General features: G+C 33.5%; 11 protein-coding genes and 5 long non-coding RNA genes across 23 annotated transcripts in view; 6 read left to right on the plus strand and 10 right to left on the minus strand.

The window, feature by feature from the left end:
- The first annotated feature begins 63,988 nt into the window (after positions 1-63,988).
- Positions 63,989-67,268, plus strand: LOC142222066 (uncharacterized). 2 transcript variants are annotated; one of them, XM_075292009.1, is made up of 7 exons: positions 63,989-64,186; positions 64,317-64,457; positions 65,300-65,502; positions 65,878-66,083; positions 66,247-66,397; positions 66,469-66,572; positions 66,663-67,268. In XM_075292009.1, the coding sequence occupies exons 3-7, from the start codon at positions 65,436-65,438 to the stop codon at positions 66,984-66,986; spliced, it is 852 nt and encodes a 283-aa protein (XP_075148124.1). In that variant the 5' UTR covers positions 63,989-64,186; positions 64,317-64,457; positions 65,300-65,435; the 3' UTR covers positions 66,987-67,268. The 2 variants fall into 2 exon arrangements, with proteins under 2 accessions (XP_075148124.1, XP_075148123.1); XM_075292008.1 differs by lacking the exons at positions 63,989-64,186; positions 64,317-64,457 and adding an exon at positions 64,628-64,796.
- A 13,369-nt stretch (positions 67,269-80,637) lies between these two features.
- Positions 80,638-81,171, minus strand: LOC142232741 (uncharacterized). The gene has a single exon (XM_075303395.1). The coding sequence runs from the start codon at positions 81,169-81,171 to the stop codon at positions 80,638-80,640; it is 534 nt and encodes a 177-aa protein (XP_075159510.1).
- Positions 81,172-114,201: 33,030 nt separating this feature from the next.
- Positions 114,202-115,795, minus strand: HtrA2 (HTRA2-related serine protease). Its single transcript, XM_075292010.1, has 2 exons — positions 114,597-115,795; positions 114,202-114,526 (listed from the first exon to the last, which is right to left on the minus strand). Exons 1-2 carry the CDS (start codon positions 115,688-115,690, stop codon positions 114,361-114,363), a joined length of 1,260 nt encoding a protein of 419 aa, XP_075148125.1. The 5' UTR covers positions 115,691-115,795; the 3' UTR covers positions 114,202-114,360.
- Positions 115,796-118,508: 2,713 nt separating this feature from the next.
- Positions 118,509-119,157, minus strand: LOC142242870 (uncharacterized). Its single transcript, XR_012724221.1, has 2 exons — positions 118,761-119,157; positions 118,509-118,703 (listed from the first exon to the last, which is right to left on the minus strand). It is a non-coding gene; the product is annotated as an uncharacterized LOC142242870 (long non-coding RNA).
- Positions 119,158-130,759: 11,602 nt separating this feature from the next.
- LOC142222068 (uncharacterized) lies at positions 130,760-132,829 on the plus strand. The gene is made up of 3 exons (XR_012718252.1): positions 130,760-131,792; positions 131,858-132,266; positions 132,331-132,829. It is a non-coding gene; the product is annotated as an uncharacterized LOC142222068 (long non-coding RNA).
- A 1,056-nt stretch (positions 132,830-133,885) lies between these two features.
- On the minus strand, positions 133,886-135,303 carry LOC142242871 (uncharacterized). The gene is made up of 4 exons (XR_012724222.1): positions 134,867-135,303; positions 134,438-134,801; positions 134,042-134,373; positions 133,886-133,977 (listed from the first exon to the last, which is right to left on the minus strand). It is a non-coding gene; the product is annotated as an uncharacterized LOC142242871 (long non-coding RNA).
- Positions 135,304-135,789: 486 nt separating this feature from the next.
- On the plus strand, positions 135,790-184,953 carry LOC142222069 (uncharacterized). Of its 2 annotated transcripts, none has more exons than XM_075292012.1 (3): positions 135,790-136,020; positions 146,392-151,667; positions 183,851-184,953. In XM_075292012.1, exons 2-3 carry the CDS (start codon positions 146,514-146,516, stop codon positions 184,748-184,750), a joined length of 6,054 nt encoding a protein of 2,017 aa, XP_075148127.1. In that variant the 5' UTR covers positions 135,790-136,020; positions 146,392-146,513; the 3' UTR covers positions 184,751-184,953. The 2 variants fall into 2 exon arrangements, with proteins under 2 accessions (XP_075148127.1, XP_075148126.1); XM_075292011.1 differs by having other exon boundaries at positions 146,513-151,667.
- LOC142222070 (uncharacterized) lies at positions 136,323-141,679 on the minus strand. Of its 3 annotated transcripts, none has more exons than XM_075292016.1 (2): positions 141,313-141,679; positions 136,323-138,446 (listed from the first exon to the last, which is right to left on the minus strand). In XM_075292016.1, the coding sequence occupies exons 1-2, from the start codon at positions 141,629-141,631 to the stop codon at positions 136,597-136,599; spliced, it is 2,169 nt and encodes a 722-aa protein (XP_075148131.1). In that variant the 5' UTR covers positions 141,632-141,679; the 3' UTR covers positions 136,323-136,596. The 3 variants fall into 3 exon arrangements, with proteins under 3 accessions (XP_075148131.1, XP_075148128.1, XP_075148129.1); XM_075292013.1 differs by having other exon boundaries at positions 136,324-139,603; positions 141,313-141,436; XM_075292014.1 differs by lacking the exon at positions 141,313-141,679 and adding an exon at positions 139,005-140,087 and having other exon boundaries at positions 136,324-138,446.
- A 3,266-nt stretch (positions 184,954-188,219) lies between the features above and the next one.
- Positions 188,220-199,746, minus strand: LOC142222071 (uncharacterized). The gene is made up of 2 exons (XM_075292017.1): positions 196,870-199,746; positions 188,220-194,301 (listed from the first exon to the last, which is right to left on the minus strand). The coding sequence occupies exons 1-2, from the start codon at positions 199,741-199,743 to the stop codon at positions 190,831-190,833; spliced, it is 6,345 nt and encodes a 2,114-aa protein (XP_075148132.1). The 5' UTR covers positions 199,744-199,746; the 3' UTR covers positions 188,220-190,830.
- Positions 199,747-206,610: 6,864 nt separating this feature from the next.
- On the plus strand, positions 206,611-208,704 carry LOC142222072 (uncharacterized). 3 transcript variants are annotated; one of them, XR_012718254.1, is made up of 4 exons: positions 206,611-207,404; positions 207,465-208,077; positions 208,130-208,287; positions 208,348-208,704. It is a non-coding gene; the product is annotated as an uncharacterized LOC142222072 (long non-coding RNA). The 3 variants fall into 3 exon arrangements; XR_012718255.1 differs by having other exon boundaries at positions 206,611-207,194; positions 207,247-207,404; positions 207,465-208,287; positions 208,348-208,703; XR_012718253.1 differs by having other exon boundaries at positions 207,465-208,287; positions 208,348-208,703.
- Positions 208,705-209,724: 1,020 nt separating this feature from the next.
- On the minus strand, positions 209,725-211,475 carry LOC142242872 (uncharacterized). The gene is made up of 3 exons (XR_012724224.1): positions 210,987-211,475; positions 210,509-210,921; positions 209,725-210,444 (listed from the first exon to the last, which is right to left on the minus strand). It is a non-coding gene; the product is annotated as an uncharacterized LOC142242872 (long non-coding RNA).
- A 169-nt stretch (positions 211,476-211,644) lies between these two features.
- Positions 211,645-231,988, plus strand: LOC142222073 (WD repeat-containing protein 20 homolog). Its single transcript, XM_075292018.1, has 4 exons — positions 211,645-213,231; positions 220,461-220,649; positions 220,722-222,605; positions 224,436-231,988. Exons 1-4 carry the CDS (start codon positions 212,641-212,643, stop codon positions 224,493-224,495), a joined length of 2,724 nt encoding a protein of 907 aa, XP_075148133.1. The 5' UTR covers positions 211,645-212,640; the 3' UTR covers positions 224,496-231,988.
- Positions 231,989-236,501: 4,513 nt separating this feature from the next.
- On the minus strand, positions 236,502-239,066 carry Yif1 (Yip1d-interacting factor 1). Of its 2 annotated transcripts, none has more exons than XM_075292019.1 (4): positions 238,878-239,066; positions 237,837-238,405; positions 237,292-237,678; positions 236,502-237,223 (listed from the first exon to the last, which is right to left on the minus strand). In XM_075292019.1, exons 1-4 carry the CDS (start codon positions 238,924-238,926, stop codon positions 236,987-236,989), a joined length of 1,242 nt encoding a protein of 413 aa, XP_075148134.1. In that variant the 5' UTR covers positions 238,927-239,066; the 3' UTR covers positions 236,502-236,986. The 2 variants fall into 2 exon arrangements, with proteins under 2 accessions (XP_075148134.1, XP_075148135.1); XM_075292020.1 differs by having other exon boundaries at positions 238,893-239,064.
- A 10,727-nt stretch (positions 239,067-249,793) lies between these two features.
- LOC142222076 (bifunctional purine biosynthesis protein ATIC) lies at positions 249,794-251,953 on the plus strand. Its single transcript, XM_075292021.1, has 4 exons — positions 249,794-249,865; positions 249,938-251,010; positions 251,073-251,633; positions 251,694-251,953. The coding sequence occupies exons 1-4, from the start codon at positions 249,847-249,849 to the stop codon at positions 251,811-251,813; spliced, it is 1,773 nt and encodes a 590-aa protein (XP_075148136.1). The 5' UTR covers positions 249,794-249,846; the 3' UTR covers positions 251,814-251,953.
- Positions 251,954-257,655: 5,702 nt separating this feature from the next.
- On the minus strand, positions 257,656-276,853 carry LOC142232746 (uncharacterized). The gene is made up of 6 exons (XM_075303410.1): positions 276,331-276,853; positions 269,553-270,347; positions 269,209-269,483; positions 261,318-261,822; positions 258,063-258,857; positions 257,656-258,004 (listed from the first exon to the last, which is right to left on the minus strand). The coding sequence occupies exons 1-6, from the start codon at positions 276,796-276,798 to the stop codon at positions 257,726-257,728; spliced, it is 3,117 nt and encodes a 1,038-aa protein (XP_075159525.1). The 5' UTR covers positions 276,799-276,853; the 3' UTR covers positions 257,656-257,725.
- A 5,554-nt stretch (positions 276,854-282,407) lies between these two features.
- LOC142222077 (ATP-binding cassette sub-family G member 8) overlaps positions 282,408-288,358 on the minus strand; it is a gene marked incomplete in the record, with an annotated part of 132,533 nt that continues 126,582 nt past the window's right edge. Inside the window, 1 exon segment of the mRNA XM_075292023.1 lies at positions 282,408-283,036. Coding sequence (XP_075148138.1) covers positions 282,788-283,036 — 249 coding nt within the window.

A 288,358-nucleotide genomic window follows, 5' to 3' on the forward strand; every position in this document is an offset into this window, starting at 1 on the left:
TTGGCTCGGAATCAATACCAACATTTTTAAAGTAAAGACAAAATCTTTGGAACCGGGTATGCTTTTTTTTCAGTGTGATTTTATAGGCATTTCATGTCGAAAATTGGCCTTAGAATGCCTGATGCATCTTTGACAATGAATTTACCGCAACGGAATCGAAAATTGGCTGTTCTAATCAGGGCTGTGGAGTCGGAGTCGGAGTCGGAGTCTTGGAGTCGGAGTCTGAAGATTTTGCTGGAGTCGGAGTCGGAGTCGGAGTCGTAAAAATTTTGCTCGACTCCGACTCCGGCTAAACCAAATTTTTTAAAACACTTCACATATTTGTAACTAAGCAAGTTTTTACGCAAATTAGTTTCCATTGCGTTATTCATTCGATCAATGTACAGCATGATTGTAAATGAAAATCAACTTCCAATTACGGCTATATTTTTATGTTTCCTAGAATGTTTGACTAGCAGATGGGCTGGATCGATCCATTTTAATGCCCATATCAATTTATTTGAAATGTTTCGAACAATCGATATTATTTTTATTTTATTTTAAGGCAATATACATATGTGGAATATTGGCAGAAAATTTTTTCAAAGTTGTTTTTATACAAAATTTTGTCAAAATGTTATTTCTATAAAAAGTTTTGTCAAAATTTTATTTCTATAGCAAATTTTGTCAAAAGTTTAATTCTATAAAAATTTTATTCAAAATTTTATTACTATAGAAATATTTTTATACCCTGCTCCACACTGTGGAACAGGGTATTATAAGTTAGTGCATATGTTTGCAACACCCAGAAGGAGATGAGATAGATACATGGTGTCTTTGGCAAAAATGCTCAGGGTGGGCTCTTGAGTCGATATAGCGATGTCCGTCTGTCCGTCTGTCCGTAAACACATTTTTGTAATCAAAGTCTAGGTCGCAGTTTTAGTCCAATCGACTTAAAATTTGGTACAAGTATGTGTTTTGGCTCAGAATAGATCCCTATTGATTTTGGAAGAAATCGGTTCAGATATAGATATAGCTCCAATATATATATTTCGACCGATATGGACTTATATGGCCCCAGAAGCCAGAGTTTTACCCTTATTTGCTTAAAATTTTGCACAAGAAGAACAATTAGTACTATAGTCAAGTGTGCCAAATTTTATTGAATCGGTTCAGATTTAGATATAGCTCCCATATATATCTTTCGCCCGATATGGACTAATACGGTCCCAGAAGCCAGAGTTTTACCCCACTTTGGTTGAAATTTTGCACAGGGAGTAGAATTAGCATTATAGCTATGCGTGCCAAATTTGGTTGAAATCGGTTCAGATTTAGATATAACTCCCATATATAGCTTTCGCCCGATTTACACTCATATGACCACAGAGGCCAATTTTTAACTCCGATTTAGTTGAAATTGTGCATAGGGAGTAGAATTAGCATTGTAGCTATGCGTGCCAAAATTGGTTGACATCGGTTCAGATTTAGATATAGCTTCCATATATATGTTTTTCTGATTTCGACAAAAATGGTCAAAATACCAACATTTTCCTTGTTAAATCGCCACTGCTTAGTCGAAAAGTTGTAAAAATGACTCTAATTTTCCAAAACTTCTAATACATATATATCGAGCGATAAATCATAAATAAACTATTGCGAAGTTTCCTTAAAATTTTAGACTTTCCTTACTTGTTAAATGTATGTATTTGGGACAAACCTTTATATATAGCCCCCAACACATTTGACGGATGTGATATGGTATCGAAAATTTAGATCTACAAAGTGGTGCAGGGTATAATATAGTCGGCCCCGCCCGACTTTAGACTTTCCTTACTTGTTTTCTATAGAAAATTTAGTCAAAATTTTATTTCTATAGAAAATTTAGTCAAAATTTTATTTCTATAGAAAATTAAGTCAAAATTTAGTTTCTATAGAATATTTTGCAAAATTTTATTTCTATAGAAAATTTTGCAAAATTTTGTTTGTTACACAAATTTTTTTTAAAATTTTATTTCTATTGATAATTTTATTTCTATAAAAATTTAAGTCAAAATTGTATTTCTATAGAAAATTTTGCCAAAATTTTATAGTAATAGATTTTTTTATTAGAAAATTTGGTCAAAATTTTATTTCTACAGAAAATTTGGTCAACATTTTATTTCTATAGGAAATTTTGTCAAAATTTTATTTCTATAGAAAATTTAGTCAAAATTTTGTTTCTGTAGAATATTTTGCAGAATTTTATTTACTACACAAAAATTTTTCTAAAATTGTATTTTTAGTGATAATTTTTTTAAAATTTTATTTCTATAAGAAAAAATTGTCAAATTTTATTTCTATAACAAATTTTCTCAATTTTTTTTCTAACTGATACTCACTGATACTCACTGCTATAAAAATGTATTCAAAATTTTATTAATATAGAAATATTTTTTTCTATATAAAATTTAGTCAAAATTTTACTTCTATAGAAAATTTAGTCAAAATTTTACTTCTATAGAAAATTTAGTCAAAATGTTATTTATATAGAATATTTTGCAAAATTTTATTTCTATAGAAAATTTTGCAAAATTTTGTTTGCTACACAATTTTTTTTAAATTGTATTTCTATTGATAATTTTTTCAAACTTTTTTTTCTATAAAAAATTTTGCCAAATTCTATTTCTACAAAAATTTTATTCAAAATTGTATTTCTATATATTTGGTCAAAATTTGATTTCTATAGAAAATGTTGCCAAAATTTTATTTCTATAGAAAATTTAGTCAAAATTTTGTTACTGTAGAAAATTTTCCAAAATTTTATTTCTATATAAAATTTTGCAAAATTTTATTTACTAGACAAAAATTTTTCCAAAATTGTATTCAGTGAGCATACAATTTTGGAGAAATTGCTGCTAAAATAAGCTTGTAGAAATGACTTAAATTTTCAAATTTTTCAATGAATGAATCATAAATGCATTTTTGCGAAATTGTCTATACAATTATAAATATTTCCCAAATATTGCCCGAGTTTTGTAGAAGTCTGATTTGAGATTTTATCAAAATGTAGATCTAAATACAAAGTTGTGCAGAGTATATTATAATCGGCCCGCCCGACTTTAGACTTTCCTTGCATTTTTATTTTTCGTTAAAATTGTGTTACGTCCCATAACGTTAGATTTAAATTTTAAGTACATAGATTTTGTAGAAGTATATACAATTTTGTCTTCAGATTCAAATTCATGCATATGGAAATATAAACCTTTATATAACTCGCAACAAATTTAAAGGATTTGAAATAGTATCAATAATTTTGGTCCAAAAATACATATACTGTTGGTATATTCTCATATTATGATGGGTATTTATATCATTATTTTATTTTTTAAACATTGCCATAAATTTGAAATATAGAATTAAATTGGCATCTAATGTGAAATTAAGATCTTTTTTGGCACACATAAATAAACACGATACTTTATATCGTCCACTTACGGTACCCCCACAATAGAACTACAAATTAGTGGTATTAAAATGAGATTTAGTTATATTACCCGGAGTCGACTCCGGAGTCGGAGTCGAGCTGATGAAAAATGCTGGAGTCGGAGTCGGAGTCGGAGTCGAGCAAAATTGGCTCGACTCCACAGCCCTGGTTCTAATATCCGAAGAACAAACGCATTTCACATATTCACCCTTATCGAAGACACACGATCAAAAAAAAAGTCAACCAATCACAAAACTGATGATTTTTTAGTACGAAATGTCACATTTATACACGGCGAAATTAAATTTCTGGAATCGATCTTATTGAGGGATATGATCAAATCATCGTGGAATTCTTCGGTGAGTTATCTTCTCTCAGTAATGCTGGTAACATTTCTAAGTGTTTCAAAGCTTCTCCAATTAGTTTCACACAAAAAGTGATACATCGAACTCGGACCCGGCTAATGTTTTCGCTGTTTGAGTTGCCATCACAAAATCATTGAATATTACAAACAACATAATCCTCTTTGGTTGGCAAATTTGTAATAGGATTAAAACATTCTATTTATGTTCAACTTGGCTACAAAGTTTTGAATTTCATACAAAGACTTCTAATCCCTCTCAAAGGTCATAGCACTTGTCTTAATAATAAAATGTTGGCAAAAAATCTCAACTTCAACAAAAACCTAACCTCAACTTAGATAGTCTTCAGTCTAATAGAATAGAATAGAAATAGAAGAACATAAGCAAAAGCTTTAATAAGTGCACAATGATTAATGTTCCATTTGAACTTAGTAACGATGGGCAATTTTTCTAAACTGAAAGTGGACAAGGAATTACATTCTTGTGGACCTGCAGACAAGAGCAAGTAGAACAACCAACGCTTTCTAGCTTCTTAGGAGTTCAAGGCTCGTAAATTAAATGCTTAATTATCGCGGATGTGGGGACAAGAATGACGAAGACGTCGTCGCGGACGATGCTGTGACTCCAGTCTGACATTTGAACAAAACAAAGTAAAAGTCTAACCAAAGTGGATGTATTGGAATGATGGTGATGATCGTGATGATGATGACTGTAGTGGACAACTCGTCTTCAGCAAAAGCCTCTTGAAAGTATGTCAAAATACAAAAGAATTGTGAAAATGACGAGGCTCTGTGAATATCTGTTTTAGCTAGCTAGCAATCACATCACAACAAAAATGTGGGGAATGAAAGTGATTCTTGTTGAATGGTCCATCAGGTATCAAAGCCATTAACCAGAACGAGAACTAGAAACTTATTAATAAAAATTAGCAAAAGTTAGAAAACAGCCATGGATAATTTGAATACCTGTTGGGCAAGGAGTGCGTGTGAGTTTTTTTCGTTGCCAACATTTTTTATTAGGAAGATTCTCTAGGCGGAATGTTGATGCGGATACCGAATAGAGGACCAAATAAAAAACAACCTCTTTAATGAAACCAAGAACTGCAATAAAAAAACGTCTCAAATGAAAAGGTGTGCAAAACAGGTGTCATGTTAAGTTAATTGCCAAATGGAATGCCAAAGTGAGTGGTACCAAGAGCCATCAAAAGTGCTATATAAACACCCCGAAGCTTTTAACATGCAGCTGAATAAACTGGCCAATTGTAAAATAAAACAAAAAAAACTGAACAGTAAGACCTAAGCCACTAGAGCCATTTGAGATTTTATTGGTTTTATTCTATTAAGAAGGCAGTATTTGCTTCTTGATTTAAAGTTGAGAAACTGAAGTACAATTAACCTTAATAAAGCAAGCGGTGGAGAAAATACACTCAATTAAAAATTTCATATTTAAAGTTTACCACCATCTTAAAACTTAGATATCTTCAGTAATTGTAAGATACAAACCTCGTAAAATATTAGCCGACCTAACATAATCAAAAGTGATTTATATATACAATTCCCCAACAAACACAAGGATGAGCATTTTTCATAGGTAACGCCATATCAATTTGACAGTGAATCCCATCTTCAACATTAATTCAAATGGCCTTGTAAATTGCTTGCTTTCAACAAATTTTCCAATAGGTTTGAAGTATTAAAATGAAATTTAGTTTGAAAAGTTGTTGCTAATATATTGAGAAATTGTTGCTAACGTGTTGAATTCTAATGTTGAGGGAATGTCTGTTTTTTGTTGAGAACGTGATTTTCTCAACAATTTCTCAAATTGAATTCTAATCTAATTCTTTGAAAAAATGTTTGAAAGCGCATTGAATATAAGCATTTCTCCAATGCTTGTGTTTATTGGGTCGAATTATTTTTGTTTACGGATTTACAGGACGAACTGCCCATTGTCCGACTTTTTGAAATTTGACCAAAGATCTCCGATTTCCTTGAAATTCTCAGAGATAGTTGAACGTGGCGTCTAGACAAAGATACGCTACTTTATTCTTCGATATTCAGTCCGGTAGGTGGACCACCCCTTTGTTCGACCTTTTTTGAAGTACAGTGAACAAACTAAACTTCTCCGATTTACTTGGAATTTATAGCGGACGTGGTGTAATATGAAGTTCCTGATTTTTTTAATATTTGGACGAGGTGGACCTCCCCTTTACCTGACTTTTTGAAAAGCGAACCAAAGTTCTCCGGTGACCAGAGTTGGGCGGTGACCTCACCTTTGCCTATTTTTTTGAAAATTTGACAAAAATTCTCCTATTTGCTTGGAATTTTCATGGAAGGTTTAACCAAAGGTTCGCTTTGTTTTTATTTTTCGATATTTAGTCAGGGAAGGAAACCTTCACTTGCTCGACATTTTGAAACTTGAAGAAAAGTTTTCTTGAAATTTCGGGAAGTTTAGTAATGTCTCTGGAAAAAAACGCCTAAGTAATTTTTCGATATTTGAACGAGGGGAACGGACGTCCCCCGCCTTTTAATAGAGATTATGAAAAAATGGAGCACTATTTCAGCAGGATTGTAAAGTAGAGAGGCAGTACCAACAGCTTACAAAATAACCGAATCAGCGCTGATTTTTGTGGACGATGTCCCGATTTATAGCAGCTTCAACACAGCGCTCATATAATTGCTCATTTCAATAGCAATATTGCTCAGAAGTGATTGGTATGAAGGAAAACAGCACTACCTTTCGCGCATCTATACTGTATGAATTGGTTGCAAAAACGTAAACGAATGATCGTAAACTAGTTTGATTACTCGTTTACGTTATTGCCGCCGATGCATGCACTTCCCACTTTATTGTATACCAAAAAGCGCAACTAAATTTTACTTTGAGTCTCGTTAATACTAACAATGTGTATCCCACACACTTCTCTTCATCAGGTACCAACACACTTTTGGATTTGTTCCTTGTGAACAACCCATGTGAAATTCTGCATTATGATCAGATTTCAGCCTCATGCTTCACGAAACATGACCTGATATTTCTGGACTACAATTTTCCTAAACATGAAAAGGTGGGAACTTACACTTACACGTATCGGGATTATCGAGGTATTGATTACACGGACCTGCAAGATAGAATCAATTTGATCAGCTGGGACAATATTTACACCGCTAGCTCTGTGGATCAGCAACTGGAATTCCTGCAGGGAAATATTGTGCGTATATATAATGAGACCATCCCCATCAGGAATAGAAGAACAAGGTCTAACAATAGTCTTAGGTTTAGCTCCACAATTAAGTCTTGCATAAGGGAGAGGGGTATTGCCTATTCCAGATGGAAACGATTTAGGACACCTGAGCTCCATCAGGAATATCGTTCGTCAAAGATATTTTTGCAGAAACTTATTGTACAACGGACACCGGATAACTTGTATTACAAATTGAGATTCACAAAATCAAGCAGAGGAAAAAAATAATACCATTTAGGCGTCGATGTCTTGTTTCCGAATGACATTTCTTTATCAGTACAATATGTTACGTCTTTGGAACACTTTATCGCGCAACATACAAATCATCAGTAACCCCTTTATTTTTAAACAAGTATATACAGCAGTAAGTTCGGCCGGGCCGAATCTTAAATACCCATCACCATGAATCAAATATAATAGTTTACTTTGAAAATTCTTCGTCGTAGCGGGTTTCTTGATAATATATAGAATTTTAGGGGGTTTGATGATAAATTTTCTCCCAAGCAAATCAATTCAACCAGATTCTACCTATGAAGACTAGATCAGATTCTGGATTTATGAGAACCAATTTTATTTGAGTTTTGGAGAAATCATAAGCATATCGTGTATATGATGAAATAACGCCTTGATTTTAAATCTTAAATCTGTGGATTTTTTCCGCCATTATTTAAATGAATACGATGAGTAAAATCTGGAAATTTTACTTTCAGTTTCAAGTAATTTTCATGATCATTGTCTAAAATTTCATTCCGGAGGAAAATATGTTTTCTTTCGGTGCACCCTCAAGAAGAGAAACCGGTCTATATCAATGCCTTACCAAACGGACCGGTAAAAATAAATGCAATACAGAGTTTTGAGGGTCTAAAATTCCAGTATATTTACATTTTTGTGCAAATCGGATAAAAACTACGGTTTCTAGAAGCCCAAGGAGTTAAATCAGGAGATCGGTCTATGTGGAGGCTATACTAAAACATGGGTCGACACACACCATATTCGGCTGACCTATTTGTGGTCAGCCGGATTCCAGAAGTCCTAGCAATAAATTCGGGAGTTAGGTCTATATGGGGACTATACCAAAATATGGACCAATACTCACTACCTTTTAATGTTCCTCAAATACCTCTAGGATTCCACTTTCAGACGAATTGGGTGAAAACTACGAATTCTAGAAGCCCAAGAAGTAAAATCGAGAGATCAGTCTATATAGGGGCTATACCAAAACATGGACCGATACGGACCATTTTCGACACACCTCTTTATGGTCCTAAAATACCTCTAGATTTCTAATTTCCGGCAAATTGGATAAAACTACGGATTCTAGAAGCCCCAGAAATAAAGTCGCGAGATAGGTCTATACCAAAACATGGACCGATAGGCACAAATTGCGACACACCACTTTATGGTCCTAAAATACTTCTAGATTTCCAATTTCAAGCACATCGGCTAGAAAATATAGTCTGTAGACGCCCAAGAAGTAAAATCGGGAGATTGGTCTATATGAGGGTTATACAAAAAAATAGACCGATACACCTCAATTTCGGCACACCTATTTGTGGTCCCAAAATACCTCTAGATTTCCAATTTCAGGCAAATCGGGTAATAAATACAATTTATAGAAGCCCAAGAATAAAAATAGTGAGATCGGTCTATATGCCGGCTATACGAAAACATGGACCGATACGTACCATTTTCGACACACCACTTTATGGTCCTAAAATACTTCTAGATTTTCAATTTCAGTCAAATCGGATAGAAAAAAACAGTTTCTAGACGCCCAAGAAGCAAAATCGGGAGATCGGTCTATATGGCGGCTATACCAAAACATGGACCGATACGGACCATTTTCGACACACCTCTTTATGGTCCAAAAATACTTCCAGATTTTCAATTTCAGCCAAATCGGATTGAAAATACCATTTATAGTGGCCCAAGAATATAAATCGTGAAATCGGTCTATATGGCGGCTATACCAAAACATGGACCGATACGGACCATTTTCGACACACCTCTTTATGGTCCAAAAATACTTCCAGATTTTCAATTTCAGGCAAATCGGATTGAAAATACCGTTTATAGAAGCCGAAGAATATAAATTGGGAGATCTGTCTATATGGGGGCTATACCAAAACATGGACCGATACGGACCATTTTCGACACAGCTCTTTTTGATCCTAAAATACCTCTAGATTTTCAATTTCAGGCAAATCGGATGGAAAATACAGTTTCTAGATGCCCAAGAAGCAAAATCGGTATACCGGTCTATATGGGGGTTATACCAAAACATGGACCGATGGGCACCATTTTCGGCACACCTTTTTTACGATCCTCAAGTACTTCTACATTTTCAATTTCAGGCCAATTGGATAAAAACTACGGTTTTTTTAAGCCCAAGACCCCAAATCGGAAAATCGGTTTATATGGGGACTATATCAAAACTTGGACCAATATAGCCCATCTTCGAACTTGACCTGCCTACAAAGAAAAAACGAATCTCTGGCAAATTTCAGGACGATAGCGCCATTATTGAAGGCTGTAGCGTGATTACAACAGACAGACAGACGGACATGCTTATATCGTCTTAGAATTCCTCCCTGATCATACTTTATATAGTCGGAAATCGATATTTCGATCTGTTACACACGGAAACTTATTATACCCCCATCACCATTCTATGGTGGTGGGTATAAAAACGAATACTTCAATTATATCGGAATTAACTAATAATATATTACTTTTAAAATATCCTTAATTACATAAATTTTTTATATAAAAAAAAAGGTTTTTCCTCAAATTTTTATAAAAATTCCCATTATATTAATTATTGTAACCCTAATTAAGATGGATATTATTTGAACTTTTGAAATTTGCACTATAATTATAAGACATTGTCTTGCTGTGTAGAAATATACAAATAAATAAATAAATATTCAATTAAATAAATATTAAATAACATGAATGCAATCTCTCTTAAAAAAGTGGATACAACGATTTTGACCTTCCCATAGGGATTTTGGTATTGATTCCTAGCCAAAGATGCGGCTTCTTTTAGACGTTTTTTAGCGACCTAACTACCTGGCTTTAAATATAGGATCAATAAAATTAAAATTAGGACACAGATCTCATTTATCAAATTTTCTTACTCTTTTTGCGTTATGTTAATTATCACGTACAAAATGCGAGTTTAATTCAAAGTAAAAAAGTTTTCTTGATTAAAAAAAAAATACTTTAAACCAAAAATGCTAAATCCTCAAAATAAGTCATAACCTATATTTGAAGCGTTTTTATTTTATTAAAAAAAGTGTTTCTATACTTTAGGGAAAATTTGCCGTAGTTCAAAGACCTACAACTTTAACGGAGGGATGCAAATTTAAAAAAATTGTTTATTAAATTTAATAAAAATTTTTTTTGAAGCAAAGATTATAAACTTTATTTTAATTAAAATTTCATTTTAAAGAATTTTTTCGTTAATATTTTGTAAATTGAGCATCCTAAAATTTAGTTTGCATAATCTTTAATATCACGTAAACATTTTTATACCCTCCATCATAGGATGGGGGTATATTAACTTTGTCATTCCGTTTGTAACACATCGAAATATTGCTCTAAGACCCCATAAAGTATATATATTCTGGGTCGTGGTGAAATTCTGAGTCGATCTGAGCATGTCCGTCCGTCTGTTGAAATCACGCTAACTTCCGAACGAAACACGCTATCGACTTGAAACTTGGCACAAGTAGTTCTTATTGATGTAGGTCGGATGGTATTGCAAATGGGCCATATCGGTCTACTTTTACGTATAGCCCCCATATAAACGGACCCCCAAATTTGGCTTGTGATTGCTCTAAAAGAAGCAAATTTCATCCGATTAGGCTGAAATTTGGTACATAGTGTTATTATATAGTCTCTAACAACCATACACAAATTGGTCCATATCGGTCCACTTGTACGTATAGCCCCCATATAAACGGACCCCCAAATTTGGCTTGCGATTGCTCTAAGAGAGGCAAATTTCATCCGATCCGGCTGAAATTTGGTACATGATGTTAGTATATGGTCGGGAGCCACCGTGGTGCAATGGTTAGCATGCCCGCCTTGCATACACAAGGTCGTGGGTTCGATTCCTGCTACGACCGAACACCAAAAAGTTTTTCAGCGGTGGATTATCCCACCTCAGTAATGCTGGTGACATTTCTGAGGGTTTCAAAGCTTCTCTAAGTGGTTTCACTGGAATGTGGAACGCCGTTCGGACTCGGCTATAAAAAGGAGGTCCCTTGTCATTGAGCTTAACATGGAATCGGGCAGCACTCAGTGATAAGAGAGAAGTTCACCACTGTGGTATCACAATGGACTGAATAGTCTAAGTGAGCCTGATACATCGGGCTGCCACATAACCTAACCTAACCTAACCTAGTATATGGTCTCTAACAACCATGCAAAAATTGGTCCACATCGGTCAATAATTAAATATAGCCCCCATATAAGCCGATCCCCCGATTTGGCTTGCGGAGCCTCTAAGAGAAGTAAATTTCATCCGATCCGGCTCAAATGTGGTACATGGTGTTGGTATATGTTGTCTAATGACCATGCAAAAACTGGTGCACATCCACCCATAATTATATATATATATATATATATATATATATATATATATATATATATATATATATATATATATATATATATATATATATATATATATATATATATATATATATATATATATATATATATATATATATATATATATATATATATATATATATATATATATATATATATATATATATATATATATATATATATATATATATATATATATATATATATATATATATATCCCCCATATAAGCCGATCCCCAGATTTGACCTCCGGAGCTTCGTAGAGGATCAATATTCATCCGATCCGGTGGAACGTGGTGTTAGTATATGGTCTCTAACAACCATGCAAGAATTGGCCCATGTCGGTTCATAATTATATATAGCCCCCATATAAATCGATCCCCAGATTTGTCCTCTGGAGCCTCTTGGAGGAGTAAAATTCATACGATCCGGTTGAATTTTGGAACATGGTGTTAGAATGTGGTCTCTAACAAACACGCAAGAATTGGTCCATATCGGTCCATAATTATATATAGCCCCCATATAAACCGTTCCCCAAATTTGATCTCCGGAGCCTCTTGCAGGAGCAAAATTCATCCGATCCGGTTGAAATCTTAGTATAAGGCCGCTAATAACCATGCCAAAATTGGTCCATATCGGTCTATAGTTATATATAGCCGATCCCCAATCACACAAAAATTGGTCCATATCGGTTCATAATGATGGTTGCCACTCGAGCCAAAAATAATCTAACAAAATTCTATTTTTATAGAAAACATTGTCAAAATGTTATTTCTATAGAAAATTTTGTCAAAATTTTATTTCTATAGAAAATTTTGTCAAAATTTTATTTCTATACAAAATTTTTTCCAAATTTTATTTCTATAGAAAATTTTGTCAAAATTTTACTTCTATAGAAAATGTTGTCAAAATTTTATTTTGTCAAAATTTTATTTCTATAGAAACTTTAAACTTAATTATATAGGTATTTAATCGGCCCTTTTGTAGTTTAATATATACCACGTATGGACTATGTGGTATATATTACGTTGTTAGGAAGTTTTATGATAACTCGCCATCGGCTTCAGTAGACGTTTCTACGCAATCCATGGTGGAGGGTACATAAGCTTCGGCCTGGCCGAACTTACGGCCGTATATACTTGTTTAAGTGTTATAATGCTATGGGTGACACCACAGAGAAACAAATCATAGCTGGATGAAAAATTTTGTGCTCGTCCGCAACCATTGGCGAGGGCTTTAATTCTTCCTTGACCGAACAAAACTGTGATTAATTCCACTAATAAATTCAAATTCGTATTCATGTGTATTTCGAAAATAACATCAAATCCTTTAAAATTTTTTCAATATTATCTTATTATCTACTCCTGAGAGATATTCTGCGAAGGATATGGTTGAATTAGTTAACCCAAAATGTATTTTATATACTTTGAGGTATGAAGTCAAAAACTATTAATTTTAAAAACCTTAAAACCAAACTAGATTAGGATCCACGTCAACTTGTAAGAAGTTGTGCTTCTCTATTCAAAACAAATACTCTATAAAATTTTTGAGTTTCAGTTTTCTAATCCCCTTATCCATGTAAAAGATAACTAATACTTTCTTTGGCTGTAGTGTTGTAAATTTAAGAAGAGCATTTCACACTCCCAAGCAATCAACAATCATCATCATCAACTACATTGCCGTCATATGCATATGAGTCGTAAAAGAACACGTCATAAATTTCGAATGCATAAACGGGCGAGTTACAGATTCCTTCATCATCCACTTGGATGATCAAAATCATTTGTGGAACTTAAGTGCTTGAAGCAACCACAAAAATAAAAACACAAACTATGGTAGGACATGGCCCAGACAAACATGTTTGCAGGCCACATATGTTAGTTGTCTAGGCTAAGCAAAAGAACACATTCAAAACAAAAGTGTCCAAGCAATGCCAAGAAGTGTTAAACGTTCCAGTATAAACACCAGGAACTATATAGCTACCGTACATCATTGGCATTACCAGGTTACAGAGAGAAAATGAAAACAGTTTTTTTTAAGAGGAAAGTGGGGATGAAAAACAAAACACAGGAATAGGAACACTTGCTACACTAAGAACTCATTAATCAACAAGCAACACAACAGCAACAATAACAGAAGCCGCCTTGTCTTGTCTACGATGAACTTAAGATTTATCCTCCTCTTTTCACAATGGATTGTATTGTGGCCTTAGGTAACAGAAAGTGGAAGTATGATAAGTAAGGAGTTCCTCGCATAGATTACTGAGTGAGAGTCAAGACGTCTTCCTCAAAGCAAGGTAGATTGTCAAACAATAAGTACCTGTTTAAAGGAAAAAGGGACTAAGAACGCAAGTCATATCATAAAGTTCGCTGATATGTAGTGCAGCAAAATTGACAAAATTTTCTACAGAAAAATAAAAAAATTGATAAAATTTTCTATAGAAATGAAATTGTGAAAAATTTTCTATAGAAATAAAATTTTGACCAAATTTTCTGTAGAAATAAAATTTTGACCAAATTTTCTATACAAATAAAATTTTTTATAGAAGTAAAATTTTGTCACAATGTTCTATAGAAATTAAATTTTGACAAAATTTTCTATAGAAATTACATATTGGCAAAATTTTCTATAAAAATAAAATTTTCTATAGAAATAAAGTTTTAACAAGATTTTAGGGAAATTTTCTATAGAAATAAAAATTTTCAGAAAATTTTTTATAGAAATAAAATTTTGACAAAATTTTCTATAGAAATAAAATGCTGACAAAATTTTTTATAGAAACGAAATGCTGACAAAATTTTTGACAGAAACGAAATTTTGACAAAATTTTCTATAGAAATAAAATTTTGACAAAATTTTCTATAGAAATAAAATTTTGACAAATTTTCTATAAAAATAAAATTTTGACAAATTTTTCTATAGAAATAAAATTTTGACAAAATTTTCTATAGAAATAAAATGTTGACAAAATTTTCTATAGAAATAAAACTTTGACAAAATTTTCTGTAGAAATAAAACTTTGACAAAATTTTCTATAGAAATAAAATTTTGACAAAATTTTCTATAGAAATAAAATTTTCTATAGAAGTAAAATTTTGTCACAATGTTCTATAGAAATAACATTTTGACAAAATCTTCTATAGAAGTGTCATATTGACAAAATTTTCTACAAAAATAAAATTTTCTATAGAAATAAAGTTTTGACAAAATTTTAGGAAATTTTTCTATAGAAATTAAAATTTTCAGAAAATTTTTTTATAGAAATAACATTTTGACAAAATTTTCTATAGAAATAAAATGTTGACAACATTTTCTATAGAAATAAAATGTTGACAAAATTTTCTATATAAATAAAACTTTGACAAAATTTTCTATAGAAATAAAACTTTGACAAAATTTTTGACCAAATGTCATTTCTACAGAAAATTTTGTCTAAATTTTATTTATATACAAAATTTTGACAAAATATTATTTCTGTAGAAAATCTTGTCAAAATTTTATTTCTATAGGAAATTATGTGAAAATTTTATTTCTATTGAAAATTGTGTGAAAATTTTATTTCTACAGAAAATTTTGTCAAAATTTTATTTCTATATAAAATTTTGTCAAAATTTCATTTCTATAGAAAATTTTGTAAAAATTTCATTTTTATAGAAAATTTTGTCAACATTTTATTTCTATAGAAAATTTTGTCAAAATGTTATTTCTATAAAAAATTTTCTGAAAATTTTAATTTCTATAGACAATTTTCTTAAAATTTTAATTTCTATAGAAAATTTTCCTAAAATTTTGTCAAAACTTTATTTCTATGGAAAATTTTATTTTTATAGAAAATTTTGTCAATATGTCATTTCTATAGAAAATTTTGTCAAAATTGTATTTCTATAGAAAATTTTGTCAAAATTTTATTTCTATGGAAAATTTTGTCAAAATTTTATTTCTATAGAAAATTTTGTCAAATTTTATTTGTATAGAAAATGTTGTCAAATTTTATTTCTATAGAAAATGTTGTCAAAGTTTTATTTCCATAGAAAATTTTGTCAAAATTTTATTTCTATAGAAAATTATGTCAAAATTTCATTTCTGTAGAAAATTTTGTCAAAATGTCATTTCTATAGAAAATTTTGTCAAAATTTTATTTTTAACGAAAATTTTGTCTAAATTTTATTTCTACAGAAAATTTTGTCACAATGTTATTTCTGTAGAGAATTTTGTCAAAATTTTATTTCTATAGAAAATTTGTAAAAATTTTATTTCTATAGAAAATTTTACTTCTGTGGAAAATTTTCTGAAAATTTTAATATCTATAGAAAATTTTCTGAAATTTTTAATATCTATAGAAAATTTTCTGAAAATTTTGCCAAAACTCTACTTCTATAGAAAATTATGTCAAAATTCTATTTCTATAGAAAATTTTCTGAAATTTTCATTTTTATAGAAAATTTATATAAAATTTTATTTCTATAACAAATTTTATGAAAATTTTAATAGAAATAAAATTTTGACAAAATTTTCTATAGATATCAAATTTTGACAAATTTTCTATAAAAATAAAATTTTGAAAAATTTTTCTATAGAAATAAAATTTTGACAAAATTTTCTATAGAAATAAAATGTTGACAAAATTTTCTATAGAAATAAAACTTTGACAAAATTTTCTGTAGAAATAAAACTTTGACAAAATTTTCTATAGAAATAAAATTTTGACAAAATTTTCTATAGAAATAAAATTTTCTATAGAAGTAAAATTTTGTCACAATGTTCTATAGAAATAACATTTTGACAAAATCTTCTATAGAAGTGACATGTTGACAAAATTTCCTACAAAAATAAAATTTTCTATAGAAATAAAGTTTTGACAAAATTTTAGGAAATTTTGCTATAGAAATTAAAATTTTCAGAAAATTTTTTATAGAAATAACATTTTGACAAAATTTTCTATAGAAATAAAATGTTGACAACATTTTCTATAGAAATAAAATGTTGACAAAATTTTCTATAGAAATAAAACTTTGACAAAATTTTCTATAGAAAGAAAACTTTGACAAAATTTTTGACCAAATGTTATTTCTACAGAAAATTTTGTCTAAATTTTATTTATATACAAAATTTTGTCAAAATGTTATTTCTGTAGAAAATCTTGTCAAAAATTTATTTCTATAGGAAATTGTGTGAAAATTTTATTTCTATTGAAAATTGTGTGAAAATTTTATTTCTATAGAAAATTTTGTCAAAATTTTATTTCTATATAAAATTTTGTCAAAATTTCATTTCTATAGAAAATTTTGTAAAACTTTCATTTTTATAGAAAATTTTGTCAACATTTAATTCTATAGAAAATTTTGTCAAAATTTTATTTCTATAAACAATTTTCTGAAAATTTTAATTTCTATAGACAATTTTCCTAAAATTTTAATTTCTATAGAAAATTTTCCTAAAATTTTGTCAAAACTTTATTTCTATGGAAAATTTTATTTTTATAGAAAATTTTGTCAATATGTCATTTCTATAGAAATTTTGTCAAAATTGTATTTCTATAGAAAATTTTGTGAAAATTTTATTTCTATAGAAAATTTTGTCAAAATTTTATTTCTATAGAAAATATTTTCAAATTTTATTTCTATAGAAAATGTTGTCAAAGTGTTATTTCCATAGAAAATTTTGTCAACATTTTATTTCTATAGAAAATTTTTTCAAAATTTTATTTCTATAGAAAATTTTGTCAAAATTTTATTTCTATAGAAAAGTATGTCAAAATTTCATTTCTGTAGAAAATTTTGTCAAAATGTCATTTCTATAGAAAATTTTGTCAAAATTTTTTTTTTAACGAAAATTATGTCTAAATTTTATTTCTATACAAAATTTTGTCACAATGTTATTTCTGTAGAAAATTTTGTCAAAATTTTATTTCTATAGAAAATTTTGTCAAAATTTTATTTACATAGGAAATTTTGTCAAAATGTTATTGCTATAGAAAATTTGTCAAAATTTTATTTCTATAGAAAATTTTGTCAAAACTTTATTTCTATAGAAAATTTTATTTTTATAGAAAATTTTGTCAATATGTCATTTCTATAGAAAATTTTGTCAAAATTTTATTTCTATAGAACATTGTGACAAAATTTTACAAATGACAAAATTTTACAAATGACAAAATTTTCTATAAAGATAAAATTTTCTATAGAAATAAAGTTTTGACAAATTTTAGGAAAATTTTCTATAGAAATTAAAATTTTCAGAAAAATTTTTATAGAAATAACATTTTGACAAATTTTTTTATAGAAATAAAATTTTGACAAAATTTTCTATAGAAAGAAAATGTTGACAAAATTTTCTATAGAAATGAAATTTTGACAAAATTTGTTATAGAAATAAAATTTTATAAAAATTTTCTATAAAAATGAAAATTTCAGAAAATTTTCTATAGAAATAGAATTTTGACATAATTTTCTATAGAAGTAGAGTTTTGACAAAATTTTCAGAAAATTTTCTATAGATATTAAAATTTTCAGGAAATTTTTTATAGAAACAAAATTTTCAGAAAATTTTCCACAGAAATAAAATTTTCTATAGAAATAAAATTTTTACAAATTTTCTATAGAAATAAAATTTTGACAAAATTCTCTATAGAAATAAAATTTAAAATGTGTGTCTTCGACAATTGGTTCAAACACATGTAAAAATGTATAGATCTTAATGGAGCATATTTAGAAAAACAATAAAGCGATTTTCGATGATTAATATTTGATAGTTATTCTCTAATCCCAGTGTGCGATATACTTTTTCTTTTACGGTGTTCAATTTTATAGAATATTTTACTTAAACCCAGAATTTCTTAACCTACCCCTCATAATGACTTAACAATTGCATATAGAAAAGGATGTGGCATTTTTATATGGTCCATCCATATTGCAATGAAAAATGAAAATCCACTTTTTGTTTTATTTAAGAAAACGAAATAGATTGCTCGCACTTTCCTCAATTCGCCTCTTTTACTCCCCTCCGACGATAAGGTATATGCATTGGTACCTCTATGATGATGTGTTGTCGCATTTATTGTACTCAAAGAACCGGGATCTTAGAAATGAATGTTACCCTGGGTCGTTGTCTAAGCCTTCCTACAAATAAAAGATTAATGTTAACTTTGATTAGACTGAAAAGTTTTCGCTTTTCTTATTTTTAATAAATATTATTATTCATTTATTACGATTTTTTTGTTTATTCAAACATGCCATTTCAACTAGCACCTTTTGCAACAACAGGTATTTTGAAAGGAAGCATACAAGACATGGTGTACTAGTATAAGTTTTTACTTTAGATGATTTAAGTATAAAGATTTTGCAAATAGAAATGCATTTGTTAGGATTATTGATTGTTTGTTTAAATAGAAAACGGTCTAATGAAAAGATCGCAAGGGTGTATTCAAGAGGAAATTATTTTTCAATTTTAAGATTAATTGTATCAAATTCGTTAGAGTAGTAAAAATGAATTTTTATTGAAAGACTTCGAAATTTTTTAATTTATTCAATAAAGAAGAATTACAAAATAATATTTCACAAAATCATCATCATTGTGTAATTTCTATTCGGTCATCGATTGAGATAAACCACCTCCAAAAAGAAAAGACTTAAGACACAAACCATATAATATAATGCAAAAAAAATATGTATTCCAAAAGTATCTTGTAGCACGGATAAAGATATTTAAAAAAAAATTTAAATATATCGATGTGTGTGTACTTTGAACCGATTCTAATTACCACAAAGACAAGAAAGGTAGATAAAGGGGGTTTCAATGAGAGGTATTCATTTTGGCGCTATGAATAAAAAGAATATTTTTAGAAAATTTTACCGAATAAAAAATCTTATTTTGCAGTTTTTGATTTCTATAGAATATTTTGACAAAAATTTATTCCTATAGAAAATTTGTGAAAAACCTTTTAAATGAAAAGGAATGTTTGGCAAAATCTACCAAAACATAAAGAATTCTACCAATCTACCAAAAAGTAAAAACAAAATAGACCCCAATATTGAAATGAACGGAGCCCAAAATGAGCTATCGCGATGAAAAGTGGTGAGGTTTCAGACTTTCTCGTATAGATAAATCAAAAGTAGGCTATCGTAGCGAACTTAAAAAGGGGGGATCACTCTTGGTCGAGTTTCAATGTTTTGTCCTATGGTCAAAGTCCATAGTGGGCAATGTGATATAAGTAATATAAGTGGCCGGCCTTCGACCGCGGTTTAATATTTTCTCCACGGACAGAGGACTAAGAATATTTATATTTATTTAAAGTATAAAGATTTTGCAACTAGAATTGCATTTTTTGGAATTATTGATTGTTGTTTTTGTTTCTCTTTCTTTCTTTAATAAAAAGATCTGAAAGGTGCATTCAAGAGGAAATTATTTTTCAATTCCAATATTAATTGTATCAAATTCGGTATAGCAGTAAAAAATAAATTTTTATTAAAAGACTTTGGAAATTATAATTTATTCAATAAAAATGAATGACAGAATAATATTTCACAAAATCATCATCATTGTATAATTTCTATTCGGGCATCGATTTAGATAAACCACCTCCAAAAACAAAAGACTTAAGACACAAACTATATATTATATATACCTACAATGCACAGTGTTGTGTTTTCATATAAACGGCGGCCAAAAATAGAAGGAGTTATCGCATAAGAATGAAAATTGGTACACATTATTATTATAAGTAGGAAAGGAAAAAAACAAAGTTTTGCGAAAATCGGCCCAAGGACTCGCCCACCTCTCATATATCCTGAAATGAAAAATCCTTATATTTTCCAATATTGTTCTTGGAATTGAACCAAATTTGGCTCGATTTATCTCTGATATATTACTGATAATTGTGGTGAGTTATATGAAATTATCTCAAAGGACACGCCCACCTCCCATATATCCTGAAATCAACAAAAAATTATATTTTCCAAAATTGTTGTTGGAATTGAACCAAAGTTGGCTTGATTTGTCCTTGATGAATTTTTGATTAGTATATTTAATTTAATTATCTTACAAAATACGTCTACATCCCATATGTCCTTGATACCAAATAAGAAAATCATTTTCTATATTATAAATATATTTGTTTTCATTTGCCAATTACTATTGTTATATTTAATAAGAGATAGGAAACAGATATTTTTTAAATTCATTATTATTGATTAACAAAATATTAAGGAAATGATTAAATAAATAAAACTAAATATTTTTCCTTATTCACTAAAGCTGTCATAATCCCTATCACTCGATTCGTACTGACTCAAAAAATTTTCTGCAATTATAGTTTCAGAACATTCCTCAGTATTGGATTCACTTTGGATAAGAAATTGAGGTATTTCATTATAATTCTTAGCCTTCTTATTATTTGCTTTTCTATGAATAGTAATATTTGGTTCAGATTGCAAAATCATTCATTCAATTAAATCCTTATTGGTTGACTCGCCACTATTTTTTCTGGTATGATTTAATCGGGTCTTTCTACAAACTTTATTAGTTGCTTCTATAGCTTCCTCCGACAGCATTTCAACAGGCATTTTTGAATGTTTTATGAATTCTACACCATGAACACGAATTTTATGAACTGTGGCTGGCATGTAATACCAAGCGTAATTTGTCGAATTTTCACCTGTCTCGACACTGAAAATTTAAAGAATAAATGAAAGGGGGATGAACGGGGACGCGAAACTAAATATTTTATACTCTACACACTTGCCCAAATATTATATTAAAATATTAAAAAAGTGTTTTTTTTTGTGTTTTTTTTACACTCCACTGAACTTGAATGTTTTTAACAAACTTCGATTTTCGCATTTTGTTTACATTCGGTGTAACGGTCAACCCCATATGATCCACCAAACGAGCCAAAGCCAAAATAGCGAGTTGCCATATCATTATATTCTAACACGTTTATCCAATCCTAAATTATACTGCTTTACCGACAATTTTTATTTTAACTTACCGAATTAAATTTGGGTAATTTTTATAATTTTTATATATTGATATTTTTTTACTAGAACTATTAACTTTGAATGCTCATAATTTTTTGGAAATATAACATTTTTTAAAAATTCCTTTTGATTTAACATAAATGAAGTGTTGTTTGTAAAACGAAATCAACCTTTTTTAAAAACTAGTACAGTGATATTTTTGATTTTTGGCCGCCCTCACGACACTGTGCAATGTATCGATGTGTTTACTATTGAACCGAATATTTTTGCGCAATTACAAAAGAAACAAAAGCAAAATTTTACATTTCCGTAGGAGCTATAATTTCTCAGTTGCTTGATGTTTTCGTATACTTTGTAATATAGTCTTACCCAATTAAGAGGTACTTCGTAAATAAATATAAATAAATCAAAAAATTGACAAAATTTTCTATAGAAATAGAATAAATAAATAGTAACATTTTGGCAAAATTTTCTATGGAAAGAAATTTTTGACAAAATTTTCTATAGAAATAAAATTTTCATTCTTTTTGTTTTGTTATTGTTGGTTTTGTTCTTTAAGCATTGTTGTTGTTTTTATTGGTTTTAATTTTGACAAAATTTTCTATAGAAATAAAATTTTGACAAAAATTTTATATAGAAATAAAATTTTGACAAAATTTTCTATAGAAATAAAATGTTGACTAAATTTTCAATAGAAATAAAATTTTGACAAAATTTTCTATAGAAATAAAATTTTGACAAAATTTTCTATAGAAATTAAAGGTTTACAAAATTTTCTATAGAAATAAAATTTTTACAAAATTTTCTACAGAAATAAAATGTTGACAAAATTTTCTATAGAAATAAAATTGTGACAAAATTTTCTATAGAAATAAAATTTTGACAAAAATTTTCTATAGAAATGAAATTTTGACAAAATTTTCTATAGAAATGAAATTTTGACAAAATTTTCTATAGAAATAAAATTTTTACAAAATTTTCTATAGAAATAAAATTTTTACAAAATTTTCTATAGAAAAAAAATTTTTACAAAATTTTCTACAGAAATAAAATTTTTACAAAATTTTCTATAGAAATAAAATTGTGGCAAAATTTTCTATAGAAATAAAATTTTGACAAAAATTTTCTATAGAAATAAAATTTTTACAAAATTTTCTATAGAAATAAAATTTTTACAAAATTTTCTACAGAAATAAAATTTTGACAAAATTTTCGATAGAAATAAAATTGTGGCAAAATTTTCTATAGAAATAAAATTTTGACAAAAATTTTCTATAGAAATACATTTTTGACACAATTTTCTATAGAAATAAAATTTTGACAAAATTTTCTATAGAAATAAAATTTTGACTAAATTTTCTATAGAAATACAATTTTGACAAAATATTCTATAGAAACAAAATTTTAATTTTATAGGAATAAATTTTTGACAATAATTTCTATAGAAATAAAATTTTTACACAATTTTCTATAGAAGTAAAATTTTGACAAAAATTTCTATAGAAATAAAATTTTGACAAAATTTCCTATAGAAATAAAATGTTGATTAAATTTTCAATAGAAATAAAATTTTCTATAGAAATAAAATGTTGCCAAATTTTCTATAGAAAAAAAAATTTGACAAAATTTTCTATAGAAATAAAATGTTGACAATAATTTTCTATAGAAATAAAATTTTGACAAAATTTTCTATAGAAATAAAATGTTGACAATAATTTTCTATAGAAATAAAATTTTGAGAAAATTTTCTATAGAAATAAAATTTTGACAAAATTTTCTATAGAAATAACATGTTGCAAAATTTTCTATAGAAAAAAATTTTACAAAATTTTCTATGGAAATAAAATTTTGATAAAAATTTTCTATAGAAATAAAATTTTGACAAAATTTTCTATAGAAATAAAATTTTCTATAGAAATACAATAATTTTCTATAGAAATAAAATTTTGACAAAATTTTCTATAGAAATAACATGATGCCAAATTTTCTATAGAAAAAAAATTGACAAAATTTTCTATAGAAATAAAATTTTGACAATAATTTTCTATAGAAATAAAATTTTGACATAATTTTCTATAGAAATAAAATTTTGACAAAATTTTCTATAGAAGCAAAATTTTGACAAAATTTTCTATAGAAATAAAATTTTGACAAAATTTGCTATAGAAATAACATTTTGCCAAATTTTCTATAGAAAAAAAATTGACAACATTTTCTATAGAAATAAAATTTTGACAAAATTATCAATAGAAATAAATAAGATCTTTTTGTTTGGTAGTGTTTTTTGGTAAAATTTTCTCCAAATTTTGGTAGATTAGTTTTGGCTCGAGTAGTAACCGTAACTATAGGCCGTTGTCGGAATCCAACAACATTAAAAGCACCAAAAACACTCACGAAACTTTTCGTAACTGACGCGTGAGTCGTGAGTCACGCTGGTGGCAACGCCGTGAGTGTGCGTGAGGAAGATTTTTCCGTCGTGAGTATGCGTGAGCGTGAGTAAATATTACTCACGTGCACACCTCTAGTTTAGAGGATGTCGTTGTTTTTTTTTTTTTGCATGGTGGCTTGCTGTAACATAGTTTTAAACATAAAGCAATTGGCACAACGAATTTTTATACTAAATTTCACCAAATCTCAATATTTTCCAATAAAGAATATCAAAATTGTAATGACTACGTTATGAAATTACCATTAACAGCTAACACTATGCGCCTGATCGCATTTCATTCACCAATTATGGGGTTTTTCTTTTATGGTGCGAAAAATTGCAACAGGTTAAATTTTTTCCATTACTCACCATAATTGATTTCGAGTCTGACCCATTTGCAATGGGCTCTTCAAACAGTGGACTGGCCACATATACGTAGATATGGTTATTATCTAACAGCAAAACCCATAAAGTATTTTATAGCTAACAAAAAATTGGTCAGAGAAAGTGTATATTTAATAACAAGCTGTAAATGCGCATTCAACATTTCCTATACAATATTGCGGAAAAAAGCACTTATGATTAAAACTGTAAGAAATCGTAAAAAATTGTGCCTTTTCTTGCAAAATTGCGAACATATAATCTTCTCTATTACCCGACCAGGCAAAGAAAATAATTGCTATTATTATGATTTTTTGGTGTGGATTTAATTGGGAGAGGGATTAAGTGTCGAAGAGTGTTTTTCGTCAATAAACATTAACAATTTTTTTATAATTACAATAAACAATAACGGTTTTTATTACACTATCAAAGGAGTGGGGGTAACAACATTTTTTTCTTGGTAAATGGAAATTTTTAAGATTTTTATGAATGCACAGTGAGAGTAGTTTAATAAAAATCTTACAAGAGAGCGATCCCATATGTACTAGTTGCACAGAAAACACTGCTGTGAAATGTTCTCACGAATGCTCTAATTGTCCAGAATGACCCAACGCTACATCTATCACTTTTTTGCTCATGCCCAAAATTTAGTGCAAGTTATGGAATAAGCAACCTTTTGAAACGCACAATTTCTCAATTATCTCGGCCACCTTCAGTTCTATATAACAGTCGTTTTCGGGAAAACTTGCGTACGAGCTTGTTGAACTTGCTATCAAAAGTTCGATCCGGCTGATATTTACGAAAATATACTACAACAAATGATAATGTACCACTTATCGCACCTCCCTCATGCAGGGTGGTTAATACGTACTGCAACCAAAGAATAGCTCATTCTTTTTTTTAATTTTTGGTTCAAACGAAAAAAAATTGAAGAAATAACACCAAATTTTAGAATCTGTTAGGTTTGTTCAAATTAACTACCTTTGGCACAAATTGTGGCCTCCAAGCGGCCATCAAAGCCATCGAACGATGCAAGTGGTATTTGGGATCACTACTGGCGAAGCGCCGCACAGTGGTTCCAAATCGTTTTTATACCCTCCACCATAGGGTATATTAACTTTGTCATTCCGTTTGTAACACATCGAAATATTGCTCTAAGACCCCATAAAGTATATATATTCTGGGTCGTGGTGAAATTCTGAGTCGATCTGAGCATGTCCGTCCGCCTGTTGAAATCACGCTAACTTCCGAACAAAACAAGCTATCGACTTGAAACTTGGCACAAGTAGTTTTTATTGACGTAGGTCAGATGGTATTGCAAATGGGCAATATCGGTCCACTTTTACGTAGGAGCCACCGTGGTGCAATGGTTAGCATGCACGCCTTGCATACACAAGGTCGTGGGTTCGATTCCTGCTTCGACCGAACACCAAAAAGTTTTTCAACGGCGGATTATCCCACCTCAGTAATGCTGGTGACATTTCTGAAGGTTTCAAAACTTCTCTAAGTGGTTTCACTGCAATGTGGAACGTCGTTCGGACTCGGCTATAAAAAGGAGGTCCCTTGTCATTGAGCTTAACATGGAATCGGGCAGCACTCAGTGATAAGAGAAAAGTTCACCAATGTGGTATCACAATGGACTGAATAGTCTAAGTGAGCCTGATACATCGGGCTGCCACCTAACCTAACCTAACCTAACCTAACCTATGCATAGCCCCCATATAAACGGACCCCAGATTTGGCTTGCGGAGCCTATAAGAGCCTATTTCATCCGATTTGGCTGAAATTTGGTAGGTGGTGTTAGTATATGAACTCTAATAACCACGCAAAACTTGTTCCACATCGGTCCATAATTATATATAGCCCCCATATAAACCGATCCCCAGATTTGGTTTGTGGATCCTCTAAGAGAAGAAAATTTCATCCGATCCGGCTGAAATTTTGTACATGGTGTTAGTATACGGTCTCTAACAACAATGCAAAAATTGTTCCACATCGGTTTATAATTATATATAGCCCCCATATAAACCGATCCCCAGATTTGGCTTGTGGATCCTCTAAGAGAAGCAAATTTCATCCAATCCGGCTGAAATTTGGTACATGGTGTAGGTATATGGTCTCTAACAAACATGCAAAAATTGTCCACATCAGTCCATAATTATATATAGCCCCCCATATAAACCGATCCCCAGATTTGGCTTGTGGATCCTCTAAGAGAAGCAAATTTCATCCGATCCGGCTGAAATTTTTTACATGGTATTAGTATATGGTCTCTAACAACCATGCAAAAATTGGTCCACATCGGTCCATAATTACATATAGCCTCCAAATAAACCGATCCCCAGATTTGACCTCCGGAGCCTCTTGGAAGAGCAAGATTCATCCGATTTGGCTGAAATTTGGTACATGGTGTAAATATATGGTCTCTAACAACCATGCAGGAATTGGTATATATCGGTCCATAATAATATACATCCCCCATATAAACCGATCCCCAGATTTGAGCTCCGGAGCCTCTTGGAAGAGCCAAAATTCATCCGATTCCGTTGCAATTTGGTACGTGATGTTAGTACATGGTATCTAACAACCATGAGGAATTGGTCCATATCGTTCCATAATTATATATAGCCCCCATATAAACCGATCCACAGATTTGTACATTGTGTAAATATATGGTCTCTAACAACCATGCCGGAATTCGTCCATATCGGTCCATAATAATATATATCCCCCGATCCCCAGATTTGAGCGCCGGAGCCTCTTGGAAGAGCAAAATTCATCCGATTCATTTGAAATTTGGTACATGGTATTAGTATATGGTCTCTAACATCCATACAGGAATTGGTCTATATCGGTCCATAATTATATATAGCCCCCATATAAACCGATCCCCAGATTTGACTTCCGGTGCCTTTTGGAAAATTTGCAAAATTCATACGATCTGGTTGAAATTTGGCACATTGAGCTAGTATTTGACAGTAAACAATCATGGCAAACTAGATCCATATCGGTCTATAGTTATATATATAGCCCTCAGATAAACCGATCCCCAATCACACAAAGATAGGTCCATTACGGTTCACAATTGTACAAAGCCCCCATATACTTACAATTTAGAAGATGGTGTTAGGACGTCTTGAGATACAGTGCCATCGGCAAGCGTTACCGCAACCCAAGAAGTTTCTACGCCATCCATGGTGGAGGGTACATAAGTTCGGCCTGGCAGAACTTACGGCCGTATATACTTGTTGTGTTTTTTCCCCAATAATTCTGTAACTTTTAAACGGATAAACATATCAACATAATTATTATATGTGGTACAGGGTATAATAAGTTTGTGCATTTGTATGTAACGCTAAGAAGGTCTGATCTTAGACCAATATTTAAGTCTTAGAATTAAATTTTGAGTCGATTTAGCGATATCCGTCTGTCTGTTTGTCCGTCTGTATGTTCATGTATTTTTTTGTGGAAAGTACAGTTCGCAGCTTATGTCCAATCGTCCATAAATTTGACACAGGGTCTTTTTTTGGTTCAAAGACGATACCTATTGATTTTAGAAAAAATCGGTTCAGATTTAGATATAGCTACCATATATATTTTTAACCGATGTGGTAATAAAATCGTAAAATCTAATGTTTTGTGAGTCTCGTAAATTTTGCAGAATATCAGTCAAATCGGTTCAGATTCAGATATAGCTCTCATATATAGCTTTCGCCCGTTTGCACTCCTATGGCTCCAGAGGCCAATGTTTTGTTCCGATTTACGAAAAATTTTCCACAGGGAGTAGATTTAACATTATAATTATACCTACCGAAGTTGGTTGAAATCGGTTCAGATTTAGATATAGCTCCCACATATAGATTTCGCCTGAAATATTTTTTTCACATTTAAATGTTGGAGAGATCTAATGATAGTCATTTGTGGCATATATCACTTTTGAATTCCATCATGAATAATTTTATTGCTGAATATTGAATAGATCAAAAACTTCTTTTGTAAGCTTGTAAACAATAACTGTCAATCTAAATTTGTCAAACGAGCCCTTTAGAAATGATAGCATCCTGAAGTTGCTACACTGTATATACATATCATAATCTAAAACAGAAATTCAAATTATATTTTTACCATTTTCAGCATTTCCCGAAAACTTTTTAGGAACACCCTAATAATTGCAAATATTTCCCCAAAACATTGCAATAAAAACTTAAATAAATACAAATGAAAAAGTGGTGACGCTTTTTGTGGTATGGTTGTTACTTGTTTCTCATACAGCTAATTAAAATTAATTAAAGAAATGCACGCAGTAACATTACATCTGCAGACATTGGGGGAGATACAAATCGCCCCCCAGCACAACATCGATCGAAAGCTGTATTGTTACACTGTGGTCTTAGTAGAAGAGACGGATCACACTACTTGCAAAGTTACTTTGAACCTCAAATACATTCAACAATTCAAAAATTAAAACTCCATCAGAGAAATTTTTACCACTGTATCCTTATAACATTTTCACAACTAATTAAAATGCGTGTGAATTGTCTCTGTTTTTTTTTTTCGAAAATACCAATTGGTCAGACCAATTACAAGTGATGGCATGTTCTGTGCCAACAGTTCATTGCAATGATCAAAGCCAACAACAACAAGAAAATAACTTAGTGAACATTTTCCCATTTTATTATGGGGATAAGATCCATTCAGCCGCATATTTCAGTTTCTATGACTCATGTGATAGAGAAGAATTGACTAGAAAATGTCTTTAACTGTGCCTAGTCTACACCAGAGTAATTTCCATTAACAAATTACTTTTATGCATAGAAAGGATACGAAAATCATCAATGTGATCTTTATGCAAAGGAGTTTGACTAAAGAGAGCAACTATTTCTTGAATAGCACATAAAAATACAGTCATAGGCCTGCTTCAGTCTACGCATAGTGCTGGAGATATCTCAATATTATGATGGACGGCGACAACGTTATGCTAATGGAGAGAAAATCACTAACGATACTTATTTGTTGTTATTCAGTGAAAGAACTATAATACAATAATGACAGTTGCAGTTTCTCAAATCGATTGATGCACTCGGAAACATAAAAGTTGCATGTTTTGGTAGATTTTGCAAAACATTCCTCTCCAACTAAGAGGTACTTTACAAATTTTCTATAGAAATAACATTTTGACAAAATTTTCTATAGAAATAAATTTTGGACAAAATTTTCTAGAGAAATTAAATTTTGACAAATTTCTCTATAAAAAAAATTGACAACATTTTCTATAGAAATAAAATATTGACAAAATTTTCTTATAGAAAACAAAATTTGACAAATTTTTCTAAAGAATTACAATTTTGACCACATTTTTTCAGAAATAAAATTTTGCAAAAAAAAAATTTGTTTGGTAGTTTTTTGGTACAATTTCCCCCAATTTTAGTAGATTGTTTTTAGCTACCGTAGCCACCGTGACAAAATTCTTTATAGAAAAAGAAAAATTGATAAAATTTTCTATAGAAATAAAATTTTGACAAAATTTTCTGTAGAAATAAAATATTGATTAATTTTTTTATAAAAAAAATTGATTAAATTTTCTGTTGAAATAAAATTTTGACAAAATTTTCTGTAGAAATAAAATGTTGACAAAATTTTCTGAAGAAATAAAATTTTGACCAAATTTTCTGTAGAAATAAAATTTTGCGAAATAAGATTTTTTTGTTTGGTAGTTTTTTGGTACAATTTTGCCCAATTTTGGTAGATTATTTTTAGCTCTAGTGGTGAATTTTTGTCAATATCTCCAACTAAGAGATATTTCATAAATTTTCTATAGAAATAAAATTTTGACAAAATTTTCTATAGAAATAAATTTTGTACAATATTTTCTAGAGAAATAAAATTTTGACCAAATTCTCTATAAAAAATTGATTAAATTTTCTGCACAAATACAATTTTGACAAAAATTTCCATAGAAATAAAATTTTAGCAAAATTTTCTATAGAAAAAAATGTTGAAAGAATTTTCTAAAGAATTAAAATTTTGACCAAATTTTCTGTAGAAGTTGACAAAATTTTCTATAGAAATAAAATTTTGCAAATTTTGTTTGATAGTTTTTTGGTACAATTTTCCCCCAATTATTTATAGCTATAGTAGCAGATTATTTATAGCTATATAGCAATTTTGTCAAAATTTTATTCCTATAGAAAATTTTGTCAACATTTTATATCTATAGAAAATTTTGTCAAAATTTTATCTCTATAGAAAATTTTGTCAAAATTTTATCTCTATAGAAAATTTTGTCAAAATTTTATCTCTATAGAAAATTTTGTCAAAATTTTATCTCTATAGAAAATTTTGTCAAAATTTTATCTCTATAGAAAATTTTGTCAAAATTTTATCTCTGTAGAAAATTTTGTCAAAATTTTATCTCAAAAAAAATTTTGTCAAAATTTTAGCTCTATAGAAAATTTTGTCAAAATTTTAGATCTATAGAAAATTTTGTCAAAATTTTAGCTCTATAGAAAATTTTGTCAAAATTTTATCTCTATAAAAAATGTTTTCAAAATTTTATATCTAGAGAAAATTTTGTCAAAATTTTATCTCTATAGGAAATTTTTGGAAAAATTTTATCTCTATAGAAAATTTTGTCAAAATTTTATCTCAATAGAAAATTTTGTCAAAATTTTATTTCTATAGAAAATTTTGTCAAAATTTTAGATCTATAGAAAATTTTGTCAAAATTTTAGCTCTATAGAAAATTTTGTCAAAATTTTAGATCTATAGAAAATTTTGTCAAAATTTTAGCTCTATAGAAAATTTTGTCAAAATTTTATCTCTATAAAAAATGTTTTCAAAATTTTATATCTAGAGAAAATTTTGTCAAAATTGTATCTCTATAGGAAATTTTTGGAAAAATTTTATCTCTATAGAAAATTTTGTCAAAATTTTATCTCTATAGAAAATTTTGTCAAAATTTTATCTCTATAGAAAATTTTGTCAAAATTTTATCTCTATAGAAAATTTTGACAAAATTTTATCTCTATAGAAAATTTTGTCAAAATTTTATCTCTATAGAAAATTTTGTCAAAATTTTATCTCTATAGAAAATTTTGTAAAAATTTTATCTCTATAGAAAATTTGGTCAAAATTGTATATCTATAGAAAATTTGGTCAAAATTGTATATCTATAAATAATTTTGTCAATATTTTATTACTATAGGAAATTTTGTCAAAAATTTATTTCTTTAGAAAACTAGAACCGACCAACATTGCAAGTCGTATATATTAGTGATTTCTTGGCCAGTGGTCAATGGTCACCGATATTTGATACTTCTCCTCCGAATAAGCTTTTATTACCAATTAATACAATACGTGATGTAAAAGTCCCATTTGGATATTTATTTAAGATCCCACACTTTTATCCAAAAAAATGGTTTTCCTAATAACAAGCCTAGTCTCTATTGTCCTCACTAGTGAAGCACTCCACCCTGTCTACTATAACCCATGGGTAAACCAGCTCTAAAGTAGAGACCTCACGTTGAGTTATAATCACTCATCGATTTCTGTCACAATCATGTAACAATAACCATTAATATTATTTTAACAACGAAATATATATGTTAAAGAGTCCATTTGTGATTTGCTAGAGGAAAACTCACTGACCGCACACAAAAAGTGAAATGTTATTTCGTAAATAGTAAAACGAACTCAATGCAATAGAAGATGATGATGCTTTGTGTCCTGGCCTTTCCATCCGCCTATACATTCACCCATCCATTAAGTTTGATGCATACCTACCTGTAAGTTTTGTCTGTCTTTCAACGACGTGTGTGAGCAGTGTTTTTTTGGCAATGCATCGTTTTCCCAGTTATCAGTTACAAATTTTCTTTATTTAAATTTTAATGTAAACATTTTATTAAACAAGAATGTCTGACAGTGTACACTGGGAAAAACAATAATGTTAGTTGTGAAGAAAATGAACCAAACAAAAAATATGAAGGACGATAGGTGCAAAAAACAGATGGAGAGAAGAGACAGGCGTCCAGCCAGAAGTAGAACGAATCACGATGTGACGTTGAGTCACACCCTATTCTTTTTATACAAAGAATCTGGATATCGCTTCCCAAGAATGACATTTAGTGACATCAAAGAGTCACACACGAGTAAAATTTACCACTAAAGTAGAGCAACGGCAACGCTGTGGTCACATCCAAGTTATCTGTATGCTCACGAATATTCAGCCTTTTCGTTGAGAGATTTGCGGCAGTCTATAGTGGTTTGATTGCACGTTATCTGTCGCAATGCATATTTATGCCAATATTTTTTGGAACATAAAGTTGAACTTCAGCTTGAAAAATACTGCAGTGATTAGCAGATCTTAAGTTCCATGTCCTTTAAGTAGATACTAAAATCAATTTTTAAAACTTTTCGTATACAAATTAAAGTGTTCAACTATCGACGAACAAAAAACTAAAATCAATAGATGCAATATGCAATATTAAGGAAATATGCACGTGCCTTACTAAATGCACCTGAAATACGAATGTTTAAAGGCCCCCAGATCATAACCCCATATAGCATTACAGGTTGGCTGATATATAATGCGCTACATTTGGTTTGAATTCTGGCCTTTAGTGGCCGAAAAAGCCTTCACACGCTACACAGAAAAAAATATCACCAAAATATTTCCAATTAAAAAGTTAATTGAAGTTGAAATTTTTTTCAATTAATAAATTAATTGATACAATTAACTTTTTAATCATGATAGAAACATTAAGTTAATTAAGTCAATGATTGAAAATTTTAAAATGTTTAATTAAAAAATTAATTGATACAATTAACTTTTTAATAAAATTCGGAAGACTAATTCAGTTAAAAAAGTGCCCATTTTTTTATACTTTTTTAATTAAAAATGTATTTCAAACAATCATTTGTTAATCCAAATAAAAACTCTAAGCCAATTCAGAAAGTAATTAAAAATAGTTACCTTTTTTAATTAATAAATTAATAAATTAATTGAGTTTTGCAATCAACATCAATTAAATTTTTAATTGAATCAATTAAAAAATTAATTGAATTTTGCTGAAAAAATCAATTCATTTTTTAATCAAGAATTTTTTCTATGCCCAATTAAAACTGTGATTGATACTATCATTTTCGTGATTGAAGACATTTCAATTAAAAAATTAATTGGATCAATTAATTTGGTGATTGAATCAGAGAAAAAATTTGTTGTGTGTATACGAAAATGCCTTGGTGTTTTTTTAGTGCCGCACAAATTAGTAAATAATTTTTGTCAACTTGAAGAAAATTTATTAAAAATAATAGAATATTCCTGTTGTATAATAAAATTGCATATTTTGGAAGAAAAAATTTGAATTAAAAATTATTAAAAAGTCTTTAGCGCTATATGAAGTTCTAGACAGACACAATTTAAGTAAAATTTACTCACTTAAAAAACTTCTGAAGTCAATTTCAGCAATCTTTGTCAATTTTAGGAAAATATGAACTATTTTCATATTTAGTAAAATTGTGTACATACCCTTTTGTTCATTAAAGTAAGCAAAAAATACTTAAAATAAGAAAAGTTTTCTCACAATCGGCAAAACTGAATTAAAGTTAAATCGTCTATAAAAAAATTCGTTGTTGTTTTTCTTGGGGCGCCCAGGCGCAAAATTCAAACGGAAAATTCCTTTAGACCCGGAGATTTTGGTGGCTATTGTGCGGTAGAAATGAAGCGAGTTACCTACTTTTTAAGCCATTCTTGGTTGGCGCGTGCTGAGTCCTTTTGGAATGTCTATGATCTGCCGACGGAATGTTTGTCTGTCAGGGTGTCAATACTGCCTTTAGGACATTTTCCTGATAATATATCATTCGGTATTTATTTTGATGAAAACAAGCTGGGAGCGACCATCGGCGACGCTTTAGTTCTGCTGACCAATAGACAGCGTAAATTTCCAGTTGTTCAATTTGGAATGGCTTCTCATCGGAGAAAACCAAATTCTGTAACTAGCCACTTTCGTACAAACGAAGCTAATCCTTGGCTCTTTCCCGTCTAACTTGTTTGTGTGCATTGGTGAGTTCTTTCACTATTTGGAACTTCAATGGCTTTGGTGAATTTTCAATTGTGTTGCATTCGTTCCCGGGATATGTTCATATCACGATCAATTTTCTATCATTGCGACATGAATCTCGTTCATATGTGGCCTTCACTTTTCGGATCACTTCTGGTGTTGTTGCTGTTTTTGTCCACTTTTCGAACGCGATGCAAGGCTGTCAGTAGCACGGTAACGAGCAATGATGTAAGAAACAAAATATTTATTCCCATTTGAATGCCGGAGGTCTCCAACGATATCCATTTGTGGTTTTCCGGTCACATATAAAGCAGTTACGCTTAAATTCTATTACGAATAAATTCATTTCTGAATGCTGAATAAATCAGAATGCTCTTGTAAGCTTGCTAACAATAAAATGAGCTGGAATAAATCTCTCAGCTGTCAGACAAGAGTTTAGAAATAATAGTAACAATACATATCAGCTAAAATATATAGCTCTATCCACTGTCATCTACAGTCAAAGAATTTTTTTTTAATTCCCCCTTTTTTCTACTGCATTTTTGGACCAGTACAAAACCGCTGAGGCTTTTCTACTTCTTTTTATACCCACCACCATAGAATGGTAATGGAGGGTATAATACGTTTGTCATTCCGTTTGTAACACATCGAAATATCGATTTTCGACTATATTAAGTATATATATTGTTGATCAGGGCGAAATTCTAAGACGTTATGCCGATGTCCGTCTGTCTGTCTGGATGTCTGTTGTAATCAAGCTACAGCCTTCAATAATAAAGCTATCTTGCTTAATTTTTGCACAAGCTGACTCACGAAAAATGTCGTGACTCACGAACAATTGTTTGAGTAATTTACCTTAGCGAGGCGTCTGAAATCATGAGCATTATTAAAATCGAGAGCGTTATTACACTCTTAACATCCCAGGTGTCACTAAAATTGTAAATGAATTTAACTCTTAAGCGTTTTATATTGGTGAGCAGGATTATTTTCGTGAGCGTACATCTTTACTCACACACACTCACGAAGATAATATTTTCGTGACTCACGCTCACGCACGACATTTTGGTTTGTTAATCACGCTCACGCACACTCACGCCGTTGCCATGAGCGTGAGTCACGAAAATTTTCGTGAGTCACGACATTTTCGTATCACGTACACACCTCTAATCCATATAAACAGACTTAACGATTTGGGGTCTTGGGGTTTTTATCCAATTTGCCTGTTTTTATCCAATTTGCCTGAAATTGAAAATCTAGAAGTATTTTAGGACCATAAAAAGCTGTGCCGAAAATTGTGAGTATCGGTCTATGTTTTAGTATAGCCCCATATCAATCGAGAGATTTCACTTTTTGCGCTTCTAGAAAATATAATTTTTGTCGAATTTGCTCGAAATTGAAAATCTGGACGTTTTTTTAGGACTATAAATAGGTGTGCAAGAAATGATTTTATTTTACATTTTTTTTTAATTTTTATTTTACAGAATATAGTGTGTATCGGTACAATTTTTGATAAAACTCCTTTATAAACCGGTCCTTCGAATTGAAGTCTATATTCTAGAACTACAATTAGAAGTACTGAATATTGTGTGTATCCGTCCATGTTTTTGCCATAGCCCCCATAAGATCGATCTCCCGATTTAACTCCTTGGGTTTCTACAATCCATAATTTTTATCCGATTTGCCGAAATTGGAAATATACTGGTATTTTAGACTCACAAAATTTTAATTTATTTTCTTATTCAATTTGGTTTTAATTAGTATAAAACAAAAATTCATAAAACGAATTAGTATAACTTAAATTTACCATTTCCCAATAGACTAAAATGCATTTTAAATCGAAAATGAAACTAAGTGTCGCCATTTTGACGAATGATGGCTGTCTAGGGTTAAACAGAATATTTGGTTTTTATGCATATTATTATTTTTTTCATTAGATTTTTTGGAAACCTATTTAATAATTTTATTTAATGTAAAAAATAAATATTTCAGAGTAACCCAAATAAACTTGCACAACTTTTTTTATTTTTCCCCATCAGCGTACAATTTAATAGAGAATTGGTAAGTATTATATTAAAACTTTGACTTTCTTTCAACTTGAATATTTATTTTATTATATCCTTCACATCGATAACAACACAGTTTTACGAGTTTTTATAAAATACTTCATTATTTCTCTAATTGTTTCAGGTACAAATTTTATGAGATACGTTTTCCAAAGAAAAGTTGAATTCCTTAAACCATTTGATAAAATGCCCCCAAATATGGTAAGTTACAAGCTAACATGAAGAATTAACAAGTATATACTGCCGTAAGTTCGGCCAGGCCGAAGCTTATGTACCCTCCAACATGGATTGCGTAGAAACTTCTACTGAAGACTGTCATCCACAATCGAATTACTTGGGGTGCGGTAACACTTGCCGATGGCAAGGTATCTTAAAACATTCTAACACCGTCTTCTAAATTGCAAGGTAGTCCATACGTGGTATACATTAAACTAAACAAGTAAGGAAAGTCTAAAGTCGGGCGGGGCCGACTATATTATACCCTGCACCACTTTATAGATCTAAATTTTCGATACCATATCACATCTGTCAAATGTGTTGGGTGCTATATATAAAGGTTTGTCCCAAATACATACATTTAAATATCACTCGATTTGGACAGAATTTGATAGACTTTTACAAAATCTATAGACTCAAAATTTAAGTCGGCTAATGGACTAGGGTGGAACACAATGTTAGTAAAAAACCAGTAAGGAAAGTCTAAAGTCGGGCAGGGCCGACTATATTATACCCTGCACCACTTTATAGATCTAAATTTTCGATACCATATCACATCTGTCAAATGTGTTGGGTGCTATATATAAAGGTTTGTCCCAAATACATACATGTAAATATCACTCGATTTGGACAGAATTTTATAGACTTTTACAAAATCTATAGACTCAAAATTTAAGTCGGCTAATGGACTAGGGTGGAACACAATGTTAATAAAAAAATATGGGAAACATTTAAATCTGAAGCAATCTTAAGGAAACTTCGCAAAAGTTTATTTATGATTTATCGCTCGATATATATGTATTAGAAGTTTAAGAAAATTAGAGTCATTTTTTCAACTATTCGACTAAGCAGTGGCGATTTTACAAGGAAAATGTTGGTATTTTGACCATTTTTGTCGAAATCAGAAAAACATATATATGGGAGCTATATCTAAATCTGAACCGATTTCAACCAAATTTTGCACGCATAGCAACAATGCTAATTCTACTCCCTGTGCAAAATTTCAACTAAATCGGAGCAAAAAATTAGCCTCTGTGGTCATATGAGTGTAAATCGGGCGAAAGCTATATATGGGATCTATATCAAAATCTGAACCGATTTCAACCAAATTTGGCACGCATAGCTACAATGCTCATTCTACTCTCTGTGCAAAATTTCAATTAAATCGGAGTAAAAGATTGGCCTCTGTGGTCATATGAGTGTAAATCGGGCGAAAGCTATATATGGGAGCTATATCTAAATCTGAACCGATTTGGATGATATTTTGCAAGTTTTTCGAGACTCATAAAATATTGGGATGTACGGAATTTGAGGAAGATCGGTTGATATACACGCCAATTATGACCAGATCGGTGAAAAATATATATGGCAGCTATATCTAAATCTGAACCGATTTTTTCCAAAATCAATAGGGATCGTCTTTGAGCCGAAACAGGACCCCATACCACATTTTAGGACAATCGGACTGGAACTGCGAGCTGTACTTTGCACACAAAAATACATCAACAGACAGACAGACGGACATCGCTAAATCGACTCAGAATTTAATTCTAAGACGATCGGTATACTAAACGATGGGTCTCAGACTTTTCCTTCTTGGCGTTACATACAAATGCACAAACTTATTATACCCTGTACCACAGTAGTGGTGAAGGGTATAAAAAAGGCCTATTAAATACGTATATAATTAAGTTTCACAAAATTTTTTATAGAAATAAAATTTTGACAAAAGTTTCTATAGAAATAAAATTTTGACAAAATATTTTATAGAAATAAAATTTTGACAAAATATTTTATAGAAATAAAATTTTGACAACATTTTCTATGGAAATAAAATTTTGACAAAATTTTCTATAGAAATAAAATTTTGACAAAATTTTCTATAGAAATAAAATTTTGACAAAATTTTCTATAGAACAAAAATGTTGACAAAATTTTCTATAGAAATAAACTTTTGAAAAAATTTTCTATAGAACAAAAATTTTAACAAAATTTTCTATAGAAATAAAATTTTGCAAATTTTCTATAGAAATAAAATTTTGGTCGATTATTTTTGGCTGGAGTGGTAACCATGATTATGAACCGATATGGACCAATTTTTGTGTGATTGGGGATCGGCTATATATAACTATAGACTGATATGGACCACTTTCTGGGGAACGGTTTATATGGGGGCTTTATATAATTATGGACCGATTTGGACCAATTTTTGCATGGTTGTTAGAGACCATATAATAACAACACGTACCAAATTTCAACCGGATCGGGTGAATTTTGCTCATCCAAAAGGCTCCGGAGGACAAATCTGGGGATCGGTTTATATGGGGGCTATATATAATTATGGACCGATATGGACTAACTCTTGCATGGTTGTTAGAGTCCATATATTAACACCACGTACCAAATTTCAACTGGATCGGATGAATTTTGTTCCTGCAAGAAGCTCCGGAGGTCAAATATGGGGATCGCTTTATATGGGGCTATATATAATTATGGACCGATATGGACCAATTTGTGCATGGTTGTTAGAGAGCCACCGTGGTGGGGGAGCCACCGTGGTGCACTGGTTAGCATGCCCGCCTTGCTCGATTCCTGCTACGACCGAACACCAAAAAGTTTTTCAGCGGTGGATTATCCCACCTCAGTAATGCTGGTGACATTTCTGAGGGTTTCAAAACTTCTCTAAGTGGTTTCACTGCAATGTGGAACGCCGTTCGGACTCGGCTATAAAAAGGAGGTCCCTTGTCATTGAGCTTAACATGGAATCGGGCAGCACTCAGTGATAAGAGAGAAGTTCACCACTGTGGTATCACAATGGACTGAATAGTCTAAGTGAGCCTGATACATCGGGCTGCCACATAACCTAACCTAACCTAACCTAGAGACCATATACTTACACCATGTACCAGATTTCATCCGCATCGGATGAATTTTGCTCCTCCAAGAGGCTCTGCAAGCCAAATCTGAGCGTCGGTTTCTATGAGGGCTATACGTAAAAGTGGTCCGATATGGCCCATTTTCAATACCATCCGACCTAAATCAATAACAACTACTTGTGCCAAGTTTCAAGTTGATAGCTTGTTTCGTTCGGAAGTTAGCGTGATTTCAACAGACGGACGGACATGCTTAGATCGACTCAGAATTTCACCACGATCCAGAATATATGTACTTTATGGGGTCTTAGAGCAATATTTCGATGTGGTACAAACGGAATGACAATGTTAATATACCCTCCATCCTATGGTGGAGGGTATAAAAAATTATATTTCATTACATGGTGTTAATTTTTAACAATTTTCATTATTGCTTCCATTAGATATCCACAAGATATGTTAAAAAAAACTTACGATGAATAAAAAAAGGATAAGTCAAAATGTCCAAACAGCGAGTTCAAATGAACTACTCTCTGTTCGACGTGGTCATAATTTTTATTCACAAAAAACATTGTATTAAGAACTTTCATCATAAGTTTTTATAATAAAGTACTTTTGCTTAAAGAAACTTTAATTTTAATGTATGAAAACTTTCATAATATTAAAACGGTTTGTTGTTCCTTTATTTATTTAATTTCTCTGTACTGTGGAATGATTGATTTAAAAATGGTTTAGTCGTCGACATTTTAAAGAGACTGTTAACCAATTTTTATTATCGGGTTTCCCACAAAATAAGCCAGTAAACCAAAATAATACTGACTTTTTAACTTGGTAGGGGTATACATATATATTATGGTGTTGTAAAAATGAACTAAAATAAAATAAAATACAAAACTAGACAAGTTTAAAAAAATCTTAAGGGCTAAATCATGGTCAATATTACTACAGTTTAGTTCATTTTGCAATGGAAAAGAGTTCACTGTTTTTTCAGTGTATAGAAGGCGCACTGATCATGAAAATTGCTGGAAACTGAATGTAAGATTTCCAGATTTTACTTCTCGTACTCATTTAATAATGAGGGTAATAATCTACAGATATTAGACATCAAATAAAAGCTTTATTTCTCCAGAATCTGTTCTAGTCTTCATAGATATAATCTTTCAATTTATCTTCGGGAATCGAATTTGTGGAAGTGATCTGTTTGGGAGATCATCAAACCCCCCTGAAATTTTCAAAGGCAACAATAATATTTGATTCATGGTGGTGGGTATTTAAGATTCGGCCCGCCCGAATTTACTGCTCTATATACTTGTTCAAAAATAAAGTTTTCAAAGTCCAGCTAACTATCTAAGCACTTATTATCACCTTGTTAATTAATTTACTATGCTGTATTGTCGTCTATGAGTAATTTTATAAATCCATAGAAATTACTTTTTTCTCTTGAAATTCCAGCAAGTTATTTTTACCGCGATATTTTGGTCTTCATGTGTCCACGCAAATGAATATGCTTCATCTCTCAATTAAAGATGATATATTTCAAAACCATTCTATATAATTATTAACCCAATGACTATTAAGATATTTCAGCGAATCAAATGATCATATATACGCAACCATTTATCACATTTTTTCAGTTCTTCAAAAATTAGATATAATATCTGAGTGAATTTATTGTATTTACTTGTAACCATGTCAATGCAAGTGTTGTAATGTCAAATATTTTTCAATTATTACTCACTTGTCCCAAATTGCCTTAAAACTCAAATGTTGCAAGATAACATCTTATGGTAGTATTGGCTAATACGCGGGCCCATCAATCAATCAGAGCCGCAGTACTGCCACTTTAGCAACACTACAGCTGCTGTATTGTACAAATGAAATTTTGATTGTAGTCAAGTGTTTGGCATCGTAGATTTGTTAAATCTTCATAATTCATGCTATTATGCACACATGTGTTTGCGATATATGGTAAATTCTTCTTGTTCTACACGCACAGAAAAACCATGTTTGGACATGGTTGCCGCATCCATTTTATGCTTATCTAGAGCATATAATTGCCGCGAAAACCATGTATTTTGTCTTTGTAAAAATAGTTTTCGAGCGGAGAAAAATGTATGGTGGCAATAAGCATTTGAATGGTTCTCAAATACCGCAAACATGTTCTATCATTTAAATGATAGAATTTGAGACCATTAAATGGTTGGGAAAATCATGTACCTGACCATTCATTTTGTTTTTTTTTAAGGGAAAAAAGTATTTTTATAGGTTAAGTATAGACATGTCTAGAACCATTACATGGCTATAAAGACCATTTACATTTTTTTCGTGACCATTTAATTTTTTAACTTTTTTGCAGCGAAAAGAATTTTATAAAAACATTGAGCAGGTACACACGATTTTCACTTTGCACGTCAGTCGTGTGTTGATTGTTTCTTGGAATGGACGGAGAATACGGATTTACTGTGTTTTGTGTTAATTTATTTATTCAGAAGTGGCACGTGGTTTTATGTGAACTCAAAAAAGGAAAGTGTAATTGAAAAAATGTACCTCTTTTTTGTTCTGCATTTTGCTATATGGTATCATTTATTTTTATTTGCAGTTACATGATGTCTGCGTTTGTACATTTGATGGGCACGATGTAAATATGGAATAATTACTTATTGTTGAAATAAAATAGAGTGTGTAAAAATATATGATGTTTGCTTGAACGGCATTATAAATACAAATAAACAATGCATTAGTTTATAAATAAATAAAAACAAACAAATAAATTTAATTTTGTGTTTTCTTTTCTCAAGTGGCGTCCTTTTTTCGACGATGAAAAAAGTTTTTTCATAAAGATCAAAACATTTTAGGTTGTGACCATGTTCTTTTAACTAGGAGAAAAACATTTTTAATGAATACTATAACATTTTAAATCGTGACCATTGTCTTTTCATTCAAACAAAATTATTTTTATCAATATAATAACATTTTAGATGAGGACAATTACATTTTTCTTAGAACCATGTTCACTGAGCCAACATGGTTGCAGGTTAAAATATTACATGGTCGCCGCAAAAATAGCTCCTATCATTTTATTTCGCTCTTCGAATATGATTGTGACAGTCATGTTTCTTCTCTACGTGTAGGGTGTATATTTAAGGAAGTATTGTCGGCTTGGTAGTCTAAGCGTTCTTTAAAAATAGAAGGGAGTGCCATATTTTGATGTAACAGTTAAAACATATAGTACGGTCCTTGACACCTGTGTTTCTGAACATAAATACTGTCCTCATGTCTCTAAACATAGTTGCCGAGCAGTAAAATATTAACCTGAACTGAATATAAATGCAACTTGTCGATTATTCGACTTCCGTCAACTTTTCGAATAGAGTTTTCGACTCTTTTAATGGAAAATCAATTTGTGTAAAATCAAAAGTCAATCCTAAAATCGATTTCCATCGATATAATGAATTCTTAAGAATCTATTTTCGTTTACTCTTCTATAAGTGAGGTGGATATATCAAACGCCTTCAGTTCAATAACTTCTGAGGATGACTTTTCCTATCACTGGATACATTGATACAGACTCATTGTCAGCATTCACGTTTCGATTGAGTAATTTTTGTCGATTTCTACTAGTTTTTTCCATTAGCTTGATTGTTATGTGGCAGAAGTTAATCAAAATCATGTTTTGATGACATGCTCCGCACTCAGTATGATTGGAGTGTGCAATGCAATGGAATCATATGTCTTTTAGCTGCCCAGTGCACCCAGACATTAGAGCTACAAAATGTCGGTAGTAGTCTTTTGGGTGAAAGACATACTCTTGGTGATTGATGGACGGACGGACGGATGGATAAATGTATGGACTATAAGACAACCAACTAATTCAGTTGGCTACTCTGTCTGTCCTTTTGATCATGTATTCGTCAGTTTGACCAGAGGACTAGTTGAGATCACTTTTAACATTATGGAGCTGCTGTTTTTTCTGGTTGTTATATTTGCGAAGACAAAAACAACAAAGCCATCTAAACATTTGAATTAATACCCCGACCAAAGATGGGACCTCGGTCCCTACCCGTCACCCATAACCACCACCCCCACCCACCACAGAATTGGATAACTTTCATTAGAGTAGGAGACACCACGCTAGATTGGGGAGTGTTCAAACACTTAAGTCTTTATGCCATTTAGAAATCCATTGGAATAGCCCGTAGTTGATCTTTTAGACTGTCCAACCACCAGGCATACATCCATCCATTCATCTGTCCAAATGGCTGACTACTTGATGTTCATTAGATTTTTATTTCATATATTTTTTTATTTTTTTTTTTTTTTGCTTAAACTTAAAGCATAAAATAAATATGTAATTTAGTTCCGCATAATGTTTGACGATGTCGTTGATGCCAAACGGCTCTTAGCTTTGTGACTGACAAACGGCGGTCAGTCTCTGTGTAAGCACAGCTAAAATAGAAAATTACATAAAATTTTAATTTTTCATTAAAATTGCTATCAACTCAATCAATCTGTAAGGGAAGTAATGAACTCTCTTGTCTTTTTGAGTTATTACATTTGTTGTAATAACTCTCTTGTGTAGGGGGAAAGGCATTTTTGCAACTTTGGAAAATATTTCCTTTCCGGGAATTTAGTGTATACAAGAGAAGTAGCAAATATAAATATTTTTGTCAGCTTTCTTCCTCTTTCAGGAATGCAAGATGAAATTAATTAATTAACGTGAATTAGTTAATTAACTTATACTGAATTTTTAACAAAAATCTCAGAATTAATTAGAAATAAATATTTACTTGATTATTATTGATATTAATTGAGTTCTTTGGCAATTTCAATTAATTTTTTTATTGGTTCAACTAAAAATGTTATTGATTTTGGTCGCATACCCAACAAAAAACTTCTAAAGGCGCAACTTTAAAAGCACTTCCAAAAAAGTCCTCCCAAAGATGTTATTTATTTTAACTACTCAGGAAGTTCTTTCAATTTTTTATACCCTCCACCAAGGATGGGGGTATGTTAACTTTGTCATTACGTTTGTAACACATCGAAATATTGCTCTAAGACCCCATAAAATATATACATTCTGGGTCGTGGTGAAATTCTGAGTCGATCTGAGCATGTCCGTCCGTCTGTTGAAATCACGCTAACTTCCGAACGAAACAAGCTATCTTGAAACTTGGCACAAGTAGTTGTTATTGATGTAGGTATTGCAAATGGGCCATATCGGTCCACTTTTACGTATAGCCCCCATATAAACGGATCGTCTAAGAGAAGCACATTTCATCCGATCCGGCTGAAATTTGGTATATAGTGTAAGTATATGGTCTCTAACAACCATGCAAAAATTGGTCCACATCGGTCCATACTTATATATAGCCCCCCTATAAAACGATCCCCCGATTTGGCTTGCGGAGCATCTAAGAGATTTGACCTCCGGAACCCCTTGGAATAGCAAAATTCATCCGATTCTGTTGAAATTTCGTACGTGATGTTAGTATATGGTATCCAACAGCCATGCAAGAATTGGTTCATATCAGTCCATAACTATATATAGCCCCCATATAAACCGATCCCCAGATTTGACCTCCGGTGCCGTTTGGAGAAGCAAAATTCATCCGATCTGGTTGAAATTTGGTACGTGGTGGTAGTATACGATATTTAACAACCATGCTAAAAGTGGTCCATATCAGTCCATAATCATATGTAGCCCCCATATAAACTGATTTGGTTTTGGATCCTCTTGGAGGAGCAAATTTCATCCGAGTCAGTTGAAATTTGGTACATTGTGCTACTATATGGCCGTTAACAAATATGCCCAACTAGGTCCATATCGGTCTATAGTTATGTATAGCCCTCATACAAAAATGTATCCATATCAAGTCCATAATTGTATATAGCCCCCATATAAGCGCCCCACATATTTCAATTCTGGCTCTCTACGTACCGTGCAAAAGTCCATATCGATTCGTAATTATTTGTAGACTTACCTATACCTTTTTATACCCTCCACCATAGGACTGGGGTATATTAACTTCGTCATTCCGTTTGTAACACATCGAAATATTGCTCTAAGACCCCATAAAGTATATATATTCTGGTTCGTGGTGAAATTCTGAGTCGATCTTAGCATGTCCGTCCGTCCGTCCGTCTGTTGAAATCACGCTAACTTCCGAACGAAACAAGCTATCGACTTGAAACTTGGCACAAGTAGTTGTTATTGATGTAGTTCGGATGGTATTGCAAATGGGCCATATCGGTCCAGTTTTACTTATAGCCCCCATATAAACGGACCCCCCGATTTGGCTTGCGATTGCTCTAAGAGAACCAAATTTCATCCGATCCGGCTGAAATTTAGTACATGTTGTTAGTATATGGTCTCTAATAACCATGCCACCATTGGTCCACATCGGTCCATAATTATATATAGCCCCCATATAAACCGATCCCCCGATTTGGCTTGCGGAGCCTCTAAGAGAAGCAAATTTCATCCGATCCGGCTGAAATTTGGTACATGGTATTGGTATATGTTCTCTAATGACCATGCAAAAGTTGGTCCACATCGGTCGATAATTATATATAGCCCCCATATAAACCGATCCCCCGATTTGGCTTGCGAAGCCTCTAAGAAACGAAAATTTCATACGATCCGGCTGAAATTTGGTACATGGTGTTGGCATATGTTCTCTAATGACCATGCAAAAATTGGTCCATATCGGTCCATAATTATATATAGCCCCCATATAAACCGATCCCCCGATTTGGCTTGCGGAGCCTCTAAGAAACGAAAATTTCATCCGATCCGGCTGAAATTTGGTACATGGTGTTGGCATATGTTCTCTAATGACCATGCAAAAATTGGTCCATATCGGTCCATAATTATATATAGCCCCCATATAAATCGATTCCCAAATTTGTCCTCCGGATCCTCTTGGAGGGGCAAAATTCATCCGATCCGGTTGAAATTTGGAACATGGTTTTAGAATGTGGTCTCTAACAAACACGCAAGAATTGGTCCATATCGGTCCATAATTATGTATAGCCCCAATATAAACCGTTCCCCAGATTTGATCTCCGGAGCCTTTTGGAGGAGCAAAATTCATACGATCCGGTTGAAATTTGCAACGTGGTGTTAGTATAAGGCTGCTAATATCCATGCCAAAATTGGTCCATATCGGTCTATAGTTATATATAGCCGATCCCCAATCACACAAAAATTGGTCCATATCGGTTCATATTCATGGTTGCCACTCGAGCCAAAAATAATCTACCAAAATTTTTTTTATGGAAAACATTGTCAAAATGTTATTTCTATAGAAAATTTTGTCAAAATTTTATTTCTATAGAAAATTTTTTAAAAATATTATTTCTATAGAAAATTTTGTCAATATTTTATTTCTATAGAAAATTTTGTCAAAATTTTATTTCTATAGAAAATGTTTTCCAAATTTTATTTCTATAGAATTTTTTTTCCAAATTTTACTTCTATAGAAAATGTCAAAATTTTATTTCTATAGAAAATTTAAACTTAATTATATACGTATTTAATCGGCCTTTTTAGTTTAAAATATACCACGTATGGACTCTGTGGTATATATTACGGTGTTAGGAAGTTTTAAGATACCTTGCCATCGGCAAGTGTTACCGCAGCCCAAGTAATTCGATTGTGGATGACAGTCTTCAGTAGAAGTCTCTACGCAATCCATGGTGGAGGGTACATAAGCTTCGGCCTGGCCGAACTTACGGCCGAACTTACGACCGTATATACTTGTTACCTTTTGTGTCTAATATACCACGTAGGGAGCCACCGTGGTGCAATGGTTAGCATGCTCGCCTTGCATACACAAGGTCGTGGGTTCGATTCCTGCTTCGACCGAACCCCAAAAAGTTTTTCAGCGGTGGATTATCCCACCTCAGTAATGCTGGTGACATTTCTGAGGGTTACAAAGCTTCTCTAAGTGGTTTCACTGCAATGTGGAACGCCGTTCGGACTCGGCTATAAAAAGGAGGTCCCTTGTGTAAGTGAGTCCGATACATCGGGCTGCCACCTATCCTAACCTACCCTAGGGACTAACTCACAATTTAGAAAACGATGTTAAGAAGTTTTAAGATGCCACAACCCAAGTAATTCGATTGTGGATGACAGTCCTTCGTAGAAGTTTCTACGCAATCCATGGTGGAGGGTACATAAAATTCGGCCTGGCCGAACTTACGGCCGTATATACTTGTTATAACTTGACTTTTCACACTTTTAAACAGTAATTTTAACTTTTTTGTTTCAATTACGTTAAAAACAAAGTAAGAATTAATAAAATGGTATTTTTTTTTAATTTTGTCGAAAAAAAAATGCAAAATCCATTCTAGAAAAATGGCAACTTTTTGAAAATATTTGAGGTCAAACGTTTAAAAATCATAATAAATTTAAAAAAATATATGTATTTATCAAAATATCACATTCAAAACACTGAATTCGGATCGCACCTTAAGGAGTGATCACCTTAAAATTTAGGTGCGCAATCTTTAATATTCAAAATACTGAATTCCGATCGCCCGTTAAGGTGTGATAGCGTTTCTTAAAATTTAGGTTGCGCAATCTTTAATATTACATAAACATTATTTCGGTGTATCTGCGAAACTGTTCTAGATGAATTGCACTGAAAAAAAAAGTGAACTCTCTATTTCACTAAAGCCAATTTAACTTTATTTTAGTTCATGGAATTATTATGTTTGGAGAAAGTTTCCTTTACTCTAATTATTTTTTGAGTATGTTAGTTAAGTTAACTAAAACCTAGGAAAAAATATACACAAATGAAGCATAAAGATGAACTAAATTCGTGTCTTCCACAATATAGTTCAGTATTTCTTTACATTTGCAAATTTTACTACAAATGCGTTCAACTTGAACTTCGTATGTCACTAAAGACATTCTTGCAATTTTGAGCTACATTTTTTTCTTTCAAACTACAAATTTCTCTTTAACAAGTGAAAAAAAAACTTAATTATGTCTAATAAACTTTCTTGAATTTGTCGAAAAATATTTACTTATTTTAATGACATCGGCATGATGCCAGCGTTTGTAATACGGTTTAGTTAAAATTTTCTAAAAATATTCAAAATTTTCTAAAATTAACCGAAAGATTTCTTCCCGGTGAGTTCACTGTTTTTCAGTGTGACGAACTAAAATACCAGTAGATCTTGACCATAGCAAAACAACCAAAAAATCAAAAGTTGCATTTACAGTATTCGAGATATAGCGTCATCAGATATTGGCTATCCCAATATTGGATGAAAAACTATCCCAGATGAATTGACCAGCTAAACTAGGAGCCTCTATTTCTAATGCATAACTTACTAAAAAGGAGACGCAATTTTTGTAAAATTAAGTACCGATTTTATCGGGGCCAACCTATTTAGGTGCCTTTTTGGACTCCTCTTGAAAACAGATCAGCGCCAACGCTCTATTATTTGCCATATCAGTGGTTCATTCTTTGGGATTGCTATGTAGGTTAGGTTAGGTGGCAGCCCGATATTTCAGGCTCACTTAGACTATTCAGTCCATTGTGATACCACAGTGTAAATCACACAGAGATTTACATTAACTTCACAAGTATGTACTCTATTCATCGATTTCATTGAGAGCTTGTAAGTTAAGGTATAAAGTGAAGATAACTCACAAGAAGTTTTCACACATTTCTAACTTACCCCAAAGGTACATTGATTCTGTCCCTTTCTGTTCAACCTCTTTTAGATCACCTAAATGGAAAATTTACGTAATCTCAAATTAATTTCCCATACCCAAAAATTACAATGCTACATCAGTGTGAAGTACGATTACGTGGTTGTAACGTTGCTTATTTGATATTCGAATTGCATGTAATTTTCTTCAGAAAATTACCATAATTACGCGGAAACAAAAACATGAAATTAGTTTACAAAATAAAAGGAAAATGTAGAAAAAATCATGTTCGTTGTTATTTTATTTGGATTTAATTTTCCAATGGTGGTGGTGTGGTGGATGTAGTACTTTGGCATTTTCGCCAGCTTTGTCAATTCAATTTGCAAGATTACAACATTTGCGAAAACTTCGGAAAAAAATATATGGGCACACTAATTTGGTAACCAATCACAGTATAGCTTAGGAAAATCAACAAAGTTTGCAAGTTGCCAATAACCATAGCTTATTTGGGTAATATAAACCAAAAAACAAAACAAACCCTTGAGCTATTGTGAACATTTCGATTGCAAAGTAGTGTGGCGTGTATTCTCATGGTAAATGTAAAAAAAAATATTTGCGATCATTTAAAAGTATTAAAAGCAATAATTAATAAAGTATTTTATTACCATGAAAATCAAATAAAAGTGCCTAAATAAGTTGATGTCAAATGTAATAACAAAGAATCCTCTAAATTCAATGATTGTGTTTGCAATAGAAACAAAACAAATATACCAGATCACTGTGAATAATTGAGTAGTTTTTGTGACGATGTAACGTTTGTAATATCAATCCAAATTTGTATTTGTAAAAAAATTCAACATAGTACAGTCATGTGATCATTTTATTGTGCATCCTGAAAAGTTCCTCATTCCTATCTGCCATCATCACTGTGCAAATGTACGCTCCGAATAATCATGGTAGATGCAAATTGCCGCAAGGGTTAATTACAACAATTGCGTCTACCAAAAAAAAACACAAGAAAAGGAAATTGAAAATAATCTTATGTTCAAAATAGACACAATAATTTTACTATTCGGAAAAGAAAACAAAAGTGAATTTAAAATCACTAAAAAGGTGTGAGCTTACCATAGTAAGACATGTTATTATACTCCAAACCACTATGTAGTAGGGATAATTTATGATATGCGTTAAATTCCCCTACACTCACAAAAAAAGTTTACTGGGATCCAAAGATTTTTACCTTCCCGTAAAGGATTTTATTGAATACGAGGCAAAAGTGCGGCTTCTTCGAAATAAAGACATTTTTAGCGACCTATTTTTAAATCTAAGAACAATAAAATTAAAATTAGGATGCAGATCTCATTTTTCAAGAAGCAATAGGACATACATTTTCTGAAAATTCTTCAACTTTTAATATATTTCTCTTATTTTGTTTGATTTTTTTAATATTATTTTTTGTTTCCTCCTTTTTTTATTTTGTCCCCTTTTTATAGCCACCACCATAGAATGGTGATGGGGGTATAATAAGTTTGTCATTCCGTTTGTAACACATCGAAATATCGATTTCCAACTATATAAAGTATATATATTCTTGATCGGGGAGAAATTCTAAGACGATATAAGCATGTCCGTCTGTCCGTCCGTCGGTCTGACTGTCAGTCTGTTGTAATCACGCTACAGCCTTCAATAATGGCGCTATCGTCCTGAAATTTGGCACAGATTCGTTTTTTCTTTGCAGGCAGGTCAAGCTCGAAGATGGGCTATATCGGTCCAAGTTTTAATATAGTCCCCATATAAACCAACTTCCCGATTTGTGGTCTTGGGCTTATAAAAACCGTAGTTTTTATCCAATTTGCCTGAAATTGGAAATCTAGGGGACTTGAAGACCATAAAAAGGTGTGCCGAAAATGGTGCCCATCGGTCCATGGTTTGGTATAGCCCCCATATAGACCGGTCCCCAGAATTGGGTTGCGGAGCCTCTACGAGAAGCAAATTTCATCCGACCCGCCTGAAATTTGACACATGTTTTTAGAATATGGTCTTTAACAAACATCATACAAAATTCATTGAATTTAAATTTAAGTCGGGGTGGAACACAGTGTTACTTTAAAAAGGTAGTTCGGATGGTATTGCAAATGGGCCATATCGGACCACTTTTACGTATAGCCCCCATATAAACCGACGCTCAGATTTGGCTTGCGGAGCCTCTTGGAGGATAAAATTTCATTCGATCCGGTTGAAATTTGGTACATAGTGTTAGTAAATGGTCTCTAAAAATCATGAAAAAATTGGTCCACATCGGTCCATAATTATATATAGCCCCCATATAAACCGATCCCCAGATTTGGCTTGCGGAGCCTCTAAAATTATCAAATTTCATCCGATCCGCCTGAAATTTGATACATGTTTTTAGAATATGGTCTTTAACAAACATGCAAAAATTGGTTCACATCGGTCCATAATTATATATAGCCCCCCATAAAAACCGATCCCCAGATTTGACCTCCGGAGCCCCTTGGAAGCGCAAAATTAACCCGATCCGGTTGAAATTTGGTACATGCTGTTGGTTTATGGTCTCTAACAACCATGCAAAAATTGATCCATACCGGTCTTAATTATATATAACCCCCATTTAAACCGATCCGCAGATTTGACCTCCGGAGCTCTTGGAGGAGCAAACTTCATCCTATCCGATTGAAATTTGGTACGTGGTGAAATTTGGTACATTGCGCTACTATATGGCCGCTAACAACCATATAGTTATATATAGCCGATCCCCAAAAATAATCTACCAAAATTTTATTTCTATAGAACATTTTTTTTCAAAATTTTATTACTACAGAAAATGTTGTCAAAATTTTATTACTATAGAAAATTTTGTCAAAATTTTATTACTATACAAAATTTTGTCAAGATTTTATTAATATAGGAAATTTGTCAAAATTTTATTTCTATACAAAATTTTGTCAAAATTTTATTTATATAGAAAATTTTGTCAAAATTTTATTTCTATAGAAAATTTTGTCAAACTGAATTATATACGTATTTAATCGGGCTTTTGTTGTTTTATTTTATTTTGTCCAAATTGTATTTTTATAGAAAATTTTGTCAAACTGAAATATATTCGTATTTAATCGGGCTTTTGTTGTTTAATATATACCGGTGTCAAGAAGTTTTAAGATACCTTGCCATCGGCAAGTGTTACCGCAACCCAAGTAATTCAATTGTACAAGTTTCTATGCAATCCATGGTGGAGGGTACATAATATTCAGCCTGGCCGAACTTACTGCCGTATATACTTGTTATACCCATCACCATAGAATGTTGACGGGGGTATAATAAGTTTGTCATTCCGTTTGTAACACATCGAAATATCGATTTCCGACTATATAAAGTAATCACGCTACAATCTTCAATAATGAAGCAATCGTGCTGAAATTTTGCACAAACTCGTCTTTTGTCTGCAGGCAGGTCAAATTCGAAGATGAGCTATATCGATTGGGCTTATAGAAATCGTAGTTTTTATCCAATTTGCCTGAAATTTTAAATCTAGAGGTATTTTATGACCATAAAGAGGTGTGCCAAAAATGGTGAGTATCGGTCCATGTTTTGGTATAGCCCCCATATAGACCGATCTCCCGATTTTATTTCTTGGGCTTATAGAAACCGCAGTTTTTATTAAATTTACCTGAAATTGGAAATCTAGAGGTATTGTAGGACCACAAATACGTGTGCTAAAAATTGTGAGTATCGGTCCATGTTTTGGTATAGCCCCCATATAGACCGATCTCCCGATTTTACTTCTTGGGCTTATAGAAACCGCAGTTTTTATTCAATTTACCTGAAATTGGAAATCTAGAGGTACTGTAGGACCATAAATACGTGTGCCAAAAATTGTGAGTATCGGTCCATGTTTTGGTATGGTCCCCATATAAAACGACCTCCCGATTTGGGGTCTTGGGCTTATAGAAACCTAGTTTTTATCCAATTTGTCTGAAATTGGAAATCTAGAGGTATTTTAGGACCATAAAGAGGTGTGCTGAAAATGGTGAGTATCGGTCCATATTTTGGTATAGCCCCCATATAGACCGATTTCCCGATTTTACTTCTTGGGCTTCTAGAATCCGAAGTTTTTATCCTATTTGGCTGAAATTGGAAATCTAGAGGTATTTTTGGGTCATAAAAGGTGTGCCGAAAACGGTGAGTATCGGTCCATATTTTAGTATAGCCCCCATAAGAACGATTTCCCGATTTAACTCCTTGGGTTTCTAGAAACCGTAGTTTTTATCTGATTTGCCTGAAATTGTAAATATTCTGGTATTTTAGGCTCACAAAAACGTGTATCGGATTAAGTTTTTATCGGTCCATTTGGTAATGCCTCCACATAGACCGACTTCACTTCTTGAGGTTGTAGAAGGCGCACTGTTCATGAAAATTGCTTGAAACTCAATTCGGCCCGGCCGAACTTAGTGCTGTATATAACTTGTTTTTTAATTAAAATAGGTTTAACTTAAGAAGAATTTGTCCAAAAAACATTTTTGAATTATGAGTCCCATAATTAAGATTCCAAATTTCAAATTCCAATATCCCCATCCAATATCCCTTTTCGAAGGTATTTACAAAAAACACAGATCGTTTTATTACCACACAGCTAATTATTATTAATTTAAACACAATTTAATTTTTTTTATTGATATATATATCTTTTGAATATCTTATCAATGTACTACCATCAACTCTACTTCAATTACCTTCCATTATGTTAAATGGGTGGTAAGACGTTAATGACGGCAGGGCCAGCATGAAGCTGTTACGTAATACTTGGGTCTGTTTTTCAATGTACTGACTAAAGAGATGTCTAAAAGTATTCCTCTTAATCGCTTCAAGGTTATAGGGGAAAAGGAAAGTAGTTGGAGTGGAAATATGTGAAATGTCCATCTGCTCACCAAGACTTTTACAGTGTTTTAGAAGATAAAGCCAAAATGGTATCATTTTACCTTAAAGAGTGCATTATCGTATTATTTTTCCTTTCGAATATGATTACGACAATGATTGTTTTTTTATATTCGTGTATATTCTGCTGCACTGTGCAGATACATGTACAAAAACCATCATGCACTCCAAATTACATCGACTATCTCCAATCCAAAATGCAGCAAAAAAAAACATCTCGATCAAAAATACTTTGCAAAATATTTAAGACATTTAATAAAAAAACGCATCTACACGCATTTTTAGGGACTTTCCTTTTACATTTGACATGATATCCAGGTAACATACAGTGATTTACATATCAGAATGATGAAGTTACATTCGGAAGCTATCTGAATACCATCACCATAAGACATGTGAACAATTTTGTTTTCAACATACGCAGATAAGTCAAAGTGAAATACTTTGATTTTTCCCTTTTAAGATGGGATTAAGTAACCGCCTACCATTTTTAAATAATTTTCTTAAAATGTGGGTCATGCTGCCTTTAATTATGCATTTAGTATATCCAAAATTTAATCAACAGCAGATAAAATCAAAACATCTGAATAAAAGCTGGGCCAAAATGTTTTACTAAGGGTTTTAAATTGCGTGCATCTTAGCGTTGTTGAGGAATTTCGCATTATGCAAAATGGTATGAAAATAAAGGAAACTAAGTAAACACACCTAAGGTGTATATAGGGATACAAAAGTATAAAATCTCTCTTTCATTAAAAAAAAGTCGACATTTTGCAACTTTATATCAGGCTGTTAAACTGGACACTCAGTTTTGAAGAGCAAAATTTGATTTTGGCTAACAAACTTCAGAAAAATAGAAGTTGGTTTTTAACACTTTATTTTAAAGACATTATTTACTTCTACTTAAAAGACATTATTTACTTCTACTTGAAATAGAGTCTGAATTTGGAAATTTAAGTTGGCGGCTTTAAAGGACGGCCGTAAGTTCGGCCCGGCCGAAGCTTAGGTACCCTCCACTATGGATTGCGTAGAAACTTCTACTGAAGCCGATGGCAAGGTATCTTAAAACTTCCTAACACCGTAATATGTACCACATAGTCCATACGTGGTATATATTAAACTAAATAAAGGCCGATTAAATACGTATATAATTAAGTTTAAAGTTTCTATAGAAATAAAATTTTGACAAAATAAAATTTTAACATTTTCTATAGAAGTAAAATTTTGACAAAATTTTCTATAGAAATAAAATTTGGAAAAAAATTTCTATAGAAATAAAATTTTGACAAAATTTTCTATAGAAATAACATTTTGACAATGTTTTCTATAAAAATAAAATTTTGGTAGATTATTTTTGGATCGAGTGGCAACCATGATTATGAACCGATATGGATCAATTTTTGTATGATTGGGATCGGCTATATATAACTATAGACCGATATGGACCAATTTTGGCATGGTTATTAGCGGCCTTATACTAACACCACGTTGCAAATTTCAACCGGATCGGATGAATTTTGCTCCTCCAAGAGGCTCCGGAGGACAAATCTGGAGATCTATTTATATGGCAAGCCAAATTTGGGGGTCCGTTTATATGGGGGCTATAGGTAAAAGTGGACCGATATGGCCCATTGGCAATACCATCCGACCTATATCAATAATAACTATATGTGCCAAGTTTCAAGTCGATAGCTTGTTTCGTTCGGTTAGCGTGATTTCAACAGACGGACGGACGGACGGACATGCTCAGATCGACTCAGAATTGCACCACGACCCAGAATATATATACTTTATGGGGTCTTAGAGCAATATTTCGATGTGTTACAAACAGAATGACAAAGTTAATATACCCCCATCCTATGGTGGAGGGTATAAAAATAAATTACAATTTGTTTCCCAGAATAAAGCACGCAAAACTCAAATTTAAAAGAGAATTGTGTCCTAAATTTATCCAATTCTACGTTTCTTTGGCTCGGAATCAGTACCAAAAATCATTAGTGTAAAGATCAAATCTTTGGATTCGGACAAGCTTTTTATACCCTTCACCACTACTGTGGTACAGGGTATAATAAGTTTGTGCATTTGTATGTACCGCCAAGAAGGAAAAGCCTGAGATCCATCGATTAGTATACCGATCGTCTTAGAATTAAATTCTGAGTCGATTTAGCGATGTCCGTCTGTCCGTCCGTCTGTATGTATATGTAATTTTGTGTGAAAAGTACAGCTCGCTGTTTAAGTCTGATCGTCCTCAAATTTGGCACAGAGGTTTACATTGGCTCAAAGACAATCGCTATTGACTTTGAAAAAATCGGTTCAAATTTAGATATAGCTGCCATATATATTTATCACCGATCTGGTCATAATTGACGTATTTATAAACTTATTTTCTTATAATTTTGGGCAGCCAAATATTTTGAGGCTTTCGTAAGATATGGCTCCCATATATATCTTTTGTCCGATTTGTACTTATATGGCTTCAAAAGCCAGAGTTTTATTCTGATTTGCTTCAAATTTTGCACAGGGAGTACATTTAATAGTATCGTTATGTGTGCCAAATTTGGTTGAAATCTGTTCAGATTTAGATATAGCTCCCATATATATCTTTTGTCCGATTTGCACTTATATGGCTTCAAAAGCCAGAGTTTTATCCTGATTTGCTTCAAATTGTGCACAAGGAGTACGTTTGATAGTATTGTTAATAGTGCTGAATTTGGTTGAAATCGGTTCAGATTTAGATATAGCTCCCATATATATCTTTTGTCCGATTTGCACTTATATGGCTTCAAACGCCAGAGTTTTGTCCTGATTTGCTTCAAATTTTGCACAACAAGTACGTTTAATAGTATCGTTAAGTGTGCTTAATTTGGTTAAAATCGGTTCAGATTTAGATATAGCTCTCCTATATATCTTTCGTCCGATTTGGATTTATATGGCCTCAAAAGCCAGAGTTTTGCCCTGAGTTGCTTGAAATTTTGCACAAGGAGTACGTTTTATAGTATCGTTAATTGTGCAAAATTTAGTTGAAGTCGGTTCAGATTTAGATATAGCTCCCATATATCATTCGCCCGATTTGGGCTAATATGCCACAGAGGCAAAATGCAACTCTGATTTAACTGAAATTTTGCAGAGGAAGTAGAATTGAACTTGAAACTTTGCACAGGCAGTAGAATTAAGGTCCTGCATATGCGTATTTATTTTGGTGGAAATCGGTTCAGATTTTGATATAGCTCCCATATATATCTTTCGCCCGATTTTCCGTCATATGACCACAGAGGTCAAAGTTGTTATCCGATTTACGTGAAATTTTGCACAGGGAGTAGATTCAACATAGTAACTATGCATGTGAAATTTGATTGCAATCGGTTCAGATTTCGATATAGATTCCATATATATGTTTATTTAGGCAAAACTGGCCGACATACCTACATTTTCCTTATCAAATCGCCACTGCTAAGTCGAAAACTTATCAAAATGACTCAGATTTTCCTACTACTCTATTACACATCTATCGACCGATAAATCATAAATACACTTTTGCGAAGTTGCCTCCAAATTGGTTCATATTTAAATGTTTCCTATATGTATACCCTTCACCACTACTGTGGTACAGGGTATAATAAGTTTGTGCATTTGTATGTAACGCCAAGAAGGAAAAGTCTGAGACCCAGCGTTTAGTATACCGATCGTCTTAGAATTGAATTCTGAGTCGATTTAGCGATGTCCTTCTGTCTGTCTGTCTGTCTGTCTGTCTGTCTGTCCGTCTGTCTGTTGGTGTATTTTTGTGTGCAAAGTACAGCTCGCAGTTTTAGTCCGATTGTCCTAAAATTTGGTATATGGTCCTGTTTCGGCTCAAAGACGATCCCTATATTTTAGAAAAAATCGGTTCAGATTTAGATATAGCTGCCATATATATTTTTCACCGATCTGGTCATAATTGGCGTGTATATCAACCGATGTTCCTCAAATTCCGTACATCCGAATATTTAATGAGTCTCAAAAAACTTGCAAAATATCCGCCAAATCGGTTCAGATTTAGATATAGCTCCCATATATAGCCAATTTTTAACTCCGATGTAGTTGAAATTTTGCACAGGGAGTAGAATTAGCATTGTAGCTATGCGTGCCAAATTTAGTTCAAATCGGTTCAGATTTAGATATAGCTCCCATATATATGTTTTTCTGATTTCGACAAAAATGGTGAAAATACCAACATTTTCCTTGTAAAATCGCCACTGCTTATTCGAAAAGTTGCAAAAATGACTCTAATTTTCCTAAACTTCTAATACATATATATCGAGCGATAATCATAAATAAACTTTTGCGAAGTTTCCTTAAAATTGCTTCAGATTTAAATGTTTCCCATATTTTTTTACTAAAATTGTTTTCCACCCTAGTGCATTAGCCAACTTAAATTTTGAGTCTATAGATTTTGTAGAAGTCTATCAAATTCTGTCCAAATCGAGTGATATTTAAATGTATGTATTTGCGACAAACCTTTATATGTAGCCCCCAACACCTTTGACGGATGTGATATGGTATCGAAAATTTAGATCTACAAAGTGGTGCAGGGTATAATATAGTCGGTCCCGCCCGACTTTAGACTTTCCTTACTTGTTTTTTACTAACATTGTGTTCCACCTCAGCGCATTAGTCGACTTAAATGTAAAATCTATAAGTATTGCAGAACTCTGTACAGATCTGCTCAGATATACAGAATATATGTGTATGGATTCATATAGCATCCAACACATTGGACGGATTTGATATGGTATCGAAAATGTGGACTTACAAAGTGGTGAAGGGTATAATATAGTCGGCCCCGCCCGACTTTAGACTTTCCTTACTTGTTTTTGTCTGATTTTTACCTATATGGCAAAAAAAATCCAGAGTTTTATTCTGATTTGCTTCAAATTTTGAATAAGGAGTACGTTTAATAGTATCGTTAAGTTTGCCAAATTTGGTTGAAATCGGTTCAGATTTAGATATAGCTCCCATATATATCTTTCGCCCGATTTACACCCATATGATCACGGAGGCCAAAATTATTCTCCCATTTACGTTTTTTGCTGAGATAGCAGGATTATTATTCTAACTATGCATGTCAAATTTGGTCAAAATCGGTTCATATTTAGATATAGCTCCCATATATGTCTCATATTTTAGACCCATTTTCAATGGGAGTTTAATCCAATTGACTCGATACTTTCCACAGAGAATACATTTAATATACTATTTAAGTGTGTCATCTTGATCTAATATGGCCAAAATACCCATATTTTACACAAAATTCTGTGATGATTTCCCCATATCGTAGTCATATTCTAATTTTAAATAAAGCTCCGACTTGTGGAAATATCTCCCGAATTGGCCAAATAATATATCACAACCCACAATTGACCACATATCTTAGCGAGATTTGACCAATATCCTTGTAAAATCGCCACTGCTGAATAGCAAAAATTTTAAATATTACTCAAATTGTCCTATATCTCGAATACATATGTACACGCATAGAAAAAACATGTTTGGACATGGTTGCCGCATCCATTTAATGCTTATTTAGAGTATGTAATTGTTGCGAAAACCATGTATTTTGTCTTTATAAAAATAATTTTCGAGCGGAGAAAAATATATGTTGGCAATAAGCTTTTAAATGGTTCTCAAATGCCGCAAACATGTTCTATTATTTAAATGATAGAATTTGAGACCATTATAGGGTCAGGAAAATCATGTACCTGACCACTCAATTTTTTTTACTTTTTTGTAGAGAAAAAAGTATTTTTATAGTTTACGTATAGACATGTCTACAACCATTACATGGCCATAAAGACCATGTACATTGTTTTCGTGACCATTTAATTTTTTTTAATTTTTTTGCAGCGACAAGAATTTTATAAAAACATTGAGCAGGTACACACGATTTTCATTTTGCGCGTGAGTCGTGTGTTGATTGTTTCTTGGAATGGACGGAGAATACGGAATTATTGTGTTTTGTGTTAATTTATTTATTCAGAAATGGCACGTGGTTTTATGTGAACACAAAAAAGGAAAGTGTAATTGAAACAAATGTACCTGGTTTTTGTTCTGCATTTTGACATATGGTGTAATTTATTTTTATTTGCAGTTATATGATGTCTGTGTTTGTACATTTGGTGGGCACGAAGTAAATATGGAATGATTACTTATTGTTGAAATTGAACCAAACTAGAGTGTGTAAAAATATGTGATGTTTGCTTGCACGACATTATAAATACAAATAAACAATGAATTAGTTTATAAATAAATATAAAAAAATAAAGTTGATTTTGTGTTTTCTTTTCTCAAATGGCGTCCTTTTTCGACGACGAAAAAAATTTTTTCATAAAAATCAAAACATTTTAGGTAACATTACATAACATTTTAGATCGTGACCATTGTCTTTTAATGGAAACAAAATTCTTTTTATCAATATAATAACATTTTAGATGAGGACAGTTGTATTTTTCTTAGAACCATGTTCACTGAGCCAACATGGTTGCAGGTTAAAATGTTACATGGTCGCCGCAAAACTAGCTCCTATCATATTATGTTGCTCTTCGAATATGATTGTGACAATCATGTTTCTTCTCTGCGTGTATATGTATATGTTTCATCCCAGGGTGTTAGCCGATTTAATTTTTAATTCTAGTCTCCAAATCGTTTCAGATCTACATATTTGTATATAGGAATATAAATTTTGATAATAACTCCCAACAAATTTGAAGGAGTTGATACGGTAACACAAATTTTGGTCTACACGCAGAGGAAAAACATTTTTGGACATGTTCACAGCAATTCTTAAATGCTCATTGAGAGTATTAAATAATTGCAAAGAGCATTTGTTTTATTATCGTAAAAAAACAATTCTGTCCGAGAAAAAAATATCGTTGCAACAAGCACGTAAATGGTCACCAAGTCTGGCAAAAATGTTCCGATCATTTAAATGATAGAATTTTAATGGCGAAACAAAATGTACATGGTCACCTAAGACCATTTCATGGTTGTCCAGCTCATTTAATAATTATATCAATATTTACCTGTTCGCCGTAATAATTTAAAATTTTGACATTTTTGCGAAAAAAATGTGGGAAACTTACATGGTCACCAAAGACCATTACATGTTTTTTGTTACCATTTAATGATGACATTAATCATTTAAATTTTCGTCGTAAGCATGCAAATCTGCTGATTTTTTACGACAAAAAGAGTTTTTTTAATTCTATGAATACATAATTCAATTTCGAAATTACGTCAGTCATCTTCTTGATATCGATGCTATCGGTTGTTAAAACATAATTGCACGAAAAATCATATTTGTGTCGTATTAGTTTCAAAGAAATAATGTACAATAGTTTGGCCATTAAAGTGCATTACGAATAAATGTTTTCGATATATTAATTTGGGATCATGGAAACATGTGCATTGACAAAAATTGATTTTCTTTTGGGATACAGACGTGTGGCCAGTTTTTTACTCAAGCTGATAAAATATTAGCGAAACGCTTCCTGCCAGTCCTTAATTTAAAATACATAATAATTTGGCTTTTATCTGAAACCGATGGTAATTTATAGGCGAGTCTAAGGGAGTGTCACACAGTTTTAGAGAAGTTTTTGTAATGCAGTATTTCTATCTGAGAAATATTTAACTAGGTGCAAACTGGCCAAACATTCTTTATGAGCTGGAGTAATCCAAATTGGAACGCGTTAAGAGTTTGGTTTTTGTTTCGTATAGATCGCAATTTTACCCAATCGATTGTAAGGTTCTCCACAATTTGAATTTGATTAAATGCCCGTCGTTGTCTCTTAACATTTTTATTTATATACCATCGTTTATGACATCATTTATATTTAAACAAATTTCGCACAATAGATATCACATCTGCTCACATAGTGATTGGTACCATTTATATATTATTTTGAAAGGCTGGTGTTTCCTCAATTTCTTGCCACGATCACATGTCCGGCAATATTCCTGTTTGTAATGCTTGGGTAGAAGAGATGAATTTGGATACGGCATTCTATTTTATGTTTTGTAAACTTCTCAATATTCTTATATTTGGGCACAAAAATGACAAAACAAGCTATATTATGGCTCAAAACTTCAAAACAAAACAAAACATCAAATAATAATTAGAATGAAGTTCATGACTGTCATTATTGTTTACTTCTTTTAATGGCTGACGTTAGCTCTGTTCGCACAATTTTCCAGTACAAACTTGCAAGCAAACAGTGTGTCAACTTTCGAAAAGCTTTTAGTACGCAAAAAGTATATATTCTTATTTCCCCTTTCTGTTAAAGAAAAAAGGAATTGATGCTGAAAGACATACCATTGTTATTATTAGTTTTGATTTCAACGAACTTATATGGACCTTTTAACAAAACTTACCAAAAAGATATAATTGTAGTCCATCTTTGGAGTTTTAAGTTTATAAAAAAAATCTGTACTAATTTTGTGCTAGGATCGCGGTTTAGAACAGTTATGATCCATGTTCGCGTGAAATAAATGCGACATCATTGTTTGTGAAAAAAAGGTATTAGAATGTTCGGTTTTCGTTTCAAACCTCTAAATTAAATGTGCAAATATATACATCATGATAATTATATTTATATAAAATCTTACAAAACATGAATGGAAAAGTTTCAACGTATGGATTTCGTAACATTTCGTCATTTGAAACTATTGATTTCCAAAACGTCACTGTGAAAATAATCTGGGTTTCCATGCGGAAACTGGGCTGTACCCACCTTAAGGGATAAATCAATAGAATCAGCTCAATTGCTTTTGTTTCTTTGAAATTAAACAAAATAAACATTAAAATAAACATTTCCCCCGATAAGGTCAATACTATGTTTGCTTTTCGAGTTGAAATTTTCGCGGTTACTTCACTAAAACAGTTCATTATAAAGGTAAATACTATGTTCGCTTTTCGCGTTGACATTTTCGCGGTTACTTCATTAAAACAGTTCAATATAAAGCAGATAGATTAACTCAATTGATTTGCCGATTCTTGTTCCTCTTGATTTCGGCAAGACTTTACACGAATATTTCTCTTTTCGTTTATAATTCTGATTATTTCAGGAAAAGTAATCGTGAAAATAAAGAGGTTTTCAACTCGAAAACCGAACATACAAATGTTGTGTTTATAGGTGGGTACTATAAACATAAAATTTTTAGCGATATATACTCAAAAACATAATGGTAAATTTGACGAAATTGACTCAGAAACTGTAACTACAAAAAACTAGCATTTTAAATAATGATTTTGATGCGAAAAATGGGCATACCCAATAAAACTAACTGAAAATGTTGGAACATACCTAATATGAAAGCTCGTTTTATTTTCGGCTATTCGTATAAATCAATTTGTTGGTTGGTGTAAGGCACACTTAAAGCTTAAAACGATTTTCAATTGGTAGTACATCAAGTTTGATTTATAACGTTTGGTTGTGGTGTTTTTTGTGTTTTTCAATTTGTGCGTTTAAAAATGAAAGGTTTTAAGATAATTAAAACCTTATTTGAAGAAAAGAAGGAAGCACTTTGTTTGTGCTTCGATGGGGAAGACAATTATAATATATTTATAAATGAAGGTAAGTAACAAATGCAATAAACATAAGTGAAAAACGAAACAAAAAATTGAACCGGTAAAAATAGCTGTATTTACACATTCTATTCTACGTTGACCAATTTCGCGTTTAGCTAAATAAAGCGAATTTGTGTCCACTCAAACAAAAAGTGATGAAATTATTATGATGTGAGAAAGTTTCCTTTACTTTATTAATTTTTTGCGTACGTTAGTTAAAATAACTAAAAAGGGGAAAATATAACCAAATGAATCATAACGACTTACTAAATTCATGTCTCCACACAAAATAATTCAGAAGTTCTTAAATAATGTAAGTTTTACAAAAAAAAAAATATCTTTTTTGCAATTTTGAGCTCCAATTTTTTCCTTCGAACTAAGAAATTGTCTTAAACAAGTGATACAAATTAATTATGTCTAATAACTTTTATGTTTATTTACAGCAAAGAAAATATATAATATGCCGAGCGACGTTTCCATTGACATCTTTTCAAACGATTTCAGAATAAATCCGGGTATATTCTCCCATGCGGTGGAACAATATATCGGATCTCCCGACTTTTTCTTGGTTTTAAAATTATCTGGTAAGTACATAATAACATAATTAATTTTTCCCCCAAATGTGAAACAAGAGGAAGATTTAAGTAATTATGCTTATGAAAGCTCCAAATTTTTTAATAGATGTTGCTAGTGAGCCTTTAGTATTAGACGATTGTGAACTTGATGTGGTATCCAATGAAGAAATTTACTTAAGTTCATGCTCACCATCAAGTGGATGTCATCAAAACCAACACCCATTATGTTCGTCGCATAGTGACGCAATTCGTTCTGTGTCTATAGGTGGAGCAGAGTTTTCAAATTTTACAGAAAGCAACACATTTTTTGCAGGAGTCGAAAATGTCCCATTGCTGCCGACTGTTCAAGTAATTGTTGAATTCTTTTATATTGACGCTTAACTTAGTATTTACTTCGATTTAGTAATATATTCTAATTGAGTAGAGAAAGTAGAATCTTAATTAATCATGGAGTGCAAATTTGAACATTCAATACAGCATTCACATTACAAACCCAAAATCCACTTTAACTAGATTTCAACTGTCGTTTGCTTTACAAAAATTGATTTCAAATCTCGAAAACTGTGGATTTTGAGAATGTTGTGTCGAGCCTATACGAATCTATCTACTTGTAAATATTTTAACTAATTGGGTTTTTATTTATAATTAATTTGCTTTACTTTCTTAAAAAAGGAAATTAAGAAGATTAGGAATATTCAGCTTTTAATGCAATTGAAAGTGTTGGAAAATAAGGAAAGGACTCAAATTGCAAAAACAATTGTAGGTTATATCCTGCATAATAATTCCAGCCGGCTATAAGATTTCCTAAAAACATTTATATATATATAGTTAAACAGAAATTTTTGTTTCAGATTACATAGAGAGGATTTTTTACAATTATCCCAATTCATTGTTGAAATATTTCCCTCTGAAATAAAAGAAAGCTATTACGTTCCATTTCAAAAAGGCCACCTAGCAAAGGGCAAATTATACGATGCTTACAACAATATGAGGACAAAGTTAAGTGCTGCCGGCATTATTAAGAGGCGCATTCACACAAGGACTCCCAAAGAAAGTAAGTGTTTAAATTTATGAGTTTTACCTTGCTTACGAATGTTTGTTTTGTAAATATTAACTGCTCAGAAAAACAGGAATCGTTTAGCTTTTTTGTAAGCTTCAGAGAAAAAATATATTTAAAAAGTATCCTGAAAATGAAAAGCAGTTGATATTTTCCAAAATCAAGTTTTATGATATAATATAGTTATAGTAAGAAAATAAACCCAATAATCAAGGATATACATATTTATCAATAACATAGATATTGCTGTGTTCTTAACAAATCGATAGTCGCCCATGAACAGGGATATATTTAGAAAATTGTTGTTATAAATACATTTGTATAATATATTGACTGATTGGAATTTTTAAAAATGATTTTTTTTATTTTAAGAACCTGTTACCTCTACTAAAAGTGATGGAATTGATGTCGATGATCTTCGTATTCTCCAAATACAAAATTCACAATGGGCAAAAGTTTTGGAAATATGGAAAAAGTCACATTTAGTACGACAAAACGAATTGAAAAACACGAATATGTCCACATATGATTATATGGAGAAATACAAAGTTCTTTGCAACGAAAGGAGCTATGATTTGGTAAGAGATCATTCATTACATTTCTACAGATAAGAAGATTTTCCATATGTTAAGAGACAAAGTTCGGCTTTATATTGCTATCAAACAATTTTTTTAAATTTGAAAGAAAGCAAAAAATGGTGAAAATGATATTTCAAAGAGTTCTCACGTATTACAATTACAGATTGAAATAGACTTCAAAAGATTATATCCGCAGTCAAAGGGAGTTAATGATTGGAGGATTTACTACCCCAAAATAATTTCCAAAGCAACAAAAGTAAGGGAGCACAGCATTCAAAAAATTTTAACTATCATAAACAAAACATTAGACGAAGGTAGGTTAATATAAATTAATGACAAAAATTATCTATTAAAAAGTTTTTCACCCATTTTTATGTCACTGCAGAAACAAAATACGCCCTTGCCCTCATGGTTGTACCTTATCTTTTGCCAACAGCACGACATAACTCCAAATTAGAAGTTCAAGAATCGTTTATCATCTATAGTGAAGTATGTTATATGTATGAATCTCTGTTATATAATCAATGTTATTTGATACATAATTATTCAGTGGCTCTAATTTTCGTTTTTTGTTAACAGAATATATTGCAAGCAGATGACGAAACCAGAAATAACCATAAACGTAGGAAATTGGAAACCCAACCGTTAATACACTTCGTTGGAGACACTACAAACGCAATATCCCTCTGCTACGTTGATTTGGCTGGAATAAGATTGAAATTTAAGGACCCTTTGAAAGCATTTGAAGTGTGTTTCCAGAGTTTCATGGCTATGAATATAAAATATCCTACAGAATGTACCCACGTGTGGACATTTTTCCAAAAACTTATTTTTGAAGTCGACACAATTTGGGATTTAACATTACCATCCGTGAGTACACTCATTAATGAACTGAAGTCATAAGAATGTTTAAGTATTAATGGCATATTAGTATTAATATATATTAAACAGTTACGAATGTATCGTAATTTTAGTTTAAGATATTTTGAATATACAATTTAGAATATAGTTTCAAACACCAACTTGGAAAATAATTGAATGTATTGATTACACAGAAAAAAATTAATTTGCCTTTAATCATTAAATTAAATTATCGAATTAAATTTTGGTAGAAATCGCTTCAATCAGGGATATGCAAATATCAACCTTATTAATTAATTTTGGAAACAATAATAGTTAAATTTTCCAATTCCATGAAGAGTTTAATTAAACAATATTCGTGACATCTTTTTCTGTGTAGTTAAAATGGAAGAAATTAAATGTGTTTTTTGTAACGACACTTTTCAATATATTTTAAGCTTTATAAGTCACATTAAGAAGAAACATCGAAACATATCATCACTGACATGCCCATATTACACTTGTGACCGAAAATATAATCGGTTAGACTCGTACAAATATCATTTAAAAAAACATTTCAAATTATCAGAAAATGTGAAAGAAATCAATGAATCTGTCGATTTGTCATATGAGTTAACTGAGAACGATTTTACGCCGAATAGTTTCCATACAAACGATATAGATGAGCCCTTAGTTAATAATGATTTGTCTCCATCATATTTAAACTTAAAATTTGATTTAATTAGACAGATTGTCAAATCCTACTGTAATGATTCCATTCCTCGCAACAAAACCCTCGAAATCATTAGAAATGTAGCGAATGCTTTCAGGAATTATTTGTTGGTGCTGAAAAGCATGTTAGTCGATGCTAACGTCTGTTCCGAAATTTTAACTTTTATAAATACATTATGTGACAACAGTGTTATAGATTCGGAATATAAACTTATTAATGAATTTAAGAAAAGTAAATACTTTGTTGAAGTTCAATTTATTACATTACATAAAGAATTGCAAGAATGTATAATGTTTGCTGGACAAACAGTTTTAAAAAATATTGAATATTCCATTGCAATATTGCCACTTCATGAAATGTTTTCGATTTTATTTCAAAAAACACAATTCCTAGCAGAATCAATTGCATATTTAAACACACTTGCCTATAATAATTCGGAAATAGTTTGTAACTATATGCAAAGCCCTGCTTGGAGAGAAAAGGAAGAAAAATGCTCGGAGCCGGGTACCCTATTAATGCCCCTATTTATATATTTCGATGAATTTGAACCAGACAATGCTCTAGGTTCCCATGCGGGTATGCAGAAACTCGCTGGAGTATACATAAAACTTCCTGGGATACCAGAATACTTGCAGTCGAAGCTTTCTCATATATTTGTATCAATGTTGTTATTTGCAGAAGATAGAAAAAAATTTGGAAATACTGCCGTATTCCAAAATTTTATTACAGAACTTAACAAGTTACAAGCTAATGGAATTGAAATAAAGACCCCAATTACGTTCAACGGAGAGAATATAACGAATGTAAAAATTATTCCTGCGATAGTTTTAGGGGACAATCTTGGGCTTAATGCTATTCTCGGGTTTTCAGAAAGTTTTTCCAGCAATTATTATTGTCGTTTATGCAAAGAGCACAGGGATGATATTAAATTAGCTTCAAATGAAAATGTTTATATGCTAAGAAACCCAGAAAATTATGAGCAAGATTTACAAGACAAGGATTTTAAAAGCTCGGGTATAAAGGAGAATTCTGTTTGGAATGATTTAAATAATTTCCATGTAACTCAAAATCATTGTGTGGATGTTATGCATGATTTACTCGAAGGTGTTTGCCATTACGTTTTAATTTTTATTTTGAAAAGATTTATTGAGTACCATAAATTTTTTTCTCTGCAGCAATTAAATTATAGAATGTTAACATTTGATTTCGGTCCCATTAACAGTAGAAATAAACCTCCGATTTTAAATAGTGACTTCCATAAAAAAAATAAACTTAAATTATCTGCTTCAGAGACTCTAGTGTTTTTGAAAAGTTTTAATTTAATGCTGGGAGATCTGATTTTAGAATGTGATGAATGGGACTTATATTTACTTTTGAGACAAATTGTTGTTATTGCTTGTGAAAGTGAATCTATTCAAAAAGGTATTCCAGAACATTTTCATCAATTGGTGTGTGAGCATAATTCCTTATATATGAAACTTACTCAAACAACCTTAAAACCGAAATTTCATAACCTTTTCCATTATGCGACAATCATGAGAAAAGTTGGTCCATTAAAACACATTTCGTCAATGAGATTTGAGTCGGTACACAAAACGTTAAAAAATATATGCAATAGCTCTAATAATAAGGTTAATATTTTAAAAACAATTTTCACCAAATACCAAATCAAACTGTTTGACCTTTTTGTGAATTATGCCGACATTTTAGATAAAAAAAATAGAAATTGGAAAAACAAGGGAAGTAAAATGTAATGAACTGGAAAAATTTGGAATCTATTCGGAATTTGCATTAACCACTGTTTCTCAGTTACAATATAAACACATGTTTTTTAAACCAGGAATGGTAGTACATATTGGAGAATATGAAGATAATATACCTTTATTTGGCTTAATTCACTGTATTTGCTCAGTTGATGATATGTTTTCATTGTGTGTTCAGAGATTACTAAATCATGGATTCGATAGTCATTACCATGCGTTTCGTATTGATGTTGAAGAAATATTTTATTCTATTAGTATTAAAGATTTAGAATCAACACTTAAGAGCTACATAACTATAACAAAAGAAAATGTTATGTACATAAATACTTAAGCCATAAATACAATAAGACAATACAATATGTAAATAAAACAATAATTTAAAATACAATTTACAAGCAATTATTAATGTCAATGGCAATATTCTTTTATTTAATAAAACACTATTTTCCACCATATCGTAATCATTTTTAATATGGGAAAACACTTTTCTGCCAACTCATAACATTTTAAGCTGTGACCATGTTATATTAATTTGGAAAAAATAAAACATTTTTTTCAAAATCATAACATTTTAGATGATGACCATGTTCTATTACTCAAGAAAATATTTTTGTGTTCAAGAGCATAACATTTTAGACTGTGACCATGGTTTTATAAATCAGAAAAAACTATTTTCGTTGAAATTATACCATTTTAGATGGTGACCATGTTTTTTTAAAAGGTAAAAAAACTCTGTTTTTTGAAATCATAACATTTTTGGTGACGACAATTTTATTTTTATTTTTACTATGTTCACTGAGAAAACATGATTGCAATAAAAATGTTAAATGCTCCCCGCAAAAATGTGTCCAACCATACTATTTTGCTCTTCAAATATGATCAGGGCAAACATGTTCCTTCTCTGCGTGTACATAATGGTGAAGGGTATAATATAGTCGGCCCCGCACGACTTTAGACTTTCCTTACTTGTTTATTTATGAAATTTCTTTGTACAATGTATAAATACCACCATTGGAAAATGTTTCGCTATTAATAAAATAAATTAATTTTTGGTATATATGTTATTATGCAACAGGTATATTATTCATCACAATGTGTAGAACGCCACCAATATTGTAGAGTTGATTTGTACCAGAATCGCCCATCTTTTTTTTTCTCGGGAGACTTATTTTTTCAATGATTACACAATACAAAATAAGAATGCAAATGACCATAATCAATTAACATTGTTAAATAGTCATATTTATGTTCATTTAGTAACCAATCAATGATCATGTAAATCACGTTCGTCTTTTATATATTCGACAGAGATTTGTCTTTTTTTTTGTTCGACTACCATTCCATGAAGACCACACAACATAAAATCGAAATGCACCATAATTAAATTAGATCGAATGATAAAGTTGACATCGACTTAATGACTCTATATATGAATTTACAAAAACTCCCATATAAGTAATGTATTCCATTTGGTCATTAGCATCCAAGTCGTGGTCAAATTATAACATTCACAACAAATTTTTAAATTTTCATTTCACTTAATAGAAGTTTTTGGTATAAATTACCACAAAATCAGACTCATTTACCATTACGGTTTCCATAATGGCTTGTTAACGTTTATTTTTTTTTTACTTTATGCTTCATAATTTAACCACTGGAATGTTTTGCCTTTTCTTTGGTTGCACTCAATCTAACTGCATTTGCTTATCAACTATATTGGAAACGGAGGCATTTGTTATTAACATGGCTTACACTGCCAGTAGCTGTGATTGCAAACTACAGGAGATTTAACTGTTTAGCAATGTGGCTACCTCTTAAGACAGCATGATTAGCATTTGTTCAAATCTAATAGAGTGACTCAATCAACACTCGAGGTTGATTGGGATTGAAGTAGGGCGGGCACTAATAAGATTTTCGTTATTGAAGTATTTTTTTTTATCAAGGAGTATTTTTGAAATTTACAATATTTTTCACTCATTTCATAATTGGCAGTCACTATAAAAGTTAAAATTTTTGAAGAATGCAGTCCAAACAATTTTTGAGGGTATAACACGAAATAAAAACCGTTCTCACACATGCTTTCGCACGAACAAAGTTTAAATACTCACACTTACGCACATTTCTCGTTTATTTTCGCGATTCAAGACAATTTTCATGACTCACGAAAATTGTCATTATTCACAAAAATTGTATGTGATTCACGACAAATCTCTCGAATTGCGGCAATTCTCGTTATTCACTACAGAACGTTTTCATAACAGGTTGGCTGATAAGTCCCCGGTCTGACATATAGATGGTGTCACTAGTATTAAATGTCACTAGTATTAAATATCGCTAGTATTATATAGTACCAACCTTCAACTGATTCGTGTCAAAATTTGACGTCTTTTGTGAAGCAACTTTTGTTATTGTAAAAAAATGGAAAAATTTCGTGGTTTGATAAAATACTGTTTTCTGAAGGGAAAAAATACGGTGGAAGAAAAACCTTGGATATGCGGAAGCTCTGTGCAAAATGGGTGCCGCGCGAGCTCACATTTGACCAAAAACAACAACGTGTTTATGATTCTGCACTGTTAGAAAAATATGTTTTTCATATGTTCCGATATAAACAAAATGTGTTTCGGGCACAATTTTAAAACACAATATATTTATGTGCAAACATGTAATGTTCCTAAACTAACACTAAATGTTTGGTACATCTATGTTAATATGTTAGAATATATTATGTTTGGGGCATGAATGTTTCATAAAAATCATATGTGTGAATGCAAACATATATAAATTTACAAATTTCGACTAAACATACATATGTTGTAATATTTTATTCAAAGCGACAGAGAGAGAGAGTATAGAGAAAGAAATAGAGATGGAAACCGGGAGAGTTAACGAAAGATATCAACATAAATATTATTTAATTTGAATAAAGAGAATAGACATTCGGAACCAAGAGAATAGACATTTGAGATTTTTTTCTTGGTGCGTTAAAAGAAATCAGGGGTCTTCATAAAAATAACGAAAGGGCACTATACTCTTTTTAGAGTTGGGACAGTAAAATGAAATAAGGAGGAAATAGTGAAAAATTACACAGTAAAATGTATAAAAACAAAGTTTAGTTCCTCTTTATTAATAAGTAGTCCACGAGGAGTTGACGGATACCTTCAAATATAAAAGCGGGCATTATGTTCGAGTTTTGCAGCTAAAACAATTTAAAAAGTTTGTTTTCTTTAAAATAAATTATTAAAGAAATATAGAAGGCATTTTAGAGCAATGGTGTTAAATGCTAGTAAAAAACTGTTCACGCCTAAATAAATTTATGTTTATATTATAACATTATTTATGTATGTTTATATTCGACTTCTCGTTCTTCTTTTGTTAGAGTTTTTGAATTCCTTCCAAATTTTAAAGTTTTGTACCAAAAACATATTTTTGGTACAAAATTGTTATTTTTGCAATAAAAAAATAATATTTATCCAAAAATCCGTCAATTTCGTTTATATCAAGCACTGTTACTGACTATAAATCTTTAATAACCCACATTTCGAAGTTTCATTAAAAAAATTAATATAGTATAAATATAAATGTGTAAATTAAAAAAAAAAGTTGTGTTCGGACGGAGTAGGGATTGAACCCACGACCCTTTGCATGCAAGGCAGACATGCTAACCACTGCTCCACGTGGCAAACAAATGAATGTTTCTGTTAAATAATGTTATGTTTGCATGGGTTCGTGGGCGCTGCAAACTATGCTATATAAATGTAACTTATAAGGATAATTATCTACTGCTGACTATAACAGCTACGTAGTCCATTGGATAGTGTGTTGGCTTACAAACTGTTTGGTCCTCGGTTCGATTCTCCGTGCAGGCGAAAGGTAAATTTAAAAAATTTATAAAAGTGAATAATTTCTTCAACATTATTTGTATTACAGAAAAAGGTGCCAACAACTAAAATATTTCGTGGAAGTGAAAATTACGAGTATGTTAGGCAATGAGCACAATCGTCTTTGGGAAAAATTCTTCCAAGAATATAATATTTTTGGATTCAAAATGCTTCCAAACATATAATATGTTCACATAAAACAGACATATTAATGTTTCGGCAGTATCCAATAATATATGTGCTTCCTGCAAAATATGTTTGGAACATATGTTAAAGAAGCGATTTTTTTGAGGGTGTGAGCGGTGTTTGCAGCTGTTAACTCGTAATACACCCGAGTTTTTCCGTCGATATGTGACAATGGATGAATAATGGCTCCATCACTACACTCCTGAGTCCAATCGACAGTCGGCTGAGTGGACAGCGACCGGTGAACCGTCTCCGAAGCGTGGAAAGACTCAAAAGTCCGCTGGCAAAGAAATGGCCTCTGTTTTTGGGATGCGCATGGTATAATTTTTATCGATTATCTTGAGAAGGGAAAAACCATCAACAGTGTCTATTATATGGCGTTATTGGAGCGTTTGAAGGTCGAAATCGCGGCAAAACGGTCCCATATGAAGAAGAAAAAAGTGTTGTTCCACCAAGACAACGCACCGTGCAACAAGTCATTGAGAACGATGGCAAAAATTCATGAATTGGGCTTCGAATTGCTTCCCCACCCACCGTATTCTCCAGATCTGGCCCCCAGCGACTTTTTCTTATTCTCAGACCTCAAAAGGACGCTCGCAGGGAAAAATTTGGCTGCAATGAAGATGTGATCGCCGAAACTGAGGCCTATTTTGAGGCAAAACCGAAGGAGTACTACCAAAATGGTATCAAAAAATTGGAAGGTCGTTATAATCGTTGTATCGCTCTTGAAGGGAACTATGTTGTATAATAAAAACGAACTTGACAAAAAAACGTGTTTTTCTTTGTTAGACCGGGGACTTATCAGCCAACCTGTTAACTCATAACCATTAGTGTCTTTTAAATTGTGAGCAAGTCCATATGGATTCTATAAAAAGGCAGATTAAATACCTATATAAGCCAATTTAGTTCTTTGTCACAAGCTGATATGTATTGCAACCAATTGTTTATTGTTTACAAGCTTATAAAAGCATTTTGATCTATTGCATTCAGAAATAAAGTTTTTCGTAACGGATTTCAGGCGCGATTGTGTGGATACTTTTTATTTGACAGGAAAACCACAAGTGGCTATTGTTAGTAGAAGTGTGCGCGTGACTGAAGTTTTCATGGCATGCGTGATTCACGTGAGTCGTGAATGCAATGCCAATTTAGTTCTTTGTCACAAGCTGATATGTATTGCAACCAATTGTTTATTGTTTACAAGCTTATAAAAGCATTTTGATCTATTGCATTCAGAAATAAAGTTTTTCGTAACGGATTTCAGGCGCGATTGTGTGGATACTTTTTATTTGACAGGAAAACCACAAGTGGCTATTGTTAGTAGAAGTGTGCGCGTGACTGAAGTTTTCATGGCATGCGTGATTCACGTGAGTCGTGAATGCAATTTTAAATAAATCTCGTAAATATGCGTGAACAATGTGAATGAGTAAAATTTATTCGAAATAACGCTCGCAAAAAATATGCACGCTCACGAGACCCGCGTTCACGATAAAATTCACACTCACGGTAAAATATAGAGACACAACAAATCACACTGACGAACAATTGCAATTACCTTCAAGGTTTTGACCACGCTTAAGAGTTCAATAGCATTCATTATACCCTTCGCCACACTGTGGAACAGGGTATTATAAGTTAGTGCATATGTTTGCAACACCCGGAAGGAGACGAGATAGACACATGGTGTCTTTGGCAATAATGCTCAGGGTGGGTCCCTGAGTCGATCTAGCCATGTCCGTCTGTCCGTCCGTCCGTCTGTCTGTGAACACATTTTTGTGATGAAAGTCTAGGTCGCAGTTTAAGACCAATCGCCTCCAATTTTGGCACAAGTTCCTGTTTTGGGTCAGAATAGAACCCTATTGATTTTGGACGAAATCGGTTCAGATTTAGATATAGTACCCATATATATCTTTCGCCCGATATGCACTTATATGGATCCAGAATCCAGAGTTTTACCCTAATTTGCTTGGAATTTTGCACCAGGAGAACAATAAGTACTATAGTCAGGTGTGCCAAATTTGATTGAAATCGGTTCAGATTGAGATATAGATCTCATATACATCTTTCGCCCGATATAGAATTTTATGGCCGCAGAAGCCAGAGTTTTAGCCCAATTTGGTTGAAATTTTGCACTAGGAGTACAATTAGCAGTGTAGTTAAGTGTGCTAAATTTTATTGAAATCGGTTCAGATTTGGATATAGCTCCCATATATATCTTTCGCCCGATTTTCCCCCATATGACCACAGGATTCAAAGTTGTAGGACGATTTACGTGAAATTTTGCACAGGGAGTAGAATTAAAACACTAAGTATGCATGTCAAATTTGGTTAAAACCGGTTCAGATTTCGATATAGCTTCCATATATATGCTTTTCCGATTTGGGCAAAAATTACCAAAATACCCACATTTTCCTTATAAAATCTCCACTGCTAAGTCGAAAACTTGTAAAAGTGACTCAAATTTTCCTTTATTTCTAATACACATATATCGACCGATAAATCATAAATACACTTTTGCGTTGCCTCAAAATTGGTTCAGATTAAAATGTTTCCCATATTTTTTTACCAACATAGTGTACCATCCCACGGCATTAGCCGACTTAAATTTTAAGTCTATAGATTACAAATTTTGTTCAGATAGAGTCAGATTTAAATGTATGTATTTCGGACAAAAACCTTTATATATAGCACCAATAGCACCCAACACATTTGACGGATTTGATATGGTATCGAAAATGTGGATTTACAAAGTGGTGCAGGGTATAATATAGTCGGCCCCGCCCGACTTTAGACTTTCCTTACTTGTTTTTTAATGAACTACATTTTAATTTTGATATTTAGCTAATGATTTCATTGTGAGTCATGAAATTCGTAGTGAATCACGAGAATTTTAGGGACTCATGTGATTTATCGTGTCCCGAACATTTTCGTAAATCACGAATATTGCCGTGAGGCACAAGAATTTTCGTTGTTCGAGCGTGAGTATAACTTTTCATTTCGTGAATACTCACATGTCGTGCGTGAATGTGCGTAAGTACACAAGTTTCTTTGTGAATATGCGTGGGCATGAGTGCAATTTCACTCACGCGCTCTCTAATTGTTAGAGCCCCCCCATCTAAATGTGAATAAATCTTTTGTTTCTCGTGCCACTTTCTGTTACTGTGATACTGACAACACCAGAAATGATCCGAAGAGTGAAGGCCAGATGGGATCGAAATCCACATATTGAATCATGAATTGGTCCAAGTCATTGAAGTTCCAAAAAGTGCAAGAGTTCACCAATGCACAACAAAAAGCTAGACTAGAGTCAAGGAGTTACTTCACTTGGGTGATTAGTGTAACTTGCCACAGAGATCAAAGGATAAAAATGTTTCTTTGTGTTAAAGCTGAGGTGTTTTCCTCTAAGTTTGCCAGGTTATGGTTCCTTAGTGGGTCCACGGACTCGGCTGTAGACATTGTAAGTTGTTTAAGCAGTCAAATTCACAATTATGAACCGATTTCGATGATTATCTTTGCTGGATAGAACTAGTAAAAATAAATTTAACAAAGTTAACCTGTTTTTGGACGAAACCTTGTTTTCTTCTGCATTCCCAAAATTCTACGCATTTAAAAATTAAAAGTTGTAAACTCCATTATTTGGAATTAAAAAAACAATTCGAAAGATTTGTTTTTCTAGACTTATCCCAATTTTTTTCGCTTGTTTCTTATAGAACACCAAATTAGGATACCTTTTTTCGGCCATTTTGGTGAAGTAGTATATGAATTCTTTTCATCGCAAAATCAGCATTTTAAACAAAAAACAATTGCTATGCGGATCTCTTTTTAAAAAAGCCTCATAAGTCTACTAACCAACTGTAAAAGGTTTCAACATCTTACACGGACGAAAAAGACTGTTTTTCATATGTTTGGGTGTAAAAATTATATGTTTGGAACTCAAATTTTTTAACACAATATTTTTAAGTGCAAGCATATAATGTTCATAAACTAGCATAACATGTTTGGGATATATATGTTAATATGTTAGAACATATTATGTGTGGACATAAAATGTTTGTAAATATAATATGCTTAGATGCAAACATACATTAATTTGAAAATAGCCTATAAACATACATGTGTTTAGAAAGAGAGACCTAGAGAATATGCTGCAAGTAAAATAATGGAAGTAACCAATTGGCGCCTTCAAAATATATTCACACAAAGAAAATTTCATTAAAAAAATTTTCTACCAGTGTATGCCCAAGGTTAAACATAATACGTTTGAACAATACAAACAATATTTTGTTTGCACCAATCCTGAAAATATATATACTTGAAGCAAAATGTGTTTGGGGTATATGTTACAGAAGCGATTTTTTTGAGGGTGTACCAGTAAACAGCCGAGAAATATGCAAGTTACAATAAACTTGTAGGATGATTTTGGGAATTTTTGATATGATTTTTTTTTGTACACACAAAAAATTATCACCAAAATTTTTTCAATTAAACATTTAACTGAATTTGGAGACAGATTCAATTAATTTGTTAATTGATTCAATTAATTATTTAACCAATTTAAAAAATGATTGATATTTGTTACGTTTCCAATTAATATATTAATTGATTCAATCAATTTATTAATCAATTCGGAAATAATTTTCAATTACAAACGTGATTGAAAATATTTCCGTTTCCAATTACACATGTGATTGATCCAATCACCTTTGTGATTGAAATTGAATAATTTTGAGCAATGGAAAGAGCGAAAAGAGAACAAGAGAATGGGTATTTATTAAAAAATGTATGATGGAGAGATCAGTCTGTGGAAGTAACTCGTAACGAACGGTTGGGTTTTTGTTTTTCGCGTAAATTGAAAAACATGATTGGCGACATTCTGTCTGCTGCATTCAAAATATGTGCATAAATATTTTGAACGCAATAACAAATCATAGCAAAGGGTTGAAATAAATAAAGTGTGCAACAACAAATGGCCACGTGGTAAACGTTTGAAAAAATATATGACAGAACGCATTAGAAATTACCTGTGTTTGTGTTTTGTGGTACTGTAAAAATGGAAAACAATCTACGTTTATTGAAGGTAAGAAATTGTGAAATGTGAATACCGTTTTCCATTGAAGGATGTTTACATTAAACTGACTAAAATAATATATTTTTTTCATTTCTTTTAGTGAGCAATTTTATATCGTGAAATTGGTCAATCAATCAACTCCATCATTTTATCAAATATATAAGAATATGTTTGCAATCAAAAGGTGGGTACCATATTGATCTTTTAAAATTATAATTTTTTTCACTCCTAGTTTTCTTAAAACCAAGAGCGGTATGGGTTTGTTGGTATGGGTCTTGAAGTTGCGAAGTAGCGTTGGCATTAGATTGAATTTTTGCTTTACCTGTCTTTTTCAGTTTGAACCCAAGTAGAGAGCAGTATATCTGATATATAAACTAATGAGCTGAATTATGTACACAGAAAAAAATTTCAGGAAAATTTTTCCAATTAAAATCTTAATTGAGTTTTAAAAAATATTCAATTAAAAATTTAATTGAAACAACAAATTTTTTAATTGAAATAAAAATCAATCACACAAATTAATAGTACCAATTAATTAATTGGATCAATTAATTTTTTAATTGACTGTCAATTATTTTTTTAATTGATACTATCATTTCTGTGATTGAAGACATTTCAATTAAAAAATTAATTGGATCAATTAATTTCGTGATTGAATCAGAAAAAATTTTTTTTGCGTGTAATGGTAAAAAAGATCTTTCTTTTGAATTTAAAAATATGAAAATATGCGAAAATAATAAAAATATGTGTTTTCCATTTATATTTTTTTCTATTTGGAAATCTAGGCGCATTTACACATTAGAAGGAACATGCTGACATTATGATAAGGAAGATAATGATAATTAAATTAATTAAATATTCAATATTTATAATTAAAAATATAATAAAATATTGAATATGTTTTATAAGAAACAAATATTTTCTTTTATTTCAAATAAAACTAAATACGATTTTTGGGGGCGCAATATATACATTTCTTGATTAAAATTTATAGACAACTTCAATTAATTATTTAATTGAATGAATCAAATAGTTGATTGATGTTTGTTACGAAATTAATTAAAATTTTAATTGATTCAGTTAAAACTGTGATTGAATTTTATGTTAAAAATCAATCACGTTTTTAATTGATTCAATCACACAATTAATTGATTCCGTGACAAAAGTCAATTAAATTTTTAATTGAAAATCGTGTTGGTTTTCAATCAAAATGGGTGATTGATACTATCATTTTCGTGATTAAATACATTTCAATTAAAAAAATGATTGAATCCGCGATTTTCGTGATTGAAATCAAAAAAAATTTTTTTTTTGTGTGTAGTTAGTTCTATGCAATAGAAAATACACGAGTAGGGATTTATACACTGGCAATCAAAACCGAGTGCATGTTTACGATATTTTTATTTAGGGTGTTAAAAAATTTTGAATAATAGACGGATCATTTTGAAAATTTCAGGGAATGCTATTTATTATGTTAGTAATAAAATTTAGCAAGCAGAAAAAATAAACTTAACTAGAATTAACAAATTCACAGGAAAAAATAAGGCAGCAGTATTCACTCAGTTTTGAACGTATTATTAGTAAGACAGTATATGTTTGGTATCAGTACGGAATCCACAATCCTTTGTTTTTAATCACTTTTTTCATACTACTAGGCATGCTTTCAGCTATATTTTGTATGATTTCACTTGGAATATTTTGCCACTCTAATTGTACTCGGCTCCAAAGTTCTTCCATGTTACTTGGCGCTCGTTCATACTGCGCCAATCGCCTCTGGACCACAGCCCATAAATTTTCGATAGGGTTGAGGTCTGGGCTTTGTGCTGGCCACTGCATTAACTCAAAATTTTGTTCCAAGAGCCAGCGTTGCACAATTTTCGCTGCATGCTTTGGGTCTCCGTCTTGCTGGAAAACCACTTCTTCTTCAGGGTAGGCGCTTCTATCCACAAACTCCTGTAAATTTGTTTGGAGGATACGGAGATAGCTCTCCTTGTTCATTATCCCTTCAATTTTTACCAGTGGTCCCAAATTCCACCATGTGAAACACCCCCAAACCATTAAGCTGCCACCACCATGTTTGACGGTTTGCTTATACGCTCATTTTTGAATACGCTCGGTTTTGAATACGCTCATGAGGTCTATGCCAAAAATATTCTTTCCCATCACTCTGGAAACGATTAATTTTTGTTTCGTCGGACCAAATTACCAGTTTCCAATCTTCCTCCGTCCAATTCTTGTGACTTTTACAGAACTTGAGTCTGGATTTTATGTTTTTATCAGATAGAGCTGGCTTTTTCTTCTTAACTGCTGAAACGTATCCAAGCCTGTGAAGCGCTCTACGAGCAGTTGGTGCACTTACGTTCTTTCTTATTGCTAAAACAGCCTGTTTAGGTGTTTTGCAGCTTTTGTTTCGTATTTGACGTAACATCAAACGGGCATCTGAGTCTTTTAACAGCCTTGGGCGACCACCAGAATTCGGCACAGGCGCAACATTTCTTCGTTTCTGTACAGCTATTACGATGCGTTGACTCACGTTCAGTTCTTTAGCAATAACACGTGACGATTTTCCACTATTAGTCAAGGTGACTATATTATTTTCCACATCTAATGCGATTTTTCTCATTTTTTTAATTAATTTATTTTAACGCACCTTAATCTCCAAAATTAACGAACACAATAATACCGAAATTCACTGAAGAATACTATAAGCAAACAAAATGCCCTACATTTACCTAACGATACATTTCCATATCTTTGGAAATGCGTAGCCTACTTAGCTTTCAATTGGACAAAGCGTTCAAAACTGAGTGCATAGGGTTTCCATATATTTTTGCTGCAATTCGCTGGTGTTGCCATGTTTATTTTTTTTCTTCGTACATTATTATGTTGCATATGTAATGAAGTATAAGCGCTGAAAATTTCAACGAAATCCGACAATTATTTAAAAATATATGACACTAGAAGTAATAATGTTTAAAATATGCACTCGGTTTTGATCGCCAGTGTAAATTGAAAATCGAACGCTCAATTATTCGAAATCGATTATTAATCTAAAAAAAAAACTAGTATATACGGCCGTAAGTTCAGCCAGGCCGAATCTTATGTACCCTCCACCATGGATTGCGTAGGAACTTCTACGAATGACTGTCATTCACAATCGAATTACTTGGGTTGAGGTATCTTAAAACTTCTTAACATCGTTTTCTAAATTGTGAGTTAGTCTATACGTGGCATATATTTGACAAAAAAGGTATGTATAGGTAAGTCTATAAAAAATTACGAATCGATATGGACTTTTGCACGGTACGTAGAGAGCCAGAATTGAAATATGGGGGTCGCTTATATGTGGGCTATATACAATTATGAACTTGATATGGACCAATTTTTGTGTGATTGGGAATCGATTTATTTGAGGGCTATATATAACTATAGACCGATATGGACCTAGTTAGGCATGATTGTTAACGGCCATATACTAGAACAATGTACCAAATTTCCACTGACTCGGATGAAATTTTTTGCATGGTTGTTAAATATCATATACTACCACCACGTATCAAAGTTCAACCAGATCGGATGAATTTTGCTTCTCCAAAAGGCACCGGAGGTCAAATCTGGGGATCGGTTTATATGGGGGCTATATATAATTATGGACTGTTATGAACCAATTCCAGCGTGGTTGTTGGATACCATATACTAACATCACGTACCAAATTTCAACCGAATCGAATGAATTTTGCTCTTCCAAGGGGCTCCGGAGGTCAAATCTGGGGATCGGTTTATATGGGGGTTATATATAATTATGGACCGATTTCGACCAATTTTTGCATGGGTATTTGAGGCCATATATTAACACCAAGTACCAAATTTCAACTGAATCAGATGAATTTTGCTCTTCCAAGAGGTTCCGGAGGTCAAATCTGGTGATCGGTTTATATGGGGGCTATATATAATTATGGACCGATGTGGAACAATTTTTGCATGGTCATTAGAGGCCATATACTAACACCATTTACCAAATTTCAGCCGGATCGGATGAAATTTGCTTCTCTTAGAGTCTCCGCAAGCCAAATCGGGGGATCGGTTTATATGGGGGCTATATATAATTATGGATCGATGTGGACCAATTTTTGCATGGTTGTTAGAGATCATATGCTGACAGTATGTACCAAATTTCAGATCGGATGAAATTTGCTTCTCTTAGAGGCTCCGCAAGCCAAATCTTCGGATCGGTTTATATGGGGGCTATATATAATCATGGACCGATGTGGACCAATTTTTCCATGGTTGTTAGAGACCATATACTAACACCATGTACCAAATTTCAGCCGGATCGGACGAAATTTGCTTCTCAAAGAGGATCTGGAAGCCAAATCTGGGGGTCCGTTTATATGGGGGCTATACGTAAAAGTGGACCGATATGGCCCATCCGACCTACATCAACAACAACTACTTGTGCCAAGTTTCAAGTCGATAGCTTGTTTCCTTCGGAAGTTAGCGTGGTTTCAACAGACGGACGGACATGCTCAGATCGACTCAGAATTTCACCACGACCCAGAATATATATACTTTATATTTCAATGTGTTACACACGGAATGACAAAGTTAATATACCCCATCCTTTGGTGGAGGGTATAATAATCGCAAAATCGAATTTAGATTTTCAACTATATTTTAATTTTGATCATCAAAAATGGTTTTTAGATTTCCAACTAGTTCTTAATTTAGTCTATCAAAATCGATTTTAATGTTTTCTTTTTTCATATTGATTTGTTTGAATTGAATCGAAAAGGACTTGGATGTGGGAAAAGCGCACATATTTCATAATTTTTATAACTATGTCTGTCTGTCTGTCCGGCTGTATGTTGTAATCATGCTACAGTCTCCAATAATCAAGCAATCGTACTGAAATTTTGCACAAACTCGTCTTTTGTCTGCAGGCATGTCAAATTCGAAGATGGGCTATATCGGTGCAGGTTTTGATATAGTCCTCATATAAACCGACCTCCCGATTTGGAGTCTTCGGCTTAAAGAAACCACAGTTTTTATCCAATCTGCCTAAAATATGAAATCTAGAAGTATTTTAGGACCATAAAGAGGTGTACCAAAAATTGTGAGTATCGGTCCATGTTTTGGTATATCCCCCATGTAGACCGATCTCCCAATTTTACTTCATGGGCTTCTAGAATCCGTAGTTTTTATCCAATTTGAAATTTGAAATCTAGAGGTATTTTAGAACCATAAAGAGGTCTGACAAAAATGATGAGTATCGGTCCATGTTTCAGTATAGCCCCTATATAGTAGGTTTCTTTCCTGGGAAATAAAATTTACACAAAGTATATAAATAAGATTGGGGATAATCGTTGGGTCAGTTGTCGTAAATTCGGGTTTATGGTATTTGGGGTTAAAGAAAATGCGTTATAACAAATGGAGATTTCGTTTGTCTAAAACTTCATTCTGGAGAAAAGTATTTTTTCTTTGTGAGTCTATTCAATCCCACATAAGACTCTGAAGAGGCTATCATAGAACTAAGTCCATAAGCAAATATTTTCATCGATATTTTATGGCTTCGCTGCAATTTTAGTCCGGTTTAAAGTTTTATTCAAAGGTTATTAAAACTTCGATTCCGAGTAAAGTGTACTTTTCCCAATGTCATTAACGTAATAATATTTTTGTTCCTAACTTTCAATTTTATACTCCTCTGCATTTAAAATTGATAATTGGATGGGATAATTGATCTATGTAGTCATGGACGATTATATATGTTCCCCTCAATTTAATTTCAAGTGAAAAACAATATGCAAATAAGACCTACCTATCTCATAGTCCCCCTTCAGAAAAATAAACGCATAGGTAAATAACCCGAAGTGATTTTAGTCACAATATTAAGCTAACATTTAGGTTGGTTTTCAGGCTAAGTTTATATTCTGTTGCCCCTATGACTTTCAACAATAAAAAATTTGCATTTCGTTTCAAATTAAAGGAGTGGTGTCACTCAGTCGTTGCACTACACTGTATATAGTTTTTTTTTTTGTGACATACGTATGGTACCTTGATTGGTTGGTTGAATGGATGAATGGGTTAAACTATGTCATTTGCAACTGTGAGGTTAATTTGTTTGGAGAGCCGGTGTTAGGGATCTTGTCGAAAAAATAACTAAATGCCGTAGTGTTATATATTAGCATTAATTGATTAATTAGCCTAGACAACACTTTTTTTTGTATTAAATATGTGTTCTCATGTAATTGGGCATATCAAGAACATTTGTTCGTTCTTTTGAGATAGCAAAAAAAAAAAAATATTTTCATGGCCAGCAGAAAAATAAAAAAATCAGGGGTTTTTGGAAAAAAAGATAATTTATTTGAAATGTTAGCTGGATTGTGAGTAGGTATTGTTCTTGGAAATCAGGATACTGACCCAGTTTACTTCTCAACTCCATACATAGTGTCACTTACGAATTATGCTATTAAGCATATAAAATAAAAATATTTCGATTTAAAGAAACGTTTAATTATTCTGAAGAAAGGAACTATACAGAAGAAACTCCCTTGACTTTTCTCCACATATTGTTGAAAACTTCTTTTATGGTGCAACTCGATTCATAAACATCTCAGTTAAAAGCTTTATGGCCCAATTTTTAATTCCAGATTTAACTCTACTTCTGTTTTTTTTTTTATACCCTCCACCATAGGTAGAGGGATATATTAACTTTGTCATTCCGTTTGTAACACATCGAAATATTGGTCTAAGATCCCATAAAGTATATATATTCTGGGTCGTGGTGAAATTCTGAGACGATCTAGCTATGTCCGTCCGTCCGTCTGTGGAAAGCACGCTAACTTTCGAACGAAACAAGCTTTCGACTTGAAACTTGGCACAAGTAGTTGCTATTGATGTAGGTCAGATGGTATTGCAAATGGGCCATATCGGACCACGTTTACGTACAGTCCCCATATAAACCGGCCCCCACATTTGACTTGTGGATCCTCTTGGAGGAGCAAATTTCATCCGATCCGGCTGAAATTTGGTTCGTGGTGTAAGTATATGACCTCTAATACCACCGGAGCCTCTTTGAGGAGCAAATTTCATCAGATTCGGTTGAATTTTTCTATGTTGCGTAAGTATATGGCCACTAAGAACCATACAAAAATTTATCCATATCCGGCCATAAATATATATAGCCCCCATATAAACCTCTCCCCAGATTTGACCTCCGGAGCCTCTTGGAGGAGCAAATTTCGTTCGATTCGGTTAAAATTTTGTACGTTATATAAGTATATGGTGTCTAACAACCGGTGTATAATTCATATCGGTGTATAATTATATATAGCCCTATATAAACCGATCCCCAGATTTAACCTCGGGAGCCTTTCGGAATTTCTTAGAGGCGCAAATTTCATCCGATTCGGCTGAAATTTGGTACGTTGTGTTAGTATATTGTTGTTAACAACCATTCCAAAAGTGGTCCATATCGGTCCATAGTTATATATAGCGCTCAGATAAACCGATCCCCAGATTTTACTTCTTCCTGGATAAGCAAATTTTATTTGATCTTACTAAAATTTGGTACTAATCACACAAAAATTGAACCATATAGGGTCATAATTGTATATAGCCCCCATATAAACCGACCCCCATATTTCACTTCTGTCTTTCTTTTACCGCCAAAAATTCATACCGGTCAAGAACTGAATTATATAGGTTTTTAGTCTGCCTTTTTACCTAAATTATACCGCGTATGGACAAACTTCCAATTTAGAAGACGATGTTAAGGAGTTTTAAGATACCTTTCCATCGGCAAGTATTACTACAACCCAGGTAATTCGATTGTGGATGACCGTCTTTAATAGTAGTTTCTACGCAATCCATGGTGGAGGGTACATAAGATTCGGCCGAGCCGAACTTACGGCCGTATATACTTGTTATATCCTCCACCATAGGATGGGGGGTATATTAACTTTGTCATTCCGTTTGTAACACATCGAAATATTACTCTAAGACCCCATAAAGTATATATATTCTGGGTCGTGGTGAAATTCTGAGTCGATCTAGGCATGTCCGTCCGTCCGTCTGTTGAAATCACTCTAATTTCCGAACGAAACAAGTAGGTTGGATGGTTTTGCAAATGGGCCATATCGGACCACTTTTACGTATAGCCCCCATATAAACCGACGCTCACATTTAGCTTGCGGAGCCTTTTGGAGGAGTAAAATTCATCCGATCCGCTTGAAATTTGATACATGGTGTTAGTATATGGTCTCTCATAACCATGCAAAAATTGGTCCAAATCGGTCCATAATTATATATAGGCCCCATATAAACCGATCCCCAGATTTGGCTTGCGGAGCCTCTTGGAAGTCCAAAATTCATCTGATTCAGTTGAAATTTGGTACGTGGTGTTAATATATGGCCTCAAACACCCATGCAAATATTGGTCGAAATCGGTCCATAATTATATATAGCGCCCATATAAACCGATCCCCAGATTTGACCTCTTGAGCCCCTTGGAAGGGCAAAATTCATCCGATTCGGTTGAAATTTGGTACATGATGTTAGTATATGGTATCCAACAACCATGCAGGAATTGGTTCATATCAGTCCATAAAGGGTGATACGGTCAAAATTTGGTCAATATAAACTTGACGTATTTCTTTCAATTTTGCATTTAAAAAACCTGAACACCCCTCATTTTGAAGGTGTGTGTGTTTAGAATGTTGCTCCTATTTTGATTTTGGAATTCACTCTTCAGTTGTCAAAATGCCGTCCAAGCAAAAAGAGCAGCGTATCAAAATTTTGCTCGCGCATCGCGAAAATCCGAGCTACTCGCACGCAAAGCTGGCAAAATCGCTAAAAGTTGCCAAATCAACCGTTACGGAAGCCGCTGAGACGACAAAGAGAGTTGCCGGTAGCTTCAAGCGAAACCCTAAACTCTCTCTCCGAGATGCCGCAAATAAGCTGGGTGTATCGTCTACAACTGTGCATCGAGCCAAAAATCGAGCCGGACTATCGACTTACAAGAAGGTAGTGACTCCAAATCGCGATGATAAACAAAATACGACGGCCAAAGCGCGATCCCGGAGGCTGTACACGACGATGCAGACGAAGTTTGACTGCGTGGTGATGGACGACGAAACCTACGTCAAAGCCGACTACAAGCAGCTTCCGGGACAGGAGTTTTATACGGCAAAAGGAAGGGGAAAGGTAGTAGATATTTTCAAGCACATAAACCTGTGGCTTGAAAAGCAGCATTTTCATAGCTTCCGGGACTGTCAACCAAGAAATTTACGTGAAAGAGTGTTTGAATAAACGTCTGCTGCCTTTCCTGAAGAAACACGGTTGTTCCGTACTGTTTTGGCCGGATTTGGCATCTTGCCATTACAGTAAAAAGGCCATGCAGGTGGTTCCCAAGGACAAGAACCCTCCCAACACGCCAGAGCTCCGCCCAATTGAGAAATACTGGACTATTGTCAAGCGGAACCTAAAGAAGACCAAAAAACCTGCTAAGGACGAGCAGCAGTTCAAGGCAAACTGGCTTTCTGCGGCGAAGAAGGTGGACAAGGTGGCTGTACAAAATCTGATGGCAGGTGTCAAGCGTGAGGCCCGGCAATTCGGATTTGGAAAAGCGAAAGCCTAACTGAATATTTTTCCTGAATTTTATACTAATTGAACTTGAAAAAGAAATTTAATTTGATTTTTTAAATAAACGATTTCACCGATTTTTTCCCTTTTCACCCTTTTTCCCATGGGTTTATATGGGGCTTAATTATATATAGCCCCATATAAACCCATCCCGAGATTTGGTTTTGGAGACTCTTGGAGAAGCAAAATTCATCCGATCTGGTTGAAATTTGGTACGTGGTGTTAGTATATGATATTTAACAACCATGCCAAAAGTGGTCCATATCAGTCCATAATCATATATAGCCCCCATATAAACCGGTCCCGATATTTGGTTTTGGAGCCTCTTGGAGGAGCAAATTTCATCCGAGTCAGTTGAAATTTGGTACATTATGGTAGTATGTGGCCGTTAACAACCATGCCTAACTAGGTCCATATCGGTCTATAGTTATATATAGTCCTCAGATAAATCGATCCCCAATCATACAAAAATTGGTCCATATCAATATCATAATTGTAGCCCTCATATAAGCGACCCCCATATTTCAATTCTAGCTCTCCATGTACCAGGCAAAAGTCCATATCGATACGTAATTATTTGTATACTTGTCTAATATATACCACGTATGGACTAACCCACAATTTAGAAAACGATGTTAAGAAGTTTTAAGATACCTTGCCATCGATAAGTATTACCACAACGCAAGTAATTCAATTGTGGATGACAGTCTTTCACAGAAGTTTCTACGCAATCCATGGTGGAGGCTACATAAGATTCGGCCTGGCCAAACTTACGACCGTATATACTTGTTTTTAATTGGAATATATAATTTACGGAATTTCGAAAAAGTCTTGTCAAGATTAAAAAAATTTGACTTTTATTACACATTATTACAATATGTATTCGAGCTTATTAGACAAGAAGATTAAGGGAATTGATACTATTAAGTTGAAAATGCCAGATATTCATCTACACAAGCATGTTTCAACACTGACTTATTCCAATTTAGTGTAGCTTTGGAATTTATGCTACAATCAAAGACACTTGTCTCGAAAAAAAAAACTTCTTTTGCTCATATCTCTGCATCCTAAGGAGTTCAATTCGTGACCACCCCTAGAAAATCCAAAATTCTATCCAAATATTTTGCTCATATCTCCTAAACTATGCGTCCTAGAGCAAAAAGGGAGCTTAATTCATGAGTATATCAAGAAATTTTTTATGAGAACTTCTTTTGATCATATCTCCCAAACTATGCATCCTAAGGAGTCCAATTCGTGACCACCCCTAGAAAATCCAAAATTCCATCCAAATATTTTGCTCATATCTCCTAAACTATGCATCCTAGAGCAAAAAGGGAGCTTAACTCGTGATCATATGTTATCAAGAAAATCACAAATGCCATCCTGAAAAAAACGAAATTTTAAATAAAAAAAAAAATATTTTTCTCACATCTTCTAAACTATGATAACCCCAAGAAAACCAAAAATTCCATCCAAATCTTAAACAAATCAAAATGTTCATACGAAAAACCTCTTATGCTTATGCGCCCTGGAGCAAAAATGAGCTTATTTCGCAATCACTCCCAGAAAATCCAAAAGTCCATCCAAATCCTGAAAAATCGCAATTTTTAAATAAAAAAATATGTTTCTCTCATATTTTTCTCTCATGCCTCCTAGAGCAAGAAAACCCAAAATTCCATCCAAACCCAGAAAAAATCGAAAATTTTGTATAAAAAGCTTTTTTCCCTCATATCTTCTAAACTATGCACCCAGATCGAAAAAGAGTTTAATTCGAGATTACTTCTAGAAAACCAAAAAAATCCATCCAAATCCAGAAAAACATCGAAATTTTTATATGAAAAACTTCTTTTGCTCATATCTATACGCCCTAGAGCGAAAAGAAGGTTAATTCGTGACCACCCCAAAATTCCATCCCAATTCTGAAAAAATCTAAATTTACTACGGAAAACTTAATTTTCACATATGTCCTAAACTACGCGCGCCCTAGAGCGAAAAGAAGCTTAATTCGTGATTACCCCTAGAAAAATTAAAATCCCATTCTAATACTGAAAAAAAAATCCACCGAAATTTTTTTCCTAAACTAAGCGCCCCCTAAAAATTCCAAAAATGTTATCCCAATCCTGACAAATTTTTATATAAAATACTTCTTTTGCGCATATTTCCAAAACGTTGCATCCTAGAGTAGTTCAATTCGTAATCACCCCTAAAAATACAAAATTCCATCCAAATCTTGAAAATACCGAAATTTTTTATAAAAAAACTTTCTTTGCTCATATCTAAACTATGAGTTCTAGAGTAAAAAGGAGCTTATTTCGTGATGAGGCATAAAAACTCCAAGATTCCAAGCAAATCCTGAAATCCAAATTTCAGTCCTGAAAAAAATCTAAATTTTAATACGAAAAACTTCTTTTGCTCATATCTCCTAAACTATGCGTCATAGAGAAAAAATACGCCTACTTATGCGTCCTAGAGCAAAAAGACGCCTACTTATTGATCGCCTATAGAAAATCCAAAACCCGAAAAGTACAATTCGTGACCACCCTTGGAAAATCCAAAATTCTATACAAATCCAGAAAAAAAGCAACTTAATTCATGATCACCCTAGAAAATTCAAAATAACATCTAAATCTTGGAATAATCGAAATAGCAAATTCCATAAGAATCCTGAAAATTTATATAAAAACTTTTTCTGCTGATCTCTCATATCTATGGGCCCGAGAGCGAAAAGGAGTTTAATTCATGATTACCACTAGAAATCCTGAAAAAATTTAAATTGGAATCCTGAAAAAATTGAAAACCCAAATTCGTTCATTAAATTTAATTAAAGTTAGGTTAACATTTTATTTAGGAATAAAGTACTTTGTCTTTACGTGTACTTTTATTTATTTACTTGTTTTCAATTTCAAAACGCATTGAAATGTGTATACAATTACATTCAATGGTAAAACAAAATTATATTTAATTTGTTTGTAATTAATACAAAATGTAATTTCAAACAAAATAGCTCCTATTAGTCACACTAACAATTACTACCAATTAAATGTATTAAAATATTTGACTCGCCACTTAAATGATAGAAATAAATGGAAATATATTCACATAACAATTCTTGAGAATAATTCCTTTTAAATTTTTCAAAAAAAAAAAAAAAAAAATGGCTGAGATAACCACGTACGCTGGCTGGATTAAATTGTATAATGAATGTGAATTGTATTCTATGGTGAAGGGGAATTGTTTAATGATATTTAACAAAAATTTTAAATAACTTTGATGCACAAAGAAAACAAACTACACTGAAGAATAAACACACATGCAGTTTTTATACACTCAAAAACTTTTTACTTGGATCAAACGATTTTGACCTTTCCTTAAGGAAACCTCATTTCTTAAGGTGTGATCCGAATTCAGTGTTTTGGATGTGAATTAAAAAATTTTATGATATTTGCCGAATAAATAATTTTTATATTTTTATGATTTTTAATCATTCTAAAGCTTGTCTGAACGTTTGACCTTAAATATTTTAAAAAATTCTCAAGTTTTCTAGAATGAATTTAGCAATATCTTCGACAAACATTTTAATAACCTCAAGACCTCTTTGGGAGGTCATTTTTGGAAATGCTATTTAAATTTTGTCTTTAGAAAAACTTCCAAAATTTTTTACCGGACATACGCAGAAACAATCTCACGAAAATTTTTCCAATTAAAATCTTAATTGAGTTTAAAAAAATATTCAATAAAAAATTTAATTGATTCAACAAATTTTTTCATTGAAACAAAAATCAATCATAACATTTATCAATTAATTTTGAATTCACTTTCAATTAGTTTTTTAACTGATGCTATCATTTCTGTGATTGACGACATTTCAATAAAAAAATTCATTGTATCAATTAATTTCATGATTGAATCAGAAAAACAATTTTTGTGTGTGTTTAAAGCGTTTTCATCTTAAATCAAAATATTCAATATATCAGTTTCGGTACAGACGATTTCTTCAAATCAAAGATGGTTTTCTTTACATTAAGGACAATTTTAGTTAGTTAAAAGACATATGACTTTAACGGAGGGGCGCAAATTTACAAGATTCTAATTAAAATTTTATTATTTTAAAGAAATTTGTCCTTTATATTATGTTAATTGCGTATCCTAAAATTTAGGTTGAATAAACATTCATATTAGGTTAGGATGATTAGCTTAGGATTAGTGGCAGCCCGCTGTATCAGGCTCACTTAGACTATTCAGTCCATTGTGATACCACATTGGTGAACTTCTCTCATTCATATTAGGTCAATATTTTTTCAGTGAATGCTAAGACTTATTTGGAAGATTTTACATTTATGGTTTAAAGTTTTTTTGGTAGTATCTGCACTCAAAAAAAGTGAACCCTGCGCGAAGGAAAATCTTGGTTAATTTTAACTTTTTAAAGCCGATAAATATCAGAAAAATAAGTAAATACTTTTGGACAAATGCAAGAAAATTTATTGCTCATAATTAATTTTGGAGTTCAAAATTGTAAAAATTTTCAAACAAGTTTAAGATGTGTGCATTTGTGGTAAATATTTTTGCGTAATACGAATTTAGTAAATATTGAAGTCTTCATTTGTTTATTATACCCTGCGCCACACTGTGGAACAGGATATTATAAGTCAGTGCATATGTTTGTAACTCCCAGAAGGAGACGAGATAGACACATGGTGTCTTTGGCAATAATGCACAGGATGGGTCCCTGAGTCGATATAACCATGTCCGTCTGTCCGTCCGTCCGTCTGTCCGTCCGTCCGTCCCTCCGTCCGTCTGTCTGTGAACACATTTTTGTGATCAAAGTCTAGGTCGCAATTTAAGTCTAATCGCCTTCAAATTTGGCACATATTCCTAATTTGGGTCAGAATAGAACCCTATTGATTTTGGAAGAAATCGGTTCATATTTAGATATAGCTCCCATATATATTTTTCGCCCGATGTGCACTAATATGGACCCAGCAGCCAGAGTTTTATACCGATTTGCTTGAAATTTTGTACAAACATAGCACTTACTTGTATAGTCAAGTGTGCAAAATTTGATTGAAATCGGTTCAGATTTAGATATAGCTCCCATATATATCTTTCGCCCGATATGGACTTTTATGACCCCAGAAGCCAGATTTTTGGCCGAATTTGGTTGAAATTTTGCACTAAGAGTACAATTAGTAGTATAGTGAAGTGTGCAAAATTTGATTGAAATCGGTTCATATTTAGATATAACTCCCATATATATCTTTCGCCCGATATGGACTAATATGGTCCTAAAAGCCAGAGTTTTGGGCCAATTTAGTTGAAATTTTGCACAGGGAGTAGATTTAGCATTGGAGCTATGTGTGCCAAATTTGGTTGAAATCGATTCAGATTTAGATATAGCTCCCATATATATCTTTCGCCCGATATGCACTTATATGGCCCCAGAAGCCAGAGTTTTGGCCCAATTTGGTTGAAATTTTGCACTAGGAGTACAATTAGTAATATAGTAATGTGTGCCAAATTTGAATGAAATCGGTTCATATTTAGATATAGCTCCCATATATATGTTTTTCTGATTTCGATAAAAATTGTCAAAATACCAATTTCCTTGTTAAATCGCCACTGCTTAGTCGAAAAGTTGTAAAAATGACTCTAATTTTCCTAAACTTCTAATACATATATATCGAGCGATAAATCATAAATAAACGTTTGCGAAGTTTCCTTAAAATTGCTTCAGATTTAAATGTTTCCCATATTTTTTACTAAAATTGTGTTCCACCCTAGTGCATTAGCCAACTTAAATTTTGAGTCTATAAATTTTGTAAAAGTCTATCAAATTCTGTCCACATCGAGTGATATTTAAATGTATGTATTTGGGACAAACCTTTATATATAGCACCCAACACATTTGACGGATGTGATATGGTATCGAAAATTTAGATCTACAAAGTGGTGCATGGTATAATATAGTCGGCCCCGCCCGACTTTAGACTTTCCTTACTTGTATTTTTTCCTAATTTAATGAAACAAATTTTTGAAGCAAAGATTATAAATTTTCTTTTCATTAAAATTTTATTTATTTGAAAGAAATTTGTCTTTAATATTGTGAAATTTGCATGTCCTAATTTTGGTTTCATTATCTTTCGTATTAGGTCAATATTGGTGGTTCATCGCCTCTTACACCCTCAGAAAAAATCGCTTCTCTAACATATGTTCTAAACATATTTTGCAGGAAGCACATATATTAGTGGATACTGCCGAAACATTAATATGTTTGTTTTATGTGAACATATATGTTGTGTAGCATTTTGAGCCCAAAAATATTATATGCTTGGAAGAATTTTCCCCAAAGAAGATTGTGCTCATTCCCTCACATAATTTTCACTTCCACGAATTTTTTTAGTTCTTGGCACCTTTTTCTGTAATACAAATAATGTTGAAGAAATTATTCAATTTTATAATTTTACCTTTCGCCTGGACTGAGAATCGAACCGGGAACCATGCAATTTGTAAGCCAACACACTACCACTGGGCTACGTAGCTGTTATAGTTACCAATAGACAATTATCGTTATAAGTTACATTTATATAGCATAGTTTGCAGCGCCCACGAGCCGATGCAAACAAAACATTATTCAACAGAAACATATATTTGTTGACCACGTGGAGCAGTGGTTAGCATGTCCGCCTTGCATGCAAAAGGTCCTGGGTTCAATCCCTACTCCGACCGAACACCAATTTTTTTTTTTAATTTTTATATTTATATTTTTATATTATTAAATGAAATTTTTACAATGAAACTTCGAAATGTGTGTTATTAAAGATTTACAGTCAAAATCTGTAAATCTTTAATGGAATGGACTGAAGCTTTTGGATAATTTTTTTTATTGCAAAAATAACAATTTTGTAGCAAAAAACTGTTTTTGGTATAAAAGCTTGAAATGATGGAAGGAATTCAAAAACTCTAACAAAAGAAGAACGTGGAGTCGAGTATAAACATACATAAATAATTTTATAATATACACATACATTTAGTTAGCCGTGAACAGTTTTTTACTAGCATTTAACACCATTTTAAATGCATTTAAAACTTATCGTGTTTTGTACTTAATTTCATTTTTACCCTTAAGGCCGGTATTAAGTTGGCATTATCGTTCTAAAATGACCCTGTTTTGCCTTTTACTTTTCTTTAATAATTCATTTTAAAGAAAATAACCTTTTTCAATTTTTTAGCAAAACTCGAACTTAATGCCCGCTTCCGAATGTCTATTCTCTTTACACGAGTATTCAAACTAAATAATATTTGGACTTTCCGAAACAACATACAAGCAGTTTCACAGAAATTGCTCTCTTTTGATTCTCTCGCAGTGTTATGTTGATATCTTTCGTCAACCCTCCCGGTTTCCATCTCTATTTCTTTCTCTACACACTCTCTCTCTCTCTCTCTGAATAAAATATCACAACATATATATGTTTACTCGAAATTTGTAAATTTATATGTGTTTACATTCACACATATTATTTTTATGAAATATTCATGTCCCAAACATAATATATTCTAACATATTAACATATGTGTCCCAAACATTTAGTGTTAGTTTAGGAACATTACATGTTTGCACTTAAATATATTGTGTTTAAAAATTGTGCCCGAAACACATTTTGTTTATATCGGAACATATGAAAAACATATTTTTCTAACAGTGTAGGAATGCTGGTGATATTTCTGAACAGAAATGCGTTTACAAATGACTAATTAATAAAAAAATCTTCCTATCCCCAATAAATAATTAAATAGTAAGTTCAAACAGCCCCTAATGAAATGATCCGTCCTTTTACAACATATCGTGGTCACGCTTTCGTTCGCGAAACATGTGATTAAACATAATGAAGTTTTTGTCTTAAGTCTTTTGTTTTATTCGCAAAAGCAATCATCGCCCACCCCAAAGAAAACGTGATATGTCTTTTTTCTCTCATCTTCTTTCATCACAAAAAAAAAAAACGCATTTTATTCATTTGGTTTTTACATTGATTATATGGTATGGTTACTTAACTGCCATTGTTAAAGTCTTTAAAATCACTTTTTGATTTAATTTCTTATACACCCAGAGAAGGAATATGATCACCTCAAACATGTTGTAAGAGCAAAATGATATTTTTGGTTGGTGACCATGTAACATGGTTTTCGCAACCATGTAATTTTCTCGGAAATCATGTATCTGATTTCGGCAAGCAGGTTATATTTGACGAGAAAATAACACTTTAGTGACAAACATGTTACATGGTCACCATACAAAAATAACATTTTGCTCTTGAAACATGTTTGAGGTGATCATATTCCTTCTCTGCGTGTACCATTATCCAAGATTATCATCAAAAACATATACGAGAAAAACTCAATTTTGTAATTATTTTGTTTAAAGTTTGGTGGCAATGCACATTGTTATCTTTAGTTAATTCGATTCACTTTCATGTTTGTAGGTTTTTTTTTACAAAATTTCCCGTATTTTTTTAATATGGGTGGTGTTGTTGGCAAAGGGTTCATCAACAAACTCCAACATAAATATGAGCATTTTATTTATTGCAAGCATATAATTGTTAGGTTAATCCCTTAGGTTAATCTCTCGTGTATGATCTTCATCTAAATGCAGCCTTTGATGTGAAATTTTTGTTTTATATTGAATAAGACATCCCATAATTGAGTTATTTCGTTGTTTTATTGTTTTTATGGGGTCGATAGCCAAAGGCTATATACACTGGGTCCAAGGTGTGGGAGAAGTTAATTTGTGCAGAATAAACAAAAAAATATATTTCTTCTATACATATACATATATTCAATTAAAACTATGTTTAAAATAATTATTTTATTAAATTTAGGTAAACAGGGACGTAAGTTCGGCCAGGCCGAAGCTTATGTACCCTCCACCATGGATTGCGTAGAAACTTCTACTGAAGACTGTCATCCACAATCGAATTACTTGGGTTGCGGTAACACTTACCGATGGCAAGGTATCTTAAAACTTCCTAACACCGACTTCTAAATTGCAAGGTAGTCCATACGTGGTATACATAAAACTAAAAAAGGCCGATTAAATACGTATATAATTAAGTTTCACAAAATTTTTTATAGAAATAAAGTTTTGACAAAAGTTTCTATAGAAATAAAATTTTGACACAATAAAATTTTGACAAAATTTTTTATAGAAATAAAATTTTGACAAAATTTTTATGGAAATTAAATTTTGACAAAATTTTCTATAGAAATAAAATTTTGACAAAATTTTCTATAGAACAAAAATGTTGACAAAATTTTCTATAGAAATAAAATTTTGAAAAAATTTTCTATAGAACAAAAAATTTAACAAAATTTTCTATAGAAATAAAATTTTGGTAGGTTATTTTTGGCTGGAGTGGTAACCATGATTATGAACCGATATGGACCAATTTTTGTGTGATTGGGGATCGGCTATATATAACTATGGACCAATTTTGGCATGGTTATTAGCGGCCATATACTAGGTTAGGTTAGGTTAGGTTATGTGGCAGCCCGATGTATCAGGCTCACTTAGACTATTCAGTCCATTGTGATACCACAGTGGTGAACTTCTCTCTTATCACTGAGTGCTGCCCGATTCCATGTTAAGCTCAATGACAAGGGACCTCCGTTTTATAGCCGAGTCCGAACGGCGTTCCACATTGCAGTGAAACCACTTATAGAAGCTTTGTAACCCTCAGAAATGTCACCAGCATTACTGAGGTGGGATAATCCACCGCTGAAAAACTTTTTGGTGTTCGGTCGTAGCAGGAATCGAACCCACGACCTTGTGTATGCAAGGCGGGCATGCTAACCATTGCACCACGGTGGCTCCCATACTATATACTAACACCACGTTTCAAATTTCAACCGGATCGGATGAATTTTGCTTCTCCAAGAGGCTCCGGAGATCAAATCTGGGGAACGGTTTATATGGGGCCTATATATAATTATGGACCGATATTGACCAATTTTTGCATGGTTGTTAGAGACCATATAATAACAACACGTACCAAATTTCAACCGGATCGGATGAATTTTGCTCCTCCAAAAGGCTCCGGAGGACAAATCTGTGGATCGGTTTATATGGGGGCTATATATAATTATGGACCGATATGGACCAACTCTTGCATGGTTGTTAGAGACCATATACTAACACCACGTAGAGAGAGAAGTCCACCAATGTGGTATCACAATAGACTGAATAGTCTAAGTGAGCCTGATACATCGCGCTGCCACCTAACCTAACCTAACACCACGTACCAAATTTCAACTGGATCGGATGAATTTTGTTCCTGCAAGAGGCTCTGGAGGTCAAATATGGGGATCGCTTTATATGGGGGCTATATATAATTATGGACCGATATGGACCAATTTGTGCATGGTTGTTAGAGACCATATACTTATACCATGTACCAAATTTCATCCGGATCGGATTAATTTTGCTCCTCCAAGAGGCTCCGCAAGCCAAATCTGAGCGTCGGTTTATATGAGGGCTATACGTAAAAGTGGTCCGATATGGCCCATTTTCAATACCATCTGACCTACATAAATAACAACTACTTGTGCCAAGTTTCAAGTCGATAGCTTGTTTCGTTCGGAAGTTAGTGTTTCGAACGGACGGACGGACATGCTTAGATCGACTCAGAATTTCACCACGACCCAGAATATAAATATATACTTTATGGGGTCTTTCGATGTGTTACAAACGGAATGACAAAGTTAATATACCCCCCATCCTATGGTGGAGGGTATAAAAAGGCTAAACCTTAAGCTCTTTAAAATTAATTAGTCAAATTTATATAAATGAATATTGTAACTATTATTAAACAATAAAGAAAATTAAATTGAATTAATAAATATCTATGAAATGTTTAAGAGCACAATTACCTTAAATGAATTTGTATATGTTTCTTAAAATACTCTATAATCTAAGTTCCATGTGTTACTTATATTACTTAACTTTACCGGAAAAATAATTGATTTCTTTCTTCGGGAACGAAATTTTAGACCGACAAAGTTTTCTTTTATTTTTTAAAGTTTGTTTCATTCAGGCCAAACAAAGCTCGTTTGGGACAAACGTGAGAACGGGTACTATATAAAGATCTATTTGCCTTTAAGGAGACAACTTTAAAAAAGAAAAGAAAACGTCGTTGGTCTAAAATATAATTTCGAAGGAAATAGTTATTTTTGGTATGCACTGTGTGGTAAGGATCGGTGTGTTCGTTTTGGCTTCTCTTAACAATTTATGCATGATTTATTATTTGCGTATTTCTTCCCAATAATTTGACATTAATGCCATTTGATGGTGGTCTGTCTTTGGAGTGTGCATTCAATTTACTTTGTGAGTTGATTCGATTTTCGGTTATACCCGACATTGATCACATTTGTGACACATTAACCTGAATATGTCGACTGTTGGGCAGTGGAAACTACGCTTATACATAAGGAGTGTGCGTTTGTTTTTTTTTTTTATAAAAGGTAAAATAAAACAAACAAGTATATAAGGCCGTAAGTTCGGCCAGGCCGAATCTTATGTACCCTCCACCATGGATTGCGTAGAAACTTCTACGAAAGACTGTTATCCACAGTCGAATTACTTGGGTTCTGGTATCTTAAAACTTCTTAACATCGTTTTCTAAATTGTGAGTTAGTACATACGTGGTATATATTAGACAAAAAAGTTATAAATAGGTAAGTCTACAAATAATTACGAATCGATATGGACTTTTGCTCGGTACGTAGAGAGCCAGAATTGAAATATGGGGGTCGCTTATATGGGGGCTATATACAATTATGAACTTGATATGGACCAATTTTTGTGTGATTGGGGATCGATTTATCTGAAGGCTATATATAACTATTGACCGATATGGACCTAGTTAGGCATGGTTGTTAACGGCCACATACTAGCACAATGTACCAAATTTCAACTGACTCGGATGCAATTTGCTCCTCCAAGAGGCTCCAAAACTAAATCTCGGGATCGGTTTATATGGGGGCTATATACGATTATGGACTGATATGGACCACTTTTGGCATGGTTGTTAAATATCATATACTACCACCACGTTCCAAATTTCAACCAGATCGGATGAATTTTGCTTCTCCAAAAGGCACCGGAGGACAACTCTGGGGGTCGGTTTATATGGGGGCTATATATAATTATGGACTGATATAAACCTATTCCTGCATGGTTATTGGATACCATATACTAACATCACGTACCAAATTTCAACCGAATCGAATGGATTTTGCACTTCCAAGGGGCTCCGGAGGTCAAATCTGGGGATTGGTTTATATGGGGCTATATATAATTATGGTCCGATTTCGACCATTTCGACATGGTGTTAGAGACCGTATACTAACACCATGTACAAAATTTCAGCCGGATCGGATGAAATTTGCTTCTCTTAGAGGATCGGCAAGCCAAATTTGGGGGTCCGTTTATATGGGGGGCTATACGTAAAAGTGGACCGATATGGCCCATTTGACGGACGGACGGACGGACATGCTCAGATCGACTCAGAATTTCACCACGACCCAGAATATACTTTATGGGGTCTTAGAGCAATATTTCGATGTGTTACAAACAGAATGACCCAACCTATGGTGGAGGGTATAAAAATAAAATAAATAGAGTAAATTGGTACATGTAAGATTAAAGTATATTCTTCTTTTTAAATCGGTCATATAGGTGTGCTAGGTAAAAAAAGACCTTTAAATAATATATGTTTTATTTCTTTGTATATATCTACAGTAAAATATATAATAAAATATTTGGTTCTCCTGAACCGTTTTCTTTTATTGGTAACTTTGATGAAACTGGACACTCTGAAAATTTACACCTTTCAAAAATGGAAATCACATTAAAATTGCCCTCTTACAGGTAGACATCCCCCAAATGTGGACAAAATTTTGATGACCGTAAGTGTATTCGATTTTTTGAAAAAAATATTGTAAGCACAAAAATATCATGTCCTTATGCAATTTTTGTGTAGCATAAACTCAAAACGAGTAAACCCATCAGGAGTGAAAATATAGGTTAATTTTAGAAAATTTTAACTAAACTATATTAGAAACGACGATATCGAAAACATAAGTAAATATTTTTCCAAATTGCAACCATTTCTTTAGAGCCATGATAATCTCAGGATACATACAAATTGATAACAAAGACTAATACATGTTTACATCTTTTATTTTATTCCAATGTCCACATCATTTTCGACACAATAACCTCAATATTGAGTAAACTCTCTTGCTGTGTAGTTCATAAAATATGAGCTAAAGCAACGCAACATTAGCACTTAAATAAATACATTTATTTTGTTTGAGTTATTCAACCAACGGTGAAGTCAATAAAAATTCAATAATCTCCACAAGAATTTCACTTTTCACAGTAAATGGAAATCTTCAGGAGAAACGATAATCATCCAAAGTAGACAGAGGCAAAATTTTGGCACAAGTACAAGAAAAAGGCGGACGCAAACAAAATACTAAAGTGAATCGTTTTTATTGTCTTTTTGGATGAGATTCTTAAATGAAATAACTTCATTGAGACTCATCGCCCACTGCTGAACTTAAGGATATTTCGGATAATTTATGAAATAAAGCAATAAGTTTTTTAGGTATTGGAGAACAAAACGGAACATCGCATGGTGAGATAAGTTGGCCTTAGTTGTCTGCAAAAAGATCCAAACTTAATCGAGGTTACTTTAATAAAGATATTTCAATTATGGTTATCTCATAAATTTGTATTGTTGCGATGCAGATATTTTTTGTTATCGAATGGTAAAAATAATTGTGATTTGTGACCTTATCACCCCTACTGCCGAAAAGACGTCTGGGTAACAAATTAATCAATGAGTATGTATGTTCTTTTTTTATACCCTAAACCACATAGTGGTTAGGTTATAATAAGTTTGATCGGCCAAAAAATGTGCCTACCAGAAATATTGATTTTAGACCCCATAAAATATATACCGATCGACACAGAATCACCTTCTGAGTCGATCTAGCGCTTGGTGTCCGTCCGTCCGTCTGTCCATGTATTTGTTGTTCACAGGATTCCGGTCGCAATTATTAACCGATTTTGATGAAATTTGGTACAGGGAGTTTTTTGGGCACAAGGACGAACGCTATTGAATTTGGAAGAAATCGGATCAAATTTAGAAATAGCTCCCATATATATGTATCGCCCGATTTCGACAAATGGAGTCACGATGCGCGTGTTTTCAAACGGATCGTCACCAAATTTAGCAAAACGTAATCTTTTCCATCGCCCTTCAAGTCTGCAAAATTTCATGCAAATCGGTTCAGATTTAGATATAGCTCTCATATATATGTATCGCCCGATTTTCCCGATTGGCCACAAAACCTTTATTTATCAACCGATCTTACTCAAATTTGGCTAAATATAGTCTTCTATAGCACTAACTATATGTGCAAAAAATCATCGAAATCGGTTCAGATTTAGATATAGCTCCCATATATATGTATAGCCCGATTTTCCCTAATTTGGCCATAGAACCCTTATTTATTAACCGATCTTACTAAAAGTTGGCTAGATCCAGTCCTCTACAGTACTAACTATATGTGAAAAATTTCATCGAAATCGGTTCAAATTTAGATATAGCTCCCATATATGTATCGCCCGATTTTGAAAAATTCGCCCCTAATAACCTTATGTTTGACCATACAGGCCTCATTTCGTAACTGATCTTACTCAAATCTTGCACAAGGTAACCTTTTGTGGTATTAATCAAACCCGCAAAATATTATGCAAATTGGTTCAGATTTAGATATAGTTTCCATATATATGCATCGCTCGATTTTCCCAAATTTGGCCATAGTACTCTTATTTATTAACCAATGTTACTCAAATTTCAAATGTTGATGTACTAGCCAATCGTACTTATACGTACTTGTAGCTCTTACATAAGAATATTGCTCGATTTTTACAAATTTGTATTTATTACCCACACTAATTTAACGATTTTCTCTTTTTTAATAATGGGCTCAATATTAGTGGCGCAATATCAACACAGCCAGTGTTGCTAGAAGTAGGGGAAATTCCCTGTATGTAGGGTTTTTCTAATATTTAGCGTCTTGTAAGGACCTAGCTAGGACCACAATGTAGGGACATTTTCACTCAACACAATTTGTAATAATCTTTACATTTTGGTGGCTCTAGAGGAGGAAATTAGAAGCCGGCAAGGCTTGATCTTTAAACTTTATTCAAGTAGAAAATTTTGTCAACATTTTATTTGTATAGAACATTTTGTCGAAATTGTATTTCTATAGACATTTTTTTCAAAATATTATTTCTATAAAAAATTTTCTCAAAATTTTATTTCTGTGGAATATTTTCTCAAAATTTTATTTCTATAGAATTTATTGTCAAAATATACAGAATTTTCTCACAAAAATTTGTTTGTAGAAACTTTTTCCAAAATTTTATTTTTATAGAGATTTAACAAAAAAGATTACTAATTTGGGTAGAATTCTACCAACTGTGGCAACCGTGGTGGTAATACAAATTTATATTCTAAGTTATATACTTTGCATATTCATGTTTTAAGATAATAAAGTACTTAGAACCATTTTTGTTTTGTAAAATTTTTTAAATTTAACGAAAAATATAGTAGTGAAAATTGTTTGGGAATGTATGGGAAAGTAGGGAACTTGTTTGTCCTTGTAGGGTAAACCGAACATTTTCCCTGGTAACATTGACTATGAGCTATAGTCAGATTGACTCAAAGCACCCATAGACATGTACCCCTTAATTTTCTTAAATATTCAACTGCGGTTTATCTCCCAGACCTATATGTTACCCCACAAATGCTTATGATTACTCATTCTGTAATGGTGGTTTAGGGTATGATATAGTCGGCCCCGCCCTACTTTCTACTTTACTTACTTGTTTCAATTATGGCTATATGTAATTCGCATATTTATTCCAATGGTAATAAAAAAAATATTTGCCTAAATCATCACTAGTATTGGACCCTACAAGTATACACGAATGAAAGAAGATGTGTTTTCATATGTTTCGGTGTAAAAATTATATATTTGGGACCGAATTTTTTAGCACATTATTTTTAGCAAAGATTATAGATTTGAGGAAGATGGGAGATTGGCTTGCGTCATACCAAATGTTGCATTTACCAGATTAGTTTAATACATGTTTATCTTTTAGTTGTTTTAGTTTTTATTTTTTAAATGAAAAATGTAATTTTCTTAATGAAACAATGTTAAATTTTAGGCAACAACAAAAAAATTACATTTCCCCTTTATGGAAATTTATTTCGTGCTCTTAATTTCTTTTTATTTGCATTTTAATGCTATGTCAATACTTGTCGTATACGTGTTTGGTTCGAGTATTAAACTAATGTGGTAAATTGTTTGATGTGCTCAGTAGCCAATCTCACATCTTCCTCTTCTATAATCTTTGATTTTTAGCACATTACATATTTGGGACCGAGTATGAAACTAACACGGTAAATGGTTTGATCTCAGTAGCCAATTTCCTATTTTCCTAGAGTTTATTGTCTTTGGTTCTCAGCAGCCAATTTCCCATTTTTCTAAAGTGTATTGTATTTGGTTTGATATATCAAACTTTTTTAGGTTTGTGACCATCGCAAAGTTGTAAACATCCTAAACCATATTTACCAAAGACAATAAACTTGAGGAAGATAGGAAATTGGCTTGCGTCACGCCAAATGTTGCATTTACCATGTTAGTTCCATACATGTTTGTAATTTTTTTTATTTATTTTTCGTTTTTATTCTTTAATGAAAAACTTAATTTTCTTAATGAAACAATGTTAAATTTTAGGCTACTACAAAAAAATTACCTTTTCCCCTTTATGGAAATTTATTTCGTGCACTAAATTTATTTTTATTTGCGTTTTAATGCTATGTCAATACTTGTCGTATACGCGTTTGGTTCGAGTATAAAACTAACACGGTAAATGGTTTGATCTCCTCAGTAGCCAATTTCCTATCTTCCTAGAGTTTATTGTCTTTGATATTTACCGTGTTAGTTTCATCAAAGACAATAAACTCTAGGAAGATAGGAAATTGGCTACTGAGGAGATCAAGCCATTTACCGTGTTAGTTTTATACTCGAACCAAACGCGTATACGACAAGTATTGACATAGCATTAAAACGCAAATAAAAATAAATTTAGTGCACGAAATAAATTTCCATAAAAAGAAATTAAGTGCAGAAAATAAATTTGCATAAAGAGGAAAATGTAATTTTTTTGTTGTTGCCTAAAATTTAACATTGTTTCATTAAGAAAATTAAGTTTTTCATTTAAAAAATAAAAACGAAAAACAACAAGTATATACAGCAGTAAGTTCGGCCGGGCCGAATCTTAAATACCCACCACCATGAACCAAATATTAGGGTTTCCTTTGAAATTTCAGGAGGGCTTGAGGACACTTCCCGAAGATAAATTTAAAGATTTCACCTATGAGGACTATATCAGTTTCTGGATTTATAAGAACCATTTTTGTTTGAGTTTTAGAGGAATCGTTAACATCTCTTGTAAGTGTGCAAGAAAATTATAAAATAACGTCTTGATTTGAAATCTTAAATCTGTAGATTTTCACCCGAGAAGTAAAATCTGGAAATTTTATATTGAGTTTCAAGCAATTTTCATGATCAGTGCGCCTTCTATACCCTCAATAATTGAAATAGGTCTATACACACAAAAATTTTTTTTTCTGATTCAATCACCAAATTAATTGATCCAATTAATTTTTTAATTGAAATGTCTTCAATCACGAAAATGATAGTATCAATCACAGTTTTAATTGGGCATAGAAAAAATTCTTGATTAAAAAATTAATTGATTTTTTCAGCAAATTTCAATTAATTTATTAATTGATTCAATTAAAAATTTAATTGATGTTGATTGCAAAACTCAATTAATTTATTAATTAAAAAAGGTAACTACTTGTAATTACTTTCTGAGTTGGCTTAGAGGTTTTATTTCGATTAACAAATGATTGTTTGAAATACATTTTTAATAAAAAATTAAAAAAATAAGCACTTTTTTTAACTGAATTAGTCTTCCGAATTTGATTAAAAAGTTAATTGTATCAATTAATTTTTTAATTAAAAATTTTAAAATTTTCAATCATTGACTTAATTAACTTAATGTTTCTATCATGATTAAAAAGTTAATTATATCAATTAATTTATTAATTGAAAAAATTTTCAACTTCAATTAACTTTTTAATTGGAAAAAAATTGGTGATATTTTTTCTGTGTATGGAGGCATTACCAAATGGACCGATAAAAACTTAATCCGATACATGTTTTTGAGAGCCTAAAATACCAGAATATTTACAATTTCAGGCAAATCGAATAAAAAATACGGTTTCTAGAAACCCAAGGAGTTAAATCGGGATATCGTTCTTATGGGGGCTATACTAAAATATGGACCGATACTCACCATTTTCGGAACACCTCTTTATGGCCCGAAAATACCTCTAGATTTCCCATTTCAGACAAATTGGATAAAAACTTCGGATTCTAGAAGCCCAAGAAGTAAAATCGGGATATCGGTCTATATGGGGGCCATACCACAACATGGACCGATACTCACCATTTGTGGCACACCTCTTTATGGTCCTATAATACCTATAAATGTCCAATTTCAGGCAAATTGTATATAAACTACGGATTCTATAAACCTAAGATGTAAAATCGGGAGATCGATCTATATGGGGGCTATACCAAAACATGGAACGATACGGACCATTTTCGGCACACCTTTTGATGGTCCTCAAGTACCTCTAGATTTTCAATTTCAGGCAAATTGGATAAAAACTACGGTCTCTATAAGCCCAAGACCCCTAATCGGGAGGTCGATTTATATGGGGACCATACCAAAACTTGGAACGATGCTCAGCATTTTTGGCACACCTCTTTACGGTTCTAAAGTACCTCTCAATTTCCAATTTCAGGTAAATTGGATAAAAACTGCGGTTTCTTTAAGCCCAAGAAGTAAAATCGGGAGATCGGTCTATATGGGGGCTATACCAAAATATGGACCGATACACACAATTTTTGGCACACGTATTTGTGGTCCTACAATACCTCTAGATTTCCAATTTCAGGTAAATTGAATAAAAACTGCGGTTTCTATAAGCCCAAGAAGTAAAATCGGGAGATCGGTCTATATGGGGGCTATACCAAAACATTGACCGATATTCACCATGTTTGGCACACCTCTTTACGGTCATAAAATACCTCTAGATTTCAAATTTCAGGCAAATTGGATAAAAACTACGATTTCTATAAGCCCAAGACCCCAAATCGGAAGGTCGGTTTATATGGGGACTATATAAAAACCTGGACCGATATAGCCCATCTTCGAACTTGACCTGCCTGCAGACAAAAGACGAGTTTGTGCAAAATTTCAGCACGATTGCTTCATTATTGAAGACTGTATCGCGATTACAACAGACAGACAGACGGACATCGTTATATCGTCTTAGAATTTCTCCCTGTTCAAGAATATATATACTTTATATAGTCGGAAATCGATATTTCGATGTGTTACAAACGGAATGACAAACTTATTATACCCCCGTCACCATTCTATGGTGGTGGGTATAAAAATTACAAACATGTATGGAACTAACACGCAAGCCAATTTCCTATCTTCCTTAAATGTAGAAAACGTAACAAACGTCGCAAACTCAATATACTTCAGTCGCTTCAGTAAGCCTGCGAATTCGATGATATCAAAAATTATGTTATATGCGAAGAAGTTTCAATGCTTAGGTATGTTCATATAATTATTATTAAGTTTAAACAAACTTGAGAAACCTGCAAAAAAAGCGTAGCCAAAAAAAAGTGAAAATGTTCTTTTTGGATCCAGAAGTGGTGCAAAATTGACGCAGAAGCGATGAACTTGACATGGGCTTGTCATAGGACGGATGTCCACCATTTCAACAGCCGTTGCACTGAATTTGCATCACTTCTTAAGGTGTGAAGCGAATCCAATGTTTTGGATGTGAATTAAGAAATTTCGTGATATTTTGACGAATAAATAATTTTTTAAATTTATGATTTTTAATGCATTATAACGCTTGTCTGGAACGATTGACATCAAATATTTTCAAAAAAATCGCAATTTTTCTAAAAAAAATAAATAATTTGCACTATTTTATTAATTTTTAACCTGTTTTTAACCTTTTTGAAACAATAAAATTTTAAATTTCACTTGAAAATATGAAGAAACGAGTTATAAAAAAATTGACTCCTGTACAGTTAAAATAAAGAACATCTTAGGGAGGATATTTTTGGAAGTGCTTTTAAAGTTGTGCCTTTAGAAGAACTTCCAAGACCCGCCAGCTTTCCAGACCCGCCAGTAATCTGAAGCTATATGCTCCTAAAAGTTGCTTGTGCTTTACACAAAATGCAGGACACTCACACAAGAGGTGTTTAATTGATTCATTTTCCTCCGCATCATGACAGCTCATAGAAAGTCGTTATACTTCGCGCCTATAGTTTTTGCAAAATCGCCCATCAGGCAGCGACCCGTTATAGCCGATATCAGGAGTGATATCTGACGTCTCGAGAACACTAGCATATCTAGTGTGCGATTTAAGTTTAAATGGGGCCATATTTGCTTGGTGTCGTACAGCCCTTGTAATTCTCCCATGTATTTCACTAAAGCTGATTAAATTCTATTTTAGTTCACGGAATTATTACATTTTAAGAAAGTTTCCATGACTTTAATAATGTTTTGCGTACGTTAGTTAAATTAATTAAAGCAGAGGAAAATATTATACACAAAGGAAGCATAAAGATTAACTAAATTCGTGTCTCCCACAAAATAGTTCAGAATTTCTTAAAATTTGTAAATTTTACCAATAATGTGCCCAGAATGAACTTCGTATGGCACTAAAGCCAAATTTAATATATATGGGAGCTATATCTAAATCCGAACCGATTATTTCCTAGAGCAACAGGCCTTTGACTCGAAGTAAGACCCTACACAAATTTGAGCACGATCGGACTTAAACTGCGAGCTATACAAAAATGCATGAACAGACAGACGGCCATCGATATGTCGACTCTGAATTTAGTTCTAATACGATACAATGCGTCTCAAACTCAAACCACGTTTAAGCCATTTATAAATAGATAAGTTATCACACAGAACTCGCGATCCATTTTGAGCAAAAAATAACAATCGACTGACGTACAAAATGAAAATTGTGTATATACAAAGTTCAAAAGTATTTTCTTTCTCGTCGAGATTGGGTATATAATATGGGGCGTACATATATATGAGAGCTAGATCTCCATTTATACTGATTGCGACCAAATTTGGCACAATGACAAGATGATTCGCGAGCTCTTAGGTTAAGTTAGTTAGTGACATACTCCATTCATTTTTTTTTCTGAGGGCAATTATGAATTTTATATTTAAATGCGGAGCAGACAATTGCTTTACCAAGAAGGCATTGGAAAAATCTCAATTGAATTTGCATATTTTTAGGCGTCTGTAAAATCATTACGTTAACAGTTCTCTAACGCTAATGCACAATCGGTACCCGACCGATTGTTTAACAATTTATTACATGTCTAAAAAAAGGGCTTGATACCTAGAAAATTAGTATTTTTTACACATGCATGATATTTATTGTAGCAATCACGCTCACAATCGTAAGTAACTTACAGAAATTCTATTGCCAACACGGTTGCCACTCGAGTCAAACCACCAAAACCAAATTTTGAAGAAAATTTTTACCAAAAACTACCAAACCAAAGTCTTGTTTTGCAAAATTTAATTTTTTAAAAAAATTTATCAAATTTGTATTTTTATAGAAAATTTTATTTCTATAGAAAATTTTGTCAAAATTGTATTTCTATAGAAAATTTTATCAAAATTTTATTTCTATAGAAAATTTTGTCAAAATTTTATTTCTATAGAAAATGTTGTCAAAATTTTATTTCTATAGAAAATTTTGTCAAAATTTTATTTTTTTTTTTGTCAAAATTTTATTTCTATAAAAAAGTTTGTCATGTGTGCTTCACTTTTGGGTTTAGTGAACTGCCTGAATTTATTCTGATAATTGGTTGATAGCTTTGCTGCAGGTAGAGGATGCTGATGAGGAATGTGGTAATTCCGAAACGTGCGTCCATCCATTTTTGTTTGAGTTTTAGAGGAATCATTAACATCTCTTGTAAGTGTGCAAGAAAATTATAAAATAACGTCTTGATTTGAAATCTTAAATCTGTAGATTTCCACCCGAGAAGTAAAATCTGCCAATTTTACATTGAGTTTCAAGCAATTTTCATGATCAGTGCGCATTCTATACCCTCAAGAAGTGAAGTCGGTCTATATGGAGGCATTACCAAAAGGACCGATAAAAACTTAATCCGATACACGTTTTTGTGAGTCTAAAATACGAGAATATTTACAATTTCAGGCAAATCGTTTCTAGAAACCTAAGGAGCTAAACCGGGAGATCGTTCGTATGGGGGATATACTAAAATATCGACCGATACTCACCGTTTTCGGCACACCACTTTATGGCCCGAAAATACCTCTAGATTTCCAATTTCAGGCAAATTGGATATAAACTTCTAGAATTCTAGAATCCCAAGAAGTAAAATCGGGATGTCGGTCTATATGGGGGCGATACCAAAACATAGACCGATACTCACCATTTGTGGCACACCTCTTTATGGTCCTAAAATACCTATAAATTTCCAATTTCAGACAAATTGTATATAAACTACGGATTCTATAAACCCAAGATGTAAAATCGGGAGATCGGTCTATATGGGGGCTATACTAAAATATGGAACGATACGGACCTTTTTCGGCACACCTTTTTGATGGTCCTCAAGTACCTCTAGATTTTCAATTTCAGGCAAATAAAAACTACGGTTTCTATAAGCCCAAGACCCCAAATCGGGAGGTCGGTTTATATGGGGACCATACCAAAACATGGACCGATGCTCACCATTTTTGGCACACCTCTTTACGGTTCTAAAGTACCTCTCGATTTCCAATTTCAGGTGAATTGGATAAAAACTGCGGTTTCTATAAGCCCAAGAAGTAAAATCGCGAGATCGGTCTATATGGGGGCTATACCAAAATATGGACCGATACTCACAATTTTTGGCACACCTCTTTATGGTCATAAAATACCTCTAGATTCAGGCAAATTGGATAAAAACTACGATTTCTATAAGCCCAGGTCGATTTATATGGGGACTATACAAAACCTGGACCGATATAGCCCATCCTCGAACTTGACCTGCCTGCAGACGCTCAAAATATACCCAACCAACTGCACTCAAATCGATGATTTGACGGTGGCAAAGGAAAGAGATATGTTTGTACGAATTTATTTCGGCATAAGCCGGCTATCATGTAAAACCTTTTTTCGGAAGGTTCAAGTGTGGTTCACATTTGGGTTTAGTGAACTGCATGAATTTATTCTGATAATTGGTTGTTGTTGTTGTTGTTGTTGTTGTAACAGTTTATTGTGATCTCATCCATTTCATGTTATACGCTTGGTACATCAGCTTGTTGGCAGATCAAGGAACTCTGCGACTAAGATGGGGTGTGTCCAGAGTGATCTGGTGGTAAGTCGGGTTGGTTTGGCTGGGCAAGAGAAAAGATGACGCGTGTCGTGTGGCCCTTGGTTGCAAATTGGACAAACGTCAGCTACGCTGCTATCAATCACCGATAAGTAGGAATTGAGGCGGCTGCACTTGCCTGATCTTAATTGGGCCAAAACTACCCTAGTCTGCCGTGGGAGGTCTCTTTCCTCCGGTGCTATGGGCGGTGGTCGGACTCCAAGAACAGGATTAACCTTGTAGCTTCTCACCGCTTCAGCTACAGTATCCTCATGAATCCTGTTCAAACCTGCCTGGTACGCTGCTTGATCTAGAGGCTCTCTTTTATAGCGCTGGATCTCGCGCTCTAGATTACTACTGAAACCGGGCAAAGATTCGAGCAAAGGTGAATCGTACAGACCGATATCCCTTCTGTCGCCAGTAGCCAAGACACTTGAGGCATTACTCCTCCCCAGCCTTGTGGAGAATTTTCCAGCTGCCCACCATCAACATGGATTCCGTAAGGTACATAGTACGACAACAGCCTTACATGCCATTTCGACACATATTAATAAGGGACTTAACCAGCCCAGGCCGTGTCACAGGACGGTCCTCGTGGCGCTTGACCTATCGAAAGCATTCGATACGGTCAACCATGCCACATTATTTGAGGACATCGAGAATACGTCCCTACCGGCAGGAGCGAAGCGTTGGGTGCTGAATTATATGTGTGGACGCCAGTCGTACGTGGAATTCAGGGACAGAAAGTCAAGACCGCGTAGAGTTAAACAGGGAGTTCCCCAAGGTGGGGTGATATCTCCGGCACTGTTTAACCTCTACATGTCCTCGATTCCACCCCCTCCTGACGGCGTCGAGATTGTATCATATGCGGATGACTGTACAATCTTGGCATCTGGGCCCAATGTTGATGACATTTGCGATCGGTTGAACGTCTACATAGCTAATCTTACCAGTTATTTCACTGCGAGAAACTTGAGGATATCCCCCACCAAATCCTCAGCCACACTATTTACTACATGGACGGCAGAAGTGCGCAGGCAGTTGAATATCAGAGTCGATGGAGTAATAATTCCGACCACAAATTACCCCAAGATTCTTGGGGTCACATTCGACAGCCTTTTTAGGTCATCTGCCCATGCCACTGCAATTTGTAATAAGCTCCGTGGTAGAAACAAGGTCCTCAAGTCACTAGCCGGCAGTACTTGGGGTGCGGACAAAGAAACCTTGCTAACTACTTATAAGGCAATTGGCCGGTCAGTGGTAAACTATGCAGCGCCAGTGTGGACACCGCAGACCAGTGATACGCAGTGGAATAACATACAAACCTGCCAGAACGCTGCTCTTAGAACTGCGACTGGGTGTCTCCGCAGCACACCCCTGGATCACCTTTATGTGGAGACAAAGATCATCCCTGTGCGAAGACACAACTACATGTTGTCTGATAATTGGTTGATAGTTTTGCTGCTGTAGAGGATGCTGATGAGGAATGTGGTAATTCCGAAACGTGCGTCCATCCAACCATCTTGTCAAATAAATTTGATAAACATTATTTTCCTCTGTTGGTTAAGCTACAATTGTAGTTTAGTCAATATATGGTTTTAAGCTGAAATCAAAAACAACAACAATGATTAAAAGAAAAAAAATATTTCTATAAAAAATTTTGTCAAAATTTTATTTCTATAAAAAATTTTGTCAAAATTTTATTTCTATAGAAAAATTTCTCAAAATTTTATTTCTATAGAAAATTTTGTCGAAATTTTATTTCTACAGAAAATTTTATTTCTATAGAAAATTTTGTCAAAATTTTATTTCTATAGAAAATTTTGTCAAAATTTTATTTCTATAGAAAATTTTGTGAAGTTAGAGAGAGAGATATTTTGCAAAATCTACCAAATCATCGGGAATTTTACCAATCTACCAAATAGTAAAAAATCTATCATTTTTGGTAGAATTCTACCAACTGTGGCAACCGTGATTGACTCACGAAATTTTGCGGCACTCAAGAATAGTATATTGCACACCCTTTAGTCGTATATTAAGTTTGAAATATTCTTCTTGAGAGTGTGTAGAAGGGAATAATAGTTCAAAAAACTTTCGTAAGCGTTGAATCACGCGTCAGACGCAACAATTTTATGTCCATTGGTTATAACTTTAAGGTGCTACAAAATTTAAATTCAATCGATAAAATGTGCCTATGTGTGTCTGTATTAATCAATATACATGTAAAGGAATCATATTCACCCTATTTAATTTCAAAAAAACATAACTAAAAGTTGTAGCTACCGACAATAATCTGTAGGAATCGACATTTCCATGTGTTTGCCAATTACCATTTTAAAATTGTAAGAACCTCATGCAATTTATAGTAATTTTGAATGAGTTTAATGTTTGCTTTTCAAAATACATAGAAATAAATATTTATTGCAGTGAATCATTTCGTGTTGCGTTTTCGAAACTTTGAAGGGCAGTCCAAGAAATATATACAATTGCACAGGTAGGCATGTTTACTTTAGTTATCTTAAGGATCCTCCGGGGTTACAGATACAGTCATTCTCTTAAGTCCTCGATATATTGTCAAATCTAAACTTTTTGAATTTGCACCCAAGACCTCATAAACATCGGATGAAGTTGTGATTTCTTTGCCATTGATGTGGGTAACAATATCACCGGGACTTAAGCCACCACTGAGAAATAAAAATGTTGGCATCATTCAAAAAATAGTTTTTCCAAAAATATTTCCTATGCAACACTTACATATGAGCCGGTGATCCTAAGATGACTTTCCATACCAAAACTCCATGTGTCAGATTTGGAGGGACATTTTGTGATCTTGATTTCAATTCATTTAAAATATCTGGGGTCAAAGTCAACATAGTAATACCCATATAACGTTTGGCCGGATATTGTTGCTTTCCACCCTTGCCAATAGTTTTTCTTCGCTCCGACACTTTTGCTAGGAACAATTTAACATAATCGATGGGTATGGCAAAACTTATGCCGGCAGTTACTTTCATCGAATTAACACCAATAGCTTCACCATCTAAATTCACAAGTGGACCACCACTATTTCCAAAAGTAATGGCAGCATCTGTTTGTAAATAGTTGATGTCACGATTACCCAATCCCAATTCCTGTGAGGGTCTTTGTGTAGAACTTATGACACCGGCAGTAACGGTGTTGCTTAATGCCAAAGGGCTGCCCAAGGCCACTACCCATTCGCCGGAACGTAAGCTTGAACTTTCTCCCAATTTCATAACAGGCAAATTCTTACAATTTATCCGTATAATAGCCAAATCGGAGGTCTGGTCCACATCCTCCACAACAGCAGGGAAAACTCTACCATCATGTAGTCGTACTTGTACCATCGTATGGGGCTTATTGATGACAACATGGGCATTGGTAAGAATTGTGCCATCAGCTTCAATTATGAAGCCAGAACCATTTGATGCCGTTACTGGTTTACCAGTAAAGTAGTCAAAGTGGCGGGTGTCTTTTATTTCGATGTACACCACAGATTCGGCACAAACATCAACAACATCTGCTATGAAATTGTATTGCTTCCGTCTGCCAATCAAATTGGGCAATGTTTTGGCCTCCACTATGGGCCAGAAACTATTTGGTCTGGTGAAATACGAATAAGCTCCCCATGCTGTAGCCACAGCCAAACAACAACCTGCTGATATAAGTGGATTCCAATTTGACCTTTCTTGCCGGCTACCATATCCCTGGCCATTGTTTCTAGTGGAAAACGTATTAATTTGTACTGCATGTATACTAGGAAAAATCTTTCCGTTCTGTTGTATTCGAGTAGCGATCAGGGGAAATCGTTGCACAAATCGTAATGCCATTTATTATTTAGCTAAGGTACTTTGAAGTTTAATAAATAATTGTTTGTCGCGGTGGAAAATCTAACAGCTGAGTTGGGACTACAGCTGTTCCTAGTGTCTAATGTGATGGATAGGTTGCGTTGCCACAGTTCCATACAAACATACCAAATTGACATTTAATCAACCAATTGGATTGGCTCACATATGGGAACGATAGAACCAAACTCCAATTGGAAAGGCGGAAATGAAAACACATACTACATATTGTGCAAAAACTTACCTTTAATGGCAATTAACTTGATGCGAAATAAACTTTAAAGTTAACGATAAGGTTGCTCTATGAATTACGCACTCGAACACGAAGACATATCCCAGAATTATCAAATAATTTTGCTCATAGTAATAGTAGCCCGATAATTCTACTGACCGAAGAACATTAACGCGTTAGGTGAGCACTTATAAGAATATAGATAAAACTAATTATAAGTTTATTATCACGATCTGCCCGCAATTTCATTTTCCAAATGACACCGACCAAATTTGCAAAAGTGCATAGTGTAACGAAACGGACACATTAAAATTACTCGAACGTTATTCCTTCTTACTTCGTTCTGGTCATGATCACTCACTAAACAAAACATCACTTATCACATTAAGGGAATTCTCTTAGAAGAATAAGAGTATAAGTAGCAATAATTTATGATTTTTTAGCAAGGATCTTTTTGCAATATCACTTTCCGAACCGCGCAATCTGAGAAAGGAAGCGGAACTAAAAACTATGCATAAAATAAGAAGAAGAATACTGTTCAGTGTTGCCAGTATTAGGGATATTGTCCCAAATTGGATTTTTTTCAGTGAATGGGAACGAAACTTTTGAATTGGAGATTTGGGGATTTTTCTAAAAACTTAGTGTTATTGGAGAGTCTCTGTGTGTTTTAATTATCGCCTAAAATTATGCTGCACTTTTATCATACTGTGATTCAATAAGCTGATACGTTTTAAGTTGCCGCCTAAAATTATACGCTGTAGTTTTTTCTGATTATTACCATGTTTAATGGAGGTTACAGTTTCATATTTTTCAACGCCGGTATTAAAAGTCCCATTCATGGTATCCGAATAATAGATAATAGAGGTGTGCACGTGACACGAAATTGTCGTCACTCACGAAAATTTTCATGACTCACGCGTGAGTCGTGAGTCACGCTCATGGCAACGGCGTGAGTGTGCGTGAGTGTGATTAACAAACCAAAATGTCGTGCGTGAGCGTGAGTCACGAAAATATTATCTTCGTGAGTAAAGATTTACGCTCACGAAAATAATCCTGCTCACCAACATAAAATGCTTAAGAGTTAAATTCATTTACAATTTTAGTGACACCTGGGATGTTAAGAGTGTAATAACGCTCTCGATTTTAATAATGCTCATGTTTTCAGACGCGTCGCTAAGGTAAATTACTCAAAAAATTGTTCGTGAGTCACGACATTTTTCGTGAGTCACGATATTTTTCGTGAGTCACGGTATTTTTCGTGAGTCACGACATTTTCGTGCGTGAGTGTGCGTGAATACAAATTTTCTTTTCGTGAGTGTGCGTGAGTCCTACCAAACAATATCGTGCGTGAGTGTGCGTGAGTGTGCGTGAGTAAGATTTTTCCGTCGTGAGTGTGCGTGAGTAAAATATTACTCACGTGCACACCTCTAATAGATAATAGAATATAAACCTTTACAATTGATGCTTTGGAGAATTTCCCATACATTTATGATACAAAATGTTCACTTGTATACTATTTTCCCAGATTTAATTTTGATTTCAACGGCTAAATCCCAGTACTAAGATCACATATTCAGAACAAAGCATAGCCATATTCGGGAGGTTTACACGTTCTAGCGTTATTAGTAAAGGTTGGTATTAAGTTTGAGTTTAAAGCCTAGTACTAAGATCACGTTCTCGCACGAAAGCTGTTATACTCTATATAAAGGCCGGTACACTGTTCGGTTTTCGCGTTGAAACTCCATACAAAACCAAAAAAGGCGAAAAATTTGCGAAATTTTTTCCATTTGTGATACTTTGTTTTTTCGTGTTGAAAAACTGACGTTTATAGCACGGCGCCATTTGCAATGTGAATTAAGAAATAATTTATTTATTAAAAACTATTTGTGCGGGTTTATAAATCAAACACGGGCCATATTTTTGTTCCGAAACTATACAAAGGATCAAAGGAATAGCAGATCAATTGCCCAAGGAAAAATAAAATGTTATTTTGTAAAAACAAGCAACAACCACCAACTTAATCCAATATCGCTCCCTGTAAAATAGCGCTCCAAGCTACCTAAAAAAACGCCGCTTTCTATGTGCGAAATAATGGTTTCCATACAAATTTTTCGCAAGAATGAACATAGTACCGGCCATTATTTCGCACATAGAAAGCGGCGTTTTTTAAGTAGCTTGGAGCACTATTTTACAGGGAGCGATATTGAATAAAGTTGGTGGTTGTTGCTTGTTTTTACAAAATACCATTTTATTTTTCCTTGGGCAATTGATCTGCTATTCCTTTGATCCTTTGTATACCCTGCCAACATTTTTTGAATTTGGGGACTCTTTTGAGAATCCCCACTACGTCGAAAACAATCATATACGACATCAAAAACTCGTCGGAAAAGCGCCGTCACTATTGAGAAGTTGTACCACGCCAAGTTACTACAAAAATGTTTCGCATGAGTGCAATTATTAGGTGCCTTTATGGATCAATTTAGAACGACGCCAATAAGGGACCCTCCAAACAATCAGAAAAAGTGAATTTTAAGATAGTTGTAAAAGAATCATTGTGGTCGAGTAAAACACTTTTGTTTAGATATTTATTAATTTGATTAAACATTTACAAATTCTTAAAAATATAACATTTATACCACTATCACGTTACATTTAACATAATTTTTGGCATTAATGATGATGTTGAATTACAAGTAGCGAGTTACATGTTGCTGCGTCTATCAACCAGTGTTTTTATTCCATGGAGGCAGCGTGTCTGTAAAATATCTGAAAAACAATCACTTTATTCCATTTGGAAAATCACCAAATTGTTCACCAATATACCTTTCACAATTTTAAGCGTATAATCTATGTTTTCAGAACTTTATTTTCGTTTTTATTTAATTAAAATATAACAAGCTGGTTGCGCTTGGCGTTTCACAAAAAAATGGCTTTTTTTAACAGTAGGGATGGCAAATTACTTGCATGTACTTTTTGATGTACCTTTTCATGATGGTTGAAGTGACATTTACGAGTCTGTGGTAACGATGAGGTTGAAATGGAACTTTGAAATGCTGGCAGGGTAGTTTCGGAACAAAAATATGGTCCGTGTTTGATTTATAAACCCGCACAAATAGTTTTTAATAAATAAATTATTTCTTAATTCACATTGCAAATGGCGCCGTGCTATAAACGTCAGTTTTTCAACACGAAAAAACAAAGTATCACAAATGGAAAAAAATTTCGCAAATTTTTCGCAGTTTTTGGTTTTGTATGGAGTTTCAACGCGAAAACCGAACAGAGTACCGGCCTTTAAAAGAAAAACGTTAGCGCGGAATAAATGCGAAATCTTTGTTTTGAGCATTTTTAGACACATATTTATACAACCCTGGATTTTTCGCACGAAAAAATAGGCAGGCATATTATTTCTCATAAATAAGTTAACATTCCTGGGATTGAGACCCTATTTACGGAGATATATGAAGATATTCGTTTTTCGCAGAAACGAACTTAGTACTAAGCATAAGGTGGGCCTGCAAAAACAGATTAAATTTATATCTTCTTGTTGCAAATTTTATTATAACTTGATGGGGAATGATCCAATGCAAACATTGAAAAAGTTTATTTTCGGTGAAATGAATTATTAAAGAAACGTAACCGTGAAAAAATTGCCAATGTAGCAAAATAATTCCAACTTAATACAGGCCTTTATCCGCTAAAATCGCCATTTTTTCACTATTACTTTTCTTAATTAATCCACTTTAAGGAATACAAACCTCCCTGCCAGCATTTCAAAGTTCCATTTCAACCTCATCGTTACCACAGACTCGTAAATGTCACTTCAACCATCATGAAAAGGTACATCAAAAAGTACATGCAAGTAATTTGCCATCCCTACTGTTAAAAAAGCCATTTTTTGTGAAACGCCAAGCGCAACCAGCTTGTTATATTTTAATTAAATAAAAACGAAAATAAAGTTCTGAAAACATAGATTATACGCTTAAAATTGTGAAAGGTATATTGGTGAACAATTTGGTGATTTTCCAAATGGAATAAAGTGATTGTTTTTCAGATATTTTACAGACACGCTGCCTCCATGGAATAAAAACACTGGTTGATAGACGCAGCAATATGTAACTCGCTACTTGTAACTCAACATCATCATTAATGCCAAAAATTATGTTAAATGTAATGTGATAGTGGTATAAATGTAATATTTTTAAGTATTTGTAAATGTTTAATCAAATTAATAAATATCTAAACAAACGTGTTTTACTCGACCACAATGATTCTTTTACAACTATCTTAAAATTCACTTTTTCTGATTGTTTGGAGGGTCCCTTATTGGCGTCGTTCTAAATTGATCTATAAAGGCACCTAATAATTGCACTCATGCGAAACATTTTTGTAGTAACTTGGCGTGGTACAACTTCTCAATAGTGACGGCGCTTTTCCGACGAGTTTTTGATGTCGTATATGATTGTTTTCGACGTAGTGGGGATTCTCAAAAGAGTCCCCAAATTCAAAAAATCTTGGCAGGGCTTGTGAAAATTTGCTTTGGGCTATTCTCCATCAAGTTATAATAAAATTTGCAACAAATATGTATAATTTTATGCCTTTTTACTGATTTATTTTCACTTTAGCGCCCTGCCAGCATTTCAAAGTTCCGTTTCATCCTCATCGCTATCACAGACTCGTAAATGACACTGCAACAATCGGCAACTGTGATAGTATTTTGCCATCACTATTGTTACAAGAGCCATTTTATATTTTGTGAAACACGTTGTAAAGCACAACTAGCTTCTTATAATTTATTTAAATAAAAACGATAATGAAGTGCTGAAAACATAGTTATTTCGCTTAAAATTGTAAAAGGTATATTGGTGAACAATTTTTGACTTTCCAAATGGAATAAAGTGATAGTTTTTCAAATATTTTTCCAGACACGCTGCCTCCATTGGGAATAAAAGCACTAGCTGATAGACGCTACAACATGTAACTTGCAACTTGTAACTCCCCTGCCAGCATTTCAAAGTTCCATTTCATCCTCATCGCTACCACAGACTCGTAAATGTCACCACAACCATCGCGAACTGTGATGGGGGAAGCATATCAAAAAGTACAAAATGTACATGAAAGTATTTTGCCATCACTACTGTTAGAAGAGCCAAGCGCAACCAGCTTGTTATATTTTATTTAAATAAAAACGAAAATAAAGTTCTGAAAACATAGATATTACGCTTAAAATTGTGAAAGGTATATGGTGAACAATTTTCGACTTTCCAAATAGAATAAAGTGATCGTTTTTCAAATATTTTTCCAGGCACGCTGTCTCCATCGAAAATAAACAAACTGGCTGATAGACGCTGCAATATGTAACTTGCTACTTAAAACTCAACATCATTCTTTTATTAATGCAAAAAATTATATTAAATGTGATGAGATAAACCGAAAAATGTTATATTTATAAGAAATTATAAATGTTTAATCAAATCAATAAACATCTACACAATCGTGTTTTACTTGACCACAATGATTCTTCTACAATTACCTTAAAATGCACTTTTTCTGATAGTTTGCAGGGGTTCTTATTGGCGTCCTTCGAAATTGATCTAAATAGGCACCTAATAATTGCACTGATGAGAAACTTTTTCGTAGTAACTTGGCGTGGTACAACTTTTCAATAGTGACGGCGCTTTTCCGACGAGTTTTGGATGTCGTATATGATTGTTTTCGACGTAGTGGGGATTCTCAGAAGCGCCCCCAAATTCAAAAAATGTTGGCAGGGTCAACATCAATCTTTTATTAATGCATAAAAATATGTTAAATGTGATGTGATAGTCGTATAAATCTTATATTTATGAGAATTTATAAATGTTTAATAAAATTAATAAACATCTAAACAATCATGTTTTACTTGACCAAAATGATTCTTTTACAACTATCTTAAAATGCACTTTCTCTGATTGTTTGAAGGGGCCCTTATTGGCGTCCTTCTAAATGTATCCAGAAGGGCACCTAATAATTGCACTCATGCTATACTTTTTTGTAGTAACTTGGCGTGGTATAACTTCTCAATAGTGACGGCGCTTTTCCCGAGGAGTTTTGGATATCGTATACGACTGTTTTCGACGTAGTGGGGATTCTCAGAAGCGCCCCCAAATTCAAAAAATGTTGGCAGGGCGAATTTAGTGGCTAAATTCGAACTTAATACCCATCTGTACGGAGTAGTTATTGTATGAAAAAACGTATTCACGTTATGTGGTGTTCACGTTAAGTGTTTACCTTACCGCGAGTGCACTGTATATTGAAGCAACCCGGGAAATTTCGTGCGGAAAAATAGGCAGACATATTGTTTCGCATAAATAAGTTAACAACCCTGTGTTTGGAAACCCAATCCTCGGTGATATATGTTGATATTCGTTTTTCGCTGAAACGAACGCAGTACTAAGCATAAAGTCGTACTTAATCAATCCTTTTTTCACCGTGGTATAGTGTTGTTATTTACTTTTAATACATTTTTCTCAATTTCTGTGTCACCCTTTATTTTTCGATAACTCGATATCTACCGGTTACTTAAATGTGCCCTATCATCAGTTACTTATTTATTCGTTGCCGCTGCTGGCCCTAATCAGAAATAAACAATTTGATGTATTTGATTTCTTTTTTTATCACGTTTGAAGCATTGAAGTTACTATAGTTATTGAAGACTATTAATAAACAAATATATCTAAAAAAGCATACAACTTAAACTAAATTCTGCGCCCCAGCGCCCATATAAGATCGAAAACATTTCAAAATACAACGAAAATATTATTTTTTTGTGTTTTTAGCTATACCTTTGTAAGATATTTACTTTAAGGTAGGTACTATGTTCGGTTTTCGAGTTGAAAATCACTTTATTTTTGCGATTACTTTTCCTGAAACAATCAAAATTATAAATGAAAACAGACATATTCCTGTAAAGTCTTGCCGAAATCTAGAGGAACAAGAAACTGCACACCAGTTGAGTTAATCTATTTGCTTTATTTTGAACTGTTTTAATAAAGTAACCGCGAAAATTTCAACGCGAAAAGCGAACATAGTACTTACCTTTAAATATAAATTATGCACTATGTTCGATTTTCAACCTAACAAAAATGTCTTTGGCGCTATACGAAGTTTAATTTTCTTCACAATGAGTTAATTTTAACTTATAGAAGGGGTCACTTTTTTCTGGGTGTTTTCGAATAGTTTGCTGCCTAGCAATTTTGTCCACCTTTTACAATTTCAATACCTACAAATATAAACAAAAAATCCAAACCCAATTTTTTCACAAGAGGTTTGCGTCACTGAATATCACCTGATAATTGAAGATTCCAAAATGAAGTCGCTGCAATATGTAACTTGCTACTTAAAACTCAACATCATTCTTTCATTAATGCAAAAAATTATATTAAATGTGATGAGATAAACCGAAAAATGTTATATTTATAAGAAATTATAAATGTTTAATCAAATCAATAAACATCTACACAATCGTGTTTTACTTGACCACAATGATTCTTCTACAATTACCTTAAAATGCACTTTTTCTGATAGTTTGCAGGGGTTCTTATTGGCGTCCTTCGAAATTGATCTAAATAGGCACCTAATAATTGCACTGATGAGAAACTTTTTCGTAGTAACTTGGCGTGGTACCTTGATAGAATTTTTTTATCATGGATAGAATAGAATTGTTTTATCATGGCGTGGTACAACTTCTCAATAGTGACAGCGCTTTTCCGACGAGTTTTTGATGTCGTATATGATTGTTTTCAACGTAGTGGGGATTCTCAAAAGCGCCCCCAAATTCAAAAAATGTTGGCAGGGCACGTACTATACATGTTGGATGAGGTGCTAATGCTTGTTTTGCAACATCAATTGCAGTGCCTCCTTTTGTTTTCATTTTTTTTATTAACATTTGTGTTTAAATTCCATGTTATATACATTAGGTCTGTTTTCTTATTGCACTGATAACCAGTGCAAAAAGAAAACGCAAAATGTCTAACCAGTTCAATTTTCGATTTTGATTGGCAACACTTGGTCGTCAAATGTCAAAATCAAAGTTATTGTTTACAAATAAAAATAGGGGGTATACATTTAATAATCAATTTATAGAAATAAGTGTACCAAAAACGAAAGAGTGATTATTAATTTTAAAGGATTTGCTGCTTGCCTTTCAAAAACAAATGACTGCTGGCAACAGCTACGTGCGTGGAAACAGATTCAGTGCGTCATGTTTATCAACCAAACGCGTGGAAATATGGGAATTTGCTCAAGTGGTGGATTTACAAGTGGCTAATACCACAAGCATGTGTGGTATAGAAATGGATATGCCAATTGCATCAAAATCACAAAAGCCTAGTTAACGTAGAATTACAGACTTCGGCCAGCCATCACAAGAGGGAGAGAATATACAGGAAATATAATTCAACTTAATACCACAAATTATTTAATTAAACACCATGTCATCGCAAAATGTAAAATAATTTACCCACGCCGAAGTTGCCAAAAATATTACAAAAGAAAAGAATTGGTTCATAATCCACAACAACGTGTATGACGTGACCCCTTTTCTCAATGAGCATCCTGGTGGTGATGAAGTCTTGATCGAACAAGCTGGTAAAGATGCTACAGAAAATTTCGAAGAAGTTGGTCACAGTTCATATGCCCGTGAAATGATGCAACAATACAAAATCGGTTAACTAGTTGCTGAAGAGCGTACAAATGTTCCAGAAAAATCCGAACCCACATGGAATACTGAGCAAAAGAACGAGGAATCGTAATGAAGTCATGGCTGATGCCTTTTGTCTTGGGTTTAATAGCCACCTTGGTTTATAAGTTTTTCTTTGGAACGAAATACCAATAATTGTAGGCAGAGAAAAACATCACCACCACCAGCCACAAACAAATATCGCAAGTTTATTTGTATATTTAGTTGAGAAAGGGATTTCTTGCTGTTTTAGACAAACATATACAGTGACTCACAAAAATATTCTTTTTTATATCTTGAAATCGCAAACCGCTTAACATTTATATGAAAAAGTTTTATTAAAATGTTTCCATGGATATACATAACAGCAAAACGTAAACAAAAATCGTGAAATTAATTTTATTGTATTATTTTTAATCATTAAATCAAAAAACTACAAAAAAAAAGCTCACAAAAGTATTCGTCGTATCAGTAATCACATTGTATGAGACATTATTTTGGTCCACTTAGTATTTGGAATAGTACCCTTTGTTAGCGCAAATGGATTCCAGTCGTCTTGGCATCGACACGTTTCTTGAGAGATTTTGCCCCATTCTTCTTGTAACACTTTTTTTAAGGGCTGTCCAAGATGAAATTTGGTTTTGTCCGATCCACGGTTCCAAATGAGATCCTAGTTTTCAATGGGGTTGCTACCTGGGCTTTGTGGTTGCGTTTTGAGATATTTAGTGTTGTGAAGGAGCCATATTTTCACATCCCAGGCCGTGTGTTTGAGGTGTTTGCTTGTTGGAACAAGGAGTCTTTATCACGAAATCCCATTTTAGAGGCGCTGGAGTGAAGATTTTCTTTCAAAATTTTTAAATATGTTAAAAAACATTTAGGCGTTCATGGTTCCATCAATAAAAACTAAGTTTCATTACACTTGTTTTTACATTTTTTATTTTTAAGGTTTCCCTAAGCTTTCGCCGTGAAAATAAAAAATGTCGAAAAGTGTAAGACAAAAGTTTTTATTATTTTAAAATGTATTAAGAAAATGTAACCATTAAAAAAATTAGGTTTATTTTAGTTATCGGTATTATTATTTCTTCAGCAAATTAACTTAACTTTATTCATTTTTGGATTATGTTTGTATAATTAACCCTCTAATGCCCCAATTTTTTGGCCATCTGAATAAATATTTAATGTTAACGACACAAAAGCAAGAAAACTAAACAAGAAAATTTTATAGGTAAAATTCAGTATATGCTGCAAAGCCTCTTGAACAGTTCCAACTGTTTTCTTTATATTTTACCCATTTTTATTGTGTTAAGGTGTGTTTTACTAAAAGCTTCCTTATTTATTGAAGCCCGCCTAAAGGCGGGATTGGGCATTAGAGGGTTAACTAAAGAATAGAAAAATTATACACAAATGAAGCGTAAATATCTAAAAAATTCATGAAAATTTTAAATTTTACCGCAAAATCCAAACCAAAATCATACTGTCTTGGTGAATATTTTCTAAATAATGATGAAGAAGGCAATTTTATTATTATATAAAGGGTGATTCTTTTGAGGTTAGGATTTTCATGCATTAGTATTTGACAGATCACGTGGGATTTCAGACATGGTGTCAAAGAGAAAGATGCTCAGTATGCTTTGACATTTCATCATGAATAGACTTACGATCTGCCACAACGTCGAATTTTCAGTGAATGGCCCTAGAAAAGTTGGGAGAAAATCCGCTTTTTTATCGACAAATTTTGTTCAGCGATGAGGCTCATTTCTGGTTTAATGGCTACGTAAATAAGCAAAATTGCCGCATTTGGAGTGAAGAGCAACCAGAAGCCGTTCAAGAACTGCCCATGCATCCCGAAAAATGCACTGTTTGGTGTGGTTTGTACGCTGGTGGAATCATTGGACCGTATTTTTTCAAAGATGCTGTTGGACGCAACGTTACGGTGAATGGCGATCGCTATCGTTCGATGCTAACAAACTTTTTGTTGCCAAAAATGGAAGAACTGAACTTGGTTGACATGTGGTTTCAACAAGATGGCGCTACATGCCACACAGCTCGCGATTCTATGGCCATTTTGAGGGAAAACTTCGGAGAACAATTCATCTCAAGAAATGGACCGGTAAGTTGGCCACCAAGATCATGCGATTTGACGCCTTTAGACTATTTTTTGTGGGGCTACGTCAAGTCTAAAGTCTACAGAAATAAGCCAGCAACTATTCCAGCTTTGGAAGACAACATTTCCGAAGAAATTCGGGCTATTCCGGCCGAAATGCTCGAAAAAGTTGCCTAAAATTGGACTTTCCGAATGGACCACCTAAGACGCAGCCGCGGTCAACATTTAAATGAAATTATCTTCAAAAAGTAAATGTCGTGGACCAATCTAACGTTGCAAATAAAGAACCGATGAGATTTTGCAAATTTTATGCGTTTTTTTCTTAAAAAAAGTTATCAAGCTCTTAACAAATCACCCTTTACTATTCCAAATGCTATTTTTATACCCTCCACCATAAGATGGTGGTTTTTTTAAGTTTGTCATTCCGTTTGTAACAGATCGAAAAATTGCTCTAAAACCCAATAAAGAATAGGGTGGTTAAATTTTCAAGGGCCGATGTTGATTTTGAATAAAACACAAACTATTTAGGACATTATTGTAATTTTATTTTATTATGATATATTCGTATTACTCAATTATGTATGGAACAAACTATAGGCCAAATAGACGCCGCGACCTCGGTGGCACACCTCCATCCGATGGTCCAAATTTTCGATGACGCTGGGGCATAATTGAGGTTCTATGCCGTTAATATGCCGAATTATCTCGTCCTTTAGCTATTGAATTGTTGCTGGCTTATCGACGTACACCTTTTCTTTCAAAAAGTCCAACGGTGTCAAATCACATGATCTTGGCGGTCAATTGACATTGCCATTACGTGAGATAACACGGACATTAAATTTGTTGCGCAAAAGAGCCATTGTTTCGTTGGCTGTGGGGCAAATTCGGGCCATACAAAGTTCGTTATCATCTTACGATAGCGAACACCATTCACAGTAACTGCCTGACCGGCCTCATTTTGGAAAAAATACGACCCGATGATGGTCGGTCCGTCTGTTGAAATCACGCCAACTTCCGTTCGAAACAAGCTATCGACTTGAAACTTGGCACAAGAAGTTGTTATTGATATAGGTCGTATCTTATTGGAAAAGGGCCATATCGCATTACTTTACGTATAGCCCCCATATAAACCGATCCCCAGATTTGACCTTCGGAGACTCTTGGAGGGGCAAAATTCATCCGATCCGGTTGAAATTTGGTACGTGGTGTTAGTATGTGGTTTCTAACAACCATACAAAAATTGGTCCATATCGGTATTGGGCGGGGCCGACTATATCATACCCTAAACCACCCCATGCGAATTAGTAAACATAAGCAAGGGTATCATTGGTATAGGTTTGGGAGATGAACCGAATTTCCTTATTTATGAAAATTAAGCAGTATACACTCAAAAAAAGGCATGTCCTGTTACAAAGATTTTGTCTTTACTTTAAAAATTTACTTTTTCCCTTTCCTTTTTTTCCTTTTTTTTTAAATCCGAGCCAAAGAAGCGGAGAATACTAGTAAGGATATTTTTAAGACACATTTTTTTTTTAAATTTCGGTTTTGTGTACTTCTTTCTAGGAAGCGAATTTTAAGTTTTCATTTTTTCAGCTTTTGTTCTCCATATGCTATTAAAATCCTTTAAAACGAGTTAACAACTTTATTTTCCAAATTCAGACTCGACTTCCAGTATACTCATAGAAAAAGTCTGCTAAAAACAGCATTAGATGTCTGCTGTTATATTTTTGTACTTCACGGCCTAATGAACAACAATTTATAAAATTTTTATACCCTGCGCCACACTGTTGAACAGGGTATTATAAGTTAGTGCATATGTTTGCAACACCCAGAAGGAGACGAGATAGACACATGGTGTCTTTGGCAAAAATGCTTAGGGTGGGCTCCTGAGTCGATATAGCCATGTCCGTCTGTCCGTGAACACATTTTTGTAATCAAAGTCTAGGTCGCAATTTAAGCCCAATCGACTTCGAATTTGGCACAAGTATGTGTTTTGGGTCAGAATAGAACCCTATTGATTTTGGAAGAAATCGGTTCAGATTTAGATATAGCTCCCATATATATCTTTCGTCCACTTATACGGCCCTAGAAGCCAGATTTTAACCCAAATTTGGTAGAAATTTTGCACTAGGAGTACAATTGGTAGTATAGTCAAATGTGCCAAATTTTATTGAAATCGGTTCAGATTTAGATATAGCTTCCATATATATATCTTTCGTCCGATATGCACTTATATGGATTCAGCCTGAGTTTTACCCTGATTTGGTTGAAATTTTGCTCAAACATAACGCTTGGCCATATAGTCACGAGTGCAAAATTTGATTGAAATCGGTTCAAATTTAGATATAGCACCCATATATATCTTTCGTCCGATTTAGACTCATATGACAACAGAGGCCAAAGTTTACTACCGATTTTCGTGAAGTTTTGCACAGAGAGTAGAATTAACATTCTAGCAATGCTTGGTAAATTTGATTGAAATCGATTCAGATTTAGGTGTCGTTATGTGTGTTAAATTTGGTTAAAATCTTTAATATTTTAGATATTTATGTGTGTAAAGTTTGATCTGATTTGGTTCAGATTTAGATAAAACCCCCATATATTCGTGTTTCCAGTTATTACAAATATGACCAAAATTCCCACACTTTAGACAAAACTCTGTGATGATTTCCTCATATCTTAGTCATATCCTGTAGTGCCAGAATTTCCACAGAACAGTTGATTTTTAAATAAGGCTCCAAGTCGCTCGACTTGACCAATTAATATGTTACAACCCACACTTGACCACATATCTTGGCGAGATCTACCAATATCCTTTTAAAATCGCCACTGGTGAGTAGCAAAAATTGCAAATATTACTAAAATTTTCCTATATTTGGTATACATATGTATCGCCTGATAAATCATAAATGTCCTTTTGTACACTTGCATTAAAATTTCTCTCGCTTCATATTTCCCATATTTTTTACTAACATTGTGTTTCATCCCATGGTGATAGCCGATTTTAATTCTAGTGTTTTTGTACAAATATTATCTTCATTATAAGTATTTGTATCTGGAAATGCAAACCTTTGCATAGCTCCCAGCAAATTTGAAGTAGTTAAGGTGGTAACACAAATGTTGGTATACATAGTGGTGAAGGGTATAATATAGTCGGCCCAGCCCGACTTTAGACTTTACTTACATGTTTTTTACTAACATTGTGTTCCACCCCAGGGCATTAGCCGACATAAATTTTAAGTCAATAGAATTTTGGTCTTAAATATATTGTCGGTTCAGATTTAAATGCATGTATATGGGAACATAAATCTTTATATATACCACTCAAAAAATTTGAAGGAATTCAGATGGTGTCGAAAATGTAGATCACAAAGTGGTGCAGGGTATAATACAGTCGGCCCTGTCCGACTATAGACTTTCCTTACTTGTTTTTCTATAGAAAAATCTGTCAAAATTTTATTTCTTTAGAAAATTTAGCATATTTATTGAAAATGTATTTCTATAGTAAATTTTCATATAATGTTATTTCGTGCTGATGGTCACTGATTCTTAAAAAACCTCTAATATAAATCTTTCGACCGATTATAAATTCAATTTTGCGAAATTGCCTAAAAATGTATACCCTGCGTCGCACTCTTTATAGAAGTATTACAATATACATTGTCCAAATCGAGTGAGGTAAATAGCAACATAAACCTTTATACAAAGCACTCAACAAAATTGAAGGATTGAGATTTTATCAAAATGTGGATCTAAATACAAAGTTGTGTATATTGTAGTCTGCCCCGCCAGACTTCAGATTTTCTTATTATTATTATTTTTTTTTTTTTTTTTTTTTGACTAAAATTATGTTTCGTCCCATAAAGTTAGATTCAAATATTAAGTACATAGATTTTGTTGAAGTGTATACAATTTTGTCTAAATCGGTGCAGATTCAAATTCATGCATATGGGAATATCAACCTTTATATATCTCGCAACAAACTTGAGATGGTATCAATGAATTTGGTCCACAGTGAAGGGTATAATACATTATTTTTTTATTAAACATAGGAACGACATTGGCCTGAATTCGAAACATAGAGTACAAGTACACACACTTTTTCATTAGAAATAAGTTGTTTTAGCACACTATACGAGTGCTGGAGATCATGATCGCACTGAATAATCCATGTAGACGGTATTTCCCGTGATTGTTATGGTAATATTACATGGGACAAACTGTTTTTGAAGATTTCCAAAAGCATAGTGCCCTCTATACTCTATAAATCGGAGCCATAACATGTCCAAAAAACGACCCCCAGACCATAATATTACCCCCACCATTATTGAAGGAACTGTTTTTATTTCTTGGATTAAGACTTTTCTTTGGACCTTCGTACTAAACTTCCACCACCCGAGCCATGCAATTTAAACTTTGATTTGTAGGAAAATAAAACACATTTCACTGATTCTCATGCCATTTAAGGTGTTTTTGTAAAAATTTAAGGCGCGGTTAAATTTTTTCGAACTCCATAATTATTGTGTCTCACGAAATACAGAGAAGGCCTTTGACGAAATGTCCAAATGAAATCGTCACTTCCGTGAGAGTTCCTTTATTGGAAGTTGTTAGAGACGCTACATTTAAAGTTGGGCCACTAGATATTTCTACATAATTCGATACATATTCCTGTTTTTGTTGCAGTGAAACAAAATTTAAACAAATCCCAATAAACACAGGATGAGCGTTTTTCAAATGCAACACCTCTTCAGTTTGAGGGTAAATATCATTTTCAACATAAATTCAACTTGACTTGAAAAAGCTCATCTTCAATTCATCTTCAAATTGTTTGCGAATTACAACCAATGTGGCAAAATGTTGACGAAAACTTTGAAAATGTGTTGAAGATAATTGGAGAAAACTTTGACAAAACACTACCCTGAAATGCAACGAAAAAACCACATGGTTTTCAATACTACTTTGGACAACAAAGTTCGTGGAAGAAATACAAAAATGTGGAAATTTTTTAATAATCAATTGAAATTACTTATAATAATTGGTAAGTAAAACTAAAACACGAAATGAAAACTTTAAGGAAGTCACTAAACTCAAATCTCTTTGCAGACAACTAAAATATTTGGATGCTGATTCTTGGACACCTTAAGAGGCTGGCCGATGAAAAATGGTAGTGGCTTATCGAGAAGAGAAAGTTTCCATAAATCAAAGTGCCACCAAAAAAACTTGGTATTTATGCTTTTCCATATCAACAACTACTGGATTATCATCCAATTCACAAAATAACAAATTAAACCGATGATGCGATATAAATTAAACTATCGATGTGATATAGTTTAATTTATATCGCATCATCGGTTTAATTTGTTATTTTGTGAATTGAAATTGCTGGAAATTTATTCCAATTATCTGGTCATCAAGTTCCTGAAAATTGCCAGTATTTTAATAACAATTTTGTAACACCAACGTTCTTGAGGAAATCACGAAGTACGTGGTCAGTTGGAAGAAATACAAATTGGTAAGTCAAAATAAAAAGTGAAATGAAAACATAATGGAAATCACAAAACTCGATTGTTTTGCAGAAAACTAAAATCATTGGATGGTATATTCTTGGAAGATGTTGGCCGATGAAAAACCGATAAAGGGAACAACAAAGAAAAGTTTTCAGAAAACTTACAAAGTGCAATCAATTGAACCAAAGTGCAACAATTCCTATATCAAGAACTTCCGGATGAAAATGTGCATTACATCAATTTACATCCCGTCATCAGTTTGATATTTTGTGATTTCCTCTTGCTGGAATCTATTTTAACACACAAGCCAGCAAGTTCCTCGATAGTAATTATTTCAAATTGCCAGCATATTAATGACACCAACATTATGGAGGAAATGGAATTATACATGTAAAAATGTTTAAGATATTTAAAGATGTATTCATAGTTTTATTTATTAATACGTTTAATAAGATAATTACATTTTGATTGGTATTATATTATTATTTTTATATATTATTAATGTTATTTTTAAGATTATTATATTTGTTAACGAAAAAAATAATAAAATTTACAAAATCCCTAGAAATTTAGTATTGACTTTCAGTTAGAACTAGGATTGACTTTCATACAAATTGTGGTTTGAAAGTATTCGCAACAATGGTAATTTTTTATTTTTCTCACATTGAAAACTGTTTGAGAAATTATTGAGTAGCGATGCATTTCAATTTGAGGATTACAATTGAGAAATTATTGCTATTGTGTTGAATTTTACTGTTGAGGGTAATGTCTGTTTTTTGTTGAGAACGCGATTTTCTCAACAATTTCTCAACTTGAATATTACCCCAATCCTTTGAAAAAATGTTTGAAAAATTATTGAATTTTAGTATTTTTCAAACGTTTGTGTTTATTGGGATACTTCTGTTTTGTTTATTTACATTTGCTTTTGTTTCTTCTTCTTTTCAGTATGTGACATTCACTTGAGATGTGTTCCTCCCCAGTATTTTAGTTAAGGCCGGTATGCACCTCTAGCGAAAAATTTCATTCCCATAAGAAATGCATTGCTATTTATGCTAACGAAATTTTCGGTAGCGTTCAATTTCGTAAGCTGGTACGCACCTCTAATGAAAATAACAGGGTTGTCAAAAGCATATTTTGGCAGCAAACATTTAATTTATTACAATCATTGTGTGCGTAAAAGTTTTAAAAGGTATGTAAATAATAAACAATTTATTTGAGGAATATTTGGAACATATATATAAACAATTTTTAAAAGCGATTAGCTGGTTTAAAATTTGTGTACACAGCCCTGTTTTTTTGTTGTAGACTTAAATAAATTTTTGCTACCGAAAATTTCGCTAGAGGTGCATACCGGCCTTTAGTTGCCAATTCATATTTTGACAACTACAAAATTCGCATATAATGGTGACTCTGGTGCGACTTGCACTGATAGTTGCACTGCCCAATAAACACAAACGTTTGAAAAATACTAAAATTCAATAATTTTTCAAACATTTTTTCAAAGGATTAGGGTAATATTCAAGTTGAGAAATTGTTGAGAAAATCGCGTTCTCAACAAAAAACAGACATTACCCTCAACAGTAAAATTCAACACAATAGCAATAATTTCTCAATTGTAATCCTCAGTTTTCTGAAAACTTTTCTTTGTTGTTTCATTCATCGGTTTTTCATCGGCCAACATCTTCCAAGAATATACCATTCAATGATTTTAGTTTTCTGCAAAACAATCGAGTTTTGTGATTTCCATTATGTTTTCATTTCACTTTTTATTTTGACTTACCAATTTGTATTTCTTCCAACTGACCACGTACTTTGTGATTTCCTCAAGAACGTTGGTGTTACAAAATTGTTGTTATTAAAATACTGGCAATTTTCAGGAACTTGATGACCAGATAATTGGAATAAATTTCCAGCAATTTCAATTCACAAAATAACAAATTAAACCGATGATGCACATTTTCATCCAGAAGTTCTTGATATAGGAATTGTTGCACTTTGTTTTAGTTGGTTGCACTTTGTAAGTTTTCTGAAAACTTTTCTTTGTTGTTTCCTTCATCGGTTTTTCATCGGCCAACATCTTCCAAGAATATACCATTCAATGATTTTAGTTTTCTGCAAAACAATCGAGTTTTGTGATTTCCATTATATTTTCATTTCACTTTTTATTTTGACTTACCAATTTGTATTTCTTCCAACTGACCAGGTACTTCGTGATTTCCTCAAGAACGTTGGTATTACAAAATTGTTGTTATTAAAATACTGGCAATTTTCAGGAACTTGATGGCCAGATAATTGGAATAAATTTCCAGCAATTTCAATTCACAAAATAACAAATTAAACCGATGATGCGATATAAATTAAACTATCGATGTGATGCGAATTATCATCCAGTAGTTGTTGATATGGAAAAGCATAAATACCAAGTTTTTTTGGTTGCACTTTGATTTATGGAAACATTCTCTTCTCGATAAGCCACTACCATTTTTCATCGGCCAGCCTCTTAATGTGTCCAAGAATCAGCATCCAAATATTTTAGTTGTCTGCAAAGAGATTTGAGTTTAGTGACTTCCTTCAAGTTTTCATTTCGTGTTTTAGTTTTACTTACCAATTATTATAAGCAATTTCAATTGATTATTAAAAAATTTCCACATTTTTATATTTCTTCCACGAACTTTGTTGTCCAAAGTAGTATTGAAAACCATGTGGTTTTTTCGTTGCATTTCAGGGTAGTGTTTTGTCAAAGTTTTCTCCAATTATCTTCAACACATTTTCAAAGTTTTCGTCAACATTTTGCCAAATTGGTTGTAATTCGCAAACAATTTGAAGATGAATTGAAGATGAGCTTTTTCAAGTCAAGTTGAATTTATGTTGAAAATGATATTTACCCTCAAACTGAAGAGGTGTTGCATTTGAAAAACGCTCATCCTGTGTTTATTGGGTGGATAGAACACCAGTGCAACGATTGCCATACAAAAGTTATATCCAGTGCAAAAAGAAAACAGCCCTATTATTTATATTTCACCATATAGTAGAGAGCGGCTAAATGGTGGTTGCTATTTTATTACGGAAATACCACTTCTTGTTATATTTTGTTTTATCAATCGATCTGATTACATTTTTAAATAATAATGCGATCCACGTTTGTATTATAAATTCACACAAATCAGTTTAATACATAAATTATTTCTTAATTCAGATTGCAAATGGCGTCATGTTATGAAAATACTGACTACGCGATTTACGTCAGTTTTTCAACTCGAAAAGAACAAAGTATCACAAATGGAAAAAATTTCGCTGGTTTTTCGCATTTTTTTGTTTTGTATGGAGTTTCAACGCGAAAACCGAACAGATTCTGGGTGCAGACAAGATACTGTAATTTCAAAACAACAATCAGATATTCCCACAACTTTTAATAATACCCACAACTAAATCCCAGGAAAGGTGGCATCATAGATCTGGTGTCTCAGCCACCTTTTACTTCAAATATGTGCGAAACACATATGAAAAGAAGAAGAAGACAAGAACAGCTGACGTTAAAAATTGGTTTATGTATTATTTTCTGGGTCTTGTTCAATCTTAATCTTCTCCGAAATACGACAATTTCTAAAACGACGTAAAAAAGTAGTTAATTAACGCGAACATCACAAAATCAAAATACTTTTAGTGCAAAGAAAAAAATGTGGAATTTGTGATGTAGCAACAATACGATATTATGGGTTGTTCCAGAAGCAGAAACCAACGAGAAATCCCATACAAAAAGTAATGCATACATATAAAGTAGAAAAAAATTATACAAATAGAGCACAAGAAAAACAAATAATAAAAACAATATATCAAATACGTCATACAATGTACAGTGGCAAGGGCAAACGTAAATTACGCCAAATGTAGGAAATAGGTATCTGCATTATTTTTTTTTTTTTTTTGGGTTTTGATTAATTAATGGCAATGTCTCTTCGACATTAAAAGGCCAGGTTATATACACCGATCGATGTAGACCCAAACTACACCGGAAATAAACAAATGAACACTTTCGTTGAGCCAAAAAAGCCCCGATTAGAAGCTATCGAACCCGATATGAGTAGACTCTAATTATCAGGTGTGAGTGGTATAAATAGTGCATATGTTTCGCCATGACAAAAGTTTAGGATCAGTTATTCAAAATATAAATGATAGTCAATTAGTCAATTATTATTGTAAATGTGACGACGGCATAAATGTATCAGGCTTATAAATATCACAGGTTAGGTTTGTTGTTAGTTTAAATCGATTAGGCGTAAGCCATAAAATATCACAGATGAATTCCATATCAGTCTTGTTGATTCAATCAAGTAATTAAATTGAAACGTTAGTTTCAATAATAAAATTAACGAGAGATTTATATAAATCTATGTCCTTTGTAGCCAGGATGTCATAAACATCAGTAAAACGATTAGTTAAATTGTATTTCAGTCTTAGAGCATCGAATTTTGTACAATCAAAAATTGTATGATGTGTTGATTCCGCATCCAAACATTCGTTGCAGACATCTGAGCTGATAGCTCCAATTTTTAAAAGAAAAGGTTTGTCATACGTACGGGCTGTGTGCAATCGATTGATGATTTTGGTTTCTTGGGGGTTGAACATATACTTCGAAAACCACGGCTTTATTCTAACATCTTCAAATAATTTGCTGGCTTTGATGCTTTTGCAGAGAGAAATTTTCTTGAATTCTAAATTCCAATTATTCCATAGAGCTGTTCGGATTTTGTTTAGGCCTTCTTCAGGAGTGAGTTTAGGGTTAAGGGGTGCCCCACACTCTGCAGCAAGTTTGGCTGTTTCATCTGCTAACTCATTTATGTTCAGTCCTCTATGACCAGGAATCCAGACAATATGGCATTTATTGATGTTAGAATCTTGAAGTTTTTGATGAAATGTAGCGGCAATGTAGTTGTTGGTGTTTTCACTGGCAATAATCTTGCATGCAGCAAGGCTATCCGTGAACAGTACACACTTGTCATCTTCATGTTCAATGGCAATCTCCAGAGCCTTGACTAATGCCCATAGTTCCCCAAAAGTGGATGAGGCAGCAAAACCAATTCTGAAAAGAAATCGTTGATTTGTGGATACATTGACAATACCACAGCCAATAGAGTTAGTAGAAACAGAAGCATCAGTAGCAAAAATAGTAAAATTAAAATTTTTATAGCCATCAATTTCGCTGAGGTAGATGGACTTTAATATATCTATGGGATAGTTATTCTTCCCATTAGGCAATAGGTTGAGTCTGACAGTAACTTTTCTAGATGTCAAGGAGTTAGAAATGTGCTCAATACTATCAAAAATTTGAGGAAATTCATAATATACGTAACTGTAGCTGGAGTTGACTTTTGGATTATCAGACACTAGATCATACAGCACCTTATCTCTGGATTGCACCTTAATGAGTTCTTTCGCTGTCAGGTACACTGCTCTAAACTCTGGGGGGAGTTCATGAGCCAATGCATAAACAATATGTGTGGGGGAAGATCTGGCAACACCTAGACTTCTCCTTAACATGTCAGTCTGTAATCTTTCCACTCTTTTATTAATACTCTTCGGGGCATCTGCCGCTGTGGTTCTCACATATTCTATCTTTGATCTAACAATGCTTTTATACACATTCAACGCAACATTGGGATGCAAACCCCCTCGAATAGAAGTGAGGCACTTAAGCATGTTTACACGATTCTGCGTCTCCTTTGAAATAGAATCATAATGGTCCTTTATCGACAAGGAATTCGTGACAATTCTGCCTAGAAATCGCAGTTTTTTCGTCTGCTCAACTCTAGTACCATCGATAACCATATCAATATTTTTAAAACCATTTTTAGCAAAATACATTGTGTTCGATTTGGATGGATTAAAGGATAAATTAAGATTTCTACAGGTGTCCATGAATTCTCTTACCTTGTCAATAAGGTTCGATCTAGCCTCAGCAAAATCACGGTGATACGACATTATGATGAAGTCATCTGCATATTGAAAAATAGTTGTATTGCCATCCTCAAGGGTATGAAGACTGGCAGTGTATAAGTTAAACAGCAGTGGCGACAGACAACTACCTTGTGGCAACCCATTGTACACAGACACCTCCGAATTACTCAACTTCAGTATTCTGTGAGAGAGAAAATTAATGATCCAGTTACAGTACGCAGTATCCAAACCTGAAAGGATGAGTTTTCTCTGTAGCATATCAATCTTGACACAATTATAAGCATCACATATATCAAGAGACAGAATAACAACCTTGAAGTTGTTGGCCTTAAGCAAGGCAACTCTATGCAAGAGTTCATTAATACATGTACTTGTGGAAGAATTCTTTTTGTATGCAAATGATCTTCTGGGTATAATATCCACACTGTCAAAGTGTACTGAGATTCTTTCTTTCACCATTAAATTAATACATTTTAGAAACACCGATATCAATGATATTGGCCGAAAGTTTTTAGGGTCATTATGATTCTTTTTCGGTTTTGGTATAGGCACAATTTTTATAATTCTCCAATCATCTCGAATGGTGTTAGTCAAAAAAGCATTGTTCATAGCTGTTAACAAAGCGCGTTTGGAAATGCCCGAGAGAGATTTAATCATATTATACGTTATTCCATCATGTCCTCCAGCCGACTGAGACCTTTTTCCAGATAGACACAAAATAAACTCTTCAAAATCAAATGGTTCAATGAAGTGATTAACCAAAGGAAAATCAATAATCACATTCTCACCAGTAACTTGATTTTTAAGGTGCTCCAAGTATACAGCATTATTTTCATCATTCCAAATAGATCTAGTAGGATTATTTCTTCCACGGATGTTATTAATAAACTTCCAGGCATTTTTAGTGTTGGGAGACTTGTTGATTTCATCTAGTTTGGCAAGATAACACTTTTTCTTGGCCTCAGCCACCATATTCTTCCAGTGCTCAGTCGCTTTTCTAGCATCTTCAAGATTGTTATACGAGGGAAAAAGCCTGGCTTTCTTAGCAGCCGCCCACTGCCTGCGAAACCCAACCTTGAGTTCCTCACTCCACCAAAACTTTGGGCTACGTCCATCTGGAACAACATATGAGGCATACTCAACTTCATCTTTCATAGACTTTTGTATACTATCCAAATCCGGCTCAAGCTCCAACTTCGAAAGCGACATCAGAAGTTTATTTTTGGATAGAAATTTCATCTTTGATTTTTTCCTTGAATCTATGACAACCGTAATGGGAAAGTGTCTGCTGCCACCAAGATAACAGTCGCTCACAGTCCATGTTCCCTCCAAACATGTACTAATGAAAGTGAGATCGAGCACCGAACCATCAGACTCGTCATTCCTTCTGAAAGTGATGTTATTGGAATTGATGCATTTTAATCTAGAGTAGCTAAAAATGGTTTCCAGTTCTTTCCCTTTTCTATTGGAGATATTATCTCCCCAAACAGTGTTACGAGCATTGAAGTCTCCCATCAGAATAACATTCTCATGTCTATCTAAAAAATTGCATAGTCTTCCTACTTCACCAGCCAGAATATACAATGGCATAGACGGAGGGAAGTAAACCGACGCAATTGTAAAATTTGTATGAAGATTACTGGTTTTGACAATTATTATGTCAAATTCAGTTTCAAATACGATTCTGGAAAATTTTATATATTTCCTCAGAGCAATGGCTACACCCCCATAGCCATCAGGTCTGAATTTCTGAACAAGATTGAAATTAATCATTCTATTTCTATTATCTCTGTTTTCAGAAAAAATTTCAGACAGCACTAAAATGTCAAAGTTGTAGTTATTCGCATAAAATTCTAGATAATTCTTGTTTTTTGTAAACGACTGCACATTATACTGTAGTATCTTTACCATAAAATGAAGAATTAGATAAAAGACTAGAATTAGAAGATTGAGGCACCAAACCACATTTTACCAGGCGCGAATTAAAATGATTAGCAGCATCTATAGCAACAGTGTTACCAGACATCTTGAAAAAGTCCATCATGAAAGCCAGCATCTCACTGGTGACTTTCTCGAGTTCACTGACTCTCAGCTCACTTGTCATATAAACAGGCGATGAGGGCTGCGTTTCCGGAAACATCCTCGGATGAGTTTGCACACCGGTGCGATGAACATATTCTTTTCTCTGCCTCTTAGCCACAGAGCTATAAGTGTATGGGGTTAAAATTTGATTAACATCTCTGTCTCTCATATCCTCCCTCACTGGGGCAGTCTTCTTTCTATTCCTTCCATTAGATAATTCCGGAAAACTGTCATCATCAGCTAAAAGATCAAAACGATTTTGGTTGTTGTATTTCTGAAGTACCTCACGTTTTGACATCTTTTTACGCGTCATAATCTTGTTGGTTTCTATTTCTTTTATCCAGCTCGGACAAATTTCCTTGTCACTAGCAAGATGGCCTTCAGCCTTACACAGAATGCATTTTTTACCACCACATTGGCCATTGCAGACTTCACTATCAGCACCACATTTTATACATCGTTTCTTCGACCGACAACCCAGTTTAGTATGGCCCAAGCGACCACAGTTGTAACACTGTCTGATAGCAGGATAGTATGTGCTGACAACCAGAACAGACTTTTCAAACACTATCCAACTAGGGTGATCATCACCCGCAAAGCCAATTTTGACTGTTTCAGTTGGATGAAAAACACCCACCTCTTTTTCATCGCGCCTGGTAAAACGTTTAACAGAAGTAATATTGATACTTGAAGTTGCATTTTCTAAAATCTCTTGTTCACTATAGCATAAAGGCACATTTCTAATGACACCGAAAGTTTCAACAAAGTTTCTGGGGACAAAGGCCCTCAACTTTCTTTTCCTCAACTCTTCATTGTCTAAAAATTTATTGGCTGATTCAACATCCTCAAACGTTAATTTATATAACGTAACACCAATTGCATCGATCTTCTTGATCTTGTCAAACTCGTCAGACTTAATGTCTCTTATTTTCTGTACAAAATAGAGACCATTTTTAACTTTTTTGTTAGTACCATTATCTACCTCAGAGGTGTCTACCAATACGTGTGGCTCACCTTTATGATTATTCGAATATCTCACCAACGAATCATTCACTCTTCTTTTTTTGCTTTCATGTACCACCATTTCTTCTCGCGGTCTCGCATTTTTCGCCGCAATACCACCATCACCATCATTAACAATCACATCAACATTCATAGCCTCGTCAACCCCCGTTTCAGCTACTTCACAATTATTAATAATCGCAGGTCTAACATTTCTGCCTTTTATAGGTTTCGTCAGTTTCTTTTTATTGTCACATTTTTTGTCAGTATCAATATGACAAACAATCATGGACTTAGAAGGCCCAGCCTTCTCCTCCACACCACTTTCCATGGCCACCACTAAGGCCAGCGGTTAATTTTGCACAACCACTCACACCAGATACACAAAATAACAACCACCAACAAGACAATGAAATTGTCCAACAGTATTCAAATCAATGCACACAGTTAGAACTGAATACAAAATCAAAAAGGTTTCTCTTCACAAGCAAGGAACGATGTCTACACAGCAAAGGCTCAACGAAGAATGGTATCTGCATTAATTTGGTGAATTTGTGGAACTTTGCACCCAATATGTAAAGAAGTAATATAAATAAAATTATGTATAGATATAATATATGTGCATATACGAGGTTGGTTCCTTAAGTTTATTCTGCTTTTAACATGTCCCATTTGATTCAGCGATGCTCATAATTTTTCTCGAGCCCATTAAAAAACACCTCTCCGTAGCTCCTGACATTCTCGTTCAACTGATTTTGGCTTAAATCTAATTTAGTACTAGTGGTCCGATTTTTGGCCAGCTTATAGACTTTTCGAAACATAAAATGTAATATACCACTTTTTGGCGGAAAAACATATTTTCCGTACGTTACGGGACCCTAATGTTTTCATTATCACGTGTATTGGATTTAGTATCCATCGCACATAATCATCCTAAAAGTAATATATTTAGAATAACATGGACGCGGAGAGGTCCTTGGTTCGCGTTAGTCCACTTTGGACTCTGTCCATAGATGAAAGTATCAAACCCCGGCCGAAGGCCGTCCTTCAACCTATCCACTTTGGGTTCGCGTTAGCCTACTTTGGAGAAAGTCTCAAACCGCGACCGAAGTCGGCCACCTATACGGGTCGGTTTGTTTTTAACAACTTTTGCAAAAGTAGATTTGTTCCATTACGGCCCTTGCAAATTGTCATCGTTCATACTAGATTTGGTATCCATCGCATAAACCTACTTTGGAATTTGTCCATGGACCAATTCCGGCCATCATTTTGGAATCGCATTAGCCCAAAAATTCAAGAAAAACACTCTTCATTGGTCTATATCTCGAAAACTAGCCTTACTGGGAAAAAGTGACATTTTAAAATCCTCTATTCATAGTAAATACAAAATTTAATAAAAAAAATAAGCCTTGCAAAAAAAAATACTAAAAACAGTGTTCATAACAAATGTAAATTTTTTACTGTTTACTGTGTTTTTTAACAACTTTTGATAAATGTGATTTGTTTCCCGATGACAAGTTGACACAAATCCGTCTTACACGGATTCGTGTTATCCTCCATAACCTGGCCTAATATTGCTCGATAAATATTGCTCTGAAATAGTCTCACTTAATGTTGTGAAGATCCAATTTGTATTGTAGAAGAAGACTCAATTCTGTGCTTAATCGGTCTAATAAATCGACGTCCCTGTGGCTCCGGTTTGTACCAGTATTTTTCTTTAATCCACTTTCATAGCAGTTTTCCTGAATTGTGCTAAATCGTTTAACATATTTCTTTAATAGGCTTTGGTTGATTAAATAAATAGGTAAATGGCACATAAACTTTTTTGGATTTCACGCAAGTAGTGTCATACATTTCTCATTTTTACATACAATCGTAATGTCCACTAATAGCGCGATTTTAAATCATATAAACTTTTCTTACATCCAAAGGAGGACACGGGCACATCAATTCTGGCTATATTTACGTCTCAATGTTATTGAGCCTCCCTTAGGTCCCACACTTATATGTGCAGCAAGTCAGTTGCTTGATTATTTCCTTCTCTTACGCACCAAGCATCCAATAAATTTTGTACTAAAACCCCGATCGTTTTAATAATCTTTCCCTACCAGGTACACACAGATATTACAGATATCGGTGGCCTTAAGAACCTTAATAAATCTAATGTAGTTCATAATTGGATTTTAATATGCAAATTAATAATTGGATGCATTCAAAAATAGACGTTAAAATATTTAGTTTACGAAAAATAATAAAAAAAATCCATAATTAGGTTTGGTTTTTGGTTCATTGTGGTGGACTGATGCAGATTGATGTATGTTTGATATGGCTCTTTTTTTATATATAGGACATGTCAGATAGGCAGTTATCAATATCTCTTACCCCCATTTTCACAAAGCTCCATTAGTGTTCCGTTAACTAACCAACTTTTAAACCGTATTATGAACAAAGCTGTCATCTTGCATATATATTCTATATGCTAGTTAGGAACTTAACTGACGAAAATTTTTCAATTAAAGTTAACTGGAGAGAAGATATTTGCAATTTACTTTTTGTTAACTGGCAGTTAAAGCCTAACGGAGCTACATGAAAATGGCCGTTAACGATAAGTTCACGAAACCGCATTTTCCTGATCTTATTTAGCCCATGATATTCCTAGGTTAGGTGGCAGCCCGATGTGTCAGGTTCACTTAGACTATTCAGTCCATTATAATACCACAGTGGTGAACTTCTCTCTTATCACTGAGTGCTGCCCGATTCCATGTTAAGCTCAACATCAAGGGACCTCCTTTTTATGGCCGAGTCCGAACGGCGTTTCAGATTGCAGTGAAACCACTTAGATTAGCTTTGAAACACTCAGGAATGTCACCAGCATTACTGAGGTGGGATAATCCACCGCTCAAAAACTTTTTGGAGTTCGGTCGAAATAGGAACCCACGATCTTGTGTATGCAAGACGGGCATGCTAACCATTGCACCGCGGCTCCCCGATATTCCTAAGGAATTAATTCCTGTGATGATAAATATATCCTATTTACTCGGAAAGAAAGATAAGCCAATATTTATAGAATTCACCACAATTTTTATGGTTTGTTTTTGGTTACTATTTGTTTTCGGAATTATGGATCATCCCTATGAAAACAATATTATAATATTATTATTATATTATAATATTATAATAAGAAACAAATTTTCATTATACTATTTCTTTGCAAAATTACAAGATAAGTAAATTTTTTTAGCAATGCTATGAAAGTGCTTTGAATTTGTGGCGACAATTCGAAACCTGGCTCTAAATTGCTGAAGAGCTTAAATATAATACTTATAGGAAATCCGAATAATTGATGTAATTCTCGATCAAATCCCTTTTCATTTTCTATTTCTCATTTGTGTACCTCTTTCTGTCTAGAAATAAGTGGTGAATTTACACATGTTATCGATATATGTATATTTGTTCACCTTTGTTGGTGATCGTGAAATAATTGTGTTTGCTATCAGTAAGTTAATCAAATTAGTATTGGTGACAGAAGAATAAATATAATAATTAAAACCCCGCCCACAATAGAAAACACAAAACAACAATGAAGAAGCAATGGACAAATGAAAATGAAGTCCAAAGAATTAGTTTTTTGCATGATTGGGCGAAATTTTATGGTGCTTATGGAGGCGATGTCAATCGAAGCGTATACACATATATATTTACATACATATTATAGGAGAAAGACACATAAAAAAATAAAAAATTTTAATTGGATATTATTAACAAACAAGAAGTTAACTCTTAATGTTTGCAGCAATAGGGATTGTAATCAGAGTCCTTAAGCCCCTTTGTTTATTTTTGAGACAATTCGATTTTTGTAAAAGTAATTTTTTTCAAAATTTATAAAAGTTGGCCTTTTGATTTTTCCATTTTGTTTTTTTTTTTTTTTGTTTTGAAATATGCAAAAGTCTACTATTCGAACTTTTAACTTTCAAAACCAGGAAAAGTCGATTTTTCGATTTTCTAAAATTTGGAAAATAATTCAAAATTCGACGTAAGCGAATTTTGGCTTTCTATTACGTAAGTAAAGGAAGCATCCTTCAAAGAAAACTTGTCTCTTTAAAGCGTGGAAATGTTCTCATAACATAGTTATGAAATATATCTGATATGAGAAATTCTATAATATTAGAGGTAATCCAAGCAATTTCTAAGATGGTTCAGGATAAACTAAATTATAATCACATTGGTACCCCCAAAATTTGGGAAATCCCCCTGGCCTGAGTAATGTACATATCCGTTTTATGAGCCATACAAAATTATAGGTACATCCAAAGAAAAATTTAAGTAGACACAGCTGAAAAGTCTGCTAAACTGTATCTGCTATTTTTTATGCTCGGTTACACTACAACATGTTTATAGGGGCTATTGTATATCTTGCATTTGCGGAAATATCTTGTATTTGCCCAAATCAAGTGAAGGCATTACAAATAAAACGTTTGCCGGTAACATTTATGAGGATATCAGAAAGCAGGAATTAAAAAAAAAAAAACTATAAATATGCTTTGGGTGAAATTTTATACCCTGAAGTACAAAAAACTACAGCCACAAACTTATGTTTTCGCATAATTTTCTCTGAATGCAGGAATTCTTCCAATAAAATATAACCTTTGCTCTCGAATTACCATAAATTGTTCATTAAAAGTCGATTTTGGCCATAATAAGAAGCTGAATAGTCGATTTTCGATTATTACCAAAAGTCGTCTTCTACTTTTTTCTACAATAGTACCAAATTATTTGTCAATTGGTCAAAAGTGGACTCGAGTGGCATCCACTTTGCCGAGGGCTTACTCATACCCAAATATTCACGAATACTCCGAACCTGCTTCGATAACACACATCCTTTCCACCAAAAATATTCTACTATAAGTGAAATTTTCCATAGAGCAATTTTACTTCCAGATATAATTTAAGGAACATGTAGTTTGTTAGAAATGTCTGAAATGATAGTTCAAATTTAGTATTTTACCGTACAAAAAGTTGATATATTATCACATATTTCTATAAGAAAATAACGAAATAATCCTGTTTTCTTCTTATTATTTTTCCATTTAGTATCATTATTAGGATATAAGGAAACTATATATGTAGAGCGCACATCTATTTAAATAGGCCACCTATAAAGTAAACAAATATCCTACATGCATACATTAACATTTTCAACTTAAATTATTAGAATGGATAAGAATAGCACCAAACTGGGTACCACGGAAAGTAAAGAGCCCCTAAAAGAGGATACCAGCGCAACCACCACCACCACTTGCAACAGTGCAACAAAGGACATCACATCCACTAAAAATGCGGCCACATCGACAGGAAATGCGACGGTTAGCAATACGAAAATACCGTCGCCCAATTCGTGTTCTACACCTAATAAATCAAACGAGCGAACATCTTCCAACTCTATGGCCATGCAAAAATATAATCCCAATTTGCGTTTCATACGGCAAAGAGTTGAAACGCCCGCACGTAATATATCCACTAGTTACCTAGAAGTTGAAACTGAATTTCCTCGTGACTATGATGACAATATTGAAATGCTATCCCGCGAGGCGGAACATTTGGAAGAACAATTTCGCACACCCACACGAACAAGTGGTACAGATTTAGCACAGTTTTCAGCTGCAACAGCTTCCGCTTCAGTCCGAACTAATAAGACTGGTCCAACGTATGCCAAATCTACAGAGAGTTCATTTACCGAACCAGATCATGTCAATACGTCGTACAATGTCGACAAAAATAACAAGAATATTAAAGTTCCAAATAGTAAGAATTCAAAACGTGTTGGGTTCAAGGTAGAGGAAAAAATCGAGAAGCAGGAAGCTGAATGTAGTGTCATACCAAAGGGCACAACACAAGTGACAACTATTCAAGAGGGTGACTCTGATACAGTTGGTGGGGAACAAATACATAAGACAGATGTACACGAACTATCTGCTCCATTAACTAATAATGAAGTTTCCCAAAATGGTGAACATAAATCTTCCATAGAGATTTCAAAAGCCCCCAACGCTGTAGCAGCAACTACGGCTATAGTACCTAGTTCATCATCCAATTCACTTAAAGATGACGATGATGAACCTGTAGGTGTATCTCCATGCGGGCGTTTCTTTAAATACGACAAAGAAGTTGGTCGTGGTAGCTTTAAGACAGTTTATCGCGGTCTGGATACCGAAACTGGTGTTGCTGTAGCCTGGTGTGAATTACTCGATAAGCAGGTGAAGAAAAGTGAAAGAAAACGATTTCGCGAAGAAGCAGATATGTTGAAGAAACTTCAACATCCCAATATAGTACGGTTCTATACGTATTGGGAATTTGGAGTGGCCCGTAAAAAGAACATTGTATTGGTTACCGAATTAATGCTCTCCGGAACTTTGAAATCATATCTCAAACGCTTTAAGAAAATCAACCCCAAAGTTTTGAAATCATGGTGTCGTCAAATTCTTAAAGGTTTACATTTCCTACACACACGACCCCTCCCCATTATCCATCGTGATTTGAAATGTGATAATATATTCATAACGGGGACAACGGGTAGTGTAAAAATTGGTGATTTGGGTTTGGCCACACTAAAAAATCGTTCCCATGCCCGATCAGTTATTGGAACACCAGAATTTATGGCCCCTGAAATGTACGAAGAGCATTATGATGAGTCTGTTGATGTCTATGCCTTTGGCATGTGCATGTTGGAGATGGCAGTCTCGGAATATCCCTACAGTGAATGCAAAGGTCCTGCTCAAATCTATAAGAAGGTTATATCGGGAATTAAACCAGCGGCCATGAATAAAGTAGAAGACCCCAAGGTAAAGGAAATCATAGAAAAATGTATAGAACTAAGAAAGGAAGATCGGCCAAAATGTAAAGATCTATTAAATTCAGAATTTTTCGAAGAGGACATTGGCATACGTGTGGAACCGATATCAACAGAAGCTTTCCTGAATGATCCCGAGAAGAACATTATCGATTTTCGTCTGCGTTATTTAGATCCGAAAAAGCGATCCTCCAAACACAAAGAGAATGAAGCAATCCAATTTGAATATAATGTTAAGACTGATGATTGTGAACGGCTCTGTGAAGATATGCGCGCTGGTAACATTATTACCGAAGAAGATGCTCCTGCCATAGTGCGACTGCTAAAGGTCCAAGTGTTTTCATTGATCAAAGAACGAGAACAGCGTCAAACGCAATTTCTGCTTCAAAATGAAAAATCCCGTCTGGAGAAAATTGCTTTGCAGAAGCAAAGAGAAATGCTACCGCCTAATGTTGAAGAGGAGGAAGAGGAAGATGAATGCGACTCAGAAGAAGAAGATCCGCTTCATGAGTCGCGTCATCATCAAAACCACCACATTCACCATCATCAGCATCATCAAGCTCATACTGCAATGAATATACAAACAGAGGATTCACAACAAAACTATATGCAATATCAGCAACCAACAATCGATGATCAGGGTATGTCACCCACTACGCTGGCTTCCCAGCCTCAATTCTATAACTCGCAAAATCACATACAGCAAATCCCGTCCAATCAAAATTTCAACCAACAACCACCGCAACAGGAATATTTCCCAATGCATTATGCACCAGTGCCACAGCATGTAATGCAACAACAGATGATGCCACAGCATACGTATACCTCACCCCAGGAATCAAATTCTCAAGGGTCCACAAATCAAAACCTCAATCAACAACAAATGCAAGCGCCATCTTCGAGCACCTACGACATGGGTAATCAAAATACAAATATCACAGGAGGTGGTCAGCAACAACAACAACAGCACATCATCCAAACTAATGGCAATAATGATATGGCTAATCATGGTAACATCAATCAAGGCCAACAGCAACAGTACATGCAAGGAGAAACAAATTTTCTTTCTAATGGAAATAATGATATCAGTAATCAACAGGTGAATGCTCAGTCTCTCTATGAAATGGCTGCAGCGACTGCGGTGCCCACTTCTTCAATTTACGAGAATGTCAGTAATCAAAATAGCAATCCTTCAGGACTATATGAAACCGGCGACTCTGGCCAACAACAACAACATTTTTTACAAAATAATCAGAATATTCATATAAATGGCAACCAATTTGTTACTAATAATAATAATGGTAACCAACAACAAATACCTCAAGTTAATATTACTGGTGTGAGCAATAACAATTTCCAAATGGAAAATCCCCAATCGCAACAACCAACTAGAAACTCTTCGAATGAAATAATTTCAAGCGTTGATTTGCCCAATGTTAATGTGGCCAATTCTACTTTGCCACAACCAGGGGAATGCATAACGGAATCCATAATGGAAGGATTTGCAAATCAACAGAAGCTAACGCATGACGTTAGTAAACAAAATAATATTTCTTCAGCACCGGTGTCGTCTTCCACTCCCACTACATCAACGGATGATGGAAAACGTCAAAATAATACCGCGGACTCGTCTCGAAAAACTAGCACAGCTTCGGAATATACATCACTGTCGTCGGACTATTCTCCAGATAGTACAATTACCACGAATTCAGCAGGAATTCCTCATAAAAGTTCAAGTCAATATTTTGATTTGAATGATAATGAATCGTCCAGTGAATGTAGTCGTGAATCAAGAAAGGATGACAGTGGTATTGGTAGCATTAAAAATGGTCACATCGGCGATAAGATATCTCCACCTCGTGAGACCAATAATGCCAATACAAATAATATAAATTCCAATAGTAACCAAACTAATACCGCCCCTCCCATGGTGAGGAAAATTTCCCGATTTTATGTAAATCCTGTTATTTTACCTAGCAGTGGTAGTGTAACTACAGTGGGGCCACCACCAGCAGCAACCTCCAACATCGATGCTATACCAGAGAAAAGTGAGGGGTCTTCAGAAGCAGTAGCAATGCAAAATAAAAACAACAACAATTCGAATGAGCAGCCCATCCATTCAGAATCCACATCAGCAAATGCCGTGGTAAACAATGGTAATGCGAACAACAACAACAACAATTCTTTAGAACAATTAAAAATTGAACTGGAAAATATTACCCATGCCCAGGCATTTGCTTCGGCCATTGTGGCCTCTATTAACAATGATAATTTACAACAGCAATATCAACAGCAACAACAGTCTATAAGTGTCCATCATGAAGAAGAGCCAAATGTTACTACTGCACCATTAAGCTCTACACGCACTTCTTCAACGTATAATTCTAGACGTACATCTCTGGACAATAGCGGTTGTAATGATCTACAAAATGTTTTGACAAATATAATTGAGTGTAACGATGATTCGGCGATTCCCCCACTTGTTTCTCAACAACAAGCGAACACGGAATCAGCTCAATCTCAAAATGCAGGTGAAGCAACGGCCAGACCAACGAATCAAGCCACTGAACTTAACACCCAAAAACTTTCAAACACAAATAGTGTGGATATGCCAAATGTGCCCCAAATAACATCGGGGGGTAGTGTTGAATCGACAATTACTAGCAGCTCAATGCAAGCTCGTACGGGAGCAGGTGCTCTAACACAAAACTCTATAGCTGATTTGGAAAAGAAATTAGCTGCTCTAAGAAATTCCGAAGGGTCGGAGGAGCAACAATTACAAGTACAACAATCACTATTAGATCCCCAGCCAAATAATAGTGGACAAGCGAATGGTGAAAAGGATATGGGATCACGTAGAGTGTCACGTTTTTGTGTGAGCCGAGTGCAGGAACAAAAACCCCAAGAACAAAAACCTATTGAAAATGCTCAACCTTCTTTACCAACGGAAGTATCAGCAATGCCCCCTGTGGTTCCCATAAATAAACCAAATATCGACACTCAAATTGTTCAGAATGCGAATACAAACACCTCCTCCGCCACTACAAACAACAACAATCCGACGCCTTCGGAGGCAAAACCTAAGCGAAAATCGCATGATACCTCTATAGAACATTTGTTACCCAATATGAACTACCAGCAATTGGCTTTGGCAGCAAATTCGAAACAGCCTGTTCAGCCTGTTACCTCCGCTGTTGTTTTACCTATACAAGATCCTGCAGCTCAGCCGCAAGTGCTATATAATCCTCCAGTGGCTGTTCAACTACAACAACACATTCAACAGCAAATATCAAGGACAGCTGTTCTACAACAGCAAATGCCAGCTTCTGCTCCAGTGGTTGTACCAATGCCAGCCAATATACAATTGCCACTTCAGCAACAAGTGTTAGCTCCAAAAACCACAATTATCCCTGCCCAACAACAGCCCACTAACAATCAGCCCATGCAACAATTTATGATGCAAAATATACCAAGTGATAAACAACAACAGCAGGGATTATCGGACAAGGGATCCAATCACGTAAGTAGTTCTAACAATTTTTTCACATCCGTGTTTGTTTTGTCATTTCATAAATGTCATCCATTTCGCATCTTGCAAAAGAAAGTACCTTCGCCATCGAACAGAAGTACATTGATAGTTCCAATTTGTAGTAATGTCTTTTGGAATTCTGTGTAGTACATTTTAGTAAACGGCTACTGTCAATTCGGTCCTCCTATTTTTAATTCTACCGCCTATGAAAGGAGGGTTTTATAAAAAAAAAAATGGATATGCAACATCAGTCGGCGATTCATTTCTTGTTCTTTGAAGGCATATAGTGCACCGAAATCACAGAGCGTTTGGGTTTATGGTATCTCTTCTTCTTCGGTGTTCAAACATCAAAAACATTTTTAACAGTTTCATCGTGGTCTCATGTCCGTTTATTAGCTATGTGTTTTGAAAGCGTCTACTAAAGTGGAATAATCCATGATCTCGTATTGATAGACCGCCGATTGAAGATGCGTGCGATAATTGAGACAGTAGAAAGTTCAATAGAGTGCGGATTTAAGTTCGGTTTTATTATTGCAGAATTTTATTCCTAATTTGGCCTTTAATGTTAGCATCAAGTGGACATGCGATTTAAATTTCATTCATACATTAATATCATACATCTATATAGACTAATTTCATTACGTCTTATTTTCTTATACGGTTGTGGGTTCTGTTTCTGATGCTTTTATGTGCATGGCCTCAAATAATTCATAATTCTATTAATACCAATTAGCAAATTAAGATCTAATTTACAGTATGTCAAAAATGACTTTACACATAAAAATTAAAATTTTGTTTATAATAGTGTAAGTATCTCTTGTAATTTCATAACATTTTATTTATTGATTATTATTTTGTATAGCTTATATAAAAGGTTTGAAAAAACTATAAGGCTGACTAGGGGAAAATATAAACATATTAGAATTCAATTATAGAAATGCCATATAACATATTTCACAAAAGATAAATTTGCTCTGGATTCAAATAAAATAAGTAGCTACATGACAAAATTTTCTATAGAAATAAATTTTTGACAAAATTTGCCATAGATATAAAATTTTTACAAAATTTTCTATAGAAATACATTTTTGACGAAATTTTCCATAGAAATTTTGTCAAATTTTCTATAGAAATAAAATTTTGACGAATTTCCATAGAAATAAAATTTTTACGAAATTTTCCATAGAAATAACATTTTGACAAAATTTTCTAGAAATAAACGTTTGACAAAATATTCTCTAGAAATAAAGTTTTGACAAAATTTTCTATAGAAATAAAATTTTGACAAAATTATCTATAGAAATAAAGTTTTGACTAATTTTTCTATAGAAATAAAATTTTGACAATATTGCCTATAGAAGTAAAATGTTGACAAAATTTCCTATAGAAATAAAATTTTGAGAAAATTTTCTTTAGAAATTAAATTGCGGAAAAAAGATTGTTTTGTGTGGTAGTTTTTTGGTAAAATTTGTTCCCAGTTTTGGACGATTATTTTTAGCTCAGGCGCCGGCCTTAGAATTATTGCCAATGTCACTATGTGCCTATCTCGTCTCCTTCTCCACAGTTTGGCGCAGGGTATAAAAAATAATGAAGGCTGTGGAAATAAAATTTTGACAAAATTTTCTGTAGAAATAAAACTTTCACAAAATTTTCTGTAGAAATAAAATTTTGACAAAATTTTCTATAGAAATACAATTTTAACAAAATTTTCAATAGAAATAAAATTTTGAGAAAATTTTCTATAGAAAAAAAAATATTTTGACAAACTTTTCTACAAAAATATAAGAAATAAAAAAAAAATCTACAGAAATATAATTTTGACAAAATTTTCTATAGAAATAAAATTTTGACAAAATTTTCTATAGAAATAAAATTTTAACAAAATTTTCTATAGAAATAAAATTTTTACAAAATTTTTTATAGAAATAAAATTTTGACAAAATTTTCTATAGAAATAAAATTTTGACAACATTTTCTATAGAAATAATATTTTGACAAAATTTTCTATAGAAATAAAATATTGACTGATTTTTCTATAGAAATAAAATTTTGACAAAATTTCCTATAGAAATAAAATTTGATAAAATTTTCTTTAGAAACACAATTGCGGAAAAAAAGATTGTTTTGTTTGGTAGTTTTTTGGTCAAATTTGTTCCCAGTATTGGTAGATTATTTTTAGCCAAGGCGCCGGCCTTAGCATTAGTGCCAAGGTCACTATGTGCCTATCTCATCTCCTTCTCCCCAGTGTGGCGCAGGGTATAAAAATAATGAAGGCTGTGGAAATAAAATTTTGACAAAATTTTCTATAGAAATAAAAGTTTGACAAAATTTTCTATAGAAATAAAATTTTGACAAAATGTTCTATAGAAATAAGGTTAGGTTATGTGGCAGCCCGATGTATCAGGCTCACTTAGACTATTCAGTCCATTGTGATACCACAGTGGTGAATAGTGGTGGTCTATAGAAATAAAATTTTGACAAACTTTTCTACAGAAATATAAAAGAAATTTTTCTACAGAAATATAATTTGACAAAATTTTCTAAAGAAATAAAATTTTAACAAAATTTTCTATAGAAATAAAATTTTGACAAAATTTTTATAGATATAAAATTTTGACAAAATTTTCTATAGAAATAAAATTTTGACAAAATTTTCTACAGAAATATAATTTTGACAAAATTTTCTATAGATATAACATTTTAACAAAATTTTCTATAGAAATAAATTTTTGACAAAATTTTCTATAGAAATAAAATTTTGACAAAATTTTCTATAGAAATAAAATTTTGACAAAATTTTCTATAGAAATAAAATTTTGACAAAATTTTTTTATAGAAATAAAATGTTGACAAAATTTTCTACAGAAATAAAATTTTGACAAAATTTTCTATAGAAATAAAATTTTGACAAAATTGTCTATAGAAATAAAATTTTGACAAAATGTTCTATAGATATAAAATTTTGACAAAATTTTCTATGGAAATAAAATGTTGACAAACTTTTCTTTAGAAATAAAATTTTGACAAACTTTTCTATAGAAATAAAATTTTTACAAAATTTTCTATAGAAATACAATTTTAATAAAATTTTCTATAGAAATAAATTTTTGACAAAATTTTCTATAGAAATAAAATTTTATCTAATTATACAATTATTATTCGAGCTTTATGGACAGATATAGATTAAGGAACATGGTTAATAGAGCCATTGAAAAGAAAACGCCAGATACAAATCTATACACGCCTGGACTGTACATGTTTCGGTTCGGGCGAATGAACCATGTTCCTTAATCTATATCTGTCCATAAAGCTCGAATAATAATTGTATAATTAGATATAATGCATTTGGACGTCAATTGCCTGTTTCGGTATCAGGCTAACATGTAATGAAATAAAATTTTGACAAAATTTTCTATAGAAATAAAAGTTTGACAAAATTGTCTATAGAAATAAAATTTTGACAAAATGTTCTATAGATATAAAATTTTCACAAAATTTTCTATGGAAATAAAATGTTGACAAAATGTTCTATAGATATAAAATTTTGACAAAATTTTCTATGGAAATAAAATGTTGACAAAATTGTCTATAGAAATAAGATTTTGACAAAATTTTCTATAGAAATAAAATTTTGACAAAATGTTCTATAGAAATAAAATTTTGACAAAATTTTATATAGAAAAAAAATGTTGACAAAATTTTATATAGAAATAAAATTTTGACAAAATGTTCTATAGAAATAAAATTTTGACAAACTTTTCTTTAGAAATAAAATTTTGACAAACTTTTCTATAGAAATAAAATTTTTACAAAATTTTCTATAAAAATACAATTTTGACAAAATTTTCTATAGAAATAAAATTTTTACAAAATTTTCTATAGAAATAAAATTTTGACAAAATTTTCTATAGAAATAAAATTTTGTTGTTGTTTTTTTTATTTCAGCTTAAAACCATACATTGACTAAACTACAAGAGTAGCTTAACCAACAGAGGAAAAGAATGTTTGTCAAATTTATTTGGGCAAAGCCCTATAGACTGCAAGATGGTTGGATGGACGCACGTTTCGGAATTACCACATTCCTCATCAGCATCCTCTACTTGCAGCAAAACTATCAACCAATTATCAGAATAAATTCAGGCAGTTTATTAAACCCAACAAAACCACACTTGAACCCTCCGAAAAAAGGTTTTACATTGATAGCCGGCTTATGCCGAAATAAACTCGAAACAAACATATCTCTTTTCCTATGCCACTGTCAAATCATCGATTTGAATTCACATGGCTGGGTTTATTTTGAGCGTGCCTCCTCTTCTTTTTCCATTTGTTTTGTTTTGTTATTGTTGGTTTTGTTCTTTAAGCATTGTTGTTGTTTTTTTTATTTCAGCTTAAAACCATACATTGACTAAACTACAAGAGTAGCTTAACCAACAGAGGAAAAGAATGTTTGTCAAATTTATTTGGGCAAAGCCCTATAGACTGCAAGATGGTTGGATGGACGCACGTTTCGGAATTACCACATTCCTCATCAGCATCCTCTACTTGCAGCAAAACTATCAACCAATTATCAGAATAAATTCAGGCAGTTTATTAAACCCAACAAAACCACACTTGAACCCTCCGAAAAAAGGTTTTACATTGATAGCCGGCTTATGCCGAAATAAACTCGAAACAAACATATCTCTTTTCCTATGCCACTGTCAAATCATCGATTTGAATTCACATGGCTGGGTTTATTTTGAGCGTGCCTCCTCTTCTTTTTCCATTTGTTTTGTTTTGTTATTGTTGGTTTTGTTCTTTAAGCATTGTTGTTGTTTTTTTTATTTCAGCTTAAAACCATACATTGACTAAACTACAAGAGTAGCTTAACCAACAGAGGAAAAGAATGTTTGTCAAATTTATTTGGGCAAAGCCCTATAGACTGCAAGATGGTTGGATGGACGCACGTTTCGGAATTACCACATTCCTCATCAGCATCCTCTACTTGCAGCAAAACTATCAACCAATTATCAGAATAAATTCAGGCAGTTTATTAAACCCAACAAAACCACACTTGAACCCTCCGAAAAAAGGTTTTACATTGATAGCCGGCTTATGCCGAAATAAACTCGAAACAAACATATCTCTTTTCCTATGCCACTGTCAAATCATCGATTTGAATTCACATGGCTGGGTTTATTTTGAGCGTGCCTCCTCTTCTTTTTCCATTTGTTTTGTTTTGTTATTGTTGGTTTTGTTCTTTAAGCATTGTTGTTGTTTTTTTTATTTCAGCTTAAAACCATACATTGACTAAACTACAAGAGTAGCTTAACCAACAGAGGAAAAGAATGTTTGTCAAATTTATTTGGGCAAAGCCCTATAGACTGCAAGATGGTTGGATGGACGCACGTTTCGGAATTACCACATTCCTCATCAGCATCCTCTACTTGCAGCAAAACTATCAACCAATTATCAGAATAAATTCAGGCAGTTTATTAAACCCAACAAAACCACACTTGAACCCTCCGAAAAAAGGTTTTACATTGATAGCCGGCTTATGCCGAAATAAACTCGAAACAAACATATCTCTTTTCCTATGCCACTGTCAAATCATCGATTTGAATTCACATGGCTGGGTTTATTTTGAGCGTGCCTCCTCTTCTTTTTCCATTTGTTTTGTTTTGTTATTGTTGGTTTTGCTCAAAATAAACCCAGCCATGTGAATTCAAATCGATGATTTGACAGTGGCATAGGAAAAGAGATATGTTTGTTTCGAGTTTATTTCGGCATAAGCCGGCTATCAATGTAAAACCTTTTTTCGGAGGGTTCAAGTGTGGTTTTGTTGGGTTTAATAAACTGCCTGAATTTATTCTGATAATTGGTTGATAGTTTTGCTGCAAGTAGAGGATGCTGATGAGGAATGTGGTAATTCCGAAACGTGCGTCCATCCAACCATCTTGCAGTCTATAGGGCTTTGCCCAAATAAATTTGACAAACATTCTTTTCCTCTGTTGGTTAAGCTACTCTTGTAGTTTAGTCAATGTATGGTTTTAAGCTGAAATAAAAAAAAAAACAACAACAATGCTTAAAGAACAAAACCAACAATAACAAAACAAAACAAATGGAAAAAGAAGAGGAGGCACGCTCAAAATAAACCCAGCCATGTGAATTCAAATCGATGATTTGACAGTGGCATAGGAAAAGAGATATGTTTGTTTCGAGTTTATTTCGGCATAAGCCGGCTATCAATGTAAAACCTTTTTTCGGAGGGTTCAAGTGTGGTTTTGTTGGGTTTAATAAACTGCCTGAATTTATTCTGATAATTGGTTGATAGTTTTGCTGCAAGTAGAGGATGCTGATGAGGAATGTGGTAATTCCGAAACGTGCGTCCATCCAACCATCTTGCAGTCTATAGGGCTTTGCCCAAATAAATTTGACAAACATTCTTTTCCTCTGTTGGTTAAGCTACTCTTGTAGTTTAGTCAATGTATGGTTTTAAGCTGAAATAAAAAAAAAACAACAACAATGCTTAAAGAACAAAACCAACAATAACAAAACAAAACAAATGGAAAAAGAAGAGGAGGCACGCTCAAAATAAACCCAGCCATGTGAATTCAAATCGATGATTTGACAGTGGCATAGGAAAAGAGATATGTTTGTTTCGAGTTTATTTCGGCATAAGCCGGCTATCAATGTAAAACCTTTTTTCGGAGGGTTCAAGTGTGGTTTTGTTGGGTTTAATAAACTGCCTGAATTTATTCTGATAATTGGTTGATAGTTTTGCTGCAAGTAGAGGATGCTGATGAGGAATGTGGTAATTCCGAAACGTGCGTCCATCCAACCATCTTGCAGTCTATAGGGCTTTGCCCAAATAAATTTGACAAACATTCTTTTCCTCTGTTGGTTAAGCTACTCTTGTAGTTTAGTCAATGTATGGTTTTAAGCTGAAATAAAAAAAACAACAACAATGCTTAAAGAACAAAACCAACAATAACAAAACAAAACAAATGGAAAAAGAAGAGGAGGCACGCTCAAAATAAACCCAGCCATGTGAATTCAAATCGATGATTTGACAGTGGCATAGGAAAAGAGATATGTTTGTTTCGAGTTTATTTCGGCATAAGCCGGCTATCAATGTAAAACCTTTTTTCGGAGGGTTCAAGTGTGGTTTTGTTGGGTTTAATAAACTGCCTGAATTTATTCTGATAATTGGTTGATAGTTTTGCTGCAAGTAGAGGATGCTGATGAGGAATGTGGTAATTCCGAAACGTGCGTCCATCCAACCATCTTGCAGTCTATAGGGCTTTGCCCAAATAAATTTGACAAACATTCTTTTCCTCTGTTGGTTAAGCTACTCTTGTAGTTTAGTCAATGTATGGTTTTAAGCTGAAATAAAAAAAAAAACAACAATGCTTAAAGAACAAAACCAACAATAACAAAACAAAACAAATGGAAATAAAATTTTAACAAAATTTTCTATAGAAATAAAATTTTGACAAAATTTGCTATAGAAATAAAATTTTGACAAAATTTTCTATAGAAATAAAATTTTGACAAAATTTTCTATAGAATTAAATTTTTAACAAAATTTTCTATAGAAATAAAATTTTGACACAATTTTCTATAGAAATATAATTTTGACAATATTTTCTATAGAAATAAAATTTTGACAAAATATTCTATAGAAATAAAATTTTACAAAATTTGCTATAGAAATAAAATTTTGACATTTTCTATAAAAATAAAATTTTGACACAATTTTCTATAGAAATAAAATTTTGACATTTTCTTTAGAAATTATTATTGCCAAAGTCACTATGTGCCTATCTCGTCTCCTTCTCCACAGTGTGGCGCAGGGTATAAAAAATAATGAAGGCTGTGGGTAGTCCTTTTAAAACTTAACAAATATAACAAAAGACACCTCATGCCGTTTTTTGCGGACTTTTTTCTTATGAGTGCAATTATTTTCGGTCGTCGTGTTTCGATCACTACCGTTTTTGCTTGACTGACATTGAGATTGAAGGAGCATTCAATAATATGAATTCGAGCTTACAGCTTAGGGTCTAAGGCCTTTACATGGGATGCCGCTAAAAATAGCCTTTTTCTTTTCTTTTAAAGAGAAGCGATAAAAGTAGTTTTATAGGCTGATGAAGTGAAAGTAGTATTCAGAGGAACGTTTCCAAAACAAATCAGGATTCCCTCCGAAATCCCTTGATTCACACTGATTTCCCTTCGGCATCATCATGGAACTTATACTATGTTGTCTAGTTTTTAAATTTACAGTTAATTTTATTAATGAATGAATGTATGTAAAGTTTCGCCACTATCATCCACTAGAGGCACGACATGTATTCATGATACTTGTTTATTGAGTAGTATTTGTTGTTGTTACCATTACGTTTCTTGTTGATCGGGATATTACTATGTTGTTATTCCAAATTTTGGTATATGTATTACATAATTATTATAATAACAAGTAATGAAATAATAATTGATACATTTATGCAAATAAAAATAGAAATCTTAATTTATTTTCAAAGTGTAAAGTGATTTTTGACATATATTTGTTATAATTTTGATTTAAATTAATCTTTTCGGTTTGCACATAGAAAAAAGGTATACATTGCTTATAGAGTTCTTGTACTTGGTAACTGGTAATAACATTGAAGTAACTGGTGATATCATTGAAGTAACTGTTAATTAAAGTTTTGCCAGTAACAATTGCAAAGACAGAGAAGTTGAAGTAACTTTAGCAACAATGGCAATGAAATAAAACCTCAGAATGCTGACAAATTCATATGGATTCATTATTCAGCTTTGGACTGGTCTACACGAAAATTATCACCAGACCTTACCCATGATAACATCGCATATGGTACCCCTGATAACATCGTATATGGTACCTATGACAGCAGTCATCGGTTGTTGTATTCATGGACTTTTTAAGTGTGGAATTGTGGATGTTCATCAATCATCTTCATTTTGAAGAAATCTTTCGTTAAAATTTAAGTCGAGTGTATATGGAAAAAAAAACAGAAACACTCAGTAGAAAGGAACATATTCATTGTTTAAGAGAATCACGGTATATGTTTTTTGATACTTAGCATTAAGCAATCAAATCCTTTTTTTACAGCTCTTACTTGCTCCACAAAGTAATCATTTGCTCCGATTACTTTGTGGAGCAAATGAGTAAGACAGTCACATATAGAGATATTAAAGGCTTGGATTATTACGAACTCCTAAGACGTGTTGACGAGATACCATGGCGTGACATTTTCTATTTACAAGATATAGATGACAAGACTGATTTCTTGGAGCGTCATTTGAATATGTTGTATGAAGAAAATGTGCCACTTAAAACTAGGATCTTACGCCCAAGTCAACAACCTTGGTTTGATAATACAATACGAAGTGCCATCGACAAAAGAGAAGAGGCTTACAGGAGATGGAGACGTTTTAAAACGGTTAGATTACATGAGGTATTTAAGAAACTTAGAAGAGATGTCGTAAGACTTGTAAAGGATGCGAAGTGTCGTTACTTTGGCGAGAGGTTTAGATGCGTTATAACCAGTCAACAGAAATGGCGTCAAATAAGAGATATAGGTATTGGAAGAGTAAAAGCCGAGAAATGCGTTGAGGACCCCGATGAACTGAATATGAGATTTCTGGATATTAATATTCCTTGTGTGCGGTCAGACTTACAGGATAGTAATGAATTCACTACTTTTGAAAATAATTTTTCCTTTTACTGTGTCTCTGATAATGACACACTACAATCAATACTTAGCATAAAATCAGACGCTAAGGGTTTGGATAACATGGATCCCCAGTTTGTGAAAATCATTCTTCCATTGATTTTACCGTATATTACGCACACATTTAATCATGTCTTAACGACTTCTACATTCCCCAAAAGATGAAGATTGCGAAGATAATTCCTATTCTGAAAAGCAGGGGTGAATATAGACCCATATCCCTTTTGCCATTCTTGTCTAAGGCTTTGGAGAATATTATGTTCAGACAGATGAATGATTTTATCTTGCGCAATAATCTGTTAACTGATAGGCAATCGGGATTTCGCACTGGTCGTAGTTGTACTACGGTACTGGCCGATATGGTTGAAGGCATAAGGACGAGCATTGACCGTAATAAATTGTGTTTTTTGTTGCTTCTGGATCATTCCAAAGCATTCGATACTGTGTGTCACCATATATTGATAGCAAAACTGAGGCGATCTTTCGGGTTTGATTTTTCAGCCTGTTCACTTTTATCTTCCCATCTAACAGAAAGATGTCAAGTAGTTCTGGCTAATGAAAAATACTCGCAACCCATGAGTCTAAGTAGAGGAGTGCCGCAGGGTTCTGTTCTAGGCCCCTTGCTCTTCTCGCTCTATATTAATGATATAGTGGAGGTCTGTGACGGTTGCGATGTTCATATTTACGCTGATGACGTACAGTTATGCTTTTCTTGTGAAACTGCGAATATTATGGACTGTGTAAACGGTATAAATGCAAGACTTATCGAAATCAATGATTGGGCAGTGAACAATGGTCTAATGCTTAACCCAACAAAGACAAAATGTTTGGTAATATCACGAAATACAGTCGATTTTACTACATTGCCACCTGTCACTATAAATGGATACGACGTGGAATATGCCACATATGCTAAAAATTTAGATGTTATCTTTGACAACAATTTATCTTGGAACAGACATATAGAGATTACAATAGGAACTGTTTATAGTATGCTTCGGGCTCTATGGTCTGTCCAGCACTTCATACCGACTGATATCCGTGAGGTGATTGCCAAGTCATATTTAGTTTCTAGAATAATGTATAGGAGGAAATTGCAAATTTTATTTAATGATATATCCAGATTTGTTTATGGTGTGGGACGTTATGATAGTATATTTACTGTTTCTTCTCAATTATTTGGTATGACCTTTAAAAATCTGCTTGATTTTCTATCCTTTTGCTACATACAGTAATCAATTCTGCCGAACCTAACTATCTATTTCAAAGACTAAATTTTTCTCGATCATCTCGATCAAAAACTATTGTTCCCCCAAGGACACGGTATATGATATCTGATAGACAGTTCTTTGTGTACGCAACTCGACTATGGAATAATCTACCTACTCATTTGAGAAATATCACTAATCATCAACAATTTAAGAATAGACTGAAAAAGCACTTTACTTTGATGTAATAATTACAATTTAAAATTCAATTCAAATTTTTTTTAATACATTTTTGTAATAATTTTATACAATACAATAACTACATTTTTAAGTTTAAGTATAAAATCACTATATTAATTAATATTTGACACATTTCTTTATGTAATAACTTTTTATACAGTACTTACTATAAGGTTAAACTTGCTGTACTGAAATGGAAAAATAAAGAATCAATATCAAAAACAAATAAGTATGCTTCATTCGTGAAGAAGGATATATTCATTTGTCTATTTCATTCCGGCTCAATTAAAATTATTTTAATTAAATTTAATTTTAAAATAAATTATAATTTTAGTTAATTAATTTAATAGCTGACATGAGATGTTACCCAATTCACAAGCTGCTAATGTCAGCGACCCGATATTTGTTTTAATTTGTACAAAAGTACTTGCATTTAATTTTACTCGAAATGAAAGTTATTAGTAAAGGCGTTCGATCTAAAAAAATACCCATCTGAATAGAAATTAAATGGCTAAACATCTGAAATAGTTTAGTTTTTATTATTTTATTATTTAATGACAATATAAGAACAATAAGAATTATAATCTTTTATAGTTAGGTTAGGTTAAATTGGCAGCCCGATTAAGTTTCAGGCTCACTTAGACTATTCAGTCCAGTGTGATACCACATTAACTATAAGTACCTACTACATATGGGCACTTCTATTTTTAACCGCTGAAACTTCTCGATTATTTTCTTCTGTTGAACCAACCAGATTGTTCCAAAAACATTAGCAGACTGCTTAAGTTAACGTTTTCCAGGTCCGCCAGTAATCTAAAGCTATATGCCCCTAAAATTTACTTAATTGATTCCTTTTCCTCCGCATCATGATAGCTCATAAAATAGTCATTATACTTCGCGCCAATAGTTTTTACAAAATTGCCTATCAGCACACAAAAAAATTTCAGGAAAATGTTTCCAATTAAAATTTTATTTGAGTTTTAAAAAATTTTCAATTAAAAATTTAATTAATTTTTTAATTGAAACAAAAATCAATCACAAAAATAATAGTATCAATTAATTTTTTAATTGGATCAATTAACTTTTTAATTGACCTTTAATTAATTTTTTAATTGATACTATCATTTCTGTGATTGAAGACATTTCAATTAAAAATTAATTGGATCAATTAATTTCGTGATTGAATCAGAAAAAAATTTTTTTGTGTGAGGCAGCGACCCATTTTAGCAGATATCAGGAGTGATATCTGACGTCTCGAGAACACTAGCTTATGTAGTGTACGGTTTAAGTTTAAATGGGGCCATATTTGCTTGGTATCGTTACAACCCTTGCAATGCTCCCATCGAACATTTGCCATCATAACAGCCTTTTCGCGCAGTATGAGCTTACAGGTAGCCAGGGGCATACCAACAGATTCTAGTACCCCCGGGATATGTAAGGTAGTCCCTAGCCTTGCTAACTCATCTGCTTCGCAGTTCCCCAGTATGTTCCTATGGCCAGGCACCCATATTAGGTGAATATTGTACTGCTCAGCCATCTCGTTGAGAGATTTGCGGCAGTCTATGGCCGTTTTCGAGTTAAGGAACACAGAGTCCAAGGATTTTATTGCAGGTTGACTGTCAGAGTATATATTAATGCCAACATTTGTTGGAACATTACTTCTCAGCAAATTCGACACCTTTCTTATTGCTAGTATTTCTGTCTGGAAAACACTACAGTCATTGGGTAATCGTTTCCCTATTCGAAGTTCCAGGTCTTTAGAATATACTCCGAAACCCACTTGTCCACCCAATTTGGAGCCATCAGTGTAGAAATCTATATATCGTTTATTCCCCGAGGCCTGTGTTCACCACACCTCACTGTTGGGAATTAGAGTTTCAAACTTTTTGTCGAAAAGTGGTCTCGCCAAAGTGTAATCCACTACGTTAGGCACATCTGTCATTATTTTGAGGACCGAACTGTGACCGTAACTTTTCCGACCACAGTGATAGCTCGCGCTTCCGCACAGCCGTTGTTGCAGCTGACTGTTTGGCCAAAATGTCCAAAGGTAATAGATGCAGCATGACATTAAGGGAATTTGTTCCTGTCTTACTGAATGCGCCTGAGATACACAAGCATGACATACGCTGAACTTTATGTAATGGTGTTTTCGATTGGTAAAAATATGTTGCATATTTTGCACCTTACCCCCATAAATCCAAAAATTTTGTTCGATTGGAAAATTCAGTGCACCCTGCCCACAATGTGCACGTTCGATTGACGAGGTGTTAGCCATCGCAAGAGCAAAAGTGCAACCCATTTTACGCCGTAGCTGGTCTACGGTGTAGATAGTTACACATCACATGTTGAAAACGCTTTTATTCTTCGAACTAAATAATAGCGTTGTTGCAAATACAAAAGAAAGTGCGTGATGCGTGTATTGTGGTTGCTTTTCAATTTCTTCAACACAGCTGATTAATTTACCAAGAAGAAGCATATCAATTGTTGAGTGCCGCGACAACAAAATTCGATATTAAATATTTTTAATATAATAGCAAAATGCAAAAAGCAAATACTTTTTTTTCCGGCAAATTTCTTTTGTTTTGATTTTATATCACTGTTGCTCCTTTTTGTTCGTTTTCACACGTAAACGGTGTTGTCATTGCAAGAGGTTTCGGCAACACTGTGGTAACACCATAAAATGTTGTACCATATGTATGCAATACTTTTTCCCAAACGAAAACTCAATAAACTTGTCGGCTGCTGAAGTGCCGGCCACCAGACTACAACACCATATAGCATTATAGGTCTAACAACTGCCGTGTATAGCCTATGCACAATTTTTGGTTTTAGTCCCCACCTTTTTCCTATTTGCTTTTTACACGAGTCCAAAGCTACCGTGGCTTTTCTCGCCCTTTCTTCAATGTTAAGCTTAAAGCTTCCTGTCCAGAATAACGCCAAGGTATTTTGCAACTCACCAAAGGGAATTTCAATACCCCCTAAGGAAATGGGCCTAACAGTGGGAGTTTTGCGATCTTTGCTGTACATGGCTAGTTCTGTCTTTGCAGGATATACCCCAAGACCATTATCTTTCGCCCATTTCTCAGTCATCCGGAGGGCTCTATGTATAATATCTCTGATTGTGGATGGGTATTTTCCCCTGACTGCTAGCGCCACATCATCTGCATATGCCCCCACTTTTATCCTTTCTTTTTGTAGGGAAACCAGAAGGTTGTTTATAGCAACATTACAAAGAAGGAGGAGAACTCCTCCTTGGGGAGTGCCTCTGTTTAAATACCTTTGTATGTTTGCTTGCCCTAGTGTGGCTGAAATACGTCTCTTTATTAGAAGTTCGTCTAACAGCCTAAGTATACCTGGATCAACATTCAGAGTTGTCAGTCCATTTAATATCGAGCTCGGATGGATGTTATTGAACGCCCCTTCGATGTCTGGAAACGCCACAATTGTGTATTCGTTGACAAATAGGTAGCTATTAATAAAGCTGACTAGTTCATGCAATGCGGTATCAGTAGACCTGCCCTTCGAGTATACATGATTTCGTTTCGACAGCAAACTTGAATCGACACTAGTTCTAAGATAAATATCTATCATCCTCTCCAAAGTCTTAAGTAGGAATGAGGATAAGCTGATTGGTTGGAAATCCTTCGTACTCGAGTGAGAGGCTTGTCCCGCTTAAGGTATGAAAACGACTTTTGTTTCCCTCCACTTTCCTGGAATATATGCAAAGTTGATACATCCTGTATATATCGCGAACAACCAGGGGATAATTCTCTCTGTCACTGCTTGTAACTCTGCCGGAAAATTCCATCAGGTCAGGGGGATTTGAATGGTCCAATTTTTTTGTAGATCGATAGGAAATTACCGCTGAGCCTCTGTGCACCGCCAGAACATGGTTCAACCGTCTGATTTCCGGGAAAATGTGTGTCTAAAAGTACATCCAACTCTCCTCACTGGACGTTGTCCAATTGCCCTACGATGTTTTAATGAAACCTGGGGCGGAGTTAGTAGATGCTAGTACCTTCAGCAGTCTGTAAGTCTCGGACGTTTTTTCAATACAGCTACAGCAATCATTCCAAGAGTTATGCTGAGCCTTTCTCAGTTCTCGCTTGTTTCCTCTCAGATTCTTCTTGTAAGCGTTCCAATCCTCAGGAGCTCTGGTGGACTTTGTTTTGTTACAGTGCTGTCTGCAGGATTTCCTTTACTTAACTCCGTAGACCACCATGGCGGTCGATTTTTCCCCCTTGGCTTTCCTCTAGTGCATGCAGCTTTTAGTGAGATGTTGAAAGGCTTTGAAATCCGCTCCACGGTTTGTTCGATATCCTGCACAATGCTTATATTTATTTTGGTATTTCTGGAATCATCATATAGAACGTATCCCTATCCAATCAGCTTTCCTCATATTTGGGGGAAATATTATATTTGAAGTACGAAAAGTCAATTTGAAACTGATGTAACGATGATCTGAAAAGGTATGTTCCCTCAAAACTTGCCACTCAGATATCTTATCATTCAGTTCCGGAGAGGCCAATGTGACGTCCAAACCTCTTGCTTACATTTGGTGACGAAGGTTGGTTAGGGATGCCAGATTTTGAAGACAAAAAGAGCACATTCAGTTTATAAAAAGAGCACACTTTTTAAAATAAAACAAAAACACTTAATTCCAGTTTGTTTACATTTAGAACAGAGTACAAAGTGAAGAAGCAACATCGGCGTGCTCTTCTTCGACTCTGATATATAAAGTAAAACACTCAGCGTTGCCGTTTTGGTCCGATCGGACCAAAATTGGTCCAAAAGATTTCTAAATTTTGTTCTCAATTTCCCCCATTTTTGCTTTGGAACCATACCAATGCGCCTTTATTAATCATAGCCATAATAAGGCTGTCTTTAGCAACTGAGGCAAACGATCTTTGATCCCTTTTGGAGGATGGCAGCTCATCCGGTGATCGTTCCCTTTTTACAGCTTCAAGAATTCCTTGAGCCAATTTTAAGGAATCGCTTTGTTTACCCGACAACGTGCTTGGGTCGACTGATTCTAATTTCTTTAGGATAAACAGAGCATTTCTGCGTTCCTTGAATCTCTTTCGTGAGGGATTACCTCCTTTTGATGTCGTTAACTTAGAACCCCACCCTTCTACAGGTCGACTAATTGCGTCTAACTCTTCGTCATTGCCCATGTTTATAACTGCAGTTGATAGCCGTCCACTGGGCCCCGAAGATAACAACCCAGTGAATGAATTTGAAAATGGATGAAAATGGCTTAATTTACCACCACACTTAAAATTCGTAATAGGTACTTATTACGATGAAATAATCCGCTATTAAAAACACGTCAGTTCAGTTCGACGGTTGAATGACGTTCTTTTATAGTTCAACATTGTAGTGTAGGAATATATAGCCATACGTTTTTATATATAATGAAAGTGAATTCGTCATTGGCTTCAAAGTATATGCAATGTGTTATCTGGAAAGCATTTTGGAAGCTGCTTTGGCGCCGTGGACACTAAAACCATCAAGGTTCGGCACCGTCACATTCCCCACTCGTATTCCACACAGTGGCTATATAAAAATCCGATCGAGTTATTTACGTGGTTCATATTAGAGAACAAGTTATCGACTAAAAATATGCCAGTATGTATTCGCTGAAATAGCGGTAACCAGTGTCGCAAGTGTTTTTCTAGCTCTTGTCCTGCTTTCATACCAAAAATTCCCAAGACTTTTGTGAAAACTTTTTATGGAAAATAAATAAAAAATGATTATTAGCTTTTGTTTTTTAATGGGCTTTCAAGGTCACTTTAAAATGCGAATAAAGCAAGAATTGAATTATTCCATTATTTCCATCCAACGTTTCGCTGGGATTATGTCCAGCCTCTTCAGGGATGATTTATTTATTGGATCTGGCAACAACATATGGAATTACATTAGAGCCTAGCCTATATTCTGTTATTTTCCATAAAAGTTTAACTTACATTCAATTTTAGTCAATTACTTATGCAAAAAAATATATACGTCTATTAATACGACACTATTACAGCACGACATAGAACACATATTTACTAATTGCAAGAATAATTAACTTAATCTAATATCACAGTCAAACTTGTGTTGTTATCACAGATGGTAAATGACAACTAAAATGATTAAATTTTTTTCATTTAAATTCGTGGAACAGAGGATATTTCGCTGCACTTTATAGTGACTTCCTGGACCTAATCTCATATGCTCTAAAAATTCTTAATGATTACAAATTGAACAAAACGGCCTGTTTGCGAGATTAAATATGATCAACATTTGAGAATAGAAAACCATGGAACCTGTGATCAAAATAGCATTCGATAGAAACGGTCATCAAAAAATTAATTTATGGTTATAAAAATCTTCTAAATCGTATTTCAAACAAATCGCCTTTTAAATACTCGAGATATGAAAATGGTCCTGCGGTACTTAAGTTTGCAAACTGAGTCATCAATATCTCCTGCACTTTCATAAATTCGGCGTACAACAGCGTACGCATTCCGAACATTGTGAAGTATGGTTTACAGAATATTGTTCACAATGCAAACGTACTAGTTCCATATCGAATATTCGAGCAGAGTTTATTTAACCAGATTTCTATATTGATTAGGTGGCAAAATGTCAGTGCAATTTTTGTTGTTCAAAATCTAATCTACAAATTGTATCAAAAAAATACCACTCTTGAATGTATCTTCTTATCTTGCGAGCTGTATTGTTTTTGTTTGCTCAATTTTGCTTTATTCTTAAAATTTTTAAGCATTTCTTCGACTTTTTTTCAGATTCTCCAAATGGTTCCATGAACGTGAATGAAGTTTGCTCCACATTTAGTATAGCTAACGTGAAATGGTGTTCTTTTAGAATTGGCAACATAACCAAGTGAACATTTCCTTCCTTATTAAAAAAGAAAGCATCTCCTTCTTCACATGTTACTGAGATAAAGTTCATGTTTTGTAATTTGTGGATCAATATTGTTATATATGTCAACAATATTGTTATATAGTTGTTTCCCAGGCTCTAAACTTTTATATTCCTCCAAACAATACCTGGAGAAAATGTAACACTAATATTTAATGATTTAAAAGTATTAGCATATTTAAGAAAAACGATTCGTGCATTAACATAAGTTTTTTGATTTTTTCACATATTCGGTTGATCTGATATTGGCATTTCCTTCCAATATAAATATTTTTATCAATATTAAAATAACTTTCAGCTGGTGCATTGGATTTTCTCCAATCAGCTCCAATTATTGATTTTCGGCGATTTCGTATTGAGGTTTTTGTAACGATTCAGTTCCAAACAGTAATTTTCTTTTATGTCGTTCGTAAAGACCAAATCCGCTCAAAATTGAATTTCGTATATTCGCGGATTTGGTTGCAATTTTTGAACCATTTATGTTAAATGGTCTTTTTTCGAAGATCATATCTCTCCATCAAAATAAAAACACTTTAGGTTTAAAATTTAACGATGTAGTTTTATTAATCAAAAATGTTCCTAAGTCTGCAATTGATTGGTGTCCGCTACTTATAAAAGCCTGGACAAAGAACATCTTGCATACACGGCAAAAAGCTGACTGACTGAAAGGGTCAAGCTGTGCTCCTTTTATATGTTTTCTGGTCGTACAATACCTTGGTTGCAATGTCATGGCCGTACAATACCACTATTGCAAATAGGTAATCCTTTACATAGTTGATATTTCATGTTATGATTATACAGAGTTGCTTATCTAGCCGTTGCATTTGAATAAATATTTATATGATACAGGGTTGCACACCTCTTGCTGAGGGATAGGAGTGAATGAGAAAAGGGAGGAAACATGGCTGGATTGGTCGCACACCTCTTGCTAATGGATTGGAGAAAACGGGGAAATGGAGGAACACGTGGCTTGATTGATCGCATACCTCTAGCTGAGGTAAAGGAGAGAATGTGATAAGCGAGATGTTCGTGAAGATATATTGTAAATAACTAACTAAAACAAACTAGGTTGATTAAGCCGGGCACAGAATGAGTGAATCAAGTTAAGGCGACTAAAAATGGCGACTAAAAATGGGCCTGACGCGTACTTCCTGGCTATATTGTGATTATATTCAAAACCAATCCAGAAAATTGTATTTTATACAATTCAATGGGAAAGTACAAACTAGGATTGAAATATGTGCAATCAAGGCCAGGATATTTTGGTATCAGAAAAAAGGGCGTACCGTGTACTTTCTTCAAAAAATATGCTTTATGTATCTTCGTCTTCGAAAGAAGATCCAGTAAGAGAATTTTTACCTAAGAGATTTCGTTGCTAAAACCCTAGTATGTAACAAACTAAATATAAGTTGCAAAAAGTTTATTAAAATGCCTATTTGTATCATATATTGTGTCACTAAATTTCCGGATAATATTCATTAGACGTGTGCGCGTGATTCAATTTTCGTCATTCACCACAATTCCAGGGATTCACGAAAATTCTCGACTGTTGAGAAATTATTCATAAATTCATGGTGGTGAAAAAACATAACATATTACGAAAACCTAAATATAAAAGAGAATTCCGTCTTGTTTACTTGTATTTCTCTATTTCATAAGTGCTGGAATTCTTTTTTAATAAGTGTTGGTAGGTTGCAATGGTATGGGGGTCGACACAAGGAACTTCTCCTTGTCCAAGGACTACAACAACCGCACGGGAATTGAAGTATGTATGACTCTCCAAACCCACTCCCTATCCCAAATGCCAATGCCCACCACATCCCGTTTTCCTTTCTGGGCATATTATGCTCCTTTGTGCCGGCGACATAGAAAGCAATTCAGAACCAGTGAAGTATGTCCAGTCACGCGCGGAGATTGCTCTGTGATGTGCCGCGAATGTCACGAATGCTACACTTGCATTGTATGTGCGCGAAGATAAATTTTAATTAACTAAGACACAAACCAGACATATTTAGCCGCACACCGAATGGGTTAATCGAGTTATGCCCTCTCATATTAATTATAGCGATGCCCTCTCATATGACTGCACATTAGTCCGATTTCATCCGTAAATAATTATATCTGGTCCTGAGTCATGTCGGACTTGCAGAAAGAAATTCACCAAGGCAGCAAAACTGATTCGGTGCTCTATTGGAATGACCTCGAGACACCTGAGATGCTCAGGCCTCACCAATATACCTGGTTGTTTTTGTAAACAAGACTTGTTTTTTGTACACAAGTCGTCCACGTTATAGCCGAAAAAAGTTCTGCTATTTCAGGAGCGATGTTTGTCAACAACTTTTAGCAGAGACGATAAACAATTTTGTTTGAAACAACTACAGCGACTGCTTTCCCTTTTTCAGCAAAAAACACAGATGTTTTGTCAAACTTTTGACTGTTGATAAAACCATAAAAATGATCTACTACTTTGCCATTTTCAATAGACACAACCTTCTAAAGATGAGCATTGAATCGGTCCAGATGCAATTCTTGTTGTTTGCCCTGAGGCATCTCCATTGGAATGATGGCTTTGTTCTGCCTTCTTATACATCAAGATTGATGTTGATTAGGTTGCCGACTCTTAGGTGCCGAAGGTTATGTTGGGCTCTATGATGATCTATCAGATTTTGAGTGGGGAATTTTACTGCGCTGGACAAATATATAGTCGACGTTTTGATGTTAACCGCTAAATCATATCAGTCTATTCTAATTTACTTTACTTTTCTAATAAAAACACTATGTACAACAATAAAATATTTTTTAATGCGCCGTGCAGACTATAAGTTTATCTGGACGACAGTGCTCGTTTCGAACATATCCAAATATTTTCCACATTATAAGTTAAGGTCCGAAGGCATAATCGATACTGCTGAATGTTTTTGGGATTGATAACACATTTGCCGATTATTTAGTCATCGCCGACAATTCGTATAGATTGGACACAATGTACGATTCTTTACAAAAACAGATATTCCGTCCGGAAAAACTTATACTCTGTAAGACGCATAAAGCATTTTTCTTCGAAATTGGAAATTTGGTCCGCTGGAGGAAATTTTGGTCCGATTTTAGAAAAATTTTGTTCCAAAATAAAATTTCGTAGTGGCAACGCTGAAAACACTTTAATTAGAAAATAACGGCGTAGGAAAATCTCGTAGTGTGGCATTTTCAATTTACTTTTACCATTTATTGAATCGCGTTGGAGTAAAATTTGTTGTGATGCATACAAAGAGCACAAAAAGAGTACTTAACTAAAAATATAACACTTTTGTGAGCTCTTTTGGCCTATCTTGTTTTAAGAGCACATTTTGTAAAAAATAGCACATGTGCTCCCTAAGGTTGGTGCATCTCCCTTATTGCAAACTACCAGGTTAGTACGCAAAATAAACTCTATTAGCGACTCTCCCCTTGCATTATTATCACTACTTCCCCAAATACTATGTATTTGCATCACATCCCATAATGAGTTTTGTCTTTGTTTTTAGTGGCTCCTCAACCAAGGTCTTAACGGCACATGGAGGCATCTCCCTATCATATCCCATGTAGACCGAAGATACCCAATATTTTCATTTGGCTATCTCTACGCTGGCTACGATATTGTCTGCATTGCTTAATGAAGGAAGCAGAAATGAATTTAGTTCGTGTTTGGCATTTATACATGCTCGATTTAAATCTTTACCGGTATTATGCAAAAGTTTGAAACCCGGAGTGCTTAATTCACAGATCGTGTCCTTATATACATATGGTTCTTGAATAAGAACTCTTTTCATCAGGAAAACTTTAAAGGCAGCACAGTCAGCCTTACAATGGTGAAGATTTATTAGCTCTGGTGAGGTTTGAGCCTTTAGAAACTTCCCGCATCGAGGTTCGTCAATGTCTGCAGTTTTTGTATCTTTTTCGGCTTCGCAACACTCTAGCGGAGGCTTGTCCGCTTCGGAGTCCTTTGGCTGATCGCTTTTGTACACCTTCATATGGATACCATGAAAGCCATAACTTCCACGTCCTTGGGTCGGGCTACATGTGGCAGCGACTCTTGGTCCATCCACATCCAAATGACCAATCTTCCAATCGGCGGTTGGAAGATCTGGGTTACATCCCTTTAGTCTCTTTAATATTGACTCGGAATCAGGAGGGTTTGCAGTTATCCATGCATGTGGTCTATGTTTAGCTGGTTTGTCTTTTTACTCGGCTAACTCCAAAGCGGCTCCTTCTCAAATTTCACCAATTAGCATCAAAATAGCTTTAAAGCAATCCATAGACCTCTGGTCCGCAACTGCGATTAACTTAAATCGTCCGTGATACCATCCAGCATCTTGCCATCGAGGACTTGTTCAGGGAAACTTTTTTTCGCACCTCTGAGTAGACACCAGACATTGCGTTCTCAATTTTTTCCATTTTTGCTTTGGAACCATACCAATGCGCCTTTATTAATGATAGCCAAAATAAGGCTGTCTTTAGCAACTGAGGCAAACGATCTTTGATCCCTTTTGGAGGATGGCAGCTCATCCGGTGATCGTTCCCTTTTTACAGCTTCAGAATTCCTTGAGCCCATTTTAAGGAATCGCTTTGTTTAGCCGACAACTTGCTTGGGTCGACTGATTCTAATTTCTTTAGGATAAACAGAGCATTTCTGCGTTCCTTGAATCTCTTTCGTAAGGGATTACCTCCTTTTGATGTCGTTAACTTAGAACCCCACCCTTCTACAGGTCGACTAATTGGGCCTAACTCTTCCTCATTGCCCAAGTTTTTAACTGCAGTCGATACCCGTCCACTGGGCCCCGAAGATAACAACCCAGTGGATGAATTTGAAAATGGATGAAAATGGCTTTATTTACCACCACACTTAAAATTCGTAATAGGTACTTATTACGATGAAATAATCCGCTATTAAAAACACGTCAGTTCAGTTCGACGGTTGAATGGCGTTCTTTTATAGTTCACTGGTTACCGCTGAATAGCGTGTTTTTCAAGCTCTTGTCCCGCTTTCATACCAAAAATCCTGCGATACTTAAGTTTGCAAGCTGAGTCATCAATATCTCCTGCACTTTCATAAATTCGGCGTACAACAGCGTACGTATTCCGAACATTGTGAAGTAAGGTTTACAGAATATTGTTCACAATGCAAACATACTAGTTCCATATCGAATATTCGAGCAGAGTTTATTTAACCAGATTTCTATATTGATTAGGTGGCAAAATGTCAGTGCAATTTTTGTTGTTCAAAATATAATCTACAAATTGTATCAAAAAAATACCACAGTTGAATGTGTCTTCTTGTCTTGCGAGCTGTATTGTTTTTGTTTGCTAGTTGCTCAATTTTGTTTTATTCTTAAACATTTTAAACATTTCTTCGACTTTTTCTTCAGATTCTCCAACTGGTTCCATGAACGTGAATGAGGTTTGCTCCACATTTAGTATAGCTAACGTGAAATGGTGTTCTTTTAGTATTGGCAACATAACCAAGTGAACATATCCTTCCTTATTAAGAAAGAAAGCATCTCCTTCTTCACATGTTACTGAGATAAAGTTCATGTTTTGTAGTTTGTGGATCAATATTGATATATATGTCAACAATATTGTTATATAGTTGTTTCCCAGGCTCTAAACTTTTATATTCCTCCAAAACAATACCTGTAGAAAATGTAACACTAATATTTAATGATTAACGGTCATTTTCATGTAGCTCCGTTAGGCTTTAACTGCCAGTTAACAGAAAGTTAATTGCAAATATCTTTTATCCAGTTAACTTTAACTGAAAAATTTCCATCAGTTAAGCTCCTAACTGGCATATAGAATATATAGACAAGATGCCAGATATGTCTAAAGTTCGTTTTAAAAGTTCGTTAGCTAACGTAACACTAACGGAGCTTCATGAAAATGTGGGTAAAAAGTATTAGCATATTTAAGAAAAACGAATCGATTTTCTCGTAATGCTTTTGGTATTTTTTGATCTCGCATAATAACACTTTCCCAGCACAAATTTTTATTCATTTTCCACATACCTTCACATATGTCTTGGCAATCATTGATAGTTGCCTCATACGGTGGACTGTTTTCATTTAATATTGGGATGTTGGACAGCTCATTTCTACAGGCTCGCTTTCGTCATTTATTTGTTGGGTTTCCATGAGACTTATTCCATAGTAGTCTTCGGGTTCAATTAAACGTGCATTAACATAAGTTTTTTGATTTTTTCACATATTCGGTTTTTTATCAATATTAAAATAACTTTCAGCTGGTGCATTGGATTTTCTCCAATCAGCTCCAATTATTGATTTTCTGTGATTTCGTATTGATGTTTTTGTAACGATTCAGTTCCAAACAGTAATTTGCTTTTATGTCGTTCGTAAAGACCAAATCCGCTCAAAATTGAATTTCGTATATTCGCGGATTTGGTTGCAATTTTTGAACCATTTATGTTAAATGGTATTTTTTCGAAGATCAAATCTCTCCATCAAAATAAAAACACTTTAGGTTTAAAATTTAACGATGTAGTTTTATTAATCAAAAATGTTCCTAAGTCTTTGCAATTGATTGGTGTCCGGTACTTATAAAAGCCTGTACAAAGAACGTGTTGCTTACACGGCAGAAAATCTTCTAAATCGTATTTCAAACAAATCGCCTTTTAAATACTCGAGATATGAAAATGGTCCTGTGGTACTTAAGTTTGCAAGCTGAGTCATCAATATCTCCTGCACTTTCATAAATTCCGCGTACAACAGCGTACGCATTCCGAACATTGTGTACAGAATATTGTTCAAAATGCAAACATAATAGTTCCATATCGAATATTCGAGCCGAGTTTATTTAACCAGATTTCTATATTGATTAGGTGGCAAAATGTCAGTGCAATTTTGTTGTTCAAAATATAATCTACAAATTGTATCAAAAAAATACCACAGTTGAATGTGTCTTCTTGTCTTGCGAGCTGTATTGTTTTTGTTTGCTAGTTGCTCAATTTTGTTTTATTCTTAAAAATTTTAAACATTTCTTCAGATTCTCCAAATGGTTCCATGAACGTGAATGAAGTTGGATCTACATTTAGTATAGCTAACGTGAAATGGTGTTCTTTTAGTATTGGCAACATAACCAAGTGAACATTTCCTTCCTTATTAAAAAGAAAGCATCTCCTTCTTCACATGTTACTGAGATAAAGTTCATGTTTTGTAGTTTGTGGATCAATATTGATATATATGTCAACAATATTGTTATATAGTTGTTTCCCAGGCTCTAAACATTTATATTCCTACAAAACAATACTTGTAGAAAATGTAACACTAATATTTAATGATTAAAAAGTATTAGCATATTTAAGAAAAACGAATCGATTTTCTCGTAATGCTTTTGGTAATTTTTGATCTCACATATTAACACTTTCCCAGCACAAATTTTTATTCATTTTCCACATGTCTTCACATATGTCTTGGCAATCATTGATAGTTGCCTCATACGGTGGACTGTTTTCATTTAATATTAGGATAGTGGACAGCTCATTTCTACAGGCTCGCTTTCGTCAGTTATTTATTGGGTTTCCATGAGAATTATTCCATAGCAGTCTTCGGGTTCAATTAAACGTGCATTAACAAAAGTTTTTTTTGATTTTTTCACATATTCGGTTGACCTGATATTGGCATTTCCTTCCAATATAAATATTTTTATCAATATTACAATAACTTTCAGCTGCTGCATTGGATTTTCTCCAATCAGCTCCAATTATTGATTTTCTGCGATTTCGTATTGATGTTTTTGTAACGATTCAGTTCCAAACAGTAATTTGCTTTTATGTCGTTCGTAAAGACCAAATCCGCTCAAAATTGAATTTCGTATATTCGCGGTTTTGGTTGCAATTTTTTAACCATTTATGTTAAATGGTCTTTTTTCGGAGATCATATCTCTCCATCAAAATAAAAACACTTTAGGTTTAAAATTTAACGAAGTAGTTTTATTAATCAAAAATGTTCCTAAGTCTTTGCAATTGATTGGTGTCCGGTACTTATAAAAGCCTGTACAAAGAACATCTTGCTTACACGGCAGAAAGCTCACTGACTGAAAGGGTCGAGCTGTGCTTCTTTTATATGTTTTCTGGTCGTACAATACCATGGTTGCAATATCGTAAAATACCACGGTTGCAAATAGGTATTCCTTTACATAGTTGATATTTCATGTTATGATTATACAGACTTGCTTATCTAGCCGTCCCAATAAACACAAACGCTTGAAAAATGCTAAATTTCAACAATATACAAAAATAATATACAAATTGACAAATTGTTGAGAAAATCGCGTTCTCAACAAAAAACAGACATTACCCTCAACAGTAAAATTCAAAATATTAGCAATAATTTCTCAAGTGTTATCCTCAAATTGAAATGCATCGCTACTCAATAATTTCTCAAACAATTTTCGATGCGAGTCAAATTAAAAATTAACATCATTACAAATACTTCTCAACCAAAATTTGTATGAATGATATCCCCACTTCAAATTGAAAGTCAAAGCCAAAAATTCTATGAATTTTGTATAATTTATTAATTTTCGTCAAAATAAAATATATAATACACTAGTCTACATAATACACTACAATAACAATTCAAAAATAACAATCTTATTAAATATATCAACAAATAAAAACAAAAGAACAGACAACAAACAACAAAACTTTAAATATCTTAAACATTATTTGTAAAATTTTTACATTGATAATTCGATTTCCTTCCTGTTGGTGTCATAAAACAGCATTAAATTTTATTAATATGCGGGCAATTTGAAATTAGAACGTGCTGGACCGCGTGTTAGAATAGATTTCCAGCAAAAGGAATTCACAAAATATTCATTTTAAACTGACGATGTGATGCAAGTTTTCTTCCAGAAGTTCTTGATTTTAACAATTGTTGTTCTTTTATAATTTTAATTGGTTGCACTTTGAAATGTTTCTGAAAAGTTTTTCTTGTCGATAAGCCACTCGTTTTTCATTGGTCAGCTTCTTAATGAAAGAGATTTATATTTAGTGACTTCTCTAAAGTGTTGATTTAATTTTTCATATTGACTTACCAATTATTATAAACTATTTGAAGCAGTTGCAGTCAATTGTCCAACATTTTTTCATCGGTCAGTTTTTAAAGTTTTCAAGAATGTAGAATCCATAATTTTAGTTTTCTGCAAAGAGATATACATTTAGTGACTTCCTTAAAGTTTTATTTAATTTTTTATTTTCACTTACCTATTATTATAAACTATTTGGTGTAAATTCAGTTATTTCTAATTTACCAATTTTTTTATTTCTTCCAATTGACCACGAACGTCGTTGCACAAATAAGTATTAAAAACCACATGGTTTTTTCGTTGCATTTTAGGGTAGTGTTTTGTCAAAGTTTTCTTATATTATCTTCAACACCTTTTCAAAGATTTCATCAACATTTTGGCAAATTGGAGGTAATTCGCAAACAATTTGAAGATGTATTGAAGATTAGCTGTTTCAAGTCAAGTTGACTTTATGTTGAAAATTATATTTACCCTCAAACTGAAAAGTTGTTGGATTTGAAAAACGCTCATCCTGTGTTTATTGGGGTTGTGTTTGAATAAATATTTATATGATACAGGGTTGCATTTGATAAGGTAGGTTAGGTTAGGTGGCAGCCCGATGTATCAGGCTCACATAGACTATTCAGTCCATTGTGATACCACATTGGTGAACTTCTCTCTTATCACTGAGTGCTGCCCGATTTCATGTTAAGCTCAATGACAAGGGACCTCCTTTTTATAGCCGTGTCCGAACGGCGTTCCACATTGCAGTGAAACCACTTAGAGAAGTTTTGAAACCCTCAGAAATATCACCAGCATTACTGAGGTGGGATAATCCACCGCTGAAAAACTTTTTGGTGTTCGGTCGAAGCAGGAATCGAACCCACGACCTTGTGTATGCAAGGCGGGCATGCTAACCATTGCACCACGGTGGCTCCCATTTGATAAGGTAAACAAAACTAAATGATAAATGTATAGAGTTGAATTTCATTATGTAAACACTTAAACAATTCATAAACGAAAATGGATGTATGAAAGATGCATCCAAGAAATAAATGTTTTAAAAATGTAACAGCCTGTTTCTGTATGTCGAACGAGCTCTATCGATCGACTGAAATGGAGACAAACATCTGAATTTATAACCAAAAATAAGCTGTTTCTGTGCATTTCAGTCGATCGATAGAGATCATTCGATATACAGAAACAGGCTGTATATAACTAAATATGTATAATAATAATATAAGTAACATGCTGCTTTATACATGTGTAATTTATAATCTATGATTCAATTCAAAGTGTAACGACGGGGTTATTCCCCTTCCGGCTGGGATGATACTCAGTGAGGCCGGAATACGTCACAGAAATTTTAAACTGTACTTATGCTAAACAAGCTATGTTTAATAGAATTCAAAAACATGTCATGAAAGCAAATTCACATCTTATGACTGTTTTTGTTTATTTAAAATTTGTGGGCCTCTGGATTCGGTGAGGGTCCTCAACTCAAATCTTGCCAGACGACCGGCGGCTCACTCTACCACGTCTCACACCTTTTAGCGGTGTGAGACGTGGTAGAGTGATCGCACACCCCTAGCGAAGGAATGGGAAAACGAATGACATACTGAGGAACATGTAGCTTGATTGTCGCCAGCTGAGGAATGGGAAACGGAAGAACACGTGACTAAAGGGGGAAATAGACAGAGGAATATGAGAAACGGAGAAATTGGGGAACACGTAGTTAGAGTGATCGCAAACCTCTTGCTGAGGGATAGGAGTGAATGAGAAAAGCGAGGAACTCGTGTCTAGATTGGTCGCACACTTTCTAATGGATAGGAGAAAAAGGGGAAATGGAGGAACGCGTGGCTTGATTGATCGCATACCTCTAGCTGAGGTAAAGGAGAGAATGTGATAAGGGAAATGTTCGTGAAGATATATTGTAAATAACTAAGATACCAACTAGGTAGATTAAGCCGGGCACAGATTGACTTAATCAAGTTAAGGCGACCAAAAATGGCTAAAACTTTTTGACTACTTTTGACCAGTAATAAATTAACTATTTCGAAATATGTGGTGCCGTTAGAAAGGCCAAAATGCCCCACAGTGCAACCCTGCCCAGGAATTTTGGTACCGAAAAATGGGCCTGACGCGTACTTTCTGGCTATATTGTGATTATATTCTAGAAAATTGTGTTTTATACAATACAATGGGAAAGTACAAACTAGGATTGAAATATGTGCAATCAAGGCCAGGATATTTTGGTATCAGGAAAAAAGGCGTGACGTGTACTTTCTTCAAAAAATATGTTTTGATTATGTATCTTTGTCTTCGAAAGAAGATCTAGTAAGAGAATTTTTACCTGAGGGGTTTATTAAAATGCCTATTTGTATCATATATTGTGTCACTAAATTTCCGTAGAATGTGCATTAGACGTGTGCGCGTGATTCAATTTTCGTCATTCACCACAATTCCAGGGATTCACGAAAATTCTCGACTCACCACTGTTGAGAAATTATTCATAAATTCATGGTGGTGGGAAAACTGAACATAGTACGAAAACCTAAATGTAAAGAGAACTCCGTCTTGTTTACTTGTATTTCTCTATTTCACAAGTGCTGGAATTCTTTTTTAATAACTGTTGGTAGTTTGCAATGGTATGGGGGTCGACACAAGGAACTCCTCCTTGTCCAAGGACTGCAACAACCGCACGGGAATTGAAGTATGTATGACTCTCCAAACCCACTCCCTATCCCAAATGCCAATACCCACCATATCCCGTTTTCCTTTCTGGGCATATTATGCTCCTTTGTGCCGGCGACATTGAAAGCAATCCAGAACCAGTGAAGTAAGTATGTCCAGTCACGTGCGGAGATTGCTCTGTGATGTGCAGCGAATGTCGCGACTGCTACACTTGCATTGTATGTGCGCGAAGATAAATTGTAATTAACTAAGACACAAACCAGGCATATTTAGCCGCAAACCGAATGGGTTAATCGAGCTATGTCCTCTCATATTCATTATAGCGATGCCCTCTCATGTGGCCGCACATTAGTCCGATTTCATCCGTAAATAATAACACATCTGGTCCTGAGTCATGTGGGACTTGCAGAATGAAATTCACCAAGGCAGCAAAACTGATTCGGTGCTCTATTGGAATGACACCTGAGATGCTCAGGCCTCACGAACTCGGACCAATATACCCCTGCTGCTGAAAAACCCAGCAATCATCATCCACTGACAATAGCCATTATACGACGACAGCACAGCCAAGCGGCTAGGGCGCAACAGCCCCTACCACTGATAGTAACCAGTTGATTGGCCTTAAGCACAGCAATGGACTGACAAGAAGATTACTGAATTTACAGATTTCCTTGTTGTTTTTGTAAACAAGACTTGTTTTTTGTACACAAGTCGTCCACGTTATAGCCGAAAAAAGTTCTGCTATTTCAGGAGCGATGTTTGTCAACAACTTTTAGCAGAGATGTTAATTAATACGTTTTTATTTGCTATTTCAGCAAAGAAAAATGTTGTTTAAAACAAATACAGCGACTGCTTTCCCTTTTTCAGCAAACAAACACAGATGTTTTATCAAACTTTTGACTTTTCTCTTTTTCAGCAATAACGAAATTTCTTGAGTGCACGTTTTTTTGAAGTAGCAGTAATATTTTGTAGTGTTATGATTCTTTTTCATGAAACTCTCAGTTTTTTAACTTACATTAACAAACATCTGCACCTGTATTCACAAGACGAATTACTGCTATTTTAGCAGTTGATAAAACAAAAATTTGATCTATTACTTTGCCATTTCCAATAGACACAACCTTAAGATGAGTATGTTTTTGAGCCAAACACTTTTTAGCGCTTACTTTTTTGAATGAGCCCTGGAACTTTTCCATTCATGATTTGTTGATCTTGGTATCTTGATGAATCATAAACTAAATTTTAACTGTCACTTTACTGCAATGGTGAACATGGCCATGGTTCTAGGTTTCATAAAGCGCTGGGCGAAACAGTTCTAGGATCCTTACGTCTGTTTACTTCTCTTGTTAGACCAATTCTTGAGTATGGCTCTGTGATATGGGATCCTCAGTATGATGTGTATATTGATGGCATTGAATCGGTCCAGATGCAATTCTTGTTCACACAATAATTTTTTTTCTGATTAAATCACCAAATTAATTGATCCAATTAATTTTTTAATTGAAATGTCTTCAATCACGAAAATGATAGTATCAATCACAGTTTTAATTGGGCATAGAAAAAATTCTTGATTGAAAAATTAATTGATTTTTTCAGAAAATTTCAATTAATTTTTTAATTGATTCAATTAAAAATTTAATTGATGTTGATTGCAAAACTCAATTAATTTATTAATTAAAAAAGGTAACTATTTTTAATTACTTTCTGAATTGACTTAGAGTTTTTATGTGGATTAACAAATGATTGTTTGAAATACATTTTTAATTAAAAATTAAAAAAAAATCAGCACTTTTTTTAACTGAATTAGTCTTCCGAATTTGATTAAAAAGTTAATTGTATCAATTATTTTTTTAATTAAAAATTTTAAATTTTTCAATCATTGGCTTAATTAACTTAATGTTTCTATCATTAATTGTATCAATTAATTTATTAATTGAAAACATTTTCAACTTCAATTAAATTTTTAATTGGAAAAATTTTGGTGATATTTTTTTCTGTGTTGTTTGTCCAGAGGCATCTCCATTGGAATGATGGCTTTGTTCTGCCTTCTTATACATCAAGATTGATGTTGATTAGGTTGCCGACTCTTAGTTGCCGAAGGGTTATGTTGGGCTCTATGATGATCTATCAGATTTTGAGTGGGGAATTTTACTGTGCTGGACAAGTATATATTTCGTCATCATCCACGAAAAAAATATCAAAAATTTGGGGAAAATCCCCAATATTGGCAACACTTAACCGTGTACATTTTGTAAACCTGTATCCATCCTGATGTAATCGAACTAATTGTTATTGTATTTTTCCTTTATTTCAGCTATTGCAAAATCAACAGCAAATGCCTCAGCAACAATTGAGTTTACCATTCATTTCGACTCAAGGTCAACAGCAGCAAACGAATATCTTACATCCCTATCAGTATGTTACTGCCGCACCTACGCAAATGACTAATGAATTAGTTGAAAATCAGACACGTATGGCCATGCCTCAGCAAGAGGAACCCATGTCTCTAGCTGCAACACATCCTAATCTCTTGCCTACTGTCATACAATCGGATATAAAACATAATCTGGACTCTTTGGTCAGTCAATTGTGCAGTACACGTCTTGGGACTACTCAACACCAACGCTTGTTACTACTACGCCAACGACAATTGATCGAAGAAGATGAATTGCGTCTGAAGCATTATGTGGAATATGAAAAATTCCAAAAAGCTATGCGTCAAACCGCCACAAATGATGCAATTGTCCATCCACAACAACAACCCTATCTTTACTTGCAACCAACTACCCTTAATCAACAGGGATACATTAACTTTGGAAATAGTATAATGACATCCATGGGTCATCATGGTGGTACAGCAGTGGCTCATAATCAACAGGTAATGCTTAACCCTCATGGTCACACACAAATGACTACCATAGCACCACAACAGCAAGTCACTGGACAATTGCAAACTATTAATCAAACCCAGCAATTCCATCAACAAATGCAATTCCAACAACAACAAAATATACATCAACAACACCAGTACCAACAACAACAAGTTCAACAGCAACAGCAACTATTGTTGCAACAAAATCAACAACAATTTCATCATCTTCAAGCAATCCAGGTTATACAACCCATTGCTAATCCTCCAAGACAGTCTGATATGATGCCAACAGATGTCACACTTCAAAAGAGTGACAATGCACAACTACAACAACAACAATAATTGTTATAACGCTTCAATGCAAAGCACCGTTATACATATAAATATATATTTTTTAAATAGTAGCCTTCTATATACAAAGAAAACTAACGACACACACTTGGGATACCCAGTTTTAAACTTAGTATTTATCGATGTAATCTTGTAAAAATTATAAATAAAAAAATACAAACCTGTATGTATGTATATTTATGCAAACCTTTAAACGATATTTTATTCATTACAATTCGGTTAACAATACTATAAAGGACTAGAAGAAACGGCACAACAATTTATCCAGAGCAAGTGAAAGTAATACTCAAACTTTATTACACTAGACCCTAGCAAGGTATGTGAAGTATATTTGTAATTTTATTATATATTTAATAAATTAAACAATTCTTAATTATTATTATCTATTTGCAGATCAAATTAAATCACAATCAACAATTTCATCTTGTATTTTCATGTTATGATCATGTGATTGGCAACGTTATTATTCTTTTTCAAATCAAAATTCGCCTTAATGATTAGTTGTTTCACTGATGAGTTGAATTCGCCTGAGTAAATGGAATCACAGTAAGCAAATTATATATTTAACGGTCATTGTATAAAATAATAAAATAATCCTTTCGGTTGGCATTGCTTTAAACTATATGACAACTCTGGCAAATTTGTTGGAATTTGATGGCCATGTACACAGAAAAAAATATCACCAAAATATTTCCAATTAAAAAGTTAATTGAAGTTGAAAATTTTTTCAATTAATAAATTAATTGATACAATTAACTTTTTAATCATGATAGAAACATTAAGTTAATTAAGTCAATGATTGAAAACTTTTAATTAAAAAATTAATTGATACAATTAACTTTTTATTCAAATTCGGAAGACTAATTCAGTTAAAAAAAGTGCTGATTTTTTTTAATTTTTAATTAAAAATGTATTTCAAACAATCATTTGTTAATCCAAATAAAAACTCTAAGCCAATTCAGAAAGTAATTAAAAATAGTTACCTTTTTTAATTAATAAATTAATTGAGTTTTGCAATCAACATCAATTAAATTTTTAACTGAATCAATTAAAAAATTAATTGAAATTTACTGAAAAAATCAATTAATTTCTTAATCAAGAATTTTTTCTATGGGCAATTAAAACTGTGATTGATACTATCATTTTCGTAATTGAAGACATTTCAATTAAAAAATTAATTGGATCAATTAATTTGGTGATTGAATCAGAAAAAAAAATTTTGTGTGTAGAAAACAGTCATATACGATATCTACACTTGATCACTTGAAATGTCCCTATTCGTACAAAATCCAAACAGCTATTTTCGTTTTTCTAGTATTGTGTCTGACTGGCAGCGCTTTAATTTGATCGAGGCAGTATGTTTGGAAAAATGTCGAAAAAATATATCTTTATTCCATTTTGAATTTCGAAGAAGTTAGTGCACAAGTGTTGGAATTCTTGTGTAATAAGTGTTGGTATATTGCAATGGATTGTCCCGTAATTCACCAGATGTGTTAACGAAGCCATATGCAACCCTATCTGTAATCGGTACTACACACTGGAGTCGACACAAGGAACTCCTACTTCTCCAAGGACTGCAACAACCCCACGGAAATTCAAGTATGTTTGACTGTCCAAACCCACTTCCTATCCCATATGTCAATGCCCATCATATCCATTTTTCCTTCCTGGGCATAGTCTGCTCAGAATCTTGCTCCTTTGTGCCAGCGACATTGAAAGCAATCCAGAACCAGCGAAGTACGTATGTCTAGTCACGCGAGGAGGATACTTTGTAATGTGCAGCGAATGTTGTAACTGGGTACACTTGTGTTGCATGTGCGCGAATATAAATTGTAAATAGCTAAGACACAAACCGGACAGATTCACCGCGCACCGAATGGGTTAATCGAGTTATGCCCTCTCATATTCATATTGATTATAGCGATTCCCTCTCATGTGACTGCGCATTAGTTCGATTTCATTCGTAAATAAAGACCTCGAGATACCTGAAATGCTCAGGCACTCGGAACAATATACTCCTGCTGTCGAAAAAACCCAGCAATCATCCATCGACAATAGCCATTATACGACGACAATAGTTACTTTGCACAGACAAGCGGTTATGGTGCAACAGCCCCTACCACTGATAGTAACCAGTTGTCTTAAGCAGAGCAATGGACTGACAAGGAAGATTACTGAAATCACAGAATTCATGGACAAAAAGAGTATTCTCATTGCCGCCAGGAGTCTAAACTCTCCAGTAGTAATGGTGTCTCTACACAGAAAAAAATGTTACGAAAAATTTTCCAATTTAAAAAAAAAAAAAAAAAAACAAATCAATTAAAAGTTTGATTAAACAAATTTTTTAATTGAACCAAACAATAATGGTATCAATTAATTTTTTAATTGAATCCATTAATATTTTAAATGACTTTCAATTATATATTGTTCTCAATTATATGATATATTCGTCTCGGTTCGGTTTGTCAGACAGGACATAAGCCAGAACTGGGTGGTGAGCAAACTATCCTGTTAGGTGACTTGAATACTCATCATGACAATTGGTACTCAGAGCTTGGATGTGACGCCAATTGATAGCGGACTGGGTAGATGACACAGATGAGCCGCATAACAGCGTCATACCAAAGCTCCCCTGACGTCACCATGGTTAGCTCTGACTCTGACTTCGTGGCGCAGACAACATGACATGTAGACATAGCCATGAACTCTGACACCTCCCGAAACGTTGAAAGTTTTTTTTTCTCGGGACAGACACCGTTATTCCTGAGAAGAGAACGTTTATGAACTTTGGTAAAGCTGAGAGCTATTTACCTCACTACCTAACATAAACCACTTAGATAAGCATTAATATACACAGAAATATCACCAACATTACTGAGAGGGAATTAACCACCGCTGAAAAACTTAATAAGTGTTCGGTCGAAGCTGGAATTAAACCCTTGACTCTTTGTATGTAATGCGGGCATTGTAGGTTAGGTTAGGTGGCAGCCCGATGTATCAGGCTCACTTAGACTATTCAGTCCATTGTGATACCACATTGGTGAACTTCTCTTTTATCACTGAATGCTGCCCGATTCCATGTTAAGCTCAATGACAAGGGACCTCCTTTTTATAGCCGAGTCCGAACGGCGTTCCACATTGCAGTGAAACCACTTGGAGAAGCTTTGAAACCCTCAGAAATGTCACCAGTATTACTGAGGTGGGATAATCCACCGCTGAAAAACTTTTTGGTGTTCGGTCGAAGCAGGAATCGAACCCACGACCTTGTGTATGCATGGCGGTAACTCTCGAGCAACGTGAAACAAGCGGGAAAATTAAAATATTTTTTTGTGCACAAAAATCAATCGAATAAGAAGGCGAACACCGCAATGCATTAATTTAGTTTAGTGAAAATATAAACCCGGGGTTTCTATTAATTCTATTTATGAAGATATTAGTAAAACGGTTATGTAAAAAAATTAAATTATCACTCTGACAGCTATGGAAAAAACAGTACATTTTATTTTTAAACGGGTTATTTATTTGCACAATAGGTAAGTTTTATTGTTTTAAATCAAAATTAATCCAATACATTTCTTTTTCTGTTTAATAAATTATTGATATAATAGACATATACATGTATAGGAGAATATTTCATTCTTAAGCTTAAATAACAATAACAATACGGTGACAAGAAAGAAATGTAAACAATGTTTTGAATTTTACAATATAATAAAAAAAATAAATATTTTGCTGTTTCAATACTCAAAATTTGTGCCGAATATTTTACAAAATAGATTGCCAATTATTTAAATTAATATCTTATACATAAGTATATAGATTAATAAATTATAAAAAGTGGGGGTTCATCACATGTACAACTTTTGTAATATTTTGTATATATTTGAAGAGCATGCCAAATTCATACAAAACTCTGCAAAACACCAAACGCTGTTTTGCATCAGACGGGTAATTGCTATCTTACACTTATAGAAAAAGACTGTTGTTAATACATAGCAAAAAAAATGACTGTTGTTTTTCAGCAGACAATGTTTTTGCTGAAATGTCAGTAATTCCTTGAAATGTTCTGCTAATCGTCCAGTCTATCTGTTACTTACTGTTACAGTAAGCCCGAAAAAAATTCAAAAATAAAAAATAACACATTTAGTAGTTTTTGTAAACAAGTCGTCCACGTTATAGCGGAAAAAAGCCGATGTTTGTCAACCACTTTTAGCAGAGACGTTTGCTAATTCAGAAGTTTTTGTTTGCTATTTCAGAAGAAAAATGTCTGTTGAAACAACTACAGCGACTGCTTTCCCCTTTTTAGCAAACAAAAACTAATGTTTTTTATCAAACTTTTGACTGCTTTCCCTTTTTCAGCAAACAAAAACTGCTGTTTTATCAAACTTTTTTGCTGTTATCAATAACGAAATTTCTTGAGTGTTTTTTGTTTTTTCGTTAATAATTAAAAATTTCGTTGTATTAACGAATTTGTTTCATTGGCTGACATTTCGTTAATATAACGAATCTTTTTCTATTAGTGCATAAACGAAACGGTTGCTGTCGCGACTGACTCCAGTGTTGTGAGTATTGGGGATTTCCTCCAAATTAGGGATATTTTTTCGTGGATGGGGATGAACATTTTGAGTTTAGGACTTGAGGGTTTGGTGGGGAATTCCATACATTTGGGGATTTTTTTTAGAGATCTGTTCGGTATAATAAATCGGGTTTACGTGAAATTCTTTTAATACCCTCCACCATAGGATGGGGAGTGTAACATATCGAAATATTGGTCCGTGGTGAAATTATGAGTCGATCTAGCTATAATCGTTAGTCCAGGCTTCGTCAGTCTGTGGAAATCACGCTAACTTCCAAGCGAAGCAAGCTATCGACTTGAAACTTGGTATAAGTAGTTTCTGTTGATGTAGGTCGGATGGTATTGCAAATGGGCCATATCGGACGCTCTTGGAAAAGCAAATTTAGTCCGATCCGGTTGAAATTTGGTACGTGATGTCACTAAATACCCCATGTCCATATCAGTCCATAATTATATGGTATATAGCCCCGATATAAACCGATCCTTATATTTTACCACCATGGCCTCTTGGAATGGCAAATTTCATTCGATCCGGTTGAAATTTGGTACGTGATCCAAATCCATGCAAAAATTTATACATATCGGTTCCTAATTATATACCATATAGCCCCCATATAAATCGATTCCCAGATTTGACAACCGGAGACTCCTCGTAGAGCAAATTTCATCCGATCCATGTTATTCAATATGAAGATAAGAGTCAGAAAAATACTAACAACAGTGACTAACTCTACGGATATACACAAATACTGCATAAGTAGATTAAAAATGACCCTATTGCGCCAATATCGTTATCCAAAAATTAAAATTGATACTGGGACTAGTAATCAAACCAAAATTCACCTATCCTACCTGATTCATTGATATTCAACAACAAAGTTTCTCCTTTTTCTTTCTGAGAAGTTTTTGTGGGATATAATAGTAATGAACTTAAAGCTTTCACTTTGATTCAACAGCTTAATTGTTCATTAGTTCTTAAGAGTATTATGGTATTATGATGATGAATAGCTAACTCAAGATGCATTAATAAGCAATACACTTCTAATTAAAGTTTTGCATTTTCTAGTGCTTTAATAGATCAGTTGTTCATTGGCTTTCTTTTTGAGACTGCAGAAAGACTTCCAGAATTGTTTATAGCAAAATTATAGTGCTGAGCAAGCGAGAAGCAACTTTTTTATGTAAATGGTGACTGATACATTTGATTAATTTCAAAAGTTTTAAGCAAATACTTCAATTCGATTTTCACAAACAAGAGTTATTGGGATGTATTTATCATCATCTGTCATCTCTTAGCACCCACATTTGAGGCAGATCATCTTACATTAGTTTATCTCACCGTCCGGCGTTGTTTGGCATCCTTTTGACCAAACCATTAACCCCGTCTCTGAATGGAGGCAAATCATAATCAATTCATTTGATTTCGATTCCAGTTACCTTTCCAACAGAAGAAAGGCAATCCACATACATCCGCATTAACATCTTGTTTTAGCATGTCCTAGTCTTGCCCAAAAACTATACCATTATGAAGTGTTGCGGATGATAGGCCTGATTGTTGGGACATGCTAGATTGATGAAGTGTTGATCCGATAACAGAATTTGTGGGTGGAGGTGGCGGTGTTTGTTGGCTCGGTACCGCTCCTACATTTCCCATTATGGCGTACTGAGGATGCTGCTGATGTATTTGGGATTGAGGTTGTTGTTGCACAACAGTGGCTGCTGAAGCTGCAACTGGAGGTGTCTGCATTGTGGCCAATTGTGGATTGATCATTAAAGCATATCCCGACATGGCCGATGTTTGGATATTGGCATTTATCAAATGTTGCTGATGCTGTTGAAAGTGTGTTAGAGGATACGAGGGTCCAGTGGGACCAAAATTTGGCAGAAATCCACTGCTTAAATTTATATAGCCTTGTTGATTTATTGTTGTTGGTTGAATATAGAGCATAGCAGGGGCGGTCTGATGGGGATGTATCATTTCGGCAGATGATTGACGCATGGCCTTCTGGAACTTTTCATATTCGACATAATGCTTCAATCGTAACTCATCCTCTTCGATCAATTGTCTCTGCCTTAGAAGTAGTAAACGTTGATGTTGAGTATTTCCCAAGCGAGTGCTACAAAGCTGACTAACCAACGAGTCCAAGTTATGCTTGATGTCAGATTGTATGACTGTGGGCAATAAATTAGGATGTGTGGCTGCCAAAGACATGGCATTTTCCTCTGGAGCTATCAATGACAAACGTTGTGTACTCTCAACAAGCTCTTGCGATATATAAGGATAAGGGTGTAGCGCTGTCGATTGTTGGATGGGTGTAACGAAAGGTAGTGCTATTTGTTGTTGTTGCTGCTGCTGCTGTTGTGGGTTAACGCTTTGACCTGTTGCTACCATAGATGCTTGATTGCCGAACGTTTTTTGAACTTGCTGTTGTTGTGGTTGCGACGACTGTTGCTGTTGTGAGAATCCTGTCATCAATTGAGTTCCTTCAGCTTGCATGGCATTCGATCTTTGCAGTTGTTGCTGTATTTGTTGTTGTAATTGATGTTGTAATTGAGCTGCAGGCTCAAGATTATATACTGCTGATGGCACTGCCGCAGGTTGAGCATGCATTGGCATTACAACGGCTGCCGCAGGTTTTACAGATGCGGCTACATTTGCTAAGGGTCCTCCCAAAGGCTGATAGGTTATGGATGAAGGTGACAGCAATTCAGTTGGTGTATTGTACATATTATTGGCCGCCTGTAGGTCTATGGTAGGTCTTAGAATTGGTACCTGTTCCTGTGTGGGTGTTGTGTCTTGTTCTGTCGTTGTTTCCGAGTTTCCTGCTTCTTTTACACGACTAACACAAAAACGTGAAACCCTGCGGGCATTGAGTTCATTTTCAGTTTGCTGTTGCTCGAGTAAAATTTCATCAGTCATTTCTACGTTCCTCAAGGCCGCCAATTTCTTTTCCAGATCAGCAATACTAGTTTGACTTAGAGCACCTAGACGTTGCACATTTGTATTTGTGGTTATAGTTGACTCTACACTACCACTGGATAATGGGGGAAAATTGGAATTTTCCAGGCTATTCTGCTTGGAGAGTGGATGCTTTTCAATACGCTCGAGAATATTGGCTATTGGCTCAGTGATGCCACTATTTGCAAGAATTGGCTGTTGAAGATTTGGTATTGCTGAACTCTGTAAGTGGTTTGAAGATGGACCTATTGTTGCCGTTCCAATATCATTCAAATCACCCAAATGCGTTAAAGCATTTTGTATTTCATTGCAGCCACTGTTATCCAAAGATGTTCGTCTTGAATTAAATGTAGAGGTTGTTCGTGTGGAACTCAAAGGCCCTGTGGGTGTATCGTCATCAGTTTGGACATTAAGTTGTTGTTGCTGTTGTTGGCTAGGTGTCAATTGCTGCTGCGAGCTTTGTTGCTGCAAATGATCGTTGTTTATGGAAGCCACTATGGCCGAAGCGAATGCCTGGGCATGTGTGATATTCTCCAGTTCTATTTTCAATTGCTCCAGAGAGTGATTAGTATTTCCATTCGTTGGAAGAGTGGCAGCATTGCTGCCTTCTTCACCTGAGGGTGTAACATACAGAGGGGCCGAAGTCCCTGATGTATTATTATTTTGCTGCACACCCACATCACTGGAGCCGGAAGGAGTTCTATTGTCAACTGCTCCCTGTCCTTGTGTTTCCTCCACAGTTGTCGAACTGGATAGAACAACCGGATTAACGAAAAACCGGGAAATTTTTCGTGTCCCACTGCTATCTGGTGTGTTTGATTTCTTTGCAGAACTTCCTCGGACATCGTATGGAGGCGAAGAATTCTCCGTGGGGCATTCATCGCTACTCACATTACCCACATCCTCTCTTCGTATATCCTGCAAAGTATCTTTTATAATATTCACATTAGGATATTCATTAAGGGCAAAGTCACTAGCTTGACCCATTTCGAAATATTGTTGGCTACTAATGTGTCGTGGTGGAAATACAGAGTTTGGTGTTATTGTGTTTTCTGGTGAATAATCCGATGATATAGTAGTGTATTCCGAAGCAGTGCTAGTTTTGCGAGATGCCATATCTGCATCAATTAGATTGGCAGAATCACGAACATCGTTCGCATGAGAATTGACTGTTGTTGATTGGATTGGCTGGGAAGAAGTCATCATATTCGAATTAGTAACTTGAATAATTTGCTGCAGAGATGGTGGAACTGCACTATTGACCGGTAAAGGAGCTTCATTGATACTAGTATTTGACACATTAGCCACTGGTGCCTCCACCGGTAATTGCTTAGAGTCACAGCTAGTATTGGGCAATGAACCATTTGCCATGGTAGTGATATGGCTTTGATCAACCGAAGTTACATTTACCGGAGGTATAACTATTCCTCCGTTGTTACTGTTTGTTATATTTGTCGCTGCTTCAAACAAAGGTACCTGCTGTTGAATAGATGGAGATGCTTCGTGGGAAGATTCCGAAGCTAGTTGTGTTGCAGTAACCTGTGGCTGCTGATCTTGCATAGAAAATTGTATTTGGGTATTTTGGGCTGGAGATTGCGATTGCTGTGTTTGATAGACGGAAGGAGGGAAATTAACATGAGTGTGCTGTTGAGTTGGTTGGGAATTTGTTTGAAATTCCGATGTGGTTTGCGGAAGATTGGCTATATATTGTGGTGGTTGAGAATCCATCTGAGTCTGAAGTTGGGCAGAAGGCGTTGAGTTATAACCTTGTTGTGTGGAAAATTCCAATTGATTTTGTTGCTGTTGTATGGGAGGCGTTTGTAAATTTTGACCCTGAGAATTGAGAGTCTGCTGTGAATCATACTGAACTTGCTGTGAATTTGAAATGGGTTGAGATCCGAATTCGTTATTGGAATTTTGAGAAATAATTTCCGGTTGTGATTGATTCTGCTGCTGTCCTAAATTAGTTTGCTGGATATATTCGATCTGCGACGGTTGTTGTTGCAGTAACTTCATTGAAAAAGAAAGAAAAGTAGTTATAAGTTAACAATGGAACATGTTTAAAATAAATTGTTATATAAGGAAATCTAGTTTAGGACGATTTGGACTGTCGGACAATTCCATCAGCCATTACATAATCCTGAATATAATTGTTATTCATGTCATCTATACATTACCCTGATCTAGGTTGAACAAAGAAAAAAAAACAAGTGAGTAAAGTAGAAAGTCGGGCGGGGCCGACTATATCATACCCTAAACCACCCCTACTGAATTAGTAAACATAAGCATTTGTGGGGTTTCATTGGTATAGGTTTTGGAGAACATAATGGGGGTACATGTTTATGGGTGTCTTGTCACAATCTGAGCAGAAATGTCTAATATTAGGAGCTATAGTGTATTTTGCACCAAAAGAGTTAGTATGCCACTAATATTGAGTCCATTATTAAAAAAGAGGAAATCGGTCAATTAGTTGTGGGTAATAAATCCAAATTTCTGTAAATAGGGCAATATATTTATGTAAGAGCTACATGTAAGTCTAAATACGATCAGTTAGTACATCAAAATTTGAATAACATAGGTTAATAAATAAGAGTATTATGGCCAAATATGACTAAATCGAGCGATGCATATATATGGGACCTATATCTAAATCTGAACCAATTTGTATAATATTTTGCAGGTATGAATGATACCACAGAAGGTCACTTTGTGTAAAATTTGAGTACGATCAGTTAGTAAATGAGGCCCCTATGGTCAAAAATAAGGTTATTAGGGGCAAATTTTTCAAAATCGGGCGATACATATATATGGGAGCTATATCTAAATTTGTACCGATTTCGATTAAATTATGCACATACAGTTAGAGCTATAGAAGATTACATTTAGCCAACTTTGAGTAGGATCGGTTGATAAATAAGGGTTTACGGCCAAATTTGACCAAATCGGGCGATACATATATATATGGGAGCTATATCTAAATCTGAACCGATTTCGATGAAATTTCGCACATATAGGTAGAGGTATAGAAGATTATATATATAGAAGGTCACTTTGAGTAAAATTTGAGTACGATCAGTTAGTAAATGAGGCCCCTATGGTCAAAAATAAGGTTATTAGGGGCAAATTTTTCAAAATCGGGCGATACATATATATGGGAGCTATATCTAAATTTGAACCGATTTCGATTAAATTATGCACATACAGTTAGAGCTATAGAAGATCACATTTTGCCAACTTTGAGTACGATCGGTTGATAAATAAGGGTTTACGGCCAAATTTGGCAAAATCGGGCGATACATATATATGGGAGCTATATCTAAATCTGAACCGATTTCGATTATTTTTGGCACATATTATCAGTACCATAAAAGATTAGAGTAAGCCAAGTTTGAGGAAGATCGCTTAATAAATAAGGTTTTTATGGCCAAATTTGGGAAAATCGGGCGATAAATATATATGGGAGCTATATCTAAATCTGAATCGATTTCGATGAAATTTTGCAGACTTAAAGGGTGATGAAAAAGTTTACTATGTGCAAAATTTGATGACGATCGGTGTGTCAAAAAGCGCAACGTGACTCCATTTGTCGAAATCGGGCGATACATATATATGGGAGCTATATCTAAATTTGATCCGATTTCTTCCAAATTCAATAGCGTTCGTCCTTGTGCCAAAAAACACCCTGTACCAAATTTCATCCAAATCGGTTAATAATTGCGACCGGAATCCTGTGAACAACAAATACATGGACAGACGGACGGACGGACACCAAGCGCTAGATCGACTCAGGAGGTGATTATGAGTCGATCGGTATATATTTTATGGGGTCTAAAATCAATATTTCTGGTAGGCACATTTTTGGCCGATCAAACTTATTATACCCTGACCACTATGTGGTTTAGGGTATAACAAACCTTAAATATGGTGTCTGGACCTATAACGGTCAAAGAGAACATCAATACAAGAATTGATGTCATCTTCTATTTACAACCTAACCAAACCATTATTGATTAAATCAAGCCAGTATCCACCAAGAAAACTCGGTTGTGTAGCCAGTATTCGTTGGATGAAGACAAGATTTATAGTTTTGCCTAAACAAAATAAGACAAACTAAGCGATACCTGCAGCCAATTAAGGAATAAATCGAATATCCGTCCCACAAATGTGTTGTGAGCGAGCGATGCAGAAACATTAGCCGTTTACATTCAACCACTAAGACCCTTTTGTTTTAGTACAAACACTAAAACCGTTGCGTCTGTGGTTCAATCACTGAAATACTAGAGTTTGAGGAGACGCTCTTGGGTCTGAGGGGTCTTAAATATGCTTTTCAATCACGGAGTTCAACCAATATTTTCCGTCCGCTGTTCTATCACTAATACTCACTGTTCAGCAGTTTCGATTGATATGGAAGATTGTACTGGTAGCAAGACAACCGTCAAAACGAAATTGTAAAACGTCTACCTCTCCAGAATACTATAGAATGGAATTTTATGGGAAACCAAACAAAACTCAATCCTTTAATTAAGAATCTTTCCGATCCATATATTTGTTTGTGCTAACGTAGAAAGAAATGCTTACCTGTGTTGGTGCTGTATTCGATAAATTTCCTTCAGCGGAAAGAAGACCTTGTACTGTTTCAACATTGGAACCTAGTCCTCCAGTCTGATGTGATGACTGTCCCGTTACAAGCTGTTGATGTTGAGAAGTTTGAGAGTTTTGAAGATGAGTTGGTTGTGGTACATAATTGTACTGGGCCTGTTGAATATACTCCACCTGAGGCACTGATTGTTGTGCGGCTTGGTGTGTTGGTTGAGAGATAAATTCGTACTGGGGCACTTGGTTAGATTGATTTATATATTCCATTTGACTTTGTTGTTGCTGCAATATTGGAATTTGTTGTTGTTGAACTTCATACTGGGGCATTTGCTGCTGTAATGATGGGGTTTGTTGTTGTTGTTGTTGTGGAACATCGTTGTGTGATGGCTGCTGTGAAACAAATTCAAGCTGCGTTTGTAACTGCTGTGGAAATTCTATTTGAGACTGTTGGCTATTTAACTGTGTATGAGACTGTGGCTGCTGCTGCGAGAATGTCTGGCTTGAAGGTTGTTGCAGTATTGCATTCAAAGAGGAAGCCAAAGTCATTTGAGTATTATAGAACTGGGGTTGTGTAGTGGGAGCTGTTGTGGGAGAAGTCACAACTGTTGTTGCCGTCGTAGTCCCTTGATCGTCTTGCTGCCCTGAAGATGTTATCTCCTGAGTCTGGAGAGGAAGATAGTTTTGAGGACGTTGCATAGACTGTAACTGATTATGGTCATCCAGTTGACTAGATGTCGTTGCTTGAAATTGAGTCTGTTGTCTTTGGCTTGACTTTGTGCCATGGTTTTGTGCAATGTTGCGTCCAGTGACATCTTCACTTGTCCCCTCATGAAGCGCATCATCTTCTTCAGAGTCAGCCTCTTCTTCTTCCTCCTCTTCTTCGACATTTTCCGGCAACATTTCCCTTTGCTTTTGTAATGCTATCTTCTCCAAGCGAGATTTCTCGTTTTGCAACTGAAATTGAGTTTGCCGCTGCACACGTTCCTTAAGTAAAGAGAATACCTGAACCTTCAATAGTCTGACTATAGCTCTAGCATCTTCCTCGGTTATGATATTCTCCTGTTTCATATCGTCACACAACTGCTCACAATCATCATTCTTTACATCATATTCAAACTGGATGGCTTCGTTTTCCTTGTGTTTTGAAGAACGTTTCTTGGGATCCAAGAAACGTAAACGGAACTCAATGACATTGTTATCGGGATTTTCCAAAAACGCCTCTGTTGATGTGGGTTCAACACGTATGCCAATATCCTCCTCGAAAAATTCAGAATTCAATAGGTCCTTACATTTTGGCCTATCCTCCTTTTTCAATTCAATGCATTTCTCTATGATCTCCCTTACTTTCGGATCTTCGACCTTGCTCAGTGCTGCTGGTTTGATACCAGATATAACCTTCTTATAGATCTGAGCAGGGCCTTTGCATTCACTGTAGGGATATTCCGAAACAGCCATCTCCAACATGCACATGCCAAAGGCATAAACATCTACAGATTCATCATAGTGCTCCTCGTACATTTCGGGTGCCATAAATTCTGGAGTACCAATAACTGACTTTGCGTGAGAACGATTTTTGAGCGTGGCTAAACCCAAATCTCCGATTTTAACACTTCCTGTGGTACCAGTTATGAATATGTTGTCACACTTGAGGTCACGATGGATGATTGGCAGGGGTCTAGTGTGTAAGAAGTGCAAACCTTTGAGAATCTGTCGACACCAGGACTTCAACACCTTAGGGTTGATTTTCTTGAATCTCTTGAGATAAGACTTGAGGGTACCGGAAAGCATAAGTTCGGTTACAAGAACAATATTCTTTTTTCGAGCCACACTAAACTCCCAATAGGTATAGAAACGCACAATATTCGGATGTTGGAGTTTTTTCAGCATGTCAGCCTCCTCCCTGAATCGCTTTCTTTCACTTTTTTTAACTTGTTTATCAAGCAATTCACACCAAGCCACCGCCACCCCAGTTTCTGTATCAAGACCCCGATAGACCGTCTTAAAACTACCACGACCGACTTCTTTGTCATATTTAAAAAATCGTCCACATGGCGACATCGCCACCGGCTCATCATCATCATCTTTAGCGGAACTTGTAGTTATGGACACTGGAACTGTAGTTGCTGTTGCTGGTGTAGTGGAACTTGATGGTTTTACTACTTGCAAGTTTTCTTTCTGTTCTTCCTCTTGAGGACTCTCTGGGGTTATATCAGCCGCTTGCAGCTCCTCGACTACTGGAATCTGAATCTGGCTTTGAGAACTTTCCTCAATACTAGACAGTGTAGAGGTACCCTTGGCCACTACACTACATTCGGCTGTTTGTTCCTCAATTTTTTCTTCCACTTTAAAGCCAACTCGTTTCGAGTGTTTTTGACCTTTGGATTTTGTCTCTTTATCGGTAGTATCCAATGGCTCTTTAGTTCTGTATATCTCCACAATCTCAGGCCTTACAATGCGAGTAGGTGTGGGCGTTACAGGACGCAGCACTATATCTGCCGTTGCCGTCAAGTCTGTAGTGCTGGTACGGGTTGGAGTGCGAAATTGTTCCTCCAAATGCTCTGCTTCTCGAGATAGCATTTCGATGTTGTCATCGTAATCTCTCGGAAATTCCGTCTCCAATTCCAAATAATTTGTGGTAACACTACGTGAGGGGGTTTCGACAACACTTTTGCGGATGAACCGCATGTTGGGATTATACTTTTGAATGGCCATCGATGTAGAATTATCGCGGCTATTAGAACGCTCAGCATATTTACTCGATTTAGATGATGACTTCGACGATGACTTTGAAGATCTACCACCTTCACCACCGCTTTGATGCCTTGCATCGGATTTAGACGATTTTCTATCATCCATATTGGCAAACTGAAATTTAGATGTCCAATATAAATATACCACGGCAGGAAGCCAAATAATATTTTCGAAATACATGAGAAGTCCATGGAAAATATACAAACTTAAAAGGATCCAAAGAAAAACAATTGTGCAATACCAACCAAACAAAATAAAGCATAGGGTGTAAGTTTAAGTGGCATCCTGTTATATAGGGGGCGTTTAACCCACTACATTTCAATAAAGTCTATTACTTGTTGCGATATCTTTTTCTTATTTTTGAACCCATCCAATTGGCCCAACATCATTTTAGTGTTCGAGGAGGAAGTACTTCCGTTCTCTGTTTCTGGTCCATGCCAGGATTATGGAAAACCTTACTATGGCAAAAAAAACCCCAAACCATGGTTTTGTTCTGTTTTCCCAAAATTAATTTTTGGTGAAGTATAACCTTTACAGCATTCCGTACAATGTAAACATTCTTGTTTGGCTGTTTAGGAGTTGATAGGACAGATGTCCACCACTGAATTTGCATCCCTTTTTAAGGTGTGATCCGAATTCAGTATTTTGGATGTGAATTAAAAAATGTCGTAATATTTTTTCAAATAATTGATTTTTATAATTTTCTATGATTTTTAATGGAAAGGTTTGACAAATATTTGCAAAAATTCAGAATGTTTCTAAAATGGATTTAGCATTTTTTTAAACAAAATTTAAATAATTTGTACCATTTTATAAATTCTTACTCTTATTTTAGCCTATTTGAAACCAAACAAAAGTTAAAATTATCCATCGAAAATGTGAAAAAAGCGAGAATTAAAAATTTAATTAAAATAATTTCCAGTGTCGTTAAAATAAAGAACATTTTTGGGAAGACATTTTTAAAGTTCTTTTGAAGTTGTAACTATAGAACGCCTTCCAAATTTTTTGCTAGATACTCATTGGTGCTGCGAGGATTTAATATCCACCACGAGCTTCAACATTTTCTGTTTTAAGCTAGGAAGAACCAATTTATGAGTCCAAAGTGCAAGATTCGGCGTAGCAGATGAGAGAGAGCATAGTCTTGCATAACGAAGGTGCCGGGTTCGATTCTCGGCCGGGGTGGCACTGGCAAAAATAATTTACATGCGTAAATTATTGAATTCATCACTTGTTCGAGACCAGACAAGTGCACCCGCATCCTTGGCATGTGTACTGTCTATATCCAAGAGTCACACGACATGCCAGATCAATCTGGTTGCATTGGGTGTTTCACACAATTAAAATTCAAGTACATGAACATAATTTGTAATTTAAGGTGGGTATTAAGTTCTAGTTTAGCCCCTAAAATCAAAAACATATCAGTAAAAAGTTTATTATACCTAAATTTTTTGTTATTATAACTTGATGGGCAATAGCCTAAAGCAACTTCTCACAAGTTTAGATTCTTTTAAATGGAATGGATTAAAGAAAAGAAATCGTGAAAAATGGCGATGTTAGTGGCTAAACTCGAACTTAATTCCCGCCTTTATTATGTAGAATTGACTCTAGATCAATCTGATCCACTTCAATTTCGAAAAAAAAATTATCTCTATGGTCCAAATAAGTCAGTGTAATAAATATGAATTATTATAAAATTATATCAGGAATCAATACCATCCAACAATATCAAATGATAATCATAGAAAATGCCATCAACGTTGATAAGAAAATATAAGCAGCAATAGAAACCAATTCAGCGTGCGCCTAAAAATAGATTTCAATTTGTTGCTGTGTCGTAACAAACCGAAATAAAATATAAATAAGGTTAAGTGATTGCATTTATTAGAAAAGACGTTGCACGGTGGTTGCAGCCCGCCCGATCTGTGGAAATTCGCTCTAGTCGGGGATGAAACATGTATATAGGCTTGTGTAGATTGGTGTCTAGCATTTTCTTTTATAATAATAACAATTCAATCATCTTCTTGCCCTGCCAATGCTCTTGGGACTATAATCTGATGTTCTCTATTGATCCATTTGCAATAAAACAAATATAAGCTGTAATAAATATGGCTCAATCTCAAAGGTGTGAGGGTTGGAATTATAAAGAAAAGCACTGGAAGATGTTCTTAATCCACCGTCCCAACTCATATTTACTCAGAATTGTTTAAGGGTGAATGAACATCGTCATAGTTGCAGAGTTAGTTAATTTGGATACATGGACCTTTAGTCCTCTAACGCTCTAAACAGACAAATAATTGTTATGTTAGGTTGTAGAGCATGAAACAAATTCTTGAGATCTAATTTTGAATTGATGTCCAATTAGACCATGTGATTCCTCATGACGAACAATACAATACAGTAATTGAAAGAGAAGTTTTCAGTTCTTTATTCCGTCCTTAAAATAATGCTAAATTTCGTGCGAATAAAGTTATTAAGTGCTTCGACTTTTAACGTCAGCGACCCTCTGGTTTTGTATGAGTTCAAGGAACTTGGGATCTCTATGAGTAGGCCTACAAATTGAAGTGATAGGAAATAAGCCTCGAAGCAAGTGAAACTTCTTTGTTGAGCCCCGGTACCAGCATTGACGTACTACTAAGTATCAAAGCCAAGAAAAACGAATGCCGATTAAAATAAAAGAACAAATATACTTATAAAGAAAAGTTGTTTATTTCTATGAAAATAAAAATTAAAGAAAAAAATAATAATTAAAAATAATTTATTTGCATATAAGTAAAAAATAACATACTAAATATAAAAATTACAGAAGCAAACAAAAATTGGCAATTAACCATCCTCCACTAATAATCTAACAGCTTTTGGAAAAGGTGTGTATTTACGGATATGTAAATTCTCTTTGTTTTAAATTAAATAATATTTCATTTAATTTTGTGACATTACATATGATAAGACATTGCAATATTGAATCCTTTGGAACAAATAATTACAACAGATACCAGTAATTTATAAATTACATTCTACAAATAGAGTTGTATATACAGTAATCCCTCGATTTACGTCGATTGGTTCCGGAATTTGACGACGTTAATCGAAACGACGTAAAGCGAATTAAAAATTGCTCATACTTACTCCTAAGTCCATTTATGTATGCATGTGCGTGTATTTAATAAAAAACTTCAAAAATAAAGGTAATTCAGTAATTTCGGTAAGAATTTCAGAAAAAAAAATTATATCATCATCGTTGATACTTATTTTAGGCGTTAGGAAGGCGTTTCTGATACAGTGGCAAAAAAATCGACGACGTAAATTGAAGTTGATGGAACAAAAAATTTGACAACGTAAATCGAAACAACGTAAACCGATGCGACGTAAATCGAGGGATTGCTGTAATTGATTTCGTACATAGGTGTTACATGTACAGGAGAAAAGAAAACGGAGAGGTAATTACATCAAAAGGACAATGAGTCTATTGGATACACTCAGTGATCGGAAAAAATAAAATAAAAAATCTAACTAATACATAAATAGAAAACAAAAACATAATTCTACCGTAGCCAAAAATAAACTTATAATTAGTATATGTATGTGTGTGCGTGAAGGATATTCCGATTATTTCACAGGATTTTAAGGTGGAGGCTTCAATAATTCAGGCAATTCACAAAACATTGTGACTGTGTTACCCACCAGATCCTCGGTAAGAGTAGTAAGCTAATTCTCTTTGGAAAATCAGCCACTTATTGATTATTGATTTGTTCAAATTATCGAGTAAATTTTTTTCAACCGCAAAAATGACAGATTCGGACTGTTTAACACTGACTACGAAGTTGCTCAGTATGCGGTATACCGCCGACAAAATATTTGTATTTGTCCAAGTTATTTGAAATGTGGTTTATTCAGACCCATAGATTTATCGTACAAATCATGAATTCATCCTTGATTTTGATTTATGCCCTTTATGCGCTTTACAGATTATCAGTTATTCCGGACGACAGTGCTCGCGTCGAATATATCCCATATATTGTGCACATTATAAGTTAAGTCCGAAGGCATAATCGATTCTGCTGCATGTTTATGGGATCGATAACACATTTACCGATTATTTAGTCATCGCCGACAAGTCGTATCGATCCGACACACTATAAGATTCTTTACAAACACCAACATTCCGTCCGGAATAACTGATAGTCTCTAAAGCGCATTACAGAATATCACAGCCTCCCAATAAACACAGGATGAGCGTTTTTCAAATGCAACAACTTTTCAGTTTGAGGGTAAATATAATTTTCAACATAAATTCAACTTGACTTAAAATAGCTTATCTTCAATACATCTTCAAATTGTTTGCGAATTACTTCTAATTTGCAAAAATGTTGACGAAATCTTTGAAAAGGTGTTGAAGATAATATGAGAAAACTTTGACAAAATACTACCCTAAAATGCAACGAAAAAACCATGTGGTTTTCAATACTTTATTGTGCAACGAAGTTCGTGGTCAATTGCAAGAAATAAAAAAAAATGGAAAATTTTAGACAAATAACCAAATAGTTTATAAAAATAGGTAAGTGAAAATAAAAAATGAAATAAAACTTTAAGGAATGTATATCTCTTTGCAGAAAACTAAAATTATGGATTCTACGTTCTTGAAAACATTAAAAAGCTGACCGATGAAAAAATGGTGGACAATTAACTGAAATCTTTGGATGCTACTTTCTTGCAAACAATAAGAAGCTGACCAATGAAAAATGAGTGGCGTATCGACAAGAAAAAGTTTCCAGAAACATTACAAGTGCAACCAATTAAAATTGTTAAAAACAACAAATTGTTGAAATCAACAACTTCTGGATGAAAATGTGCATCACATCGTCAGTTTAATTCATATGCTATTATCAGTTTAAAATGGATATTTTGTGAATTCCTTCTGCTGGAAATCAATTCTAACACGCGGTCCAGTACGTTCCTAATTTCAAATTGCCCGCATGTTAATAAAAGGAAGGAACCAAAAGGAAGGAAATCGAATTATCAATGCAAAAGGGTTTACTAATAATGTTTAAGATATTTAAAGTTTTGTTGTTTGTTTTTTTTTTTTTTTTTTGTTCTTATTTGTTGATATGTTCAATAAGATTATTATTTATCAATTGGTATTGTAGTGTATTAGTATATATTTTATTTCGATAAAAATGAATAAATTATACAAAATTCATAGAATTTTGGCTTTGACTTTCAATTTGAAGTGGGGATATCATTCATACAAATTTAGGTTGAAAAGTATTTCCAACGATGTTAGTTTTGAATTTGACTCGCATCGAAAATTGTTTGACAAATTATTGAGTAGCGATGCATTACAATTTGAGGATAACACTTGAGATATTATTGCTAATGTGTTGAATTTCTCTGTTGAGGGTAATGTCTGTTTTTTGTTGAGAACGCGATTTTCTCAACAATTTCTCAACTTGAATATTACCCTAATACTTTGAAAAAATGTTTGAAAAATTGTTGAAATTTAGCATTTTTCAAACGTTTGTGTTTATTGGGCTGTTTCTGTATGTCGAACGAGCTCTATCGATCGACTGAAATCCCAATAAACACAAACGTTTGAAAAATTCTAAATTTCAACAATTTTTCAAACATTTTTTCGAAGTATTAGGGTAATATTCAAGTTGAGAAATTGTTGAGAAAATCGCGTTCTCAACAAAAAACAGACATTACCCTCAACAGAGAAATTCAACACATTAGCAATAATATCTCAAGTGTTATCCTCAAATTGTAATGCATCGCTACTCAATAATTTGTCAAACAATTTTCGATGCGAGTCAAATTCAAAACTAACATCGTTGGAAATACTTTTCAACCTAAATTTGTATGAATGATATCCCCACTTCAAATTGAAAGTCAAAGCCAAAATTCTATGAATTTTGTATAATTTATTCATTTTTATCGAAATAAAATATATACTAATACACTACAATACCAATTGATAAATAATAATCTTATTGAACATATCAACAAATAAGAACAAAAAAAAAAACAAACAACAAAACTTTAAATATCTTAAACATTATTAGTAAACCCTTTTGCATTGATAATTCGATTTCCTTCCTTTTGGTTCCTTCCTTTTATTAACATGCGGGCAATTTGAAATTAGGAACGTACTGGACCGCGTGTTAGAATTGATTTCCAGCAGAAGGAATTCACAAAATATCCATTTTAAACTGATAATAGCATATGAATTAAACTGACGATGTGATGCACATTTTCATCCAGAAGTTGTTGATTTCAACAATTTGTTGTTTTTAACAATTTTAATTGGTTGCACTTGTAATGTTTCTGGAAACTTTTTCTTGTCGATACGCCACTCATTTTTCATTGGTCAGCTTCTTATTGTTTGCAAGAAAGTAGCATCCAAAGATTTCAGTTAATTGTCCACCATTTTTTCATCGGTCAGCTTTTTAATGTTTTCAAGAACGTAGAATCCATAATTTTAGTTTTCTGCAAAGAGATATACATTCCTTAAAGTTTTATTTCATTTTTTATTTTCACTTACCTATTTTTATAAACTATTTGGTTATTTGTCTAAAATTTTCCATTTTTTTTTATTTCTTGCAATTGACCACGAACTTCGTTGCACAATAAAGTATTGAAAACCACATGGTTTTTTCGTTGCATTTTAGGGTAGTATTTTGTCAAAGTTTTCTCATATTATCTTCAACACCTTTTCAAAGATTTCGTCAACATTTTTGCAAATTAGAAGTAATTCGCAAACAATTTGAAGATGTATTGAAGATAAGCTATTTTAAGTCAAGTTGAATTTATGTTGAAAATTATATTTACCCTCAAACTGAAAAGTTGTTGCATTTGAAAAACGCTCATCCTGTGTTTATTGGGATGCAGTCGAAGGCATAATCGATACTGCTGCATGTCTATGAGATCGATAACACATTTACCGATTATTTAGTCATCGCCGACAAGTCGTGTCGATCTGACACACTGTAATGGTGTTTTCTTTTCCGAAAAAGTGCTTTGCCTTCATTTTGTCTGTACAGAATGCGTATTTTTAAAATGTTGCCAGCAACCTACAAAATGCTGTCGTTTCAGCGGGCAGAAAAGAATTCAAAAAAGGAAACAGGGCAATCGCAGCACTCTCGTTTGTCGGCGGTGCTGAAAATGCTCGCACTTTGCCTCTATGCGTGGCGCAATTTTAACAAAAGAATTCGAAGCCTTTTCGCACTTTTGTCTGTTTTTTTAGAAAAGAACCTAAAAAGTACATTTTCCGGGCAAAATGAAAAAAAGTGCACCCAGAGAAATGGTTGGTTGCAATTCGATCATTACAATGGGGAAATGATGTCAGTAACTTATTTTTTGTTACAAGAACAATGTTTTGATTATTTTCCCCATTATACATCCAACACGACCATAAAAAAGTTCACAGGATCAAAACGAAATTCCCATAACCATTCAATTGGTTACAATAACCAATGCCGATAAATTTGGTTTTATGCTGCATAAAATTGTTGAGCTAACCACCAGCATAGTGAGGCCTACATCATGGGAATCAACAAATGGTTGGTACAACCAAAAGTTGAGTATACTAATAGAATCTTAGTTCAATTATAGCACGGGCGTAAGGTAGTTGTTGCAACAAATAAATATTTATATCAACATCGAAATGGTATGACGCTACAAAATTTGCAAAACGGGGAACAGCATTTACTTGATAATAGTCCGCAATACATTGAATAAAGTTTATCACATAGAAAAGAAGTTGCCTTCAGGTAAGTATCGCACCGATTTATAAAAAAGGAATATTACAAAAGTTTCCGTAAAAATTGCAGGCTTCATACACCAACAAACACAAATACTTTTTACGGCAAGCGAGCTTTTTTTATAGTATTAAGCATACAGGACGAGCCTAAGGCGATCTGTATTTATATCTAGAGGATTAAGGAAGAAATTTCTGGCAAGCATATATCGAATTAGTTTCTGTAGTTTGACCACATAATTGCAACCTAATAACCATCTGTCATTGGTATATAAACATTACCTATAAAAAAATTGTAAATTGTAAATTAATCTCACATATCTGTAGATCAAAAGCCTTTGTTGCTAGCACCTTTTGTATTTATCCTCGTAGTTTATTATGATTGTAAATCTTGTAATAAATTAATAAAATCTCAACACCCAGAGAAATGGTTGGTTGCAATTCGATCATTACAATGGGGAAATGATGTCAGTAACTTATTTTTTGTTACAAGAACAATGTTTTGATTATTTTCCCCATTATACATCCAACACGACCATAAAAAAGTTCACAGGATCAAAACGAAATTCCCATAACCATTCAATTGGTTACAATAACCAATGCCGATAAATTTGGTTTTATGCTGCATAAAATTGTTGAGCTAACCACCAGCATAGTGAGGCCTACATCATGGGAATCAACAAATGGTTGGTACAACCAAAAGTTGAGTATACTAATAGAATCTTAGTTCAATTATAGCACGGGCGTAAGGTAGTTGTTGCAACAAATAAATATTTATATCAACATCGAAATGGTATGACGCTACAAAATTTGCAAAACGGGGAACAGCATTTACTTGATAATAGTCCGCAATACATTGAATAAAGTTTATCACATAGAAAAGAAGTTGCCTTCAGGTAAGTATCGCACCGATTTATAAAAAAGGAATATTACAAAAGTTTCCGTAAAAATTGCAGGCTTCATACACCAACAAACACAAATACTTTTTACGGCAAGCGAGCTTTTTTTATAGTATTAAGCATACAGGACGAGCCTAAGGCGATCTGTATTTATATCTAGAGGATTAAGGAAGAAATTTCTGGCAAGCATATATCGAATTAGTTTCTGTAGTTTGACCACATAATTGCAACCTAATAACCATCTGTCATTGGTATATAAACATTACCTATAAAAAAATTGTAAATTGTAAATTAATCTCACATATCTGTAGATCAAAAGCCTTTGTTGCTAGCACCTTTTGTATTTATCCTCGTAGTTTATTATGATTGTAAATCTTGTAATAAATTAATAAAATCTCAATATAATCTGCCCTTTCATTTAATATTGGAATTTGGTTAGGATAATAATAAAGAAAATCGAGGGCGGTTGCACCAACAAACAAAACAATTAATATGAGATTGCGACAACCAATGCAAAGTTGATCCAACATACTACCACGCAATTACAATTGCCAAATGTTAGTTGTGCTGACAGATATCATTGATAGTTGATGGAACCACCTGCTTTCGGTTGGCAAATAATTCGGTTGAGGCAACGAATTTGTTTTCTGGGTGAATATAATCTGCCCTTTCATTTAATATTGGAATTTGGTTAGGATAATAATAAAGAAAATCGAGGGCGGTTGCACCAACAAACAAAACAATTAATATGAGATTGCGACAACCAATGCAAAGTTGATCCAACATACTACCACGCAATTACAATTGCCAAATGTTAGTTGTGCTGACAGATATCATTGATAGTTGATGGAACCACCTGCTTTCGGTTGGCAAATAATTCGGTTGAGGCAACGAATTTGTTTTCTGGGTGTAGTAAGTTTGCAACGAGTTTTGGAGTTTTGGAAATTCAAAAAATTTTGGCAGGTTATAATGGACTTTTGGGTATCGTATCCCAATAAACACAAACGTTTGAAAAATACTAAAATTCAATAATTTTTCAAACATTTTTTCAAAGGATTAGGGTAATATTTAAGTTGAGAAATTGTTGAGAAAATCGCGTTCTCAACAAAAAACAGACATTACCCTCAACAGTAAAATTCAACACAATAGCAATAATTTCTCAATTGTAATCCTCAAATTGAAATGCATCGCTACTCAATAATTTCTCAAACAGTTTTCAATGTGAGAAAAATAAAAAATTACCATTGTTGCGAATACTTTCAAACCACAATTTGTATGAAAGTCAATCCTAGTTCTAACTGAAAGTCAATACTAAATTTCTAGGGATTTTGTAAATTTTATTATTTTTTTTTGTTAACAAATATAATAATCTTAAAAATAACATTAATAATATATAATATATTATCTTATTAAACGTATTAATAAATAAAACTATGAATACAACTTTAAATATCTTAAACATTTTTACATGTATAATTCCATTTCCTCCATAATGTTGGTGTCATTAATATGCTGGCAATTTGAAATAATTACTATCGAGGAACTTGCTGGCTTGTGTGTTAGAATAGATTCCAGCAAGAGGAAATCACAAAATATCAAACTGATGACGGGATGTAAATTGATGTAATGCACATTTTCATCCAGAAGTTCTTGATATAGGAATTGTTGCACTTTGGTTTAAATGATTGCACTTTGCAAGTTTTCTGAAAACTTTTCTTTGTTGTTCCCTTCATCGGTTTTTCATCGGCCAACATCTTCCAAGAATATACCATCCAATGATTTGTGATTTCCATTATGTTTTCATTTCACTTTTTATTTTGACTTACCAATTTGTATTTCTTCCAACTGACCACGTACTTCGTGATTTCCTCAAGACGTTGGTGTTACAAAATTGTTATTAAAATACTGGCAATTTTCAGGAACTTGATGACCAGATAATTGGAATAAATTTCCAGCAATTTCAATTCACAAAATAACAAATTAAACCGATGATGCACATTTTCATCCAGAAGTTCTCGATATAGGAATTGTTGCACTTTGTTTTAATTGGTTGCACTTTGTAAGTTTTCTGAAAACTTTTCTTTGTTGTTTCCTTCATCGGTTTTTCATCGGCCAACATCTTCCAAGAATATACCATTCAATGATTTTAGTTTTCTGCAAAACAATCGAGTTTTGTGATTTCCATTATGTTTTCATTTCACTTTTTATTTTGACTTACCAATTTGTATTTCTTCCAACTGACCACGTACTTCGTGATTTCCTCAAGAACGTTGGTGTTACAAAATTGTTGTTATTAAAATACTGGCAATTTTCAGGAACTTGATGTCCAGATAATTGGATTAATTTCCAGCAATTTCAATTCACAAAATAACAAATTAAACCGATGATGCGATATAAATTAAACTATATCACATCGATAGTTTAATTTATATCGCATCATCGGTTTAATTTGTTATTTTGTGAATTGCGAATTATCATCCAGTAGTTGTTGATATGGAAAAGCATAAATACCAAGTTTTTTTGGTTGCACTTTGATTTATGGAAACTTTCTCTTCTCGATAAGCCACTACCATTTTTCATCGGCCAGCCTCTTAATGTGTCCAAGAATCAGCATCCAAATATTTTAGTTGTCTGCAAAGAGATTTGAGTTTAGTGACTTCCTTAAAGTTTTCATTTCGTGTTTTAGTTTTACTTACCAATTATTATAAGCAATTTCAATTGATTATTAAAAAATTTCCACATTTTTTTATTTCTTCCACGAACTTTGTTGTCCAAAGTAGTATTGAAAACCATGTGGTTTTTTCGTTGCATTTCAAGGTAGTGTTTTGTCAAAGTTTTCTCCAATTATCTTCAACACATTTTCAAAGTTTTCGTCAACATTTTGCCAAATTGGTTGTAATTCGCAAACAATTTGAAGATTAATTGAAGATGAGCTTTTTCAAGTCAAGTTGAATTTATATTGAAAATGATATTTACCCTCAAACTGAAGAGGTGTTGCATTTGAAAAACGCTCATCCTGTGTTTATTGGGATACGTGCAAAATATGTTGGCAGGGATTCTGGGCAAAATGCAAAAAAGTGCGATTATTTTATAAGAAAGGAAAACCCGACAAGAAGTTTCGTCAAGTGTCTTATAAATACAAACGGAATAATCCATATTTCTATATTTAGAAAAATCTAACAAACAATTAAGAATTCTACCAATCTTCCAAATGGTAAAAATTAAAAATGTTTATTAGAATTCTACCAACTGTGGCCACCTTGACTAAAAACAAGGTTGATATGGGAATCTGACATTTGTTTTGTACCAGATCTATTTTGCGGCTGGTTTAAATCAGCTGTTGAAAAAAAAAAACGAAATAGAAGAAACCGAATCAAGAAACCAGAAGAAGAAAAAATCTATCTGAGAAACATCAAATATAATTAACCGAGGGTAGTTAAAATGCAAGCAACACGCATTGAAATTGAAAAGATAATTAGTTGTTTATAATTTATAATCTATGATAAATAAACACAAAGTTCGTGAAGAAGAAACGGGTGTATGTATTGAATTTTAATAAACATCAAAATTTTCATTTTGACGGACAGCAGTAACAAGAAAAAACCGAATAAAAACCTAAAAAATAGAAAAGAAAAAACAGCCCATGATTTGGATATACGTGTGAATAAATAACTGTCCGGGAAGATTCCAATCGAGATATCGCTAGGAAAATTACGCAAAATTTCGTATTATATCTCCACACCCACTTGCCATATAGTAGCCCGTGAAAAACAACAAAAATATAGAAAAACAAGATTCGGATTCATTCCTTTGGTGTTTGTTGGTTGGTCGGTCATGTGTGTGATGATTTTTCTCTCCCCACCACTTCCAATTTATTTTAAATGTGTTAAAATGTATGTGCGTTACTTTATATGTGTGTAAGTGCAATTTTTTCTATTCGCTGCGAATGTGTGTAATTTGTCAAATCAAAAAGAACATGAAATAACCACATAAATAAAATAAAAAAACAATTAGAAAAATTAAATGCCAAAATAACCAACATACTGGTTAATAATAAGGAATAATAATGTAAATAGATTCAATATAAACACCCTAAAAGTGAACGCGCTTTAAAAAGGCCAACTCCCTTATTGAGGAGCAATTTAAAAGATAAACCTGCAGATCTATCAAACATCCATTATTGCACCAACAAATATAGTGAAAAACAAAATTGGCTTACAGTCTAAACAACCAGGCGACATCCCACGGGGCCAAAATACGCAATCTGGGACGACGTCACAAGAAAAATAATAACAAAAGGTGGTGGGCTTGGGAAATAAAAATTAAAAATTACATACTAAAGTTGCCGTAATGGCAACACAACTAGATCCCAATGTCAAGGATGACCTGAAGACACAATTTATCACGCGAGAGGGTACCTATAGACTTCTAACCCTCTCGGAGTATTCCAGACCTAATCGTGTGGGCTACACTAATAATCAGAGCTCGCCACAGGTACGTGTCTCTATTGTGACATTGCCAAACCCTCCAGCTGGAGGCGGATCATCATCGTTGTCGGCCACAGCTAGTGCGACGAATTCTGCAAATGGTACAAACAATCGGTCTTTGCCCGCAGGAAATTCATCCTCAAATGCAGGTAGTAACAGCGTCGTGGGTGCTGGCACAAATGATAGTTACGATGGCTTACAATCCTCTTCTTCATTAAATGGTCCGGTGACTTCATCACAATCCCAATATGTTGTACCTTCGTCGATGGATGCCCGCTTGGGTGCGGGCATGTCTATGCATACCATGATGAATGGATCCGGTGGCATTGGTGCAAGTGGAAATGGTGGTATTGATCAAAATGGTATGCCCACAAATCAGGTACTGGGAGGTGATCGCATCTGCTTTAATTTTGGTCGTGAATTGTATGTTTATGCTTTTCGCGGTGTCAAAAAGGTGAGTATTATTAATTTTTTGTTCTGTATAAAATTCATAAAAAATAGAATAGTAATGTTTTGTATGTCTCGGTAAATATCAGTAAATAGCAATAAATCCTACAAGTCTGATTCTAATTTCATCTCAAGGATGAGGTACCTCCCTAAGTTAGGTTAGGTATAGTGACATTCCGTTATTTTAGGCTTAATAGTTTGAGTGCATTTTGATACCATAGTGGTGAACTTCTCTCCTATAACTGGATGCTGTACTGTTTTATAGCCAAGTCCGAACGGCGTATCATATTGTATTGAAACTACTTAAGCTTTTCAATGCTCAGAAGTAGGTGACACTTCTGAGCTTTTTCCTGTTCGGTCGACACTGGGTTTGATGAACCGGTGACTCCCAATGCACCTTACTATAGCCGAGTCAGGAAGCCGTTCCGAGTAATGTTCGGGTAACTTGTATAAAGGGTAGTGTATAAAATTGCTTTAGCACTATACGAGTATAACTTAGAAACATAGAAATGTTTTTTTGGACATCTTTATTTAATATTATTAAAAGTTTTATTAAATACAAAGATTGCCTTTTATATGCCGGAATTAGGCAATTCTAGTGTAGCAAAGACAAGTACAGCAAAGAGAAATTTCAGTGTGCTCCAGCTGACATCGAAAGATCGTCATATGACCTATCGTTATTGAGAAAACCTTAGGTATTAGCATATATATTCAATATTTCATGAACATTTGACCGTCAAAATATTTGGTCCCGTTGGATCCCACACAATTTGTCAATCGCTCAAAAAAGAATCGTGTCGATTGGTCGAAAGAAATGCTCCAATAATACGATCACGGTGCTTCGAAACACGTCTATGACATCGTAGCCGGTGATGAATCGTAGTCTAAAGTGTAACATACACACAAAAAAATTTTTTTCTGATTCAATCACGAAATTAATTGATCCAATTAATTTTTAATTGAAATGTCTTCAATCACAGAAATGATAGTATCAATTAAAAAATTAATTGAAGGTCAATGAAAAATTTACTTGATCCAATTAAAAAATTAATTGATACTATTATTTTTGTGATTGATTTTTGTTTCAATTAAAAAATTTGTTGAATCAATTAAATTTTTAATTGAATATTCTTTAAAACTCAATTAAAATTTTAATTGGAAAAATTTTCGTGAAATTTTTTTGTGTGTATGCAGAAGAGGTAGATGCGTTTGGAGATACCTCAATCAGAGTGGCAAATGGTTCAAAATTGTATACTTACCTTATTGGGGGGTTATATTTTGAAAAAAACAATAAAACGATTTTTGATTTTCAATATTTGTTTTATTTCTCTAATCCCGGAGTGAAAAATGTAACCCTCATAGATGTCTGTTGGAAATGAAAACTCCAAGAAGATATACGTAGAGGATGACACGTTTATATTTAATCGAGACCAAAGCTAATTTTGCTGTTCAATAGCATTTCCTCTGATTTGCCTACCATCCTTCCCTTGTTATCTTTCCATTATTCTATCGCCAAAGTCATGAATTGACGCTAGGCTTTTGGAGTACCCTAATTTTTCACGGTTCATCATATTCTTACGTATTTAAGTATATGACGTTGGTATACTCTATCTAACAACTACGTATAAAATGGGGAAATCGACAAATTATTGAATATGATACCAATATATCCAGATATGATCTCAATAACGCTCCAGATAGCATATTTGGATAACTAATACATTTTTTGTTTTTTTTTTTTTTTTTTTTTTTTTAATAACCTAGTATTTGGTCTTGTGATGTAATATATCCGGCTGATGAGTCCTTCTCTGTAGCTGGTTACATCAATCTGCCTCCACCCCGCTATGGTCCGGATCATGGTGTGTACGCTGCCCCAAGTTACGGGGACGAGGCCCTCACGGTCGGAAGGGGCGGGACCGTTCGATTAAAAAAAATCAGTCACTTGCAATAAAAGATTGCTCCCTCATTTTAAGAAAATTATATATTTTCTTATAATGAAAACATTGGAATTAAATGAATTTTAAGTTCTAATTCCAATTTCTTTTTAATTTCTATGAAATTATGATTTTCAAATTAGATTCTAAATAAACCCAAGTATCATTTGTTCTCAGTGTTATCGTAAATCGATCCTTGAAATTGACAGTTCATGGGAGAACCTGCAACAGAAAAATTTATTTGCATATATTCGAGCATCACAATTGACCGCTTTATTAAACTATGATTGGAGAGGGAAGAAATGATCAAAATTATAGTATTGGATGCATTTCTTCGATTTTATGCCAGGTCGGTAAATTTAAAGAGAGGTGGGATCAAAGTTTCCGAAAATATCACTAAACACAAAAGTGTCAAAGTTAAAAAAAAAAAATTAAATTGAATTAATTTTTTAATTGAAATATTGTAATGTTATATAATATTGTAATGTCCGTAAGAGTAGTACATTGTAATTCGTTAATTTGGCCCTGTAAAGGTTTTGAATTGCTTAAATAAATGGAAATAAGAAAAAAATAAGAAACAAATGTCTTCAATCACAGAAATGATAATATCAATTAAAAAAATTAATTGAAGGTGAATTAAAAAATTAATTGATACTATTGTTTTGTTTGATTTTTGTTTCAATTAAAAAATTTGTTGAATGAATTAAATTTTTAATTGAATATTTTTTAAAACTCAATTAAAACTTTAATTGGAAAAATTTTCGTGAATTTTTTTTTCTGTGTACCACTGGCGGGTTTAACACAATACTTTGCAATTCTTCGATTTAAAAGCAAATAAAAATGACTAGAGACAATAGTGACAATGCTTGTCAAAGAAAAAACCCTATAACAAAGTGGATTTTCGTCTAAGCCGAGGACGATTTCACGATCTAGTTCATCCGTCAATGTGTGAGGCCTTAAATTTCTTCATTTTATGGTTTATTTTAGATGTCAAATAGTCACCTTGACCACCCTTAGTTTTAACAATTTGAATAGTTGCATATAATTCCCTCGTATTGGCTATATAAATTGTACTTTACATATAAAACAAACTTTTTAACAAAAAAAAACTGGCACAGATGCTAATAAAAGTTTTCTTGAAAATTTTCCAAATATTATTTGCTTTGTACATTAATGTAATTGTGCTTATTAGCCCGCGGGTTTTTGCATAAGGTTATACAGTCTAAAGTCTGTGTATTAAGCCAATTTTGCTAATGTTGGTTTAAATTCTCCAATTCATCAACTTTATATTTTGAATATATTGCTTAATTAATTGCATAATTTTTTTGCTGTATTGGTTTGAGACACATTTCGATTGTTATGAAGGGAAGCTGTTGATATACATTACATTCATTATTGTTACAAATTCAACCAACAATAAAATGCTATTTATCTATCTAACGACTGCAAATAATAATCTATATATGAATGAATGTATACTATTCAATCATACCCATACGGGGAGTTTATCTTATCATTTTACAAAAAATGCAGGGAAATAAAATGAACAACTAAACTAAATAGTATTCAGAATAAAAGAGCTCTTGTTTGGCTTAAGTTAATTTATTGGCAAAAAATTACAAGAGTAATGGGGAGGAAATGCGCTCGATCACAAATCAATAATAGAAACAAAAATCAAACAGTAGCCAAAATCAATGCGACCAGCAATTTACCAACATTAACTTTCACTGTAAAAGATTGTAGACGATATAGTCTTATTAACACAAGATTGATGATAGCCATAATAATTCTACTTGAATTCTTTTTTAAAACAAAACGTATAAACGAATTTTTATCATTTTATTATTAATCTAGACCGTTGTGCAGAATTTATCAATATTAAGAGCTTTAAAAAAATAATGTAGCATTTCAGCATCTTAAAACAAAAAATTTTCATGACAGCCGTTAAACCGGTTTAATTGTATAAAAATTATATTGTTGGAGCTAAATAAAGACACAAACTGAATTATTCCATTTGTTCCTCTGCATTTCTAATATTTGTGTATTCTATTGTAGTCATCTAGAATATTCATGTAGAAGTACAAGTTTATGTATAACCAATATAATTGGGAAATACATATCTCCCCATGTTCTTCTGTTTACGAATTCGCAAACTTTGTATTTATATCTACTTTTCGGCAATACTTTAATTTCAAGTCTTAGCCAAATCCGATAAAAAAATAGTGGGCTTTATCTACTCTAAAATCACTACATGAGATCGGGCAATATGGAGGTATATACCATAATATGGACCGATTTACCCCACATATCTATTTACGTGCACCAAAAAAATTCTGATTCAATCACGAAATTAATTGATCCAATTAATTTTTTAATTGAAATGTCTTCAATCACAGAAATGATAATATCAATTAAAAAAGTTAATTGAAGGTCAATCAAAACATTAATTGATACTATTAATTTTTGTGATTGATTCTTGTTTCAATTAAAAAATTGGTTGATTCAATTAAATTTTTAATTAAATATTTTTTAAAACTCTAATAAAATTTTAATTGGAAACATTTTCGTTAATTTTTTTTTGTGTGTTCAAAACAACACTGTGTTTCAAATTTCAAGAAAAATCGGATGAAAAAAATTCTCTAGATTTTTACAGTGAAACTCAAAGGTGTAATAGAAGTAAAATCGAAATTTTACTAGAAGTAAAATCGAAATTTTACTTTTATAGTTTCAGGCAATTTAGACGATATTTGCGGTATCTATGCCTTCAAATAGTCAAATTCTGAGACCGTTGAATATGGGGGTCATATCAAAATTTGAATTATGGATTTAAATATGGGGCAAAATGGGGATATACAGAATATGAACCGATACACGCACATCTATTTACGTGATCAAAACATCGCATCTTTTCAAACTGCAGTAAGAAATCGCATGAAATAACGCAGACATTCGTCGCGAAACGATTTTATTCACTTTCCATTCCATTTAAATTTTCAGGCAAACGGATGAAAATTGCTGCGTTTTTTGCCCCGAAATCATGAAATTGGGCTATATCAGAATATGGATCTATGTCAACCATATTTTTTTGTAGACTAAACGCGCAATATTATTGTTTGGAACTTACTCTTTACGAAAAAATCAAAATAAAATGTGAAGAATAAATCTTGTATCGACACATTTTTTCGCAGGATTTCTATGCGGTCCATAATGTATGCTTTATATGATTAGCCTGCATATCAGTACACATACTCGCTATGCCAGGTGTATTTTCTGTATATCTAAATATGTACATATAGTTTGCCGGTCTCTGATAGGGAGCGATATTTATCATATTGGTCCCACCTATTTGTAGTATCAAATCTACACTGCGCCATATATGCCCTCAATAAGTCAAATCGGGAGATCGTTTATATGGGGGCTATACTATACCTTGAGCTAATATCAACCAAATTTTGCCCATTTCTGTAGGGACCTAAAATACGTCTGGATTTCGATTTTCAGACAAATTGAATAAAAATTTCTGCATCTAGATCCTCGAAGAATCAAATCAGGGTATGGGTTATCAAACCTGGACCAATGTAGCTCTGCTTTGAACTTGTCCTGTTTCCAAACAAATTTGTAAGGGAAAATCATCTGTATACGAATATTCATTTCAGAGCCACCTATATGTGAAAGTTTTTATTTCATAAAGAGTCAAGTCGCTAGACCATATATGACCCAAAAACTACACAATTCTTTGAATAATACAAAGACGAAACAAATTTTTTTGTGATATAAACTTCCATAGAATTTGTCGTAAATTGGCCAAACAGGAAAAGATAGGAAATCCAAATTTTAACCAAAAATACACCGAAAGGATAGCTTTCGATTGGTGTAAAAATCGTTTCCCAAACAGAAAGAAATGTGTCCAAGTGTATGGAAAAACATGAGCATTTAGATTTGTATACAAGATAGATCTTGTAGTCCTCCATCCGATAATTAATCGGATATTGCAAAATGTGTTTGGGATGCCCAATATATAGCCTAGAAAAAATGGACACACTGCTCCTCGAGAGAATGTGACCACTGTGGTCAAAGGGAAAAGATCACCAAACGTAGTTAGTTAAAAATTCAGATTCAGAAGATTTTTGTCGATTTTTATATAAATCGGTTAAAGTTAGAATTTCTTATCTCTTCCCGTTTGGCAAATTTCTATGGCTATGTCGCAAATTTTGTATTCGTATGCACCTATATGTATGTGGCGCTGAAACGAATATTCATATACGGTTTTATTTTCCCTCAACATTAATCGTTGAAGGTTGTAGACAAATATGTTGTTAGACCATTTTAATGAAAACTTATTACACCCCTATCCGATACAAATGCCTAAAGCCTTCTTCCATCCGAACCACTTGTCATTTTGTTTTGCGAAATGAATTTCAAAATTATAATTTTTTATCATATCTATGATGATTGCAGTTCTCATAGTAAATAATAGAGACGAGTGCGTGAGAAAATTTCGCTTACATAGTAAAATGACATTTTTCCATTTGCCCAATGAGGTGGACCTCTGGTGTGTACCATTGGATCCATCGAGTCATATCATTAAATCAACTTTTAAGAGTGAACAAGATCATTTAATTAATTTTAAACGAAAAAAATTGAATATCGAATTTAAGTTCAATCGGGGAACGTGAGAGAGTTTTTATGCGAACTAATGATCCAAAATTTGATAGTGGCGTCGTCGTTTCTGATTACAATCCCTACAATTTTCCTTTTAACCAATACCTTAAATTCTTAAAAAGTTTATATTTTTTTAAGAATATATTATCATAGGGATCTGAATTTTCTTGAATGCATTCCTTATTCGCAACGTGTAGAACTGTCTTTGTTGTTTGTTCTTCAAATATTACTCAATGATAATAAAAAAAAGTCCAAAGAAGATGTGTGAATTTGATGAAGATTGCATTTAAGTGACAAAGGCAGTTTTGTGGAAGGTTTCTATATCTCGGTGTCATTTGTCATAGAAACGACATACACTTCAGTTTCACACATTCGCGTGTATGTGTTCATATCATTCTATATTTTACAGGCATTTAATTAACATAGCTATGTATAAAATTGCTTTTCCTTGTGTGTAAATAAAAGATGATATGACTGTAGATGAAAAGAGTAGCACTGAAATATAAATTTGTATTGGTTTTTAAAACATTTGTGCATAAAACTATACAATCAATAGGCACTGGATTTAGAACAAAATTTAGTTTAACTATACACATTTAAAATTTATATTTGTTTAATATTTTTTATATCCTCTTTCCAGGGAGCGGAACTAAGTAAACCAATTGATAGAAAATTTTACAAAGGAACAAATCCTAGCTGTCACGATTTTAATGCATCGACAGCAACACCTACAGGCGCACCCTTACTTGTAGGTTTTACAACTGGTCAAATACAATTGGTCTCCCCACAGCCGGGTCCTCGAGAATATCGAAAATTATACAATGAAGATGTAAGTACCTCTACACATTTCCAATTGAAAACTAAAAATGAAAACTCACAAAACTATCATTGACTATTTCAGCGTCTTATCGATAAAACCAAAGTGACCTGTTTGAAATGGCTGCCAAATTCACCAAACCTCTTTTTGGCTTCACATGCCTCGGGACACTTGTATCTGTACAACGAGAATCTACAATGTCCGCCGACTGCTCCCGTTTATCAGTCCTTTAAAATGGGGGATGGATATTCAATATTAACCTGCAAATCGAAATCCAGTAGAAATCCCCTCTACAAATGGACCTTTAATACCGAGAACTGTTGCATAAATGAATTTTGCTTTTCACCATGCGGTTCAAATTTAGCTATAGTATCTCAAGATGGTTTTCTAAGAGTATTTCATTACGACACAATGGAATTGTTGGGTATTGCGCGTTCCTATTTTGGTGGATTTTTGTGTGTATGCTGGTCGCCCGATGGCAAATATATTGTAGTTGGTGGGGAGGATGATTTGGTTACGGTATGGTCTTTTCATGAGCGACGAGTTGTTGCCCGAGGTCAGGGCCATAGATCGTGGGTTTCAGTAGTGGCATTTGATCCCTACACCACATCGTATACATCATGGGATGGTGGCGATTTTTCAGATGATGAGAATCAAATACTGGAATATACGTCATCACGGTATCCAGCTGGAGATCAGTCTACTGCCAATGGCTATGATTCATACGCAGCAGTAAATCATGATAAAAATTCAACGCCAATTCATTCGAGACAACGGCCCCAGTCGGCGTCATTTCGTTCTGAGGCTTCATCTCTGGCTCCCGATAAATTGGCCATAAGTTATCGTTTGGGTTCAGTTAGTCAAGATACCCAAATTTGTCTGTGGGATATCACAGAGGATATTCTACGACATCCATTGTCTCTGAGGCAGCGGGTGAATAGTTCAAATCTCAATGATACTAGTTTTATGAATGGCGGCACTGATGTGGATGGTGTCAAAGTTATACGACCCGTAGCCATAGGCCATCCCAATTTTCCACAACCACAACACTGTAGCAGTCCTACCAAAGAAATACAAACAAATACAATGACTACGACGCCCCAACAAACAACAGCAGGAGAACAAAATAGTAATAGTAGTTCTAGTAAATTTTCCACAGCCAATTGTACAATATCATCGCAATCATCAAATGCCAATACTCCGCCAGAGGACAATTCCGTTACGGCGGCGTCCGTTTCAACGAAAGCCAATACAAAGTCTTACTCAAATGCCACTGTAGGCGGTGGCAGTGGAGCAACAATAAAATTTCCCAATTGTATAACCACTACAAAATCTGATTCTGTTGATAGCAGCATCACGGGCAACCACATTAACACATTCTCCTCATCATCGGGATATAATAGCAAAACGTCAAACAGCAGTAAATCTTCGGATTCTGGTATATCAGCATTTAACTCCTTAACACAGAGATTATCAAATTTGTCATTTCTAAATACATCCGATAAGAAATCACTGAATTTAGAAGGTGGCAGTACACGGCAAAATCGTCGAACATTGAGTCTACTCAAATCGTATAATCATCATAATTCCTCAACTTTACATCAGCATATGGCGAATTCAACACAAATTGAGACAAACGCCAATTCGACATCAACTTCTTCGCATAGTTTTGGCTCGCTTAAGTTGGGCAAGTCATCGTCACACCAGCACCACAACTCCTTGTCACATAACATGTCAAACGGTTCGCCATCGTCAACATCCAACTCAATTATAACTTCATATGATCCATTGAAATTGATTGGAACGCCAGCATGTCCAAGATTCGATGAATGTCCATTGTTAGAACCATTGGTGTGTAAGAAGATTGCCCATGAACGTTTGAGTGCTTTAATATTTCGTGAGGATTGTTTTCTCACAGCGTGTCAGGATGGCTTTATTTACACATGGGCTAGGCCAGGATATTCAACAGTAAGTTAAAAATCATATGAATTAATGGAATAACGTATTTTTTTTAAATTTTTATAGTAAGGGCAACACCAGTATTGCCAGTATTGGGGATTTTCCCCAAATTGGTGATATTTTTCCTGAATGGGGACGAAATTTTTGAGTTGGGGAGTTGGTGGGGAATTTCCAAAAATTTGGGGAGTTTTGTGGGTTTTTTTCGGTATAAACTTTTTTAACAAAATTTTATTTCTATAGGAAATTTTGGCAATTCTATTTCTATAGATAATTTTGCCAAAATTTTATTTCTATTCAGAATTTTCTCAAAATTTTATTTCTATAGAAAATTTTGTCAAAATTTTATTTCTCAATCAAAAATTCTGCAAAACAATAAAAAATCTACAATTTCTAGTACAATTCTACCATCTTTGGTAACGTGTCTACCACCCAATTTTACTACTTGAATGTTTAAAATATTTTTTTTTTCAAAAAAAAGCTTGTCAAAAATGTATTGGGGGTTTTTGTGAGGAATTTCAATTTAAATTGGGGATCTTTGGGAGCCACCGTGGTGCAATGGTTAGCATGCCCGCCTTGCATACACAAGGTCGTGGGTTCGATTCCTGCTTCGACCGAACACCAAAAAGTTTTTCAGCGGTGGATTATCCCACCTCAGTAATGCTGGTGACATTTCTGAGGGTTTCAAAACTTCTCAAAGTGGTTTCATTGCAATGTGGAACGCCGTTCGGACTCGGCGATAAAAAGGAGGTCCCTTGTCATTGAGCTTAACATGGAATCGGGCAGCACTCAGTGATAAGAGAGAAGTTCACCAATGTGGTATCACAATGGACTGAATAGTCTAAGTGAGCCTGATACATCGGGCTGCCACCTAACCTAACCTAACCTTGGGGACTAAAATATCATAATTTGGGGACAAGAGCCAGAAAAATACTGGCAACACTGGGCAACACTGATATGGATGATATGGAATATACTCAATATAATGGATTGTGAAATTAAAATATAGAATTTGCTTATGTCAGCATTTGGAATAGTGGGGTTTTTTTTAATATCTATGATCGAAAGAAATAATTGTTATTTCTCTGGAATGTCGGCTATAGCCAAGCAACCAACCTACCATCTATTTCCTGAGTCGTCTAATCATTAAAATAGAAAACGTTGGGAAGGTACACCCTTACAACATTGGGGAGTTGATAGCTAATACATACCGTATGGACTGACTCAGTTGCCTATATTTTACGGTGTCGGTTTAAACATCTGTTTATTATTGAAATTCTTACGAATTTTTTAAACATTATTCAGTTTATTACCTTTCCTACGGAAAATGGTGCACTGAGAAACCTATTACAGGATTGGTACCGATGTTTCAGTTTTTTGCAATTTTTAAAAGTCCATATAGAAGTTTAATATGCCCTATATTAATCTTTAGGACATGAATTGGAATGAGTCCAAGTCATGTCCTAAAGTGTAGTGACCGGCCCTTTCCATGCGTTTTGACCAGAACTGGGACTGGTACATACACACCAGGCAGTATCTTGTAAGGGTCCTGTGCATATTTTCCCACTTTTAACGTTTTTTCTAAGGAGAGCAAAAATCTGTATATAAAAACATCCAAAGGTTAATGGCAAAGAATTGCTCCATTGACAAGGTACGTAAATTTGCCCGAGCGCCTCAATTTTTTCTCTCCAGCTAAAACACCTAAATTACTAAGGAAGCTAAGCCTTTTGGAGGTTTTAAAAGATTTTTTTGTCTATTTATACATATTTTGGATTTATTCATTACCGTTAACAATATTGATATTATTTTTAATTTTTAAAACTTTTAATTCTATCTTTACAGAATGTTCCACAACATTTATCACCAACGCAAACAGCGCCGCCTGGCGGCACGGTAATATAGTTCGATAAAATTAATATTCAACAGTATCATAAAAATTTAGAGAAATTAAATCACTATATTCCAAATACAATAACTTCTATCGCTAGTTCTACAATAACAACAACAACTACTACTCCCTCCTGTTCTTTAGAAACACCAATAACATTGTCAACTACTATAATCACTCCAACAATGAGAAATTTAGCGCCAACTACAACAACAAGAAATAGTCTCTCTTTAACCACAGGTGAGAAAAGAGTGTAAAAACAAATAAACTAAATAAAATAGAAAATAGTACTAAAAACAGTTTTTATAAAAAACTTTTTTTATACAATTCCTTTATTTTTGATAATTAAAAAAAACTTAAAAAAAAATAAAACAAAAAACACTAGATAATGAAAATGCAAAATTATGTAGAGCAAAATCATAAACATGCATTAAAAAATATATATGTAATAGTTCTTCTCCAAAATTCTCCTTTTTGTTAAATATTTTTAAATAAAAAAGAAAATAGAATTAAGTGGAAAATGAAACAAAAAACTATAAAAATCTACATACGATTCCACTGTGTTACAAATTACAAATGTAAAATACAATTATTTTTGTTTCAATCTCGTATAAATGAAATCGATAAAGTCTTTCAAAATTATATTTGAAATTGTTTCCGTTTTTTAATTTGTGATGTTTTGATAAAACTTTGCCTATTTCATAAATCGTTCTAAGAACATTTTATTGTTTTTATTAAATGAATTCTATATCAATCTCTATTCTATAATGTGGATTGTTGACCTGTGTTTATCTATACCTTTGGTTTTAGTCAAGCTCGAGGTTATGACCTCGATAGAAGATAAACTTTTAAAATTGTAAAAAGTTAGTAATTTGCATTGAAATGAGTGATTGGTTAAAAACAAAAGATTGTCCTAAGGTATATGCAAAAGAAGAGAATTACTTGGGCATTTGTAATACCGAACAATTTTTAAAAAATTGTAAGTTGACTTCGACAAATTAACAAAATATGAACAAAATCGAAATGCGACCAAAAGAGAAGAATTTTTGTCATTGGTATACTGGTTTTCAGGTATAGATATATTTGCAACAAAACCTCGAAAATCGCCATTAACTCATGATTTGTGGTCGAACTGGGTCGATCACTGTTCCGAAATTATGTTTCCGGTTCGTTATCGGAAGAGGGCACAATGACCTCCACGGAACGATTTTTTGGTGGGGTTTGTGGCCAAGACGCGGATCTCCTCATTGGCGCAGGATCTTTATCATCCGGAGCAGCACCTGGCAACGGCAAATCTTGTTCTCGATCTCCCGTTCTTACCAAAGATGGTTGAAATAAGCCTTGGTTTTCATGACATTCCCGCTGTCCTCCACCTGGCCTCGACCGCCTCTTCCGGCTCTGTTCGATCCACTCGTCCTCTTGTCACCATTAGTCGTTTTCATCTTTTATCTAGGGGGAGATAGAATACCATATTATTGTTGGCATGTACATAGTTAAGTTTTCTTTCCTCCGACAAGATGAAGGGTTTCATGTCCCCCAATTGAGCACTCCGAATGTCGCCACGGACCTGTTCGCAATAACAAATAAATCAAAGTGTAATAAAACAACAATATTCACAGCTCATTGGAGCGGAAAACGGGCGGAGCGACATTCGTCGTCACACTGACTACCCTCGCAATTGTCTCGAGCTTCTCCACAAGGCCTGATAAAAGCCTTTCCTTGGCGGTTTATCAGAATCCGCAAGTAACGAGTTCCCACTAGGACCAGTTTGTACAGCTTGTACAGCTTGTTGGAAATTCGTAAACGTACTGCCGAACGAAGATACGGTCCTCCTCTGTATTTCCTCCGTCAGGTATTTTCAGGAAATTTTTTTGTATTCGATCAGTGGTGGTGTGAATTTAGGATTCGCATATACATTTTTTTTTTTGAAGATTTGAAAACACCACAAACAATTATTTTTGGTCAAAGTTGGCGATAAAATCTGTCTAAAATAATTGGATTCAAAATTAAATTTCGGCTGCTAAACTTTATTACTTTTTTTACGATAATCGGTTTGTCGAAGCTCAACTCGATAGCTATACAATCCGTTCCTAATATATGAAACAAACGAATGATTATACTAACTGCCATGCCCATCAGGTATTATAAAATTGTGGAAGACAAACGATATTTATCCCAAGGGGATTTATAGTATTATGAAAAGGTGCCACTTCTAATGGCGATATGGTCCTAATATCAACATAAATATTGGTTGGTGTTGGTTTCTGGATGTGATAACCCCTGAAATATTATGTTTTCCAAAAATTTACCAGCAAGTCTTAATTAAAACATCAACATTTTTGTGGGAACTACCAAAGATGTCCTTTTTTATTTGTGGAATCTCCAGGTTGCAAAAATAAGTTAAATTTAAATTTTCGTTTCAAAAAGAATATGCTCATAGCTCACGGTGAAAATCTTCAGAAATAAAATTGCAAAAACAAAACGAACAAACAATATCTTTTCAACACTTCGAAGAGCAAGGCAATGAAAGAATCTATTAACTAACTAAAAAATGCAAACTTTGGATTTCACTTTGAAACATGAGCATAGTACTCTGCTTATGTCTTTATTTAATATTGTGTATATTTATAATTGTCTATGATTAAACTAAGTATGTGTTATATTAAAAATTAATCGTTACTTCCTAAATAATTTTGCCTTATAGTTAATTTAACCGTTTATTATGTGCATAAGATAAATTCGCATATATATAAAAAATCAATCTCAAAAAAGTGTTTCAATTAAAATATGAAAACTTTAGTAAATGTTGGAATAAGAAAAAAATACAAAGCGAATTAAAAAAAAAATAATTACATAAATTCATAGAAAATAACCTTTCAAATGTTAGTATTGTAATTACAAGAAAACAAATAAATTTATTGAAGTTGAGTAAAAAAACGAAAAGCAATACTCGTGGAAATATTTTTTCTAAACTAAAATCACCAAGGAATCGACATTAAATCACACAGAACAAACAAATCATATTCTAAAGAAACAATACAAAAACAAATCTAATCTATTAAGTTTTCTTTGTGACAAATTGATGTATCTTAAAAAAATGTAGATATACTACATGTGTAGCTTTGTATGAAGATTGCGTTTTTATTGTAAGAGAAATTAAATTTGTTTGAAATACTTGTATGGACGTTTTTGTTAGTTTAGTAGTTAAATTGTTTGATTAGTTTTTTAAGTACTATATTTTTTTTTTTTTTAATTTAGTTTTACCATTAAATTTTTAGAGATCAGATAGTTACAAGAAATCACAACCTACAAGGATACAATATTACCATACAAAAATGTTACCACAACCAAACTAAGTTTATCTTCATCTTTTTTTCACAGACTAGGCATGAACCGCAAATAGACCTTATGAATCTTCATAAAGGTTTTTAACAACCAGCCTATTCGATTTATATTACTGCAATGTATGTAATGTCCTTACTAGAGTGATCACAACTAGAGTTGGGCGATCCCGGCTAACTAAAGTGATCGATCTTTTCAGATCCGCTCCTAAAAAGGAACTAGTTCCATAATTTAGTTCCACAGTTCCTTTCGGATCCGGATAAGGAAAAGTGCTTAAAGAATCCCATATATTGACATTTTCTTTTAGCTCCGCAAGAAAATAAAACACATGAACACTAAATTTAAGTAAAACATAAAAGTTCACAAGAATTTAATCAAATTTCTTGAACATTAATTTGTATAATAAAGATTTTGGGACTAAAATTAGATAATGGTATAACTCTGTAGAGAAATTTTCAGAGATCAATACTAATACAAAGATCTACATTTATTTTAGAAATATCGTGTTTAAATTTTTTCACAGAGAAAATCAAAAGTTACTATGTAAAAAATTATTTTGCCGACTTTAGACCAAAAGAGTTCGCCTTTCGTTTATGATATGTTTCTATTGCGGAAAATATTCTTCCGAATTGTACAGGTTTTGCTGTACAATTTTTTTATTTATATCTGGCAACTTCAATTTAAGTGAGAGCTGTTGTCATAAAGACCGAAAGAAATGGAATGAGTACACAACGAAATGAATATAAGGAACTGAGGAGCTGAAAGAGTTCATCCAGTTCATTCATGAAAGAGGATCCAGTTCATTTAGTTCCAGCCAACTCTAATCAAAACCCCGTGTTTTTTCCAAAACCGGTGGACAATGATTTTTGAAACAAATAACCGACACAACCGGTTTAACTGGTTTTCATAAAAATACGCCATCTTGATTTTTTCATTATTTTATTGCCATAAAAAAAATTACGAAAAAAAATTATTCGATAAGTTTGGCACAATTTTGTTTTAATTCAAGTAAACATTGCACCTATTTTGAAGTTCTTCCAAATGCACAACTTTAAAATCACTTCCAGAAGATGTACACCCAATGATGCTCTTTATTTTGACTACACAGGAAGTTCTTTTCATTCATTTTTTTTATAACATGCTTTTTTCATATTTTAATGGGTAATTTTAACTTTTTTTGTTTCAAATTGGTTAAAAAATAATACAAATTATTTAAATTTTGTCGAAAAAATGTTAAATCCAATCTGAAAAAATTGTGAATTTTTGAAAATATTTGAGGTCAAACGTTTCAGACAAGCGTTAGAATCCATTAAAAATTATAAAAATTATTTATTTGACAAAATATCACAGAATTTTTTAATTTACATCCAAAACATTGGATTAGGATCACACCTAAAGAAGTGATCCAAATTCAGTGCACCGGCTGTTGAAATGGAGGACTTCAGTCCTATGACAAGCCCATGTTAAATTCATCGCTTCTGCGTCAATTTTGCACCACTTCCCGATCCAAAAAGAAAATTTTCATTACTTTTTTGGCGACGCTTTTTTCCTGGGAGTTTATTTAAATACCCAGACATATTTGCCTTAATTTGGTATTAAATTGGAAATTTTAAAATCAAAACATAAAAACCGAAAGCCGGTTGTTAAGCCTTCAAAACATCGGTTCCACCGGTCCAACGAAATTGGGATTTTCACGAAATCCGGTCAAACCGGCTTTTATCACTATAGTATTTGGCGTTTAATATAAGCTCCGTTCGAGAAACCGAACATTTTTTGATAATTATCACAAATTTTCATTGAAAATTCTTCGTTTACACCAAAAAACCAGCAAAAAAGATCCGGACTACATTTAAAAGTTATCAGGTAGAGAGATTTTCCCCGGTAAAATCTTGCAAGCCATAGCATACGTTGACAGCTGGTTGTTTTTTTTTCGTATTTAGTGTTGTTCCGGAATAGTGACAACATAATAAGCTGGTTGTTGATAACAAACAAAGCACCAGAACAATATACATGTTCCGCAACTACAACTGGAAGTTAAAAAACGATCCATTTTTTGTTTTTAATGTTTTAGAAGCTGAAAATTTGAATGTGCAAATAGTTACTGCATGCCGTTCGAATATTTTTCGGCAATTTTAAGCAAAGAGAGTAAAATATGTACACTTGCTAGTTTTTACTGGAAAAGTACGCGATGAGATTTTATAGAAAATGTTGTGTACATATTAGCTTAAAAGGTAAATAAGGTATTAGCAAACATGCTCATTAGTTCTTTCGGATTATTTTTCATTGTTGTTAAATGGACTGTCATAATTTTAGATTCTTATGCCTGCAGTAGAGGTGTGCACGTGACACGAAATTCTAGTGACTCAAGCGTGAATCGTGACATTTTCGTGAGTGTGCGTGTCTTGCCAAACAAAATCGTGCGTGAGTAAGATTTTCCCGTCGTGCGTATGTATGAGCATGAGTAAAATATGTGCACGTGACACGAAATTGTCGTGACTCACGCGTAAGTCGTGCCACAGTCGGTAGAATTCTATCAAAAATGGTAGATTTTTTACTGTTTGGTAGAACTCTTAATGTTTTGATAGATTTTGCAAAATATTCCGCTCCAACAAAGAGGTACTTCACAAATTTTCTATAGAAATAAAATTTGGACAAAATTTTCTATAGAAATAAAATTTGGACAAAATTTTCAATAGAAATAAAATTTTGGACAAAAGTTAGTTTCTATAGAAATAACATTTTGACAAGACTTTCTATAGGAATAGACATTTTGGCAAACAGTTTTATAGAAATAAATAGAAAGGTTGACAACATTTCATATATATAAAATTTTGCAAAATAAATTAATTTTTTTTCTTTGGTAATTTTTTGGTAAAAATTTCCCCAAATTTTGGTAGATTATTTTTGGCTCGAGTGGCAACCGTATGAGTAAATCAAATCAATACAGGAGACGATACGGGCTTAAATCTCATCATAGAAGAGAAAATTTTGCTCTGTAAATTTTATCTTTTTTGGACCATTGCATCAATGGTTGTTCAATAGTTGAAATTTCTTTAATTTCATCGTTGAATAATAACCCCGTTTTTGCTGTTGAAATTTTATTATTTAAGTTTATTGCAGGGAAGAGTAATTTTTCAGTTTCTCATTCTCCGATTAGTACTGAATCGGAGGATAGATCACAGGTTAGTAAGATTTTTGTATGTGTTCAACTATTTTATCGACAAGATAATTAATAACAAGACACTGAGAAACCGGCCCTAAATATATTTTATGTTCGAACAAAATTCATTTTTTTATTGAATATACATCGTCTATCACAATCTTTGTTATCCATCTAATATCTCCATAATGATTTCTTGCTAGCTTTCATGAACTCGACTTTTTAAAATTATTTATTATGTATATACAAAGTAGTTTTAAAATGCAAAGAAACCGTACTTGTTTTTATATTTATTTAAAAACGTTTTATGTTGAAATTTATATAAACACATTTGTATGTATGTAACACTATCAAAATATGAACATAACCTATTCTAAGTATATATAGACATAATTAACTACAAATCATTTTTATTATTGTAATTTTTTAAAAATTGCAATTTACATTTAATGTAAAATACGATACTTTACTATTTAAAATAGCAAAAGAAATACATAATTTATAAATGTAAATGGTTGAATATGGTTACATTGAACATTCATTAAAAATATCTCTTCATGCCCTCTCTATCAAACTCTACTTAAACAAAATTTCCTCTCTTAAATTTAAATATACGTTGACTATATATCTATGAAATAAATAAAATTAAAATTAAAAAAAACAAAAAACAAAACATGCATATATATTTTATATTTACTGAATCATAACATACATAAATATAATTCAACAAAACTACTATTTAATCTGGAATAATGTTAAACTTTAAATAAAACAAGTGAACGTGTAATGAATCATGCAAGATAGTGTTAAAAATTAATAAAGAAACAAAAAAAATAAAAAAACAGAGTAATAATGTAAAATCAATATGTGTATATAAACCAATAGCATGAAAATATGAGATATAAACAGTAACACAGGTATAAATTTGCAAACATTTAAAAATAGCAAAAAACAACAACAAAAGAGACTAAAGAATAATAAAATTTAAATAAAAATTATTACAAATATGAAGTTGTTTAATTTAATTGAAGGCTTCGGCAGTGCTAAATTTACTTTAGAATAAAATCGAGGACGAATTATAGCAATAATTTCATGGTTTTCCAAATTGACGAGTTTGAGGACAGCAATGGAATCTTCTCCATCTAATATCGACATACAGTATGTCAAGAAAGTCTTTTGACATTGCCAAATATTTCAAATTCCAGAAATAATTGAAGTAAAAATCGAGTTGTTAATTCGTTTAGAGAAAAATAAAATATGTATACTTTGCAAAATACATAATAAAATATTTTTTAAAATTAAATTATATTTAATTTTGGAACAAAACATAAGTTTTATCCTATTGTCAAAACACTTTCTTGACATACTGTACATGCACTTAAACTCGACTTGTTTTGTTATCCCTATTTGTCTAGGACCCTGTTCGGTTATGCATTAGAGGTGTGCACGTGAGTAATATTGTGCTCACGCACACTCACTCACGATATTTTTTGGTAGTACTCACGCTCACGAAAAGAAAATTTGTGCTCACGCACACTCACGCACGAAAATCTTTTAAATGTCGTGACTCACGAAAAATATCGTGACTCACGTAAAATGTCGTGACTCACGAATAATTTTTTGAGTGATTTGCCTATAGAACCTGACTGAAATCATGGATATGGTTAAAATCGAGTGCTTTATAAAACTTACCACCTAGGATGTCACTAAAATTATAAATTAATTCAACTCGTAAGCATTTTATGTTCGTAAGCGCGATTATTTTCGTGAGCGTGTTTTTCCGAAATTCGTTACTCTCGCACACTCACGATGATATTATTTTCGTGACTCACGCACGACATTTGGTTGGTTAACCACGCTCACGCACATTCACGTCGTTGCCGTCAGCGTGACTCACGCGTGAGTCACGAAAATTTTCGTGCGACACGAAAATTTCGTGTCACGTGCACACCTCTATTATGCATCACAGCCGGTATTAGCTGTTCTGCAGCATTAGCAGAAAAACTGTTGTCGAGGCTGGATCATGTGAATTTTTTTATTTTTTTGAAACGAAATAATGTGAACAATGGAAAAGTTTATATAAAATTTATTTTGTGAATTGAATGAAACAAATGATATAATTGTGCAATCCACATAAAAAAGATTGTTTAAGAAAAAAAAAAGAAAAAAAAAATCCCATGTCGCGCTTCTTTCAGATTCCATATTTCTTTTTATACCCACCACCATAGAATGGTGACGGGGGTATAATAATTTTTCATTCCGTTTGTAACACATCGAAATATCGATTTCCGACTATATAAGGTATATATATTCTTGATCAGGGAGAAATTCTAAGACGATATAAGCATGTCTGTCTGTTGTAATCACGCTACAACCTTCAATAATGGCACTATCATCCTGAAATTTGGCACAGATTCGTTTTTTATTTGCAGGCAGATCAAGTTCGAAGATGGGATATATCGGTCCAAGTTTTGATATAGTCCCCATATAAACCGACCTCACGATTTGGAGTCTTGGGCTTATAAAAACCATAGTTTTTATCCAAATTGAAAATCTAGAGGTATTTTAGGGCCATCAAAAGGTATGTCGAAAATGGGGTGTATCGGTCCATGTTTTGGTATAGCCTCCATATAGAGTGATCTCCCGATTTTACTCCTTGGGCGTCTAGAAACTGTATTTATAATCCGATTTGCCTGAAATTGGAAATCTAGAGGTATTTTGAGACCACAAATAGTATGTCGGAAATGGGGTGAATCGGTCCATGTTTTAGTGTAGCCCCCATATAAACCGATCTCCCGAATTAACTCCTTGGGCTTCTAGAAACCGTGGTTTTTATCCGATTTGCCCGAAAATGTAAAAATATACTGGTATTTTAGACCCTCAAAAATCTGTATCGCATTTATTTTTACCGGTCCATTTGGTAGTAAGTTCGGCCGGGCCGAATGTTAAATATTCACCACCAAGAATCAAATATAATACATAGTTTACTTTGAAAACTCTTCGTCGTAGCGGGTTACTTGATAATATATAGAATTTCAGGGGGTTTGATGACAGATATTCTCCCAAGCAGATCAGTTCAACCAGTATGCTTCCCGAAGATAAATTTAAAGACTCTACCTATGAAGACTAGATCAGATTCTGGATTTATAAAAACCAATATTGTTTGAGTTTTAGAGAAATCATAAACATATCGTGTAAATGATGAAATAAATAAATGGTTTGAAATATTAAATCTGTAGATTTTTACCGCCATTATTTAAATGATTACGAGGAGTAAAATGTGAAAATTTTACTTTCAGTTACAAGCAATTTTTATGATGAGTGCGCCTGCTATACCCTCAAAAAGTGAAATCGATCTATATCGATGCTACAGATTCTATTAGCCCAAGAAATAAATTCGGGAGGTAGGTCTATATGGGGGCTATACTAAAACATGGACCAATTCTCACCATTTTCGACACACCTCTTAAAGGTCCTCAAATACCTCTAGAATTAAAATGTCAGACAAATTGGGTAAAAACTACGAATTCTACAAGCCCAAGAAATCGGGAGATCAGTCTATATGGGGGCTATACCAAAACATGGACCGATACGGACCATTTTCGACACACCTCTTTATGGTCCCAAAATACCTCTAGATTTCTAATTTCTGGCAAATTGGACAAAAACTACGGATTCTAGAAGCCCAAGATGTAAAATCGGGAGATCGGTCTATATTGGGGCTATACCAAAACATGGACCGATACACCTCTTAAAATACCTCTAGATTTCCAATTTCAGTCAAATATGATTGTAAATACAGTTTCTAAACACCCAAGAAGCAAAATCGGGAAATCGGTCCATATGGGGGCTATACCAAAACATAGACCGATACACCTCATTTTCAACACCAATTTGTGGTCTTAAAATACCTCTAGATTTCCAATTTCAGGCAAATCGGATTGTAAATATAGTTTCTAGACGCTCAAGAAGTAAAATCGGGAAATCGGTCTATATGGGGGCTATACCAAAACATGGACCGTTACCCCCATTTTCTACACACAAATTTGTGGTCTTAAGATACCTCTAGATCGGATAGAAAATACACATTCTAGGCGCCCAAGAAGCAAAATCGGGAAATCGGTCCATATCGGGGCTATACTAAAACATGGACCGATAGGCACCATTCTCGGTACACTTTCTGATGGTCCTAAAATACCTCTAGATTTCCAATTTCAGGCAAATTAGATAAAAAATATGGTTTTTATAAGCCCAAGACCCCAAATCGGGAGGTCGGTTTATATGGGGGCTATATCAAAACTTGGAACGATATAGCCCATCTTCGAACTTGACCTGCCTGCAAACAAAAAACGAATCTGTGCCAAAATTCAGGACGATAGCGCCATTATTGAAGGCTGTAGCGTGATTACAACAGACAGACGGACATGCTTATATCGTCTTAGAATTTCTCCCTGATCAAGAATATATATATTCTTTATATAGTCGGAAATCGATATTTCGATGTGTTACAAACGGAATGACAAATTAATTATGTCCCCGTCACATTCTATGGTGGTGGGTATAAAAATAGATAAATAATAAAATTTGTACTTACTCATTTGCATGTTCGTTATTAGCAAATGATGATTTTTGTTCTGACTCTCTCATGAAGACAATTTTTCAGTCTTTTGATCGAAAAATGTAAACAGTCGAGTTTTTTGCAATGCATTTTAAAATTGCAGTAGAATGTGGTCATAAGAAATTTATTTTAGATGGTGTTTTTAAATGTATTTCGTACAGAATATATAAAAAACTCGTTAAACTTTTAGAATCTGTTATATATCTGTGCTAAAAATCTTCTAACTTTGCATACGATAGCTGTACACAGAAAAAATGTTCGTGTACATCTTTCAGGTCTATAACGGTGTAAAATTGAGTACAGAACACCTCTTAAGTGTGACACCGCACGAAAGAGGTGATACGTGTGTTTACCAGAATATGCACGAATGTTTGATTTATTTGTTCCCTTCTGCTTACTATCAACCCACTTTGTGAAATTCAAGAAGAGGTATTCGTTGTAGACAATTGCGTTTAAATATATCTACTGAAGCAACGGTCATAAGAAATTAAAGCGATAACTTGTTATCGATTTTCGATTAGGACATCTCTATATATGCCTAAAAATATGTAATACTAATTGTTGTTCTTGTGTTATTTTAATAAATCTCAACAAACTCGAAAATAGAATGGAGAAAATAGTTCTTTCGTCATTAATTATTCCTTAAAACTAATGACGAAATAACTAATTAAAACATGTCAGATTCCAGTTCGATTCTCAATATACAAGTCATGTGGTATTATAGTGGAAATAAATAACCAAAAGCATGTGTTATGCGCTTTCAGACACCAAGATGTCGCTCTAAATTTCAGTAATATGGTAGGGACCTACAATTGTGCAAAGGAGGTCTACGGGGGCTTAGTAAGCTCTACTTTACGGATTCTCGTGGGATACTAGGACCTTTTTAATCATATACATTCCTTTAGATTCAAATAGGTTTTATTCTATATTTTGTTTTATTCAGTTTTTTTTTTTGTAAAAATTATTATTTTTTTTAATTTCCAATTGAAACAATAAATGTTAAAGAAAATATACATACACATACATACATATTTTGCAAAACTAAATTACAATTAATGTTTTCAAATTTATATATTTTTCCTGTTAATTACATCACCAAACAAATGAATCCGTTGAATTGACAAAGTTATTATCGATAAGGGTTTGTTTTATTGTTAATTTAAATAACCAGATTTTGGAAGGATATCAAGTTAAGCAAAGCTTATTTAGTCTTAGATTGTATAAGTTTTTGTCCTAACTTTCCTAGCCAATAAATCAGTGTGTTTGTGTTCACTACAACTGAGACAATTGGTACATAAGGAATCACGTGCAAAGAACCAAGAAACCAAAAAAAATCATTTGATGGTATTAATGAAATTAAACTAAACACCAAATGGAGTATTTACTTAAAATTGTAAATTTCTAGCTTCTAATGTGGCCGCATCGGGGAAATATAAATGTTTCGATAATATAAAGGACAAGAAAGCTTGTCCACCAACAACCAAGAAAAGGAAATACAATTTTCTTTTTCGGCCGCCTGTGTAATCCAATTGCTGGGGATTTCCATAAGGATCGTAATTAATGGCTCCACCTGCAGCTGTTGGCGAAGTTTCATGTAATACCTTTGTTTTCAAAGTACGTAACTGGAAAGTAATACGAATTAAGCATTAACAACTTTCGATATGTTAGTTATTTTCTAAAAAAAACTTACCAAAAAGAATCCCAATGATAAACTGCAATACGTCAGAGCGACATAGTAACCAAAACCATGGAACATTGTGCTTACCAACAGACAAGCTACAATCGTTACAAACTTATAGCCCGCAAATGCCATTAAATCCAATGTTTTTAGATTCGTCTTTATATTTACCACATACATTGTGATTGTATATACAACCAACTCAAAGATACAATATGCCAGGGCACTTGATGCTTGTATGCTGAGAGCTTCGGGAGAGAAACGATTTTGTAAACCCAACATAAGGCCAGCCACAACGACAAATGTTATAAAAGCCATTGTGGGTATGTATAAGTCGGGAGCATTAATATCATATCGCGGTTGTACAGGTTGTTCTTGATCATATTTGAGAGACCAATCCTTAAAACCAAAATAAAGTAGAAATATTATTAAGGGAACTTAAATTGTTTTACCGCTAGTTGTTTTCAAAGTAATTTCTTTTTGGTTCGTCTACTTTTTAAGAGAAAAGTTACGAAGTCGGGAAAAGTCAATGAGGAATGGAATGTATATGTACTTACCTTATGTGTGAATGGGAAAAATAATAATCGCAATTTGTGTATTACATAGTTATTATCAACCGAAAAGTAATATTTTAACTTCGCAACAGGAACCCATTTAGTGAATTGATTCTCCACCAATTGTTTTCCTTGATCGGCTAATTTTTGACCATACTGCATTGCCATGTCCTGGACAATGGGTTGTTGGAACATAGCAAATTGTGGAAATTGGCCTGCTGGCATTTGTCCGGCCGTTGGCTGCTGTGGTCCTCCCATAAACGGAGCACCAGGTTGAGGCCCCATAGAAGCCCCAGTATATTGTGGTGGTTGAGGAGAGGGAGCGGTATACCCATAATTTTGACTTGGCATTGCTATGCCGCCATTATTGAAACCGCCGGGCATTGCTGGTTGCTGAGGTGGAACTCCAAAATTACTAGGCGCCTGATTGTTTATTCCTCCTCCCATCATTGGATCTAAAACTGTCGGTCCACCGGCTGGTTGCATATATGGTGATGAGGTGGCCATTGGTGCCGTAGGCCCCATCGCATTCACATCTCTCACATGTTTAATCTTACGTCCCGGACCAGATGCTTAAGTGCAAAATCAAAAGATTCGGTTAAACGTTAAAAGAAATTCCCTCTAATGATGAAGATAAGGCAAAGAAACAATGGAAACTTGCAAGCTACAAGCGTATGCATTATGTCTTGTGTGTGGTTCATACATACGCTCCAAATCGATTACAACAAAACACATCACAAACTAAAAGAGGCCAGACAAAAACACAACAAACTGATAGCAACAATATAGGCTGGGAGGGGGTGGTTAGTGTTCGTCATCATTATTTTGAACAAATAACGTTAGAAAAGGATTTTCTAGATAGAGTCAGTAAATAAAGAAACAATCCTCCTGTTAGTGGCCCATTGAACTTATTTGATGCCAATGATTTCTAATAGACATCACCTCAACAAACAAACTCAATGTGCTCCATAAGAAGGATGAATGTCTTCGAATTGGGTGTAGAATTTCATTGATGTACTTGCGTTATTTCCTTGTTTTCCTTACAATTTTCCCACTTACGATTCCTTATGCCAGCATTCGGATTATTATACATTGTGTCGGGATGTTTATTTGATATTCTAGTTGGTTAAGTAATTTATTTTTTAAACAAATTCGTAAATTTCTTTCATTTGCTCTTAAAAACAGATTTATAACACCACATCACCAATCATTATATTAAACGTCGAATGGAAACATCACTGGCGCAAAATTTATTTTTATCGCCGTCACCACTCATATCTGACGGCCTTGTTTGCCGCCCAAACATTAACCATTCATAGACTTCACAATACTACACTTCACAATAAAACTACACTCATGAGCACATCAAGCTGAAAACTCTCTTTTTTGTTGTTGTAAAAGTTTACTATGTTCGCTTTTTGCGTTCACATTTCCGCGGTTACTTTATTAATATAGTGCGATTAACACATTAATATTCTGAATAATAAAAATGGTAGTACATAAAGCAAATTTGGTTTCATACAATTTTATTAACGAAAACGTAACAATAGAACATAAGGATAAATTAAAAAGCAATTTAAAATTGCTACTTAACTAAAATATGAACACCAAATTAAATTAAAAACGTATTTTGTATTGCTTTCGTACTCAACAGAAGATTTTAAGGGGTTTCCTTTAATACTTTTTCGTTTAAAGGTAAGTACTATGTTCGCTTTTCGCGTTGAAATTTTCGCGGTTACTTTATTAAAACAGTTCAATATAAATCAGATAAATTAACTCAATTTATGCACAGTTTCTTGTTCCTCTAGATTTCGGCAAGACTTTACAGGAATAAGTTTGTTTTCATTTATAATTTTGATTATTTAAGGAAAAGTAATCGCGAAAATAAAGTGGTTTTCAACTCGAAAAAGGAACATAGTACACACCTTAAAGGTGGGTATTAAGTTCGAGTTTCGAGTTTTTCACGATTACTTTTCTTTAATAATCCATTTTAAGGAATACAAACTTTGTGAAAATTTGCTTTGGGCCATTCCCCATCAAGTTATAATAAAATTTGCTACAAATTTGTATAATATTATGCCTTTTTCTTACTGATTTAGTTTTCACTTTAGCGATTTTAGCGGCTAAACTCGAACTTAATACTCACCTTAAGTAACCTCCCAATAAACACAGGATGAGCGTTTTTCAAATGCAACAACTTTTCAGTTTGAGGGTAAATATAATTTTCAACATAAATTCAACTTGACTTGAAATAGCTCATTTTCAATACATCTTCAAATTCCCAATAAACACAGGATGAGCGTTTTTCAAATGCAACAACTTTTCAGTTTGAGGGTAAATATAATTTTCAACATAAATTCAACTTGACTTGAAATAGCTCATTTTCAATACATCTTCAAATTGTTTGCGAATTACTTCCAATTTGCCAAAATGTTGACGAAATCTTTGAAAAGGTGTTGAAGATAATATGAGAAAACTTTGACAAAACACTACCATAAAATGCAACGAAAAAACCATGTGGATTTCAATACTTATTTTTGCAACGAAGTTCGTGGTCAATTGCAAGAAATTAAAAAAATGGAAAATTTTAGACAAATAAACAAATAGTTTATAAAAATAGGTAAGTGAAAATAAACAAGTATATACGGCCGTAAGTTCGGCCAGGCCGAATCTTATGTACCCTCCACCATGGATTGCGTAGGAACTTCTACTAAAGGCTGTCATCCACAATCGAATTACTTGGGTTGCGATAACACTTGCCGATGGCAAGGTATCGTAAAACTTTTTAACACTGTCTTCTAAATTGTAAGTTAGCCCATACGGGGTATATATTAAACAAAAAAGGCCGATTAAATACGTATATAATATATTTTGACAAAATTTTCTATGGAAATGAAAACTTGACAAATTTTCTATAGAAATAAAAACTTGACAAAATGTTCCATAGAAATAAAATGTTGACAAAATTTTCTATGGAAGTAAAATGTTGACAAAATTTTGTATAGAAATAAAATGTTGACAAAATTTTCTACAGAAATAAATTTTTTACAAAATTTTCTATAAAAATAAAATTTTGTTGTTTTTTTATTTCAGCTTAAAACCATACATTGACTAAACTACAAGAGTAGCTTAACCAACAGAGGAAAAGAATGTTTGTCAAATTTATTTGGGCAAAGCCCTATAGACTGCAAGATGGTTGGATGGACGCACGTTTCGGAATTACCACATTCCTCATCAGCATCCTCTACTTGCAGCAAAACTATCAACCAATTATCAGAATAAATTCAGGCAGTTTATTAAACCCAACAAAAACCACACTTGAACCCTCCGAAAAAAGGTTTTACATTGATAGCCGGCTTATGCCGAAATAAACTCGAAACAAACATATCTCTTTTCCTATGCCACTGTCAAATCATCGATTTGAATTCACATGGCTGGGTTTATTTTGAGCGTGCCTCCTCTTCTTTTTCCATTTGTTTTGTTTTGTTATTGTTGGTTTTGTTCTTTAAGCATTGTTGTTGTTTTTTTATTTCAGCTTAAAACCATACATTGACTAAACTACAAGAGTAGCTTAACCAACAGAGGAAAAGAATGTTTGTCAAATTTATTTTGACAAAACTTTCTATGGAAATAAAATTTTGACAAACATTTCTATAGAAATAAACGTTTGACAAAACTTTCTATAGAAATGAAATTTTGACACAACTTTCTATAGTAATAAAATTTGACAAAATTTTCTATGGAAATAAAGTTTTGGTAGATTATTTTTGGCGATATGGACCAATGTTTGTGTAATAAGTCACCGGCTATATATAACTACAGACCGATATTGACCAATTTTTACATGGCTGTTAGAGGCCATATATTGACAAAATGTACCAAATTTCAACCGCATCGGATGACTTTTGCTATATATAATTATGGACCGATATGGACCAATTTTTGCATGGTTGTTAGATACCATATACTAACACCATGTACCAAATTTCAACTGGATCGGATGAATTTCGCTCCTCCAAGAGGCTCCTGAGGTCAAATCTGGGGATCGGTTTATATGGGAGCTATATATAATTATGAACCGATATGGACCAATTTTTGCATGGTTGTTAGAGACTATATACTAACACCACGTACTAAATTTCAATGAATTTTGCTCCTCCAAGAGGCTCCGGAGGTCAAATCTGGGGATCGGTTTATATGGGAGCTATATATAATTATGGACCGATATGGACCAATTTTTGCATGGTTGTTAGAGGCCGTATAATAACATCAGGTACCACATTTCAACCGGATCGTATGAATTTTTCCCCTCCAAGAGGCTCCGGAGGTCAAATCTGGGGATCGGTTTATATGGGAGCTATATATAATTATGAACCGATATGGACCAATTTTTGCATGGTTGTTAGAGACTATATACTAACACCACGTACTAAATTTCAATTGGATCGGATGAATTTTGCTCGTCCAAGAGGCTCCGGAGTTCAAATCTGGGGATCGGTTTATATGGGAGCTATATATAATTATGAACCGATATGGACCAATTTTTGCATGGTTGTTAGAGGCCGTATACTAAGACCACGTACTAAATTTCAATCGGATCGGATGAATTTTGCTCCTCCAAGAGGCTCCGGAGGTCAAATCTGGGGATCGGTTTATATGGGAGCTATATATAATTATGGACCGATATGGACCAATTTTTGCATGGTTGTTAGAGGCCGTATACTAACATCAGGTACCAAATTTCAACCGGATCGGATGAATTTTGCTGCTCCGGGAGGCTCCCCAAGCCAAATTTGGGGATCGGTTTATATGGGGGCTATACGTAAACGTGGTCCGATATGGCCGATTTTCAATACCATCCGACCTACATCAATAACAACTACTTGTGCCAAGTTTCAAGTCGATAGCTTGTTTCGTTCGGAAGTTAGCGTGATTTCCACAGACGGACGGACAGCCGGACAGACGGACAGACGGACGGACGGACGGACATGCTTAGATCGACTCAGAATTTCACCACGACCCAGAATATATATACTTTATGGGGTCTTAGAGCAATATTTCGATGTGTTACAAACGGAATGACAAAGTTAATATACCCCCATCCTATGGTGGAGGGTATAAAAATGAAATAAAACTTTAAGGAAGTCACGAAATGTATATCTCTTTGCAGAAAACTGAAATTATGGATTCTACGTTCTCGAAAACATTAAAAAGCTGGCCGATGAAAAAATTGTGGATAATTAACTGGAACTGCTTCAAATAGTTTATAATAATTGGTACGTCAATATGAAAAATTAAATCAACACTTTAGAGAAGTCACTAAATTTAAATCTCTTTGCAGAAAACTAAAATCTTTGGATGCTACATTCTTGCAAACATTAAGAAGCTGACCAATGAAAAATGAGTGGCTTATCGACAAGAAAAAGTTTCCAGACAAGAAAAAGTTTCCAGAAACATTACAAGTGCAACCTATTAAAATTGTTAAAAACATCAAATTGTTGAAATCAACAACTTCTGGATGAACATGTGCATCACATCGTCAGTTTAATTCATATGCTATTATCAGTTTAAAATGGATATTTTGTGAATTCCTTCTGCTGGAAATCAATTCTAACACGCGGTCCAGTACGTTCCTGATTTCAAATTGCCCGCATGTTAATAAATGTTAATGCTGTTTTATGACACCAAAAGAAGGAAATCGAATTATCAATGCAAAAGTGTTTACTAATAATGTTTAAGATATTTAAAGTTTTGTTGTTTGTTTTTTTTTTTTTTTTGTTTTGTTCTTATTTGTTGATATGTTTAATAAGATTATTTTTATCAATTGGTAATGTAGTGTATTATGTAGTGTAGGGTATTATTATATATTTTATTTTGATGAAAATTAATAAATTATACAAAATTCATAGAATTTTGGCTTTCACTTTCAATTTGAAGTGAGGATATCATTCATACAAATTTAGGTTGAAAAGTATTTGCAACGATGTTAATTTTGAATTTGACTCGCATCGAAAATTGTTTGACAAATTATGCATTTCAATTTGAGGATAACACTTGAGATATTATTGCTAATGTGTTGAATTTCACTGTTGAGGGTAATGTCTGTTTTTTGTTGAGAACGCGATTTTCTCAACAATTTCTCAACTTGAATATTACCCTAATCCTTTGAAAAAATGTTTGAAAAATTGTTGAAATTTAGCATTTTTCAAACGTTTGTGTTTATTGGGTTTCCTCCGGTGTTATGAACGGTGGTCGGCCTCCGACAACAGAATTAACCTTGTAGCTTCTCACCGCTTCTGCTACAGTATCCTCAAGAATAATGTAAACTTTAAACCTACTATTACCATACAAATTCCTTCGAAAAACTGTCAGTAAATTATTATGAATATACACATAAAACTCCATAAAACACTTATGTATGTATATTTACATTAGTCGATTTTTTATGTATTGCAAGGAACTTTTCACATAACTTTGAAATGTTTCCAGGGAATGTATCTGAAAGGAAATCTCTAAAAACGTTTGCGTAGAATATCTGGGAGTTTTTTCGATTCGATAGTGAAGCAACTATGAAATGATCGCACGAAAAAAGGCAGGCATATTATTTTGCAACCCAAATAAGATAATACCCCATTCACGGTGATAAATGCTGATATTCATTTTGCGCAGATACGGACTTAGTACTAAGAAATATGAATTGAGGCACCAAAGCAAAAGTACATTGATATAAAAATCGTCATTTTGTTTAGTTAGTTCTCTCAAGAGAACAGTAAACAATTCTTCGTCTACCGCCAGTAGTTATTGTTGTGTTTACACACTATACTGTGGTTTATTTGTTGGTCAATTCAGACGACCTTCATAAATTAATCGTAATAGATTAAAGCTTCTACAAATCGAATAATAATTTTCGAAGAAATTGTTATCGACTGTAATGGTAATCGTGTTATCATTCATTAATTCAAAACAATAGTCGCAGGAGGCGGTAAGTAAAACGAAAAATTGCATTTGTGCATTCCAATAGTCAATCTTGAAAGTGTCGTCAATCGGATAAAGCTGATCTAAATTTAGTTTATTTGTAAATATTTTCTACAAACTTACAATTTATTTTGGTTGCCGTACACGTCTTTTAACCACTTTGGCTTATTACATTGTTTTAATTTAAGTTATTCAAGATTTAATTAAATAATAAAAACGTGTTGTAGGCAATTTTTTTTTTAATACAGCATCGCCCATACATTTATTCACATCCTTCGTTGAACATTCTAATTTTCTTAGCATACACGTGGGAAGGTTAGTGTAACCGGTAAAATAATGTTTCTGTATGCACACAAACCAAATAAACATTAGAGGTGTGCGTGTGAGTGAAATTTTACTCACGTTCACGCACATTCACGAAATGGAAACTCATACCCACCCACGCTCCCACGAACAATTCATGACAATTCTCGTGATTCACGAAATCGGAACAAGAAATTCTCGAGACACGAAATTTCTCGTGACTCACGACAGTACTCCTGATTCACGATAATGTTCGCGATACGACAATTCGCATGATTCCCAAAAATTCTAGTGGTTCACTACGAATGTAATTTGAACCGGTGAACATCGTGAGTGTGTATTTTTTCGTGTACGTGATTATTTACGTGAGCTTGATTTCACGCACGTTTACGAACAAAATTTGATTTTCCCTCACGCTCATACACGAAACGTTTTTGTTTAGTGACGTTAGCGCAATTTACTTTAAATTTTGCAATTTAGTAAAATTTCACGAAATTTCGTGTCACGCGCACGCCTCTAATGTATATTACATGTGGATGAATTCAAAACACAGTTTAGTAATAAACTTATAGTAAAAAATTACCAGTTTATAAGAAGTTACGCATGCTTTTTGTCAAAGGCAGTTGGCAGTTGTGTTGATGTAGTCTTTTATCTCTTAATTTTCATAATTTTTATTTTGCCTGCATTGCCTTTGTGTGGGGTCATTATTTTGAAGGAATGTTTAAAGCAGAGCTTCCCAACCCAATTTGCTTCTGGTTTAAAGAGACCCATAGAAACCAATACTGATCTCCATACCATAATATGTTACCATAACGAGTATACCATATTGGTATATATATGGTACCATAATACCATACCATAACCAATACTGATCTCTTTCTCATAATGGACTATTTTAATTTTTTAATATTTATACCCTTCACCACTACTGTGGTACAGGGTATAATAAGTTTGTGCATTTGTATGTAACGCCAAGAAGGAATATTCATAGACCCATCTTTTAGTATACCGATCGATTTAGAATTAAATTCGGAGTCGATTTAGCGATGCCTGTCTGTCTGTCTGTTGATGTATTTTTGTGTGCAAAGTCCGATCGTCCTCAAATTTGGCATAGGCTCCTTTTTCGGCTCAAAGACGATCCTATTGATTTTGGAAAAAATCGGTTCAGATTTAGATATAGCTGTATAGAATTTATCAACCGATCCTCTTCCAATTTCGTATAATCGAATATTTTGTAAGTAAATTTCGCAGAATATCGGTCAAATCGGTTCAGATTCAGATATAGCTCTCATATATAGCTTTCGTCCGATTTACACTCCTATGGCCCCAGAGGTCAAGGGTTTACTCCGACTTACATCAAATTTTGCACAGGGAGTAGAATTAATCTTATAACTATTCGTACCGAATTTGGTTGAAATCGGTTCAGATTTATATATAGCTGCCATATATAGCTTTCGCCCGATTTACACTTCTATGGCCCCAGAGGCCAAAGTTTTACCCCGAGTTACGTAAAAGTTTGCACAAGGAGTAGAACTAATATTATAAATAGGCATACCGAATTTGGTTGAAATCGGTTCAGATTTAGATATAGCTCCCATATATATCTCTCGTCCGATTTACAGTCATATGACCGTAGATCAAAATTTCCCTCCGATTTACTTAAAATTGTGCACAGGGAATGGAAATATCATTTTTACTATGCATGCCAAATTTAGTTGAAATTGGTTCAGATTTAGGTATAGCTGCCATATATATATTTTTCGTCCGATACGCACTTATATAGCCTTAGATGTCAAAGTTTCACTCCGATTTACTTGAAGTTTTGCACAGAGAGTAGGACTAACATTCTTGCTACACATGCCAAATTTGGTCAAAGTCATTCCAGATTTAGACATAACTCCCATATATATCTTTCGACCCATTAAGACTCATATGACCACGGAGGCCAAAGTTTCATTTCGAAAATTTTGAAGTTTTGCACTGAGAGTTCAATTAAAATTTTAGCAATGTCAAAATCGGGTCAGAATTGACAAAAATGTTCTTCCGAATTTAGCAAATATGACCAAAATACTCTCGTATTTCTTGTAAAATCGTCACTGTTAAATCGAAAACTCGCAAAAATGATTCAAATTTTCCTATACTCTAATTCGTATATATCGACCTATAAATCATAAATGAAGATTTGCGAAATTTTTGCAATTTAAATATTTCCAATATTTTTTACTTACATTGTGGTCCGTCCCGGTCATTAACCAATTTAAATTTTGATTTTGATTGATTTTTGAAAAAGTTAAAAAAATTTGTCCAAATCAGTTCATATTTAAATATTTGTATATGGGAAGTTAAACCTTCATATATCTCCTAAGGTGTTAAGATGATATCAAAGGTGTTAAGATGATAATATAATCGGCCCCGTCCGACTATAGACTTTCCTCACTTCCCAGCAAAAAAAAATTGGAAGTTCTTCCAAAGGCACAACTTTAAAAGTACTTCCAGAAGATGCACTCCCAATGATGTTCTTTATTTTAACTACCCAGGAAGTTCTTTTAATTCAATTTTTTATAACTTGATTATAATGGGTAATTTTAACTTTTTTTGTTTCAAATAGGTTAAAACCAGAGTAAAAATTCATAAAATGGTACAAATTACTTAAATGTTGACGAAAAAAATACTAAATCCAATCTGAAAAAATTGTGAAATTTTGAAAATATTTGAGATCAAAGACAAGCGTTAGAATTCATTAAAAATTATAAAAAAATATAATAATTATTTATTTGACAAAATATCACATAATTTTTTAATTTACATCCAAAACATTGAATTCGGATCACACCTAAAGAAGTGATACAAATTCAGTGCAACGGCTGTTGAAATGGAGGACTTCCGTCCAATGACAAGCCCATGTTAAATTCATCGCTTCTGCGTCAATTTTGCACCACTTCCGGATCCAAAAAGAACATTTTCATTACTTTTTTGGCGACGCTTTTTTTTGCTGGGAATATATTTATTTATATGGAATGATAAATAAGAAGTAATTTTCAGCTTAGGCGATGGTGTTTATCTATGTTTTTCATACACTCTGAAATATATATACATATGTATTATTTAAAAATATTTGCTTAAATAAATTTCATTTAATAAATTTCAATTTTTTTGAAAACAGAAACTATTGTAACGTCAGCAGTAGCTGCAATAAATTAGAAACCCAATCCGATTCTCTTATGCGTACTAAAAAATGTTTTCTCAATTGCTCATATTTTGCGGTTCAAATCCCAAGGACCTACTAAAGCACCTTATCTACTAATTCTTACTATAGTGATTAAAACCTTCGGTATACCGGTAGAACCGATGTTTTTAAGATCTGATCGACCGGCATTCGGTCAGTAAAATTTAGGTAAATACAAGTGGGAATTTTACTACACTGCAATAAAACAGTTGGTGCAACGTAAATGTGCATTAAAAAATTGATGTAAATTATTAAATTATTTTGTCCTTAATTTTTAAATGGCAATAACATTAGATTTTCCTTAAATTTTCCATTTCGTGTAAAATATACCACCGGTTGTGGAAGTATCCCTCTTTTGTTTGAAACCGTGAAAACCCGACTTTGGAAAAACCGGATTTTTTAATCATTCCAATTCTCGCTCAAGTTTTTGGGAATATGAAATCAATTTATTTTGAATTTTCATGTACCATTTTGGGTCTCAACATATTTTGGACACAGTTTTCTCAATTTTTAAATTTACTCCAAATTACTTATCACTCCACCACTACAATGCGAAAGCGATTGCAAAATATAGACGACTTATTCACTTGATGTCCCCTTTATGAATAAAAAACTTAAAAAAAAATGAAAAAAGTAGAGTCCTTTACTTTGTTGAATAAAATATTATTAAGAGTGGAAACCGCTTAAACTATATTTTGGACAGAATGCGGGGGAAATTAATGTAATTCTAGGGCAACACCATTTCACTGAAATGAAATCGCGTTTAGATATTTTTGGGATGCATCTGTCGGTTAACTGGGCTTCTATTAAAGTGGAAAATTATTAAACTCGGCTACATAAAGTGTTATTTTAGACCAATAACGATTGTTTTTTTGACTAGCATTACTCAGATGGGATAAAACGCCGCCGATCCTCGATATTCCCCACTTTTACGCCTAGTACATCTCAAAACCTAACCTCGTAGGGAATTGTAGATTTTTTTATTCTGTGATCGGGGCCCAGCCTTTTCAATCTACTTATGTCATTGTCATTCGAAATACTAAATTTCTTTAATTTCTCAATTCAGTTTATTGGCATTTTTGAATTTGAAAATACAAAAACAATTCTGCCAATATCAAAGATGCATGCTATCTCGGCATTTATTTTCTACAGGGCATCGTCATTATAATTCTCGAGTGATGTTGCAGTGATGTGTGTAGAACCTAGAAACATTGAATTTTATTCAGTGCATAGTAAAATGCACTGATAATTCCCTGTTGGGGACATAAAGGTTAAGATTGTAAACAAATTGCAAATACAATTACCAACGCAATTGATTTGATAGACACGATTACAAGCGAAAAGTAAATCCTTATCACACGACTGAGGTCAATGAAGTGGCTGAGATTAATCTAACGATGTTCGCGAATATACTTTTTTACCAAGCTGGTCAAATGATTTTTTAACATTCTTCAAATTTCAGTTGAGTCAAGCACACAGTAAAGGAACAGATTTGAATAATTTTGAACAATGTCCACAAAACGAATTGGTAAGCATCGCAATTTACTTGAACGTATCGAGAAAGGATTCCCTATATTTTATTTTGTATCCACTTTCACAGCCCTTCTCAGTGTTTCGGATAAAACCGGTCTGATTGATTTGGGTAAAAATTTATCCAAATTAGGTTTCCAGCTTGTTGCCAGTGGAGGTACTGCCACTGCTTTACGTAATGCTGGTCTTGCTGTACAAGATGTTTCAGACATAACTGGAGCCCCCGAAATGTTGGGAGGTCGCGTCAAAACTTTACATCCTGCTGTGCATGGTGGAATCTTGGCACGCCTCACAGCATCCGATAAGGCTGATATGCAAAAGCAAAACTTTGACTACATCAATGTGGTGGTATGCAATCTGTATCCTTTTGTCAATACTGTGTCCAAGCCCGATGTAACTGTTGCCGATGCTGTAGAGAATATCGATATCGGTGGTGTGACACTACTTAGAGCTGCGGCCAAGAATCACGACCGTGTAACTGTAATTTGCGAAGCTGCCGATTATGGTAAAGTCTTGCAAGAAATTCAAAAGAATGGTGATACCACCCTAGAAACCCGCAAGTTGTTGGCCTTGAAAGCTTTCACACATACAGCAACATATGATGATGCCATTTCCGATTATTTCCGTAAGCAATATTCTACTGGTGTGGCTCAATTGAATTTGAGATATGGCATGAATCCTCACCAGAAACCAGCCCAAATATTCACTCAATTGGAAAAATTGCCTTTGCGTGTAGTGAATGCTTCCCCTGGTTTTATCAACCTTTGTGATGCTTTGAACGGATGGCAATTGGTTAGGGAGTTGAAAAAAGCTTTGGGCTTACCGGCCGCTACAAGTTTTAAACACGTCTCTCCCGCCGGTGCTGCTGTGGGTATTCCTTTGAGCAAGGATCAGGCCAAATTGTGTATGGTTGATGATTTGTACGATCAATTGACACCAATGGCCACAGCTTATGCAAGGGCAAGAGGTGCAGACCGCATGTCATCATTTGGTGATTTCGTAGCTTTGTCCGATGTCTGTGATGTTGTAACAGCCAAGATTATTTCACGTGAAGTGTCTGATGGTATCATAGCACCTGGTTATGAACCTGCCGCATTGGAAATACTGAAAAAGAAGAAGAATGGATCATATTGCGTTTTGCAGGTAAATATTTACCGTATATTAAAAGGGTTGTATCGTAAATAATTCATCCTTCCCACATACAGATGGATCCCAATTATGAACCTTCAGATTTGGAACGTAAAACTATTTTCGGTTTGACTTTGGAACAAAAGCGTAATGATGCCAACATTGATGCCTCTCTATTTACCAATGTTGTTACTAAAGTCAAACAATTGCCTCAAACTGCTGTGCGTGATTTGATTGTTGCCACAATTGCTCTAAAATTCACTCAATCCAATTCCGTGTGCTATGCTCGTGATGGCCAGGTTATTGGTATTGGAGCCGGTCAACAGTCACGTATTCACTGCACTCGTTTAGCTGGTGAAAAGGCCGACAATTGGTGGCTGAGACAACACCCCCGCGTGGCTGGCATGAAATTTAAGGCTGGAGTTAAACGTGCTGAAATCTCAAATGCAATTGACAATTATGTCAACGGAACTGTGGGCAAGGATATGCCTTTGTCACAATTTGAGGCCATGTTCGAGGAAGTTCCCAAACAATTGACCCAAGAGGAAAAAGTTAATTGGTTGAAGCAATTGAATGGTGTTGCCTTAGGTTCTGATGCTTTCTTCCCCTTCCGTGATAATATTGATCGTGCTCGTTTGGTATGTTATTCATTGTTATTTTAAAGTGGTGATGTATCTTATTGGATTTTCATTTTACAGAGTGGTGTGTCTTTCATTGGTAGCCCCGCTGGTTCCACGAATGATGCTGGTGTCATTGCTGCTTGCGATGAACATGGTATTATTATGGCTCACACTAATTTGCGTTTGTTCCATCATTAAGTTTTTTTCACTCATTTTTAAAAGCAATTTTTAGTAGTAAGATTAAATATGGGAATTGTTTTCACAAAAAAATATACACAAGTATATCCTATATTTTGTTATATAATAAAATAAAAAATCATAAAAAACATGTTAACAAATTACACGATTTTAATTCACAAGGAGATAATTAATGTTTACCTCAAACATAAGGGACCTCCTATTTGTACAAGGGACTTCCTACATTTTGTCAAAATTTCATTTCTATAGGAAATTTTATGAAAATTTCATTTCTATAGGAAATTTTATGAAAATTTAAGTTTTATAAGAAATTTTGTGAAAATCTCATTTCTATGGGAAATTTTTATTTCTATAGAAAATTTTGTAAAAATTTCATTTCTATAAGAAATTTTGTCAAAATTTCATTTATATAGGAAATTTTGCCAAAATTTCATTTCTATAGGAAATTTTGTGAAAATTTTATTTCTATAGGCAATTTTGTGAAAATTTCATTTCTATAGGAAATTTTGTCAAAATTTCATTTCTATAGGAAATTTTGTCAAAATTTAATTTCTATTGGAATTTTTGTCAAAATTTCATTTCTATAGGAATTTTTGTCAAAATTCCATTTCTATAGGAATTTTTGTCAAAATTTCTTTTCGAAGGAATTTTCTAAGGAAATTTTGTTAAAATTTCATTTCTAAAGGAAATTTTGTCAAAATTTCATTTCTATAGGAAATTTTGACAAAATTTCTGATCTGTAGGAAATTTTTACTTCCATAGGAAATTTTGTCAAAATTTCATTTCCATAGGAAATTTTGTCAAAATTTCGTTTCCATAGGAAATTTTGTCAAAATTTCATTTCTATAGGAAATTTTGTCAAAATTTCATTTCTATAGGAAATTTTGTCAAAATTTCATTTCTATAGGAAATTTTGTCAAAATTTCATTTCTATAGGAAATTCTGTAGGTTTTTCAAGATCCAAACATGCGAACATCAAACAGTTAGGTTGCTGGTATGCCTTAATTTAAAAAAAAAAAAAGATTTTTGAAGAAATACAAGACATATTCTTAGTATTGTGTTATTTTAGCCCCTAGATTTAATTTTTGTTTTAGCCAAACTAAACCATGCTTTAGATAATCGAAATTAACAAATAACAGACAATTTTTGTTATTTCAGCAAGCAGTTACTGCTTCCCCCTTTTTTGCACTTTTTTGCTGTTTTAGCAGGTTTTTCTGATGAGTCTACTAATGTGAGAATATTGATTTATATTAGTCTACTTTTATAAATAGTTTTGATTGGAACCACCATATTTCCATATTTCGGAATTTCCCCCCCGAAATGAAGTCCTGTGCGCGTCACTGGTTATGAGCTTCAATCATATTTGTTTACAGTCCCATATTGCACCTGTTATCACAATATATTTAAATATAGCTTGGCTGAGCTATGTTCATAAACCGTGTGCATATATGCTTGTCAAATTTTTTTCCAAATATTTTTGGATGGAAGTTCATTGTTCTAGATAACAATAACGTATTGGAATTTTAAAATTTGTTTTTTTTTTTTATAAAAGTATTTGGGACATTATCATACAGAAGTATTTGGGGCATTATAATACTCACGTGTATTGATATTGTCGATATAATAAAAGGAATGTTGTTAGATTTTCAACTATCGCGGTTAATTAAGCCATATGGATATATAAATGAATAAATATTAACATTTTTTCCAAAAATTTAATTCTTTAATATATTGATATTCCTATTGAAAACCATTTCTATCAGGCAAAATCTTAACCCAGTCAAAATGGACAAATTATGCTAATATCTGCACTGAAAGAAGAGTTTTCCTTTCTGAGGAACGAAATTTTAGACAAGCGAAGATTTCTTTTGACGCTAGAAAACTGTCTTTAAAAACAATAAAAAAACTATAGGAAATCGTTTGTCATAAATTTGGGTGTAATTTCTCTCAAAGAGAATAACATACTATATAAGAAAGGGAATTCGTTTGTCTAAAATTTCATTCCGGATGAAAGTATTTTTTCTTTGTGTGTAGTTTCGTTCAAAAGTTTGAGCGATTTCATTTGAGTGATGATTGACTTAAAATTTCACTACGACAAGAACATATATACTTTATGGGGTCGGAGACCAATGTTACGATGCGTTACAACTGGAATAACAAAGTTAGTACACAGAAAAAATTATCACCAAAATATTTCCAATTAAAATTTTAATTGAATTTTCAAAAATATTCAATTAAAAATTTAATTGATTCAACATTTTTTTTAATTACAACAAAAGTCAATCACAAAAATTAATAGTATCAATCATTTTTTAATTGACTTTTCGGTGATTGATACCATCATTTCTATGATTGAAGACATTTCAAATAAAAATTAATTGGATCAATTAATTTCGTGATTGAATCCAAAAAATTTGTGTGTGTATATTTAGCAGCTTTTAGGGATATTAGAGTGAAAATATGTACATAAAAAACTATTTTTGGTACTTAAATATACTTTTGATAACATTTTAAAATCAACAAATTGTACAGAAGAACAAAAATAGAATATCACACATATTTGTCTATGAGTGTAACGATATTTTTTATTTGAGCCTCTTACATCAGCTCTAATAACTAAGCAAAAGAGCCTACATTTGAATAAATTATTCAAATTAAGACGAAATATATTCTAACAAAATAAATTGTTACAATGTTTAGGACAGTCTCATCTAATATAACATACTTATCATGTATTCTAATAAACCACGCGTAGTTCAATATTGCTTAAAGTTCTACATCGAATGAAGTGTTTTCTTCTCTCAGAAACGAAAAGAAAAAGAAGTTTTCTTTTGACACTAAAAAGGAATGGAAAATAAAAAATGATAGGAAGCAATCTTTGCATCGCATTTTATAAATTCAGGTTTATTTGGTCGTAAAGGATAAGGGGAACAGGGGAATTTTGTTTGTCTAAAATTTCGTTCCGGAGGAAAGTAATATTCCTCTCCAACTAAGAGGTACTTCAGTTTTCTGTAGAAAAAAAATGTTGAGAAAATTTTCTATAGAAATAAAATTTTGACAAAATTTGCTATAAAAAATTTTAACAAACTTTTTCTATAGAAATAAAATTTTGATAAAATTTTCTATAGAAACAAAATTTTGACAAAATTTTCTATAGAAATAACATTTTGATAATATTTTCTTTACAAATAAAATTGTTACGACATTTTCTATAGAAATACAATTTTGACAAAATGTTCTACTCATATAAAATTTTGACAAATATAGAAATAAAATGTTGACAATATTTTCTATAGAAATAAAATTTTCACGAAATTTTCTATAGAAATACTATTTTGACAAAATTTTCAACTGAAATAAAATTTTGACAAAATTTTATAGAAGTAAAATTCTGACAAAATGTTCTATAGAAATACAATTTTGAAAAAATTTCTATTGAAATAAAATTTTGACAAAATTTTCTATAGAAATAAAATTTTGACAAAATTTTCTATATAAATAAAATTTTGACAAAATTTTCTATATAAATAAAATTTGGCAAAATTTTGTATAGAAATAAAATTTTGACAAAAATTTCTATAGAATAAAATGTTGACAAAATTTTCTATAGAAATAAAATTTTGACAAAATTTTCTTAGAAATAAAATTTTGACAAAATTTTCTATAGAAATAAAATTTTGACAAAATTTTCTATAGAAATAAAATTTTGACAAAATTTTCTATAGAAATAAAATTTTGTTGTTGTTTTTTTGATTTCAACTTAAAACCATACATTGACTAAACTACAAGTGTAGCTTAACCAACAGAGGAAAATAATGCTTGTCAAATTTATTTGGACAAAGCCCTATAGACTGCAAGATGGTTGGATGGTCGCACGTTTCGGAATTACCACATTCCTCATCAGCATCCTCTACTTGCAGCAAAACTATCAACCAATTATCAGAATAAATTCAGGCAGTTCATTAAACCCAACAACCCTCCAAAAAAGGCTTTACATTGATAGCCGGCTTATGCCGAAATAAATTCGTACAAACATCTCTCTTTTCCTTTGCCACCATCAAATCATCGCTTTGAGTGAAGTTGGCTGGGTTTTATTTTGAGCGTGCTTCCTCTTCTTTCTTTCATTCGGTTTGTTTTCTTATTGTTGGTCTTTGTTCTTTTATCATTGTTGTTGTTTTTTTGATTTCAGCTTAAAACCATACATTGACTAAAATACAAGTGTAGCTTAACCAACAGAGGAAAATAATGTTTGTCAAATTTATTTGGGCAAAGCCCTATAGACTGCAAGATGGTTGGATGGACGCACGTTTTGGAATTACCACATTACTCATCAGCACCCTCTACTTGCAGCAAAACTATCAACCAATTATCAGAATAAATTCAGGCAGTTCACTAAACCTAAAGTGAACCACACTTGAGCCTCCCGAAAAAAGGTTTTAAAAAAAACGCATAAAATTTGCAAAATCTCATCGGTTCTTTATTTGAAACGTTAGATTGGTCCATGACATTTACTTTTTGAAGATAATTTCATTTAAATGTTGACCGCGGCTGCGTCTTAGGTGGTCCATTCGGAAAGTCCAATTTTGGGCAACTTTTTCGAGCATTTCGGCCGGAATAGCCCGAATTTCTTCGGAAATGTTGTCTTCCAAAGCTGGAATAGTTGCTGGCTTATTTCTGTAGACTTTAGACTTGACGTAGCCCCACAAAAAATAGTCTAAAGGCGTCAAATCGCATGATCTTGGTGGCCAACTTACCGGTCCATTTCTTGAGATGAATTGTTCTCCGAAGTTTTCCCTCAAAATGGCCATAGAATCGCGAGCTGTGTGGCATGTAGCGCCATCTTGTTGAAACCACATGTCAACCAAGTTCAGTTCTTCCATTTTTGGCAACAAAAAGTTTGTTAGCATCGAACGATAGCGATCGCCATTCACCGTAACGTTGCGTCCAACAGCATCTTTGAAAAAATACGGTCCAATGATTCCACCAGCGTACAAACCACACCAAACAGTGCATTTTTCGGGATGCATGGGCAGTTCTTGAACGGCTTCTGGTTGCTCTTCACTCCAAATGCGGCAATTTTGCTTATTTACGTAGCCATTCAACCAGAAATGAGCCTCATCGCTGAACAAAATTTGTCGATAAAAAAGCGGATTTTCTGCCAACTTTTCTAGGGCCCATTCACTGAAAATTCGACGTTGTGGCAGATCGTAAGTCTATTCATGATGAAATGTCAAAGCATACTGAGCATCTTTCTCTTTGACACCATGTCTGAAATCCCACGTGATCTGTCAAATACTAATGCATGAAAATCCTAACCTCAAAAGAATCACCCTTTAAAATTTTATTCTGATTATTATAATAGGTCAACAATACTCAAAACTACGTAAGAAATAAAATTTTGACAACATTTTCTATAGAAATAAAATTTTGACAAAATTTTCTATAGAATAAAATTTTGAAAAAATTTTCCATAGAAATAAAATTTTGACAAAATTTTCTATAGAAATAAAATTTTGACAAAATGTTCTATATAAAAAATTCTTTTGTTTGTTTGTTCTACCCAAAAGTTATACAGTTTGTAAGAAATTAACAATCCGAAGTTTGCAACTGAAGTTGTTTGTTTTATTTAAACAAAATTTCTTAAACTGTGCTTGCATATGCATTATCCACTTGTATATAAAGAGACAAGCTTGGCTGTATGCGCTACTTGTTTACTGATGATTATAGCGATATTTGTATTTTGATGTGTATAAGATCTACATATCCCAGTGGATAGTGTGTTGGTATACAAAAAGTTGGTGGTGAATGGCTAAATAAATCATGGGGAGAAGAGAGAAAGATATAGGATATGTAATTGAGCTAGGCTTTATTAAATCGAGTTTGCATTGTGTAAAGTAGTTAACTTTTCCCAACTATTCCCATAGAACATCTTTAACGAACTCCAAATTGATATCTTCCTCACATGCCAATGAGATGGTGTTACTTGCTATGGTAAAATTTTTTGCTGTTTTGTTACATTCACGTATCTCAAAATTCTTTAGAATATGTAAAAATGCCACTTTTGATTTTATTTTAGCCAAACGTTCACCAATACAGTTATGGGGACCTGCACCAAAAGGTAAATACGCTCCGGGAATAGGTTTTCCGGGAGCAAAACGTTCAGGATCGAAAACATCAGGATTAGGCCAATACTGAAATTAGAAGCTAACAATAGAATCATTTTAGTTTCTCAAGTCATTTAATACCCACTTTAGGATCTCGGTGCATGGCCAATGGTGACACAAAAATGGGCATACCAGCTGGTATTTCGAAATCATAATAGGGTTTCAGTGAAAATTTACCCAAAACCGGATCATCACAATTATGCTCACGTTCTAGATAAGGAACAACTGCATACATACGTAAACTTTCTTGCATGATCATATGCATATAGGGTAATGATTTCAAAGATTCATAGGTTATATTACCCTTTTCACTGATCAGAGTTGTTTTAATTTCATGCCGTAGACGTTTTTGAATTTTTGGATATTTCGCGAGTAAATACAGGGTATAGGCGAGAAATGACATTGTAGTCTCATAACCGGCTAAATAGAATATATTGACTTGGGCGAATAACATATCGTCATATGATTTTTTATCACACTCCTCAACGGTTTCTTCTGCCTCCTGGCGTAGTTTCATTAATATGTCTATCAAATCATTGCGTATTGTACCAGAATTTTTTCTTTCCTCAAGGATATCATTGAGGCTTGAACGCAAAAACTTTTCATATTTCTTAGTAAATAATTCAGCCCGAAAAAATTTCGCCAATCGTGGTAGCAAAAGCATTATAGTATTCTTATAAGCAGGTCTTACTCTGATGTTCTCTTCATTTTGTAAGGCAAACACATTAGGATTATCATTGCTGTCATTGAAACTATGTGCCAGAATGCCAAAAGCAATCGCGGATATTTGATCAGTGGTATAAAGTCCACAGAGTTCTTTGACGTCCAGTATGAATTTATCACCCTTGGTTAGAAGATACTTTTCCATGTTTTGAGCCACCTGTAAATACAGTTATCCTTTATTGAAAAGTAGTTTTTATGAGTTGTAAGCAATTTATGTAAAAAAAAGTTAAGATTATGTTCTATTGCCAACCCGTTTTCTTGCAGGTTTACTTTGACTATTCAGTCCATATACTGGCACCATTTGTTATTATTGACACCATCGAATTATACCCTTCTGTTGCACCAATGTCCAAAAATATTCTAGGTCCGTCCGATTTTTATATATATTTGCTTTAAAGTTCCCTTGTACGTTCCACAAACACACCACACTCATACCAAACGGTTCTAGTTAATTTAGGTCTGGTATAGTGGCGGCCCGATCAGGCTCACCTACACTATTCAGTCCATTGTGCTGACCGATTCTATGTTAAGCTCATTGTCAAGGGACTTCCTTCTTATAGCCCTCTAGTTTACAGTTTTATTAGATGTGCGATTTGCCTACTCCACCATCTCGTTGACGGATTTTACGGCAGTTCATGGCAGTTTTGGAGTTGATAACCTGGGACACAGAGCTATGTCGAGCGTGCAATGGTCAGAACGGAGTCGAAGATACTACGATGTAACCCAAAACAAGAAAAAGACTAGCGAAGTACTGAAGAACTGTATGACGTCAGACAGGAGGGCCGTGAGAATCAAGACCTCAAACCTAGAATTCAAAACGATCCGTTCATGAAAGTGAATCAACACATTTGTGGTGTCTGAACACGATAAAATGACACCATGCGTTGTCAAAACAACAGCCTGCGTTCATGATCTGAAAACGTAATGGTTACGAATTTATAAAAAAATAAACATTTTTCCGCTACCGTGACTCGAAACTGGATTATCTGCTCCATAGGCGTTAACAAGTTCCTTACCACATTGCATCACCAAGGGTGTTGCCAAAATAACTTCTATCGAACATTTTAAGACTTTTCATTACCAAAGAAAAATTGTTACCATCCATTCACGATTTTGAAACGTAGTAGGAACAGCAGATGGATGTTTGAATTTCAGACGCCATTAAAGACGTTTGGAAGAGTGGAATACGTAACAAAAACCTAGGGGGAAGTAACTGCATCATATGGATGCCTGCACATGTCCGAATTATGTGATATGTAAGGAAAAATATACTAGCTGTACGAGCTAGGACAAAAAAGGGAAATTAATTAGTTAATTACACCCAGAGAAGGAATATGATCACCTCAAACATGTTTTAAGAGCAAAATGTTATTTTTGGGTGGTGACCATGTAACATGGTTTTCGCAACCATGTTATTTTCTCGGAAATCATGTATCTGATTTCAGCAAGCAGGTTATATTTGACGAGAAAATAACATTTTAGTGACAAACATGTTACATGGTCACCATACAAAAATAACATTTTGCTCTTGAAACATGTTTGAGGTGATCATATTCCTTCTCTGTGTGTAGAAAACGTAAAGTTCGTAGAGGCTATTGAGGTAGAGACATACGAAAGTAATACGAGGTGAAATCACAAACAGACTATGGAAATATGGTGGAGAGTAGGATGCAAGTCACGCGGGTAGTGTAAGGTATGACCGGAGGCCTGGGAGAAAGGCACGTATGCAATGAATAGGCGTGATGAAAGATGTTGTCAGAGCCCGCCATATCGAGGAAAAGCGACTAGGAATCTAGCTGAGGTTGGAAACAGGGACTAGAAAAAAGAAGGAACCTCTTAATGCCAGATTTTATCACAATGGACTGAATAGTCTTAGTGAGCCTGAATCTTAATCGGGCTGCCACTTTAACCTTAACCTAATGCCAGATTTGATCGAAATCCATGCCGCCTGAGCAGAAAACTTGATCGTGAGCTGAACATATCACAAGAACATATGAATGAACTTGGACTATAACCATTGAAGTTCCAAAATCTGCAGAGCTTACCGATGCACAAAAAAGTTAGACAGGAAAGAGCCAAGGCGTTGCTTCGCTTTCACGAATATGGTCAGTTATCGAATTTTATGTTCTTCGATGAAAAGCCTTTTCAAATTGAACAGTTTGTGTTCGGGTTTAGGTTATGTTAGGTTAGGTATAGTGGCAGCCATTGCCGTATCTAGACATTTTTAACCAGGGGGCTATAGCCCCCCTATCTATACTACAGTAACAATATATTATGGAAAATCATATATAGGTTTTCACATTCTAGGGGGGCTAATTTTTTTCTGGAGGGGGCTAAGCCCTTCCCCCAGAGGCCTTACTACGCTTATGGTGGCAGCCCGATATTTTCAGACCCACTTAGACTATACATTCCATTGTGATACCACAGTGGTGAACTTCTCTCTTATCACTGAGTGCTGCCCGATTCTATGTTAAGCTCAATGACAAGGGACCTACTTTTTATAGCCGAGTCCGAACGGTGTTCCACATTGCGCTACCACGTGTAAGTCGAGTTCTGCTATATAAAATATTCCTAAATTGTTTAATACACCCACTACACAAATGATACATCAATTTACCTCTATCATCATTGGCAGAGCTTGCTTCAGTTTTCCTGTTGTAAATGCTGGCGAAAATTTCGGACGCATTTCACTCCATGTCTTGTATTTGCTGAAGAACATATTCAATGCTCCAAATGGATCGACATCCACATCAATAGTTGCGTATCGATCATGGAAATTTTGAAATCTTTTTATGAATATGGCTTTAATAAGGTCTGGATCACGTATCAACAAAGCTGGCTGATGGAGCATATAAATTCCCACAACAGGTTCCTTTAGAAATTTGGGATCGTTATATATATCGGCAAAATGCACACCTACATTTTTCTTCATTTTTAGAACACCTTTAAGAGTACCGATAAAAGGTAAGGGTTTGACATAGGGTATATCATGTCTTTGCCAGAACGTATAAGTTCGCTTGATCCATACTATCACCAGACTTAAGATACTCGTTAGCAGTATCAAACTGATTGGAATAAATAACATTTCGTGGGTGTAAATTTCAAACGAGACTTGTTGGAATTTTTTGGTTTAATCGAATATACTGACGGTGCACCAGTTAAATGAATACTGAATTCTTGATTGTGGTCTAATTTCTGGCCGTGGAATATATGTGCATAATCCCAATAATCATTAACATTTTATCGTCATAATTACTTATCAAAATGGAATTGCTCTACACAAAAAATGTCAATGATATACTTATACCCAAAGAAATTTGTTGGTAGAAACAGTAGCAAAAAGACTGCTGAAAAAGTAGCAAAAATCACTGCTTGCTAAAATAGTAAACTTTGTAAGAGTGCTGGAAATACCAAAAATATGCTTTTGATTCGTGACGGTGCACCAGTTAAATGAATACTGAATTCTTGATTGTGATCTAATTTCTGGCCGTGGAATATATGTGCATAATCCTAATAATCATTAACGTTTTTATCGTCATTATTACTTATCAAAATGGAATTGCTCTACACAAAAAATGTCAATGATATACTTATACCCAAAGAAATTTGTTGGTAGAAACAGTAGCAAAAAGATTGCTGAAAAAGGGAGAGTAATCACTGCTTGCTAAAATAGTAAACTTTGTAAGAGTGCTGGAAATACCAAAAATATGCTTTTGAGTCGTGAAAATTTACTCAAATGATTTTAAACCTTTTATATTTTTACTAGGAATGTAACAGCAATACCGACTGCTGTTTAATGCAGACTTTTTCTTATGAGTGTACGTTGGGTTTGGTGTAGTGACAGTCCGTTATTTTAGACTCAATTTGCCCATTTATTCCATAGTGATTAATGATTCTATGACGGAGTTTTAAATTACGGTAAACCACTTAGAGAAGCTTTTAAAAACTCAGGCACTAGGAGACCGTTAACGAAAAACGGTCGTAGATTTTGTATCTGTTCGAAAAGCCACCAAAAATTTTTTTTCTTAAAAAATTTTTATTTTTGTTTTAAATTTGTTTTGTCTTTTGACCAATTTTTATACCCTCCACCATAGGATGGGGGGTATATTAACTTTATCATTCCGTTTGTAACACATCGAAATATTGCTCTAAGACACCATAAAGTATATATATATTCTGGGTCGTGGTGAAATTCTGAGTCGATCTAAGCATGTCCGTCCGTCTGTTGAAATCACGCTTACTTCCGAACGAAACAAGCTATCGACTTGAAACTTGGCATAAGTAGTTGTTATTGATGTAGGTCGGTATTGCAAATGAGCCATATTGGACCACTTTTACGTATAGCCCCCATATAAACGGACCCCAAGATATGGCTTGCGGATCCTCTAAGAGAAGCAAATTTCATCCGATCCGGCTGAAATTTGGTACATTGTGTTATTATATGGTCCCTAACAACCATGCAAAAATTGGTCCACATCGGTCCATAATTAACATATATGTAGCCCCCATATAAACCGATCCCCAGATTTGCCCTCCGGAGCATCTTGGAAGAGCAAAATTAATCCGATCCGGTTGAAGTTTGGTACGAGGTGTAAGGATATGGTATCTAACAACCATGCAAAAATCGGTCCATAATTATATATAGCCACCATATAAACCGATCCCCAGATTTGAACTCCGTACCCTCTTGGAAGAGCAAAATTAATCCGATCCGGTTGAAATTTGGTACGTGGTGTTAATATATGGTCTCTAACAATCATGCAAAAAATGGTCCATATCGGTCTATAGTTATATATAGCCGATCCCCAATCACACAAAAATTGGTCTATGTCAAAATTTTATTTCTGTAGAAAATGTTATCAAAATTTTATTTCTATAGAATTTTTTTTCCAAAAAAGAAGAGGAAGCACGCTCAAAATAAACCCAGCCAACTGCACTCAAATCGATGATTTGACGGTGGCAAAGGAAAAGAGATATGTTTGCACGAATTTATTTCGGCATAAGCCGGCTATTATGTAAAACCTTTTTTCGGAAGGTTCAAGTGTGGTTCACTTTTGGTTTTAGGGAACTGCCTGAATTTATTCTGGTAATTGGTTTATAGTTTTGCTGCAAGTAGAGGATGCTAATGAGGAATGTGGTAATTCCGAAACGTGCGTCCATCCAACCATCTTGCAGTCTATAGGGCTTTGCCCAAATAAATTTGACAAGCATACTTTTCCTCTCTTGGTTAAGCTACACATGTAGTTTAGTCAATGCATGGTTTTAAGCTGAGATCAAAAACAACAATAATGATTGAAGAGAAACCAATAATAACAAACAAAAAAATTGTATTTCTATAGAAAATTTTGTCAAAATTTTATTTCTAAAGAAAAGTTTGTAAAAACTTTGTTCTATAGATTTTTTTTTTCAAAATTGTATTTCTATAGAAAAATTCTTCAACATTTTATTTCTATAGAAAATTTTTTAAAAATTTTATTTCTATAGAAAATTTCGTCAAACTGAATTATATACGTTTTTAATCGGCCTTTTTTTTAATATATACCCGGTATGGACTAACTTCCAATTTAGAAGACGGTGTTAGGAACTTTTAAGATACCTTGCCATCGGCAAGTGTTACCACAACCAAAGTAATTCGATTGTGGATGACAGTCTTTATAGAAGTCTCTACACGCAAAGAAACGTTTGGAAAACGTGTACCGAAAACGTTTTTCTTTTGTTAGAGTTTTTTGAATTGCTTCGAAAAGTATACACTTTTATCACCAAAAAAATTCGTTTGTGACAAAATTTTTATTCTTTCAATAAAAAAAGTTATTTCTGAACCAACAACACAGTCCATTTCGTTTATATCAAACACTGCTCTTTTCTAAATTTTGGTCTTTAATAAGACACATTTTACAGTTCATAGTAAAAACTTAATATAGTAGAATGTAATGTTGAACATTTGTTCGGAATCTTCCGACCATATCTGGAATATATGTAAAAAAACTTTGGTCGAAGCAGGGATCGAACCCACGACCCTTGGCATGCAAGTCGGACGTAGCAACCACTGCTCCACGGTTAGTTAGTCTTTATGAAATTGTTTTTACATCCTGGAAAAGAATAAACGTTTATAACAAAAAGTATATACTTTTCTTCCAAATACACTTCCTTTCAACGAAAAGCAAATGAGAAACGAACTTTGTTTGTCTAAAATTTCGTTTGGGAGGAAAGAATTATTTTTTTGCGTGTATGTAATCCATGGTGGAAGGTACAAAAGATTCGGCCTGGCCGAACTTACGGTCGTATATACTTGTTTTGGTATACTTTTTAACAATTAAAATGCAAGTATTACTTGATTTTTTTCATCCTGTCGTAAATAAAAAAATGTTTCTATTAAAATCACATTCTATGTCGTTTATATCAACCACTATATTTTTCTCAGGAAAGAATCCTAAACTGAGCCTTTCGAAGTTTTACAAAAAATGTTGGAACATATGTAAAATTATTACCGTTTTATTACCGTTTTAAATTCTTGATTGATTAAGATTCTCTGTTCTAGAACCTATATTTCCAATAGCTAATGGAGATAAAATTCATTATACCCTGAATATATTGCGTAGCGTATACAAATGTGGTGAATCAGATTTTTAGCTGCCGAATTGTTTATGTGTTCGACAAAACAAGTTAGATGTACTTTTGATAATGCTATGGGCATATTAAAATACTGGTAATGCTATTTTTAGGCATTAGTCTAATTTACCAAAAAACGTGAGTTTGATAAGAATACTTAATTATCCTATTCGAAATAGAAAATCGTTAAAGAATTTGCAAGTGTGGATCTTGATATGACAGAAGAATATGAATATTAAGGTCATACACTATGAGATGTGATCTAAATCAATGAATCCGTAAGAATCTTACAATATAATTTTATTGTCCAGCAAAAAAATTAGAAGTTCTTCTAAAGGCACAGCTTTAAAATGTCCTCCCAAAGATGTTCTTTATTTGAACTACGCAGGAAGTACATTTGAATACATTTTTATAACTCGTTTTTTTCATAACTTTAATGGGTAATTTTAACATATTTTGTTTTAAATAGGCTAAAATAACAGTAGGAATTAATAACATGGTGCAGATGGTTCCGAAAAAACAGCTAAATCCATTGTAGAAAAATTGGGAATTTCCGAATATATTTGACCTCAAACGTTTCAGGCAAGCAGTAGAGTGCATTAAAAACCATAAAAAATTATAAAAACTATTTGTTTGGCAAAATATCACATTTTTTTTAATTCACATCCAAAACACTATATTCGGATCACACCTTAAGTAGTGAAGAAAATTCAGCGCAACGGCTATTGAAGTCCTATGACAAGCCCATCCCAGTAAAAATTGGAAGTTGTTCCACAAACATTTCTTTTAAAGCGCATCCTGGAATCCGACCGAACACCAAAAAGTTTTTCAGCGGTGGATTATCCCACCTCAGTAATGCTGGTAACATTTCTGAGGGTTTCACTGCAATGTGGAACGCCGTTCGGACTCGGCTATAAAAAAAAGGAGGTCTCTTGTCATTGAACTTAACATGGAATCGGGCAGCAATCAGTGATAAGAGAGAAGTTCACCAATGTGGTACCACAATGGACTGAATCGTCTAAGTGAGCCTGATACATCGGGCTGTCACTAAACCTAACCTAACCTATCGATGAAAGTCCTTTAAAAATCAGATTTAAAAATATACCACAAATTGACCAAGATTCCCCTTTCATTTGTTGCAAAAAGATTTTGAGAAAACGCATTGAAACTTTTGTAATTGAAAATATGTGTGTTAATGCTTTTTAGATTACAATGAACTATGTATGAATATGATTATGCTTAAAATTTAAATAAAAACAAACACATTTTTGACCCTGATAAGACAATTTAAAACAACAAAATTGCTATAAACGATTGGGCAACTTAACTTCTGCAAAGCGACTCACGCAAGAGTCAGTCAATTATAATAAACTGTGTTAAGAGTCGTCGCCGTCGGGAGAAAAAAATGTATGCTTCACAAAATTATTTGTTTTTATTTATTCATAGAAACATAAAATACAAAATAATCCGCAATTTTGGATTTAAAGTCGTTGAAAATGCATAAATTACATTTGCAATATATTTTAGTGCGAATATCAATATTTTTTTCTAAAGGCGTTAAATTGTTTGCGTGTATCCTACACGCTCACAAAAAATTGCTTCTGTAACATATACTCCCAAACATATTTTGCTTCAAGCATATACATTTTTGGGTATTGCCCAAACATTTATATGTTTGATCTCTTCCAATATATAATATGTTTGAAAGCATATTGGTCTAAACAATATATGTTTGGGTAGTCTAAGTTCCAAACATTTTGTATTTTTGCATCCAAATTCAATAATGTTGTCTTCCAAAAAACAATATGTTATTATGTGAACATATAATATGTTTGGAAACATTTTGCACCCAAAAATATTATATGCTTAAAAAAAATTCTCCCAAACAATATTGTGCTCAAAATTTTATTTATTTATTTATATATTTACAATCATAATGAATTATGAAAATAAACAGGTAATATAGGTGCTAACAACATAGGTCTTCGACCTGAATGCTCAAATTTTGTTTCTGCCCAATTGTATATTCCCCCACATCTTTCTCACTTCCACGAGATTTTTTAGTTCTTAGCACCTTTTTCTGTAATACAAACATTGTAGAAGAAATTATTCAATTGTATGATTTTTTTATTTTAATTTTACCTTTTGCCGGACGGGGATTCGAACAGCGGACCACACAGTTTGTAAGGATCAAAGAAGTAGCTGATCAATTGCCCAAGGAAAAATAAAATGTTAATTTTGTAATAACAAGCAACAACCACCAACTTAATTCAATATCGCTCCCTGTTAAATAGCGCTCCAAGCTACTAAGCACATTTTTGTTTATAGGCTATTTCTAAATTAATATATGTTTGCATCCAAGCATATTATATTTACAAACATTTTATGTCCCAAACATAATATGTTCTAACATATTAACATATATGTCCCAAACATGTTATGCTAGTTTATGAACATTATATGCTTGCACTCAAAAATATTGTGTTTAAAAATTTGTGTTCCAAACATATAATGTTCCAAACATATGAAAAACTGTCTTTTTCATCCGTGTAGTTCCACAAATTTGGAGCTTGGCTCAGAACTCTTACAATAATAAACAAAAGCTAATTGTCCAAAAAGTGTAAGAACGATTTCATGGTTTTACAAGTATTTTACAATTCAGTAGTTTTTCTTTAGATTGCAGAACATGAGATTCTTCGTATTTCCTTAACATTTTGTCACAAACTTAGAAATAATAGAATTGTGTCACATATCGATGCCCTCATTCCAGAGTACGCTAAGTCGACTTAGCATGTTTTGATGGAGTTCGCTGTTTTTTATTCGGATTGATGTGAATTGCATCCTGTCAAAAGTTCGAATTTATTGGACATTTCTATCAAAAATTATGGTTAATATTGTACTTAGCCTGTGACTAAAGTTTTAAAAAATGTCCAATCCAAAAAGGGCAAAAAGCTTTGTTCGGTCTAAAGTGGTCTACGTCATTTTTAGTCATGTGCTATTATCACTATTTTGATTTCGTACATACTACAAAAAATTATAAAAAATATAATTTTAAGACCGAAAATAAGGGAACTTCTATCTTATACGGGTTTTGAGAAATTTCAAAAAACAAAACTTTGAACTTGTTTCCTGTACTTTGGAATGTATGTGATTATATGTTTACATTTTCCTCTGCAGATTTGCAGATTTTTATTTTTCAGCAAGCGATTTCGAAAAATCTCGTTTCATGGGAAATCCAGAACAATCAAAAATTTTTGGAGGGTAATCGATTTTAAAGGGGAAATCTATTTGAAGGCAAATCCAGAACATACCCGGATATTTCTGCCTAGTAAATATAATGTTACACGCAGAGAAAATACATCTTTGGAAATGGTCATCGCGGCTCCATGAAATAAGTCCCCACAATGAAATAACTTCCGAACAAATTTTTACATATAAGCAAAGCATAACCACAACATTAGGAGCATACAAAATGGAAGCTATTCCAAAGGCACAACTTTAAATGAAAGTCGAAAAATGTCCTTCCACAGATGATCTTTATTTGAACAGCCGTTGCACTGAATTTGCATCACTTCATAAGGTGTGATCCAAATTCAGCGCTATGGATGTGAATTGAAAGAGTTTGTCATATTTTGTCAAATAAATAATTTTTATAATAACTATTTTATGATTTTTAGTGAATTCTATTACATGTGAGGAAGGAAAACTAACTTTTTGAGAGGTGTGAAGAATGTGGATTCTGTGGGGTACAGTGAGAACCAGAAGAGACATGATTTGTGGAAAATATTTGGAACCCGGCAATTAATAATTCTTTATATGCTTACTTAAGTGTTGTTATTAGAAGTATTTATTAGTAATGAGATAAATGGACCATGGATCGATGAATTCCTTATGATTACTCCCATAAAACATCCTTCACAAACTGCAGATGGATATCGTCATGACATGCCAATGAAATTGTATTACTGGCTGTTGTTAGCTCCATAATAGTCTGGCTGCAAATTCGTACCTCAAAATTCTTTAGAATGTATATAAATCCAAGTTTGGATTTTATAATCGCTAAACGACTTCCTATACAATTATGGGGTCCAACACCAAATGGACAATAGGCTGCGGGTATTTCTTTACCTGGAGCAAAACGATCAGGATCGAAAACTTCTGGATTTGGCCAATACTGGAATTAGAAATTTGTTAATTAGAAACATTGAACACAGGGAGATTAGCTATGTGTTCCAGAACCTACCGTTGGATCATTATGCAAGGCTAGGACTGACACAAAAATGGGCATACCATTGGGCATTTCGAAACCATGATAGGGTTTTAATGAAAATTTACCCAAAACAGGATCATGTTCATTATGTACTCGCTCGAGGTAGGGAACCACTGGATGTAGCCGTAGACTCTCTTGCATTACCATATCCAAGTAGGTGAATGATTTCAACGAGTCGTAACTTATATGACCCTCTTTATTTTTCAATACACACTTGATCTCTTGACGTAGGCGTTTTTGAATTTCCGGATGTTTTGCCAGTAAATAAAGCGTATACGTTAAGAACGACATGGTTGTCTCAAAACCAGCCAAATAGAATACATTTACCTGGGCCAATAACATATCATCGTATACTTTTTTATCATTCTCCTCAACAGTTTCCACTGCCTCCTCACGTAGTTTTATTAAGGTATCTATCAAATCATTTCGTATTATGCCAGATTTTTGTCTATCTTCAATGATATTGTTTAGGCTGGTGCGGAGAAAATTTCGATATTTCTGTGTGAATAATTCAGCTCGTAAAAGTTTAGCCAATTGTGGCAGCAATAACATGACGATAATTTTATATGTGGGTCTATCCTTCATATTGGCCTCATTGTGCATGGCAAAGACATTGGGTTTATTATCCTTTTCATCAAAACTGTGAGCCTGAATACCATAGGCAATTGTGGCAATTTGATCGGTGGTATAAAGTCCACATAGTTTTCTGACTTCCAATATATAGTTATCACCTTTTCTCAGCAGATATTTTTCCATATTTTGTGCAACCTATAGAGTAAGAATAATTAAAAAGTTTGCTACCTATAACCACACCCTCAAAAAAAATCGCTTCTGTAACATATACCCCAAACACATTTTGCTTCAAGCATATATATTTTCAGAATTGGTCCAAACAAAATATTGTTTGTATTTTTCAAACATATTATGTTTTACCTTAGGGCATACACTGGTAGTAAAAATTTTAATGAAATTTTCATATATATTTTTAAGTCGCCAATTTGTTACTTCCATTATTTTACTTGCAGCATACTCTCTAGGTCTCTCTTTCTAAACACTTATATGTTTATACATTATACATTTTATGTCCCAAACATAATATGTTCTAACGTAATAACATATATGTCCCAAACATGTTATGCTAGTTTATGAACATTATATGCTTGCACTTAAAAATATTGTGTTGTTAAAAAAATTGAGTTCCATATATATAACTTTTACACCCAAACATATGAAAAACAGTCTTTCGTCCGTTCAGGGCTGTGGAGTCGACCCAATTTTGCTCCACTCCGACTCCAGCATTTTTCATCATTTATATTGGATCAAAATCATTTAAAAATTTTGCTATTGATTCCTACGCACAAAAAAATATTTATTGTCTTCAATCAGGAAATTAATTGATCCAATTAATTTTTAATTGAAATGTCTTCAATCACAGAAATGACAGAATCAATTAAAAAATCAATTTATATTTATAAAAATCATTTATACATTAATTGATACTATTCATTTTTGTTTCATGCAACAAGTACATCAATTAAATTTGTAATTGAATATTTTTTAAAACTCAATTAAATTTTTCATGATTTTTTTTTTCTGTGTAGGCAAAGACGCCGATTTTTTAAAATGAAAACAAGAAAAAATCCATTTTTATGTCTACGCTTTAAAAAAAGAAGCTTCTGTAGCATACACAAAAAATATTTTTTCTGACTCAATCACGAAATTAATTGATCTAATTAATTTTTTAATTGAAATGTCTTCAATCACGAAAATGATCAATCAGAGTTTTAATTGGACATAAAAAATACTTGATTAAAAAATTAATCGATTTCATTAGTAAATTTCAATTAGTTTTTCATTTGATTCAATTTAATATTTAATTTATGTTGATTGAAAAACTCAATTAAATTAATTTTTAAAAATGTAACTATTTTCAATTCAATTAAAAATTAAAAAAATGTCTATCGCTTTTTTAACTGACTCCATTAACTAACGAACTTTTAAACCGTATTATGGGCATAGCTGCCATCTTGTGTATATATTCCATATGTCAGTTAGGAACTTAACTGCCGAAAATTTTTGAGTTAAAGTTAACCGGAGAGAAGATAATTGCAATTTACTTTCTGTTAACTGGCAGTTAAAGCCTAACGGAGCTACAAGAAAATGACCGTTAGTCTTCCGAGTTGATTAAAATGTACATTTTATCAATTTTTTTTTAATTGAAAAAACTTCAACTCCAATCAACTTTTTAATATTTTGGTGATATGTTTTTCTGTGTATAGAAGACCTAACAGATTCATTCCAGTGCAAGTCCATTTTATTTTTTATTTACAACTTACAAAAGCATTTTGATCTATTGCATCAGAAATAAAGTAATTCGTGATGAAATTCAAGCGTGACTGCTTTATATTTGGCTGGGAAACCACAAGTCGCCATCTTTGGAGACCTCCAGCATGTTAATGTTGATAAATCTTTTGTTTCTCATACCACTGCTCGATACCGTGAAAAACCGGTTATAACAACAGAAATAATCCGAAAAGTGAAGGCCATATATGAACGAAACCAGGGCCGCAGTGCGAGAAATCTTGCTCTTGAGCTGAACATATCGAGAGAACGGATGTAACACATATTGAAAAATGAGCATGGACTAAAGCCATTGAATTTCAAAAGAGAGCACGAGCTCTCCGTTACGTTACACTGAAAAGAGCAAAGAGTTCCTTCGCTTTCACGAAAGTGGTCAGTTACTGCGGGCCTAAAAACCGCAGAGCCACTTTAGGGTAGTGAGTGATGACTTTGTCTGCCGTTTGAGTGCCATAATTCGTCCCTTAGGTAGCCAATTCGAACAAATCTAAACAGATCTAATTAGATATGATTAGATCTCAAAATTGGACACTTTAGATCTAAGCAGATTTATTGAGATATAATGAGACAAAATTAGATAGAATTATATATATAATTCAACATATGACGACCCACCAAAAAAAGCGTTGCCACAAATGTAGTTCAAATGTTATTTTGGTTTCCGGAAGTGGTGCAAAATTTAATTGAAAAAAATTGTGATATTTTGCCAAATAAATAATTTTTATAATTTTTTATGATTATGCTTGTCCGAAAAGTTTGACTTCACATATTTAAAAAATTCGCAATTTTTCTAGAATGGATTTAGCATTTTTTTTCGACAAAATTTAAATAATTTGTATAATTTTATTAATTCCTACTCTGTTTTTAACCTATTTGAAAATAAAAAAGTTAAAATTACCCATTAAAAATATTAAGAATAGCGATTTATACAAAATTGAATTAAAAAAAAAACTTCCAGTGTAATTAAAATAAAGAATATCTTTGGGAAGGGCTTTTAAAGTTGTGTCTTAATTAGATTCAACTATATATCGGGATAGAGGCATTGGCGTATCTAGACATTTTTAACCAAGGGAGCTATAGCCTCCTATCTATAATACAGTAACAATTTATAATGGAAAATTATATATAGGTTTTCACATTCTAAGGGGACTAATTTTTTCTGGAGGGGGCTAAGCCCTCCCCCCAGAGGCCTTACTACGCTTATTGATAGAGGTAATTATATCTAAGACATTAGATCTAGGCCAATATTGAGATCTGATCAAATCTCATTCCTAGTAATTAGATATGATGAGATCTTACCATTTTTCAGATCTACACTGTTAGAAAAATATGTTTTTCATATGTTCCGATATAAACAAAACGTGTTTCGGGCACAATTTTAAAACACGATATATTTAAGTGCAAACATGTAATGTTCCTAAACTAACACTAAATGTTTGGGACATCTATGTTAATATGTTGGAATATATTATGTTTGGGGCATGAATGTTTCATAAAAATCATATGTGTGAATGCAAACATATATAAATTTACAAATTTCGAGTAAGCATACATATGTTGTGATATTTTTTTCAAAGCGACAGAGAGAGTATAGAGAAAGAAATAGACATGGAAACCGGGAGAGTTGACGAAAGATATCAACATAACACAGCGAAAGAATCAAAAGAGAACAATTTCTGTGAAATCGCTTGTATGTTGTTTCGGAAAATTGCTTTATGATAAGGCCAAAAATTTGATGTGCTTAAGTCTAAATATTATTTAATTCGAATAAAGAGAATAGACATTCGGAACCAAGAGAATAGACATTTGAAAAACAAACAGCATATGTTTTCGCCTTGAGAGCAGCATTTTATGTATGTGTGGACATGTGTTTTGTTTATCATTTTGGCATTATGAGCACAATTTTTTTCTTGGTTCGTTAAAAGAAATCAGGGGTCTTTATAAAAATAACGAAAGGGCACTATACTATATTATTAGTTATTAGTATATTAGAGTTGGGACAGTAAAATGAAATACGGAGGAAATAGTGAAAAATTACACAGTGAAATGTATAAAAACAAAGTTTAGTTCCTCTTTATTAATAAGTAGTCCACTAGTTAGGGTCACGGCCTAAAGGAAAAAAAAAAGTTGATGCGGTCACCCCCCAGTTTTGTAGCATATTCGAAGACAATTTCAGAACACCAAAACTTTTTTTCCGTGCACCCTACGACCCCCCGAAATACAATTTATTGTGCTGTGTCGTCATTTGAAGTCCGATCGAAAAGAAACGCATATCGTTGTTCGTGGTTGATCAGGGGCTATATTTCGTGCATTGGTCATTTTTGACTCCAACGTCAAATTTGATTTTTAAGCCTTCTCTCACAAAAATATGGACAGACCATTTCTAATAACGATTATACAGGCGTCATAGGGGTATACGAAGCGAAATAAATAAATTTTAAATCAAATTTGACGTTGGAGTCAAAAATGACCAATGCACGAAATATAGCCCCTGATCAACCACGAACAACGATATGCGTTTCTTTTCGATCGGACTTCAAATGACGACACAGCACAATAAATTGTATTTCGGGGGGTCGTAGGGTGCACGGAAAAAAAGTTTTGGTGTTCTGAAATTGTCTTCGTATATGCTACAAAACTGGGGGGTGACCGCATCAACTTTTTTTCGTGACCCTATCTATAGTCCACGAGGAGTTGACGGACACCTTCAAGTATAAAAGCGGGCATTAAGTTCGAGTTTTGCAGCTAAAACAATTTAAAAAGTTTATTTTCTTTAAAATGAATTACTAACGAAAAATAAAAGGCATTTTAGAGCGATGGTGTTAAATGCTAGTAAAAACTGTTCACGCCTAAATAAATTTATGTTTAAATTATAAAATTATTTATGTATGTTTATACACGACTCCACGTTCTTCTTTTGTTAGAGTTTTTGAATTCCTTCCAAATTTTAAAGTTTTGTACCAAAAACAGTTTTGTGTTACAAAATTGTTATTTTTGCAATAAAAAAATAATATTTTATCCAAAAATCAGTCAATTTCGTTTATATCAAGCACTGTTACTGACTATAAATCTTTTATAACCCACATTTCGAAGTTTCATTATAAAAATTTAATATAGTATAAATATAAATGTGTAAATTAAAAAAAAGTGTTCGGTCGGAGCAGGGATTGAACCCACGACCCATTGCATGCAAGGCAGACATGCTAACCACTGTTCCACGTGGCAAACAAATGTTTGTTTCTGTTAAATAATGTTATGTTTGCATGGTCTCGTGGGCGCTGCAAACTATGCTATATAAATGTAACTTATAACGATAATTATCTACTGGTGACTATAACAGCTACGCAGTCCAGTGGATAGTGTGTTGGCTTACAAACTGTATGGTCCTCGTTTCGATTCTCCGTGCAGGCAAAAGATAAAATTTAAAAAAAATTATAAAAGTGAATAATTTCTTCAACATTATTTATATTACAGGTGTCAAGAACTAAAATATTTCGTGGAAGTGAAAATTACGAGTATGTTAGGGAATGAGCACAATCGTCTTTGGGAAAATTCTTCCAAGCATATAATATTTTTGGTCTCAAAATGCTTCCAAACATATAATATATTCACATAAAACAAACATATTAATGTTTCGGCAGTATCCAATAATATATGTGCTTCCTGCAAAATGTGTTTGGAACATATGTTAAAGAAGCGATTTTTTTTGACGGTGTACTCATATCTAATCATATCAAATTAGATCTCTCAATTTTTACTGGGGAAATAATGAAAATAAAATCAAAAATTTCATCCCCGCGGGGATATGAACCTGCCCATGTAATTTTATTTTTTTCTGGAGGGGGCTAAGCCCTCCCCCCAGAGGCCTTACTACGCTTATTGATAGAGGTAATTATATCTAAGACATTAGATCTAGGCCAATATTGAGATCTGATCAAATCTCATTCCTAGTAATGAGATATGATGAGATCTTACCATTTTTCAGATCTACTCATATCTAATCATATCAAATTAGATCTCTCAATTTTTACTGGGGAAATAATGAAAATAAAATCAAAAATTTCATCCCCGCGGGGATATGAACCTGCCCATGTAATTTTATTTTTTTCATTCTTTTATTGGGGATCCAAACTTCTATTTTGGAAGCTCTTTCTTTGCTGGGATATGTTGCAAATTGGATTCAAGTCCTTCTGGTTATGATATAGTTTCGACATTGGTCATATCTGACCTATATGACTATGTTCACTTTAAATAAAAACTTTTTAAAACGTGTAGAGTATGTGTTAGCTTTGTGATTTGTAAATGCCATAAAATCAACGGCTTCTGCCGGCTTTTCTAATAACATTTGTTAAATTTTAATCATCACTAAAACTAACAAGTTGTTCAAAGTTACCTCAAGCATCAAAGGATATGCCTGTTTAAGTTTTCCAGTAGAGAATGCTGGAGAAAATTTTTGACGCATTTTACTCCACGCCTGGTATTTGGCAAAAAATATATTCAATGCTCCAAATGGATCCACTTCCACATCAACAGTTCCATAACGATCGTGAAAATTTTGAAAATTTTTACTAAACATCGATTTTATGAGTTCTGGATCTCGTATCAATAATGCGGGCTGATGGAGCATGTATATACCAACAACAGGTTCTTGGGCGAATACAGGATCCTGGTAAATATCGGCAATGTGTACACCTACATTTTTCTTGAATGTTAGAACATCCTTAAGGGTTCCAATGAGAGGTATTGGTTTGACATACGGTATTCCATGTCTATGCCAGAAAGTATAGGTGCGCCTACACCAGATTGCCACTAGAATCAATGTACTAGTGAGCAGTATTACGGTAACTGATATGAATAACATGTCGAATTTTTAAATATCACAATTTTTGTTTGTTTTATTTTTTTTTAATTTATAGCTTAAGCCTATGATGTTAGCGAAAGAACAGCGAAATTCATACTGAATTGCTTGTCTGCGAAATGTACGAAACCTTTCTGTTGTGGAATATGACCCAGTACAGTTATTGGCCAAATTTGCGTATTAAGATAGGTACTACTTGCTGAGTATTTTTGTTTTTTCTCATTTCGACAATCAATTGATCAATGTCAATTAATCATTTTAAAGGTTATGCAAAGCACGTTTCGGGGATTTTAATTTGACATAAAAAATCTATAAAATTATTTATATCATTTTGATATATAGGATTTTCGAAAATACATGGGGGGTATATTATCTTTGCCATTTCGTTCGTTACACATTGAAATATTGGTCTCAGAGACACCATATATATTCTGGGCCGTGGTGAAATTCTGAGTAGATCTAGCGATGTCTGTCCGTTTGTTGAAATCACTTTCACCAGATCTAATAACCACCAAAAATTGCTTTATATCGATCACCAGATTCGGCTTGCGGTTGCCAGTTGTGCCAAAACTAGATCTACCAACATTTTAAGATATTTTGACCGAAAATCTACCAAATTAAAAAAAAAAATATTTGAAAAATCTCTCCTACTAGCAACATTTTTTTGGGTGTATAAATATCTCTTGAATTGTGTCGAATTTGAAATGTTATAAGGTTTTTAGATTTAAAATAAGTCGAATTTTAAATATAAGGTTATAAGGTTTTTAGCTTGTACCATCAAAGAGGGAAAGTTACTACTTCTACAAAAAAGAGAATTTACTCACAATGGATTTTGTAAAAATGATCTAACACGAAAATTAAAATTTTGAAAGATATTGAATTTATATATAATTTTGAAAATACTTTATTTCTATAGAAAATTTTGTCAAAATTTAACTTCTATAGAAAATGTTGTCAATTCTTATTTCTATAGAAAATTTTCTCAAAATTTTATTTCTATAGAAAATTTAAGTACCTCTTAGTGGGAGAGTAATATTTTGCATAATCTACCACAACTTCAAGAATTCTACAAATCTATCAAACAGTAACAAAGCGTTCGTCACATTGACGATTCAGTTTTATCAATGCGATTTCGTCTATGCGATGAAAAATTTCGTCCATGTGAGTATTTCGGTTGCCACATGTGGCAACTGTGCTTGCGGATCCACTTTGAGGAGCAAATTTCAAACGATCCGGTTGAAATTTGATAAGTGGCGCTGGCACGTGGCCTCTATCAACGATGCAACAAATGGTCCTTATCGGTCCATAATTATATATAGCCCCATATAAGCCGATTCTCAGATTTGGCTTGCCTCCATACACGCAAAAAAATAATTCTTTCCTCCCAAACGAAATTTTAGGCAAACAAAGTTCGTTTCTAATTTGCTTTTCGATGTAAGGAAGTTTCTTTGGAATAAAAGTATATACTGTTTGTGATATTCTTTTCCACGATGTAGAAACAATTTCATAAAGACTAACTCAAAAAACAATCTTTTCTGGCTAATTGCATTTTCCCTCACATCTTTCTCACTTCCACGAGGTTTTTTAGTTCTTAGCACCTTTTTCTGTAATACAAACAATGTAGAAGAAATTGTACGATTTTATAAATTTTTAAAATTTTACCTTTCGCCTGGACGGAGAATCGAACCGCGGACCATAGGTTAAAGTGGCAGCCCGATTAAGATTCAGACTCACTTAGACTATTCAGTCCATTGTGGACTGCGGACCATGCACTTTGTAAGCCAGCACACTATCCACTGAGCTATGTAGCTGTTATTGTCATCAACAGCTACACGGACGAAAAAGACTGTTTTTCATATGTTTGGGTATAAACATTATATGTTTGGAACTCAAATTTTGAAACACAATATTTTTGAGTGTAAACATATAATGTTCATAAACTAGCATAATATGTTTGGGACATATATGTTAATATGTTAGAACATATTATGTTTGGGACATAAAATGTTTGTAAATATAATATGCTTGGATGCAAACATATATTAATTTAGAAATAGCCCATAAACATATATGTGTTTACAAAGAGACACAAAGTGTATGCTGGAAGTAAAATAATGAAAGTAACCAATTGGCGCATTACAAATATATATACACAAAGAAAATTTCATTAAATATAGGAAAAATACTATGTGTGAATATAAACAAGTATAAATTTACATATTATGAGTAAAAATATATATGTTGTGATATAAGACTTCGCCAAAAATTGTATATGTACGTCAAACGTCAAAACAAATCGGAACGTAGGACGAGTAAGTCAAAATATTCAAACAAAGGTAATTAAAGGGATCTTCATAAAAACTAACGAAAAGGCACTATACACTGAACAAAAAGCATGTCCGGTTCCAAAGATTGTGTCTCCACTTTAACAATTTTGATATTGATTCCGAACCAAAGAAGCGTAGAATACAAGTAAGGATGCTTTTAAGACACAATTCTCTTTTAAATGGGGTTTTGTGTACTTGACTCTACGAAGCACATTTCAATTTTTCGCTTTTTCAGTTTTTTTTCATATGCTATAAAATGTCCGTTAAAAACAAGACTTCCAGTAGAAATTATGCTATGTTTCAAGTAAAAAATGTCTTTAAAATAAAGTATTGAAAAACATATCCTATTTTTGAATGAATTTTGCCTTGTAGTCAAGATGCAAAAATGCAACAAATTTAAAGACAGTTTCATTAATTTTAAAGAATTTTTCTGGATTATTAAAGTCAAGTTGACCTTAGTCCAAAATTTGTTCTTTCATGTTATGATACCCATTTTTAAGTCAAATCACTTAATTATAACGACAACACGACTTCATTGAAAGTATCGACCTTTGAAGATCTATAAAAACAAAGATTAGTTCCTCTTTATTAACGAGTAGTCCAAGAGGAGTTGACGGATTTTTTCGAAAATAAAAGTGGGCATTGAGTTCAAGTTTTGCCGCTAAAATTATTTCTCATTTTAGCGGCAAAACCAGAATAACATTACAATTTTTTCCGGTAAATTGTATTATAACATGGTGGGGAAAGATCCAAAGCAACAATTGAATAAGTTTATTTTCTTTAAAAGAAATTATTAAAGAAAAGTAAAAGGGTAAACATGGTCATTTTAACGCGATAATACCAATTTATACCGGACTTAAGAATTAAATTAAGAACAAAATTATTCGTTAATAAAAATTCTTATTTATCTGTATTTCTAAATTAATGGTGTTACATGCTAGCAACAAACACCAAAATAAATTTATGTGCTGTTGTAAAATTACTGTTTAGAATTTAAATATAATGTGCTTTTGAATGGTTATCGTTAACCTTAGGATTCGATGGAAAAATATTTATATATACTCGACTTCACGTTCTTCTTTTGTAAGAGTTTTTGAATTTCTTCGAAAATTTAAACTTGTATACAAAAACCATTATTTGTTACACAATTTTTATTTTTGCAATAAAAAAATAATATTTGATTTGAACTCAGTCCATTTCGTTTATTTCTTTTCTGACTTTATGTCTTTTATAAAACACACTTTACAATTTCGTAGTAAAAATTTAATATAATAGTATGTAATGCTGAACACCTTTTCGGGAACTTCCGAACGTATCTGTAATATATGTTAAAAACTATATTTAAAAAAAAAATGGTGTTGGTCGAAGCAGGGATCGAACCCAGGTCCCCTGTCACGCAAGGCGGACGACCAACCACTGCTCCACGCTGCCAACAAATGTATGTTTAACAATGTTATGTTGTTAAACAATGTTATGTTTGCATCGGCTCGTGGGCGCCGCAAGCTATGCTATATAAATATAACTTATAACGATAATTATCTCTTGATGACCATAACAGCTACGTAGGCCAGTGGTTAGTGTGCTGGCTTACAAACTGTGTGGTCCGCTGTTCGAATCCCCGTCCGGCAAAAGGTAAAATTAAAAAAAATTATAAAATATAATAATTTCTTCTAAAATGTTTGTATTACAGAAAAAGGTGATAAAAACTCGTGGAAGTGAGAAAAATGTGAGGGAATATACAATTAGGCAGAAAAAAAATTTGAGCACAATCTTCTTTGGGAGAAAATTCTTCTAAGCATATAATATTTTTGGGTTCAAAATGTTTCCAAACATATTATACGTTCACATAAGAACATATAGTTTTTTGGAAGACAACATTATTGAATTTGGATGGAAAAATACAAAATGTTTGGAACTTAGACTACCCAAACATATTATATTGTTTAGACCAATATGCTTTCAAACATATTATATATTGGAAGAAATCAAACATATAAATGTTTGGGCAATACCCAAAAATTTATATGCTTGAAGCAAAATATGTTTGGGAGTATATGTTACAGAAGCGATTTTTTTTGAGGGTGTAATTATCCATATAAGTTATATTAATATAGCATAGCTTGCGGCGCCCACGAACCGATTAAACAAACTTTATTTAAAGAAACAAACATTTAGTTGGGCCGTGGAACAGTGGTTGCTACGTCCGCCTTGCATGCCAAGGGTCGTGGGTTCGAGCCCTGCTACGACCGAACTCCAAAAAGATTTTTTTTTTACATATATTCAAGATATGTTCGAAAGATTCCGAAAATTTTGACTATGAACTGTAAAATGTGTCTTATTAAAGACTTAAAGTCAGAAAAGAACAGTGCTTGATATAAACGAAATGTACTGTGTTGTTGGTTCAAAAATAATTTTTTTATTGAAAAAATAAAAATTTTGTAACAAACGAATTTTTTGGTGATAAAAGTTTAAAATTTTCGAAGAAATTAAAAAAACTCTAACGAAAGAAAAACGTTTTCGGTACACGTTTTCCAAACGTTTTTTTTTCTTTGCGTGTATGTACTAAGATAATGTTAAGAAGTTTTAAGATACCTTGCCATCGGCAATTGTTACCACAAACCACATAATTCGATTATGGATGACAGAGTTTAGTAGAACTTTCTACGCAATTCTAGGTGGAGGGTACGTAAGAATTATTCAACGCTTGTTTTCGGTGTGTAGACTTCAGTTCTATAGAATTTTCTTTTAAGCACAGATAACCACTTTAAGTCAAATCTTCTAACTCTACGAATAAAACACCTTGAAATGTTTGTCGACTTTTAATCAAGGAAAACATTGAGTCAGAGAATTTCGTCTTCTATGCTAATCATTCGTATTTTAAGGACAAGAAATATTTTAACTATTTTTTCAGTGTACCTATTAATTTTAATAATAATAGTTATACACAAAAAAAAAATTAAACTCAATGCTATGTGTTTTTATATTAATATTTATTTTACAGTATATGTCTTATTATAGATTAGTTCGATATTGTCTTATGACATTTGAATAAAAAAAAATTAAATAACTTATAACTCAATTTCTACAATATTTCAATATGTTTTAAGATTACAATTTTACTTGATATGTATAGAATTCTTTTAGTGATAAATACACATTTTGTATTATTATTATATTAAAATTAAGAATAATTTTAAATTTGTTATTATATTAATATTAAAATTAATAATTGCAACAATTGTTTAATATATTAAATAAATTTTTTAATGACCAATGCATGAAGACATATATCTCCAATTATCATTTATAATTAAATTTCATTATAATTAAATAAAAAAAAAAATTCGAACGTTACATAACAAAATGAAATAAATGCATAATCAATATGTGCGTCTAGTTTTAATTATACATTAATAAAATACGTACGTTAAGGAAAATAATTTAGACTATGTAATCCTATGGAAGTCGTTTAAAAAAACCTACAATCTAAACAAATTATATAGTTGGTTCGGATTTTTGTTTTAATTTAAAATTAAATTTTAAAAATATTGCAGCACTAAATACCAACAGTTTTCGAATTTGATCTGTTTTTCATCTACGTAGTAGTATTACATTAAGTGGAATCGTTGCTGATTCCAATTAATCTCTGATGCACTTACTTCTTCTTAAAGACGATCTCTATATGTCTTCTTTTGTTTTTTGCAAAACATTTGCCGACAATTGCAAACAAATACGAAAAACGTTACCACAAAGATTATAATCGATGTTAGAGCCAAAGCGAATGATGTCGTCTGATCATATGTAGACGATGGATCCAGTTTATGATCTTGTGGCAGTAATTGAAAATCGACTAGCACATGGGTACCATTCGGTGGTGGACAGGGTTGTTGAACGATAATCTCTTGGTGTTGCACCTAGGGAAGATAGAACCAAAAATATTTATTAAGTAAAATAGATTTTCTAATTACATGTTAGCATGATATCAATGCAGGCTAGTTTCATATCCAAATTGTTTATACTACATATTATTACAATATTTATTCGAGTTTATTGGACAAGAAGATTAATGGAATTGATACTATTAAATTATTCGAAAGAAAATACCAATCTACACAAGCCTGACTCTACTGTAGTAGATTCCATGTTAAGCTCAATGACAAGGGACCTCCTTTTTATAGCCGAGTCCGAACTGCGTTCCACATTGCAGTTAAACCACTTAGAGAAGCTTTGAAACCCTCAGAAATGTCACCAGCATTACTGAGGTGGGATAATCCACCGCTGAAAAACTTTTTGGTGTTCGGTCGAAGCAGGAATCGAACCCACGACCTTGTGTATGCAAGGCAGACATGCTACCCATTGAACCACCGTGGCTCCCTCCCAGCAAAAAATACTTCAGCAGTAAGAGTTTAGTTGCGCTTTTTAGTATACAATAAAGTAGGCAGTGCATCCACAGTGCATGAATCAGTGGCAATAACGTAAATGTGTAATCAAACTAAACTGCTCTAAATCGGGACATCGCCCACAAAAATCAGCGCTGATCCGGTTGTTTTGTAAGTAGTTGATACTGCCTCTCTCCCTTACAATCCTGCTGAAATAGTGCTCCATTTGTTGCTGGGATAATTCAATTTACATAACCTTTAGTGTAGATCTGGCTGGGGGATATGATTCATTTTGGGTGTTAAGAAATTAGCATATAAAACTTAAAGGCTATGGAATTTCGAATTAGCCGATGAAACATGTGTATAAAGGGTGATACGGTCAAAATTTGGTCAATATAAACTTGACGTATTTCTTTCAATTTTGCATTTAAAAAACCTGAACACCCCTCATTTTGAAGGTGTGTGTATGTTGCTCCTATTTTGATTTTGGAATGCACTCTTCAGTTGTCAAAATGCCGCCCAAGCAAGAAGAGCAGCGTATCAAAATTTTGCTCGCGCATCGCGAAAATCCGAGCTACTTGCACGCAAAGCTGGCAAAATCGCTAAAAGTTGCCAAATCAACCGTTACAAATGTAATTAAAATGTTTGGGGAACGTTTGTCGACAGCCAGGAAGTCTGGATCGGGGGGAAATCGAAAACCGGAAGTCGCTGAGATGACAAAGAGAGTTGCCGGTAGTTTCAAGCGAAACCCTAACCTCTCTCTCCGAGATGCCGCAAATAAGCTGGGTGTATCGTCTACAACCGTGCATCGAGCCAAAAAACGAGCCGGACTATCGACTGACAAGAAGGTAGTGACTCCAGATCGCGATGATAAACAAAATACGACGGCCAAAGCGCGATCCCGGAGGCTGTACACGACGATGCTGACGAAGTTTGACTGCGTGGTAATGGACGACGAAAACTACGTCAAAGCCGACTATAAGCAGATTCCGGGACAGGAGTTTTATACGTCAAAAAGGAAGGGGAAAGGTAGCAGATATTTTCAAGCACATAAAACTGTCAAAGTTCGCAAAGAAATATCTGGTTTGGCAAGCCATCTGTATCTGTGGCTTGAAAAGCAGCATTTTCATAGCTTCCGGGACTGCCAACCAAGAAATTTACGTGAAAGAGTGTTTGAATAAACGTCCGCTGCCTTTCCTGAAGAAACACGGTTGTTCCGTACTGTTTTGGCCGGATTTGGCATCTTGCCATTACGGTAAAAAGGCCATGGAGTGGTACGCCGCCAACAACGTGCAGGTGGTTCCCAAGGACAAGAACCCTCCCAACACGCCAGAGCTCCGCCCAATTGAGAAATACTGGGCTATTGTCAAGCGGAACCTAAAGAACACCAAAAAACTGGTAAGGACGAGCAGTAGTTCAAGGCAAACTGGCTTTCTGCGGCGAAGAAGGTGGACAAGGTGGCTGTACAAAATCTGATGGCAGGTGTCAAGCGTGAGGCCCGGCAATTCGGATTTGGAAAAGCGAAAGCCTAACTGAATATTTTTCCTGCATTTTATACTAATTGAACTTGAAAAAGAAATTTAATTTGATTTTTTTAATAAACGATTTCACCGATTTACACGCGTTTTCCCTTGACCAAATTTTGACCGTATCAATTTCCTTAACCTTCTTGTCCAACAAGATCGAATAAATATTGTAATAATATGTAGAAAAAAGTTTTTCACCGCATATACGAGTGTTGCCTTTTATATTTCGGGGTTTGAAGAATAAATACAAATATGAATGATCCATAATCCATAAATACAAATATGAATGATATTTTTCAAAATATATATACACTTTTGGATGCGTTTGAACCAATTATCGAAGCATTTTTGCTACTCTGATTGAGGCAGCTTCAAAACGTGCATTCTGAATGCATTAATCCCTTATTCAGGTGTCGAAAAACGTTAACCTCTCATTTTATTTTTTAAGCATTGGAATAAAACGAAGTCATTCAGTTCCAAGTCAGGTCTATACAGCGGATGACCCATCAAATCGATGGTTTCAGTGCTCAAAAATGCAGGTGCTTGAGCTCGCATTTTCGTGGTGAAAAGTGATCCGTCTTCGACGGTTGGTTGGCAAACAAATCATTGGCGCCAAATCATGACCATTTTAACCATACTGTAGTTCTATTTTTGGGTATCGTACGAAAAGTTTCTTTTGATTTGGTTTATATTGAACTAATGTGTACAGTAGATAGGGTCGCGAAAAAAAGTTCATGCAGTCACCCCCCAGTTTTGTAGCATATTTGAAGACAATTTCAGAACACTAAAACTTTTTTTTTTCCGTGCACCCTACGACCCCCCGAAATGCAATTTACTGTACTGTGTCGTCATTTGAAGTCCGATCGAAAAGAAACGCATATCGTTGTTCATGGTTGATCAGGGGCTATATTTCGTGCATTGGTCATTTTTGACTCCGACGTCAAATTTGATTTTTAATTTTTTTATTTCGCTTCGTATACCCCTATGATGCCCATTTCTTATAACCATTATAAAGATCTTATCAAAATATGAAACTTTTGCTTTGGAAGTATTTAATTATATTCATAAACAAAAAAGTTACAGAGATTTTAAAAAGTCAATAGGTCACCCTACACCATCAAATAGCTTTTGCTGTGTTGTCATGATATCCGATCGAAACCACATGCACATCGTTATTCACATCTACGAAATTAATTTGAAAGGTATTTAATACACACAAACTGTTTATCTGTAAATTTCTAACCGTATCATTATACATACTCGTTGTGTGCACTACGACATTTTCTGCGTTATGCAAAGTTCTTGTGTTTTTGCTTGAACAACTTGAGAGCCTACTGTTTTAAAATCTAACAATCAATCTAACAATAAAAGTAAGTGGTAACGGAATTGTGGAAAATTACGAAGATCGTTATGCTGCTTACACATTGGTTAAATTTCTGCCTTTCAACATCTGACTACGCCGTATTTTTTTTTGCGTTTTCTTGTCATCTTCACAATGGTGAGCAATGTTGTCACATGAGTAAATACTTTAAACAAGAAAATATTAGATTAGATTTGTATTTGATTTGAGTACATTTCATGTTTATTAATTGTACAATTTTATTATGCGGCTAACAACTTTTTAGAATTAATTTATAACAAATCCGGTCTAGAATCAAGTTTACTATGTTGTTGGCGACTTTTAATTTTGGATATTATATAACCCAATCGTTTATCGTCTGTAACATGACTAGTAGATTCATTTTTAACACTTGCGGTGCCTGCTTTCTTTAAATATAAAAGGAATTCAATAACTTGATGATTTGTTGGTAATTTAGTTTTGTCGATAACCCGAGCTTCGAATTTCGTTTTGTTTTCACTTTTTTCAAATACTATCAACAGCCTTCTCTCACAAAAATATGGACAGACTTAAGAAATCATGTAGCGAAAGTGTTTGTTAGATTTTTTGCTAGAACAATTTGAGAGCCTACTGTTCTCAAATTGTTCTAGCAAAAACACATGCACTTTGCATAACGCAGAAAATGCCGTAGTGCACACAACGAGTATGTATACAATGATACGGTTAGAAATTTACAGATAAACAGTTTGTGTGTATTAAATACCTTTCAAATTAATTTCGTAGATGTGAATAACGATGTGCATGTGGTTTCGATCGGATATCATGACAACACAGCAAAAGCTATTTGATGGTGTAGGGTGACCTATTGACTTTTTAAAATCTCTGTAACTTTTTTGTTTATGAATATAATTAAATACTTCCAAAGGAAAAGTTTCATATTTTGATAAGATCTTTATAATGGTTATAAGAAATGGGCATCATAGGGGTATACAAAGCGAAATAAAAAAATTAAAAATCAAATTTGACGTCGGAGTCAAAAATGACCAATGCACGAAATATAGCCCCTGATCAACCATGAACAACGATATGCGTTTCTTTTCGATCGGACTTCAAATGACGACACAGCACAGTAAATTGTATTTCGGGGGGTCGTAGGGTGCACGGAAAAAAAAAAGTTTTCGTGTTCTGAAATTGTCTTCAAATATGCTACAAAACTGGGGGGTGACTGCATCAACTTTTTTTTTTGCCTTAGGCCGTGACCCTACCTAGTGTACAGTCATTGAACTTTATACCCACGTTTAGTTCATAAAATGTTTGAGACATACATAAAAAGGAAAATTTAATTGGGCTGTGGAAATTTTTGAAAAAAAAAAATAAACTTAACTACAAATATATATAAAATCTTACGGTGGGTAACATGACGATCTTGCAATATCACAGCATCAATAGTTTCCGGAACAATCCCCCATGTTCTGGTTTACGAATTCGCAAAATGCAAAATTTTCCTCAACCTTTATTTTTCGAACCACAAAGATATATAATGCGAAATTTTTTCTAACTGTTCTTATGGATAAGGAAATTAATTGGCAACAATTTATTGGCAAAAGATGGAATGGTTCAGAAGTTATCCAAAATTTTGCGTTTTGCAAAATCGTAAACCAGACCATATGGGAATACTCGTAACTAATTTTGGGCGATCTTCAAGAAATTCGTCTTGGAATTCAGCATCGATAAACACTGGTTCTTGACGGAGATGAATCGCTAAAACTTTAATTAAGATCATCGGTGCACTGTTGTTGAGTGAAGCCACGTCGAAAGTTTTGAGAAATAATCGCACGAAAATGTTCGCAATTTAATTTAATTTTTTTGGGCGAGATTAATCTTTTAAGTTGCTGTAAACAACCCAAATAGCGCTCGTATGTTAAACGTTTTGTGTACTTATAACCTCAACAATGTGAAGCTTTACGATAGAGCTCGCAGACGCAACACTAG

The sequence above is a fragment of the Haematobia irritans genome, chromosome 1, assembly GCF_050003625.1.
Source record: "Haematobia irritans isolate KBUSLIRL chromosome 1, ASM5000362v1, whole genome shotgun sequence".
NCBI lineage: Eukaryota > Metazoa > Arthropoda > Insecta > Diptera > Muscidae > Haematobia > Haematobia irritans.

Bases quoted from the DNA above. Each gene is read 5' to 3' on its own strand.
- LOC142222066 (XM_075292008.1), top strand. From the start codon at position 64,771: ATGTCCCATTGCTGCCGACTGTTCAA. The intron at 66,084-66,246 runs GTAAGAGATCAT...TTACAATTACAG, and splicing joins ACGAAAGGAGCTATGATTTG to ATTGAAATAGACTTCAAAAG. The intron at 66,398-66,468 runs GTAGGTTAATAT...ATGTCACTGCAG, and splicing joins AAACAAAACATTAGACGAAG to AAACAAAATACGCCCTTGCC.
- LOC142232741 (XM_075303395.1), bottom strand. From the start codon at position 81,171: ATGAGAAAAATCGCATTAGATGTGGAAAATAATATAGTCACCTTGACT.
- HtrA2 (XM_075292010.1), bottom strand. From the start codon at position 115,690: ATGGCATTACGATTTGTGCAACGATTTCCCCTGATCGCTACTCGAATA. The intron at 114,527-114,596 runs GTAAGTGTTGCA...TTTATTTCTCAG, and splicing joins TTAGGATCACCGGCTCATAT to TGGTGGCTTAAGTCCCGGTG.
- LOC142222069 (XM_075292011.1), top strand. From the start codon at position 135,974: ATGGGTTGTTCCAGAAGCAGAAACCAACGAGAAATCCCATACAAAAA. The intron at 136,021-146,512 runs GTAATGCATACA...TTAAATTATTAG, and splicing joins CGAGAAATCCCATACAAAAA to AATGGATAAGAATAGCACCA. The intron at 151,668-183,850 runs GTAAGTAGTTCT...CCTTTATTTCAG, and splicing joins CGGACAAGGGATCCAATCAC to CTATTGCAAAATCAACAGCA.
- LOC142222070 (XM_075292013.1), bottom strand. From the start codon at position 139,455: ATGAAATTTCTATCCAAAAATAAACTTCTGATGTCGCTTTCGAAGTTG.
- LOC142222071 (XM_075292017.1), bottom strand. From the start codon at position 199,743: ATGGATGATAGAAAATCGTCTAAATCCGATGCAAGGCATCAAAGCGGT. The intron at 194,302-196,869 runs GTAAGCATTTCT...TTTTCAATGAAG, and splicing joins CGAATACAGCACCAACACAG to TTACTGCAACAACAACCGTC.
- LOC142222073 (XM_075292018.1), top strand. From the start codon at position 212,641: ATGGCAACACAACTAGATCCCAATGTCAAGGATGACCTGAAGACACAA. The intron at 213,232-220,460 runs GTGAGTATTATT...TCCTCTTTCCAG, and splicing joins CTTTTCGCGGTGTCAAAAAG to GGAGCGGAACTAAGTAAACC. The intron at 220,650-220,721 runs GTAAGTACCTCT...TGACTATTTCAG, and splicing joins GAAAATTATACAATGAAGAT to CGTCTTATCGATAAAACCAA.
- Yif1 (XM_075292019.1), bottom strand. From the start codon at position 238,926: ATGTATAATAATCCGAATGCTGGCATAAGGAATCGTAAGTGGGAAAAT. The intron at 237,679-237,836 runs GTAAGTACATAT...TTTGGTTTTAAG, and splicing joins TTTTCCCATTCACACATAAG to GATTGGTCTCTCAAATATGA. The intron at 237,224-237,291 runs GTAAGTTTTTTT...ATTACTTTCCAG, and splicing joins TATCATTGGGATTCTTTTTG to TTACGTACTTTGAAAACAAA.
- LOC142222076 (XM_075292021.1), top strand. The intron at 251,011-251,072 runs GTAAATATTTAC...TCCCACATACAG, and splicing joins GATCATATTGCGTTTTGCAG to ATGGATCCCAATTATGAACC. The intron at 251,634-251,693 runs GTATGTTATTCA...TTCATTTTACAG, and splicing joins ATATTGATCGTGCTCGTTTG to AGTGGTGTGTCTTTCATTGG.
- LOC142232746 (XM_075303410.1), bottom strand. From the start codon at position 276,798: ATGTTATTCATATCAGTTACCGTAATACTGCTCACTAGTACATTGATT. The intron at 270,348-276,330 runs GTAACTTTGAAC...CTTACTCTATAG, and splicing joins CATATCCTTTGATGCTTGAG to GTTGCACAAAATATGGAAAA. The intron at 269,484-269,552 runs GTAGGTTCTGGA...TTCTAATTCCAG, and splicing joins CCTTGCATAATGATCCAACG to TATTGGCCAAATCCAGAAGT.